Source organism: Pleurodeles waltl, chromosome 3_1 (genome assembly GCF_031143425.1).
Source record: "Pleurodeles waltl isolate 20211129_DDA chromosome 3_1, aPleWal1.hap1.20221129, whole genome shotgun sequence".
In the NCBI taxonomy this organism is placed as follows: domain Eukaryota; kingdom Metazoa; phylum Chordata; class Amphibia; order Caudata; family Salamandridae; genus Pleurodeles; species Pleurodeles waltl.
Window position 1 is genome coordinate 1,913,558,485 of NC_090440.1, and position 288,358 is coordinate 1,913,846,842.

Consider the following 288,358-nt stretch of genomic DNA (forward strand, 5'->3'; position numbering starts at 1 on the left):
GCGCGGGGGCGGCCGGGTGCAGTGTAGAAACAAGCGTCGGGTTTTCAATGTTAGTCTATGAGAGATCTCGGGATCTCTTCAGCGCTGCAGGCAGGCAAGGGGGGGGATTCCTCGGGGAAACCTCCACTTGGGCAAGGGAGAGGGACTCCTGGGGGTCACTTCTCCAGTGAAAGTCCGGTCCTTCAGGTCCTGGGGGCTGCGGGTGCAGGGTCTCTCCCAGGCGTCGGGACTTTAGGTTCAAAGAGTCGCGGTCAGGGGAAGCCTCGGGATTCCCTCTGCAGGCGGCGCTGTGGGGGCTCAGGGGGGACAGGTTTTGGTACTCACAGTATCAGAGTAGTCCTGGGGTCCCTCCTGAGGTGTTGGATCGCCACCAGCCGAGTCGGGGTCGCCGGGTGCAGTGTTGCAAGTCTCACGCTTCTTGCGGGGAGCTTGCAGGGTTCTTTAAAGCTGCTGGAAACAAAGTTGCAGCTTTTCTTGGAGCAGGTCCGCTGTCCTCGGGAGTTTCTTGTCTTTTCGAAGCAGGGGCAGTCCTCAGAGGATGTCGAGGTCGCTGGTCCCTTTGGAAGGCGTCGCTGGAGCAGGATCTTTGGAAGGCAGGAGACAGGCCGGTGAGTTTCTGGAGCCAAGGCAGTTGTCGTCTTCTGGTCTTCCGCTGCAGGGGTTTTCAGCTAGGCAGTCCTTCTTCTTGTAGTTGCAGGAATCTAATTTTCTAGGGTTCAGGGTAGCCCTTAAATACTAAATTTAAGGGCGTGTTTAGGTCTGGGGGGTTAGTAGCCAATGGCTACTAGCCCTGAGGGTGGGTACACCCTCTTTGTGCCTCCTCCCAAGGGGAGGGGGTCACAATCCTAACCCTATTGGGGGAATCCTCCATCTGCAAGATGGAGGATTTCTAAAAGTTAGAGTCACTTCAGCTCAGGACACCTTAGGGGCTGTCCTGACTGGCCAGTGACTCCTCCTTGTTGCTTTCTTTGTTCCCTCCAGCCTTGCCGCCAAAAGTGGGGGCCGTGGCCGGAGGGGGCGGGCAACTCCACTAAGCTGGAGTGCCCTGCTGGGCTGTGACAAAGGGGTGAGCCTTTGAGGCTCACCGCCAGGTGTTACAGCTCCTGCCTGGGGGAGGTGTTAGCATCTCCACCCAGTGCAGGCTTTGTTACTGGCCTCAGAGTGACAAAGGCACTCTCCCCATGGGGCCAGCAACATGTCTCTAGTGTGGCAGGCTGCTGGAACCAGTCAGCCTACACAGATAGTCGGATAGGTTTCAGGGGGCACCTCTAAGGTGCCCTCTGTGGTGTATTTTACAATAAAATGTACACTGGCATCAGTGTGCATTTATTGTGCTGAGAAGTTTGATACCAAACTTCCCAGTTTTCAGTGTAGCCATTATGGTGCTGTGGAGTTCGTGTTTGACAGACTCCCAGACCATATACTCTTATGGCTACCCTGCACTTACAATGTCTAAGGTTTTGTTTAGACACTGTAGGGGTACCATGCTCATGCACTGGTACCCTCACCTATGGTATAGTGCACCCTGCCTTAGGGCTGTAAGGCCTGCTAGAGGGGTGTCTTACCTATACTGCATAGGCAGTGAGAGGCTGGCATGGCACCCTGAGGGGAGTGCCATGTCGACTTACTCGTTTTGTTCTCACTAGCACACACAAGCTGGTAAGCAGTGTGTCTGTGCTGAGTGAGAGGTCTCCAGGGTGGCATAAGACATGCTGCAGCCCTTAGAGACCTTCCTTGGCATCAGGGCCCTTGGTACTAGAAGTACCAGTTACAAGGGACTTATCTGGATGCCAGGGTCTGCCAATTGTGGATACAAAAGTACAGGTTAGGGAAAGAACACTGGTGCTGGGGCCTGGTTAGCAGGCCTCAGCACACTTTCAATTGTAAACATAGCATCAGCAAAGGCAAAAAGTCAGGGGGCAACCATGCCAAGGAGGCATTTCCTTACAGGTATCAATAAAACCTTTGTATTTTCAAAATGGGCACAAGATAAGGTGATGAGAAGCAGTGTTTATTTGCACATCTCTGAATTCCGGGGTGCCCATACTACCATGTGAATTACAGGGCATTTCTCAAATAGACGTCTTTTTTACACACTGTCTTACGTTTGGAAGGAAAAAATGGAGAGAAAAACAAGGGGCAATAACACTTGTTTTGCTATTCTGTGTACCCCCAAGTCTCCCGATACAAATGGTACCTCACTTGCGTGGGTAGGCCTAACGCTCGTGACAAGAAACAAAACATGGACACATCACATTTTTACATTGAAATCTGACATGGTTTTTTTGCAAAGTGCCTAGCTGTAGATTTTGGCCTCTAGCTCAGCCGGCACCTAGGGAACCCTACCACACCTGTGCATTTTGGAAAACTAGATACCTAGAGGAACCCACAAAGGGGTGACTTGTGGGACTCTCACCAGGTTATGTTACCCAGAATCCTTTGCAAACCTCAAAATTTGTCCCCCCCCCAAAAAAAAAAAAACGTTTTCCCTCACATTTTGGTGACAAAGTTCTGGAATCTGAGAGGAGCCACAAATTTCCTTCCACCCAGCGTTCCCCCAAGTCTCCTGATAAAAATGGTACATCACGTGTGTGGGTAAGCCTAGTGCCTGCGAAAGCGAATGCCCCAAAACACTATGTGGACACATCAAAATTATCAAATACTAAACTACCTGTTTTTGCAAGGGGGGGCTGTGTTTTTGGTCCTGGGCTCAGCAGCCATATAGGGAAACCTACCAAACTCAAACATTTCTGAAAACTAGACACCCGAAGGAATCCAGAGAGATGTGACTTGCGTGGATCCCCAAATGTTTTCTTACCCAGAATCCTCAGCAAACCTCACATTTAGCTAACAAAAAAGAAATAAAAAAAAAAACCAGGACAAATTTCCTACCACCCCACGTTCCCCTCAGTCTCCTGGTAAAATTGATACCTCACTTGTGTAGGAGGGCCAAGTGCTTGTGACAGGGAAGAGCCAAAAACATGTTGAAATTGAGGGGAAACCAAAGCGGGTCCAAAAGGACATTTTGACAAAAATAAAAACATTTTTAAGTTGACAAGTGGGGTAACATTTTTATCGGTATAGATGGGACAATGCTGGGTGGTAGGAATTTTGTGGATTCCTGCAGATTTCGGAAGGTACCATCACAAAAATATGGAAAAAATGTGTGATTTCCAGCCAAGTTGGAGGTTTGCAGGGAATTGTGGGTAAGAAAAGGATGCAGGTGCATGTGAAGCGCACCAACCTGGACTCACCCAGATGTTTAGTTTTCAGATGTGTCTAGGTCTTGTGGATTTTTCTACATGGCAGCGTCCCAAAGTCCAAAAAGTGAGCCCTCGCCATTCCAAGTGGGACGATTTTGAGAGTTAGCCAAGCTCTCGTGGCCCAAATGTGAAACCGAAACCCAAAATAATAAAATGTCTTCTTATTTTTAATTTATTTTATTCCCTGGTATCTAGTAGACTTTCTGCACCCCCGGGGTGTGGATCGGGGGCAATTTCCCCCTCTGCCCACTGGTGGGCAGAAGAACTTTGGCCCCATTTATCTGGGGTGGGGGTATGGCCATACCCCCACCCTCTTTTTGAAGAAGAAAAAAATCTACCCTGGTGGGCTTTCTGCCCCATTGGGGGCAGACGGGCCTTCCAAAAATAGGCCGATGGCCAACAGTAATGTGCCCCCATGGGGAGCGACCTTTGCCCAAGGGGCTGCCCCCCCCAAACAAAACACACACATATACACACCTATCCCTGGTGGCTAAGTGGTTTCTGCCCCCGGGGGCAGATTGGCCTAATAGAAATAGGCCGATCTGCCTCCAAGAGGAGCAGAAATGGCCTAAAGTAAATTTGCCCCACCTCGGGGAGCGACCCTTGCCTAAAGGGTCACTCCCCTTGCGTGAAATCGGCACACAAAAAAATAAAAATCCCCGGTGCCTAGTGGTTTCTGCCCCCCTTGGGGAAAGATCAGCCTAATAAAAATAGGCTGATCTGCCCCCAAAGGGGGCAGAAATGGCCTCAAATAAATTTGTCCCTCAGGGGAATGACCCTTGCCTAAGGGGTCGCTCCCCTTGCGTGAAATTGATGCAAAAAATAAAATTCCCTGGTGTCTAGTGGTTTCTGCCCCTCTTGGGGCAGATTGGCCTAATAAAAATATGCCAATCTGCCACAAAGGGGGGCAGAAATGGCCTAGAGTTAATTTTGCCCCACAGGAGCAGCCCTTGCGTAAGGGGTCGCTCTCCACATATAAAAATAAAAAAAACAAAAAAATATCCCTGTTGTCTAAGGGTTTTTGCCCCCATGGGGGCAGATCGGCCTAATTATAATAGGCCAATAGGCCCCCAGAGGTGGCAGAAAAGGCCTAAAAATATTTTGCCTCCCCTTCCATCCCTGCTCAAGGGGGGGGGGGTGCTTGGCCATCAGGGGAGCATTAGTGCTCCCCCTTGAAGCCCATAGCTGGACGAGCTGGTCTCGTCCTCCGCACCGGGACACCGTTGCTGAGGGCAAGACCAGCTCGCCCTGGGCATCCAAGTTAAGGAAGAGCGGTTAGCAACAGTGTAAACATTGAATGAGCCAGGTGACCGCATCGAGGCAACTGGTCAATGGGGTTAAATCTTTGGGAAACGTGGATCAGCTTGTGAACTTGCTGAAGTAGTTGTTAAGCAGTTGAGATCTGAGGTCTCGTTTGAAGCTGGAAAAGGAGAGGTTACAGTATAGAACCTTAGGGAGTGAGTTCTAAATTCTAAGAGCGTTTCCTGAGAAACAGGGTGATATAAGCAGTTGTAAAGATTTATCTTCCTTCTATGGGAAGCCAATTGAGACTCTTGAGGGCTGGTGAGATGTGATGAAGTCATTTAATTCTTGTGAAGAGTCTAGCAGCTTCACATTGAGATGCTCTTAAGGGCGCAAGGTGGCTTTTATGAGCCCCCGTAAGAATGTCATTCCTGCTGTCAGTTTTACAGAGAACTAGTGATTGTACTAACTTCTTAAGATCGTCAGAGGGAATAAACGCCTTGATTTTCTTGAGTGTTTTAGTGTGTAGATCGCTCCTTTGGCTGAGTTGTTGATGTGTTCCTTCATTGACATGTTTTTATCCAGGGTGATTCCTAGGGACTTTACAGAGTTTGAAAGTGAAAGAGAACAGTTTAGTGTGTCCATGTTCTTGAGCCATTCATGAATTGGGAAAAGGTTTGTTTTCTGGGGAAAATTATTAGTTCAGTCTTGGTGGGGCTCAGCTTTTGGTGGGTGGTGTTTAACCAGGTTTGTGTCTTGTTTAGTGTGACATTCAGATGCCAGATGTTTCTGAGTGATGTTATTTTGTAGTAGAGTTGTCAGTTATCAGCAAATAGATTATATTTAACCTCCACTTGGTTTAGAATAAACCAATTGAGGTTCCATGAAGAGATTAAATACGGTTGAAGAGAGGACTGAGCCCTTAGGTACACTTTGTGAGATGGTGCAGGCTGAGAGAGACAACTGCTCATTTTTATTTGTGGACAACGATTTTGTAGCTAGGACGCAAACCTTCTCAAGACTGTACCGGTGCAATTTTTGAGGGTCTCAAGTAAAGCTGGATGATTTACTGTGTTGAATGCCGCTGATAAATCGAGTAGGATTAGGAAGGAGTCGCTGCATTCATCTAAGGTTCTTGAAATGTCATCTGATATATTGAGCATGGCACTTTCCTGAATCCTGACTGGAAGGTGTAATGGAGGTTGAATTTGTCTATGTGCTGGTTGAGTTGAAATAGGACGCATTTCCTGACCGCTTTAGCTAGGAAAGGAAGGTTGAGACAGGTCTTAAGATATTGATGTCATTAGGACCTGCCCGTTTTTTTTTTTTTTTTAGAATGGGTGTGTCTTGGACTAGTTGAAGGGATTCAGGTTTAGTGCCAGATGAGAAGCGTTGATTTTGGTCCAAAATAGACAGATGATGTGGTTGAGGTTCTGTACTAGGGTCGGGGATCTGTATTTTGAAATGTTGGTTTCAAGTTTGTGATAATCTCGAAGGCTTCCTCTGGCATAGGGTTGAAATCTGTCCACTTTGCATTGTTTTTCAGTTAGAGGAGATCATTGAGTTTTTTGTGGGCCACTCTGGACTGTAGTTGAATGGGTGGGGGGTGACGTGCGACACTGGAGCAGGAGGGCTAGGGCATCTTACTTGTGTCATGGATAAAAGATCATTCACTTTTTGCAACTTCCTCAGTGAAGAAGTTAACTGTTTCTTCACAACGTCCATTAGTGGCTATTCTTTCTTGGTGGGTGGTAAGGGTAGTTTGTTGTTTTATTATATTGAAGAGCTGCCTCGGTCTGTTCTTTGCATAGTCAAAATAAACTGTAAATGAAAGCAGCTTTTTCTCTAAGCCGTTCAGATCTGAGGGAGAGGTGTGCCGTGAGGGGATCTCCTTCAACAGCCTTTCTGTCAGCCTTAGTTGCCTCCTCTCTTTATTTAGATCAAAGGTGAACCAAGATCTAGATTGGGTTTTTCTAGACCTCTTGAGTCTGAGTGGGGCCACTAGTGCTCTTGTATGTCTCCTTGCTTTGTGTCATGCCAGGAAATCTTTGTATTGTTGGCTTGGTTGGAACATGCGTGCCTAGTAACTGAGATTAAAGTATAATGTAAACTCTTACACCATTCCGATCATTATTCCCAACTTTAAATTTTTGTACACAGCTACTTTGAGTCCATTTTTCTCTATCTTCTTCCCCTTCCCCCAAAAGCTTTCAATCTCAATGTATCCATCTATCCTTCATCTGGTATTCAAGCCGCATGATATGCTCATCCCACTCCCACTGGTTTGGTCCCTACTGTGTGTCCATTCTGCTGCCCCCAACTTCAACCTCCACTGTACCCATCCCCCCCCTCCCCTCCACCCTGCTGCCATATGCCTTCAGGGCTCCAATGTGTCCCACCCCATGTCCTATAGACTTTCAACCACATTATGTGGTGCTCCCTCATCCAAGGTCTTTGTCACCTTATCTCACTGTTCCCATCACCTATAATTCATCATACCACACTCTACACAACATCAGCCCCATTGATTCTGCCCCCACACATCATTCATAGGCGTTTGCTCCCCCTTTCCACAAAAATTATGGGGCTGAGAGAAGCAACATACTATATATTAATACTGTCTTTATTATTAACCCACAGAGTGACAGAAAGTAAAACATCTGGAGACATTTGAATCCATGTCACAAAATACATTTCCTAATAAATTCTTCAATTAATAAAAAAATAGATTTCAATCTCTGTTTAGATTATTAAAATAGAAGGTAGAGAAAAATGGCTCATTGACAATTTAGAATTGTGGCAGTGCAGTTAGTGAATACAGTCGGCGTTAAAGAGATTTAGGTGAAAGATAGTGGCAGTACTCAGAGCGGGTTTGAGAGAACTGAAGCAAAACCTCTGTCCCACAAAAGACCTTGAGTGTTACCCATCCCACAAGAATTCTGTAGGAAGAGACAGTATGGTGCTCGTCAGTTCAATCATATCAAGTGCTTAAGAGGAATCCCCTGTCTCCACGGTTCAGTACTGGTTGAAAACTTTACTCCTCCTGGACATTTCTCATAGGGGGAAAGAATCACAGGCTTGCTCCTCTCATACAAGGGAGCAGAAACATTCTTAAATATGCAATGCTGGCCGAGATCGTTTTATCATCCAGAGGAGAGGGGCAGATGGCAATGCTCCTGATATTAAGAGGAGACTTGTGATACTGGAAAAGTTCAAAACACTAGCGCATCCCCTCAAAAATAAAGCCTGTCAGAGGACATCCCTCTGCTAACATGTGGTGAGTCCCAGAGGACAAAGTCCACCTCTAGAGTAAAGCTTCTCCTACACAGCAATGGAGCCACATGACAGTGCTTCTCACACACAATCACTGAGTCACGAGTCAGTGCACACGCTTGTATGGTGAATGTTCCTAATCTAGTACCCTACATGCAAAGAGATGGGCCCAGCGGACAATACCCCTTGAACACTGATGGAAGGAAGTGCAGCTCTCCTACAGTGATTGTGAAAAATGAAAGAAACGTTCCTCCTGCGGGACAAAAGGCCGTCTTGTTCAAGGATAGTGCCACGGGACAATATTACTGCTGATCATATGTAGTGTTGTAAGAAAATGCAAACATCCTTCTAAAGTGCAAGCACTGTATGTGGAGGGTAACTTCCTACAAACGGGAGCCACACGAGCGGGGCACGAGCAACAAACAGAACCTGGGCCAAAGCGCCCTCTGCAATCGTAACGACCCCCAGGTAGAGGAAGACAGGCACACGGCTCGCAGGCAGGAGGGGTGGTTTCCTGCTCGGGCGCTCCCCCACAGTCGGTTCTTCCGGCTCATTCTTCTGGTCGGGCCTCTTCCTGGTTAGCCTGGTTGACTTCCTGTGCATCTATAAACTCCCAGACACCCGAAGCCGGCACGCTTGTGTCTTCTTTGCTGCTGCGCCGGTACCACTGTCCAAACCTGTCAAGAAAAAGCAAAAGCGATGTAAGCGTTCACAGCTACATATCTTGGATTTGCAAGAGACCACAGAATAGCCCTTTGGGTTACACAATCTTTACTATTACCTCCTAGAGAGAAGGGCTGTATTCTGCTAAATACAAAGCCTCCCGCAACGACTCTCCAGGTCATTGGGGCTATACAGTACCTACGAACGTGGAGGGAGTAAGTATGCAATCACAAGGTTGATGCATCACCTTCTGGAACCAGGATTGAGTTTTTAGCCGCCCGGTGCATCATTTCGATGCCTTTTGTTGTTACACCAATGATCGAGGAAGGCATTCAGGTCAAGCTTTAAACAAAATAGCATATAGTTGATTCACACGTTCCCTATTGTAATTTCAGCGAGGACAAAGATTTAGATTCAATTGCACTAAGTTTGGTTACCTTTGACCATTAACTTATTTTCTTCTCACAACAGCGAATGGCTCTGGGGTTCTAGAAAGACTCCATCATCCTTACCACCGACTCACCCCCTCTCTGTGGAGTGTGCTGTGGGAGATAAAGAAAACTAAAATCCACAATAGATATGGCAGCCCACTCAAGTCACTTGCAGAACACAGAGGTCGACTGGCACCCTGCACCATGCGCTTCTGCTCATCTGTGGATAGAGATCTCAGATATACTCTGGATGGTGTGGGGGAACTTCTGGGCCTATTGGTCATGCTTACACCTTCCTGGCCCACTGGCACAACTCTAATCCCGAGTGGAAATGGGGCGTTTAGACTGGCAGAGGGTGGTTCAAGAGCAGAGCAGGCCACTGACAGGCAGCCAGCCCCTGACAGCTCAATGACGTGCTGGAAGCACCAGCACAACACTCCTGGTATAATGAAGCCACACATATTAGAACCGCAGCATACATTTGACAACTTCCTGGTGGCAATTACGACCAGCATGGGTGACCAAGGAGATAAGATGGTTATAGACATGGGTATCCTCCAGGATACCTACTGCAGACTAAGACAAAGTGAAACAATTGAAATCCAACGAGGTAGCCCTGGGCAAGGCATGTCCTGCTACTGAGAAGCTACCGAAACAAGTGGAAGAACTGATTGAAAGGATGGCCTCCTCAAACACGGGGATGAAGATTTGGCGGGCCGAAGCAGGCAGCAGCCCTATCCATGCAATAGGACTGGTGAAGAGGAGTCAAAAGAACCAGTATGGTGTCTTACCTGGAGGGATATCAGTATACTGAGGTAGCCCCACAGGGCCTGTCCAAACTCTTTGCCCAGGGAAATACCTAGGGGTCCCAGCAAGGCACCCGCCACAAGGGGCACAGCTAAGACCTGAGATCGCCCACCTGCTTCACTACCAAAATAGGGACTGCAATGGGCCAGAGCAACTGGACAGCTCAAGAATGACAACTCTTTCAATATTTCCAGATCACAGTGCAGCAGTTAGACCTACGAAGCCCTAAGGCAGGTTGCAACATATTTTATGGACAGAACATGTATTTTACGTGTTTTTACAGTTTTTACTGTGACAAGACTTGGTTGCCGTACTAGCGAGTGCAGGCAGGTTTACACTATGACCCCCTCAGCTGTGCTAACACCTGAATGGCGCAACCAAAACTGTAACTCCTAGGTATAAAAAAAACTCATTCCATTAAGCCCAACTTGGTTCTCAAGTTGGAATTAATGTACACAATTACACTGTGCAACTTTTACAAAGTTGTCACTTTGCCGCCTTCATTCTCCTGTGCTCATTTGCGGCTGCACATCGAGCTTGAACCAGAGACCTCTTTCTGCCCTACTGAGGAGACGTGTTAACAACTCCTAGTAAAGCAGATAACAGGAGTATGCACTGGAGAGAGGTATAACCTCCTTCCTGCCGGAAGCCACACAGGTGTTGTCCCAAAAGGCGAGTTTCAAAGCTAAAGGTGCCTTTGAAGAGCAACTCGGGAAGGAACACATAGGAGCAGGGTAGTCCCATTGTTTAGGCAGACTATCTGGCATCCAGGATGAAGAGGGGAAACCTGTTTTCAAACCATTTTTTTCAGAGACATGAGGCCCCTTTGGTAGCCACACCTCTGCATTGGGCTAGGGAGCTTTGGATGAGGAGTGAGGGGTTCTGACATCTTGGGAGCGGGCAGAATGGTGCACCCTGGGATAGTTCAATAAGACATCTACAGAGCTCATCCAAAAGTCAATAGACTCTGTGGGTCAGTTAGCTGATCTTCTGATCACAGCACAAGGACACAACAGCTGAGAAGCCTGCTGCAGCAAATTGGTAGCCCAGACAGACGTCGACCCTGTGATCAGGAATGCCTCACCCCACCTTCTTGAAACGAGGACTAGCCACAGGAAGAGCCCCTCCAACCGCATCACATTTACAACATCCTTCAGCATCATTCATGCTTTGCATCAGGACCACTTTCATAGGAAGCAATTGCAAAGGGGATTAAGTGCCTGGAACTGCCTGAAGACTGCATCACCTGTAAAGTCAACTGAACCTGAGGACCTTGCTGGTCCCCCTGCCTGCTCACTAATGGAGTTGATCATCTAAAGTGACAGATTATGATCTTGGAGGATGGAATACGCCATCACAAACGTGCCGGATATTCTGCCTGCCATATTACGATCTTCATAGGATATTTAATATGGTGGATGGTTTATCCGTCATGTTTGTGACGAAATAACCCCATCCGTCAAGATCGTAATCAGGCCCTAAGTGACCACAGTACAACTAACCCAACGTTTTGGAGAAAACATTTCTAAGGGTCAGATTTGTTAAATTTGCCAATGTTTGTTCGGGGTTCAGTGAAATGCTTTTATTATACCCATGCCTCCAAAACCCTCTGGTGAATCTTTTTCATTGTGGCATCTAAAACTACAGTCTATTTTTATAAATGGTTGTCAGATTTCTTTAGTGTCTTGTCAGTGTCTTCATTTGCTTCAGTTGCTTTGGTGCTGTTTAAATGTTTGACACTTTTTCATTGAGTAAGCCTTGCTGCTCAGAGCCACTGCTCCCCAAGGCTGAGCTGAAGGTTTGACAAATGAAACACAAGGGTCTTAAAGGGGTTGGTAAGTGTATTACACGGTTATGATGCACAACCACATCATATAACACACCCCATGTCCTCTCAGAGGGCAAGCAATAAAATGTGATGCTAGAGTGTTGTGGAGTGGAAAGGTGAAGAGTGGAGTAGAGTGTTGTAGAGGGGATGAGCTGACAGTGTTGTGTACTGGAGTGGCATAGTGTGGAGTTGCATTGAATGGCACACACTGGAGTGATGTCGAGTGGACGGTGTAGAGTGCATTGGCACAGACAGTTGCAGAATACAGTGGCATAGAGTGCAGTGGCATTGAATTAAGCCGCATAACAGGCAGTGGTACAGTTTGGAGTGGTGCAGAGTAGAGCGGCAAAGATTAGAGCGGTGCAAAGTAGAGTGATACAGAGGACAGTGGCGCATAGTAAAGTCAAGTGGCATAGAGTGCAGAGTAGAGTCGAATGGCAGAGTGCAGTGGAGTAAGGTGGTGCAGACTAGAGTAGCATAGACTGGTGTAGAGTCGAGTATCAGAGGACAGAGTAGTCAAAAGGCAGAGTGCAGTGGCATAGAGTGGAACAGAGCAGAGTGGCAGAGTTCAATGGTTGAGAGTGCAGTGTTGCAGAACAGTGTCCGGGTGCAGTGGCGTACAGTACAGTAAAGCAGAATAGACTGCTGCGGCATAGCATACAGTGACACAGAATGCAGTTGTGCAGAGTGTATTGGTTAAGAGTAGAGTGGCGTAGCAATGGCATAAAGTGGAGCAGTTCAGAGTGCTGTAGAGTGCAGAGGGAGTATAGTAGGCATGCAAGAGCTCAAACAAACTGTAATAGTGATCACATAGTATACCTGATAGTCTGCCCATGCGGGTTGTGAATGAGGGCATGATGTCCAGAAACATCAAAATCAGAAAGCACAGGAGTACTAGCCAATGCAAAAGGTCATCCACATCTCTTACTGCCCATGTCTCAGTAAAACAAAAACAAACAAAAAAAAACACAAAAAAAAAAAAAAAAAACATTGAAACTTAAACTGGAAATTATTGAAAAAAATAACACCCCACAACCACCTCAAAAAAGAAAAAAAGACGGATCTATAAAATGCGAACCAACAGAGTGGTTCAATGATGATATCCCCTGCCACCAACTTAATTCCTGAAAAACCCTCCCAACTATTGAGAGCCGTTTGACAGGTGTCGGAAACCTGTAACTAAAACATGCCCCCCCCACCCTCCTACTTTGAGGCAGCCCAGACCACATCTGTGATGGGACATGGTACACAGATACAAGTATATAACTAGACACCTTTACACTCCAATCCACTCAGCCGTAGACAGATAAGTATATAACCCTATGGCCCTGTACATATTTAGGATATTTCATCATGCCCATGGCAAGTAATGCGAATGAACATATACGTGCCTTACTTCATCCATCTAGTGATACACCCTACACCTACAGATAACGTGTCTCTTATGCTTTACTCATGGTTTTGTTTTTACCGAGACAGCAACCTCCGGGCCTGGTGCTTTTATCTCCGTTATTCAGGGGATTATGGCCTCACATTAAAACCTGTCATTATGATCAAGGCGCCGCACCTGCTGTAATGCCATCATCAAACTGCCCACAGCGTAAGAGGAGCATCACATTGCGGTTTCTCCCTCAGTGCTAGTCATGTAATTGGACTACTAGTCCCATCTTTCCTTCTAACACGCTGAGCACATGCATGACGCACATCACTGCCTATCGGGTCAAGACTCAAACTCCTATTATCCGCCTATGACGACACACGCGGCCGATTGAGCACACGTGAATCCACAACTCACCTCCTCAATAAAAGCTCTCCCCGGCGGCTGCTTCCTCGTACAACAACCCGGCAAGTGCAGTACCAAGTAGCCATTTTGGGACCCTTGGAATCGCGAGTATGCCAACTCCGGTCCTGCCGATGACATGCTGCCACTCTGCAGCGTTCCTTTTCCCTGTACGCTGAGAACATATACCTGCTCAGCTGGGTCTTACCTATATTACAGATGGCTATTGGTTCCAGCTAGACCTTGGCTAACTGCAGCGCTCTTGACCTGCTGCACATAGCGGGCTCGCTAACTCTATATGTACCTTTTGTCTTTGTTTATTTTATGTATGACACGTTAAACGCTGTGGACCTTTTTGTCTGACTAGAGGGCCAAACCAGCATCCACATCCTGTGCGGCTTGAGTAACATGTACATTACTACCAGAGATATGTGCATGCCCATTTTGTTTTTATGATGTCATCCACTGTATCAAAACACACCGTTTTTTAAACTAATCCATGGTTTGCAGTGACCACTTATTTTACAGTATCACAATTACGTGTTTTCATTTTGATCTTTTGCTGGTCTCTCAGTGCACATAAGACCAGACTTTTGCCGTTAACTTTAAGCAGACCAGATGTGAACAGTATGTTGGAATTCCAGCATATAGCCTACTTTATATAGGTCTATCATGTTGTGACTACATAATAAGGTGCTTGTTTTGTTCACAGTTTGTTACTTTTGTATCAGGTCCTGGACAGGCAGGTAGCCTTCCCTTTCACATGCAATTATATGTGCATGCCATTTTTGTGTGTAATGAACCTTAGAATCTCACTGGGTTACGGACATTCATTTTGTCCTGAAAATGCCCGGGACCAATTGTGGCCTTTAGAATAGGGTAGAAACATGTTGGCAAGCTGAGGGTTATAGGAACATTGTACTCCTTTTTTGCCCCTCCCCATAATTATCATAAGTATAATTATTTTTATAGGGCCCTTCCGCCCTGTGATTAAAGGGATACCTGGGCATGGATGAGCCATCTCTAATAATAATATCAATCCCTGGTCACAAGAAAAGAATACAAACACCCCACCTGCCCCCCCCCCCCCTTCCCGGTTTCTTTGCAAGACCTTAGCTCAGCTCAACCCTAAGTAGTTGTGGCTTCGAGCTATAAGCCTCTGTCAAAGGAACAAGTGTAAAGCATTTAGAAGTACTAAAGCAGCTGAATAAGAAAGAAACATGACAAAGTAAATGCAACACAAATTTATTTCAATGGATTTTTAGACACCAAAACAAAAAAATCTACCAGAGGGTTCTGGGAATCTAAATTATTAAGCAAATTGTAAATCTCAGATTTTCACTCAAATTGCAAACAAGCATTGACAACTACTATGGTTAGCGGAAAAACGTTTGTAAAGTTGTGTGTTCTGTTACTCTGGCCTACTTTGGGGGGAGCCAACTCCAGCAGGGATCAAGTCACGGGCCAATAAGACGCGGCAGGACAGCTACCTTACAGTCAAAGCAGCTTCCAGTCTAGTTCCAGGCTCTATGCGCAAACTGCAGTAGACATCAATGAAGTGGCCCTGATGCAAAGGATACAAGGTGCTGAGGATGTCGGTTCAGTGATGGGGGAGGAGGGGTCGCTTGGGACCATCCCTCGGTCTACAAACATGGCTTGGCAACTATGGCCACAGAGGTTGATATGCCTCGAAGCTCGGTTGAATTCCAGCCAAAAACCAGTTGTCACTGGTCTCTAGTTACAGAGAAACCAGTGGTTCCTTTAAATGAGGCAAGAGCCAATTGTGGGCAACAAACTGCAACTCTCCAGAGTCCAGCAGATTTGGTTCCAACTTTTGAGTGTCAAGACTGTCTACCAGGCTGTGCTTTAGTGATCCGTGGCGATCAAGAGACTGCGACTACCAACTCACCAATGCAGGCTTCTTCAGCCTTTGTGGTTCTGGTGGTGTAACAGGAAATCAGTCAGCTCATTCTTCGAGTCACCTCTTCTGTCTGGAGCTCGGGCCCACTTTCTCCTATGCAGGGCACCACAGGTACCGCCATCTCGTTGCTAGCCCAAAGTGCAGTCCAGTCTTTGGTGAAACCTCTTTGCCAGGTCCACGAAACAGCAGAATAGCTCTTCTTCAGTCCTCTCTTCAGTGCAGACGTGATCGTAGGTCTGGGTGCCAGTGGTGCCACTTTTGTGCCCACAATTTGCCCTCAGGCGATGCGGTGACTACTAGCCAATGGGTTATTAAGTCTCCTCCCACCTGATGAGACTTGCAGCAAAATGTGGCATCAAGCGATCACAAAAAGCAATACTCTGCCAACTCTCAAGATGACAGAACCCTTCTTGTCTGTATGTGAAGCATGGTAGCTCACCCTGGAGATGTGGCGACTTATGGGCTACATAAACCTCAAGAAAAACGGTTTGGCAACTGTTTTTCCCTGTCTTTCTCAGATGCCAGCTTGTCTACCAGAACAAAAGAGCAGACCCTCTTCTGTGTGTGTCTACCATTTGCCCTTCAAATGTGGCTTTGCCCTTGAAGCTTGCTTTTTGGGCTCACACGCTGTTTGGCCTTCCTGCCAGGGAGAGGTAACACCTTTTTCAACAGCAGGTCCTTTGTGCTCCTTCCTGAGAGTTGTTCACCACCACCCCACCTTCCCCAAACCCCACATAGCTTGGGGAACAGAGTGGCCAGTTTCTAAGGATGCCATTTACTTAAAAGTTACATTAAATTTGACTTTTGATACATTGAAGTGTCAACTGTAGAAGTCTGATTCAGAAGTTAGGACAGCTGAGTTATCGGTTTGTAGCCTTGTACTCTCCAAAGGGGCTACCAGCCTTTTTCCTCAGCAGAAACAACACGTTTACTGTCCTACTTTTTATATACAGCACCATGCCGACTTTCTTCTCAGTATTAATGGCAAAGTCTAGTTAGCAGTTCAAACACTGCTCTGCCAGACAGCAATGGCAGCCTGGGAGTCTTGCTTTGCTCTGTCACATGTATGGTGGCACAATAAGTGCTATAGTCCAAGTGGGAAGCTGTAATCTACAGGCCCTGGGTATCCCTGGTACCACATACTAGGGACTTATAAGTAAGTTACCTTATGCCAATAGTGGGTGACATGTACCTTTTATGGGTGAGGGCAGTGGCACAAAGGTCTGGTTAACAGGCCTTTGTACACTCGGAGAGGCATTTCCTTACACTCACATTTAAATTCAATTTTAGGCAGTAACACAGGGACTGCCCCTCTTCTATATCACAGGTCTGATGTGTGATAATCCATTACTTATAAGCTGGCTTTTTGTCTCTGACCATGCTACATGGCGTAGTTTGTGATGACATTCCCTAAACTGTGGGTTGTGACCCACTGGTGGGTCATCAGTCGATTTCTGGTTGGCCATGAAAGAGCAATACATAAAGATGCCTTATGTATGTTATTTTTGGTAATTCATAACATTTTGAAAGCATGTCTACAATTACATTTAAAAGAATGGCCTTCACCTCTTGTTTGTTAAAGCTAGGTGGGTCGCAAAAGTTTGCTGTTCTAAAAACTGGGTAATGGTTCTAAAACGTTTGGGAAGCACTGCTCTAGTAACCTCTTAACTAGAATCCCCTCTCTGCCACTTTCACTACAGGGAATTCCACCCTGTCAGTACTAAGCTATGTGCTAAGTGCTGCGCGATACAATAATTCACTATAACAAATGCCTGGGCTCTGGGCCACTTAAGGAAAAGTGTGCAGAATTTTTCTAGCTATTTCGCAAGAACGTCCTTTTCAGTTCGCCTAACTGTAAGGTTTGTCAACTCTTTGCTGTTCTAACAGTTCTACTTAGTGGATATGCCTTGTGAACTGTTGATGTGGCACTGAGCATACTGTAAAAACAAGAAGCATTGGCAAGGCCAATAGGCCTCGCCAATGTGAGCTCTATTGGCTTCTTTTAAGCTTTTTAGCCATGTTGCACAGCAGCTGAGCAACACTGGGACGAGAGTAAACAAAATAAAAGTGCAATGATGCAGTCAATGCTGTCCATGTCAGCGCTTTTTCCTTTAGGTTCAGCCGTGTTGCACTAGAGGCCACACTGAAATACTAACAAAGCAAAATAACTCAATTTTTTGCTTTTTTTATGTGATTTGAGGGGCAAGCTATATAATCACTAAAGGTGTGGGGTAGTAGGGAACCGAAAGTAAGACTGGGTCAGTCTTAAATCGGTGTTGGTTAGGTGGCTTTGGATCCTAACGCGGGGGAATCATTGTTGGAGAATATCCAGACAGGGGGGGTGCTGTGTAGTCCCACAGGGGAAGGGGGAGTCTCCCTTACGGACTAGGTGGTCTCACACACATAATAGTGTCATGCTTCATCATATGACCACCTAGCCCCACCCAAGCAAGATGATACTGCTTGGGCGGACTCAACCTCTTGGTTAAAAGAACCGGAGGGAGTACTGAAATTAAACTTACTGGATAGTTACTTAGATCCAGCTGAGGTGAGTAATAAAATTACCAAGCATGTCACTGATAGTTGCTGCTAGTTTTAATATAGGTGCATGCTGGTAAGACTAAAAGCAAGAGGAAAAGGCTCGTTGGAGAGTAATGTCTCCTGGAGTCTAAAATAAAAAATGGATGACCAACATGTTTCTGCCCTCACTAGGTGCTGGTAGGTCAGGGGCATTCGTCAGGGTCGGAGCACACGCAATAAGTGGGGTGCTCAAAGTGGATAATGAATGGCCTACCTGAACGGGTAGTTCACGGTGGGGTAGGTCAAGGGGTAGGGGGCGGTTTGCCTCTGGTCTGGCTAATGCCGGGGAGGGGTTTTCCCTTTTAGTCACACTCACTCCAAAGGGTATACCATGGGGGGTACCTACATGCCGGAGCCAGGCCGCTCTGAGGGGCAAGCAACAACCCGGCAGGGCGTCATAACATTAGTAAAAAACAATTTGAAATCTAGTTATTACAAAAAAAAAAAACACAGCACTGTGACGTGGTCAAAGCTGATCGTGTCATAGGACTTTTTTTCTTACTTTATTTTAGTCCACCACAAGAAATAATGTTGCCATTCTTGTTTGATCCAGTAACGATTTTAGTAATTTAAACCCGAACTCAACCCCAAGTAGCTATAGCACAGAGCAAAAATGCTTAACTTAAGAAAATGTGTACAGCATTTAGGAGTACCAAACAGTTACAAATGCGAAAACACAAGAAGAATCCCATTTAAAGTTTTAAAATAAAATAGCTCCAAAAAAGCTCAAAGCACCTATTGTGGGCAACTGATCATGCTAGTCTGGGACAAGGGCCGACTGCGATGGAGTGTGGGACAGATGAGATTTGTCCTGGGTGAAAGTTACCTCCACACTTACAAAATGTTCAAGAAGGTAGAGTACTCAGCCGGACAAGGCTGGATGCTGGATCCAAAGACGTGCTTGATGACAGGTTGGCTTAGGATGAGGTCTTGAAGCTGAATACAAAAAGGTGGAAAAGCTCAGAGCGGGGGTAAAAAAAACAGAAGTAACGCACATGAAGTTGTCGACCAGCTGCTACTTAGCATCTGGCTCAGTGAAGGTTTCTACCTTCAGACAAACTCTTTTCTGGAAGTCGGATTTCCTCAGCAGGGCCAGGCAGCAGGCTCTAATAGAAAAGGGTTTGATGCTGTCTATGTTGGTTGCCATTGGGCCTGCTGAATCGGATTTACTGCTGTGGAGAGGAATGTAGCAGGAGCTGTTGCAAAGTGAGGTTCACAGGTGATGGACCCTTGGCTGATAAGCTGGCAGGTTGTTCCAGGTCCCACAACAGTTCTCCTGACAGAAATGTAGCAAAAAGTTTCTAGGGGCCCAGATTTTTAGGTTTATGTAGGAAGAGCCAAGGGTTCTGAGACCTCAGGAGTAATATTCGGGTTCAGACTCTCTCCACTAGAAACCACAAGCAGGTTCCAAGGCAGGTCCAGGTGAGCTGGGTTCTTCCAGGAAAGTGGGCTTCTTGCAGATTTTGTATCCCAGTAGCATAACAGGAGGTCAAGTCAGCGGACCCTTGGAGTGCACTTCTTAGACCTGCGTACAAGTGGGAGCATGTCCAGCCCTCCGGATTCTCCTCACAGGTCTCAACAACTGGTGCAGCTTTTCTGTTTTCCACAAGTCTAAGAGTTTTGAAGAGGGTGCCCTAGGGTGCCACATTTATGGCTGGCAGTGACCTGTGGGTGAGGGAGACTCCTAACCTCTCTCTACTCAATAGTGAAAATGTTCCCTGGAGTAACCTTACCCACCTTTGCAGCAATTCATGTGTGCCCTACTGGAGACAACCCCCTAGTGCCCCTTTCTAACTAAAATCAGCACTGCAGAACCTTTCTTTCCCTGTGCAGTGCTCCTATACCCAACCTAAAGGAGTGGCCAGGGTAATGAGCAACCCGTCCTCTGTGGTCACTCAAAACAGGTTCTGGAGGCAGCGCTCTTCCACTGGGATTAGTGGCTGGCTGCTAGAGGGACAAAGGAGAGGGCAGGCCCAGGTAGTAGCTACATCTGCCTGTGACAAGTTAGGCCTCTTTGAAGTTAATTCAGTTTCTGGGCACTGTCCAAATTTCATCCTTTAGTGGAACAGTACACCTCACCACACCCAAGGCCTGTGCCTCAGCTCTGGGAGTATGTTCACATCTCATCAAGGAGCTCCTGGGTGACAGTTTAAAAACATATGCAAATGGGTTTCAAGAGGTTTTAAGCATGCAAATGGCAACTTTTTAAAAGTGCCTTATGTGAAATATTTAGTACAAATTCGACTTTACCAATGATTTGGGCTTATAATAAATATTTTAAAAAGTCCCAGACTTTTGGCTAGTTCCTAGGTGGAGTTAACATTTAATTGTAATATTATTTCTCAATGCTTTCCTACAGTGAAAATAGCCTGTGGGGCCTGGTCTCCGTAAGGACATTTTAAATTAAACATATACATGTTCCACTTTTAAATAACATGCACCCCAGATTATTGGGCATTAAGGCCTACTTAGGGGTGACATTAATTCTTAAAAGGAGGGGTTAGGGTTGTCAAATAGGTTTTCTTTTTTTCTTCCAGGTCAAATGGCAGTTTTAAACCTGCACAGCAGCAAGCCAGCAGTCATGTTTGCACTGACACTCTAATGGTGGCACACCAGTGAAATTTAACCCTCAGTACACTTTGTACCATATACTAGTCATTTATAGGTAAACTGAATATGCCAAATAGGTGTATACCAATTTTGATATGTTTTTAGGGGTCAGAACACATACTGCCTTAGACAGTAGTTACCCAGTGTGCAGAGTCTAAATACAAGCAAAGTCTAGCAAACAGTGGGGGTGAGCATCCAAAATGGGCATATCCCTACAAACTCAAAATATGTAGCAGGCACTTAACATTTTAGCTTATGCTAAGGGACATGCCGGTCCAATGTTGTGTATTGAAGATATTAGCAAATCTATTATTTTTTTACCCCTCCCCTTTTAACTTTCACACCCAGATGAAGCTTGCGATTCCTGCTGTGGGAATAACTTGCCAATTGCCTGCCAGATTTCATGCATATTTTTAAACAGCCCAAAGCTATAAGCACATTCCTGCCCTTTTCACATTCTCATTGATTAATCTGCACAAAAATTGACGTATCGATCAAAGACTTATCGTGAAATAGTTGTCAAATTTCATGTGGCTTCTTCTAAGGGTGTTACAGTTAATGTCAAATGAAGACAATGTTTTGACCTCCCATATCCTTTTAACTGTGCCCACCCTTGACACATCGCACAAGCTGCAAAATACCAAGAATAAGTAAATGGTGCTAAGCGCATGACAAGTTCTGTGCAAGTTTGTTGAACCACAAGACTTGTCATGCCAAACCCAAATTGGACAAACTTTTTAAAAGTTTTGTGCAGATTTATCAAATGTCACCAAAGTATTTTAAGCAGAACAAAAAAAACTGCTTTTTAAAGGAATCTCTGACCTAACTAGACCTACAGAATCACTATTGCTATATATGGACTGCAGATGAATTACATTCCTCAGGATTCATGGGCTACACTATTTGCCCGAAAAGTGTAGTCCTATTTTATATATGAAGACCTGAATAGTGCATTTTCCCATTACAAAATCTTTACACTGTATAATAAAGAATTTTAGAAGCCCACCTAATGAAAGTTAAGTGTTGTTGGACATGAGTGGGTCGCAAATAGAGTTTGCAGTTAAGATGTGCTTCCAAACTGCAATTTTGTTTTTTTGTGCTGTTTTGCTAGAATGTTACGCAGTGCTGTGCTTTTTTGTCTTGTATGGTTGTTTGTTGTAGTGTCATTTGTCTGTTGTTGTACTGGTGTTGTGTTATTGAGTTGTATGTGTTCACTGTATGGTCATACAGTGGTACTGAGTTTATCTGGTGTTGTGTAGTGTTATATTGTTGACATTGATTTGTGCTGTTGTGAATTGTTGTAATATTCTGTAGTGTTGTGTTGATTTGTTTACCTGGTGTGTCTCTGTTAAGTTTAGTTTGTGTAATGTTATGCAATGTTGTTATTGTGTATTTTTGTTATGTTGCAATATTCTTGCTGTTTTAATGTTGTGTGATGTTGCACGTTTGTGCTGAACAAGTTACATACCTTTGGTGCACATAAAAAATGTGAGATAAGTACTCACTGTGGCATGATGAAGGGAGGAACAAAGGCCATTTAATAAAAACATTAAAAAAAAAAAATCGCAACTGGAGATTCAAACAATGAGAGCAGGTCTGACCACTGTAAAAGGGCCAAAATGTACCCTTTCACTGTGCCCAAAGCAAAGCCTTGCTGGGAAAGAGAACACAAACAATAGGACGTCAGATTACTTGGCCTGGAGGGGGTCAAATCTGGCATGTGCTGCACCAAATTACTAATTGGTCCCAAAGACAGGCGTATACAGTTTGTCAAGGAACGCCTGGCTGCCAAGATGACATCAACCATCTCTGGAGGAAGTTCAGAGGTGTTCAGCTTGCGTCGCTCAATCTCTATGCATAAAGATGGAGTCTGTGACGTTTCTGGAGCAGAACCCCACCCTGTTGCTGTGTCTGCAGGTCCTCCCGTAGGGCCATCTGATAAGAGATCAAATGCTCAAGCCCAGGAGTTCTGGATACAAAACACTCTTTGCCCAATCTGGTGGCACTAGAATGACTTGGGCCCAGTCAGTCCTGAACTTCTTTATGAGGTATTGGAACAAAGGCATCCAGAAGTCCCGAGGTCCATTCTAGGTAGATTGAGTCACCTAGCAAAAGACGCATTGGAACCCATATGCACTGAAGCACTGACATTGTGCGTTCTCAGCGGTGGCAAAAAGATCGAGCCTAGGTTCTCATAATTCAAGGAAGATATCTTTCTCACCTCACCTCTGAGTAGCAGTGCCACTCATTATCCGCTCCGTGTAGAAGGCTGAGTTTGTATGCCCAGGCATTCCAAGATCCTGCCAGATGGTTCACCACCAGTTAGATCCTGTGGTGGTCCAGCCATAGTCCAGAGGCTTGGGGCCTCCTGGCCCAGGACCCTGGACCCCACTACGTTCTGCTTGTTGAAATAACATGGCAGTGGTCTTGTTCGTATGCTCCACTACCAGCCTCCCTTTGATGAATGGAAAGAAGGCTTTTAATGTCAAGCGAATGGCCACAGCTCCAGGAGGCTGATACGGAGTCAGGCCAGAGATCAGAGGCCTTGATCTCCACCTCTACCAGATGGCCACCCTGACCCAGAAGAGATTCATCAGTCACCAGTGTCAACTCTGGGTAGGGAGAGAGGTCTGCTGCTGAGCCAGTTGTGGTTCAGTAACTACCACTGCCGATCTTTCACAGTCTCCTCCAACATCTGGACACGGTCATAGAGGTGCACCTTGATGTTGGCCACACTGCGATTTCAGATACCATTACAGAGCCTGCATAGGTCACCTGGCATTCTTGACCATGAGGATGCAGGAGGTCATCAGTCCCAATACTCTCAGAGTCAACCTCACTGAAATCCAGGACAGAGACTGAAAGATCGATATTACAGCTTGAATGTCCTGGGATCTTTGTTGGGACCCTGAGGAAACACTACACTGCACCACAGTACTCCCTGTACAGCTCCCTACATAAACACATACTATATGCACTGGGACCCTTGACACAGCCTACTGCCCCATACTTCCCAATGCTGTATGCACAACACCCAGGATACTGCCTTCAGCCCCCAGAAGGATGTGCCCCAGGAACCCCGAGGAACACTACAATACAGCGCATCACTCCCTCTGCTGCCTCCTACACACAACACATGCACGGATACCCTGGACACAGTTTACTACCTCCCCACTTGATGCTGCATGCACAGCACCCAGAATACGGTCTCCAGCCCTCTAGAAGACAAAACCAATTCATAACCCCACTATTTAATGCACAGTCCCTAGAATGCTTTCTACTAAAGAGGACCGCCCCCTACCTCTGGATAACAGTCTCTTAACTCTCAATACGACATGCACAACTCCCCAAGCTACAGCCTACAGCTGCACATAAAACCACACTCTGACACCCCCCTAGAATACAGTGCACTGTCCCCTAACCCAGTATGTCATGCAAAGCTCTAAGAGACTATTACCAGCACCCCTATACTGCATGCGTAGCCTCCAAGACCGAATACTGCTTCTGAAAGCCTACACAGCCATCTATCAACAGAACACTTCACACCATGGCACAGTGTACATTCTGTAATCATTCCATCCTCTGCCCCAAGGTGAAAGTACACTACATTTCCTAAGTAATATACATTGCCTTGACACTGACAAAGCCAATAGCTCTCGCACTGCCGAGACTGATTGGCTTTGCCAACCTCTTGTTTTTTTGAGGGGTGCCCTGGTGCTCATCTGGGACACCCACACCTTTTTATAATGTTGGGAGGCCACAAGGGGAGCACCAGGGCCCTCGTGGCCCCAGCTATCTCTAAGGCAGACGTGGGCCAGTTTTTAGTTTTTTTGGTGGGCACCCACAAACCAGCTATTGCAAGAGGGCTGCAACGGGACCCTCAGGACCATAATGGGTTCTGTCAATAGTCGGCTCACTAATTTTGCTCCAGCCCAGGTGGGAGCAGCTGTTTTCACTCCTCTTACTCAGACAGAACAAAGTTGTGTTTCTGCACGGGAGCGTGCCAGCAGGGTATGTCCGTACTCTTCCGGGCAGAAGTGTCCTGGGGGATGGAGTCCCCAGGACACAGCTTATATTTGGCCTTGGGGATGGGGTCCCCAAGGCGTCATAGAAGCTCAGTGAGGGGGAAGGGGGCAGCGAGCCCCCTGCAATCCCCCCCAAAACAAATTAATGCACCACACCCCTCAGGTCCTGGTCCCCCACTGGATTTTTTTCCCCCAAGCGTGCAACAACTACAAATTAGATGTAAAAATGTAAATAAAAATATTTGTAGCCCTTTGGCAACCCTCCACCAGATGTAGAGGGCAGGGTATCCCTAAGCTGACCCCTTATTTCTTTTTTTCCTGTTATTGTTAGAATAAGGAACTCAGTCCCAGAGTCCTAAAATGGTTGCCACCAAATCTTTGTTGGTGTGTTGGCAGAAAATAAGGCCTTATCTCAAGATCTGTTGGCTCTGCGGATCCTCCCTCCATATTATGAAATATCTATATTTCTGGCGCATTAATTTCTCAAAAACTACTGAATGGGGTGATCCATTAAGTGTGTGTAAGTGTGAGTGTGTGGTGCAAGGGAATGTGTGTGTGGTGTAAGGGAGTGTGTGTGTGTGTGCGTCTAGGAAAAAAAAAAAAAAAGACAGCTAAAAAAAAAAAAACCTGCTAAGCGGAGTTACAACAAATTTATCCAGAAACTAGAGCTTGGTCTGCAGACTGTGCGTTTTGTGATTTGGAGTAAATCCGTTCAGTAGTTTGAGAAATGAAGGGTCAAAAATAATTGTATTTTTGGACAGTTGGGCTTGCCAGAATCCTGTCAGCTTCCCTCAACAGTGCAAATTAAAAAACTGGAGGCCTGTGACGGGTCAAGAGGCCCTTTTTCCCCGTGAGCTTTCAAGCTCTCACCGGTGTGAGAGCCTCTTGCGGTTTTGCAAGAGTGAGCGCTCTGATTGGCTGGCCATTGGAATGCTAAACAATGAAATGGCAGCCATTACTGTGAAAAATTGAAGGTGTTGTGGAAGTAAAAAAGATATACGAGGGGGCAGCACAAAAGACATGCTGTCTACCTAGATATAGAGAGACAGTGTCTAAGGGATAAATATTGTGACAAAAATAAATGCACATTGTTTATATAGGATTTTGCAGGACTCTTGAGGGATCATAAATAGTAACAAGCATTTTCAATGCAACGGTTCTCACATTTGCTCGAGTTACAGCTATTAGCGTTGTACATTTTTAAAAAAACGCAGCGTGATTGTGCTGCATGGAAAATAAAACAGATAAAGTAGTCCGGACCCCAGGCTGAAAACATCGAGCCTCGTATGTTTTTAGTAGTTTAACAATGCTGTGTAGGTGGGCTAAACACTGGAAAAGGCATGACGTATGCATGCCTTTCACAAATGAAAGCAAGCGGCTTTTAAAAGCAAAGCCCACGAACCAATGTAAGTGACATGGGTGTGGTTTGAAGGCCAAAGTGAGATTACAGAATGGACAGAGCGCTTTGCGCTCGCCCATAAAAAGGGACAGATGAATTCTGAATGGACAAGTTACTTATCTTTGTTAGCATCTTATGTGGTAGAAACTATATCTAGCTACAGATTCCTTATCTTTGAATTCTCCCCAGGCGTCAGACTGGATCCAGAAGATTTTCATGAGCAGTACCTCTGCATGCCAGAAGGTGGCATCAATCGGCTTTGTGTCTGCTGTTATCCGCACGGAAATGACGTTACGGGTCCTATATAGGCACCATCCAGGCACGGCAACGTTTCTTTTCACAACTTTCCATAACACAAGCGCAAAGCCATGAAGAACACTTACTACTGGAGTGTCAAAACCAAGGTCCTGAAAGGAGTCCCTGCCCTTAGAAATCAGTTTGCAGAGTGGGGATGATAGGTGGGTTGGTAAAGAATCTGCAGCTAGATAGAGTGCCTACCAGATAAGGCATTACCGAAGGGAAGTAACTTGTCTATTTAATAGAGACTTCTAGCTACCGACTCCTTACCTTTGAATAGATACCCAAGCAATAAGGTCCCCAGAGGTTGGTCTGCGAACCAAGTTCAAACTAGAAAGTCCTGCAGGATAGAACTGGCAAAGTGCCTGTCCCTATGGACCCAACTGTCCAGGCAGTAGTACTTGGTAAACTTGTGCAGAGATGCCAATGTGGCTGCCTGGCAGATGTCCAAGACTGGAACTCTACATGCAAATACAGTGGTCGCAGCTTTAGCTCGGGTAGAATAAGCATACAAAATCTGAGGGGGTTGCTTTTTGGCCAGTGCGTAGCAGATCGTAATGCCGAACACAACCCATCTGGAGATGGTCCGCTTCTGTACTGCCAGACCTTTCTTCGCACCAAAATACCCAACAAAGAGTTAGTGATCCACTCTGAACTCTTTGGTACAATCAAGGTAGAACACCAATGTTCTTTTTGGGTTCAGGCGGTGGAGTCGCTCCTTTTCCTTAGATGGATGTGAGGGTATTTAAAAAGTAAGCAAGGTGATGGATTGGCCTACATGAAAGGGCATGACCACTTTTGGCAGAAAAAAGGCACTAGTATGAAGCACCACTTTGCCAGGATAGATGGAAAGGTAGGGTGGCTTAGATGAGGCCTGCGATCCCCTCACTGCGGCAGATGTCACTGCCACTATGAATGCTGTTTTCAATGTGGGAAGCCCGAGAGGACAATTGTGGAGGGGCTCGAACGGAGCACACATAAAAAAAAGTCAGAACTAAATTCAGATCCCACTGTGGCATAACGAATGGGGATGGATGAAAAAGATGTGCAAGACCTTTGAGGAACTTATGTACAATAGGAGGCTTGAGCAAGAAAGGTTGCCCAGGCAACCTCAAGAAAGCAGAAATAGCAGACAAATATCCCTTAAGAGTGCCCAGAGCAGAGCCCTGCTGGGTAAGAGAAAGGATGCACAACAGGACCTCAGAGAGAGGGGCAGAATGGGAGTCAAGAGACTTGTCTATACACCATGCCACAAATTTCTTGCTGCTGTTGCGACAGAAGATCCTCCCGAAGGGGCAGTCTAATCAGAGGATCGATGGCCATGCTGAGAAGCTCAGGATACCAGACCCTCTGTGCCCAGTCTGCAGTCACAAGGATGACTTAGGCCTGGTCATTCCTGATCGTCTTGAAAACTCTGGGCAAGAGTGGTATGAGCAGAAAGGCATGAATTCCACTCGAGACAAAAAGCATCCCCAAGCAATTGTCACCTTGGGAACTTCAACATGCAAAACTGCTGACATTGCGCGTTCTTGGCAGAGGCGAATAGATCCAAGGGTCTCCCCACTGCTGAAAGAGACCTTTCGCTGCCTCTGGAAGGAGATTCCATTTGTGATCCGCTAGACATTTTTCGGTGGAGTTTGTCCACTCTGGCGTTTAGAGAGCCTGCCAAATGTTGTACCACCAGGGATATGCCCTGTAGTTTCAGCCACATCCAGAGGTGTACAGCCTCCTGACAAATGACCCCACTCTGCTTGTTTCAGTGCCACATGGTGGTGGTGTTGTCAGTGAACACCTGAACTATCTTTCCGTCAACAGAGAGAAGAAAGGCTTTCAATGGCAGCCAGATTGCAAAAAGCTCCAACAAGTTTATGTGGAGTCCCGTTTCTGCCAAAGACCAGATGCCTCTGATCTTCACCTCTCCCTAGTTGGCCGCCTCATCCCAGGAGTGACAAATCTATCATTATTGTCAGATCTGGTTGGGGGAAGGGAGAGGGATCTGCCTCTGACCCAATAGCAGTTCGTTAACCACCACTGCAGATCTTTCGCCGGTCCCTCTGAGATCTGGACCCTGTCGGAAGGATTGCCCTGATGCTGCACCCACTGGAACTTCAGATCCCACTGCAGAGCCTGCATATGCCATCTGGCATGTATCATCAGCAGGATGCAGGAGGCCATGAGACTCAGCAGCCTCAGAGTCATTCTCACCAAAATCCAGGATAAAAGTTTAAATATCGATATCATAGCCTGAATATCCTGGACTTTGCCGCTCAGAAGGATAGGTCCAAAACTGCACTGTGTCCAGAAAAGTCAGGTGAAAGGGAGCATCTGAGGGGGAGTCAGGTCCGAATTCTGTCTGTTTATAGTGAACCTCTGCGAATGTAGGAGGTCTGCTGTAGTCTAGAGGTGGGAGACGACAGCCTGGAGCGAGCTCGCGTTCAACAGCCACTCATCGAGATAGGGGAAGAATGAAAGCCCTGATCTTCGCAGATGAGCTACAACTACAGCCATCACCTTGGTGAACACCTGAGGGGCGCTGGTAAGATCAAAGGGGAGCACAGTGAACTGAAAGTGCTCGTGGCCTACTGGGAACCACAAATAACATCTCTGGGCAGGCAGGAGGGGAATGTGAAAATAAGCATCTTGCAAGTCCAATACTACCATCCAGCAGCTGGGACTGGGTCCAAGGCAGACAAGACCTGAGCTAATGTGAGCATCTTGAACTTCTCCTTCTTGAGGAAGAGATTGAGGGATCGAAGGTCTAGGATAGGGCAAAGGCCCTTTCCCTTTCTGGGGACCAGAAAGTAGTGGGAATAGCACCCACAGCCTACTTCTTGCACTGGGATCTTCTCTGGGGCTTCCTTGGCCAAGAGAGCCGCCAACTTCCTTACAGTAAAGTGACGATTGATCCTCCGTCATCCTATCATATGATGGTGCATTGATGGAGGGGTAGTCTCGAAGGGGCGGGAGTAGCCCCTTCGGACTATCTGCAAAACCAACCTGTCTGAAGTGATGGATTGCCAGTGGGGCAGGTGATGGCGAATCCTGTGCTAACTGGTTCTTTGGGGGGAGGAAGTGGGTGGTGAGGGGGGGGGGGGGGGGGTGTGGTGGGGGGGAGAGGTTAGAAGGGTTTAGAGGCTCCTGGGGTTTGGGGGGGGTGCCATACTGATAAGATCTGACTGTCTGACTGACTGATTGATTGATTGATCCCAGGACCTGGGCCACGCAGAGGCTGGGCAGCATGTGCAGCACTGTGGCTGGCCAGGAATTGGCACTGTTGGCGATCCAGTCCGCAGCTCCGAAAAGGAGACTGAATGAGGGGCTGCCAAAAGGCCCAAGAACCAGGCTGTAGCCCGAGAATCCTTGAAGCGCTTGAGCGCAGAGTCCGCTTGGTCTCCCAAGAGATGAGTGCCATCAAAGAAGCCTGGACATCCCCTGAGAAGCCAGACTTCTTTAGAAAGGCGTGGTGCCTCTGGGCCATTGATATAGAAACCGCTCTACCTAGCGAACCGGTAGTTTCAAATCTGCAACAAACTGTGAACTTTGCCGCGTCTCTCCCTTCTGCAACAGCCTGAGAGAGTACAGCCTGAGACTCCTCCAGGAACTATGGCAGCACTTGAGCAACCACATCCTACAGTGTGGGAATAACGGCCCAAAAGGCATGCAGTGTTTACAGACCGCAATGCAAGGCTGGTGGAAGAAAACATCTTCTTCCCAAATTAATCCAACCTTTTGGATTCCCTTTCTGGAGATGCAGGAGGGAAAGCGCCTTGGGAGGTTGAGACTTCGACCACCAAGCTCTCAGGGGTGGGGTGTTGCATCAAGAAATGTGGGTCACCAGATGTGGAGCGATGGCGGCAGGCAGTCGTTCTGTTCACAGCAGCCACTACGCTGGGCTTGGACTAGGTATCCAGTTGGACGTCAGTGAGGGCATCACTGAATGGGAGAAGGGGTTCTGAGATAGAAGCTCCCAGTCTCAAACCCTCTGTCAAGAGATTAGTCTTAAAGGCCACAAGAGCAGGTGAAGGTCCAGGACCTCAGCTACCCTCCTCACCGCCATTGCATAGGAAACTCCCTCCTCCGTAGCACGCCAGTATCTGGAGAAATGTCTAGTCTGCTGGCCTCACCCAAGTCTTCACACCAGTCCATTTCTTCATATACCTGGTATTTTAAAGGGTCCAGCAACCCCTCCCATTCATCCCCCATAGCCTAGCCCATAGGAATAAGGCTCAGGATCCAAACGAGGAGGCAAGGCTTCTGCCGGCGCTGGAGTCTGCGCCGTATGACGCCCATCTGGCTCTATCAGAGTCAGGAATTACAATGGGGATGGCACCGCCTGTGGGCACGGATGGCGCAGGGAGAGTCAGTTTTGGTGGTACGATTGTCGCCAGTCCTGATCCAGGACTGGATCCCTGGGAGCCCCCTGACAAAAAGTAAAAATAGGTCAGTCAAAAATTGACTTGGGGTAGCTCTCTTTGGATCGGTGTTGGCTGGTGAAGAAAGAAAAGAACTAATATTGGCGCGCCTAAGTGGAGCCTGTATAGGACCTGCAACATAATTTACGGTGCAGAAAACGGACGCGGAGCCGATCAAACGCCACCTACTGTTGTGCAGGGGTACTGCTTACAAAAATCTTCAGGATCCAGTCTGACGCCTGGGAAGAATTTAAAGGCAGGGAATCTGCAGCTAGAAGCCTCGATCAGATAAACTCCATTAGTAGGAATGCATACTGTGGTCATTGTTTTTGACTTGTGCCCCAAGGTAACTAACTCACACCTCCACCATGTACAGTTTTCTCATCAATTATTTTATTGCAAATGATGTAGTGTTATTGTCAAAGATGTCAAGACTGATGTAATATGTGGGGTAATTATCAGTGAATTGGCAAGGTAGCGTGAGTTATAGTTACCTTAAAGCAAGAGTTATAGTTTCTTGAGATAAGTATAACTGTAACTGCTGAATTTCTATGGTTTTATGTGTGTAAAATCTGAACCTAATTATAATGTCCCTGTAATTTGTTTTTTTCAGTGAATTTCCAGGCTGTTTGCCACATAAAGTAATATTTAATTACCTTACGTTAATCCAATTGCTGCTGTTGGGTTGGCCGCAGGCCTGGCCTGCAACCAAACCCTGCAGCCAACCCCCTGCATGCAGCCAACCCCATGCTGTAGGTCCGAGAGTGGCTGTATGGATCTGTGACTGAGTGTGTGAGTGGCTGTGTGCATTTGTGACTGGGTGTGTGAGTGGTTTTGTGGGTCTGTAAGTAGGTGTGTGAGGGTCTATGGGTTTGTGAGTGGCTGTGTGAGTAGCTGCGTCAGTGAATGAGTAGGTGTGTGAGCAGGTGTGTAGATCTGACTGGGTGTGGCAGTGGTTTTATGGGTCTAAGTAGGTGTGTGAGTAGGTGTAAGAGCGGCTGTGTGGGTGTGAGTGCGTGTGTGAGTGTATGATTGGGTGTATTTTATTTACTGGGTTCTGGATCTGTTGCGGTTTCAGACGGCAGTGTAGCAGAGGATCAGAGGATCCTTGTGTGCCCCCAAAAAATTATTTTGGGGTATTTCTTGCCCATGAGGGGTCTCTCAGAGACCCCTCCATTAGTCCTATGGGGAAGGATACCTCTATCCTGGCCCTTTATATCCCATTTACAGTTTATTCCTTCCCCCAACCACCGTCCCCTCCCCGGTGAACAGTGTTCCGATTCACAAAATGGCAGCCACAGCTTTTCTTTCAGGTTGCAGCCAGATTGCTCTTGGCGCATGGATCTACAGGTCCACAGTGGTGGATCCGCATCTCTAGATATACATAAATCTTTTTTCTTTGATAACTCCAAAACTACTGAACAGATTTACACCAAATAACAAAAAGCACTCTTTCTGGATCAAGATCTAGCTCTCTGTTAAATTTGCTGTTTAGGCCAAATCAGCGATTTGGCCTGTACTTGCATCTAAAATCCCTAACGGAAACTGCACAGGGAAAACAGCTTTTGAGACCCCACCTTTTTTTCCTCAGCATCCGCTTGACGAATACCTTGAAAATTCGCAGACAGAAGCTGAAGTGAGTGGCAAACTAGTTTTTTAAAGGTTTTGTGAACATTCATCAAACAGCGCCAAAGTTATTAGCAAAACAAAAAACACTTCTTTCTTTTTTTTTTTTATTCGGTGTAAATCCGTTCAGTAGTTTGAGATATTAAAGGGAAAAGAAATGTGTATATCTAGGGCCACGGATCCAAGGAGATCTCCTGCCGAGACCTGATTGTCTACCAACACTTCAAACAAGAAGAAGATTGCCACCCACTTTGGAACTTGCCTCCCTGGGGGAAAAAAGAAAAAATGAATGGGGAGCCCATGGCCCCCTCTCACCGGCTCCGGGGAGTACCACCTTCCCAGGGCTACAATACTAAAATATGCGAGGGAGTTGACTGCTCCCCTCTCCCTCCAACCCCCTGCCCCGGGACCACCACCTCCAGGGGACCAAATGTAAACAAGCATTGGTAAATGCATTAGGTTTCACCCATGGGATTAATAATAAGGTGTGGGAGCAATGTCTGAGTGCAGGGAGAATGGTGTGAGCACGCTCTGTGCAGGGTGAGTGGTGCATGAATGAAGGCTGATAAGTGTCTGAGTGTAGGGTGAAAGTGCCTCAATGCATATTGATAGGGTGTTTAGTGCAGAATGAAAATTGCATGAGTGTACAGGATGAGAGATGTTACCTTGTACAAGGTAAAAGGTGTGAGAGTACAGGTTGAGCGGCATGTCAGTAGTATTTACAGAAAGTTATAAATGGAGAGTCTGAAAGGAGCTCTGTGCTTCTGAGGTCGAGCCGAGACTTCGGCCGAACACCGCTGCCGGGGTACCGCTCACCTCACCCAGCTCCAGGTGAGGCCCTCACTGATCCAAAAGCCTAGTAGTAGTAACCCTAACAGACACACAAAGCTAAATGTGCATAGAACTGCATACGTAGTCAAAAGAGGCAGGGGGGGGGGGGGGGAAAGGGTGTCGCTCCTGCCAGCATACTGGGTAGCACACAAAATAATAACGGTGTGACACAAACCGAGGGCACACTATCAAGAGTGCAGGAGATGTGTAACAGCTTTCCGGCTGGCGCCACAATACTCAGTGGTAATATTTCCTGTTGCAGTGCAGGCTGCAGACAAAAGGGCACACAGTAGCCACAGACCCCAGGGGTGATTGTGCAACCTCATGTTTCCTGTAGAGCTTTGTGATCGTGACCACAAAGACAGCTTTAAGGTTCAACAGACATAGTGGACAGCTCTGCATTGGCTCATTTGGGGTACACATTAGAAAAATGAGAACCAAATTCAGGTCCCATTGTGGTATCACAAATTGCTACAGTGGAATCGTGCTGTAAACCTTTACGAAATCTCGATTTGAAAAAACGAAGGTGGATTTTGCAACTTCAAAAAAGTTGATGTAGCAGACAAATAGCCCTTAACAGTGCCCAACACAAATCCTTACTGTGCCAACAACAAAATAAACACTTCAGGCAGCTTGCCTTGAAGTAGGGCAATCGGACGTATGCCATATCAAGCCACAAACATGTCCTGGGACCAGGCATACACAAACTTTGGTGATGGGTGAATTGGCTGCTAGAATCCCATCAACAACTTCAGGAGGAAGGAGAATAGCTGAGAATCTCAATCTCCACATATGCAGGTCCAGCACCCAACTGTGTTGCTGCGAAAGCAGATCCTCCCGAAGCGGCAGCTTGATCGGAGGACAAAAGTTCATACCCAAGAGTTTTGGATACTACACCCTCCTGGCTCAATCTGGAGTTACCAGGATGACTTGGGCCCGAACAGTCTTGATCTTCTTCAGAACTCAAGCCAAGACAATTAGAGGTGGAAAGGCTTTTAGGAGTCAAGAGAGATCAAGAGCTTCCATGGGAACTAGTGTGTCAAAAATGCCAGCATTGAACATTCTTGGCAGTGGCGAAAATACTGCACCAATTGCTGTAAAATGCCCTGCACCACCTCTGGGTATAACTATCATTGATCTGTTAGGTGCCAATGACTGGGTTTGTCCACCCTGGTGTTTAAAGATCCCATCAGGTGGTTCACTACCACAGAAATGGGCTTATGAGTCAGTCACTTCCTGAGGCACAAACCCTCCCGGCCAAGTAACAAGACCCGATTCTGCCCTGTTTGTTGCAGTAGCACATGGCTGTAGTAGTTCCGTGAGAACCTGTACTCGCCTCCCCTGGATGGATGTGGGAAGGCCTTTAATACAAAGCGGGTTACCCGCAGCTCCAGCAAATTTATGTGGAAGTGGTTTTCTGCCAGAGATAGAGTCCTCTGAACTCAACCTCTCCCAGATGTCATCCCTAGGCCAGTAACTATGCATCCGTGACCACCCTCTGGTCTAAGAGAGGAAAGGAGAGGGGTCTCACACTGGCCCGATCAGAGTATGGCAGCCACCACTGCAGATCATTTTCAGTCCCTGCTGACATCAGAATGTAATCTGACAGGTTCCCCTGGGACTTCAAATGCCACTGCAGAGCCTGCATGTACCACCTGGCATGTCCACCTAGCAGGATGCAGGAGGCTAAATCCCAAGCTGCCTCAACGCCATTCTCAGAGAGACCCAGGACAGAGGCTGAAACACTGAGAACATAGACCAAATGTCCTGGACTCCTTGGGCAATGGAGGCAGGGAAAACACTAAACTGCAGCTTATCCAGGATAGCTCTGATGAACGAGATCATCTGCTAAGGAGCCAGGTGTGACTGTGGCATGCTGACCGTGAACCACAAGGTAAGGAGGTTCACGGTCATCTGGGGTTAGTGTGGGACTACACAGGGCGACCCCATCTACAACAGGCAGTCGTTAAGGTGTGGAAAGACTGGTACACCTGACTTCCAAAGATGCACTGCGACCACGGCCACCACTTCCCAAAGGGCACTGTTAACACCACAAACTGGAAATGCTCCTGGCAGAATCACAGGTAATGCTTGTGGGTTTGCAGGACAGAGATAGGAAAATAAGCATCATGCTGGTCCATTCACTCTTTGGACGCTAGAGGAGACCAGACATGAGCCAGTATGAGCATCTTGATTTTTTCCTTCAGAGAAAGGGGTTGAGAGGGCAGAGATCCACAATAATTCAAAGCCCTCCATCCTTCAGCACAAGGAAGTAGCAGTAGTAACACCCAGTTCCTACTTCCAGCTGGAACCCTCTCTTTGGCTCCTTCAGCTAAAAGAACCTCCACTTCCTGCTCCAATACAGACATGTATTCCCCCATTAAGCCACTTTGATTGGGATGGCAAGTGTGGTGGAGTAGAAAGGAATGGGAGGACAGAGCTCCGCTTGACAAGTTGGAGGACCCATGCATCCAAAATGATGTCTTGCCACCCTTGGAGCAAGTGTCTGATCCTCCCTCCAACAGGGAGAGTTTATAAAAAAGGAAGGGTGAAGCAAGTTTTGCGATTGTGGTTGCTGGGGGACTGAGCTGCATGTTATCCCTGATGCCCTGGAGGTTATCTCTGGGTGTCATGGCCATATAATGGCTGAGCAGGCTGGTGTTGGTGGTACTGAAAATCCCTAGCATAAACATGACAGCCTGAGGGAAAGTGCTGTGACACAACTCACCTTAAAACTTTTCAGGGCAGAGTCCACTTTCTCATCACAAAAGAGATATCCATCAAATGGCGTGTCCATCAAAGATGCCTGGACATCCCCCAGAGAAGCCTGTAGACTACATTCAGCATCACACTTTTGTCAATTGCTTAACCCGAGCAATCAGGGTAGATCATATAACAAATGTTTCTGCATCCCAGTCGTCTTATGCAATTTGGTCTACAAATGCCCATAGGTCCTCTGGAACGGCTGGCAGGATTTGACCAGCTTCATCTCATAAAGCATGAATGTAATGACCTAGAAGGCAGCTGGCCTTGACTGAGTTCAAAGCAAGACTAGCAAATGAAAACATTGTCTTGTAAAATGTTTACATGTGGCTCAAACCTACAGTCAGGAGTTGTTGTGGCAAAGGCGTTAGGGTAGGCTCTTCTGGTGGACCACCAGGCTCCCAGGCGTGTGGTGTTGTGTCAAAAAGTCAGGATCACTTGGTGCTGATCTGTGGCAACGGACTACCATCTATTAGCAGGGGGGGGCCTACAACATAGTTTTGTCCATGTGAGTAAGAAGGCATCCATTAAGGCCTCACTGAATGCCAAAAGAGGTTGATTAGGTGTCTGGCCAGGCTGAAGAACCTCAGTCAAGATGTTAGTTTTGACCTCCCTTGTAGGGAGCGAAAGGTAAAGGTAAAGGACCTCTGCAATAGTCTTATGGCCATAGCAGAAGGGGCATTCTCCTCAGTGGCATGATCAGGGCAAGAGACAAGCCTAGTGTCTGGGGAAGTGTCCAGACCACTGGTATACTGTAGTTCAGCATGCCAATTGTCCTTATTGTATTGAGGGGCGAATCTGTCCCCTTCATCATAGTGGGTATTGTCGGAATCAGACCCAAAGAGCTGATGCACGTTATGAGCTCTGCCTCACAGTAAGGGGCAAGTATCGGAGTTTGAAGGACTGGTTATTGACTGGGTTCCATTGGTATTGGCCCGCTGCCTCTGCCAAGGTCGTCAAAGCAGACAGAGTCAGAGAACACTAGCAGTAACTGCTCCTCTTCTGACACTGTCTATGTGAAAATAACTGGTGCAGGGAGAGGCACAGAAACAAAAGTTGGCACCAAAGCCAGTGTGGAACCCAATGTAGCTACAACAAGCACATACAGCTCTGAGTGCAAACCCACTGGCGGGGTCCCAACTGGATGCCTCTGTAGACCCTTGTGGCTAGAAGCGTACCAAATATATACAACACGCCCTCCCCAAAGCCATCTATTTATTGTGATGTCGTAGACAGGTCCAGGAATTTGGGTTGCATCGGGACCAAACTCTGAATCAACTCCTCAGGAGTGAGACAGAAGGCAGATTGACATCCTCACGCTCTCTCTGGAGTTCAGGAACAGTGAGAAGTGGCTGCTTCCCGCTTCAACTTCCTGCACTTCTTTTCAGATTTACACAAAGACTTCGACCATGATAGGGCCTGCGGTGGGAATGAGACCTTCCAGCCTCAACCAGTCACAGACGGAGTCTTTTGATGGTGAGTGATGTTGAGTTTCGCCTTGCAGTCTTGTATCATCTTATGGTTCATTTGAGTAGAGTCATCTGGGGCTCCGACTCGAACCACCACATGCATACCTCATGGGGATCTGTCACAGATGTTTGATTGAGACAGTCCCTACAAGCTTTAAAACCTGTGGTTTTGCAGGGGACAGTCACTTGCACACTGAGAAGATTTTAGGAGGAACTTACTCAAAGACAAGAGGAGTAAATCTCCTGGTTCACATCTGAAGGCGCAGAAAGGACTGATGTCAGCGTGCCTCGGTGTACTTATATTTGGCCCTGCTAGTCATGAGGTGTGTAAAGCTGCATGATCCACCTACAGGCGACGTGAGTATGTCTTTTGAGTGTTTGGATCCAGTCTGACGCCTGGGGGAATATAGTCACAAGGTGAGGAATCTGCAGTTAGAAGTATCCATCAGAATATATATTTAATAGAAATCCAATTTAATGGTGACACTAGACTATTATTAGATATATAAGAATGCTAGTTTTTCAAACAGCTAATCCAAACAAACATCAATTGAACAGCCGGTGCTGGGCCTCATCCTTCTCTGCTTTTCCTCCCTCTTCACTTCCCCCTCCACAACAAACCCCACCGAAGTTGTTTGGGTATTGCCCAAGTTCTTTTGTCCTCCTTTTCTACATTTAGTTCCTCCCTCTTAGTTTTTACTTTTTCATGCTAGTTACAGGGAACCTCTGCACGTCAAGTGAGGTACCTCAACTTATATGACTGGAACATGAGCATCAACCCATAGGCACTAATATACAACACAGAGCAACATATGACAGAGAGACACTGCTCCCCATTTCTAAGATTGAGCCAGTACACCCCATCTTCACACTCTGTCCGCAGACATTTTAAACTAACGGGCCCTTATATTTTCCACATACACTTAACAGATAATGCTTCGGAATATCACATCACGAACTCTTGCATATCATGGATAACGCATCTGATGCATGTAATCTATTTCAATGTTTTTTCTGAGACACTCTCTGATGTTTATTCGAAATAACAAAGAGAAAATACAATAAAAACTGAAAATGAGAACACTAAATTTAATGTTACCTTTACCCAGTGTCAACCTTTACCCAGTCCCAAGCTGCTGGAGACTAATTTGCATTAACTTTACAGCCAGTGCCCAACCTGTACCTGGTCTGAATGAGGTGTGAAACAAGTGAGATGAGAGGCAAATTAGATATATAAATTTATCTTTGGCTAATCATCATAATCCAGCATCAGCAATGTAGAGAAGTCTACATCACAAAATTTACAGCAAGCAGAAAGAGTGGATGTTTTGTCCACTGGGCACAATCTAAACATTTATATTAACTTTATCCCCCCCATGTATAAAACGGTCTTAAGTGTTTAGGTCTATCTAATCATGAGCCATGAAACCATCTATCCACATTTCATTTCACGGTCACATCCCAAGAATTAACATCATTTGAATACTTACAGTCTCCAAATTTTAGACTCTGGAAGCCGAGAGTCAACACAATCCGATTCAGGTGTTTGTGGCCATGCACCATCTTCTTCTTCGCTGTGTAACAAAAACATAACAAGACTAGTAAAATACAAATATCCAATGAGGAGCTCAGAGAAACACCAATATTATTGTTTTGACCTCAGAGCAAGGAAACACCTCCCATCCTGAGCCTTGTAAACACCTACATTAATTTCAGGGGGGAGCTACCAAAAGAAGAGCCTGTCAAATGTGTATCGAGACAAGAAACCGGATCCCAGGTACTGTGAAACAACCCAATCTGAAGTTAATTTAAAAAATAATAATAAATCAACGCTCTATTCCATCAAAACAAAACATCACAAAGAGAGGTCAGAGACACAAGAGATTTAAAGAACAAGGCATTCTGTTCTCGCTCTGTTATGGTGTTCCTTTCATGTCCTCTCTGGATTGGGTAGCACACTGTACTGAACAAAACCCCTGTCATTCACATCCTAGGTAAAAAACAAAACGGACCCCAAAAACCACGTCTGGTGAGAGTTATGACAAAATGTCCCAAATGCAGATGTCATTGAGTCACTACTGAACTTCTATCCCACAAAACATTACACCCAACATCACAAGAACAGAGGTATCCATCTACCAATCCCATTCTACTCATCACAACTCCGATCTCACCACTGACACAGCCTTCAATGGCAATCCTTGCGCCGTCAGAGGGTCCCTGACTTGCACTGGCTGTAAGACACTGAGGGGGTTATTCTAACTTTGGAGGAGGTGTTAATCCGTCCCAAAAGTGACGGAAAAGTGACGGATTTACCACCAGCCGTATTACGAGTCCATTATATCCTATGGAACTCATAATACGGCTGGTGGTATATCCGTCACTTTACCGTCACTTTTGGGACGGATTAACACTCCTCCAAAGTTAGAATAACCCCCTGAGAGTTTACAGTCAGTTCACAGCCCAGTGCCAGAATACTCACTACCCTTCTCTGGTATACTAACCTGCTTTCAGAAGACTCTGTGATCCCCAGCATTTTAGCCTTGATTTTTTTTCGCTGCCTCTTAATGGCGGATTTCATGCCGTCCAGTAACAGTCCCGGGATTCTCTCATCGCTTAGCAGCTCCCTGGGAGAGACCAAGCACCAACGTTAACTTGGGTTATGTTTTATTACTTACTACGCAACATTAACTGTGTTAGAGTTACAATCCAACCTAAACATAAGCGGTACCAAGGGAAGGCTGTCTGCTATCTCAATTGCCTTATGTACAGGGGTGGCTCCTCACCACCCGGCTAAGAGCCAGCCGGAGAAAAATCAAACAATACTTCAATGTCATTTTATTTTTCTGCTGCTCGCTCAGCCAGCATGTGAAGGGAGGGGGGCGGGGGGAGGAATGGAATGCACTAAGTGTGTTTGGCTGGCCGTCTTAACTCACATGCACAATTAGGTTTCTCAAGCCTGGCTGTTTACACAGCCGGGCCGGAAAAACTTCACAGGCCCCAGGGTTGTGTCTGAGCGGCAGTTGGAGCCATTCAGACAAACCCAACACTGCTTTCATGCTAGGTTTAGCATGAAAGCAGCACCAGGACTGCTGGGATTGGTGTCCCAGTGAATGCTGGGACACGAGAACAGGAAAGGAGCGAAGAGCAAAGAAGCAGGAGAGGGTGGCGGTAGGAACGGTAAGTCTTTTAAAAATAATATATATATTATTTGTTCCCTTCCCCCTATATTCTCCCCTTGATATTTGTGGCAGCTGCTGCTTAGGTAAATCAGTAAGGTATGGGTGTGTTGTTAAAAGTTGTTATCCTACAGAATAAGTGGTAAGCAGGATCATCCACAATATAGAGGGGATCTGTAGATCCATCTCATCTCAGTTCCACAGTGGGAACTCACGTGGCCTCCTTCCCAGAACATCCCATCAGTACTGTCTTGCAAACACAGGATCTGCTGCTCAAAGATCACCCTGCAGCCCCGGCATCTATTAACTCTAACCTTCCTCCTCATGGTTCCCCATACCACGGCCAGCTTACACACTACTGGGTACCACAGCAGGGCCCTTGTGCATCGTGGGTATCTCAGCAAGGAGGGCCGGCATTATTTCCCTGCTCGTCAGCCGAGCACTGCAGAAGGGGAACCGTGCCTCCCCAGTCATTTCAAGCGAGACTTCCCAGCACCATCCTGAGCTACCTCAAATAGAACATACTGCACACCTGTGTTACTCTTCACGGGGTCACCCATTTCCCTCAACTTCCTCCGCAAGGCACATCAGGGGAGGGTGTTTCATACCGCTGGGTCACCTCACTAAGTCATTGTGAAGAAAGACCTTTTTGAGGGATCACTCCCACTTTTTGCTAGATGCAGTGCTGGTTTACTGACTGAACACTGAGGCTCCAACCTCCAGCGCCCAGTGTAGGTGTTTTGTCCCCTAAAGTATATGTGAAATAGGCTAATACCCGATTGGCATGTTTAACTTCCCTACAAGTCAATTGTATATGGAACTGTGTGTACCCAGGGCCGGTAAGTTAAATGTCAACAGTGGACTGCAGCACCGATTGTGCCACCACTACAGTGACAAAGCGAAAACATGACGCTAGGTCTGCCACTGTAAAACTGTCAATTCGACCTGGTAAAATACACCACTTTCAGGTCTAAACCTTCCTTTTTAATATTGGTAAGACACCCTTAGGGGAGGACAAGAGTGCCCCTAGGGTAGTGTACATGGTATTAAAAAAGTTGGAAATGTGTTCATGTCCTGGCAGTGAAAAATCTCCAACGCCCTTTTTCACTGTGGCAAGGCTGGCTCGCCTACAGAAAAGCACTGGGTTAGATTACAGTGCCTTATAATGTATAACTGTGGATTGTGAATAGCCAGAGGTTTGATAGGAATTTATAACCAAATCTGATGGTTAAGTCGGATTTTAAATTGCCATTCTGAAAATGCCACTTTTAGTAAGTTGGCATTTTCCTGCCTAAAGCCCCTAGTAGCCCTTTCTGAATAATCACCATCTGTCAGCTAGCAGCTTCCTCAGAGGTGTGAACTGCTCTCAGGAAAGGGAACAAAAGGGCTTTGGCTGGGAGGAGATAAGAAGGGGGGGGGGCAAGGGTGGATGATGGGGGTTTGGGGCTGACCAAGAACTAGTTTTACAGGGACAGTTACTCATTATACTGGACACACCTCTGATGCAGGGAAGGACATCTTGGATTCAGGCAGAAAGTTAAACTGCGGGATTGTTTAGTACCAAACCCCCAGGAAGTGATGCAAGAGTTAGTAGGGTTGCCAGTGAGAATTTTACTCCTATTGGTCAGCGAGCCTTTAACAATCACAAGCTAGTGCCAGCAATAAGAGTGTTAAGAGTCGCGCCCCTTACTTCCTTCTTCAGCACACTGCTGGGCCTGTGGAAAGCAGAAGGACCTCTCCTGCTGGACCCAATACAGAATAGTGACATTATTACTTGGTAGGATCTCATAACCACCCCAACTAATAATCCACTTATCCACATCACACAATGCATCCTTGACTATGCACTCAACAGGGTCACTGCTTTAGCTCTTCAGCAGGACCATTCTGCGCCACTGGATCAACCACCAAACAAACCCTGTACATGCCTAAACTCCTATGGATCTAAACAGTCGAATCATCATGAACATCCAAGTGCCGCTTTAAAACTGAATAAGACCAGCTCTTTTAATCATGTTATTCCAGAATGGTCTATGGGATATAAACAGCAAGATTCATTTTGCAAAAATGAACTTGGAGTCCAACAAACATGACACCTAGGTCTAGTAAGAAGTAGCCAACTGTGCACTCCGGGCTCAGAAGCCTGTTACTTTTATCCAGGAACAAGGACAGGATACTCCTCCAGGATTGTAGAAGCCCAAGAACATGTGAAAAGTTGTAGATTCTATCTGGCTTTTGCATTCCACTGTGGCCATGTCCATCATAAAATAAAACTTGAACCACTCAACCAGTACTTTGTTCATTAATTGTCTTTTGGACGTGGAAGTGGTCCGCATATCAGTTTAGGATTAGAGGAAACTTTCAACTTAGTGTGGAACCTCTGTACAGTTACCAATCTCTACACTCTCGGCCAGAATCTGGGAATCCTACTAAGTCACATTCTGCTCCGACATGCAGAAAGAAAGACAGTCTACCTGCCTGCCAAGAAGCTATGAAGGGACTAGCAGGAGATACCCTGATCCAATGGAGCTGCATCAGCCCCAGCTTTAGGATCACCAGTGATGGATGCAGCCAGCAGGTATTCTACAACTCCAAGGATATATTAGGAAACTGAGTCGGTTATCTGCTGGCAAGGTAGCAGAGGAAGAAATTATAAACATCATCCACTCCGGCTACCAAGGAAAGGGGGCTGATGCTCAATGATGCAAAGCACTGCAGAGAGGTGGTGACAAGCAGACGGTCTGCTATTGTCAGTGACATGGGAGGGTGAATTCAACTACAGAGATGGTTGCAATGTCTGAGCTGTACTGTGCCTGAACCCTAACTCACAGTCCTGGAGGATGCCATTAATGTCAACTCACTCACATAACTGAGAAATGGCTGCCTTCCCCATGAAAGGCATATGGCTAATCAGACTCTCGATGGCAAAAAAAATATATCAGTATTTGAGGTTGGGTTTCCTCAGTAGTTGAAGTTTGATATGTCCATTGATGAGGGTACTTGAAAGATACGTTGGGTAAGGGAGGCATTGGTGCTCGCAATGACATGAGGGTTATACTGTGGATCGATTTAACTATGGATAGGATGATGTTTTCTTCATATAAGGTTACATTAAGTTACTCGAGGTGTGCCGGGAAGCTGTCAATGATGAGGGTCTTGAGGACAGCCACTCTAATGCAATGTAAGGTGTTACTACGGAGTCTGAGTTATTATAAGCATAGTTTTCAATGTTTCACTACTCTCCTCGATGGAGAAGTGGATCATGCTGAAGCTTGTCCCTGGAGTTTATTACAGGGGTTCTTCTGTGGGCTGCTTGATTGTTTTGAAAAGAGCTCTACTTTAAATGGAGGCACCAGTGATGACAATGGTGTAATCATAAGCTGGTGACATCAGAAATTAATCGTTCAAGCGTGTAAAAAATATTTTCGGGATATAGTGGTCTTCATGGAGCTGCAATTTTTACCATGTCTTCTATCCTGAGACAAGAGTGTATTCCCAGCCACTGAACTCCTGCAAATAAGAAGGTGTTGAAGACTTGGATTTTGATTCAGAGCACACAGTGGAGTATGACTGTCTATTTCGGCTCACAGCGCAGGTTGATGGCATCAAGTATGGCATAGTCATTTTGGGAGAGATTTGATATGGCTCAAATAATGTTCAAGTGTTACAGATCAATGCTCTGGAGATGCCAGACAGTTCTCCATCCTAATGATCCTCCTTCTGATCACAGGGACATCACGTGGAGTGAGAAAGGAGGACATCTGGGAGCAGGGGGCAAGTGGGTTGAGAGAGGAATGACCATTTCAGATGAAGGTGGCAAAATGCCAGTCAGCCCGGGGTGTGGGGTGGCAGAAATATGAAAAAGTGGACATTTTATCATTTCCAGAATTGCTTGAGGAGTGGAGGAGAAATGTTAAGGTAACTCATTCCAGCCTGTGGAAGGGTAGGTGGAGAACACTGGATTTCAAGATCTTTCTTTGTTTGGCTTGTCGATCCCTAGTAATGGGTGTGAAAGCCTCATGAACTGCATATGTTGTCAACAAAGTAATTATTTTAGTGTGAGCTCTTACAAACCATGGAGTATCATCTGATGATAGAAGCAGTAGCAACTGCTTTAACAGTGGCTTTCCGGACACCACAATGCTAAATCATCCATGTATCCATGAGTAGAGTTCTGCCATCATCTAGAAGGATAAGAAAAGGTGCCTGGATGATGGAGTAGAGGTTGTGGGGCACCAGAAAGAGACTGGATATGAGTCACCACATTCCCTTTGAAGGGCAGGCTCGAGTGTAAGTGGACGTTAAGGGATTGTGAGACATGACTGCACTAAAAATAGCAAAAAGTTTTGTTAGGAAAATAGAGCCAACATGTGTTGCCCTTCGGAGAGGAAACATTGAGGTAACTATGATGCCATGGAGAATGTCAAATTTAACTGGGAATGGAGGTGATCTTAATAATTCCATTTAAACAAACTAATGCTGGTCTGAGAGAAAGAAGGTGAAGCAGGCTCCGGTGGCGATTCCCATGCAGGTGGCGAGAGTTGTAAGCAATACATGATGTCAAATGAGTAAAAGGCAGCTGTCAGACTTAAAAGCATTTAGAGACAGTGGGCTCCGTGGTCGTGAGCCCTTCAGACTCCTAACTATGTCAATAGTTGCTGTTTAATTATTGCAATAAGAGTAGGAGCCAGACTAAGGGCCAGATTTAGAGTTTGGCAGAGGGGATTACTCTGTCACAAACGTGACAGCTAACCCGTCGGCCGTACTCTGACATCATAATAGCTTATGGTGATCATAATACAGCAGACAGGATATCTGTCCCATTTGTGAGGGAGTAACCCATCTGCCAAACTCTAAATCAGGTTCCAAGTCTAAAGCAGCTTTATTTCCTGGATACCAGTAGCATTCAAAAGCAATTCCCTGGCTCAGAGAAGTCAGTGATTAGACAGCAATTGAAGAGTTCATAATGGTCAGGGTTCATGAGAAGGAGGATCTAGGTGTTCTTTAGTGAGACAGGAAAAGTGCCATTAGTTGAGTTAGAGGGTATGACCTTAGTGATACAGGTGATAACACTTGGCCACCTTCAAGAGTTTTTCTTTTAGTGGCGATCCCAAGTGCAGTTTCTAATAGAGATGTATGACGTTACAGGAGTTTGCAAATGTTACAAAATTCTGTAGACACGTTGCTCATTTCACAAAATAGTGAACTTCTTCTCCCAGAAAACAGCATTATCCATAAACCTTGGATTTCCACTGTTATTAACGTATACATAAGGTATTTTTGCCAACCTCCAAGTTCAGAGGATTACATACTTCACAAAAGAACAACAGTATTTATTTTCCTTAACAGCAACAGATTTACTGCTACAATAGGTCATTAATCTTTATTGCAAAACACTGACTGCAAAGTTTCATTATTGCAAATCTAATACCGTTTCTCTAGCATCTCAAATGGATGACAACGATGAGATCACTCTGCAGTTCAGTATACAGAGAAAAGTACTTCTTTGGTTGCCTGGCTGGCCATCGTTCAATAAGACGTCCTCATAAAAAGGAGGAACAGAAAGTTATTACATTATAATTCTAGGAAGATGGTAGAAGGTGAACTAGAATTTGAAATTAGTGGGTAATTTAACTGACTAAGATGGTGGTAGAAGGAAAAAATGTTCGCTGTTTGCTAAAGTGAAGAACAGTCAGGACATGGTTTGAGGGGGGAGGAAGTTAAAAAAAAATAAAAAAAAGTCCTTGTTAGGTATTTATAGGATCTTGCTTTGTGATGGCATGGTTGTAGAATTTGCGCTTCTCCGTTGGTGATCCAAGGTTGTCTGGCGTTTAACTTGTCTGCCCTGTTTTTCAAATTTGCAGATGCATCTTTTATTGCTGCGGGGAAAATAAGCTTAGTAGTCTGCTAACATTTATTTTTTTTTGGTCCGGGAGGAGCCTGTCCATCTCTTAGCAGCCAAGGTGCAGAATCAAGGTTTAGTGGAGGGGTGGTGGTTGAAGAGGGGGTGGGAGTGTTTTAATATCCGATGCTGTGCTGTTAGGAGGTAATATGTCAGAATAGCGTGGAAAGAAATATCATCAACATAAATATTATGGCCTAAATATAGTTTAAGAAAGTATTAAGCCATAAAGTGTATGTTTTCTATTATTAACTCCAAAGGGTGAGGTTTTTGTCAGGAAAATGTCACTTACCCTGTAAATATCTGTTTGTGGCATGTGGTACTGTAGATCCACATGCTGTGCATATTCCTACCATTTAGCGTAAGGCCTGGATGTGTGCAAATTGTTTTTCTTGAAAGAAGTCTTCCAAGTCACAAGGTATTGTGACTCCTCCTCTTGTTGGCAATGGGCATCAACTCCATTATTCCGTTGTTTTCCCACATGGCGGGTGAAAAGGAAGGTAGAGCGAAGCGATGTATAGAGAGGGATGTCCATGCCAGAGAAAGTGAGAGAAAGAATACTAGGAAAGAGTGTTAGCTACAGACATCTGGGGAGGAGGGTGGGCATGTGAATCTACAGCACTACACGCTACAAACAGATGCTTGCAGGGTAAGTAACATTCTCTGTTCGAGTCATGTGTGGCTGTAGATACATGATGTGCAAAGACTGTAAAGTAGGCATTCCAAAAAAGCTGTGGCTAGCCTGTGGTTGTTGCAGAGAATTGAAAACGTTTATGGAGTACTGCCTGACTAGCGTTGGCTTGTGGGCAGATGTCACCTATGGGAATGTCTGCCAGGACAACCATAGAGACCACCTTTTTCCCCCATATAGTGTGGACTCTCAGAGGAATACATAAAGCTCTTTTCGCTTTCATGTAGAAAGTCTGAATACATTTGACTATCCATCTGAATATACTAGATTTAGATAGAGCTCTTCCTTTATGGGGATAGGAAAAATGCAACAAAATGTTATTGAAATCTTTCTGATTGGTTTTGTCCTGTCTACGTAATACACGAGGGCTCACTTTATGTCTAAAGTATGGGCAGCTCTTCCGCAACAGAGTCAGGTTGTGGAAAGAAGGCAGGAAGTTCAATGGTATAATTCAGACTAAAACGCTTTGCGGGCAAATGCAGCTGAGACTAAGGTCCGAGTTTTGGCCGTCAACCAAAAAAACATCTGATAAAATGGAACCTCGGCCCGCTAAAGAAAGGAACGGCAACTAAATACAATTACCTTGGAGTTTGGATATCAGATACTGGCAAAACTTCACTTCAGGCAGCATCGCTGGTAGAGAATGTGGAGAGAATTACTTATGCCCTGTCCAAACTCCACCATAGGCTCAAATCACCCACTGCAGAGGCAATCAGGAGAGTTAATAAGGCCAAACTATTACCAACAACTACCTACGTCCATCTTGCAAACCCCAGCAGGCTTACCATGCTACTTGAGAATTGCCATCTAAAAGTCCATAAGAAAATATTTCAGATTGCAAGATCGACAAGGCAGAAAGTGAAAAGGATTAATCAAATTCCACTACCAACTTTCCAGGGCCAACACTGCTATTCTGCATGGGTCTCTGAAAGCAAATTTCCACAGACAATTCAAGCAAATGGGCCAGGCATTAAAGGAGTGCAGAGCAATCCTCTGATCTGGTTCCAACTTACGAGCAAGGTCCCCTCATAACGACAGCGCTGCTAAAGAACTTTCTAAAAGAGCATGGGGTGCGTGCCTCAAGGGAACGCAACACTGCTTGTATCTGGAATATCAGAGGCGCAGATGGTCTTGTGGAGTCACATGCAGACACCAGCTGCCAACCATATCTAAAGGCAGCATTGGGTGCCCGTGCGCTTCGAAGCATTTTGCAGATGTGCATCTTAACTCTTTCCATATGGGAGTATAGATTTTGCAACTATCACAGAATCAGTTACCCATCTAATATGCTGCTGTCTGGGACTTCCTTTACAGAGGCGCTCACTTGTAAAACTTTATTTCTGAAACACGGGTTAAGAACATGTAAAGAGGCCCTGAAGTACATGTTCACAGCGGTAGTCCCCATGGAACTTGCCTATTTTGGTGACTTTTTTTCCGAAACCGGCAGGGCTCACTGGGAGGCTCGGGAACAGTATGGGTCAGTGATTGGGGGTGCCATTGCTTGAAAGTAGAGTTTTAACAATTTAATGCCCAACACTCATACATTATTGACTCAGCTTAAAGCCTAAAATTACTCAGGACCTGAACATGGGCACTTTAGTCTCTCTGCTGCACCTTAAATTATCTAGTATATAGGTAATATACATGTGTGTTGTTCCTGCAGATGACTCCTAATGAATGTATAGATCTGGATTATGTGTTTTTGTCTTGCTCTTTTACTTAGTTTTAACATTTCTTGCTAGCATGCTGCAAGATGACAGCTCTCGATAGTAGTGTATTTTACCATTATTTTATACATTGCTAGGGGATGATTTGCAATGTTAGTATGCACTTTATCTTGTTTTACACATGGGTAGAAGATGATTTGTTATGATTGTATGCACTTTACGCGCACACACATGCACACTCCCTCTGGTTTTAATTTTTGTTTTATTCTTGTGTATGACATTTTTGCAATGATTTTAAGTAGATCACACAAAGTTATAACTGACTGACTGGTCTAGTTCAGGCGAAACAATGAGACCACATTTGCAAGGAATTTGGTGTTGGTGCTGAAGACAACCCTATCCCTGTGTACTTGAAAGAAAGTTCTTCTAGCGTTAATGCTTAGAGCTCACTAAGATGCCTGCATGAAGTAATCGCAGTGAGAAATGTCACCTTTCAAGAGAGAAACTGAAGGGACAGGAGAGGCGAGGCTCAGTTGGGGGCCCCATAAGTCTTGTGAGGACACAGTAAGATTTTGTGTAGAGGCTGGGGGGATCCAAGGCAGGGTAACCCTCCTGAGGCCTCTATGAAAGCCTTAATCACCGGTATTCTGAAGAGGGAAATGTGTTGTCCATTCTGAAGATATGCAGCCACTGCGTCCCAGTGAAGGCAGATGGAAGTGAAGGCTAGAATACAAGTCTGCAAGTGAAGTGGGAATGAGGCTAAATCCTGGACCCTGGGCGACAAAGGGTCAACTTTTTTGGAACTACAATATGGACAAAGTGTTTCTATTTGACAGTGTAGCAGCTGCCTGTGGTAGGCCAGAGTGCTTCTTTCAGGATACCTATGCATTAGGATGTTAGATTAAGGTGCTTGAATTCTAAGACCTCAGGAGCCAGATCGCAAGATTAAGCAATTTGGGTCTGGGTATCTGATTTCTCTATGGTTCTGCATGAGAAGGTCCAGCCTGTTTTCAAACCACCCAGAGTTCCAACAAAGTTGAGAACCCGGACTCCTGGGCCCAAGTGAGGGCCTCCAGGATGAGGGTAGGGGACGTCTGCTGAAGCCTTCGAACCACAAGCGGAAAGGTGAGAGGCAGAAAGGCGTAGACAAATATCCTCTACCAATTCACCCATGAACTGAGTGTGGGAACCTGGAGGCAAAGCTTGTGCATTTGGCATTTTCTGCGGTGACAAACAGGTCCTGCTGAGGAGGTCAGCAAAGTTGTTTTCCACTGCTAGAAAGTATTTCACCAGCAGGTGGATCTTGTGGAGAGACCACCACCAAATGCTCTGGGCGAGCCGAGTGTGCTGGGGAGATAGATTTCTGCCCTGTTTCTGAAGGCAGTAGATTGCAGTCATGTTGTCCAACAGGATGAGGGTGAGCTTGCCAGTCACTTGTGGAAGGAAGGCCTCAGTGGTAGGAGGACAGCTAACAGCTCCAAATAGTGGACGTAGAGACCCTGATGTCTGGATTCCCAGTGTCTTAAACAGTCAGGTGTTTTAGATGCACCCTCCGCCCTGCCCCCCATCCCAAGAAAGAGGTATCCGTTGTGATGGTCACCGGCAGAACTGGGTTGAAAAAAGGCCGCCCCTGCAACAGGTTGTTGGTGTTCCACCACTACAGAAAGTGATCGGTGCGGCGGGTGATCAACACTAGATCTTTCCAATGACACACTCCTTGAGACTTTTGATGCACTAAGCACTCCTGCAAATGGTGCATTTGTAATCTAGCATGGGGGACCATAGCAATACAGGAGGCCATCATGCCGAGGAAGCACATGACCATCCGGACTATGAGCTGATGACCAGGTTAGAAGAGGGGAAGCAGTGCCTGAAAGGATTGTATCCTGGCAGGGTTTGGGTAGGCTTGGATTTGGAAGAGTTGAAGGTGGGATTTGGCTGCATTGATGGTAAATCTTAGCTTGTGTAGAATGTTTGTGATTCGAGTGTGTTTGCAGCATTGGTATTGAGTGGTGCTTTTGATCAGCCACTCATCCAGGCAAGGAAAGACGTGTACGCCCTGTCGGTGCAGATAAGCAGCCATCTCTGCGAGGCACTTGGTGAACACTCATAGTGCAGTGGTAACCCGAAAAGGAAACACTTTGAATTAGTAATGTTTTCCCCTGAGCACAAACCTGAGATAGCATCTATGTGCCAGATGAATTGGTATGTGGAAATAGCCATCCTTCAGGTTGAGAAAGGCCACAAAGTCTCCTTGTTGGAGCAGCAGAATAACATCCCGAAGAGTGACTATGTGAAAGTGTTCTGACAGGATGTATTGGTTGAAAGACCTGAGGTCTAGAATAGCGTGGTGGAAGCCAGACTTCCATGCCCTGAAAATGATGTGGTATGGGCTGTATGGCCCCTTTGAAGAGGAGCGCTGAGACCTCTTTTTTGAGCAGACGTCAATGGTCTGAGGAGAATCTGTTTTTTAGTAAGCTCCAGAATAACTATGTTGGATAATATCTAGCACACACTGGTCAGAGGTGACTTTCCGCCACGTGGGGAAGAAGCTTTGCAGGTGCCCCTGACAGATGTGTGATTTGGAGGGAGAAGAGGCAACTCCGGGCTTGGTGGTGGTGGTGGTGGTGGTGGTTGCATCCTTAGTGGAGCCACCTTTGTCTCTACCCTTACAGTTCTTGCCCGGCTAGGACCTCCTAAAGTACGTTGTATAATACAACCATGCATGCCATAACAACGCAGTCGGATCCACGACTGCGTCTTTTCCACGCATGCCTCTACCATGCAATGAATTGTGTTTTAAAAGTATGCTTAATAAAGGAAAATGTGGAAACGGCATGCAAGGTTGTGTTATATAACCCCCCTCTTAAGTTACAAAAACTACCCAACCCCCCCCCACCCGCCCTGAGGCCCAAAAACCTCCCCCCAAAAAAACCCTGTCCCGTTTACATACAAAAAAAAGCTGACCCGCCACCTGCCCTGAGCCCTAAAACCTCCCCACCCTTAATCACTAAACTACCCCGACACTCCCCACCCGCCGAGCTATAAAACCTTCCCCCACCCCTAATAAGTAAACTACACCGACACCCACCACCCTGCCCCTAAAAAAATAAACTACCCCGACACCCCCCACCTGGAGCCTGAAACCTTCCCTCACCCGTAATAATTAAGCTACCTCAACCCCATCAGCCACCCTAAGGCCTAACAAATAAAATACCCCAACCCCACCCACCCTGAGGCCTAACAAACTACCCCAAGACCCCCACGCACCCTAAGTCCCTAAAAAATGAACTACCCGACCCCCTCAACCCTGGCCCATAAAAAAAAAAAACTACCCCAATATCCCCGCCCACTCTGAACCTTAAAACCTTCCCCAACTGCTAATAACTAAACTATTGCGCCCCTGCCCACCCTAGGCCCTAAAAACTACACTACCCGACCCCACCACCTCTGCCCATAAAAATAAACTACTCCCACCCACCCTAAGTCCACCCACAGCTAAAAACTACCCACAAACCCTGCCCCAGCCTCACCTACCTCACGTGTCCTCTCCCGATCCTTCCTCCTCTCCGCCCTTCTTTAAACCATCCCCACCTCTAAAAAATAAACTACCCCAACCCCCTGCCCCAAAAAAATGAACTACCACGCCCACCACCCACCCTAAGCCCCAACAAATAAACTACACCGACCCCTCCATCCACCCTAAGCCCTAAAAAATAAACTACCCGACCCCCCACCCTAAGCCCTAACAAACTACCCAAACCCCCACCCACACTAAGCCCTTAAAAGTAAACTACCCCAATCTCCTCACCCCTAAAGAATAAACTACCCGACCTCCCCCCAACTGCAGCCCTAAATTCACCCCCACCCCTAAATACTACCGCCCCCAACCCTTCCCCAGCCCCACTTACCTCATTGCATCCTCTCCTGATCATTCATGCTCTTATCTCTGCACCACTAGACCGCTCTCTGCCTTATCTCGGTTTTAACCACGCATGTACGTGGTTTAGGCACATGCTTGGTTAAGGCAGAAAAAAAAAATAGGAAGCTGTGGTTTAGGCAAGCCTTGTTCCACATACATGGTAAACGTCCGTGTGGCTTAGGCTGCATTGTTTAGGACGTTTCTCGTGTAAACCTGTTGGATTGTAACATCAGACACATAAAAAGTAAATGGCCTTTTCCTGTGCCCGAATAGCTCCACACAGCTACGAAGAACGTTTACTAAACGGTCCATCATATCTGATGGGCCTACACCAATGTGCAGTAGCAAGGCCAGTAATGGCCAACAGATACATGCAGTCCATGATAGGTAGATATTAAACTGGTTAAACACCCAAACAAAGACAAGAACATACTTTGTTAACAGTACGCATAAAGTGCAAATTGGATATTCCTTATTAAAGCCACTGTGGCATGCATACATACCGCTGGTAATAGGATAATTCCTCTTGTATAAGGAAGAGATTGGTCTTGAGTTCATTGCGTTCTTGAAGAATCTGCTGGACTTCCTTCTTGGTGAAACACGGCTGGCTGGAGTCATTCCTACCATCACGTGGTGAAGGCTCATTTTTGCTTTGTGCTGGTCCACTTGTCTTTTGCAAAAGAAACAAAATAATTGCCATCTACTGGATTCATGGTCCTTTCATTGCTTCAAGATCTGTGCTAAGTGCATTCGGAATAAACGTATGATCAGTAGGGTGCCTAGACAAAATGCACAGGACATGTACAAATGAGATATTCCTTTTGGGGCTGGAGCTTTGGGCTGAAGGGTGTATTCACTGCATATTGTATTTGGACTACATGGGAATTTTTCCTCATAGGCTATCACTGCAATCTTTTTCCGATATTTACTTTATCACCAACATGCTAATCTTTTGACATGCAGCCCATGGGCTGTAATATTCCTTGGGGAATATCCATTTCCACCTGCTTCCACTTTTTAACATCCTTCTAAAATCCTTGACGATCTTACTTTACACTCCTTGGCTACCAACATGCAGCTATATCTGCCGGTCAATGACGGACATGAAAGGTCTGCAGCAGAGCCAGATCAGATGGTCTCAGGTGGCTAATGGTGCTAAACTAATTAAAGAAAAGCAGCAGTCCTTACCCCATATCTAATGATAATAATAAAGTCTTTATTTTGTAAACTATTTCAAATTAAAGTAGTTGATGCCATATGAACAATCAAATAATAAATATTAAAACAGATTCCACAATACAATTAGTCAACAGATCATAAAAACCGTAATGTCCACTAAAGCCTCCCAAGAGGCAGCTGCCAATAGAACACGTCTCTCCTGTAGTGGTTTTCCAAACTTTGGCAGTTAAAAAAAAGTGCATCACCTCCTCCCGGCTTATCACAAAATTGCTGTAAAAGCACCCAAATGTTCAGCAGCTGTGTTCCAATGCTGGTACTAGAGCCTTTCCGGTTACTAAATTCAGCTGCTGCGAAAGGTTCAAAATGCTGTGACCGATGAAAAAAATAAATAAATAATAATAACGGATGCTTTTGCTCTCGGTTTAAAAAGCCTTCACCGACTCGGAGACAAGAACAGATTTTGTTTACCGGCACACATGATTTGGCACCAGAGGGGAAAAAACAACGTTGTGTACTAGGATGGGCCCTTTCAGTCAGCAGATCATTTCCTAATTAATAGACTTAAATCCAGACTAGCACGAGTGAGCAGACGCAAACACGCTTTGTCAGTGCCTATAAACCTGGGCATGCAGTCAGTGAATACTAGAATGATTCCGGCTCTACACCAGCTTAGAAAAGCTTCTAAAAACAGGACTGTTCATATAGGTTGTATCTTTATTCATGGATTTATTTGTCGTAGGACAAATCGAGGCAATGAGGATTACTTTTAGGCCTGCTTTTCTGAAGACTAATACAAACATATTTTTGTCAAGGTAATACATCTGCATCTATATAAGATACGCTTAGTACTTAGAGGGAGGCATGGTGAAAATAACAAGTTACTTACCTTTGTTAACACTTTCTGGTAAGATACTAATAGCAGATTCCTCGCTTTTGGAATCTTTCCCAGGCCCCAGACTGGATCCGAAAACTTTTTCAGCAGTACCATTGCAAGCTCATAGGGTTTGTCTTGTAGCTTCACAACGACACCTTCCGTATCTGAAAGGATGTGTAGAGCCTATATAGGTGCCACTCCCATGCACTGAAGTCAGTTGCTTTCAATGCGGTCTCCAGCCCTGAAGCGGAGCCGCAGCAGCAGACTGAGCCTGACCAGTGCAAACATTTGGGATCGTATTGATGGGTAGTGTCCCGTGCACAGAACAGGGAGGATGGGAAGGTTGGTGAGGAATCCACGGTTGGATAGTCTACACCAGAAAGAGTGTGACCGAAGGTAAGTTACTTGTTCTTCTGATAGAGACTTCTAACCACCGATCTAGCACCTTTGGAACAGATACCAAAGCAGTATCTATTTGAAAGTGGGTCTGTGAATGGACTCAAATTAAAAAATTCCTGTATGACCAGCGGGCAAAATGACAGATTATTACTATTAACCAATTCATGTCGGTTCTTGCTTTGCCATGTGGGGTTCCTCGGGGATCTTCCCCAAGCTTTATATTAGTCAATCTATATGTATCCTCACTAGCGAAACTGATCAGGACTTTTGGTCTACAGGCACTCATACGCTGATGATACTCAAATAATTGTCTTTATTACTAAAGACAATGAATACGTATCCGGTAACATTAACAATTGTATGAAGACGGTAATTAAGTGGATGACAGATAACTGTTTAAAATTAAACTGAGACAATACGGAGGTCTATTTTCAGCAATCACCCATCATCTGGAACTCCAACTGGTAGGCAAAGATGCTGGGATCACTGCCAGTCCCCACTGACTCTGCAAAAGTTCTAGGTGTGATCATGAGCACAAATTCAGCTTTTGAAAGACTGGTCAATCGCAGTTTCCACCTGCTTCAGCATTATTACGAACCTTTGTAAAATGTTTCCTTTCATCCCTAAATCTGCATGTAAACAAGTAGTATTGACTCGCGTATCATTAGGCTTGACTACAGTAATGTGCTATAACTTGGCACAATTAATCTGGCTTTAACTAAGCTGCAAACAGTAGAAAACGCTGCTGTTAAACTGACTCTTGACAGCTCCAAGTAAAAGTCAGTCTCAGCCGAATTAATCAAATTGCACTGCTTACCAGTAGAAAAATGCATTAAATTCAAAGCCTTGTACCTTGCTCACAAGGCACTATATAAATCAGGTCCAGGAGCAATGAGATCTATGTTCGGGTGGTATGTCCCCACCACACAACTTTGCGTACAGCTACCAAAGTTTGGTTTGCTGAACAAAGTGGGGAAGTGCAGCCTTCTCAGCTGCACAGCCAAACTATGGAATTCCCTTCCTCGTCAGGTCTCCACATAGAAGACCCATGTTTCCTTCAGGAAAGCACTGAAAACTTGGCATTTTACTTTGTAACTCTATAGATAGGAGCGTGAGAGTTTTCTCTAGTCCATTTCTCATAAATTACTACATCTTTAGCACCTTGACGCCTTAGGGTATTTGTGCGCTCTGATAAATCTAACCTCAATTTCAACTCCACAAGCCAACAAAGTAGTAGCAACTTTTGGCCCCAGTAGAGTGAGCTCGCAGTCCTTCCGGAGGCTGGTTTTCAGCCAACATGTAGCAAATCTTAATGCAGAGCACAATCCAGTGGGAGAGTTTTTTTTTACCCCCACATGGCCTTGCCTTTTTTCCACTCCAGTGAATTCCACATCCACCCAGTGTTCTCTGGTACGATAGATTTTAAATCTCAGTACCTTTTTGGGGTCCAAAGGATATTGACTGTCCTCCTCATACAAGCAAAGTGGGGGAAAGAACTCCTGCTAGGTGATATGTTGAACGACGTGGAACGGCATCACAACTTTCAACAAGAAGGATGCTCCCATCCTCAGAACAAGTTTCTCTAGGGAGAACAGGGCGCACGGCAAGTTGACACGGAGGCTGAAGCTCATGCACTCGCCGCACCAATGTTATGGTGATGAGGAAAATTGTCTTGAGGGTAAGAAGCTGCAAGGGACAGCTGTGCAGTGGCTCAAATGGAGTGCACACAAAATATGTGAGGACCAAGTTAAGGTCCCACTGTGGCAAGGCCTAAAGGAGAGGGAAGAACCAGATTTTGTAGCCCTTTCACAAACCCATCATCACAGGTAATTTAAATAATGAGGGCTGGTCCGACGACCGTAAAAGACGAAAGAGCTGAAAGGTACCCTTTAATGTGCCCTGAGCAAAGCTTTGCAGGGAGGGGGGGAAAAACAAACACAATATCAGATAACTTTGCCCGGAGGAAGGTCAGAGGAATCAGCAGTCGCCGCTCAATTTTCAAGCATAAAGGTGGAGATTGCAAAGGCTGAGTAGCTGCAGCAGCAGTTCCTTCCAGAGGGGCAGACTGATGGGTGGACAGATGCTCATACACAGGAGTTGTGGATATCATACTCTCCCTGCCCAGTCAGGAACCACTAGGATGATTTGGACCAAGTTGGTCTTTATCTTCTTCAGAACCCGGGACAGAACCGATATCTGTGTGAAAGTATACAGAAGTCCTACCCTGGGTGGAATGAGTCTCCTAGGGAAAGATTGCTTGGAAACTCCAACACACATAAGTGCTAACGTTGTGCTTTTTTTTGGCGGTAGCAAATAGATAAAGCCAAGGATCCTCCTAATTCACAGAAGTGACCTTGCACCATCTTCGAGTACAAATGACACGTGTAATCCAGTAAGTGCTGGTGACTGAGTTTGTCCTCCTGGCATTCAGAGATCCTGCCAGTTTGCCTCTGGAAATGGCAGAACCTGATGGAGAACTGAGTGCCTCCTGGCACAGGGCCAACAACCCCCCACCCTGCTTGTCGGAGTGCCACATGGCACTGGTTTTGTCCAAGAGCACCTGTACCAGTTTCCCTTTGATGGATGGAGGAAAGGCTTTCAATGACAATTCGATGGCCCTCAGCTCCAGAAGACTAATATGGAGCAGGCATTCTGCCAGAGACCAGAGGCCTCTGATCTCCAGCTCTTATAGGTGGCCGCCCTAATTCAGAAGTGATGCATCAGCCACCACTGTCCACCCTGGACGAGGTAAGACGAGAGGTCTGCCGCTGACCCAATCACAGTACTGCAACCACCACTGCAGATCTTTTTGCTGCCACTTCTGAAATCTGGACATAGTTGGAGAGGTCCCTTTAATGTTGTGCCCACTGAGACTTCAGAAACTACTGCAAAGCCTGCATATACCAACTGATGTGTTTGACCAGTAGAATGCAGGAGGCCATCAGTCTTAGCAGCCTCCGAGTGGCCCTCACTGAAATCCAGGACAGAGAGTGAAAGATCAGGATCATAGCCTAAATGTCCTGTAATCTCCTTTCCAGGGGAAAGGCATGAAACAGAGGGGTAAGGCATGAAACTGAGCAGGGTCCAGAACGACTCCAAAGAAGGTGAAAGTCTGAGAAAGACTCAGCTGTGACTTTGGCACATCGAACCCCAAAGATGACAGGAGGTTCACTGTAGTCTGGAGGTGGTTGACTATTGCCAAGGGAGAGCCCGCCTTCAGCAGTCAGTTGTCGACAAAGGGGAAGACTGGGACCCCTGACCTACAAAGGTGTGCTGCTACCCTACCACTGTGTGAACACAAGGAGCACTGGCACGGCCAAAGGAGAGCAGAATGAACTGAAACTGCTCCTGTCCCACCAAAAACCACAGGTAGCGGCGATCGCCCTGAAGAACAAATATATGATAACAGGCATCCTGCAGATCAAACTCCACCACTGAGTCTCAAGGGTCGAGGGCACACAAAACCTGGGCCAAAGTGAACACCCTAAATTTGTAATTTTGGAGGAAGGCGTTGAGAAAGCGCATGTTTAAAACAGGACAAAGATCTCCATCCTTCTTTCGCACCAGAAAGTAGCAGGAATAACAACCACGACCCATTTCTGCCGCAGGCACCTTCTTGATAGTCCCTTTTCCCAAAACACCTTGCACTTCCTGTCATATGACGAACACACGGTCCTCAGTCAGTCATCCTGGAGAGAGTGGAAGGTGCACAAAAGTGGTTATGAAGGGTAACCTTTCTGGACAATTTGCAGGACCCATCTGTTTGACGTTATGATGTACCAACCTGATAAGAATCATCGGATCCTGAATCCAATCACGTGATTGTGCTCCACTAAGGGCACACTGAAGGGGTTTGGCTTGTGGGGGCTGTGGGTGAGGGGGATTCGTAGACTGACTGTTGTGCTGTCCATGCCTAGCTGTGTGGATGGTGGTTGCCACTGCTGCAAAACTGCTGGGCATCTTACTAAGGTTGAAGTGGCTTTCAGTATGGGATACTTTTGCCAAAACTGTGAAAGGAACAGTGGGGCTGATGTGGCTAGCGGGGTGGGGCAGATAAGCCCATGGAGAGTGCTGTACCCATGCTCTCTTTAAAGTGCTCATAGCAGCGTAGGCCTTGTCCACAAAAAGATGGGGTGGATTATATGGTGTGGTTGTGCAACCTCACCTTATAATACACTTACCAACCCCTTTAGGACCCTTAGGGTCCACCTGTCAAACCTTCAGCTCGACCCTGGGCAGCTGTGGCACTGAGAAGCAAGGCTTACACAGAGACACAATTATGAAGCATTTAAACACCACTCAAGAAATCCAACACCAATTTATAAAAATAGACAGTATTTAGGTAAGAATTTAGACACTAGCACAAAAAAGATCCACTGGAGGGTTCTGGAAATATAGATTTTACAAGCAATAATAAATCAAAGCAATTTCACTCAATTGTGAACAAGCCTTGGCAAAGTCAATCAATCTGACACTCGGAAACGATCCCAAAGAAAACTTGGGCACATCTCAAAGCAGTCGGTTGGAAGTACTTGAGGCGACCAACTCCAGCAGCAATTTAGTCAGGGGAACCAGCAAGAGCCTCAAGAACAGTTACCATCAGAGAAGAAGCAGGCCGCCAACAGTTCGAGACACTTTTCTGCACTGCAATGGATTCCTATGGAGTAGTCTTGATGCAAGGGATGAAGGATGCAGAAGATGCTCTAAGGATGATGCGGATGCAACAAAGTTGACATGGGGTTGGGTGGGGGGGGGGGGTCTTCCTGCAGTGATTCCTAGGTCCTCAAAGATGGTGAGGGGGACCTGGTTGCATGGTCTATATTCCACAAGGTCCCATCCAGTTGGCCAAAGTCCAGTCACCACTGGACTACCAGTCAGTGTGTGTCGCAGTCACAAGCCAGTCCTTCCAGGGCCAATAACTCCTTCTGAGAATCCCTACAACTCCCCGACAACACTCCTGGGCTCAGCAAACTCAGGTGCAACTCTGTGCATCGGGTCTTGGTCCTTGGTGCTGCACAGTGGCAGTGGCTGTGGCAGTGGCTTGAAGACTTTGGGCTACCAATTTTGCCCCTGTACGCTTCTTCAGCTGTTGTGTCCATGTGCAGTGAACAGGAGGCCAGTCAGCTGTCCCTTGTTCTTAGCTTGACTAGACTCTGGAGACAGCATCTCCTTGAGCAGGACACAGCAGGGACAGTCCCTCCTTTTGCCACTAGGTGCAGTCTTCAACTGTGCAGCTTCTCTTTGCTGGTCACTTTGTGCAGCAGAATAGTCCTTTTTCGGAGCTTCTTCCAAGTTGGTTGATATCTGATGTCTGGGAGCCGCGGGCCCCCCCTTTTGCTGGAAAGTGCCCTCAGGGCCGGGTGAGATTGGTAGGCAATAGGCTACCTCGTTCCCTCCCACCTGGTGACCACTTTCCTGTGGAGTGTGGCATCTGGCTATATCAGGATGCCCCATTCTGCCTACTCAAAACATGGTGAGACCCCTCTCTGTGTTCAGATCTCACTCGCCCACTCCTGGGGTGTGGCTCCCTTAGGGCCACAGGCCCCTGGGGAAGATAGTTTGGCAACTGATTTCCCCTTTGTTCCCCGTGCCAGCCTGTCTCCCTAAACAATGGGGCAGACCTTCTATTGGCATTACACATCTGCCCTTCAATGGCGGTTTCTCATTTGAGTCCTGCCTTTTGAGGCCAAAACCCAGGTGGCTTCCTGCAGGAGGGAGGTGACACCTCCCTGCAATCCTTCACTGTAGTCCTTCCTGAGAGTTGTGACACGTCTCTCCAGGAGGACATAAAGTTGCCTCATAAAACAGGATGGATGTGCACCTGGGAAGGCACCAGAGTTTAAAGGCAACAATGTGGCAGCTTCGCCAAAGCTGCACACTGCAACAATTTACATTAATTTCGACTCGAGATACAAGCCAGGCTAAATGTAACAAGCTGTTTGATACCTTGGAATGCTCACTTTGCTCATAGAGTTCAAGAGTGAGCACTGCTGAGATGTCAGCGTGTAACGCTTTACTCACCAACTGGGCGACCAAGTCTTTCCACAATAAAAATGGTACATATAAAGTACATTTCCTGCCTGTGCCATATGTTGAGACATGCCTTTGGACTCAGCAAGGCCTGCCAGAAAATGACCTACACAGCTGTACAGGGGAAGCAGTGGCTTTTACCATTGCTTTCAATGGCAAAGTCGGGCTAGCAGTGCAGGGCTGTTCTACCAGTCTGCAGTGGCAGACTGGGGGAGTCGTCTTGCTTGAGGGGCCATCAGGGGGGGTTAGAACCAGTGCTGCAATCCCCATGGAACCCCTATAATTTGCATGCCCTGGGTACAAGGGTACTATACACCAGAGAACTGTAGGTAAGTTAGCCATTTTCAAATGGGTACAGCAAATTTGGTGTAAACCTTGGGGTCAGAGCACTGACACTGAAGCCTGGTTAACAGGCCTCACTAATTTATGAGTTGAAAAACCATCAGCAGTAAAAATACTTGGGTGTGATCACACAAAAAAAAAAAGGGGGGTGGGGGGGAACGTCCTAAACAACACGTCCTGAATGACGCAGACATTTTCAACGCAAGCGTAACCACGCTTGCCTGAACAACGCATGGCTTTTTCTGTACCTTAATCTTGCATGTGCTGCACTACGCATAAGCGTGGTTAAGGCAAAGAAAAAGCCATGCGGTGTTCGGGAAAGGACGTGGTTAGATAAGTGGGGCTTGGGCAGGAATTGGAGTGGGGGTTTGGGTATTTTTATTTTTAAGGGCTAAGGGTGGGGTAGTCAGTATTTATTTTAATTTTTTTAAGGGCGTTTTTTAAATTTTTTTTATTTTTTTTATTTAGGGCTTAGGGTGGGGTAGTTTGTTTTTAAAGGGGTGGGAGGTTTAAGGAAGGGCGGGAGTAGATAAGAGGAGCAAGGATCGGAAGAGGACACGGTGAGAAGTGGGGGGTTAAGGCAGGGTTGGTGGCTAGCTTTTAGCTGTGGGGGTGGATTTAGGGCTTAGGGTGAGTGGGGAGGATCGGGGTAATTTAGTTTTTGGGGCGGGGTTATGGGGAGTCTGGAGAGTTTTTTTTTTTTTTTTTCGGGCACAAGGTAGTTTACTTTTTAGGGGTGGGGTCGAGGCAGTTATGTTTTATGGGGTAGGGGTGGGGGTCAGGGTAGGTGTTTTTTTAGGGTTCAGGGCGGGTGAGGGAGTTGGTGTTCTTTAGTTTCTAAGGAAGAGGGTGGGGGTTAGGATAGCATTTTTATAGGGCTCAGGGCGGGGGGTCAGGATAGTTTTTATTAGGGGTCAGGGCAGGTTGGGGGAGTTTACTTTTGTGGGGCAGGAAGTTAAGGGTGGGGAGGGAATTTCCAGTATTTTTTTATTTTGGTTTAGGGCAGATGGAGGTTGAGGTACTTTAGTTTATAGGGGTGAGGGGGTTGGCATCGTTTTTTGTCTAGGGCTCAGGGCCGGTGGCGGGGGTTGGAGGGGTTGGGTTAGTTTAGGTATTGGGGTGAGGGTAGTTTTGGGCCTCAGGGCGGGTTGTATGATAGTAGAATCCTGCATGCCGTTTTGCATGCAGTTTCCACACATGCCTTTACTAGACAAGCTTTTACAACAAAAATTTGTTGTAAAGGCATGTGGGGAAACGACGTGGTTGTGGTATCCAGTTATAGCAAGCCGCAAATTTTGCAGTGTCACACCCATCATGAAAGGCGTGGGTGAGGTGGTGGCTAGTGGCTTCCAGTACACCTGGGAGAATCTGAGCAACAGAATCTCACAGCGTGGGAGTATAGGCCACACTGACAACTGGCATTAACAGACCAGATGGTCAAACATATTGAAGAAAATACTCTCCTAGAAAGTCTCTACTCTTTTGCGCTCCACATCCAATGGAGTAGTCAGAAAAGTGTTAGGATTTGTCTGGCTAGAAGAAGCTTGCACCACTAAACTTTCAGAACAAAGGTGCTGAGACAGAAATGCGGGATCACCTGGGTGATCCCAAATCTTGGCAAGGTACCAGGGCCCGGCCCAGGCCCTCAAGAGGGTCTTAGCTGATGCATCACTGAAAAGCAGCAGGGGCTCTGCACTGGTCTGTCCTGACTAAAGGACGTCCATCAGAATACTAGATCTGAACTCTATATTTGGAGCTGTACGTCAAGAACTTCAGCTGCCCTCCGTGTGACTATGGTGAAGGAAACACTTTCCTCAGTGGCATGGCCAAGAGGTGAGAGGAGGCCAGAGTCAGGAGAGGTTTCAAGGCCGTGTGCATCCTGAAGGTCATCATATCACCTCTTGGAGTTCACCTCATGGTTGGTTTGGCCAATTTCATTACCTGATTCACAGTCATCTGAATAGGTTCCGAATAGGGAATGCAGTTTGAGGGTCCCGTCCTGAGGAGGGAGGAGACTAAGCAGTTCCAAAGCAGGAGGCTGTGGTTCGTTAGAGTGCAGTCTTGGTCACAGCAGCGCCGACTCAAAAGTGAGAGTGCACACTAGGCATCCCTCCTTCTCCATCAATGAAGACTGCATCTGCATCGACGTTCTGGGACTCAACCGGATTCGGTACAGGCACCAGAATAGGCTTGGTGACTGGTTCAATGGGTCCAACTTTTACCAAGGACAAACCCACCACCAGTATCTAAAACAGAGGGCCTGGTGGCTCCTTGGGTCCTACAGGCATGCCAGAGGGAGTCAGAAGTGATCAAAAATGTCAGAGCATGGCCTTACAGAACTCTCCGGTCTTCCTCTGTGTCACAGATCGCTCAGGAAACTCTGGTTGTGCCAGGACAAGTTGTAAGATGGGCTCCGATGTCGGCCAACTTTGGGAGAGCGGGTGAGAGTGTATGTCAAGGCCCTTCATCTTCTCAGGGGAACAGGAGTGACCGGATGAGGCTGAGTCCCGTTTCCACATTTTATGTTTTTTCTTCGACTTACCCGAATATTTGGAGTGTCATAACAATCAACCTCTGGCTCAACTTTCGAGACTCCAAGATTGGGAACAGGACTAAGACCATCCCTTAGATGTGGAGCAGTTACAACAGTGAGTCTTGAGGTGCTTGGTGATGTAGAGTTTTGAGCTGGGGTCCTGTATGGTCTTTAGGTTCCTCAATGTGCAGTCATGACAGGCCTTAGAGTTGCGTCTCCACCCAGGCATACCTGATGGGGATACCTCACACTTATTTGTTTGCAACAATCCACATAGGGAGGTGACATTTCCCTTGCACACTGTAAAATTTGAGGTAAAGTCCCTTTCCCTCCTTCAGCACATACCATATAAATGTGTATGCTTTCCCCAAACTTACTATAGTTTAATTACTTTGTTATTTAGCCAAAAAGATGCTGCAACACTAAAAGTTTAAGTATTAACAAATATTAATATTGCAGGACATTTTTGACTAAATAGCATAGCACTCCGAGCTCATTCATCGGACTACCACCTAACAGCAATCGGGTTTCTGTACCCTACCAGGTGCATATTTGGCACTGAATAACTTGGGATCACAAGTGTTTGTTCTAGTTGTATTCAGGTTAACTAATGACTTGTGTATAACTTTCTTCTATGTGCAGGACAATTTAATGGTTCAGAACTCACTGAATCCGAAACCGAAGTCTCCAACATAGCCAAGCCTCTGGGCCTCCTGTCCTGCTGACCCTGTTGTGTTTGCAACAAGGTCTCGAGCTCCAGCTTCCGTTCAAGCGTGGATTTCAGTTGTGCCTGAACAACAGAAAGCTTCCGGCGCAGGTCTTCATTCATCCGCATGAACCTGTCCAATTGTTCCTGTAGCTGAGCAAAAAAAAAAAAAAAAGAGAGAAGAATTACTGTTGAGCAGAGGCAGGAAAAAAAATAGCATGGATGCAAACCATGGCGATGAACAGCATGAATGAGTCGCGCGTGCCTCTCTTTCTTGCGGTTCGCACATGAAGACAAGGTATTCCAGAAAGGGTAGCAAGAGGAAGGCAGTGAGAGAACTGGGTCAGTGAGTACTTCTTAGTAAGTACTGACAGATAAATATCAGAGATTGGCACTTGGTCTGATCATCAAAACACACACTTGATTTACACCAGTGACAAGCCTGGACACTGATCTGAGGACGTTTCAAACCAGTCTTAACTCATGTAACATTTCAATCATTTTAATAAGTAGATACCATAATTGTTTCTAGCTTAGAGACAGGAGCTAGAAACATTGACCTTCTGAAAACTGAGAGTACCTTAGTGGGCCTGGAGTAACTGCAGAATGGAAGAACTCTTCTAGCTATTGTTAAAAATTTAGAAGCAAAACCTTTTTACAAGCGCTGCTACGAACTAAAAAAGGTTCTTTCCTAAAATGACATGATAGTTCCCCAAAGTGGCTTCCTCAAATGCAGAATGGTCATGCAACAGAAAATGAGAGTTCACTGGGGTAATGCATTGACAGAGAAATTTTACCATGTTGGAGTGGAAGTTCACTGCAGTACCAAGAATGCTCTCCTCAGGGCTATTGGTCTTCATCACTGTATTATGAAGAGCAAGTCCTGCATTCCTTTTAACACTACTAAACGGAAGACAGTCTGTTACATTGTTCAGGGAAGAGTCAAGTGCAAGTCCAAACCACCTGGCCTGTTTCATTCAAGTATTAAAGTAAGCTAAACTCCCCCGTAGTCGGCCAGAGTAACTGCGATACTAACAGTGATTTCCCAAACCTTACACACTTTCCAGAACTCAGAGCATTTTCTGATAGGGAAATCCATAGAATCTTACCGCCTCAGTGTCACTGTTCTTTTGTTGAATCTCATGCGACTGGGCTCTTATCTCATCCCTCTGCCGGTCGACCACATCTTTCAACTTCAACATCAACTCATGCTCCTTTGCTGCACTGTCTACATTGTAAGGAAATAAGATGGTTATTCTTATATTTGTGCCCGTTCTCCGACATTATCTAGCCCCATATTTGTCCTGTTCTCCCAGTGCCAATCACCCATAATTCCTGTCTTAGCGTACACCAAGCCTAGCAGATAAACCCTTGTAAACCATCTCTGTGTTCTCACTTTGTTGCAACAATCCTTAGTGACAGAGTGTCTTCTTTAAATAATAGAGGTGCCTTACACCTCCAATGGTCCCAATAACTCACAATCCTCTTTTTAATGGCAGCTTGGTTCAGTGGTGGTCCCATTCTTAAATATTGCATTTCATACCAATGCAGGTCTCCTCGTTCAAACACATCATTCAAAGCCAAAGAGGGCAGAAAATTCACCTCCAACACAGCAAACACTTGACAAACAGGAAAATACTTTCACCAACTTAGGTTTTTTAAATTCTCCAAAAAGTCTTTAAAGTACTTAGAATTCTTCAGCATGATACTTATTTAATGGAGTCGCTAATATTATTGTCTTTAAGGTCTTAGATGACAAAATATTGAAGTTTCAACCGACAATCTAAGAATGCCTCACAAATGGTTTACTTAAATATTACACAATTCTTTATTATAAAGACAATAAAGGTCATTTAAAAATACACAGTTGCAAGCATTTAGAGAATGGAAATACCCACATTACAGAGACACACCCATGTACGGTAACTGATTACAAAATAACAACTGCAACCTTAACTCCGTCAAGTCATTCAATGTCACATGTTAACTCATTATAAAAGAGTGGAGACACTCAAATCTAAATTGCTGCTATGCTACTTTTTTTTTTAAATGCACATTGTAACAGTTTTACTCAATGAATTCAGTCAGAGGCTAGAAGAGGGAAAGATGTCAATGGTCCCCCCGTAAAAATAAGACACTTTTCTATTTTTCCTTGAGGAAGGACAAAAGGAGAAAATGCAATATGGTTTCCCAGCAACTCATGTTGTGTATTAAGACAAGCATAATACATGGGAGCTTGTCGCTTGCAATAACGAAACGCTAAAGCTGCTCAACTGTAATGACTTATTACAGTTGAGTTCTGATGTCACAATGCCTGCTGCCAACAGCCAAAATGAAAGGCAGATCATAGAACATAATTACAGGTGCAGTTTAAGCAGCGAAAACGAAACCTGGCTTTTCCTTCTCTTACTGTGTTTTTAAGGGAGATATTTATGGCAACATGTTTATTTTTTGCACTCTTTCAGCAATTAAGCAAAGATAAAATTTAAATCGGACTTCTATTAAACTGATGCAAATATATTTTTCAACAAAGTATCTAAGTACTTTTTGGTGTGTTTAATTTTGCACTAAAGATTCTACTTCTATTCTTTATGTCTGCAAACATACCATCTTTCTCATATGAGAGAGTAAAACACCAAAGATGTAAGCAGTTTGAGGGAAGGGTGAAAGCATGACTATGTAGTATAAGAATTAAAGTATCACCTGCCGTATGTTATAGGGCTATGGCAAGTCAGCTTGGAGTGACATGGTCTTATAAAAGAACTTGATCTTCGGACTCATTCTCTTATATGGGCCTCAAACTTTTAGTGACTTGCAATAACCTTATAATCTATGGCTTGGAGAACTTTATCTCAAATGAAGTCTGCTAGAAACAGCCTTCATATTATTGCCTAAATCTTTACCTCTCTAGTTCAGAGTACATAGAAGCATAGTCTATATTACTATATTATTTTGGGACATGTACTTTTCCTCACCTATCCACCCTACTACTATATGTATCATAACTCAATTTCTCTGCAATACTTAACAACTATACCCCTTTCCACCACAGCCAAGAAGCTTACATGTTTACACTTGCAAATTTCAAAGAAGGCCTTCTTAATTAAAGACCTCCACTCCTCGTGAATATCCAGAAAATCTACATGACCCATTTTAAAAGGCCATTTATGTATATTAGTATACGTTCAGAAGACGCATGCGATTACAAAGCGGCTCTAATATTGAACACTTCCTTTATGATTTTTGCAGTCGATTTAACCTAAATATTTGGTGATGAGCTCCAAGGCCCAATAGAGTAAAGCCATGATATGCACATAGCCTGATATTGACTTATTTACCCGAGTAATACTCACCAGTAGGGCTGCACATTTACTGAAAGCCCCTGTTCTTGCTTGGCCTACAAAGAAGCCCATATTGTAGATGAGCAACTATCTTTGTCCGATATGGTTATTTTAGGATCCAACCAGGAAGCCTTTAGGCCTTTGGTTACCATATGCAATGATTTAGAGCAGTGGTTCCCAACCTGGGGTCCACAAAGCCTCTTCAGGGGGTCAGAGACTGCTTAGAAAATTTAACGATTTTAACAAATTAGGTCCCCAGCTTTCAGTAATGATTCATTGGGGGTCCCCGGGTTCCAGTATTGATAAAGTGGGGGTCCACAGAAGTGAAAAGGTTGGGAACCACTGATTTAGAGGAGACATGAATAGGTTACTATGCGTGAATACTACACCGCGATACAAAGCTGCTGACAGTATTTCCCTTTGCTTGTCAAGTTTTGGATGGAGTGCTGCAAGATGTCTTCTCCATCTTCACTTATGTGTCGGTCTATACTCACACTACACTTGGAAACTGGGACAGTCATGCATGTATCGAAGCAAGGGATAACAGAGAAATTATTTGAAAAATGGTTTGCAGTTCCTAGTTGAGCAAAGTTGTGCTGCTGAATGTTTGTTGGACTTCAAACACATGTAAACAAATGTAAAGAGTCAAAGAAAGGCTAGTAAGAATTCTTTATACCACAATCAATTCATATTTTCTATTCTTTTCAAGTGTAAGTACAAATGTCATTTCTAGAAAAATCTTTTCCATGTCGTAAACAGTGAAAAATGTGAAACTGACATTTTATCATGTATCTATGTAGAGAGCACAGATTTCCATGGTTGTACAATTCCTTGTCCCGGTGCAGTATCAACAATCATGACTGTCACAGACTCCAGTGAGTCACTCCTGTATACTGCATGACTAGTGATCAAAAACGACATTGTTTTTTGGGGGGTGGGAGATGGGCACAATGCAACCTTTAAATGTGTTCACTGGCCCTCAATCCAGAATATCCACTCTCTCACTGGAATAACTGATCCCGATAATGCTCACTCGTACCACTTACTCTTAAACTAGAAATCCACTAGCCTAGACTAGAGATTGTGCTTGTGCAGTCGCTCACTTCATGCATGCCACTGGAGGGCAGCTCCTGTCTCACAGGTGTCACAGCTCCCAAGGGGTGTGTGTAATTCTGTTAATGGTAAAAGTAACCAGCCAGCCCCATGTTGTGCCTCCAGTTCTACAAGACCAGCTTACCATCCTGAGACTGGTTTTCTGCCAGTTGGACGAGCAATTTCTGGTTCTCCTCCTTGAGATGTGTCACCTCATTCTGAAGAAGATGTTCCTTTCGCTGGGCCTCGAAAAGTTTCTGCTCAAATTCCTGTGTAAACGAAACATAGGAATTAATCCTCTCATCCAAACCATCAGAAGAATATCTAGAATACATATTCAAATGTGAGCTAGTGTCGCATGTGGACACTCATTCTCGTCCAAATCACTTAGTCACCTATAAATTGAGCAAAGCCACAACAACTTAAAGAGAACTAAATCGGCCATGTACCAGGTTATCATCAACTGCTCTGCTCACTCCACACTAAATTTAATGACAATGCAAACTACACTCTTTTCAAATAATAGCCAAAGCATTGCAATACATGCTTCCTTAAAACCCTGAGCTGCACACCACAACCCACACTTTCTTCAATCCCTATGGGGCTACACAACTCATGATTTACTGAGCCCCACCTTAACGCAGATGGCTTCCTCAAACTTGGAGATTCAATAAAACACCCCATCAGTTCCTTAAACCCAGCCTATTAAATGAAGCCCATGCTCTACCTCAGCTATAAGTGAGTCAACAAATCCTAGACCATGTCAGTGCAGCCTGTCCTCCTCAAGAGCCTTTGCTGTGTCAGCGCAAACTTTGTTCTCCTGCACACCCAGCTCAACCACAGGTGACAGTGCACCTGGAACTGCATTTAAGGAACAAGCAAATAAAAGCAAAGGAGTTGCACACAAAGCAGTGAACATCCTGGTAATTTGCGGGGACCTAAGAGACAGTGGACATATGGCATTTTTGCAATTCACCTGGGCCCTTGAAGTATCACAGGTTAAACATCTCAAGATTGCAGACCTTAATCTGTAGTTGGACACTGTAGGTCACAAAAAGTCAGTGGATATTATGGGGAATAGCCCAGTTTTGCACACAAAGAGTGTAAGGAAATGCCTCCTTGGCATGGTTACCCCCTGACTTTTTGCCTTTGCTGATGCCAAGTTATGATTTGAAAGTGTGCCGAGGCCTGCTAACCAGGCCCCAGCACCAGTGTTCTTTCCCTAACCTGTACTTTTGTTTCCACAATTGGCACACCCTGGCATCCAGGTAAGTCCCTTGTAACTGGTACCTCTGGTACCAAGGGCCCTGATGCCAAGGAAGGTCTCTAAGGGCTGCAGCATGTCTTATGCCACCCTGGGGACCCCTCACTCAGCACAGACACACTGCTTGCCAGCTTGTGTGTGCTAGTGGGAATAAAATGACTAAGTCGACATGGCACTCCCCTCAGGGTGCCATGCCATCTTCGCACTGCCTATAGGTATAGATAAGTCACCCCTCTAGCAGGCCTTACAGCCCTAAGGCAGGGTGCACTATACCATAGGTGAGGGCATAAGTGCATGAGCACTATGCCCCTACAGTGTCTAAGCAAAACCTTAGACATTGTAAGTGCAGGGTAGCCATAAGAGTATATGGTCTGGGAGTCTGTCATGCACGAACTCCACAGCACCATAATGGCTACACTGAAAACTGTGAAGTTTGGTATCAAACTTCTCAGCACAATAAGTGCACACTGATGCCAGTGTACATTTTATTGTAACATACACTCCAGAGGGCACCTTAGAGGTGCCCCCTGAAACCTTAACCGACTACCCGTGTAGGCTGACTAGTTTTAGCAGCCTGCCACACACCAGACATGTTGCGGGCCACATGGGGAGAGTGCCTTTGTCGCTCTGTGGCTAGTAACAAAGCCTGTACTGGGTGGAGGTGCTTCACACCTCCCCCTGCAGGAACTGTAACACCTGGCGGTGAGCCTCAAAGGCTCACCCCCTTTGTTACAGCACCCCAGGGCACTCCAGCTAGTGGAGTTGCCCGCCCCCTCCGGCCACGGCCCCCCTTTTGGCGGCAAGGCTGGAGGAGATAATGAGAAAAACAAGGAGGAGTCACTGGCCACTTAGGACAGCCCCCAAGGTGTCCTGAGCTGAGGTGACTGACTTCTAGAAATCCTCCATCTTGCAGATGTAGGATTCCCCCAATAGAATTAGGGATGTGCCCCCCTCCCCTCAGGGAGGAGGCACAAAGAGGGTGTAGCCACCCTCAGGGCTAGTAGCCATTGGCTACTAACCCCCCAGACCTAAACACACCCCTAAATCGAGTATTTAGGGGCTCCCAGAACACAGCAAGATAGATTCCTGCAACCTAAGGAGAAGAAGGACTGCTGAGCTGAAACCCTGCAGAGAAGACGGAGACACCAACTGCTTTGGCCCCAGCTCTACCGGCCTGTCTCCCCACTTCTAAACACACTGCTCCAGCGACGCGTTCCACAGGATCCAGCAACCTCTGAAGCCTCAGAGGACTACCCTGCACCTAGAAGGACCAAGAACTCCTGAGGACAGCGGCTCTGTTCCACAAAGACTGCAACTTTGCAACAAAGAAGCAACTTTGAAACAACACACGTTTCCCGCCGGAAGCGTGAGACTTTGCACTCTGCACCCGACGCCCCGGCTCGACTTGTGGAGAACAAACACTACAGGGAGGACTCCCCGGCGACTGCGAGACCGTGAGTAGCCAGAGTTGACCCCCCCTGGGCCCCCACAGCAACGCCTGCAGAGGGAATCCCGAGGCTCCCCCTGACCGCGACTGCCTGCTTCAAAGACCCGATGCCTGGTAAAGACACTGCACCAGCAGCCCCCAGGACCTGAAGGATCCGAACTCCAGTGCAGGAGCGACCCCCAGGTGGCCCTCTCCCTTGCCCAGGTGGTGGCTACCCCGAGGAGCCCCCCCCTTGCCTGCATCGCTGAAGAGACCTCTTGGTCTCCCATTGAAACCTATTGCGAACCCGACGCCTGTTTGCACACTGCACCGGCCGCCCCGTGCCGCTGAGGGTGTACTTTTTGTGCTGACTTGTGTCCCCCCCGGTGCCCTACAAAACCCCCCCTGGTGTGCCCTCCGAAGACGCGGGTACTTACCTGCTGGCAGACTGGAACCGGGACACCCCCTTCTCCATTGAAGCCTATGTGTTTTGGGCACCACTTTGACCTCTGCACCTGACCGGCCCTGAGCTGCTGGTGTGGTAACTTTGGGGTTGCTCCGAACCCCCAACGGTGGGCTACCGTGGACCCAACTCTGAATCCCGTAGGTGGTTTACTTACCTGCAAAACTAACAAACACTTACCTCCCCCAGGAACTGTTAAAAATTGCACTGTGTCTAGTTTTAAAATAGCTATACGTCATTTGTGTGAAAACTGTATATGCTATTTTGCTAATTCAAAGTTCCTAAAGTTCCTAAGTGAAGTACCTTTCATTTAAAGTATTACTTGTAAATCTTGAACCTGTGGTTCTTAAAATAAACTAAGAAAATATATTTTTCTATACCAAAAACCTATTGGCCTGGAATTGTCTCCGAGTGTGTGTTCCTCATTTATTGCCTGTGTGTGTACAACAAATGCTTAACACTACCCTCTGATAAGCCTACTGCTCGACCACACTACCACAAAATAGAGCATTAGAATGATCTCTTTTTGCCACTATCTTACCTCTAAGGGGAACCCTTGGACTCTGTGCATACTATTCCTTACTTTGAAATAGTGCATACAGAGCCAACTTCCTACATTGGTGGATCAGCGGTGGGGTACAAGACTGTGCATTTGCTGGACTACTCAGCCAATACCTGATCACACGACTAAATTCCAAAAATTGTCATTAGAAACTGATTTTTGAAATTTGAGCTATTTTTCAAAATATTTAAAAGTCCTGCTAGGGCCTTGTGTTAGTCCCGGTTAGCATTTCTTTTAGAGTTTAAAAGTTTTGTAAAAGTTTGAATTAAGTTCTAGAGATAGTTATAGATTCTTAAAAAGTATTCCAACTTTTAGAAACATAATGTCTAATGCAGAAGAGAATGTGATGGAACTCGACGTCACCCCTTACCTGAATCTTAGGATGTCAGCGTTAAGGTCTCTCTGCAAAATAAAAAAGATTAAGACTGGTTCCAACCCTACCAAAATACTGCTCCAGGAGCTTTTGGCTGAGTTTGCCAAGAACAACCCCTCTGAGGATGACCTCCCAGAGGAGGAAGCCAGTGATGTGGAGGAAGTCCCACCTCCAGTCCTAGTTAGGGAGGCCAGGGTCCCTCAAACCCTGACTCCAAAGGTGATACTCAGAGATGCTGCTTCCCTCACAGGAGAGTCCAGCACCTCTGGAATCACTGAGGATAGCCACAGTGAAGATGACCCTCTGTTAGCCAGGATGGTCAAAAGATTGGCTTTAGAGAGACAGCTCCTAGCCATAGAAAGGGAAAGACAAGAGATAGGTTTTGGTCCCATCCATGGTGGCAGCAACATAAATAGGGTCAGAGATTCTCCTGACATGTTGAAAATCCCTAAAGGGATTGTAACTAAATATGAAGATGGTGATGACATCACCAAATGGTTCACAGATTTTGAGAGGGCTTGTGCAACCAGAAAAGTAAACAGATCTCAATGGGGTGCTCTCCTTTGGGAAATGTTCACTGGGAAGTGTAGGGATAGACTCCTCACACTCTCTGGAAAAGATGCAGAATCCTATGACCTCATGAAGGCTACCCTGATTGAGGGCTTTGGATTCTCCACTGAGGAGTATAGAATTAGGTTCAGGGGGGCTCAAAAACCCTCGAGCCAGACCTGGGTTGATTTTGTTGACTACTCAGTGAAAACACTGGATGGTTGGATTCAAGGCAGTGGTGTGAATGATTATGATGGGCTGTACTATTTATTTGTGAAAGAACACCTGTTAAGTAATTGTTTCAATGATAAACTGCATCAGCATCTGGTAGACCTAGGACCAATTTCTCCCCAAGAATTGGGAAAGAAGGCGGACCATTGGGTCAAGACTAGGGTGACCAAGACTTCCACAGGGGGTGACCAAAAGAAAGGGGTCACAATGACTCCCCAGGGGAAGAGTGTTGAGACATCCAAAGGGAAAAATAGTAAAGAATCTTCTATAGGGCCCCAAAAACCTGCTCAGGAGGGAGGGCCCAGAGCCTCTTCACAATCCAGTTTTGGGTAGAAGGGTAAAAACTTTGATCCCAAAAAGGCCTGGTGTCGTAGCTGTAATCAGCCAGGACACCAAACTGGAGACAAGGCCTGTCCCAAGAAAGGTTCCACTTCTAACTCTACTCCAGCTAACACTGGAATGGCCAGTCTCCAGGTGGGATCAACAGTGTGCCCAGAGCAAATCAGGGTTCACACTGAAGCTACATTAGTCTCGGAGGGTGGGGTGGATTTAGCCACACTGGCTGCCTGGCCCCCTAATCTGCAAAACTACAGGCAGCAGCTCTTAATTAATGGGACAAGTGTAGAAGGCCTGAGGGATACAGGTGCCAGTGTCACCATGGTGACAGAGAAACTGGTTTCCCCTGGTCAATACCTGGCTGGACAAACGTATCCAGTCACCAACGCTGACAATCAGACTAAAGTACATCCCATGGCTATGGTAACTTTAGAGTGGGGAGGGGTCAATGGCCTGAAACAGGTGGTGGTCTCCTTAAATATCCCTGTAGACTGTTTGCTTGGAAATGACCTCGAGTCCTCAGCATGGGCTGAGGTAGTACTAAAGACCCATGCAGCCATGCTGGGTATCCCTGAACTGGTGGGTGTCAAGACAAGGGCACAGTGCAAGGCTCAGGGTGAAAAAGTGGTGTTGGAGCCTGGAAAAAGGGCCCAACCCTCCAAGAGAAAAAGAAAGACGACTAGGGAACCAGCTTCAGCACAACAAGAGAAAGAGAACCTCTCTTCCCAGGAAGAAGTTCTGCCCTCTGAGAGAACTGAGCCCCTGGAGTTAGAACCTTATCAGGTTGAGCTCCTGGGCCCAGAGGGACCCTCAAGAGAACAGTTGTGTAAGGGGCAAGAAACCTGTCCCTCTCTTCAACGCCTTAGGCAGCAAGCTGCTGAAGAGTCCAATGGCAAAATAACAGGAACACAGAGTCTATTGGGAAGATGGACTCCTTTACACTGAGGCAAGAGATCCCAAACCTGGTGCCACTAGGAGAGTGGTAGTGCCTCAGGAGTTTAGGGAGTTCATTCTGACCTTAGCCCATGATATTCCTCTTGCTGGGCATTTGGGACAGACCAATACGTGGGAAAGACTAGTCAACCACTTCTATTGCCCCAACATGTCCCAGAAGGTCAAGGAGTTTTGTGTCTCCTGTGCCACCTGTCAAGCCAGTGGTAAGACAGGTGGACACCCAAAGGCCCCCCTCATTCCACTTCCAGTGGTGGGGGACCCCTTTGAAAGAGTGGGTGTGGACATAGTGGGTCCACTTGAACCTCCCACAGCCTCAGGGAACCAATACATACTAGTAGTAGTTGATCATGCTACTAGATACCCTGAAGCAATTCCCCTTAGGTCGACTACTGCCCCTGCAGTAGCCAAAGCACTCACTGGTATTTTTACCAGAGTGGGATTTCCTAAGGAGGTGGTGTCTGACAGAGGTACCAACTTTATGTCAGCATACCAGAAACATATGTGGAATGAGTGTGGGGTGACTTACAAATTCACCATACCATACCATCCACAAACCAATGGTCTTGTTGAAAGACTTAACAAGACATTGAAAGGCATGATCATGGGGCTCCCTGAAAAACTCAAAAGGAGATGGGATGTCCTCTTGCCATGTCTGCTTTTCGCCTACAGAGAGGTACCTCAGAAGGGAGTAGGGTTTTCCCCCTTTGAACTTCTGTTTGGCCATCCTGTAAGGGGACCACTAGCTCTTGTGAAAAAAGGCTGGGGGAGACCTCTTCATGAGCCTAAGCAAGATACAGTAGACTATGTATTAGGCCTACATTCAAGGATGGCAGAGTATACGGAAAAGGCAAGTAAAAACCTTGAGGCCAGCCAACAGCCTCCCGAAGTTTTGGTTATGACCAGAAGGCCGCTATGGTTGAATTTCAGCCAGGGCAGAAAGTCTCGGTTCTGGAGCCTGTGGCTCCCAGGGCACTTCAGGACAGATGGAGTGGCCCTTACCCAGTGCTAGAAAAGAAGAGTCAGGTCACCTACCTGGTAGACCTAGGCACTAGCAGGACCCTCAAGAGGGTGATCCATGTGAACCGCCTCAAACTCTTCCATGACAGGGCTGATGTGAATCTGTTGATGGTAACAGATAAGGACCAGGAAGCTGAGAGTGAACCTCTCCCTGATCTCCTCTCCACAGACCCTAAAGATGGTTCAGCAGATGGAGTGATCTATTCAGACACCCTCTATGGCCAACAGCAATCTGACTGTAGGAAGGTCCTGCAACAGTTGCTGAGCTCTTTTCCCTAACCCCTGGTTAGACACCTGTGTACCCATGATGTGGACACAGGAGACAGCATGCCTGTCAAAAACTAAATTTTCAGACAGTCTGACCAAGTTAAGGAAAGCATCAAGGTGGAAGTCCACAAGATGCTGGAATTAGGAGTCATTGAGCACTCTGACAGCCCATGGGCTAGCCCAGTGGTCTTAGTCCCCAAACCTCACACCAAAGATGGAAAGCGAGAGATGAGGTTTTGTGTGGACTACAGAGGACTTAATTCTGTCACCAAGACAGATGCCCATCCCATTCCAAGGGCAGATGAATTGATTCACAAACTAGGTGCTGCCAAATACTTAAGTACCTTTGACTTAACAGCAGGGTACTAGCAAATCAAAATGCCACCAGGAGCAAAAGAAAAGACAGCATTCTCCACACCTGATGGGCATTATCAGTTTACTGTTATGCCGTTTGGTTTAAAGAATGCCCCTGCCACCTTCCAAAGGTTGGTGAATCAAGTCCTTGCTGGCTTGGAGTCCTTTAGTGCAGCTTATCTTGACGATATTGCTGTCTTTAGCTCCAGCTGGCAGGATCACCTGGTCCACCTGAAGAAGGTTTTGAAGGCTCTTCAAACAGCAGGCCTCTCTATCAAGGCATCCAAATGCCAGAGAGGGCAGGGAACTGTGGTTTACTTGGGACACCTTGTAGGTGGAGGCCAAGTTCAGCCACTCCAGCCCAAGATCCAGACTATTCTGGACTGGGCAGCTCCAAAAACCTAGACTTAAGTCAGGGCATTCCTTGGATTGACTGGGTACTACAGGAGGGTTGTGAAGGGATATGGATCTATAGTGACAGCCCTCACAGAACTTACCTCTAAGAAAATGCCCAAGAAGGTAAACTGGACTGTAGAATGCCAACAGGCCTTTGACACCCTGAAACAAGCAATGTGCACAGCACCAGTTCTCAAAGCTCCAGATTACTCCAAGCAGTTCATTGTGCAAACTGATGCCTCTGAACATGGGATAGGGGCAGTTTTGTCCCAAACAAATGATGATGGCCTTGGCCAGCCTGTTGCTTTCATTAGCAGGAGGTTACTCCCCAGGGAGCAGCGTTGGAGTGCCATTGAGAGGGAGGCCTTTGCTGTTGTTTGGTCCCTGAAGAAGCTGAGACCATACCTCTTGGTACTCACTTTGTAATTCAGACTGACCACATAACTCTCAGATGGCTAATGCAAATGAAAGGTGAAAATCCAAAACTGTTGAGGTGGTCCATCTCCCTACAGGGAATGGACTTTATAGTGGAACACAGACCTGGGACTGCCCATGCCAATGCAGATGGCCTTTCCAGGTTCTTCCACTTAGAAAATGAAGACTCTCTTGGGAAAGGTTAGTCTCATCCTCTTTCGTTTGGGGGGGGGGGGGGGGGGGGGGGTGTTGTGTAAGGAAATGCCTCCTTGGCATGGTTACCCCCTGACTTTTTGCCTTTGCTGATGCCAAGTTATGATTTGAAAGTGTGCTGAGGCCTGCTAACCAGGCCCCAGCACCAGTGTTCTTTCCCTAACCTGTACTTTCGTTTCCACAATTGGCACACCCTGGCATCCAGGTAAGTCCCTTGTAACTGGTACCTCTGGTACCAAGGGCCCTGATGCCAGGGAAGGTCTCTAAGGGCTGCAGCATGTCTTATGCCACCCTGGGGACCCCTCACTCAGCACAGACACACTGCTTGCCAGCTTGTGTGTGCTAGTGGGGATAAAATGACTAAGTCGACATGGCACTCCCCTCAGGGTGCCATGCCAACCTCACATTGCCTATAGGTATAGATAAGTCACCCCTCTAGCAGGCCTTACAGCACTAAGGCAGGGTGCACTATACCATAGGTGAGGGCATAAGTGCATGAGCACTATGCCCCTACAGTGTCTAAGCAAAACCTTAGACATTGTAAGTGCAGGGTAGCCATAAGAGTATATGGTCTGGGAGTCTGTCATGCACGACCTCCACAGCACCATAAGGGCTACACTGAAAACTGTGAAGTTTGGTATCAAACTTCTCAGCACAATAAATGCACACTGATGCCAGTGTACATTTTATTGTAACATACACCCCAGAGGGCACCTTAGAGGTGGCCCCTGAAACCTTAACCGACTACCCGTGTAGGCTGACTAGTTTTAGCAGCCTGCCACACACCAGACATGTTGCTGGCCACATGGGGAGAGTGCCTTTGTCACTCTGTGGCTAGTAACAAAGCCTGTACTGGGTGGAGGTGCTTCTCACCTCCCCCTGCAGGAACTGTAACACCTGGCGGTGAGCCTCCAATGCTCACCCCCTTTGTTACAGCACCCCAGGGCACTCCAGCTAGTGGAGTTGCCCGCCCCCTCCGGCCACGGCCCCACTTTTGGCGGCAAGGCCGGAGGAGATAATGAGAAAAACAAGGAGTCACTGGCCAGTCAGGACAGCCCCTAAGGTGTCCTGAGCTGAGGTGACTGACTTCTAGAAATCATCCATCTTGCAGATGGAGGATTCCCCCAATAGGTTTAGGGATGTGCCCCCCTCCCCTCAGGGAGGAGGCACAAAGAGGGTGTAGCCACCCTCAAGGCTAGTAGCCATTGGCTACTAACCCCCCAGACCTAAACACACCCCTAAATCGAGTATTTAGGGGTTCCCAGAACACAGCAAGATAGATTCCTGCAACCTAAGAAGAAGAAGGACTGCTGAGCTGAAAACCTGCAGAGAAGACGGAGACACCAACTGCTTTGGCCCCAGCTCTACCAGCCGGTCTCCCCACTTCTAAAGACACCGCTCCAGCGACGCGTTCCACAGGGTCCAGCAACCTCTGAAGCCTCAGAGGACTACCCTGCATCTAGAAGGACCAAGAACTCCCGAAGACAGCGGCTCTGTTCCACAAAGACTGCAACTTTGCAACAAAGAAGCAACTTTGAAACAACACACGTTTCCCGCTGGAAGCGTGAGACTTTGCACTCTGCACCAGACTCGACATAGAGAACAAACACTACAGGGAGGACTCCCCGGCGACTGCGAGACCGTGAGTAGCCAGAGTTGACCCCCCTGAGCCCCCACAGCGACGCCTGCACAGGGAATCCCGAGGCTCCCCCTGACCGCAACTGCCTGCTTCAAAGACCCGACGCCTGGTAAAGACACTGCACCCGCAGCCCCCAGGACCTGATGGATCCGACCTCCAGTGCAGGAGCGACCCCCATGTGGCCCTCTCCCTTGCCCAGGTGGTGGCTACCCCGAGGAGCCCCCCCCCCCCCCGCATCGCTGACGAGACCCCTTGGTCTCCCATTGAAACCTATTGCGAACCCAACGCCTGTTTGCACACTGCACCCGGCCGCTCCTGTGTCACCGAGGGTGTACTTTTTGTGCTGACTTGTGTCCCCCCCGGTGCCCTACAAAACCCCCCCTGGTCTGCCCTCCAAAGACACAGGTACTTACCTGCGGGCACCCCCTTCTCCATTGAAGCCTATGCGTTTTGGGCACCACTTTGACCTCTGCACCTGACCGGCCCTGGTGTGGTAACTTTGGGGTTGCTCTGAACCCCCAACGGTGGGCTACCTTGGACCCAACTTTGAACCCCGTAGGTGGTTTCGTTACCTGCAAAACTAACAAACACTTACCTCCCCCAGGAACTGTTAAAAATTGCACTGTGTCTAGTTTTCAAATAGCTATATGTCATTTGTGTGAAAACTGTATATGCTATTTTGCTAATTCAAAGTTCCTTAAAGTTCCTAAGTGAAGTACCTTTCATTTAAAGTATTACTTGTAAATCTTGAACCTGTGGTTCTTAAAATAAACTAAGAAAATATATTTTTCTATACCAAAAACCTATTGGCCTGGAATTGTCTCAGAGTGTGTGTTCCTCATTTATTGCCTGTGTGTGTACAACAAATGCTTAACACTACCCTCTGATAAGCCTACTGCTTGACCACACTACCACAAAATAGAGCATTAGAATTATCTCTTTTTGCCACTATCTTACCTCTAAGGGGAACCCTTGGACTCTGCATACTATTCCTTACTTTGAAATAGTGCATACAGAGCCAACTTCCTACAAAGAGCAAGTTACTTACCTTCGGTAACGCTTTTTCTAGTGGATACACTAGCTACCTGTGCTTTCCTCACCTAATTAATTCTCCCCAATGCGCAGCATTCGACAGAAGCTTCTTTTCAGCTCTGCACGTCGGCGAGGACATCACAATTGCCCGACTCCACGCGGCTCCGTCTCAAGTCATCGTGGCAATAAGAGGTCATTGCTGGCGTGCTGACGTCAGTTCCCTTTTTTCCGTGCCTTCGATAACAGTTATTTCTCCAGCTCTTGTGTCGGTTGCTGTTGAAAGGGATATTTGTGTTTTTTCGGGATGTCTGCTCCGAAGAAGTCAGGGTTCAAGCCTTGCAGAGAATGCGGAGGTCGGATTTCAGTCACTGACCCGCAAAACCCGTAATACACAAGCGTGTTGAAGTTTCCTAAGTCTACATGTCAATGCAAAGGCTTAAGGCAAAGATTTAACGTTCAAGAAGAGAAATGATTGGTGTGAAGAATCTGGGCACTTCGACTTGATAAAAGCCAAACTTAACTGTACCAGCTATGTGGAATCACAACTCACGGCCACAGTGGATAAATGCCTCAGGGTTACACATCACAGACAGTACACTCCTCAAACCAAGATGACACTCCATGCGCTTAAAACTACGTGTACTGGAACTATGTAAACCTTAAAGCGGCACGCACGCCCATCAAACATTGTGCTAATACGACCTAACGACATGCTCTTTTCAGGGTACGCTACCAGGATCGCATAACAACAACAACAAAAACATCTGAGAGAAATAGTGTGTTCTAAATAAAACTTACAAAAATATCACCCCATTAGAGTTAATAGAAAATCTACACCCAACTGGACAATACTTCTGTAAACGTTACTTAGGACACAGTATTTCAGTCATGTGATATTTGTGCCATTTGTGCCCCCTATATTCTGACATACATCCCTCATCAGACAGAGAGGCCGGTAAATAACCTGTGCCCTCATTAAACTCGTGCAGAACAGGTTAACACTGCGTACAAACAAAACAATGCGTGCTATTTTCAAACTTTGTTTTCGAAGGCAGAACACATTGTACTGGGAGGGCACAGCCATCCCAACAACATCACTGTGAACTGCGTTCTCCAACTCTTCAAAATAACCCACAGCTATAGCTCAAAACAAATGTTAGACTACTGAAATGTGCTGCATTGCTCAACGCGCCTTACATTAATTCTGTACACTAAAAACAGGCGCAGTCCCTGCATTTGCTTATTGTCACCTGCTCTTTCATCTGCGCATGGGTACTCGCAAACATTTTCCCAGGGGCAAAAAGTTGGGTCTGTGGCGCGCCTGGGGGCCGTATTGATGCCAGGGCTGTGGCGGTCAAGTGGGGTGGCTGGGGGAATTGGGGGCAAGGTAGGTGTAGGAGAAGCAAATGATATACATCTAGTGGCTGAAATAAACAATGGAAAACCAGAAAACCAGGAATGAATTTCGGCTTACCCACTTTTCCAAACTGTGTGATCCTAGGCAATTGTTTAGTCTCACTTCACTCCTTTTTCTGCATTATCACATTTAAGATGACCTCGAAATACATGATTCATGGTGTGCACTGCACATAACCTGCTTCTATGTTTGATTTAATAAACTATAATGTTGTTAATGTATGATAGGAACACAGGCCACCCATAAAGTGCACATACCAAGTGACTGGCCTCTTCAATTTACTATTGGTTGTGTTCTCAGGATAAGGGAAATAATTAATGTTTACAAATTTATGTTTCCAAATGTATGTTTGAAAACTATCACTTTTAAAGGAATACATCTCAGTGCACTGATAAAATAAATTGTACTAAGGCAAGACTGTCTTAGTTTTACACTTGTGCTGCACGATGTCTTTTAAAATGAAGGCGTTTCTAAAGTTAAGTGCAGGAGTCCCTAGTTACTTCCTTTCTTTAACACCAACTAAGTTTGAAATAAATTATTGTGTGTGCATTTAATATTTCTGCAGAATCGTGCAAACAGCTGCCAGTGCTCCTGTTGCCCAAGGGGCCGCATGTAAAGGTCAGAGGGGCCGCATGAGGCCCGCGGGCCGTACTTTGAGTATCCATGATCTAGCGCAAATGTAAACTGAGATTCAAGCAGGTTTGGCCTTCTGTCTCAATCGGCATGTCAACAACCAGTGCTTGATTCGGAACCCACATGTTTCTAAAAAGTCCACCGGCGCCACGGCCAAACGTCGAAGCTGCAGAATCCCAAAACTGACTTCTGTTTATTTTACCTCGTCACCCATCCTTACACTTTACTTTTCTTGACTCTTTACCTCACTGTTGTAGGTCCCCTTTCATCCGTTCCGCTGTTGTCAGGTATTTCCCATTTATGCTGCTTTTAACTCTTGTTAACGAAGAAAGCCTGGTGCTTTTAAAAAAAAGGTTACCGCCCTAAAAAAAAAAAAAAGAAAAACATACACACACCTCTCTCTCTCTCTCTCTTTTTATGGAAGAAATACCCCGCAAACATATTTTTGCAAGAGAACTCCTTCTCTAAAACCGGGCCTTATGCTTGTGTGGCATAGGCAGTGACGGCGGAACAGAACTATTTTGTAAGTCCTGCTGTGCCCGAGAGTGAAAAATTCTGCTCCTGAAATCATTATAACATTGCATAACCCCTCATCCAGCCTGGCACCTGTTCAGATGAGTAATCTGTGCAAAACACTTCACTCGAAATAAATCTTTAAAGCGATTGCCTTTTTTCCCATCCTGAAAGAAATAATTAATGTTTGTGCATCAAGTAGGATAAATCTGTGGTGGGCCTTTGTACTCCGAGGATGCCATGGAGTTTTTTTTTTTTTTGTGATGGTGTCATGAAAAAATATGAAAAGGAGTGGGATCTGGTCCAAATAATAAACTGTTCCGTTTTGTTCTCCCACTTCAATTCTCATATATAGGATGAGGTGATTTTTATTTGATTCTTTGTAAACTGGTAGTGGCCAGAGTTGTACCATCTAATTAGATTCTCCGCATGGAAATCACCTTTCCCTTTTGTTCAGTGTCGAAATATATTGCGGGCGACCGATAGAGAAAGTTTTAATTTTTCGATGCAGGGTGTGTTTGTGTGGCGCTGAACAGGGCTACTGAACTTTTTTTTTTTTTTTTTTTTAATCAACAATACCCCTGCTTTGGAGGAAAAGTTCTCTTTCAAACATATATTTCTAAGCTAATTCTTCCATAAGCAAAGGTTTGTGAAGTTTACAAAACTGTGTAAACTTCGAAATGGAAACTTTTCAAATGAAATTTCAATTTCACCCACCAGTACTTCTAAATCATAAACTGAAGTCATTCTGGCAACTTTTTAATGCAAACGCAGCCGAACACGCTCCAGGCATAGAAGTGCCTTACATAATATGCTGACACACACCATGTATTGCTGATACAGCTCCCTCACGAAGAACCTTGTAGCAGTTAGATCCACATCACTCCACATCGATCTGCCCACAAGGTTTAACATCTCAGACTTCAAGACTTAAGGCAATACCTTTGGAGGTTTGGATTTACAACCTAACTCCTACCAAGCTGAATCTGGTCTGGTCTCACCGGCAACCTCAATGGAAGGTTAAGTACTAAGTCTGTCTGACCCAATACTGTGTTATGAAGATTAGGCCCGATGGGGCCAACTTTGTATGCAAAACACCAAAGTCCGAGTAAGAGCAAATGTGCAGAGCAAAGACCGAGGCACCAGGAAACTGCATGATGCAAACATGTCAGGACAATCATAAATGCAAGTGCTGGTAACACGACAGCAGGGAGGTAAGGTAAGCTTACTGGCATAACTCTTACATTTCTGCTGCTGGAGAGAATGCACCACTCTAGACAGTGTTCTAATAACCTCATCAACTGACGTCACTGCAAATATGTAACTGGTTACTTGGACAGCTTTAAAAAAAAAAAAAAAAACTACACGTCCTGTGCATATGCACCTCACTGCAGAGTGCTGACATTTACTAACCAAAAGTATATGAAAAGGGTGACATGTTGCTTCCGCTGTCCTGAAATGAGAAGCTTTGACTAGTAAGTCTTTTAGAAAGGCCTTCAGGATTAGGTGAATCCAAATGGTATGAGAGAAACTGGAAAGATGCTCAACTTAGTAGAACGTCACGTGTCACTTCCAGATAGGGATACAGATGCGAGTGTCTTGAAGGGCTGGATCAGGGGTCTCCAACCTTTTGTGTAATGAGCAATACTTATATTTAGTGAAAATCAATCCGAGCTTCCAATATTAGTGTTGTAATCGTGATCACATCAAACAACATTACATTATTACCCACCATAGGCAAGATTAGCAGCACTGGTCACCTTAGTGAATCATAGGTTACATATATCAGCCATAGCCTAGATGCCGCTGGTAATATGTTTCCCCAACACCACACAAATTATCACTCAAAATATCAGTTTCATATACTAGGAACTCAGTCATTTTCATTTTTCTCCAAACATCAGTTTATGAGGTCTGAAAATACACACATTCTCGCCAGTCATCACAATTTTTCAATTTATTATTTATCTATTAATTTGACAAAGCCAATGCTTCTAATCTAGTGGACTGGGCTGTATACAGGAAAGCTACCTACAAGTAGATTAGGAGCTTTCAGTAGCTCACAAGCTATTCGTTGGAGAATCCTGGCAAACCATCCAGTCTTCAATGCGGAAGGCTTGCAAGAATTAAAAGCCCTTACATCAATACAGACAATACAACACTATATGTGGAAGAGAAGGTAATTCCTTCTGCAGAACCAAGGCAAGTTAGACGACTTCTCAAACAAGGGAGTAAGTCAATTAAAAATTAATAATCTGGAGGCCCCATGGGCCAATGGTTAACTACTCCCATCGCTTCAGGAAATATTTCACTTTGCCCCTCCCCCATGGTCACAGCATAATAAGGAAAAAAATCCAAGTTAATTGAATGTCTGACCTGTGGTCACTGTTAGGAAGGACTCGCCTGCCAGTAGCTTGGCAAGTGCATTGAGACTACAAAAGTTGCAGCAGAAGCCACTGCTGCTGAACGTGGATCTTCTGAAACATGCAATTGTTCCAAAAAAGTGTTACTTTGTTTGAATTTTTCACATCATTCACCCGCTTTGTCCCTAAAAACATGCCCATCAAATGGCAAAGGAAACAGTTTAATTTGTATACGTGAATCCGACATGGACTAGTCAAGATTCACTTCTAAGCATAACCAGATTGGGACATGTGCCTGGAAGCCTCCTACGCAAAAAGTGATTGCTTGTACAAGAACCAGCCATGGCGGAACAGACATACGAGCATGCTTACAGCACTACACATGCACACAACATGAGACAGCCGCCATTTTGGTTATCTTTTTCCATTTACCTTTCGAAGATGGTGGATGCCAATCTAAGAGCTGTAATTAAGAATTAATTTAAATGTGCACAAAGGTGTATATTTAAAAAGGGGCTGCCTGGCACCAAATGGCAGCTGCCAGGCCTTCCAAAGACTTCAAAAAGAAAGTTGTTGTTTTTTGTTAAGAAGACTGACGGCGGGGAGGGCAACAAAAGAGTGTGAGTTTTAAGTGAGGTACCAAGAGGTTAAAAATAATTTTTAAAAAGGCCATGGAGGGATGCGGGAAGCAATTGGGGGGGGGGGGGTAGAGAAGGTTGGGGAGAGATTTTAGGGAGCAACATGGAGCGAATGGCAGGTTGGGTATCTGACAGGTAGCAGCAGACAGGCGGGAAAGGAAGAACACACATGCACTCCCATGAAGTACTGAAAGAAATAAACTAATCCCTGAATGAAGGAGTGGAAGGATACAAGCCATCCAATCAACAAGATGGTATTAATGATCCATGGAAGGGACAGGTATTTGAGGAGGGAGGAAATCCAAAGAACAAGTAGCAAGCAAATGAGATAGGACAAGAAAGCCAACCAATGGTACCCAATGGGATATCCAAAAAGCCTGTTACCTTTTGGTATTTTCCAGTTCTTAATCTGTAACAGAACGAGTGCGGGTGCCCAATGCTCTGCTCGGAAGCCTGCGGCTGACGCTATTAAGGTTGGTGCACTGAATACAAAGGCTGCATAGTTTGTAATCCACCCCAGGCCTCTTCAATCCACTGCTAGACACTTCGCACCCCTTTCACTCCTCTAGGTTCCTGCTTACTCCCTTCAGGACTGTTTTCCGTCTTTCTCTTCTTCCTTCTTACCCCTTTGTGTGTTTTTGCACCGCTCTTGCTTTCTAAAAATATCTGAAGAGGAAAAGTAAGTGGCGATCCCCAAAAATGAATGCTGGTGCCCCACCATTGGCTCACATTAAGCACTGGTATTGTTTACAATGGGTCTTTTGACCACAGACAGCTGAAAGCAAAACTGTAGGGGAGACCTTAAAATATCTGTTAAAATGAGATGCAGAAAAACCAGAAGGTGCTAGCAATTTCTTGGGCCGAAATGCAATCAAACATATTAATAGTTTTGATAGTTTAGGCTCGAAACTTTTAAATTATAGTGACACCTATAGCCACGTTTTTACTGAATCAGCAGTGTTGGGTGCTCTGTAATCTTCGGGACTCACCAGATTTATTTCAATTGTTGATCAAGTCTCAAGCAGGACAGTTGCCACACCAATCATTAAAATGTACTGCACGCTCACTATGATATGTTTGGGATTTCTTTGAAAGTTGTCTGGTTTCACACTAGGCCATGCGACTGCCTGAAGCACAGCTGTTGTGTGTACATTTCAATATTTTTTCAAATCCTTGCACCCAAAAACATTTAATCAACAAACGGTCTTATTCAAGCAAAGTTAATGATAGAATTCTAAGGTGCCACGATGTGTGTGTCCAGTTCAATAGTTAATAGGGATATAGTAACCGGTTCCTAGGCGGGGCATTCCCCAAATGATTTTAGAGACCAGCTGCAGACTAAATAGTCTTTGTTTCCAATGTGAGCAGTTTCTGTAGTGGGCAAGTACACGCTATGACCGTCTTCAAACCCATCATACTGTGGCGCATGTCTCAAAAATGGCTGGTGAAGTTCAAGATTTTTCGTTAGCATCCATGGTCCAGGAGAATCCATTTGACCGCTAGCCTTTATAAGGTTCAACTGGGCAATGACTTTAGGGTTGATGGCCAACCCTAAAATAGTGAGATCTCCAGAACCATAAGGCCCAGATAGATGCTTCTCAGGGTTTGAGTACACGAGAAAGGCTTAAAAGTTCAGAACTTTGAGCCTCTCTGCGACTGGAAATGTGCAACTTCCTACAGGTAAAGCGTGGGTCAGAGACGGTGCAGGCGCAACAGTGCTGATGTATGAAAGTATTGCTGCAGCCCCACAGACCAGGCGTTGCTCATTCATGGTCGGTTTTGTTTCTTGACTAGCTGGCCAGCAGCAATGTCGTGGGTTCATGGTGATCTTGGTTCCCTGAAGCACCCTCCACTCCGGCCATTTAACCCTCTGGCCTTGTGCCGATCTTACAGCAGCAGTCAGGGCAGTTCCTCTTCGGCAGAAGTTGGCTTTCATTGTTTTTTTGTGGCAAGGCTCTTCAAACAGGGTAGTGCTCTCCCTCAAAACCGCCAGCTGCACTCTACAATGTTACTTCCACATGTACCCTACAGAAACCAATACAGCCCCCTTCTCTTTCAAAGATGCGTAAGGTAATTAATGGTAATTTTGATGAAATACAGTAAACGTCCATGGAGGCTGCTTACTTAGAGTATGTCAAGACGCAAGTGATAATTTTTTAAACATAGATGCCTTCTGTTCAGGTTCTACAGTGAAACAACACATTTCCCAATACTAAGAAGAGCCAGGGCTTGAGGGCAGACATTGATAATTGTGACAACAAGTCCAAGTCCATTGGGTTCTCTGCAAAACAACCACAAATACCAGTAATTAAGAATCCGGATCCACCAGACCATAACCCATCTCTCCTCCGGGATAAGTCACCAGCTGTGAGAAGAGCATTCAACACCAATAAATACTGTAACTTCGTCCCCCTCTCTTGAAGTAAATAACCTGTGTAGATCGTGCAGTGATCACGTGCGGCAAGGTGCCTGGTATGAGAACAAATGATGCACTCCTACATTTTCAAGGGTGCACAGTAGGGTAAATTGGTGAGAAGTCTTCATTCTTAGACATGCAGGACAGCGTCAGGACTAGAGCAGCCAATTGAGGGCTGCTTCATACCAGCAAGATGGCAACAAGAGGGTATTTATCTCAAACGTCTTTTGGACAAGCCTCAAATACGTTAGCCAAAGTGACAAGGTGGAATCCCAGCATCCAGGGTCTGGGCACTGAAGAAAGCTTAGGGGAATACCCCGAAATCTTACCCTTTACTGTGAAGTGCACATCGATGCCACGGTACCCCAACTTCATTACCTAGCACGGTTGTCTGAAGACAGAAATAAAACGAATGGCGAAAGAATGGAAAATGGCAGCAAAGTACAGAAGGTCTTGTGCCTGATGGGAGCACCATGCATCTTGAATATGGGGGCGATTAAAGAGCACCAAAATCATAAACAGTGGAAAAACTTGCATTAGCCAGCTTAGCCAGAGGTTTAGTTAGAGGGGCAATGGGTTGGTACCCTCTTGGGTGAGTGAACTGTAAATTTGTAAATAAAGGGAGAAGATGCATCAACCAAAGGGCCTGAACACGGAGCGTAATGTAACTTGCAGCAGTCTTGAGAAAAGTTTGAGGAAATGATTGGAAGGGTTAAGGAGGCAACCTTTTGGGCTGGATGTACGGGTTCTAGGAAAGAGCACCGACATTTAAATGAAAAAAAACTACCCTTCTCACCAACTGATATTTATTTACAATATACCTAGAAGTGCAAGTCTCACAAAGACCCTTAATAGGTTTCGGTATTCTGGGCTCTCAAGGAAAAGTGATTTAAAAAAGAAAAAAAAAAAAGACAGTGCTTTAAGAACTCAAGAGTTGAATGAAAATTTTTCTAGCTGACGCGTTAAGAATTTTCAATTCTATTAAGGACACGGAGGCGAGGATTATGCTTTCTCTTTCTTTACTGATATTTCACAGCAGCCAATTAGAACACAGTAAACAAAAAAACATCATCTCCCAAGATGCTCTAGTGTATAAATCACATGCACCAATCACATACAGTGACCTTACTCCATAAAAGCCATAACCTCAAACGTCATATCCTCTTTCTTTGCTTCAACCAGAAACTGTAACTCCTCTCCCACGACCTCATAGTCTTAGACGATACGAACTCTCATCTTGGAAGGAAAACATCCAACGAAGAATAGACCAGACTGAACTTCAAGCCGGCTTTCTTGAAACGTAGACATCTGGATGGGAAGAACTTCAGGAATTCTTTTGATCCGTTCCTAGGAAAAATAATAAAATACCAGCCGGTAATATTTGCAAACTAGATGGTATAATAAACCACTTAAATTTTTTTTTCATTTCATGACCCAATATAACAACTGGGAGGGTACCAATGAATAAAGTTTCAAATACAGTAATATTATCATTATTCATGAAAGGGTGGGATAATCCTCGCCTCCGTGTCCTTAATAGAATTGAAAATTCTTAACGCGTCAGCTAGAAAAATTTTCATTCTATATTAGGACCGGAGGCTCGGATTATGCTAGTTCAAAGCGGACCCATAACAACAGAGGCCACATCTAAAACAGGTTTAAAGTAAAACTTACGAAAAGTACTTTCAGACGACCAGTCTGCAGATTTCATAATGTCCATTAAACTAGAACCTAAAGCAAATGACTTAGAAGCCATGGCTCCTCTTACTGAATGAGCTCCGAAATGACTAGTATCAATGCCTGCTTCAATCATAAGCCATTTTAGCCATCTCGCAAGAGAAGCAGAAGCAACCGGTTTAAAAGGTTTCTGAAGGGCAATCAATACTTGTCCATTCATGTCTTGTCTAAACTCTTCGGTAGTAACCTCATAACCTTTAAGACACTGTACCACACATAATTTTGAATTGTCTGGAAACGAAGGGTAAGTTACTGACCTGTAATTGTTCTTAGTTCTTCTGGAAATAGTAAAGGTTACACCCTCCGGAGAATAAAGCCTACCCGATAGATCCAGAGCTTTAACATCTGAGACTCTCTTGCATGAGACTAAGCATAGTAACAGTCAGTTTAGCTGAAAGTTGTTTTCGGGTCAAGTATTTATTACTGGGCCAAGAATCCAAGAATTTCAACACTATACTCACGTCCCAAAGTACAGAGTATTTAGGTTGAGGAGGGTTCGAAAATCTGATACCTCTTAACAGTTTACAAACTAACGGATGCTCACCTACCTGTTTGCCATTAATAGGTGTATGACCTGAAGAGATTGCCGATCTAAAATTATTAATTGTCCTATAGGCCAGGCCTGAAGAGGCTAACTCAGCCCAAAAATTAATAATCATATCAATACCTGACTCCAAGGGATTAAGACTTCTTCCATTGCACCAACTAACCCATCTACGCCATGCAGAAGCATATCTCTTGTGGGTACTATTTGCCCATGCTCGCTTGATAAAACCCTCAGCCTGTTGCGAAATTCCTGGGGCTTTCCATCTTGCCCTGAAACTCTCCAAGCCATCAGTGTTAGATTCCCCGATACAATCAAGGGATGTTGATGGCCCTCCGGACTGAGTAAGAGGTCCTGACGAGGAGGAATGAGCAATGGCTGTGCGCATGCTAATTGAAGAGCAATAGAGAACCACAGCGGAGACCTCCACAGCGGGGTCACAAGAATCAGCTCTGCCTTCTGTCTCCTCACTTGAGCCAGGACTCTGGGTATCAAGAGAAACGGAGGGAATGCATAACATCGGAACGAGTGCCAATTCTGTAGAAAGGCATCCGTCGCCAAGGCCTGAGGATCTGGCCTCCAACTGAAATTTTTTGGAATCTGGGTGTTGAGGAGAGATGCAAAAAGGTCTATCTCACAGCAACCCCATACTTGGACAATCAGTTGAAAAATCCGTGGATCCAGCTTCCAATCGCTGGGATCCGTCAGATATCTGGAGTTTCAGTCTGCTACTATGTTCTGCTCGCCCGGGAGATACTCTGCCATCACCACTATCCTGTGACTCAGACAATAATGCCAAAATTCCTTGGCTATCTCTGCCAAAATTCTGGATCGCGTTCCGCCCAGTTTGTTTACATAGCGTACTGCCGAGATGTTGTCCATTCTCAGAAGAATGCAACAGTCTGTCCTGCTCAGGGATAAACTCTTTATTGCAAATGACCTCGCCAAGAGCTCCAAGCAATTTATGTGTAAATCTTTTTCTGTTGAGGACCAACGACCCCCTGTCACCATCGAGCCGCAACGAGCCCCCCAGCCCCACTGGCTGGTGTCCGATTCTATGACAACTTCTGGGTGAGATCCAAATATGGCCCTGCCATTCCATGCTTCCATGTGGTGAAGCCACCACTGAATCACTTCTTTGACCTCTGAAGACAGAGGAACCTGGGCTGAGTAACTCAGACCCTGTCTCAAATATTGGATCTTCAATCTCTGGAGAGCACGGTAATGCAGGGGGGCAGGAAATATTGCTTGAATGGATGAGGCTAATAGTCCCACCAATCGAGCAATGTTCCTTAGAGAAATAGTCGGTCTGAGTAATGCCGCTCTCAACTCTCTCTTGATGTTGCGAATTTTTGAAGCTGGAAGTATCAATAGGGAGAGGATGGAATCTATCCTGAAACCTAAGAACTCTATCGTTTGGGAGGGTTTCAACAATGACTTCTGCGCATTGATAAGGAAACCTAATTCCTGTAACAGAGAGACTGTCCAATTCAGATGCGTCAGTAACGTCAATGAATCCTGCGCCATCAGTAAGATGTCGTCCAGATATATGATAAGACGAACACCCTTGGTTCTCAGCCATTCCACCACTGGTCTCAAGAGTTTTGTGAAACACCAAGAGGCCGAGGATAGGCCGAACGGGAGAGCCGTGAATTCCAGGTAATGACCCTTCCACTGGAATTGAAGAAACTTCCTGTGGGGGGCAAAAATCGGGATTGAGAGGTATGCGTCCTTTAGATTTAAGCGAACCATCCAATCCCCTTCTAAGAGGATGTCTCGCAACATGTGAATCCCTTCCATCTTGAAGTGTCTGTAAACAATCCAAGAGTTGAAATCTTTCAGATTCAATACTAACCGGTGACCACCTCCTTTTTTGTCTACCACAAAAATAGGATTGCAGAATCCGGTAGGGTGAGGGGTTGAATAAATTACAGCACCTTTGTCTAACAGCGCTTGTACCACTAGGTCTATAAAATTCTGACTTGATTGGGAAAAACACATGTTTACCGGAGGAGTATGCTGAAAGGGAGTGTTGAGGAACTCCAGGCGAAAGCCTTACACTGTCTGAATAACCCAAGGATCCCCTGAGATCTCTCTCCATTTGTGTACAAACAGTTTGACTCTTCCCCCGAGAATAACCTGTGAATGGAGAATAATTCTTACCGGTAAAGGAGGTGTCTTGGATAGCTCCTTGCTGACCTCTACGGTATCCCCTGCGGAACCTGGATCTTCCTCCTCGGGGCCGTGAAGGATAGAACGTGGAGTCTGCTTGATCTCCGGACCAGTTACCTCTGACCCTCGGGTAGTAATTTTGGGGACTGACAAAACCACCACGGCCGGGCATTCGTCCACCATAACGCCCAACCCTGATAAAAAGGCCCCTTCTAAAAACTTTTTAAAGGGACAGTTGCGCCTTATCCAATGTCGAAAAAGTAGAGCAAAATTTGGCCAGTTCTTTAATGAAGGATGCCCCAAAAAGGAGACCTTCAGCCGCCGGACCCGCTTCGGAAGAAGCTAAGTCTACAAGTTTAGGGTCCATCCGCATTAGTATGGATTTTCTGCGTTCAGTGGAAATAGCGCAGTTTGTGTTGCCTAAAAGACATACTGCCCTTTGGGCCCATCCCAAAAGAACGTCAGTGTTCACTGGTGTGCCCGATTCCTTGGAAGCAGTAGCCAAATCTAAGATTTTTGTCAAAGGCCCTGACATATCTAGCAGCTTGTCTTGACAGAGGCGCCATGATCTGTCTAGACCCTTTTTGGGGTCTTTCGCGTATTTCTTCAGGAAGGTAATGATTGTGGGGTCAATTTCGGGGGTTTCCACCACATTATTATCTAATTCTGGTCTGGGACATTCCGCCTTGAGTCTGGAACGTACCTCCTTATCGAAACTTTTCCTTAAGTTTGCGTGTACATATAGTGAGTGCTACCTCAGGTGCTGGCAGCCAACTCGAAGATCTAGGGTGTATGATCTCTGAGGGGTCAAAATCTAAAATTTGAGGTGTAGTGGGGGCATTTTTTGATTTTTTACTGAGGACTGGAGCGGTAATGTCGCCCGAATCTGGATCATCAGAATCTTCCGAGGAGGAGGAATTACGATGAGAGCTATAATTGTGCTCTGCGATTCTTTTCTTGCGCAACTTGTCAAACATGTCCGCATGTAATTCCCCAACAGGGGCCTCTTGCGAGACGTTCTTAGATTTAGACTTGGATTTTTTAGGTACTGGCGTATCAGTGTCTTCATGGATGGAGGGGGGTTCTCCAGTCATCCAACCCTGAGATTGGGCATATTCTAACACCTGCCCGGAAAAAGGACCAAGTGCTCTTGCAAGAGCGTCATTGACTGTTGCACCCTGGAGTCTAGTGCTTCGACCAAAGTCACCTCCAGTTGGTTGTCAGTATCATCAGGGTAGAACCCTGCATCCTGGTCGCTACATTGAGCCATTAGAATACTATATAGGACCAGTAGTCAGTAAATATAATAAAGGGGGAGTGAAAAAACCCCAGCAGGCGCTTTAGACAGTATAAAATAAATATATATATATATATATATATATATATATATATACACATAAATCCACAGGCAACATGTAAATATATATATATATATATATATATATATATATATATATATATATATATACATACATACACACACACCAATCAAATAATATATATATATATATATATATATATATATATATATATATATATATATATATATATATATATCTCTCTGAAGTGGAGGAAAAGCCTGTATCAAAAAAGGTTATTTCACTCTAGGCCAAGCCTAATTTTTTAATTTTACAACCCAGTAGGAGTTTATTTCTCATTGGGCGTCCGGGAGGAGGTGATTACTTGTCACGAGGCAAGCTCCGATGCCTCGCGCGCTGTCCAAATACGAGCCGATCTCCAGAAATGACAAAAGGAAATGAGATCGGCTCGTAAAGGGCACGCGCGCTTGGCAACACCGGTTGCCAGTGAAAACAGACTGCGCGCTGAGCGCGCAGTCCTCTCCCGCTTCTCCCCACCAGAAAATCAATAAAATCAATAGAAGTAATTAAATCGGCGAGAAGCCGAAACAAGTGAAATACGATCTGTAAGGCGCGCGGACTCGCGACGCCTGCCACAATTGAACAATTTAACTTCAATAATACCATAAAACAAATAGCATGTATAATGGAATAAAGTGAAAAGATACTTATCTGCTGCGAAGCAGCAAAGAAAGAGGATATGACGTTTGAGGTTATGGCTTTTATAGACTAAGGTCACTGTATGTGATTGGTGCATGTGACTTATACACTAGAGCATCTTGGGAGATGATTTTTTTTGTTTACTGTGTTCTAATTGGCTGCTGTGAAATATCAGTAAAGAAAGAGAAAGCATAATCCGAGCCTCCGGTCCTGATATAGAATTTTATGATATGGTAACTAATTTAGTGTTACTCAATGTCCCAGCTGCAACAATTAGTGCAAATGCTTACACTTCTGTTCACTTGAATTTATTTCACTTCATCACTGCACACAACTAAACGGGCTATAGCAAATTAATAACCTCTCCTGGAAGGACTGCAGTGTTCCAGATTCTCACGCACTAACTGGGCTATCAGAAGTGTACTGTTATGTCTTCGTGACTGTCTCCAGATATTTATAAAAAACATTGTTTAGTTGCCGGAAAGAAGACTGCATTTTCAAAGAAAAACTTAATAAAGCACTTTAGATGAGTTTTAAAGACTGGTCGATGCATTCAAAACCGCTGAATTCAGCTCGGAACATTAGCTTGGAATACCGGGATCAATCATCACTTGGCAGCACAATGAGACTACTCAGGCTCCATGAAAAGAGGGCGGGCAATTAGACAGTATCTACCAAACAACGCTTCGCAGCAACAAATCCAATCAAGCTCAAACAAACTCGTCAGCATCGTCGTATTATGACATTACAAAAGAGTATTTGTGCACCCACAGCTCATGAAAAAGATAACCTGCATTATGATGCACATCATAAAGACCAGCCTACTATAAAGCCAGCAGGACTCCCTACCCAGTCACTCACATTCTGTCAAGTGACTATCCACACACAGACTTTAGGAAACAAGACCTCCAATTCCTACAGGGGGCGCCTCATCACGATTCATGCAACAATTACAGAAATTTGCATTTTACCCTTCACTGCCAGATCCAGGGCACAGCCATGACCAACACATTATTTTTAGGCTTAGCCTACAGACAGCTTTAGCTATATATATATATATATTACATTACTCACTGACAGTCGTTGGTGATTCTCGTTGCGCACAAAAAGTTTCAGGGTGATCCGTCAAGCGGGGGCAGAGAAAAAGGGCAGGGTCAAAAAAGTAGCGTTTCCCATGTTCATTCCCATTGGACCTTTAGACGGGACTACAGCCTGAACCGCTAGACATAATGGCACGAAATTTGGCAGAAAGGTAGGTTTTGGTAGGCAGATTACACTTTTGCATATTTATTATAAATGCATTCAGTAGTTTATGAGAAATTAAAGAAAATCAAAAATTTTATATATCTGAGGTTGCAAATAATTTGTGAATATTCGTGAATTTCATGAATGTGTGTGCAAATAGTAGTGTTGTAATTGGCTGGCCACAACCTGAACAGAAAGTTGCATCTGCCATTTTAAGGTCCCCGGACACAGTATCTGGGGCTGAAGAAAAAAAATTAAAAGTAGCATAAGGAGTCAGGATGGAGGTACCCTGACCCCAAGAGTGTGATATAGGGGTGTTTGAGGGTCAAATTATAGATTTGAAATGATTTTTCTTCACCATGTGTGATATTCGCAAATAATCGAGATTAACAGCGAATAAGCAAAAAAATAATAATTCAGACTCATTCATACATGCACTCAGACTCATGCGTCCACACACAACCAGACACTCATGCACCCACACCCATTCAGACATTCCAGCATCCACTCGGACCCACTCAGGCCCTCATGCACCCACTCAGACATTGACACACCCAATCACAGACCCCCTTAGACCCTCGTGCACCCACTCAGACCCTCACACACCCACTCACAGACCCATTTAGACCCTCACACACCCACTCAGACCCTCATGCACCCACTCACAGACCCACTTAGACCCTCACGCACCCACTCACAGACTCATTCAGACCCTCACGCACCCACTCACAGACCCACTCAGCCCCTCATGCACCCGTTCACAGAACCATTCAGACCCTCACACACCCACTTTCACACCCAGACAGTAACACCTATTCTCACACAAAGAGAGACAAACTGTTCGGGTGTACATAGTGCAGGATTGGGTGGTTATGGGGGTTGGATACAGGGCCTAGTGCAGCACGGGTTTGGGTGGCTATCAGGGGTTAAGCGCAGGCCAGGCCCTGCGGCCAACCCCTACTGTGCAGTGCTAAAGTCTATGTGCTGCATGTGGTTAGGTGGTTATAGGGGTTGGCCTGCTTGGACCGGACCACAGGCCAGGCCCTGCGGGCAACTTCTTTTGCACACAGCTGAAGGCCGTACACAGAGTGGGGCTGGGTTCTTATAGGAGTTAGCCGCAAATCGAGGTTTGATTAACGTATAGTAATGACAATTTCTTTACATGTATAAAAAATAAAACACAACAAAAAAAAAAAAACACACAGTTACAGGGACGTTCTAGTTAGGCTTACATTTTATCTCAGGTAACTATAACCCGTCCCCTAAGGTAACTATAACTTGCACCCTTGCCATGCACTGCTAATTACACTACAAATTACGGCATTCATGAAGTCATTGATAACATCAATGTAGTATTTGCAGTAACATTTTTGATAAAACAAACTGTGCATAGCAGGGGCACGGGTTATAGTTACCTTAGGGCACGAGTTATAGTTACTTAAGATAACTAACTAAAACAGGTGAATTTCTATGGTTTTGCACATTTAACATGTGAGCCTAACTACAACGTCCCCGACACTGAAAAACCAAAGGTTAAAGGGACGTAATAGTTAGGTTCTGAATTTACTCATACAAAACCATAGAAATTCAGAAGTTCTTGTTAGAGTGCTCTCAAGTAACTATAACTCGCACCCTCGCCATGCAGTTTTATCAATAATTTTATTGCTAATATTGCAGTGATAAAATCAAAGATGCCACACCAGATCTAATCAATGATTTAATCTGTGGAATAATTACCCCAACAAAAACTCATGGCAGAGTTTCCCCAGTTACAGCATCCTACGGCGCACTTTCTTCTTTCTGGTGGTGCTGGTTACTCCACAGGGGTCGCTGAATTAATCTGAGCCAAACATTTTCCACTATTGATTTCTCCAGAGAAAATGTGAACTGCACTCCAAGGTCACTGCAATGGCATAATTTATTTCAGAATACTCATTCTATTCTAGCAGCTAACAAAGCTTTACACTGTTCGGTCTACCCGACTCGTGTTTTCTATGTATCTCTCCTTGTTATGCGATGTTTCTATTATTGAAATGATCCAATTTTTTCCAAAAACAAAAACCAAATTAAAAGTCAAAGTGACAGATTCTCACAATGTGAAGTCAAACAGTTGTTGCCCTTCACTCTTCCCACATTTGGTATCTACAAAGGCCCATAGCAATTCCAATTCTGCAACTCATTCTGCTCCGACTCCCTAGTAATTATACATGCACAATTAGCTCTTAATCAGAGTTCATTCCCAGGGCATAAGGGTCTGCATCTCTATTATATATCTTGACTCAATTTGTCACAGTCATTTCTCACGATCCGCACCCCATTCAATTTTTGGGATTTGATCAATTGCATAGTATTGCAATTGTTGCCAGTCACTTTGATTTTCAAGTTCCATATGTTTCGCTACTGCGTGGCTTCTATCCAGATTTACTGTTGCTCGTATGTATTTCAAGATCCCTTTCCTTGTTTCACAGACTGTGCTTCCCACATATTTCAGTCCACAGTGGCACTCAATAATGTATATAGTAAATCTACTTCTGCATGTTATAGGTTGTTTGATCCTTTTAGTACCAAAGTGGCTCCTCACCAGACGATCCTTTAGGCTTGGTGCTCTTCTGCAGGTTATCTGTGATGATCCCCTATCGAGTTTCCTATTACTGGATCTCTTTTTCAGAATCAACCATTGTTTATTGAGAACCCTCTGTACCTGTTTTGCCAACAATGAGTATGAGGTTATGAACCTTATCACTTCTTCCTTATTTGTTCTTTGAATTTTCATTGGATGTATGAGGGTTGGTCTCATAATTCCCTTTAGCCTTTCTTTTGATTTCTGAATGCATCTCTGAGGATATTTTTTGTCAGGAATCTACTGGATGAGGCTTCCAGGTGCTGTTCATATTCTTTCGGTTCTGAGAAAATTATTTTAATTCTTAGAAATTCTCCATAGGAAATACTCCACTTTGTGCTCAGTGGATGAAGTTGCTTTCTTTCTTTCTACTTTGAAGCCACCCAACATAACTTTCTGTCATAACATTCAAAATAAGATCAACTAAATTGGACATTCACTTTCTAAAGCAATGCTTTCTCATTCAAGATATTAGCATTTTTTTCAACATTCAAATAAGTAGCTGTTGTTTCTGTTTTAATCTGTTTATTGTTGTTTTCCGTAGAGTTATTACACATTACACCATTGTCGCTTGACTGAGCTTACAATGACAGTGTATGTGTGGCACATAATCTTCGCTTATCAGGAACTAGAACTAGTTTAGCATTAATTCCCAGTTGTGTGCTAACCATGGAAGGTGCCAACAATGTTTGCAGCGTTCCCATCGGCTCAATTACATTTGTCAGTCCATTGGACAGTGTAATAGGATGCAGATGTTAGCATCTTACTTTTCCAGCAAGCGGCATTGTAGCAGGAATGGGCATGTGGTTTCCTGCATCAGCAACAATACACAACACATTTGCATCTATTACCAGAACATTTCGAACAACCTATTCCAACTGTGAATAGATTAAGAGTAAAACAATGACAGACATGTCTACACATCTTTTTACATTACAGCTCCCTATTACATGTTATGGATGAATTTGTGCCATCTAAATCATGCATGTCAACAACACCCAGGGCAATGCCGGCATCGCTAGCACCTGTCAGTGAGCCTCTGGGTATATGTCTAAAGGTTTCTTTCCATGTTCCCTTCATTTCCTGTGTGGGCCAGAATCACCGCCAGCCATGTGTGGCTATGTGTCTGTGAATTAAGTATCTGCTTTATGGATAAAAACATACACTAACATTCTACATATTTAGGAATCTGCAAAACCGCCTTCTGTATGTACATTTACTAAGTGTCAACACATGATGTGAAAAAGAAAATCAGTATCTGTATAGAGATTACTTTGAATTTCACCCTTAAAATAGATAAATCAATAAAGAACTCAAAAAATAAATAGCATACGCAGTAGATACTGGCAGTCCTGTAAGCATAACATTTTGTGTCACTAAACAGGGTCCCAGTTACTGTTTGTGCAGTTCTATTCCTTACAAAAGCAATATGGCATTTATACAATGGTTACCATGGAACCAAGTCAACCGGGCACTAAAATGATCCCTCTATAGGGTTGCCTTAGAACAACAAATGAGTTATAATTTATTTGCATGTAAGCATCACCATGCATATGCACGCCTATGTAATGACACACGCAGTGTTTTATTTTTTTTCATAAATCTGTTTATTTGCATTTTATTTCTACATGACAAGCATGAATAATTGGCGCGCAAAGAGATAGTATTGTGTAGTTACAATGCCCTGAAATATCCATTCAGACTGAGACAAACAAGGAAAAAATTCAGGTGACTTGGCAAACTGCTGCCTGGTCTCTAGTCACTCCGTTGGTCCATGTAAGGACTGAGCTCCAACAGCATACTATTTTCGAAAGAGCCACACTGATACAGAAATAAATGCTTACTCTGATGGCCTCAAGTAATGGGCAGCATTGACGAAGTATTGAACAAAGGCAGTACATGACAAGACGATTCGCTATGCTAAGTTACCTCCTTTCGCACTGTAGCATGAATGTGGCTGGCTGGTAAGCTAATGCTATAAACAAGTTATAAACAAACGATTATAAACAATAACAATTGCTGGTTACTAAACATACATGCAAGGAACTGTCATGTGGGCACATCCTGACTAGACGGAGGGTCACTCTGCTTCAATCCGGCACACCGGCAAAGGGGGGGATGGTGAGAGGGGGGGGGGGGGGGGAGTAGAGCCCATCATCAACTCCAGTCAACAACACACTGCCGAACTCCTGCGCTACATCAGACCCCTCCAATGAGCACACACAACGTCCCATCCCAGCACACCACACACCTAGCGAACACTCGTCCATGCTAGACCAAGCTCTCCACTTCCGGAGTCCCGTTCATATTCCGTAGTAGCAACATCAGCTCCTCCCAACTAGCCGACAGTGGAAACTGATGCAGCCCCAACACCTCTACCCTCCTCAGCGCCGCACCCTCGGCCCCGGCCCACACCTCAAAAGAGCATTTCCAAGCCTGCAACGGCAGGGGGTCTGGCGACTTCCACCTGCGGGTCACCAGCCTCTTTGCCGTAATTAGTCCCAGATCCGTGAATAGCACCGCAGCTCTATGCCTCTTGTCTCTTGTCTCTGGGAAACAATCCCAGATTACACGCTTCCCAAGTAAATGGAACCCGCCGGGCTGTGCATTCTGACAGACAGGTGACCACTACTCTCCAGTAGGAGCGCAAAGAAGGGCAAGAACACAGCATGTGTAACAAACCCTGCGCCCACAGCACGACAACGGGGACAAACGGCATCCTGATGAGCAAAATATTTATTCACTCGAGCTGGGGTGAGATAAGCTCTGTGGACAATGTAGAACTGAATTAAGCGAAATCTGGAGTTACAGGTATGTTACGGTGGCCAGAAAGGGCCAACCTCCACTGCGCTTCCAAAATGTAACTGCCCGTATCATCCTCCCAAGCCATACGAAGCGCATCACTCTCCAGGACAGCATGTGCCCGCAGCGTGTCTGCAAACCAGCTAATCAAGCCCCGACCCATCACATGTACGTATTGAATCAGCAAATGAGTAGGGGGAGCCACCAACACATCTCCCCATTTGGATCTCAGGGCTCTTAGCAAGGAATTGTATAGCAGGAACTGCCCAGGCGGCAGCCCCAGCTCCTGAAGCCGAGTGAACGACAGCAGTTAGCCATCCTCATAGAGATCGCCCAATGTGCATAGCTCCACTTCATGCCACGCACGCAGCTCCAAGTCGGATGTGATCCTGGGACCTCGTGGCGTGCCCAGCAGCGCTAAGGCTGGTGCAAACGGGACCACCCACCCAGTGAGTCGAAGGGCTATATGAAAACATCTGTATGCCACCCTTAGGAACACCTGTCGCGGAGCTGGCGCACGCGTAAGCGGATGAAATAAATGCAGAATCTGCTGCGTTGACCAGGGGCCACGCTCAGATGCTGTTTCGGAGAGCTGGATGCCCGCCTGCCACCTAGATACCCACTGAAGCTGAGCGGCCAAGTAGTAGTGCTCTAGATTAGGAACAGCTAGCCTGCCCCTTTCAGACGGCAAATACAGTTTCTTCAGGGCAACCCTGCAGCGGCCTCCATTCCAGATAAAGTCCCGCAATTCTGACTCCAGAGTTCTAAAGAAGCCGGGAGGGACATAGGGACATATGTACGAAAGCTTTTTCCCATAGACACAGAATGGGTAAAATCCTTTGGTACATCTGGCCCATAGTGCGGTAAGTTTTAAAAACGGTACAATAAGCGCAGCAAGACCACCATCTTTAAAAATGCTATTCTACCAGCTACCGACAGCGGAAGCGTCTTCCAAAAGGTAAACACGGATACCCAGATATCGGATCATACATGGCTGCCACAGAACAGGGCTCCCAGCCAATATGAGTCCCGGATCCCGGAGCCCAGGATCAAAGGGGAAGAGACTCGATTTGGACCAACTGATTTTGAGACCGGATCTCATCGCAAAGTGCTGTAACAGCGCCCCCACCCTTGGGGGGGGAGGGGGGGGAATCAGTGTGATATCATGGAAGAACAGGAGGAGGTCATCGGCATACAACGATACTATGGGCGTACCGTCCCCCAGAGCGATGCCCCAGTCAGTCCCCTCTCCACACAGAGCTGCCGCCAAGGGCTCCATGGAGAGAGAAAACAGCAACGGTGAGAGGGCAGCCCTGTCTTGTGCCCCTGCCCACATTGATCGGCTCTGATATCACGCCCCGAGCTTCACCCGAACCTGCGGCCGAGTATATAACAGCTTAACCAGCCAGGCAAAGGAGGGTCCTACACCAACCGCCGCAACACTCTGAACAGGTAAGGCCACTCCAGAGAGTCGAAAGCCTTCTCCAAATCCAGGACGAGACAGCCCGCTCTCGGCCAGTCCCGCCTCGCATACTGCATGACGCGAAACAGCAGTCTAATATTATATGAGGTGTCTCTGGCCGGCACAAACCCGTTCTGGTCGGGGTGGACCAGGTCCGGCACCCTCGGGGCAAGACGCACCGCCAACACCTTAGCCAGAATTTTGTAGTCGGTGTTCAGCATCGCTAGGGGCCGGTACGATCCCAGTTCCGTTGGGTCCCTCCCAGGCTTAGGAAGAGACACCAGCAATGCCTCCCTCCGAGAAGCTGACAAGCAACCCCTCTGGATAGCCTCTTCATACATATGAAGCAACCGGGGTGCCAGTTGAGGTGCAAAGGCCTTGTAAAAGTCAACAGGCAAACCATCCGGACCCGGGGTTTTACCGGATGCAAGCTCACCAATACTGGACTTTATTTCCTCAAGATCAAGAGGCACCTCAAGCGCCTCCACTTGCTCCTCCTCCAAACATGGAAGCTCCACACTAGCGAGAAAGTCGTTACAGAGACCCTCCACGGGAGGCGTAGCCGAAGCATATAGCACCCCATAGTGCTTTGTGAAGTTGCCGTATATTTCTGGGGCGTATGCACCATCCCCCCCACATGTGATCGAATCTCCACAATCGGTCACCTGTCGCAGTCACGACGAATCAACCAAGCCAGCAGCTTGCCCACCTTATCGGCCGAGGCATGAGTTCTCGCGGAATGCGCTGCATAATTCAAACAGCGCAACCGCTCAAGTAACAACAGGTGCTCTGCGCGGGTCTCGGGTCTTCCGTCAAACCACCAGCCACCTCACCCTCCGGACGCAGCACAGTATGCTCCACTCGGATCAAGTCACGCTCAACGTAGTGGCGCAGACTACACTGGGTCCCCAGGCAGTGCCCGTGGATAAAGACTTTAAACGCATCCCATTCCAACAATCCCGACGAGGCTGTGCCTTCATTGTGCTCAAAGTACCCCGGAATCGCGAAGCTCAGCGATGTCCTAAAGGCAGCCTCTTCCAACAATTCCGGTCTCAACCGCCAGGTGGGAATGGCTGGAGGAGAAGAGTCCCAACTCAGACGCGCAAGCAGCAGATTGTGATCTGAATGCGTACACCCCCAAGTAATCTGTGTCTACAATCACTGGGGCCAGATTCTGAGTGCAAAACATCCTATCTAAATGCACATGCAGGGAGTGCAGAGCAGAGTAGAATGAGTAAACCCTGTCCCCGGCATGGCGCTGCCTTCAAATATCAACCAACTGCCAATGCTGAGCCCATGACACTAGGCCACGCGCGGCTGTCACAACCGGAGACATGGGTAACGGAGGGAAGGCGCGATCAAGGACACTATTGAAGTCCCCACCTAGCAACCATGGAAACTCACTCCAACCCCGCTAAGTGCTGGGATAATCCGCGCAGGAAAGAGGTCTGGTCTACATTTGGAGCATAGATGGAGCCCAGCACCACAGCATGACCTGCCAGCCTTCCTATGATCAGAACAAATCTGCCCTGTGGGTCTAGGATCCGTTCCTCTGCTGCAAAGGGAACTCCCGCTCTAATCCAGATCAGGTCACCCCTAGCGTACGCCGAGTGACCCGTCGCATAGAGCTGCCCTCTCAAACGTCGCTGCAGTCGGGGGATCTCCGAGCCCACCAAGTGCGTCTCCTGCAGAAACGCCAAATGGATTGAGGGCCTTCTAAGATAGAAGTAAATAGCATATCGGCGCTTAGGGGTGTGTATGCCCCTCACGTTCCAAGTGATCGCAGTGTATGAAGACTTGACAAATAGCCAACCACCTCATCCACAGACAACCCGCCCCATAGCGCCATACCCGCATTAACAGTGGCCCAACCTCCGACCGGGTGCTCTATGTATGTCTTCCAGCATAACCAAAACATAACCAATACCATCAGGGCAGTTAAACAGGTCACCGCCCAAACCCAGCAACAAGAACAGTAGCGTGCAACAACACAACCACTCATTGTGTATCTCCACTAGTAGGAGTATGAGGTAGGCCAATCCCACAGGCAGACAATCCCTACGTGAATCACGCTGCCCGGCTATGGCAGATAATAGTGAGGGGGACAAAAAGGGAAGATCGGGGGGGGGGGGGGGGGGGGCAAGAGACCACTCATCAGCTATAAGAATGAGCAGGAGACGAGGACAGGCTCATACTCCGCAACCACTCGCGCAGAGCCCCGAGGACAGGGGTCCATTTTCGACAATAAGATCCGCCATCTAATCACAACATCAAACACACTGACTGGACTCAAACACATACAACAGGCCAGGTGCGACTCAAGCCACTCCTACGCTGCCTCAGGCGTGGAAAAAAAGTGCGACTTGTTCTCAGCCACGATGCGCAGCTTGGCGGGAAATAACAAGGAGTAGTTTAGGCCGAGAGACCGAAGCCTGCGTTTCAAAGGCAGATAGGAGGCCCGATCCCTCTGCACCGCTAGAGTGTAGTCTGGGAACAGCAAAATCTGCGCATCATCTACCCGAGGGGGCGGTGAGGCTCGCACAGTACGAAGTATGACGTCTCTGTCCGCATAATGGAGGAGGCGGATGATGAACGGACGAGGACCACTCTCCGGCGGCCTGGGGATCCGGTGTGCTCGTTCCACAGAAAAGAAGGGGGTGAGCGTGCCCGCCGGCATCAGTTCCCGCAGCCAACTCTCCGAGTAGGCCACTGCGTCCTGGCCTTCAGTGCCCTCCGGTAGGCCAACCACCCGAATATTATTCCTCCTGGAGCGCCCCTCCGCATCCTCCACTCAGCGGTCCAATTCAGCTACACGGGCCAGCACATCCTCCATCTCCGACTTCGAACGAGAGGTTGTCGGCGTCAGATCGTCCACCCTTGCCTCAATTTCGCCAGTTCTGTCCACCAGCTTGCGGTGATCAGCATGCAGTAGTACAAGGTCGCTAGTCACCTTGTCTATTTTGGCTTCTAATGACGTGCGGGCCCGCTCCAGCGAGTCTCCAATGCGCTCCACCACAGCAAGAACTGCATCTAGCTTCTGGCTGTCCTGCACCGTCTTGTCCTGTGTCCTCCCAGCTTCGGTACCAGAATGCAAGCGTCCCATCCCTGCCATGTTCTAGACCTCAGGTAGGTTCCACCTGCTCTCAAGACGACACTCGCTGTCTCACCACCAGTTGCACCTGTAATGTTCCTTCAACTGACCTCTATTGGCACAGAGGGTCTAATGCAAGAATGCGCCACCAAGAGTGCAGCTGTCCGATGCCGAATGGTGCAGCCAATGTCCAACTCCAACACCACACATGCCCAGTGGCAACTGGGTCCGCAGCAGCAGGTACCAAGGGTGATCTTCCACACAGTACTTTCGTCGCCGTTAAATGGTAGCTTACCCCGCAGGGTATTATAGTGCCAGCAACAGGAATTACGGTTTCTGAAGAGGCCGCACTATATGTTAGTGACTAGACAGACTGAATAGTATGGAGAAAGGAAAGAGAAAATAAACTTACAAGAGTTTTGATAATGGTGACCACTTATATTATTTTAGTTATTCGTTTCGGACAAGCTTAACACAACAGTGGCTACTTTTATTATTTTATTGTGAACACTTATTTCTAGCCCTCTTTCTGTGATGATTGTAGGAATTCCAGAGTTGTGTTAGTCTTTTTACTATTTCATGTAGGAAATGCTATGACAGGGCGGAGTCAACAGTATGTATCACTCCCACTAACGAAGGATGGACGTAGATAAAACTTTTGTAAGTTTATTTTCTCTTCCCTTTCTCCGCACCATTCACAGTCTGTCTAGTCACTAACATATAGGGCGGCCTCTTCAGAAACCGTAATTCCTGTTGCTGGCACTATAATACCCCAGCACCGCACGGTCTAGATGCTGCCCATCAAACACTTTCGTTCAGCAATGCAGCAGCTGTTGATTGCTGAAATAGTGTTGTATATAATATTTCATGCATAGGTGCTCGTGTGAGCCACTGTAATGGTGGACGCAGCCACTACCCTCGTGAAGCCCTGGTGTGCACGTGCATGCAGTCAGCACAAACGCTCCAATGATCGCTGGTTCAATACGCCCATTCAGACAGCGCACGCTCATGTCACTTCAACAATCACCCAATTAAAGAACACAGTCACGTCACAAATTCAGGCCCTAACTCGCCTGGCTACTCCTTGCCGCTTCTGGTTTTCAAATACATGCTCCGTAACGATACATCCCGATTTTGATCCCTGGTCAGTTGTATCCTCTTCCCTGCCTGTCACAGGTGAATGCGACTATTATTCAACAGAGTAATATTACAGGGTTTGACTGATTGATGACTCTTTAAAATCCAGAACCCATTCTCGTCGCCAATTTTGAAAATTGACCACATGTCAGAGTTAGTTAAAATAGGTTTATTCTTCTTGTAGAGAGAAAGAGTACAATATCACATCCAACAACCCCTGGTAGATCAGCCAGTCTCATCAGTGTTCTGGAATCCCAGCCTTCCAAAACGCTTATTAAAACAGAAGCGTTCAGTCCCAGGATTAAAACACAATAACCATGGTTTGACAGTCACCTTGCTTCACACCCTGCTGTACTTCAAATGGTTTTGGCAAGCCAGCCTCTCCCTTTCTGCTTGGAAAACCGAGTGAAACAAGCATTGGCAATGCAATTTATAGGTCTGTTTTTACAGAAACACTGTATGGTAACGTGAAGCATTACCAGTAACTAGCATGGGAAAAGATGTGTGTTTGAGTGGGAGCAAAGAGCTGTAGAATGATACTGCAATAGGGTTAAACAAATCAGGTCAAGCCAGACTTACACATCCATGTAGGTTAACAACCACTTTCCTCCCATCTGTGCTGCAGTCAGAAGAAAACAACAAATGATCTAGTCTAAAATACTTAAATAGCATTCCTATGTCATGTATGTGCCCCTGGCAGCTGAATAAATAAAAACAGCAGTTTTTTGTAGAAGCAAAGAACGTCTGCCCAATCAGAACATGTAAACCTGGCTCCCAACATGTGGGGAGAGCTAAAGCCCCTCTCTAGTGATGCTCACAATTGTCTAATGTCAGCTGTGCTGTCAAGCCAGACCATAAAAAAGAAACAAGATTTAGGATACACTTCCTAGTGGTGGAGTTCCTCTTAATTTGAAAGAAGTTTCCAACTAGTCCTAGTGCAGAGTGAGTGAAACAAATACCAGCCCTATTATTCAAGGACTGCATTTTCTCCTGGACCTCCACAGGTCACTCTGCCTGCACCAGCACAGCAAGACTGCTTACCGGGGCCAGGGAGCTGCCGGCAGCTGGCCTCATAAGTGGTGGAATAAATGCCTAGCATGTTAAAACAAGCCCCGTCACTGTGACCAAGATGGAAGAAATAGAGCAGCACTGTCTAGTGTAGAGATGAGCAGACCCCTGACTAAGTGGAAGACGCGCACTAGACCCTGTAGGCAGTCTGTGAGGAGAGCTTTGTTGAGATCCCCTCCTCGTCCCTCCCCAAGACAGGGATCCTCAGGAAACCCACAAGGAAACTCTCAAATGGAAGAACAATGCAAAGGAAAGTGGCCTACCAGGCAGCGGTCAAAGAGAAATGATATGAGCAATCAAAAGCGCTGCATGAGAATGCCGTACTGACCTTACAGGCCATGAGGAAATGAATGGGATATGGTGTTCAAGCCTATGGAGAGATCCAAAATGATTGAAGTGGCTGTGCTTCTGATCACTTGTCCTTCAGAGCTCACTCCACAACAACCCATATAGATTCAGCCGGACTGGGCATGGCCCAGAGAGATGCAGCAACTAGTGAACTCAAAAGGGCTGGAGAACCTTCGAGGAGCTATGTTAATTTCCTGAAGGGCCTTAATGTTGTGCTGTTACTAATATGTCCATTGCATGCCGTGATCAGTTGGGACTTAAACTGCCCTTCAAAGTACGCTTTTCTTCATATAAACAGGTTAATACTTGCATGGTTTAATTTTTTATGGCAATTTAAATGTGCCGATGTGGGGTGGATGGGAGGAGTTTTGAGATGGAATGTATGCTTATTATCACTTCATTTTGCAAGTTTCCTCTGCTTAGTGTTCCACTGATGTATCACTTTCTTGAAACATGTTTCATGTAACTACTTCTTAAGTCTTGCTTGAGAAAGCACATGCGCTGTCACTTGTGAGACATTTTGTTTACGTACAGGTGGCGAAGAGCCCACTGCTTTGCATTCATTGGCTTCTCGGTCAGTCCAATTTGCTGGCTCCTGTTTAGTCAGTGAGTACAGGCTTCACTTTAGCTTCACTATGGCTTCACTTTTGGTTTGTGTGTTTTCCCCGCCATGGGAGCACAGATAAACTACTACTTCCTTTTCTTGGGAGTGTCCTTCTAATGCTTTTGCTTTTCGCTTTGTCTGAGCCTGTTTTTTTCTTCAACTTGCAGAGATCTGCGCTGTTGCTTTCATTTGTTATACTCTCCCGTTCTAGTCTTTGGTGCAGCATAACACAATCAGCAGCAAGCCACAGGTTTTAAGTGTCACTTTTAACAATGATTTCAAAATGTATTAATGGATTTATGCTTTTGCTATTAAGTAACAATTTTGTTTGTATCAAAGTGCTTTTTGGTATGTTTCATGATGTATATATAGGATGTATTGGATATGGTTAAGATGTTTTATGCAATAAGCAGGCTGTGTTTTAAGCTGGTTTACATTTGCACAGTTACGGTTGGATACAAAATTCTAGTGTGAAAATAACATTGTAAAGTGTTATTTTTGCTTGTTTAGCTCCTTCTGTTGTGCTTCCTTGTGTAGCTTAATGCATACACTGTAACAAACATTACCATACTATATAAATGGCAGGCCATACCATACTATACGGTGACAGGATATACCGTACCATACCATACCATGCTATACAATGACAAGCTATAACAAACCATAAAATAGGACAAGCCATCCCATACAACATGTTATACTTTACCACACCATACTATACAATGACATACCATAACATGCTAGGCAATGACAGGTCTTACCATACTATATAGTAACAGGTCATACCATGATATACAATGAAAGGCCATACCATACACAATGACAGGCCATACTATACACCATACCACGCTATACTGTGACAGACCATAACATAACATACCATAATATAAAATGACAGGACATGCCATACCCCACTATACTATACAATAGCAGGCGGAGCCCTATCATATCGTACCAGTACAGGCCATACCAAGTCATACTAGGCCATTCCGTACTAGGCATACAGGCCATTCCATAATCTACAATTACATGCCATACCATAGTAAACTATACTATACAATGACAGGCCATACCATACTTTATAATGATAGTTCAAAACATACAACCCTATACTATTCAATGACAAGCCAAAACGTACTATATAATCACAGGCCGTAACACACCATATCATACTATACAATGACAGGCCCATAGTAATACCACGCAACAGACTATACTATACTGAACAATGAAAAGCCATGCCATTCTATACAATAACAGACAGTACAATGTTAGGTCACACCCTACCATACAATACAATACAATGACGGAACATACAACGGGCCAAACCACACTATACAATGATAGATCATACCACACCATACTATAAAATGAAAGGTCATATCATAGCTACAATGACAGGCCATGCTACACCATATACAACGACAGGCCATACTAGACCATGACAGGCCATACCATAATAGACTATGACAGCCCAAACAAAACAATGATAGGGAAAGCCATACCATATCATAATATACAAAAAAAAAAGGGCCATACAATACAATAAAATGACAGGCCACACCATACTATAATATACAACGGGCTGTATGCTACCATACTATATAATGTTACGCCATGACACAATAAACCATTCAATGAAAGACCATACCATATCATACAATGACAGATCACACCATGCCATGCCATGCCATACAACAGGCCACATCAATATGCCATACAATGACAGGCCATTCCATACCATTTCATTCAATGACAGGCAATGCCATACTATACTATACAATGGCAGGCTATACAATACAATACTATACTATACTATACTATACTATATATTGTGCTCTACTATACAATGACAGGCCATACAGTACTATACTGGGAGACGCCATGCCACACATACCATACAATGAAAATCCAAACCATATCATACCATGCACTGCCAGGTCATATCATACAATGACAAGCCATACCATACCACACTATAGAATAACAGGCCACAACATACCATACTATGCAATGAAAGGCCATGCCACACCATAACAGGCTCTACAATTCCATATCGTGACAGGCCATACCATATTACAGGCCATACCATACTATCTAATGAATAGCTATGCTATACTATAAGACAGGCCATCCGATATCATTCCAGACGACAGACCATATCATACAAAAGTTATCACACAATCATATTATTTAATATGTACAAAAGTTGTACAATATGGCTAAAAGCATTGACAAAGACAATAGATCTCACATAGGCGAGAGCTATTGTCTTTGGCAAAGCTTGATCTTTTTTCTTTCACCATGGGACTGCAAGTGTTTTCATGCTCTCTCCCCGCTCAAGCTTCCACACACATCCCCTCGTCCCTCCCAAACAAATGGCCCCTTTTCTAATGACTGCCCGAAATCAATTCATAAGACAACAATGCAAATCACAAGTGGCGAAAGGTCAAACGGTTTTGCAAACTGTCTCAAAAGTAGCTTTGCTTGATATAATATTTACTAGATAGAAATAATTGTGAACATTTCATTTTGAGTTACGCTTAACATTTTTCTTATGCTGGTGTGACTGGACATTTTAGTTTCTAAATGCTTTGTCCCCGCAGCACTTTCTTTCCTCGGATAGTTCAAAACATCTTTCCAGACGAACTTCCTTGACGGACCAGTTGTCTGAGCTTGAAAATACAGGCGCTGCTCCTAAAAGCAAGGATTCTGCGAGCCATTGACTAATACTGAGCATCTATCACCACCCTGTCCAGCTCCCCTATATAATGCTCCCTCCCCAAGTGCAGACTAAAACCCATATTATTAGTACTTATTTTAAATGCTATTGGCACACAAGGGCAGCAGATTACACTGTGTAGGGGAAGTTTATAAGCTGTGCTTGGAAATTAAAAGTTTATGAAAAGAAGTCTCAGCAGGGACGTCCTTTAGATATGTATACACGTCCTGGACCTTTGACTGACCCCTCTCTGATTGAAAATGCCCTTATCTTTCTTTAACATGTGTTGTTCTTACTAGTGGCACTGCACTTAGTTACTATGAGACATAACCCTGATGGTTTACAACTCCCCCTCCCGCAGTGTATGAATAACTCACATTCTGCTGGAGGGAGTCCTTAAATTGATCCCAAATCCCTTCTTATCCAATGAGTTACAAAATTACCAACGGTAGAAGAGGTATGATAATCGCACCTTCTATCCCATAGGCAAGAAGTAGTAGTGGGCAATGTAGAATTCAGCAAGAAAAAAAAAACTGTCAGCATGGTGCGTATCAGTATCGAAGCCCTACTACCCAAGGCACATTCAATCCGTGGCACCAGTGGGATCCACCGGACCTATAAAACCAGAAATACCAAACACTCTGTGCACCCAGTTTCGAAATCCAAATAGTGAAGATGCCTAGACACCAGATAAAGTCCGAATCCTTTATTAGTATGTAGCGTAACACAAATCTTCCACAGCTGACGTGTATCATCACATCGGTGATTTTTTCAAGGCTGTGAAAGTATACAACAAAAAATCATGCACTGTAAACTCCAATGGATGCCAGAGACCAAACTTGATAATGTGCATGTGCATTACGAAAATATGGGGAGGAAAAAAAAAAAAAAAATCTATAAAAAGTCAAAATATCTTAAATCACACTGTGACAAGAATGGAGAGTAAAGCTCCAATACTCAGTTCTGAAATGGATGTTCACCTAACCGTGCCTACGAAATGTGAATACAAAACAAGTAGTGCCAAATATAAATCTGCTGAAACAACAATTTAGAAAGTGTTCGGTCCCATCTGAATTAGTGGAACCAGAGGAAAGAAAGTGAAGTATAATGTAAAAGAAAGGAGTGAGGCAGACGAACCTAGTCAAACATAAAAGATAATCCAGTCCTGAGAAATGCAGTGATCCAAGAAGGCCAATAATGTGAGCCTGAAACCATTCAATGTACAATGAGCATAGGGACTGCGTAAGAACCACAAGGCAAAGTACTGTTGTATAATATAGTAGGCCCTACCAAAAAGATTTTGAGCATGCTAGTTAGAAAGAATGCAAAGCTCCTTCAATGTCTCTCTCCAGTAAATCAAATCAGTGTTTAAATAGCAGTCTGCAATACACAATGTGAAAATATAGAAGGATGAAACCGGGTCACAAAACTGGTGAGAGACAAAAATAAGGGGTCTACTACAACGCAGTATAAAACAAACAAAGAGACATACCCTCATCTGGACCATGATAAGTCCCCCATCTAAAATCAAACATAAAAAGAAAAGAAACAGCGACTCAGCTCAAAGCGTGGCAGGAAACGATGTGAAACACCATAACATGTCCTTACTCAGTACACATCAGAGGCAATGCAAACGCTTTAAATAAACTAAAGCAGTCGCAAGTGACAGCCCTAACGTCGATTGGATGAAGCGTAGTGAAAATATTATCCGACCCGATTGTAAACGGTCAAAACTATCACCCCTCCGTGCTAAATAGTGTATATATTATAAAGGTACTGTACCAAGAACAGCAGTAGTAAACTTAAGTTTGCGGCTCTGCCCCCATGCTGTTGAGCACCAAAGCTTGATAGCTATCATATGGATTGAGATTGCGCTAAGAAACTAAAAGAACCAACTCGGAGGAAACCTCTATACAACGTCTTCAAGTCCACGCAACCAGATGTCCAGAGCAGAAATCGGTTAAAAGGAGCCTTCCTTGGAGAGGACAGCACTCTAGTGGTGCCAGGGGGATGGTAAGGAAGTATTACATCATAAATTGCCCCCTCTAAATACACTTGGATACTACTTTTATAGTAGTTGGGTCCCTTTCAAAATGTATTAGTTAGGGACTGGTACTGGCTGGTATTAAGCTTGACTGCCTATATAGGTGTGTTTTTGACACAGCACTTTGGTGAATAATCTCCTCACCTAGTCTTGGTCAAAGGATACACCTCATGGGAGCAACCTAGTTTAACACTGGTACATGTATTCAATACCCAGGGGCCTATCAGCATGGGCAGGCTGTGAGTGCAAGGGCGAGGGGAGCTACGAGTGCTTTCTTTGTCTGTCATTTATTGTCCTCTAAAGAGCCGTGCTCAAGTCAGTGCAGCTGTTTTGCATCTTTGTACCTCTTGTTGTGGTGGTCTTTGCTAGCTAACTGCACTGGTCTGGTCTTGTCTTAAAGAGCTTAAAAATGTGCAAGATGAGCCACTGTCTTTACTGATTTATGCCACTTATTGTGTTATTTATACAACTGTATTTAATATCATATTTTGACCCAATAGTTATGATCAACATGTTTAATTATCCTTAACTTTTTGGCAATTTCAACAGGGCCTGAGGACCTTTGCTTATTTAGTGTCACCAGAAGCCTGTACAAATGATAAGGGGGGTGGGGGGACAGTTACAATAATCATTCATGGTCCCACTAAAGGAGTTACTAGTGGGTTTGTTTTCATCTCAGTTTTGTCTCAGACATGAGGAGCAAACAAATATCAATGACTGATGGACTGCGGAACCAATCAAACATTCACACCTCAGTCACAGATCTGGGTTTAATCCATCAATTCTTTTGCTCACTATGGCACCCCAGTTTGGACCCAGCCATATGCAAATCAGTGTTGACCCTGTCCCCCATGGGAACAGTCCAGCCAGAACTGTTGGGCCAGGTCCTCCCTGGACCAAAAACAAGCCTCCTGCGACCGGTTTCAGGGTATCACCCTGCATCAGCCAAGCTAGCTTGAATCCAGTGGCATATGGCTGGAGGAAAGGGTCCATATGAACTACAGTGGTCCATCAGAAACCTGCAGACAAGAAGTCGCGTTTACATTATACATCGCATCACCCACAGCACTTAGTGATAACCTACTTGGAGATCAATTTTTCATACGTCATCGTTATTGCTTCAAGGTCCCCTGAGCAGGCAGGGGAGACCTTGAAAACAATATTAAACCAGAGAGGATAACACAAGCATGTAAAACAGCCTTGAACACTCCTTGAGCAGCATTAACACAGAAATCAGACAAAGAAAAACAGGACAGAATCACAGTGGTCATGACCTATGACCCCTTGTATAGGGAGATTAGCAATGTCATTAGAAAACACTGCAGCGTCCTAAACTGTAGGATTTAATAATGTATCACGACCTCGATTTGCGTTCAAATGGGTCCAAAATTTAAAAGACGGTTTTGTGAACACTAGCCCTAAAACGGTGACACAAACAACATGGACACATACCACAGTTGCAGACCATGTCCCTTGTAGCAGTTACAATGTATGCCATTTAACAAAAAGACAACTAAGTAAACGAAGTTGAAAGATGCCAGACTACATACACAGAAAACATTAACTAATTGCAGCACAGCCTTTGTCATTTACAGTTCTAAAAGCATTTACAATCTACATTACATTGTTCTCACCAGGGGTGGCGCCTCCATTAGGGCGGAGGAGTGTTCCACCCCCTCTACCACCAGCAGCGGCGGCGGCAGCAGCTGCAAAACCTTTAAAAAAAAACAATAATAAACTTTATTATCGTTTTCTTTTAAAGGGGCGGGGCCACAGGGGTGACAAGCAGTGAGGGGGAGTGCAAACACACATGCACAGTAGGCTCTCTCCAGCTCAGCAACACAGTTGCCGGGCTGGATAGAGCCTGCACAGGATCCCAGTCTGCCAGGGAGCGCCCTGGGTGGGCGTTCCCCGCTAATCCTAATGCTGCTCTGAGCAGCGTCACAATTGGCTGCAGGACAGGCTGGGCCTGCACAAGGAGACAGAGGAGTGGAGCGGCACGCGGCTTTGAGGTGTTCTTGTTTTAAATTATATTTTACTTTAATTCCCCCCCCCCGTGGTGCCCTGCCCCTTCTTGCCACGAGACGCTCCTGGTTCTCACAGCAAGAAAAATCAAAATCCATTTTCAAAAACATATCAGTACCATTAAGAGTGGTAAGCTGACAAGAAGACTAGTTTCACACGTTAAAGACAAGAATTACAAACTAAACTATTTTGAATGGATTATACTGGAACAAACCCCTATTCTTAATTTTTTTTTTTTTTTTTTTTAAACACAGACGATTCTCAGGCCTTGAAGGAACTGCCAAAAAGTCAGTGAAACATGTTTGCTAGTCATAACTTTTATTATGCAGCAGATCATTATATATAGTCGAATCAATGTATCAATTCATGCATAATTAGTCCCAATAGTTTACGTTTTGCCTATTTCATACCTTTAATGTTGCCATCTACTAAGTGAAGCCCGTACTTAAGGCTTGCTATTTCTCTGTGAGAGAACCAATTTCCCACGGACATCCAGCTCATTCAAATTTTCCTAAACCGCTTAATAGCACCCACTGTTTTTGCACAAAATACGTTCTACCCTATCCATCTTATTATACCACTGAGCAACTGTTGGTATGACCGCCGACTTCCAATTTGCTAGAATGAGAGATTTTGCCACTAGAGTAGCTACGAAGCAAAACTGGTTTTGCTCTGTGTAAAATCTTAATGCCCTGGAAGTAATACCAAAAAGAGCTCCTAATGGATCAAGAACCATTTCTTGCCCCACCCACTTCCCCAATTTCTCTATGAAAATTGATCCAGAATCCTCAAAAACTGGGACAAGTGAAAATCATAACACCAAATCCCCTACTTCTCTCCCACACCTGAGACATATAGCCTCTGCTCCACCATACATCAGTGTTAAATTAAAGCTTCATCTTGGTCTTTGCTGCTGCAAATGCAATGTCTTTGCAAGTTGGTGAATGGTCGGAAAAAGAATTTGCTAAAATAGTGGCATCTGCACAGGAGACAGTGTGCAAAATGTAAACAAAAACAAACAAACAAACAATCTATCGTGGGGCTGTACCCGTAACGTTTAGAGTAACACGTATATTGTTCGACCGCAGGATAATTAGCAGCCAGGGATCAATTAGGGCAAAGTCCTGAATTAAGGCTTGAATTGCACGGATGGATTTGGGTTTATTTTGCTTTTTGTTCACACGAGATGTATCGAGGACCATGTCTTGGATAAGATTAAGTTCGCCCCATAATATTAAATGCCCCAGCGCCTGTTGTAATAGGGAATAAAGATCCTGAAGGGCCGAGGGTACATCCTCGATAGGTCCATAATAACTCACAAAGTTATAAAATTCATTAGTTCAAGCTTGCAACCAAATTCCATCTGACCCCCGGTCGCATACTACTCCCAAAATTTTGAACTTAGCTATGTGTGTAAATAGAACTGCTACCCCGCGGGGTGAGGCCTGAGATGAGGCAAAATATGATTATTGAGTATAAGCCGGCAGACGAGGCTGGCGGTCTTTATCCTTCAAGTGTGTCTCCTGTAAAAATGTCACGCACGCATCTAGGGACATAAACCAAGATAAATACCCTGACACTTCAGCCTGTTATTCAAGCTATTCACATTAAAAAGATATGATTTTTAGTTTAGTTCTAGGCAACATTTCCGTAATAATCTATTCCAAGTTGCCTGCTGCCTTTTCTTTCTTTCCACACCCCGACGACCTACCCACCCCATCAGGTACTCCCTTACCCCCATCCCTGATATCCACACACTCAGCCTTACACCCGTGGCCCCTTCCCTCCGCCGCTCCTCCCCTGAGGCTGCCAACTCTTGAGTCCAACCCACCATAGACCCCATCGCTGGTGGAACCCTCTCCCATACCCTCCATCCCTTCCTATGTGCCTTCTTCCCACATCTCCCCTTACAAAACCTAATCCCCCTGCCCCTAGAGCAAAGCCTTGACATGCAATGATGAATCGCCCAAGGCAACCCAGGGTATATTTGTGCGCACCTGTATTCTAAGCTATGCATTGATCAAGCTATTAGAAGCTGTGGTTACCGTTTGCCCCGTTACTGTTAATCGGGGGGGGGGGGGGGTGACAGGAATTCTTCTTCCTGTCGCCCAACACCCTGAGACTACTGAATGGTATATAAAAAGTCTCTTGCTTGTTCAACATCTTGGAAAATATGCGACTGTTCCTTAAAAAGTACTTTTAGCCTTGACTGCTGCACAATACCGTTTGAGGTGCCAGTATTTTGCAAATCATTAATCAGTCCCCTGAATTCGAGCTCTCGTCCAGCTGACATAACAGACATATCCGAGAATATTTTGAAAGTGAAATGTCTCCTGGAATCTGGTAGTTTAGCTTGAATGGCATTGGAGAGAATATGATCCTTGACCAGATAGTCCCCAAAATTGACCAATATCACCCTTGTATAGCGCTTGATGACTGGTCTGTGTGGACTCAATGGGCCTGCGTGATGATAAGATCCAGTTTTTGAGCTGCTGGTTCGCGATACACATGTTTGTATATAAAATCTGTGATTAACTTGGCCATGGTCTGCCCAGTCTCACGACCCTCTAGAACGCCCATAAGTCATATATTTGAGAACCATGACCTGTTCTCTACATCATCGACTCTGATCTGCAGGTCGGCAAGTTCTGCTTGAAGCTTACCGGCTGAAGTATCCAGCTGGGTAGAAGGCTCCTGTTAATCTATGCACACTAGTTTGGGGCTGACCAGTACATTTATAGGCATGCAGAAAAAGATGGTAGCCACACTCATCATTGATGAGTAGCCGTACCCAGTTCCTTATTCAGACCCAACTGTTGCATTAGTTCTGCCTATATCCGGCACCCGTTGCTCCACCTGCAGACTGCTTAATCAATCTCCACCTGGACTCTCCTTAGTAGCAGCAGTTCTAAGGCATTCAAAGAAACAAACAGTCCGGTGGGATGGGGCGGGAGAGCAACCTGTAGCTGTCCTAGTCACTCTTTAATCTGGGCAGGCAGCGTCTCTCTTTTCCCCTAGGCATGCGCCTTCGGCAATACCCTCGGGACACAGTCAGCGATTCTAAACGTGGAGCATGAAGGGAGCTCCTTACGCAGTGTTGTGATCACCCGGAAAGTCAAATATTGAGTCTAAACTGAAATACTGTATTTAATAATGCACTAAGCGGCACAGATTAATAATGACATTTGCTTATTTTAGGCATATTTTAAGCTCTTAAAGACAACAAGACCAGTGTCTTTAGCTACAACAAGAGGAGCAATGGTACAAAACAGCTGAAATGACTGGGGCACCACCGTTTAGAGGACATTACAGACTACCCAGTAATAAAACTTTGTTCACACAAAAAGAAAACACTTGTACCTCCTCACACTTGCACTCAAGGTGCCCGCCTATGATGATAAGCCCTGGGTATTGATTATATGTTATCAGTGTTAACCTAGGTTGTTTCGTGAGGTGTTTCCTTTTACCAAGACTAGATGAGGAAATTATTCAAAGTACTCTGCCAGCACACACAATAGTTACAGTACTCAAGCTTAATACAAGCCAGTACCAGTCCCTAACTAATACATTTTAAAAGGTACAAAACTACTATGAAGTAACTATGGACCCAGGTGTATTTACACAGGGCAAAATATTATATTAATAACAGATGGAGGGTGTCCCTTCTTTTTCCTTTAGGCTTCCATATCTGATAAGTCTAGTTAAGAGTGCCTGAGGCCTAAGCACAATTACTGGGCTCACACTACTCCAGTAGCCACTGGCCTAGCTGTAGGAGTGTACTGGCTGGTCAGGGTGCCAGTACAGATACCCTCAAATGACCCAAAAAGGGGTGGAGGCCTTAACACAGTGCCCACTGGATGCTGTCTAGAGTTTTTAGTATCAAGGCACTCACGGGACGGTGCTGCTAACTACTAGTCCAGGATAAGTCAGGACAAAGTTGGAGACTATGCAAGTTCTGGGACAGGGACCACAAGTTCAAATGTGAAGTTCTTCGACAGGGAAATCTTCCCCACCAACAGATGGTAACTGAATTAGCCACAGGCTCCCTCAGCACAGGGGAAAAGCAGGGCAATGACAGTAGGTTTCCTTATGTTGAGTAGCTGCCTGGAGCCACCTTAGGCTCCAAAGCATGAACCACCTCTACAGTCCTCACAGATGGCTTGTTCTCCGCTGGGATACCATCTGAAGCTCTTCCCGCAGGACTGGTAAGGAAAATGTCACTTACCCAGTGTACATCTGTTCGTGGCATCAGTCGCAGTAGATTCGCATGTTCTGCAATAGCTCGCCATCTGGTGTTGGGCCGGAGTGTTACAAGTTGTTTTTCTTCGAAGAAGTCTTTCGAGTCACGGGACCGAGTGACTCCTCCTTTTGTCTCCATTGCGCATGGGCGTCGACTCCATCTTCGATTGTTTTTCCCCGCAGAGGGTGAGGTAGGAGTTGAATTGTAGTAATAGTGCCCATGCAATGGAGTGACTAAGTATGCACTTATTTAAGGTTGAGATGATACATATATAAATAATTGAAGGTAACTTCCAAACTGCTACAGGCTCCCGGGGAGGCGGGTGGGCACATGCGAATCTACTGCGACTGATGCCACGAACAGATGTACACTGGGTAAGTGACATTTTCAGTTCGATGGCATCTGTCGCTGTAGATACGCATGTTCTGCAATAGACTAGTAAGCAGTTATTTCCCCAAAAGCGGTGGATCAGCCTGTAGGAGTGGAAGTAGTCTGAAATAATGTCCTTAATACAGCTTGACCTACTGTGGCTTGTTGTGCGGATAACACGTCTACACAGTAGTGCTTGGTGAATGTGTGAGGCGTAGACCATGTGGCTGCCTTACATATTTCTTGCATTGGGATGTTTCCTAGAAAGGCCATGGTAGCACCTTTCTTTCTGGTTGAGTGTGCCTTTGGTGTAATGGGCAGCTGTCGTTTAGCTTTAAGGTAGCAGATTTGGATGCATTTAACTATCCATCTGGCTATACCTTGTTTTGAAATTGGGTTTCCTGCATGAGGTTTTTGAAATGCAATAAAGAGTTGTTTAGTCTTTCTGATGTTCTTTGTTCTGTCAATGTAATACATTAATGCTCTTTTGACATCTAATGTATGTAGTGCCCTTTCGGCTACGGTATCTGGCTGTGGAAAGAACACCGGAAGTTCCACTGTGTGATTTAGATGGAACGGTGAAATAACCTTTGGCAAAAATTTAGGATTGGTCCTTAGGACGACTTTATTTTTGTGTAGTTGTATAAAAGGTTCCTGTATAGTAAACGCCTGAATCTCGCTTACTCTTCTCAGGGAAGTAATGGCGATGAGAAATGCCACCTTCCAGGTTAGGAACTGTATGTCGCAGGAGTGCATGGGTTCAAATGGTGGACCCATAAGTCTAGTTAGGACAACATTTAGGTTCCATGAAGGAACAGGTAGTGTTCTTGGTGGTATAATTCTCCTAAGGCCCTCCATGAATGCTTTAATGACTGGTATTTTATATAGGGAAGTTGAATAGGTAGTCTGCAGGTATGCAGATATTGCTGCAAGGTGAATCTTAATGGAAGAGAAAGCTAGGTTAGATTTTTGTAAGTGAAGCAAGTAACCCACTACATGTTCTGGAGTTGTGTGTAATGGTTGTATTTGATTAATATGGCAGTAGCAAACAAACCTCTTCCATTTACTTGCATAGCAGTGCCTGGTGGATGGCCTTCTTGCTTGTTTTATGACTTCCATACATTCTTGGGTAAGTTGTAAGTGCCCGAATTCTAGGATTTCAGGAGCCAGATTGCTAGATTCAGCGATGCTGGATCTGGGTGTCTGATCTTTTGGTTGTGCTGTGTCAACAGATCTGGCCTGTTGGGCAATTTGATGCAGGGTACCACTGATAGGTCTAGCAGCGTTGTGTACCAGGGTTGCCTTGCCCAAGTTGGTGCTATCAATATGAGTTTGAGTTTGCTTTGACTGAGTTTGTTTACCAGGTAAGGAAGGAGAGGGAGAGGAGGAAAAGCGTAAGCAAATATCCCTGACCAGTTCATCCATAGGGCATTGCCTTGGGATTGTTTGTGTGGGTATCTGGATGCGAAGTTTTGGCATTTTGCGTTCTCCTTTGTCGCAAACAAGTCTATCTGAGGTGTTCCCCAGAGTTTGAAATAAGTGTTCAGTATTTGGGGGTGAATTTCCCATTCGTGGACCTGTTGGTGATCTCGAGAGAGATTGTCTGCGAGTTGATTTTGTATCCCTGGTATAAACTGTGCAATTAGGCGAATTTGGTTGTGAATTGCCCAATGCCAAATTTTTTGTGCTAACAGGCTTAACTGCGTGGAGTGCGTCCCTCCCTGCTTGTTTAGATAATACATTGTTGTCATGTTGTCTGTTTTGACGAGAATGTATTTGTGAACTATTATTGGTTGGAAAGCTTTTAGTGCTTGAAAAACTGCAAGAAGTTCTAGGTGATTGATATGCAGTTTTGTTTGATGTACGTTCCATTGTCCTTGTATGCTGTGTTGATCGAGGTGTGCTCCCCACCCTGTCATGGAAGCATCTGTTGTTATTACGTATTGTGGCACTGGGTCTTGGAAAGGCCGCCCCTTGTTTAAATTTATGTTGTTCCACCACAGAAGCGAGAGGTAAGTTTGGCGGTCTATTAACACCAGATCTAGAAGGTGACCCTGTGCTTGAGACCACTGTGATGCTAGGCATTGTTGTAAGGGCCTCATGTGCAGTCTTGCGTTTGGGACAATGGCTATGCATGATGACATCATGCCTAGGAGTTGTAATACCATCTTTGCTTGTATTTTTTGTGTTGGATACATGCGTTGTATGATGGTGTTGAAATTTTGAATTCTTTGTGGACTTGGAGTGGCTACTCCTTTTGATGTGTCTATTATGGCTCCCAGGTATTGTTGTACCTTGCGTGGCAGAATTTTTGATTTTGTGAAATTGACGGTGAACCCTAGTTTGAAGAGGGTTTGTATGATATGATTTGTGTGATTTGAGCACTCTATTAACGAATGGGCCTTGATTAGCCAGTCGTCTAGATATGGGAACACATGTATTTGCTGCCTTCTGATGTGTGCAGCGACTACCGCTAGACATTTGGTAAAGACTCTTGGTGCGGTTGTTAATCCGAAAGGCAGTACCTTGAATTGGTAATGTATTCCTTTGAATACAAACCTTAGGTATTTCCTGTGCGATGGGTGTATTGGTATATGGAAATAAGCATCCTTGAGGTCTAAAGTTGCCATGTAGTCGTGCAGCTTTAGCAATGGCAATACTTCTTGTAGTGTGACCATGTGGAAGTGGTCTGATTTGATGAAAGTGTTGACTACTCTGAGGTCTAGGATTGGTCTCAGTGTTTTGTCCTTCTTTGGTATCAGAAAGTACAGTGAGTAAACTCCTGTGTTTATTTGTGTGTTTGGCACTAATTCGATTGCATTCTTTTGCAATAGTGCCTGCACTTCTATCTCTAGGAGATTGGAATGGTGTGTTGTTAAATTTTGTGCTTTTGGTGGTATGTTTGGAGGGAACTGTAGAAATTCTATGCAGTAACCATGTTGGATAATTGCTAGAACCCAAGTGTCTGTAGTGATTTTTTCCCATGCTGTGTAATAATGACCTATTCGTCCCCCCACTGGTGTTGTGTGGAGGGGGTGAGTGACATGTGAGTCACTGTTTAGTAGTAGGGGTTTTGGGGCTTTGGAATCTTCCTCTATTTCTAGGGAATTGCCCTCCTCTATATTGTCCCCGAAAACCTCCTCTATACTGTCCTTGGTAACTGGACGGTGTGGCTTGTGAGGTGCTGGCTTGTGTGCTTTGACCCCGAAACCCCCCTCGAAAGGGCGTTTTACGGAATGAGCTGTAATTCCCTCTGCTCTGCGGGGAGTAGAGTGCGCCCATGGCTTTGGCAGTGTCCGTATCTTTTTTGAGTTTCTCAATCGCTGTGTCCACTTCTGGACCGAACAGTTCTTTTTCATTAAAAGGCATATTGAGAACTGCTTGTTGAATCTCTGGTTTAAATCCAGACGTTCGGAGCCATGCATGCCTTCTGATAGTTACAGATGTATTAATTGTCCGTGCAGCTGTATCTGCAGCGTCCATGGAGGAGCGGATCTGGTTGTTGGAGATGGCCTGTCCCTCCTCAACCACTTGTTTTGCCCTATTTTGGAAGTCTTTGGGCAGATGTTCAATGAGATGTTGCATCTCGTCCCAGTGGGCTCTGTCATAGCGCGCAAGTAGTGCCTGGGAGTTCGCGATGCGCCACTGGTTTGCAGCTTGTGCTGCGACTCGTTTACCAGCTGCATCAAACTTGCGGCTTTCTTTATCTGGGGGTGGTGCATCTCCAGATGTGTGAGAGTTGGCCCTTTTCCTAGCTGCTCCTACAACAACAGAGTCTGGTGGCAGCTGTGTTGTGATGAAAGCCGGGTCCGTAGGAGGCGGCTTATACTTTTTTTCCACCCTTGGTGTGATTGCCCTACTTTTGACCGGGTCCTTAAATATGTCTTTTGCGTGCCGGAGCATACCAGGGAGCATAGGCAGGCTTTGGTAGGAGCTGTGGGTGGAGGAGAGTGTGTTGAACAAGAAATCATCCTCGACCTGTTCTGAGTGGAGGCTTACGTTGTGAAATTGTGCTGCTCTAGCCACCACCTGAGAGTACGCGGTGCTGTCTTCTGGTGGAGATGGTTTTGTAGGGTATGCCTCTGGGCTGTTATCTGACACTGGGGCGTCGTATAGGTCCCATGCGTCCTGGTCTTGGTCACCCTGGCTCATGGTGGTGTGAGCTGGGGAGTGTGATGGCGTTTGTGCTGGTGAAACGTTAATCACGGGCGGAGGAGAGGGTGGTGGTGTAACTCTTTTCACCACTTTTGGTTGTGGTGCTTGTTCCGTCTGGAACTCCAACCTTCTCTTTCTCCTAATGGGGGGAAGGGTGCTTATTTTTCCTGTCCCCTGCTGAATGAAGATACGCTTTTGCGTATGGTCCGCATCAGTTGCTTGTAGCTCTTCCTCAAACCTATGCTTCTGCATTTGGGAGGTTAGCGAGTGCTCTTCTGTATAAGAGCCTGAAGCTGGGTCGCTTGCAGTTTGTTTCGGCGTGGAAACTTTGTCTGCGTGTTTTTTCGGCTCCGAGGTGACTTTTTTTCTTTTCGGGGCCGAAACCTCTCGGCGTCGATCTGTTTCGGTGCCGCTGTCTCGGCGTCGAGCCGTGTCCACACCGGCATCTCGGTGTCGAGGCTTGTCTCCAGCACTTTCTCGGTCCCGAGAAGGCTGCGTGCCGGTGTCTCGACCGGAGTCGGACGATCTCGGCACCGTTTGGGCCTTTTTCGGTGCCGACGGTCGGTCACCGATTTTATGGGTTGAGCCATGGCCTGGTGGCAGTGGCGTCCCCTGGGCCTTGTAAATGTTTCTTTGTGTGGTTTTCGACGTCTTACTCACGGTTTGTGTATCGTCGAATCCTTCGGAGTCTGAGTCTTGGATCGAGAAGGTACCTTCCTCTTCCTGTTCCTCGAACTCCCGTCGGGCTGTCGGTGCGGACGCCATTTGAAGTCTTCTGGCTCGACGGTCTCGGAGTGTTTTTCGGGACCGGAACGCACGACAGGCCTCGCAGGTGTCTTCGCTGTGCTCAGGTGACAGGCACAGGTTGCAGACCAAGTGTTGGTCTGTGTAGGGGTATTTATTGTGGCATTTGGGGCAGAAACGGAAAGGGGTCCGTTCCATCGGCGTTCCTCAGCACGCGGTCGGGCCGACCAGGCCCCGACGGAGGATCGAAAAACTACCCCGAAGGGCACCGGAGCTCTTCGATCTTCGATGCGGTGTTGAATGTAAGTACGCCGATCCCGAACGCAACAATACCGACGAAAATCTTCCGAAATTAACTATTTTTTCTGTTCCGAAACTCGGAGCGACAGGAACACGTCCGAACCCGATGGCGGAAAAAAAACAATCGAAGATGGAGTCGACGCCCATGCGCAATGGAGACAAAAGGAGGAGTCACTCGGTCCCGTGACTCGAAAGACTTCTTCGAAGAAAAACAACTTGTAACACTCCGGCCCAACACCAGATGGCGAGCTATTGCAGAACATGCGTATCTACAGCGACAGATGCCATCGAACATTCCTTTCCACTGGACATCCATACATGAGACACTTTTCAAGCCCAGACCCTGTTCCTGGGTCTGGCAAGGAAAGCTACAATCCCAGAGGTCCGAATCTTGGATCCCAGTGATCTCCAACTCTCCACTGTGAGACTGGTCAGAAAATGACAACCCGCTGCTTGATAAGGCCAGTCTTATCCTTCTCGAATGGAAGATTAATCCAATAAACAGGTCTGCGAGTTTTGAATCTTGGATGTCCCTCAAATCCTGGGGAATATTTCCTGCATGTTCAGTGCGTAATCAGTTAATGAAGACATCTTGCTGCTCTCCTTGCATGCTCCTTGGTACCTGTGTCCAGGCTATCTCCAGGGAGGAAATGTTAATTCAGGCCAGGAGGCCCGGACCATCGCCCAAAGTAATAACACAAATTGTTTCATTGTTAAAAAAATAAAAAAAAATAAAAAAAGTGTATTAATCAGTTAAAAACTTAGCTTCTATAAAGATTTTAAAAAAAAATTCTGAAAAAAACGTTATTGAAAACAGGAAACACAACAGGGATCCTTTCATGTAGTACATGTGATTCAAAGTGTATTAGTTACCAAACATTCTCCATAGGAAGTCATGAAGTGAATTATAGTGCACTGTGCTTTTAAAACACAACAACACAACAATAAAAGACACACAGAAAAATAAAGAGAGTTGTACAGTTTAATGGAATCTACTTATGCACTTTTTTAGTAGATTCAATCAGTACCGAAAACAGCATGTACGTTGTTCACGCCACATAGAGAATTTCCTCTAGAACGTATTCTCCCGGTTCATGGCTTTGTGTGTACTAATATTGTGCATGAAGGGTGTCCCAATTGATACCTTTTTGACCCAATTTTTGCAGTTGCTCACTCTCAGTGACACAGATAAAAAGGTCTGGTCACACTAGTAATCTCTTAAAAACAAAAACAAAAACAAAAAAAAAAAAACACACATTCTGCTGCCATCACCACTATACCCATTGTATTATACCCATGACAAGGATAATGAGGGAGCCTTTTGTGCTTCCCTCCAGGTCACAGGACAGGTCCACGACCTCACCTATTCTGGGGCAAGCCTAGGCATAACCCTCTCAAATTAGAACAACGCTAGGGCAAAAGTCAGGTTCTCAGATATACAGGCAGTTGGGCACAAGGACAAGGAAATTTCCACCCCATAACTGTATATGGACATTGAGGTTGTTGTGAATGCCTTTCTATGTCCCAGTTCCACATTATAGAAGCCCTCCTGAATGCTTTACTTCACTCATCTAGGTGAGTGAAGTAATCAGTGCTTAATTTGTGCTTGTGGTTTCCGGTGCTGAGAACCAGCACTTATTTCTGAGGGCCAGGGCTTAGTTTTCTGTCTCAAGCATTTACTCAGAGCAAAAGACATGTGGGAAAGACGGAGGAAGAGAAAAACAAAAAAAGCGTCAGAAAGGAGAAAAGCAGGAAGCTACAAGAGTGAGCTGAAGGGGTAAGGGGTGGCTAAAAATGGATTGAAGAGGCCTGAGGTGGCTTCAGGTTTACGCTGCCTCAGTATTATGTGCTCGCACTTTTAATTGCAAGAGCCCCTTGTTTAAGAGGGGAGCTTTGAGCACGGCACCTTTTTTATTTACAAATTAAGCACTGGAAGTAATCAAAGAGTAACTTTGTTACCGGGTTTAAATGCACCATTAGTGCTAGCCCTAGAACATCAGTGGTAAATGATAGACCCCTCTAAGGAAAATATGCGGTAGTCACAGATAGCCCACAATCCCAAAAACAGACCTCAGTCTCAATTTTACAAAAGTCAAGCAAAATCCTTCTCATCCCAGAAGATCTCAGCAGACGTCCTCAAATGTGTTTATCTTTTAAATGAACTAGCTTTACAGTGCCCAGATACATTTATGACATTTCATGCAGAATAAGCACAAGTAAAAAAGACACGTAATTTAGCCCTGGGTGAAATTTCAATTCGCTGCAATCCTACCCCAAGGGCACATTTAGAGAGCACCTACTCACCCTGGCTATTCACGTACTGTTCCACTTAGAGCTATTTCTTACAGCAAAATGAAACATTTAGTCCATTTTAGGTGTGAGGGGACATTTCTGTTCTAAGAAAATAGCGCTAAATGCAGAATTACTCTTGTGCATTCTACATAATGTCAGACATTTTGGGTAATTCTGTGTGATTATGAGTTACGGCCACTGCTAGTGTAAACTCAGTATCAAGATAGAATTGAATTACATTTCGTCCAACAAGTGGCCTAAATGTTTTGTTTCTCTCATGCCTGATGGAAAACCAACTATGAAACTTTTAATATGGATGCAGCCAATTTACAGCAGAAAATCACATCTGGTTTCTGCTAAATGGGAGACTCCAGAGAGGTATGTACTGTCAAAATGTGCTGGAATTGCATCACTTGTAATGCAAGAGAACTGAATGTCTTCTAACGTTTGTTTTTCTTGTGCAAGGAAAGGCACAACGATATAAATAAGTTTAAAGAGCAGATGAGTTCATGTGTGTTTTTTTTAATTATGTAATGTTTAGGTTTTGAACAACTTTTGGAATAAGTAATTATTAACAGATAATTAAATCCATTGTATTGGAAGCTGTTCCTCGTATTTTCTTTAAAAATGTCTGAGAGGGGGGGAAAGAGAGAGAGAGAGAGAGAGAGAGAGAGAGAGAGAGAGAGAGAGAGAGAGAGAGAGAGAGAGAGAGAGAGAGAGGGAAAGAGAGAGAGAGAGAGAGGGAAAGAGAGAGAGAGAGAGAGGGAGAGAAAGAGAGAGAGAGAGAGAGAGAGAGAGAGAGAGAGAGAGAGAGAGAGAGAGAGAGAGAGAGAGAGAGAGATTTAAAAAACCTTTTTATTTAAACAGCAAATGAAGTAGAGATGTTTTTTTTTTTAGTAGACTGGGCTTTTTTCAAAGCCTCAAATATTTGACTCCATCCCTATACCAGCACAGACGATTGCTAAATTATGTGTGCGCTTATTGAGCGCACAGACGCCCTAATACTGAGAAAACCACGGGCAATTATTAAAGAAGTAAGACAATCGGACAATCAGACTCACGGTGAAAGACAGGATCCCATCCTATAGTTTGAATTTATTTAATTGGGGAAACAATTTAATTTATTGCAGAAACACATTGTTTCAACATCTTCCTTAAAGAAAACTTGCAATAGATATTTCTCAATCTTAATGGGGTTGAGAGCCTCAAAGATACTTAGAGAGGATCTTTGATCTGTGGCGGACAACCCACCATGGGAGTTTCAATTGACTTGTCCTGAGCCAGAGGGAAAAAATCCCTTGTATGGGGTGCAGAAGGATAGAGGAATTTTGACCTGTTTGAAGCCCCTGGGAAGAGGAAGCCTAGACCTCATATCCAAGTCAACAGAAAAGATGGTGCAACCCCTCATGGAACAAGAGCACACGCTTTTATGGACATCCACCTCCATACAAGGGCACCCTTGAACACAAGGCAGAGACATAACATTATACTGCTGGTAGGCTTTTTGAAAGACTTTCATAATCTGACCACCAACTAGGAGCAGCAGAATATAACAACCAAGATCTTCTGTGGCCAGGATAATTGCACTTTCCGGCTCTTGTCCCTATTTTTCTGAGCTGTGCTATATGTTTTTTTCTGCCAGTGGACAAGATAATCAAGGCTGGGCTTCAAAATGCTGATACTTTTATTAACAGCTGTAGGAAAGTACACTTTTTGGCATGATTAGCCCCCTCCCCCCCCCCCCCAACTTTTGCCTGGTACCGGAGGTAATTTTGACTGTTAGTGCACTGGGTCCCTGCTAACCAGGTCCCCAGTGCTAGAGCTCTTTCCAAAGACAGCATAGTTGCTTTGCACAATTGGCACACTTCCTTAGCACCCACTGTAAGTCCCTAATAAATGGAACCCCTGGTGCCTAGGACCTGGGGTACTAAGAAGGCCCCCCGAGGGCTGCAGGACTAGTTGTGCCACCCCCAGGACTCCCTCACAAAACCCACACAGAGCTGCCATTGCAGACTGCGTGTGGTGGTGCAGGTAAAATTGACAACAGGACCTGTCACACACCCCTGTGTGTCAGGTACCCTATGACTGCATGTGCTTGGTTTAAGTCATCCCTAAGGCAGTGTGGATTGGGACACATGTGAGGGCATACATGCATGAGCAAATATGCTCCTGCTATTTCTCTCTTGATTCTTAGACACAGTAAGTAAACAGGGAAGCCATTTTAAGTACATGTGCTGGACACAGGTCTCTACGAGTTTACTAGCTACATGATAGCTTCTTTGAACCCAGGGATGTTTGGTATCAAACATCTCAGATTAATAAATCCTCACTGATTACAGTGAGGAATTTATTATTAACTGCACCGAGATGTCATCTTAGAGGTGCCCCCTGAAAACCTAACAGTGTGTTCACTGACTGGTCCTGACAGTTTAGCCACCTTAGACACATTTCTCGCCCTCCAAGGTGAGGGCCAGAGACAAAAACCTACACTGGGTAGGGGTGTTAGCACCTCACCCAGGCAGGATGGACATTCCAGGGCAGGAAGCTTCAAAAGCCTGACTGCCTTTGAAATGCAACCCAGGATTCCCCAAATGGCAGAGTTAACCAACCCCCCCCTGTCCTGACCACACGTTTGGTGGCAGAACAGGTGGGAAAATTAGGCAGATCAGGAGGTGTGCCCACTTCATGCCAGACCCACCCTAAAGGTGGACAAGCTGAAGTGGACACCACTTTTTAAATTCCTCCATCTTTGTTTGGAAGGAAATAGACCACTAGGGTTAGGGTTACGCCAACTAACCAGTGGAAGTGGTCATAGAAAGGGTGTAGTCACCCTAATGGTGATCAGCCCGTTGGCTACCACACGGCACTCCTTGCAACACCCCTAAAGTAAGCATCTAGGTCGCATCCTTTAAATCAGAGCTCAGATCCTGACGATTTTAAGGAGAAAAAGACAAAGGAGTCGCACCTGCAGAAGAGGAAGAGAAGAAGCAGCTGACCTGGTACCAACCCCACCGGCCTGCCTGCTGACCTCGACGGACTCTTGCCAAAGGAAACAACTCGTCCTGCAGCTGAGCCTCCAGAAAACCAGGAGGACTGCCTGCCTTCCAGAAAAACTCAAGACTCTCATGAGCAGCAGATCTGCTCTGCAATAATGTCTCAAGAAAGGACTCTGCATCCTCAGGAACAGCAAAGACCCCACACCCGAAGTGACCACTGCACACAACATCCACAACCCAAGGTGAAGCCAACCAATGGAGCCAGCAAGGTTTCCCTGCTGTCCAGAGTCGAGTGCATCAATGTCTCACCCATCTTGGACTCCAAGACACCTGCAGCCTCTGCACGCAGGCCCCCTCTCCCACAGCCTTGTGGTGAGTGAAAACCAGGCACCTCCAGCAAACCACTGCACCCGTAGCCCCTGACCCAATCTGAGGTGGGTCACCGGGCCCAACAATGCCCCCAAACTCCCCTGAGCTCGAGTTCACCCTGGTTTCACCCCTGCTGCACTCCCCAATGAAAAAGGACCAAAGGTGCACCTATGTGCCCGAGCACTCTAGGTTTGTAACCTACCTGCTTGTTATCCCCGACTGTCCCCCTAGCCACAGCCTGTTTTTATGAGGACAGTTTCCCAGTGGGCACCCAATGTTTTACGGCACCTTGCACCCGGCCACCGCAGTGCTGCCCACAGTGAACTGCTGGTGTGGTTCTGATCAGTGCCCAGTACTTACCATAACTCTCTGAGATTGGCCCCGTAAGTCGTTAGCTATGTGTTTGCTGAACATTGTTTTCCTCCATAGGTTAACACTGAGGAACTCCGAAACAGCACTGTGTTGATTTTTGAAACTAAAAAGTATTTATGCTGGACTTATTTTAGGACGCAGTTCTTGGGTCTAAAGTATATTTAAACTAAATAATTATTTTTCTAAATTGGTCTCGGATTTATTCTTTGAGTGTGTGTCTCATTTATTGCCGCTGTGAAAACAAATGCTTAGCACTACCCTGTGAGAAGCCTAACTGCTCGCCCACAGTACCACAAAACAGAGCATTAGTCCTATCTACTTTTGCCTCTGCAAACCAATTGGGGATCCACTGGACTCTCTGCATGGTGAACTTCTACATTGTGCACCATATAGTGAGCCAGCTTCCTATAGAACCCTATGTACAGCTATATCAGCATTTACATCCAAATTATTTTAATTTTACTGAAGTGTTTTCTTAAGGGCCATATAAACCCAAATGCCCTCTACAGTAAAATAAAATACAACAAACTGAAACAAAAAGAAATCTTGACAAAAGATACAGTTTATATATAGAAAATAATACACAATACAGATTAAAATGTCATATAGCAGGCAAATTCCACAGTTTTAAAAAAGTGAACTGAGGTACTCCCAAAATAAGCATTGTATCAGTTTTATTAAAATGTATCAAAACAGCCTCAATTTTCAACAAAGCTTTCAAAGAATTACACATAATCGTTGCTATGCTGATATACAACTTCATGGTTTTAGACAATTTTAAAAACTTGTGATATTCATTTTTGAAATTCAACACCTCTCATTCTCCAACTTTTTCATGAAATTTAAGGCTTTTCTGTTACAAATGGGGGTGTTCCAAGACAAACCACTTTATGGGACAGGTGGCTATCTTAATGTTCAGGCAATACAGGTTTTTAAGTAAGAGGACAAATTAGATTAAACACACCAGCGTGGCTATTAACATGGTTGTGGTGTGAAGCACTGCCATGAGTTAAGTTAGAGGTACTGGGCACCTCATAACTAAACCAGTTTCCTGATGTGAAATAGTACTTGCATCTGAAAGTTTAGCTCCCAGAATCATGAAGATTGCCTGGGTCCCGACTGAAACTGGACCTCACACTAGATCCTCCCTTAATTTTTAAAATAGGACCTTTGGGATGGGAATGTTTCCTGCATGGTGTACAGTTTGGACCCCTGCCTTGTGTGCCCAACAGTAATTATATAGTATCACAGTTTTCAGATTTGTGGCTCCAGTCTCATCCTAATCTAGCGTGTGTACTACATCCTAGGCCTGCCCTTGACTTATGAATGGGGCTGGGCCTAGAGGGATGTACTAAGCAGACCTTCTGTGTGACAAGGTGTCTACCGTCGTTACTGGTTCACACGTGTAGCCCAGTGGTGGCAGCATACCCTGCTTTTACACATGAAAAGGGAAATGGCCCAAACTGGTTCTGGATAGGCAGACAGAACCTACATCCCCCTGTCTGCTAACTCTCTATAAACGTGACAGCTGCTTACTGGAGCTGGAAAAATAAGTGAGTATCTCTCTGACCACATATGGTGTCCTTCACAGAGTATCCAGATGATTCCTGCACAACCAAGGCAGGCATCTGCCCGATATCCACCTTCCCCAGTCGTGAAGGACTTGATGTGCTGTCTGGTCCCAGGAACCCAAAGATTCCTGCCTAACTGGAGAAGGATGAGGAGAAAGCCCACTCTGCAGAAGCAGAGGGCCGTTGGAAGAGGACTAGAAGTAGTTGATTCTGGCACACGGGTGCATCCCTAGAGACTCACCGACTCTGCAACTGGCATGATAAATGTTCAGAAACATGCCTGAGTGACCATTATGTCATCCTAGTTATGCTTTCATGGCTGCTTGGCACCTGAGGAAGTGTGCCTGATCGGCTGACTCAACTGAAGCCAGAATCAACATTTGTTCAATGCTCTCCTCCTCTGTGTGCTTGGAGTCCCAGACGGAAATAACCCCCAAAGGATGCCAGGTCTAGGCTATTCTGGAGATTGAGGCCACTGCTATAAGGCACCCCATGCCAAACTAGCATCTGTCAATCGATGCACTCAAGACCCTAGTGGCAGATCGTACTGCTGTCAACATGCTCCCACCAGCACCAAGACATATCCAGTCACTGTCTGAGCCAGGGCCTGGAGAATAGGACTGCCAAACCATCTCTACGCAGGAGGCCCCCAGCATGACTAACAATGCACTCACTGGGGAATTCAGGCACTGCTGTGCATTGAGAGGCTGCCAGAGCCTAGAAATGGACAGATCAATCAATCAATCACAGTATTTGTAGAGCGCACTACGTACCCGTTAGGGGTTCAAGGCGCTGAGGGAGGGGGGCTGCTACTGGTCGAAGAGCCAGGTCTTAAGTAGTCTCCTGAAGGCTAGTAGGTCCTGGGTCTGTCGCAGGGCGGTCGGGAGGGAGTTCCAAGTTTTGGCGGCGAGGTAGGATAAGGATCTGCGGAGGTCTTGCGCTGAATGCGGGGAACGATGGCGAGGGCGAGGTTGGTAGAGCGGAGTTGGCGGGTGGGGGCGTAGAAGTTGAGTCTGTTGTTCTGGTAGGCTGGTCCAGCTTGTGGAGTGCCTTGTGAGCGTGGGTGAGGAGCTTGAAGGTGATCCTCTTGTCCAAGGGGAGCCAGTGGAGGTCTCTCAGGTGGTGGGAGATGTGGCAGTGGCGGGGTACATCGAGGACCAGCCGGGCAGAGGCGTTTTGGATGCGTTGGAGGCGTTGTATGTCTTTTGCTGGGATGCCTGTGTAGAGTACGTTGCCGTAGTCTAGCCTGCTGCTGACCAGGGCCTGGGTCACCGTTCTTCTGGTTTCCGTCGGGATTCATTCGTAGATTCTACGGAGCATGCGGAGGGTGTTGTAGCAGGAGGAGGAAACTGCGTTGACCTGTTTGGACATGGAGAGGGAGGAGTCGAGGATGAAGCCCAGGTTGCTTGCGTGGTTGGCAGGTGTAGGCGGGGCTCCAAGCGAGGTGGGCCACCAGGAGTCGTCCCAGGCGGAGGGGGTGCGTCCGAGGATGAGGACCTCCGTCTTGTCAGAGTTCAACTTCAGGCGGCTGTTTCTCATCCACTCGGCAATGGACTTCATTCACTCGTGGAGGTTGGCTTTGGCGGTGCGTGGGTCTTTGGTGAGGGAGAGGATGAGCTGGGTGTCGTCGGCGTAAGAGAGAATGTTGAGGTTGTGCTGACTGGCCAGAAACCTCTGCTATCCAAAGACTCACTGTGTGGCCTACAAACCCCCAACCTGTGAAGTACTGACAAAATCCATATGATTGGGTGTGCCTGCACCACCAAGAGAAAGAAACGGGTAACACACTATATGAGCTATTTAGCCCTCCCAGAAGTGACTGTGTTTTAAGATAGAGCAGGGAGTGCTGCACCTGAGCTAGAGACCAAACCATCATATCCCTAAGCCATAGAGAAAAACTGTGAGCCTAGCTGAGAACCACTTTGAAATACATGGGACTCCCACCCGAGTATCAGCTATTTAGAGCAACACTGTAAAGTGTAGTATTGTGCATTTTTTCACTGAAGAAGCACTGAACTCTTACTCAGCTGCTGGGAATGACATTAAGTGCTGAGCCTATGTCTCCCTGCCTATGTATCAATGTTGCCCTGCACGAACCTACCTGAGAAGCCTGCGACTGCTTGCCATCGCTACCACTGTGACAAGTGCTGAAATAGCTGTACATGGCTTAGTTTGCAAAGCCATAGTAGGACGGACCGTGTGACAAGAGAGGTAAATAACACCACACACACAGCTTTGAACCAGTACCACCCTCTGTCTCCCTATGGTGCCACAAAAAGGGTCTGACAGAGACCATGTAGACCAGTATTTCTAACTTGCCCTGTAGGCCTCTTAGACAGAGGAAAGCCTGATGTGTTCTGCCCAGGGTCCTATTGTTTTCACTGTGTGGACTGGGCTGCATAAAGACCTCATAAAGCAACAGGAGATCTACCTGCAGAAACGTGAAGATCCCTGCACATTCCCAAAGACCTCTTTCAGCCCATCACCTTCTTGCTCTGACTAGGCATGTTGTTCAGCAGGAGATGCAGCACATTTCCCGGACATGGCGATGGATGAGTGTCCCAAGACCTACTAGGTGGAGGAGAGAATGTGAGGGCTTCTTAGCTCGTTAGGAGATCGTGTTAGCTGTGCAGGATTCCACCAACCGCCCTATACTTGAAGCCTGGATTTTGTGCTTCTGAACAGGACCCAATCATCCATTTCGAGCTTTCTGGGCCAGGATCACAAATCTTTGTTTAAGAAGTTGAGGATCTCCTCTAACACCCTCAACCAGCAGATTGGAATATCCAGACAACCAGGAACATTTGGACCTGTGAGGCTAATGCCTATTCCTCAGATTCTACAATGACCCAAATGTTTAGAGATCAGCTGATGGACAGCCTGGCTTTCCAAGAGAACTGGAAAAATCTGAATACAACCAGAAACGCTCAGAGTATAGCTTCTGGGCTGGCAGAATGTGTTTTGACAGATAGACACTGTATCCTGTCGCAAATCCACAGGTCCCATGTTAAATTAATAATGCACTCTAAAAAATATTCAGAGCTATCACAAGTGCTGAAGTCTCATAATGATCTAATACTGGCCCATTAGATTCTGTGAGATACGTCTAGGCTAAACAACGAGAGAAAACCACGGCACAGGATTTTAAACAGCAAGTTATTTTCCACAATATAAGTTTGGTCTTGAGAACTAAGGGTTTATTCTTACCCCTTTCTACTGTAATAAAAAGTCTAAGGATTTTGCTGAAGTATTACTTTCGTTTAAATTAAAAACCGGATAGGATTACTTGTAATATATAATTAATTACCACTATCATTATCAAAACATGTTGGCATTTAGTAAAATGAAATATCAATTGTGCTAAAACACCCATAAAATTGAAGGAGCAAAATAATATATAATAAGCTAATATCCCTAACATCAAAATAGTCAGCCTACATAATGAATGCTACTGGTTAGCCTAACTGTTTATTGTTTTCATGAATCCAGGCCATTTTCATTTACGTGAAGCAGTTGAAGTAAGGGTTGCCATCTTTCCCCAAGAAAAATACCAGCTAGTTTCTGCAAAGCCAGGCGAGGATTCTCAAGCAGAACTTTATGCGAACTCATTTCATTGTTAACATGGCATTTCTGTTTTCGCTGTTTATTATCAGTCACGGCTCATTAGGGTACCTGTAGAACACATTTTAAAGTATTTTCTTCTAACATTTACTGTTTAAAGTACGCACTTGTAACAGGAAATAAATCCAGACTGTAGGCGATTTTGCCAATCTTTGTACCCATCAGAACATTAAAATACTGCTCAAGCCAGTATAAAAATCATCTAGGGGGGCAGCACTAGTTGAAGTGCATAAGAAGTGTGGCAACTCTGACCCTCAGCCCTGTGACGGCAGGGGTCAATGACAGGACAAAAAAAAAATATATATATATATATATATATTAGAAGTATTTTATTGTTTTTTCACCTTCACAACAACTCCCTGTACAAACCTTAGATTGAAAATAAATGCAAGTAACTGGTTAATGTGACCACTTCAGCTGTCTGTATGAGAGACCAGAGTCTCACAAATAAACCATGCTTGGTGCAATGCATAATATTGACGTGTATTTTTAGGGATCCGAGGTCCTAGAATGTTACAGAAAGCACTTTGAATATATGTCATTACTTTAAAATTGTATTACACAAAGTTGAAGGTAGGCTGCCCATAATGATTTGATGTATATAATAAAGCGGGTGCTTCCAATACATATAAGTAATAATAGCTAATCAGACTGTACCTAGTGCAGACATTTTTATGAGTCTGTTAAAAGGATACTTTCTGAAACCCTCAGCATCCTTACATTACCTCTCAAAAATAATACATCTTTGTCATCTGGATGTTTCATAAATTAAGGCACTTTAGCCTTCTCTCTCCCCCACCCCAATCCCCACACAGAGGTAGCTCCTTTCCCAGTTAACACTTCAGGAATGGTTATTTTTACCAAAACGTATGGGACCTGGTATTGTAAAATTAAAAACACATCACCTCCTTGGTCCCCGTAAAGTTGGCCAGCTTTGACCTTTGTTTATATGCCAATGTCCTCTCAGGTGAGTAGAGGCGGTGGCAGCGAGGGCGCCAAAAGGGTCATATTCAGAGCCCCGATCATCTAGAACCCAAGGGCCGCTGAGTAATGGCCTAGGAGAACGCTGAAACCCATAGATAGCTTCAACAAGATGGCTCAGACAAAAGGAGGGGAGGGTGGGGGCGATTTGATGTCTAACTTTTAGGTTTAAAAAGGAACTCCGACACCTTCCGTTCTTCTTCAGAGAGATGAGCTGGCGGTGGTGTGGGGAGATGTAGGCTTTTTTAAAATTTTATTTTTTAAGGGCAATCATTGCCATTAGTGCACAGGTGAATTGGCACTAGGGCAACGGAGTTGGGGGCCACTGTATCCCAATCATGGATAGGTTACTAGCAAAAAGGGGAGTCGGGAGCCATTTTCCTTGCTAGCATTGGTGTCAAAGTCCCCCCAGATGTTGAGCTTTTTTCTGTTTTTTTGACACAAAGGGGCAGGCAGCCCGCTTTGGGCCTCAGGCCTACGAGTGATGGCCCAGTGCAGTGGGCAGAGAAGCAGGTATCATTTGTGCTGCAGGGGTAGTGGCAGTGGGGCCAAGGGATGCGAGGGCCCAACTATACCCCTATTATGACTGCTTTACTATTTTTACTTGCTTGTATTAGGGCTCAGTATACCCTTGATATGCCAGTATTGCTTTGCGCATCAAACCAATGGCCCAAGAGATGAGGAAATTGAGGTAGTATAGACACCTTATCTTGGGCCTCAGTTAGACGGCAGAAAGGAGCATGGGAGCCAGAAAGACTGTTTACAAGGGGCAGCGAAGACTGCCTGCTTGGCAAGGCTTTCATTCTTATTAGCAAGGCAGGTGCCGTCGCACAGGAGTCCAAAGGACTCAATGCATCACAATTATGCCTGTCTTACTTTACAATAGAGGCATGGTGGATAGCATTTGAGCTTAGGGCACCCTTAATGCAAAGTGGTGGGCAACATGTGGGAACTCCTTTTTTCTGAAAGGGACGACCAAGAGTCTGGTTCAAGAGTGGAATTACGGGCAGGATTGGTGAGGGAGAGGAAGAAGAGGCAGATGGGATATTATATTCTGTCTATTCCAGGTCATGCGCTCTCATTTCCAGGTCTCACATTTATTGTGAATTACGAGATACTGAAAAAGTACTGCTGAAATTATTTCATACTCCGGTCACCGGCGCTCAATCCTGCCCCGCCCACACTTCTAATTCTTTCAATTTAGTTTTTGAAGATGGACAACTTCCAAATATTTTGGAAAGGGGGCTCAGAGCAAAAATGTTTAATAGACCTCTGCCCAAAGCTATAAAGCTTCCATAATTGTGAATAGATCCATCGATTCGTAATTATTAACAGGTTGCTTAATTCCAGAAAGTTCTATGTTTGCAGAAGTAATTCAAAAGTTTCCCTGAGGCATTTTATAACTATGTCGCATATTCTATTACTTTGACTCCGAAGGTCTAGCTGAAATGTATCAAAGTGCGAGTTCACAGTCTTTTTCTTAATTAAGAGCAAAAATTATTTTCTCTAAGCCTTTCAGCCAGGACATAGGGTGATGATATTTGAAAGACACTCGTATTAATCTTTATAGGTGCCATTTTGAATCCAAGACACTTTCATTTGCCTTGTATGTTCAAGGCCGGTGGGCTGAAATGCATAGCAGGGGTTCGGGCACTCAATTAAATTTTGAATTTCCCATTCCGAATTTGTGTGACTCTTGTTTATAGATGTAGCAAACTGGACTTCCTTGCAGATGATTCCCCTCAGGTCTGACCTCCTGCTGGTGGTAATAGCACCTTGGCAGGTTGTAAGACAAGGGGCCTGAGTGGGAAGGAGGTCACACTTCCTCCCTCCCAGCTGGCTGGTGAGAAAAGCATCAGGGTGGTGTGCCTAAAAGGCTTTACCCGCCTTTGATGTGCAAGTAGTTGTCCCGTCTTTGGAGGACAAAGCCTTAGCTATGCAAGAGGTGTGCATCTCCCACAAACTAGCCACACCTCTGAGGGTGGGATAGGAGATCTGCATGGCCAAGGAAGGATTCTGCCATATTGGCAGACACCAAGAGTAGTCAGTTCTGGCTAGAGAGTGATGTAATTCCCACAGAAGTTGTCACTGCAAGGACGACTAGCCGCAGGGACAGTAGCCCATTGGCCACTGTCCCCCACACCCTTAAACATCCCCTAAACGAGGATTTAAGGGACTCCCCTGGCACCAGAACTTAGATCTTACCTGGACAAGAAGAAAGAAGCACGGAAAGATGAGTGCACCAGCAACAGGATCTGGACTCTAGCCCCCATGTGAGGAAGAGGAGGAGGAGGAGGAGAACAAAGAGTAACCTGTGGAGACCCACACTGGAACTATGTACCCAGCGTGTGCTAGTGGTGAAAAGTCATTGGACCCAACCAGAGGGATCAACATGGACACCAAAACCCCATGGAAGACTCCAACTAGTGGCACCAGTCCCCTGAAAATTGCAGGAGTAAAGAAGTGCTGAGGATGAAGATCTGCGACCCATGGGCTGAGCCCACAGAAACTCTGTGCCCAGTATCCAAGGAATAGAAGTCAGGCCCATGCCCAGGTTCAAGACTTTACTCCCCTCCAAATGACCTCCAGCCACCAGAAAGCTTGTGGACCACCTTTGCAAGTGCCAGGGCTTGTCAGTTGCCTGCACATAAACCAACGGCCACAAGTTCACCAACTCCAGACCACCCCACCCCAGCATAAGGACAGAAACTGCCAATTATTCCCCCCAACCCTTATGGTTTTGCAGCCTGAAGGAAGTTACTTTGACTGGAGCAGCAAAGCAGCTTTGGCACGACCTGCCAGTGACCGACAGCTAGGAGCTACCTCTGCACCCAGAGCCACTGGACAAGGTGGAGAAGATCCAAGCATTGATTCCTGGTCCTGCCCCCCCAAAAAGACCTCTACATCCAAGGGGTAGAGTGTGAGTCCACCCCAAAGTCCAGATTTGCAATGGAGTGCAAAACGCACCACGCACTGCGGACCCGTTCAGCACCAAGGACAGCCAAATCACCTCTGCAACCGGACTCCCTGAGCAAGGTAACAAAAATCTGTCTTTTGACGCATGGTCTAGGCTCCTGCAGTACCTTAAGTTCCTGTGGGTTCAACGAAATGCCCAAATGCAGACTGCTATTTCCTCCATTGACTTCAATGGGCGACATTGAAATCTGCAAAGTACTGTATTTTCCAAAGACTTAACAATTCATAACTCTGGTTGTACAAAAGCTAAAAAGTTTGTTTTGGTGTCTAAATTAAGAGTAAAATTGAATCTATTTTTATAAATTGGTTTTGTATTTCTGTTGAGTTGTGTCATTTACTTATCATCCACGTTGGTAATGTGAAATGCTTTACACAAGTTCCTCTAAGTAGCCTGACTGCTCTTTGCCACACTACAAGGACTGAGCTAGGGTTTACCAAGAGTGAATCAGAGGTCCACTTCTGGGTATTGTGTTGGTATTCCATGGTAAGACAACCTAGTCATACCATTTAATACCTTAACCTTGCTACAGTTGAGATCATACATTACTTGATTTGAGGTTTTAGGCAAGACATCAGGCAGAGCGGAGGGGTGATGGCAGAATAGTAATACACCATTGTTACCCAGATTTTCAATTAAAAATGTCTGTACATATATCTTCTGAAACACTACGATTGTACAATAACTTTTAGGCAAGTACCTTGAAGGCTACTTTGGGAGTACACCAGATTAATCAAAGCTTCTAATATTCTGTAGTGAGTGAACCAACCCTCACATCAATTTCCCCATAACTGTTGGGTAATTCTTTCCAAACCTTCGCAAATCAGTGAGAAAGATTTTTACTTGAATCTCTGTGAATCGAACCAGAATACAAAACTGAAGCCAGATCGACCACTTTAGCTGTTGTAGGCTCACCCGATCTCCGGCTGTTCTCCTAAAGAAAAAGTTTCTCAGTAGATTAATTCATATTCATGTCATTCATTTACACAAGCATCGCTAAATACTGGTGGACAGTATAGCATAGATGACAATATTAAAAAAAAGATATATATATAGTAAAACTGAGCCCACTCCATGAAGTATTTTTATCTACAATATTGCAAGGTGGTTAAATGTATAACACTCAAATACTTGTAGTGATGTACCAGTTCAAGTCTAAACTCCTGAACGTACCACGTGCTTGTTTCTAAATCCAAATATCTGTTTTTGATAAATCCACTTCCAATTTGTTGATGTACTTTGAGGACAAAACTGTGCAGATACTGGAGACCAACCAGTCGCTCAACCAGCAAATATATAATTTGCAAATGGTAAAAATCAAAACCACAGTGCCCCAAGTTTAAGAGGAAGAGACTTTGTGAAGTAAGTATGATGGGGAGAAGGTGTGCCAGAGAGCTGTGCAGCAAGATGACCATCTTTTGAGGCATCTCTACTGGACAAGTGATTAATCCACCTACATTCTGCCATCTTGGGAACTGTGACCCCCACCCCAACGTCTGCCTACACTAAACAGCACTCTACCCGTTGAGCCTGCTATCTTCCCTCAGGAGTCCCCAAGGATGGAGGGCGGAGTGTGGCCTGCTTGCGGAGCCAGGGTATCTCTATGTTTGCAGGGAACTCTGCTGCTCCACATTGGCTCAGGAGGGAGGCAGCCAGTGGGGGATCCACAGGAAGCTGCAGTGATGGTGCTGCGGGCCCATCGAAATCAGATCCAGTAGGTGCTGATGTGGCTGGTGCCACAGACTGCATTGCTGGCACGCTCCCCGGGAGAGGGGCGGTAGCGGTCAGGCGGCCATGGTGATCTTGTCACACTCATCGTGAGTGAGTGGGCCCCTTCTGCTTATTCAACTGCAATGGCCACCGCCAATGAACAGGACATAGGAGAGCAACCGCCATGCCCGATCAAGACTGTCACCTCTGCAGTGGCTGGCCCTGCGGAAACTGCGTCTGCTTGCCCCTCCCTTGTTCCACTGGGGTGAGGCGGCACCCATTTGGCATTACATCCTCTGATTCCATTTTTGGCCCCTGCTGGTACTGACACGTTGTCCATCCCAGATGGCCGAACACGACTCCAGGCAGCCCAATCTCACCTTCTCAGCTAAGTGATGTGCAGGGGCTTCGGAGTCATCCTTGGAGGCCTCGCAACAGGGGAATACTGAAGGGGGGGGGAGGGGTCAATTCTACCCTGGATCAGGCATCAAAAGCAGGTTCACTTACCTTAAGCAGAGCCAAAACGTTATTGGCGCGAAAACGGACACCATTACCACCACGTTAGACCACATGATGGAGAGACTGGACAAACAAGGCGTGCACCATGACCAGCTACTGATCCGAGTACCAGAGGTGGAGGATGTTCACACTGCCATTAATTTGCATCTTCTGCGGATGGAAAAAGTCCTCGAGCCAATTAAAATAAAAACGAATACCTGGAAGTCAGATCTCAGCGGAATAATATCTGTAGACCAGGACTCCCTAAAACTACTGCAATAGACAAAATGGACATCTATGTGGAAACTATACTCCGTTTCCTGTTCAGTGATAACTTATCCTCATTGGTGGTTGAGCTGCGCATCACTTGCTGGCCCCCAGTGCAGCTAATAATGGCCCCCATTCTCAACTGTAAAGACAGAAACAAGATTCTGCAACTGGCCTGGAAGTGCCAGGGGGTGTAGTATCAGGGAAATTCCGCTCTCTAGCTATACAGATTTTACCCAAACTGTGCCGATGCATGCCGAGAGTTTCTGCCAACTAAGCGCCTTCTGCAAAAGGCTGAGAATTCATACTCCTTAATTGACTCTGCCAAACTACGTGTTCCTCTACATGGTAAACTTCATCTTTTCACAGATACTAAGGCTGCTTTGAAATTCTCCTGCAGGCTTCCTGCCCCCTATATATGTGTTTGACCGTTCCAGGGATAGCTCCAGATGGTGAATTGGATGGCGTTGAATAACTGTACTTCTTCGCTGCTTTGCAGACAGCGGTGGCACATATGGCCGGTGCTTCTGTGTAGGTGAATTGGTCAAGGTATGCAGCTATGGCGACATCCGTATCTTAATGTACCTATCCGTGAGTAGGGGGCATGAGCCCATTGGTCGGCCTAGACATCCAGTATTAGTCAATTTGGGATTGCACCAACCTGAAACGCCACAATCTTCCAACTCGGCTACTCACCCTGCCACCTACTGATGCCAGACGGATGTATTTCCCAGATACCCAAATTTGGATCGATGTTGCGGGGAGGAGGAATAAGGGTTGAAGTTTGTTAACTTTTCTCTTGTCATGTTCCTGCAGAGTGCTTTTCCTAACCCGCTTATCAGCGACTATCTGATTTCCCTCTGCACCCAATAACCCCCTGCCACATACTACTGGTGATTCACACAATACAATCCCCCCGTGATGAACATTCTTAGATGTCTTACTTGTAATATCCAGGGGTTAAATGAGCAGCGTATGGCCCGCCTGGTCTTGGCTTACCACAGCAGGCACCACATTGACATCTGTTATCTTCAAGAACTCCATCTATCCAGTGCCGCCCATTCTTGATTACATGCCGGCTGGCCAGCAGAAACATATGCAGCTGTATTCTCTAACTATGCACAATAGGTGGTGATATTCGTCAGCAAGGGGCTACCTTCAACCCCCAGGGCAGGTATATCGATCATTGCACATTACAGCCCTTCATTTGGGTGTTCTTATATGGACCAAACACCAATTGCCCTGATCTCTTTGCAGAATTATAGAACCAGATACAACCAGGTGGGTCCTGCCACAGTGCTGTGGGGTCGCAAATTTAATGTACCCCTAATTCACCCCTGGATCAGTAAAGCGACCTAAGATGCCTGGACCCTAGAGCTGCTGATCGACTCGATTAACTTATTACAGACTATGAGCTGCAGGATGTTTGGTGGCTCAAACACTTCCTAGCACGAGGGTACATGTATTGGCACTTCTCACAATATTTGGTCCAAAATCGACTACTGGCTGGTCACAAAGTATGCACACTCACAGAACTCTCAAGGACCATGCACCGGTTCTCTTGGAGATTACTCCAGCACATGGCTCCTCCCGGGAGAAGATCTGATCTACTATTATAGAATACTTCTCGCACAATGCCCAATCAGAGCCTTTGCCTCCACTATAAGGGAGGCATTCAAGGCGGTAGTACAAGGTGCATGCATTGCTAAGCAGGCGGGAATACTGCGCTCAATTCGTACATAGCTTGCCAAACTTGAAGCAGAGGTCCATTCGCTTTAATTGACGTTTTATGCATCTGCGACTCCTTATACTTACCAACTCAGTGAGCTATTGGACTCCAGTCAGCTCCTTTGGCTTGAGAACTCCCATAGGCAGTTTCTCTATGATCCAATCTCCATTGAGAATGTTGTGCAGGTGATAGAGTATACCTGGGGACAAGGTTCCAGGGTTGGATGGCCTCACTACATCCTTTTACAAAGAATATGTGCAGTCCCCTCCCCTCCCCCCTTCCCCCACCCATTTACTGGCAATCTATGAGAAGCCTAAGCAGAGAGGGACCATGCCCCCCACACTTTGTGAGGCAGTGATCATGACTATTCTAACGCCTGGGAAACTGCGACTTATATCAGGAATATGATAAACGTGGATAATAAAATCCTTGCCAAACTGCTAGCGAAAAGGCTACTCCCATAACTGCCAGATATTGTTCAGCCCGATCAGTTTGGATTTAGTTCCCAGGCATAGCGCTTCCCATAACCTTCGCACAAAGTTTACACTCAAACCTTCCATCAACTTTCAGTTGAGAGCGGCAACAGTCCTTTTCGACTCCACCAAAGCGTTCAGCTCCTTGAAGTGGTCCTATCTGCTGCAACTGTTTCAGCTCCCTGGGCTTAGCCCCCTCTTCATCAGCTGAGTCAAAATATTATATATGTCAAAGCCTTCTAGACTGCATAAATGGCGACACCACAATCCCATTCCCTGTGACCAGAGGAATCCAGCAGTGCTGCCCCTTATTGCCTATATCATTTGCAATAGCAATGGAGCCATTGGTAACCCGCTTGCATCAGCACCACTCGCACAGAAGTCTTGCCTTCAATGGCACGAGCATTCTGGTCTCTATGAACATAGACAATGTACCCTTGTATTTTTGTGACCCCCATATCAATTTATATCCTGTAATCTGTGAGGTTATCAGATTCGACGGGCACTCCAGCATTCATGTTAATTGGTCCAGGTCTGTACTCGTTCCACTTACTTTGGCAACAGACCACTTCACTACTGAATATCCCATACAGTGGGCTGAGGGACAGACTCGGATCTGGACCTCTGGGTCAGCGCGGACATGAATGATAACTGGGAGGGTCAACTATGGTGCACTGATAACTTGGCTTGAACAGCAGCTGCCCATTTGGACCCGGCTACCCCTTTCTATGGCTAGTAGAATAGCAATTGTGAAAATGACTGTACTCTCTAAATTTCCCTACCAGTTCATCAATGTCCCGATAACTCTTCCGAGAAACGTCTTAAACCACCTCTCGCAGCTCATGGCACTGGCCTGGGCGTGTAGGCAACCTTGGGTTAACTGGTATAGGCTGACCCTCCCCTTGAAGCATAGTGGTGCATGCCCCAGAAATGGAATATTATTATTCCACGCAAGCACAGGTTGCACACTACTGGATCTACCCCACTCTCTTCCGGGCACATTGTGCTACTGAAGCAGCTCGCATTCTGCCCTGCCCTTTTAACATTGCGATTTACTTGCCTGTATGCCAGCCATGGGAGGAAACTGACACAGTGGCCTGTACAACCTGGGTGTAGGACCGACTGCGACATTGCACCCGTGCCCCTTGCCTTTATTCTCACAAAATGCCCCTAAAGGCACCTTCTGCTTTCAGCAGCTGTCCACAGCAGGGCGAGTCATCAGCTCACGCAACTACACCTTCTTAATATAAACGACTTTTACCCCAGTGAGAAATTCATATCAGTACAACACGTGCTCTTACTTCCCCAATACACCCCACTTAACGTTTTCACATATTACAGATTCGGAGAAACATTCAGAACCATTACCAACACGTTCCCCCAGGCCCTGCCACCTTACATGCACTTGACATTTTGACTACTTCTTCCCATCTGAAACCGATCACAAGCCTCTATAATGCCAGGGATGGGGAAAGCATATCGTCTGACGTCTAAACCATGTTGATTTTTACGATGGGCAAGAAGATTTAATGTCTATTTTGTCCGACACAGAAGTAGACATTAAGTCCCTCATTACGGCTTCGGCAGTCTTTTCAACAGGCCGCCCAAGTCGCGGGTGCCAGAAGACCGCCAGCGGTCCGAAGATCGTCATATTACAACTTAATTCGAATTTCCACCTGTTTACGGGCGGAAATCTAACACCGTTGGCCTGGCAGATGGCACAAAAGAGGCATTTTCCACCGCCAGCACCATTACACCAAGAGGACTCCGCCCGCCTCATTGCGATACGCAATACAGCGCAGCGATCTCCTGGACGGCGGTGGGGTGCTGGCGGTGGAAAACGCTGAGACCCATCCCCTCCCGGAAGACCACCTCGCCGAGACAGGTAGGTGGACCCTCCGAAAGGCGGGTGGGGGAGATCAGTCTGTGTGTGTTTGTATGCAGAGGGGTGGAGGTATCTGTATGAGTGCATGTTTGTGAGCGAATGGCGGTGTCTGGATGTATGCATGCGGTTGGGGGGGTGTCTGCAAGTGTGTGGACGTGTTGGGGAGGGGTGTCTCCAAGTGTGTGGACGGGTGAGGAGTGTGTGGACTTGGTATTCCTGTTGCTGAGTGCGTTATCACCAGGGTTTTCATGACAAGGTGACCGCCGCGGAAAGCCTGTCGGTTTGACGAGTCGTAATACTGCTGCTGGCCTTACGGCTGCCGCCAGGCCGGAGGTACTCATGGCGGCATTGTTGTGGTTTGGCGTCAGCTAAACCGCCAGACTCGTAATGCAGCGGTCTTTACTGCCGGGTCTGAGACAGTAAGACCGCCACACTCGTAATGAAGGCCTAAATCAGTAAGTAATATGGAAGCTGTGGGCACTCAGGCTTTCTATCAGTATAAAACCTTTGTAGGCCTCTGATCTGCCTGCGAGCACTGAATTCCGCTCCCCTCCACCGCAATGCGATCATATTACCACTCCAGGCAGAGGAACACTTTGTGGCCCTGCCCCCTCCAAACACTGGGTGAAGTGCTGTCAGTCTCCTCACATGGAAACTGTGGTGGGTAAACCCTTGCCTTTCACTGCGTCCCCCACCCACCCACCATGCCAGAGGAATGGAGAAAGTGACTGCCACGTCAGAGCGCCACCAATGCACCTGCAGAGACTGATGTAGGAAGTATGTGGGACAAGTGGATTTTTCAGGACATGTAGCTCTTATTAGCATTTGGTCCTTTGGCAAAGTAGATTATTTTTAAAATTCCACAACTCTGTAATACTGTGGAAACCAACGCACTTGTATGTGCCCCTAGGGCATGTTGTATCATTTGCCTGGTGCCCCCGGCATGCGGGTAGGCAGCGCCACTTGTGAGTTTAAAGAGGAGACCGCAGCGCTCAATAAAGACTCTGAACACGTAGTTACTAGTTCTGACCTGCTGGAAGAAGTCACCCGGGTATATTTATTACAATTGCCCATGTGACTGTCAAAACCATAATGGTAATGTGCAGACGGGTCTGCTATGAATGCCCCCTCTCTGTCAGATAATGTGGGCTACCCCATCCCACAACATAATAAGGCCTATCTTGGCTGGGCAGTGGAACTCAAATCAGTTGCATTATTGCTGTACAAAAGCTCTTTCGCCCAATTATAGACTGCACTTACTGCATCTCTGCTATTCCCACGGGATGTACTGCACTGCTGCAAAGGCCTCTCAGAGGATGCAAAATGCTGCAGATGTGGGGCAAACAACACTTCTCTTCCTTCATCTAGCATAGGAGTGTTCCGTGGTCGCTCAGTTCTAGACTGCAGTGTAAGATACCATTAAGGACTATTGGCCTGACAGAACTTCCCTGGTACCTGCACGGCTATGTAAGAAACATTCCCTGTAGGGTCAGGCTTCTAGCGACAATGCTGTTGCTTCTAGCAAAGAGCAGCGTTGCAATCCATTGAGGCAACACCCCCTCTCCCCACAGTTTGAAGCTTAGATGATCAATCACGAACCAATCATGTCATGATACCATCATGAACAACTTTCCCAACGTGGGGAGTAAATGCCGCTGTGATTTCACGCAGCAGACATTTGGTCCCCCTTTTTCCACCTATCTCTCATTGCTATCAGACCTTGTTTCCATTACATATCATATGTTTTAGAATATTGAAATAATATCACACATCTATCCAGAAATTGTATTGATTTCTCAAAAAATCCTAACATATCAATGTTATGTCCCCCAAAGGCAATAGTGTGAATACCTGGAGGAGATAAATGGGACAAACCCTATTTTTATTCATACAGTGTATCAGTGAAAATGGTAATAGGTGACCTAAAGTCGACCTGGACCTTCAATTTAATCTTTCTAATAAGTGAATCACAGATAGGGTCACCCGTCCTATTGTGGTCCTGATTTGCCTCCAGCGTATTAATGGATAAAACTACTCTCCTGTCAAAGTCATTAACAAACTCAACAGTGTTAACAGTATTTTCTGTATTATCTTCTTTGACAAGTCCCTGTTTTTGTAAATTTCTGCAAACTTTCGCAAAGTGCCCCATTTCCAAACACTTAAGGCACGACTTATTAATAGCTGGACAACTCTTTGTATTGGCCATATGATTGTACAATGTGCATCTAAAACAAACATTAGGACCTGTTGTTTTCCTACCTTTCCTATGATCTTTATCAAGTACAATGGGCGAGTTCACGTTAGAAATTATTGCATTGACCTGTTCTGTAGTTATTTGATCCTTTTCTTTGTTCAGTTCCTCGAAGGCTCTTTCAACACCTCTGGCTATCCCCAAGGTTTCTTTAAGATTAGGATCACAACAGCATAGTAACTTTTCTTGGATTTGCTTGTCAAAACAATTCACCACAATTTGATCTCTAAAATAGTTGCCAAAATTACTATCAAATCCACAAGTAGCTGCTAGCACCCTATTTCAGCCAAAAATGTGTCAATAAACTAATGCTGTAACTGTTTACTGGTGAAGAATCTGAGTCTTTCAACAATAATACTAGTATCAACCTTAAGTTGGTTTCTTGATTCTAGTGAGTGCTTCAATATAGATATCCTATTCTGAATCGGGAGGGTGTGGAGCAGTGGATAAATGATCAAATGTGTTGACCTTCAGCACCCAAGCAGTTATAAAGAAGAGCTTATTTTCTTTTTGAATTGAATTTGTCGCCATCAATAGCAACTAGATAACTATCAAAGTTTTTAGGCCACCGATTCCACTTATACTTTCTAACTCCTGCTTCAGCTAAAAATGGCGGGGGAAATTAATATTTTGCATTTTACAATAGGTATAATATGAAATCCATAAACTGAAAGGCAGGAATTTGTCACCAATGTAGCCTCATATATAAATACTAAGGCAGCTAAATAGTTTTTGACAGAATTGATGGGAATTGCAGGAGGCTTGTCTGTCACTGAAGACAGGCTATGATATTGAAAGAAGTGTGCCATTCACTAGAAATGAAGGTTCATCATAGATTGTTTTTTTAAGGAAAATGCACCTGTCGCTAAAAACAGGAAAGACATTTTGAAAATAAGCATGCTTGTTGCTGAACTTAAAGATACATTAAATGTTTCTTCGACATGGGATGCCTATCGTCGTTTGGCAAGCAAAAATGCAGAACTTAAATAAACATCAAATGTGCTCGAAACTGTGTGCCTATCGCCGTTTGATAGGAAAGGAATGCAACTTTACCCAAAAGATGGCTGCCACAACGTCAATAACATGTGCTTTACAGGAAATTGGGCTTGCTATAACGACGTGAACGAACATCTTTGTAATAACGCCATGAAATGTAATGCCGCACGCATAGCTCAATTAAGGAGCATGTGGGGAGGTGCGCATGTGGGAATAGAAAGGCTCACGAAGCAGCGCATGAGGCCAACACGAGCTAACTTGATGATGTGAAATAATAAGTTATTATGGCCAAGGTCTCTTTAAATTAGGGTTGTTTAGGGTAGATTGTAACATCCATCTACCCGTCGTGTTGAAGGTCGCGTCACTTAGGGCCATATGTACAAACACATTTTCCCATAGACACAGAATGGGTAAAACCCTTTGCTACATCTGGCCCTTAGTGGCCTAACAATGAATTCAGGCAATCTTTATATACGTGTTCAGGGCCGTACAGGTGCTGTCAGTGGCGCTCAGGGAGCAAGCCCATCATCGCCAAAACATGTTGTAACGACACGAACACTAGTGGCATAATTTAAAATCTTGTCATTATTTCCGGACAGCACACGACCTCTCCACCAGCATATCCAGAGTCAGAAATAACAGGATTCGAAAACAGAATATAACACATTGTTTCGCACGTCCTTCAATTGGCACAGATCAACACTAATCACTGGCCCCTACAGCCTTCAACGACAGTCCAAGCACACACTAACAAAAACAGTCCCTTTGCTCCTTTATTGTTCACTCTTTTGCCTTCTTTTAGGCAGTAGAGAACAATTACTGCTAATTAAAGTAAAAGTGAATAAAGCCAGCCTATGCAACCCCTGTATGAGAAAGTCCAAGTCTTCAAGAGCTTGGCAACTACCCCCTTAAGGCAGGGGTCTTCAAACTGGGGTGGGTCCCACTGGTGGGTACCTCAAGTGATCCTGAGGGGCGGTGGGCATGCTCTGGCAAAAAACAGCATTATGCTGCTAACAGGGCTTTGTTTTCAACTGAAAAAAATGAGCAGCAGTAAACCGCTCTGTAATGGGCCATCACTAACATATTTTGTCATTTATATTGAAGCTGGGAAGAGAAGGGACTCCAATTACTCTTCTAATAATCTCACTGTGAATAGGTTTACATGATAATAAGGCCTGCCTGACCCGAATAGTATGTTTGGCATCATGTATTCTATTGCATTTTTAAAACAGTAACATAACTGCAAAGTTTAAATATGTCTACAAATATTTAAAACACTACCAATTTAATAGAATAATTGTGAAAAATGTATAAGGGGGCAGCAATATTTTTTCTTTCTCGCTAAGGGGGTTGGAGGGGGGGACCTATGGCATTAAAAGGTTTTAACACCACTGCCTTACGCCGTATTGCAGAAGTCTAGAGCTGTGGATGTACTCATACCGACATGTCTGCATTAAAACAAATTGGCTGGGGCAATCCTCACTCAGGAGTGTTCATGCATCCATCAAGCAAACTGCCCTACAAAAACTGTATACTAATTTAAAAAGTAAGCAGGGTTCATAGAACTCTTTCTGTGCATCATCACAGCACTAGAACAGTTTGCTTTTCATCCACCAGAAGAGGTATGGTGCAGGATATGGAAATTAAAAGTCTGACACTGCATGTGTTCGCCATGGAAGAAAACGGATGAATTCCTTTTTACACTCAACCATTGTAGTATGTCCTGCTTCTAAAACACTGCAGTTTCTGTGGACAGGGGAACTTGGCTCAGTAGAGTGAGGCGGTACCAAACACCTTCAATGACAGGATGGAAAGAAGATTTCAAAAAACTAGGTTGCTTGGTTGGAGTTTTGAGTGGCTAGTTCATTTCTTTCAAATCCCATCCCCTGAGGATATAAACTGGTCCTGTGAGCCAGGGATAGGGGTGCACCTTTATTCCCACAAGAAACTCTTTGTCAAGCCAAAATAGGATTGCACTATGGAAAAAAGGCTACCCTCCACTCACAAGCTGGGACCAGCCATTAAAGACTGGTGAGAAGTATGCATGGTTAGTGACTGTAGGAAGAAAAGGCAATACAAGTCCCTATGTGCCAACGGCGTGCCTTACCAGCCCTAAGAAACAAGGCACAACTGCTGTCCTAACGATCACTGACTGAAGTTTGGAGAGATACCAAGACCAAAGACCGCGCTGCTATCAAGCCTGACCCAACACTACTGTCGGAGAACAGATACTCTTCTTTACTTCTGACATCATGAAATCATAAATGAGAGTATGTCTGACAACATCTGCAGAACAGCTTGCTTAAAGCGTTCTTTCTTCGCAATTGGCATGTTGTTTGTGTGATGACCAGCAACAGAGACAGTCGCTACAACCCCAGCATGATGCCTTCAAAACCCCTTGCCAATCATGAAGTTCATGCCACATCCAAAAGGCCTACAAAAGCATGCAAGTTTGCCATAAGTTGAGTAGAATTGAACTGTAGCATGGTTAACTTTGGAGAATCATGGTTGAGGCTGTGCAAGGCCAGATTAGGCAACATCCCAGTAAGACAGACAATGCACACTACTACATAAAGTATCCAGACCAGGCATGCAACCTTCCTGGAAAACACTGACCATGTGCATCAGAAATGCACGTGACCAATGTCAGATATCACCAAAAGAACAGGAAATTGTGCGCCTTCTGACATCACAGAACTCTCTGAATTTGTCCTGCAAGTAGACACTATGGGCTTCACTACGACTTTGGCTGCATAGACAATTATTTATTATATCCTATTCAAGTATTATCTGTAGCAGAGCACTCCACAACAAACATATCTCCCGGGTGAGCTTTGACTGATCACCATCATCCCATGAAAGTCATTTTACCAGGCATTTCTGTCTTGGTTTACTTTCTATCAGGCAGGTAACTTTAAGGCAGCTCTAGAACATCTTTTGAAAAGGTGGCAGTGAAATGCAGCAGTGAAATGCGCGATGGGGCTGTGCCTGGTGGCCCCTGCACTGCCCATGCCAAGTACATGGGCAGTGAAGGGGCCCCCAGGGGCACCCGGAGTCCCCCCTTACCGCCAGCCTTATGGACAGGCTGGCGGTCGGGGACTCATAATCCCCAGGGCAGCGGTGCTTAGACCGCTGCCCTGGGGATTATGACCGCCTGGCGGTAGCCTGGTGGTCAGTTGGAGTGGCCGGCGGTATGGCCGTGGCTAATGCGCCATGGTCATAATTCACTGCCAGTACACCGCCAGCCTGTTGGCGGTGTTACAGCCAGTGTACCGCCGGCTGCCAGGGCCGTAATGAGGCCCTATATCTGTGAGACACCACTAATGTGCCTTAGGTGTACATCAATTGTTTAAATAAGCATGTGAACAATCACACTTTTTATAAACTAATATGGCTGCATAGACAATTATTTATTATATTATATTCAAGTATTATCTGTAGCAGAGTACTCCACAACAAACACATCTCTGGGGTAAGCTTTGATTGATCACCATCATCCCAAGAAAGTCATTTTACCAGGCATTTGTCTTGGTTTACTTTTTATCAGGCAGGTAACTTTAAGGCAGCTCCAGAACATCTTTTGAAGTGCTTCCCCCATATGTTTACTACTTAAAGTATTCAGTGATTAGGGGGAAAAAATACCGGCTTTAGGTGATGTTACCATTTTTTTTATACCAGCTAAGACATAAAATACCTGTCTTGCTTGTAGAAAAAGCAGCCAGGTGGCAGCCTTATCTGCACAGTGCAATGGTCACATACTTGCCAACTTTATTTGTGGGAAAGTACGAGGTGTGCAGATGTAGGATTTCAGAGAGAGAGAGAAAAGGGGTATAAGTCATCAACAAAGGGTCTATATAAAAAGGTCAATAAACGGGAGCGTCTGTGACACTCTTAAAGACCAGACTTGAAGTTTCCCGAACTGAAACATTTTCAATTCCGTTAATTTACAACAAAGCTGACAGCACTGGCAAAGGCACTTGACCGTACTTGTTTAGGCATATGCGTAATATGGTTGGGTGCAGCAATAATAAAATTAAAATAAAACTCCGAGAGGCGCCCAAGTACTGGTCAGAAGGCACACTGTACAGACTACGCCTCTTGGAAATGTTTGCTAGCACGCTTCCTTGGTCACGTCCTTCTCAGAGATGCTCCCCCACCTTCTCCACCCCAATTAAATATCTGAATCTGGCCATTTGGCGGCTAAAAATGAAACTCGGATCTGCAGAATGACGCTCACCCGAGACCTTTTAGGATTCGTGTGCAAACATAACACCTTTGAGCATAAACTCTACCTTCCGACACCTGCGTGGCGTTGGAATTGGGACACCAACCTGTAATCCGCCACTGAGTAAACTCCCCGGTAGCTCTCCCTCCCCCTCACCTCGGCCCGCTCCTCTCCGGCCCGCAGCGTTCGCAGGGCTCGCAGCGCTTCCCGGCCCCGGCAGTGCTCCTCCCCGCGCTCGGCGAAGGCCTCGAGCAACTCCAGGACCCGCACTACTTGTGGCACCAGCGCAGCCACCGAGTCCGGCCCGTGGGCCTCATGCAGAGCCCGCAGCGAGGCGCCCAGAAGTCCGGCCATGCATAGTACGTCCGGGCGGGAGAGGAGTCTGGGAGGCCGCGTCCAGAGCCCCGGGTCCACCTGGGCTCCCGGCTCCAGACCCTGGGGCTCCATGCGTAAATGTCACTCTGAAGATCACTACCGAAAACTCTCACTGACATAGCCACGTCCCCGCCCACTTCCGGATGTTAAGAGTGGGCGTTCCGTGGCCAATGACACCACTACAGCGACATGCTGTCACTTACGCTAGCGGCTAGAAGCAGCCAAACACCCGGTGTGTGAGCCCGGGTCCGAGCAGGCAACTTTCGTCCGCGTTGAAAGGTGATGAACGCAACTACTGTGCCGAATGTTCTACTTCTAATTTTATGATTCGACAAATAATTTGTATTCAGCATTCTACACTAAATTTAGTGCACCGTGGTTTGAATGTCATAACAAAGTGATGCTCCATGGGACGCCATTCTAGAAGAAACGAGCTGAGAATGTAACGCTTTCTAGCTATAGACAAGGAAAGTTTCAAATCTGTTAAGGACTTGGAGGCAAAAACACATGTTGCTGCACAGTGGAAAGCCCTTTGCAAAGCTGGACTGGTCATCTTTCTGTTGCTCATTGCTATATTTGAATGTTAAACCAGTACTAACCAGTTAAAACCAATGCCCAGAGGGTGTTACTAATTTAAAAATGATGAAGTAATATTACAAAATGAGACATTTGCCTGTTCTTGCGGCATCATTTACTCAACTGTGCTGCATAATTTGGCTCTTCCCTGCCACGTAATTTCTGTGGCCCTGTGTGTGATCAGTATGATGCCTCTCATTCCGAGAACCTCCACCACTGGTCATAATAGTTTGATAAAAACACTACAGGGCTGAGAATAAGCCAAATGGGAGTTGTAGGGAGTTGGAGATCTGGTCCCTCCAGGAGAACTGGAGGAATCTCCTGTGGGGGGCATAAATAGGGATGGTTGGGTAGGTCCAACCCTACCATCCAGTCTCCGACCAAGAGGACGTCTCTTGAGAGGTGAGTCCCCTCCACTTGGAAATGGCAACATACTAGACACTCATAGAATTCTTTTTTTTTTTTTTTAATAAGTTCTGTTTATAAGTTTTTCTGAACAAAACAACACAGAAAAGCTAAAAAGAGCATCTCACACACTGCAATACAAAGATCGGAATAAGTGAAGACAAAGATCCTTCATTCCACAATCTCTTAAACATCTCTCGTCTCATCATTCCCGCCCATCCATTACTTCCCAATAAGGCAGAATGGTCCCCTGACATTAGATCAAGGCCAGTCTTAGTCATGACAGTACAAAGGTTTCCTCTATATTCATTCCAGTTCCCCCTCACATCTTTCCACTTGTGAGGACACCCCGTCCCTAAGTATACCACCTTTTCAGCCAACATGCACCAGTCCATATCAGTTTTCCAGTCTCTAAGTTGTGGCGGTGACTCCGCCCCCCCAAAGTCCTGCAATGTTGCACTTTTCCACCATCAGTCCCAGGGTGGCTCAAATGCGGTTCAAATCAGATAAGTCCCAAGTATTAAGGAGGCACCATTTGGGTTTGGGTTCCATATTCTGTCCACAAACAGCATTGATACAATTAATCACAGCATTCCAATATTGTTGCAGCACGGTGCAGCTCCATAAAATATGACAGAAGGTCCATATCTGACCACAGCATCTACAACATTTATCATCGACTGCCCTGCCTATTTTTACCAACATAGTGGTCAAAAATATGCCCTATGTAGGATTTTAAGCTTCACCAAACAAAACCTGGACCATATGTCTACTTCTCTAGGGGACACCTGTGCTTCCTGCCATTCATCATCTTCGAGACTTATCATGCCTCTCTCCCTTTGTACTCTCAAGTGGAATATGGTTTTAGGGGTATTGTTAAGTATTTTTTGGTGAGTGAAATTGTGTTGTGGGGCAAATGCATGTCAAGGAGTCTATCCTCCAGCAGGGAAGCCTCTGGGAGTACCTCGCCTTTTGGGAGTGCCATAAGCAGTGCATGTCGTATTAGCAGACAACAGTAGACTTCAGTTGGTGCTAACTGACATTCATTTTGTAGATTTTGGAAAGGGACACCCGAGCCCCTCCCCCCCAACCCTGGACAGAAAGGTCTTCCATTCTTGACAGGCCAATGAGATCCCAATAAGCAAAAACTAGATGTGTAGCAAGAGTACGCAAACTGGCAGTGTCCCAGAGAGGGGTAGCCTGAGTAATCTTACCAGCCCATCCCAGTGCCTTGAGAGACATGAGTAGTGTTACTGCAGTGGGGCCAACAAAGGTTGTGGTGCAAATTCCCCTGTACATAACGGGGCATAACCCCCTGGTGAATGACCAGTTGTTGAAAATGGCCCTTTTTGCAGGGTTATCCCCAAACTTTTTACCTTCTTCCTCCTATTTGTTCAGGTCTGTTTTTGCTGGTTTATTGTCTCTGCGCACTTTACCACTGCTAATCAGTGCTAAAGTGCAAGTGCTCCCTAGGTAAATTGTATTGGTGATTGGTTTATCCATGATTTGCATATTTGATTTACTGATAAGTCTCTAGTACAGTGCACTAGAAGTGCCCAGGGCCTGTAAATCAAATGCTACTAGTGGGCCAGCAGCACTGGTTGTTCCACCCACATTAGTATCCCTGTACACATGACTCAGACCTGCCCCTGCAGTGTCTGCAGTTTTAAACTGCCAATTCAAATTGGCAAGTGTACCCACTTGCCATGCATAAAAATTCCGCTTTAAATATATATAAGGCACCCCTAAGGTAGGCCCTAGGTAGCCCCATGGGCAGGGTGCAGTGTATTTAAAAGGTAGGATACGTACTGGTGTGTTTTACGTGATTTACCAGTGAAATACTGCCTAATTCGGGTTTCACTGTTGCAAGGCCTATCTCTCTCATATGTTAACATGGGGGCTGCCTTTAAATAACTTTAAAGCGTAGATTCCCTTTGAGAGCAGATAGAAATATGGAGTTTAGGGTCTCTGAACTCACAATTTTTAAATATATCTTTTAGTGAAGTTGTTTTTTGGATTATTAGTTTGAAAATGCCACTTTTAGAAAGTAGGCATTTTCTTGCTTAAACTATTCTGTGACTCTGCCTGTTTGTGGATTCCCTGTCTGGGTCAGTTTGACAGTTGGGCTGTTTAAACTTCTCCTCTAGACAGTGACACAAAGGGAGCTGGGGTGTAGCCTGCATATCCTGATGAGCCATCTGAGCTAGATTGGAGGGAGGAGTGATCGCTTATGCCTGAAAGGACTGTGCCTGCCCTCACACAATGCAGTCTCCAACCCCCTGTTGTGTGTCTGGGGCCTGGCCTGGACAAGGAAGGATCTTGCAAACACTTGAGACTTTGCTTTGAAGTTTGCCAACTTCAAAGGCAGAAAGGGGTATAAGAAGAGGACCCAAAACCCCAGACTTTTAAAATCTTTCTGAAATCAAGAGGAACCTCTGCCAAGGAGAAGAGCTGAAGAGCTGGAGGAGTACTGTCCCTTTGCTGTGTTGCTTTGGTGGACTGGCCTGCAGTTGCTGCTTCTGCCTGAAAAGAGTGCAAAGGGTGAATTTTGCTGTGTGTCCTGTTTGAGAAAGTTCTCCAAAGGCTTGGTGTAGAGTTTGCCTCCTGCTGGAAGTCTCAGGGACACCAAAGACTTCAGTTTACTCGACTTGCAGCACTGGGAACGGTGTGTTTTGTGCTGTACAAGAGAAGAAACCACTGCGCTGCTGCCAATGAAGCCACTGGCCTGCATCGTGACCCGTCGACGCCGCACGGAGTCACACTGCCTGGCTTCTCAACGCGACCCTGGTCTCACTGATGCCGTCATCGGACGACTTCACCGAGCTGCTGCTCGCACCGCAACCTGGGGGCCCCGCACTCCGGCATCGCCTGCTCACACCGCAGCCTCTAATAGATATGGCCATTCAGCTGTGTTGAAGGCCATCCTTCCCTCTAGAGAGAGCACCAGGGCATCTTCTTGCAAGGATATAGCCTGTCCCAGGCCCCCATGGAGGCGTCGTAGTTTGCAAGCAGTATTTCTTCCTGGCATAAAGAAGGACTTGTCAGGGTGGAGGAGGGTTGCAATTGCCTGCAACAAGCAAGTGGCCAATATTTTGATTTCAGTGTTTAATAACAAGATAGGCCTATACGAGTCAGAATCATCGGGTGGTTTAGTCTCCTTATGTATGACCACTATATTGGCCAGTTGATGATCTTTGGGAAAAGATCCTGAGTCTCGACTTTCCCTAAACATTTTGAGCAGATATGTGGTGATTTTGACTGCTGTAAGCTTGTAGAGTTCAATAGGGATCCCGTTTATTGCCCTAACTATTGCCCTAACTATTTTCTCCTCTGTGAGGTCTTCCTTGAGCTATGCTCTTTAGTCGCTTGACAGTCTCGGGTGCCGTATATCAGCCAGCTGTAGCAGTGGCGATCAGCAAATATAGCCAAGCATAATAATTGGAAAAGGCTTTCACAACCTCCTGTTTCCCCGTACCCGCTCTGCAGTATCTGTCTGCACCTCCAAAACACAGCGGTTTGCTCTTTCGCTCTTTTCAAGCCAGGCTAAAAGCTTCTTAGCTCTATCACTTACTTCATAAAGGCGGTGTTGTGTTGCACGGTGACTAGTCCTGGCTGCATTTAAATCTTTGTCTCTATATTCTCTTTGCTTAAGGCTTAACTAAGGCTTAACACATGCTGAATGTCACTGACTGGTTGGCTGGAAGGCTTGGCCTCTAGATCTTCTATTTCACACTCCAACATCTCTTGTTGTACCCTCGTCTTTTATGTGGCTTGTGATCAACTAAGACCCTGTCTCTTCATTACTGTTTTGTATGCTTCCCACAATATATGTGCAGAGTAGAGTGATCCCTCATTTTCCTTGAAGTAGTGCTGGTCTCACAGATACACTCTTTTATTCTGAGTATCTTGAAATACCAAGGAATGAGTGTTATATCATGTCTAGGCAGCCGACCTGGAAACCTATACACTGCCCACAATGGAGAGTGATCTGAAGTTCTACTAGCTAAGTGGCAGTCCTCCCTGAAGTGGGAGGTAAAGTGTGCGAGTGTAAGAACATAGTCAATACGGGAAAGCTTCTCATGTGCCTCAGAGTGACATGTATATTGTTGTGTCATCGGGCTATGAAAGTGATATACATCTACAAGCCCAAGAGCTGACAGAAAATCCGCTAAGGGGCAGCGGGGGATCCCTGCCAATCTCCGGGTGGGCTATCGATCCCATCATCAAGTACTATGTTAAAGTCACCCTCCCCCCCATTAACAATATGCCTTCTGGAAGGTGGAGAAGTAGTGCACTCAACTCTGGGAGTAGCATCATGGAGCCATGGAGGTATGTATATTGACATTATTTTAACCGGACTGTCATCCCACATTCCAGCTATCGCCACATATCGGCCTTGGGTGTCTGACCAGGTGTGTTGGACAGTAAATGGTAATGTTTGGCATATTAAGATGCCAACCCCTCTTGAACCAGTGGTGTATCCTGCATGGCAGTCATTTTGTATCGCCAGCTATTCAAGGACTGATATGAAATCCCTTTGAGGTGGGTCTCCTGAAGTAGGACTAAGCCTAGGGCTGGTTTCTTAATATAGTGTAAAATCATTCTGCATTTGTATTGATCTCCTAGTCCATTTACATTCCAAGAAAGCATTTTAACAGATGTTTCAATCATCAGCTTAGCCCTGGGTGCACCTGGGTGTGAGGCAGTATGTCTAAATGACCGCTTATGGACGGACTGTGGTCTATGGGGAGGAGTCGGTGGAACATACTTCTTTTGCAGTGTGACATAAAAAAGTGCATAGATTGCAGTGGCATAGAGTGCAGTGATGTAGAGTGTATTGGCGTAGAATGCAGTAATACAGAGTGAGTAGTGAAGAGTACAGTGGTGGAGAGTGCAATGTTGCAGAGTGGAGCGTCAGTGCAAAGGTGTGGAGGAGAGTGGCATAGAGAGCATTGGCATAGATTACAGTAGTGCAGAGAGGAGTGCAGTGGCATAGAGTACAGTTGTTTAGAGTGCATTGGCGTAGATTGCAGTGGTTTAGAGTGCAGTGGCATAGAGTGGCATGGGGCAGAGTAGAGTGGCATAGAGTGCAGTGGAATAGAGTGGCGTACAATAGAGTGGCAGACAGTGCAGTTGTGCAGTGGCATAGAGTGCAGAGTCAATTCGAGTGGCATAGAGCGCAGTGGTGTGGCGTGGTTCACAGTGGAGTAGTGAAGAGTGGTGCAGTGCAGAGTAGAGTATAGTGCTGTAAAGTGCAGTGAAGTAGAGTGGAGTTAGGCAGAGTAGAGTGGTATAGTGTGCAGTGGCATAGAGTGTATTGGTGCAGAATGCAGTGCACAGAGTACAGTAGTGTAGAGTATAGTGGCGGTGAGTGTAGTGTTGCAGAGTAGAGTGTCATAGAGAGCAGTGGTGTATAGTGGATTAGAGTGGCATAGAGTACAGTGGTGCAAAGTAGAGTGCAGTGACTTATAGTGCAGTTGTTTAGAGTGCATTGAAGTAGAGTGCAGTAGTTTAGAGTACAGTGGGGCAGAGTGGCGTAGTGTACAGTGGAACAGAGTGCAGTGGCATAGAGTAGATTGTTTCAGAGTAGAGTGCAGTGGCTTAGAGTGGAGAGGTGCAAAATAGAGTGCAGTTGCAAAGAATGCAGTGGTGCAGAGTGCAGAGGTGTAAAGTAGATTGTTTCACAGTAGAGTGAAGTGGTGTAGAGTGGAGAGGTGCAGGGTAGAGTAGAGTTGTGTAGATTAGCATACAGCGTGATTCATAGAGTTAAGTGGTGTAGAGTGCCGTGGCCCAGAGTGCAGTGATGCAGAGTAAATGAGAGTGACGTTCAATATATTGATGTACAGTACAGGGCATAGAGTTGAGTGTTAGAGTAAAGTGCACTAACATAGAGTGTATTGGCATAGAGTGCAGTGTTGCAGAGTGGAGTTGTGTCAAGTAGACTGGTGTTGCCTAGGCTGGTATAGCGTGCAGAGTGGTGTAGAGAGGCGTGACGTGCCTTGGCATAGAGTAGAGTGGTACAGAGTAGAGTAGAGAGGTGTAGTGTGAAGTAGCATAGAGTGGAGTGGTTCAGAGTGTAGAAGAGTGCAGTGTCCCACAGTGCAGTGGCATGGAGTGGTGTAAAGTGGAGTGGTGCAGAGTAGGGTGCAGTGGTGCAGCATAGAGTAGAGTGGAGTATGCATGGTGTGGTAACAACACGTTTTTGTTTCAAATGACCATTACATTTGTACAGACATACAGTTTTTCAAATAAAACTATACAGTGCACAGACGATGATGTGTGGAAATTGCATCACCTAATGTAATGATTTGTTTTAATCATATAAAGGTATTTGTTTCCTGCACAGTTCAGAATTAGCAAAAATGTGCTTCATTTGAACTCCTAATTTTGATATATTCTGAAATCCTCTCACAGTTTATTTAAATGTTGTCATGTGATAGAAAAAAACTCTTTCCTACCCCCAGTATCCAGCAAGATTGTTGCATAAATCCTCTCACTTTGAAGTCAGAGAAAGAAAAGTAAACACCAAGTTCCCACCGAAGACAGAGACTGATATTTGACCTTGTTCTTTGAATGCACAGCAAATGTGATGAGGTAAGAACAAGATTTACAGGCCTGTTTACAGAAAGGGAGCACTCGGAAAGATACTGTAAATAAGGTTTCAGCAAGGGAGGGGCTGAACTCAAGCTGGATAGCCTAAAACAAATAAAGCCAGCAAACTGAAAGCAACTAAATGTGACTTACAAACCACAAAGCCAATTGCAAGGAACGGACGGAATGCATTCCCAAGAAAGCTCCATGAATATACTTAAAATTGACAGCCGTGGGATACTTTGTGTGGAAAGTCTAGTACATTAGTCCAGTCCGTACCTTCAGAAGTTTGGGCACATCAATCATAAAGGTAGTATGACGAGAAGACGTAGAGTGGTCTCCATGTTGCAGGAAAGGTCTGCACACCCACCTTATCAGTTTGCCGCCAGTCCCTATGGTGTAGAGCTTCTGGCACACCTCATGTAGGGTTAGTGCTAGGTGGCAGAAATGAAATAGGACACTTAGGTGGTCATTCCAACCTCGGCGGTAAAAGGCGCTTACTGCCGTTCAGAAGACCGCCATAACACCGCCGCGGCCGCGGTAAACCGCCACGGTCATTCTGACCCACAACAGGCAAACTGCCAAAATACAGACATCCACAAAAGTCCACCACACCAAAGGGCAGCGAGAAACTGACGATGACCAAACCTCCACCGTCACGCCAACAGAAATACGCCCACACTATCACGACACACGAATCCACGTGGCGGTCTTTCAACCGCAGTATTCCATTGGCGGTACACACCGCCGCGCTCAAAATACACACACTTGTACAAAACACTACCACATTGGACAATTCAAAATACACACACCTGATACACACACCACTCCCACACACCCATTACAATATAAAATACACACCCACATCACCCACAAACCTCCACTCCTAGAGATTCGTGAACACGCACCGAGAAAAGACATCCGAGCACCCAGACGGCCAATTCACTGTCACCCAGCAATATTTGCACGCACTTCACACAACACAATACACATCACCACACTTAGCACCACACAATCCACCCTACACATCACCCACACCCCCCCATGGCACCGCAAAGACACCCCAGGTTCTCTGATGATGAACTCAGGGTCATGGTGGAGGAAATTGTACGAGTAGAGCCACAGCTGTTCGGGGCACAGGTGCAGCACACCACCATTGCCAGGAAGATGGAGCTATGGAGCAGAATAGTGGACAGGGTCAACGCTGTGGGACAGCACCCAAGAAATCGGGACGACATCAGGAAGAGGTGGAACGACCTACGGGGGAAGGTGCGTTCCATGGTATCCAGGCACAACATCGCGGTGCAGCGGACTGGCGGCGGACCCCCACCTCCCCCAGAATTTACAACATGGGAGGAGCAGGTCTTGAACATCCTGCATCCTGATGGCCTCGCAGGAGTAGGCGGAGGAATGGACTCTGGTAAGTCTCATCTTCACTACTTCACCCCCCCACCCCACCTGCATGCCAACACATACCCCCACCCCCATCACACCTACTCCTTGCAAATGTGTCACCATCACAACCCACCCATCCCAACACCTAGCCCTGCATGCGTCCACAAAGCATGAACACCCATCACCAAAGCATGCCCACTACACATACACATACAACCCCCCCCCCCAAACCACCGTCACAACAGCCCCCACAAAGGAATGCCAGCACTGGGGTACACGGGCACCCACCCATTGCACGCTATGGCACACACAGAAGCAATAACCATACTTTTATACCCCTGCAGGACCCGAACGCCAGGTCACCGCGCAGGAGGGTCCACAAATGTCCACTCCACCCCCAGAAGAGGCCCACATTGAGGACAGCAGCTCTGTCTCCCTGTATCTAGATGACCAGCCCGGTCCATCGGGGACCTCTGGACAGTCGGTCCCCCTCACACAGCCACAGGCCACAGCAGACCTTCCCCCCTCTGGAAACACCAGCACAGCACCCAATGCATTGAAAGGTTTGTATGAGTGTTGAAGCAAGGCATAGGTATGTGTGACGCAGTAGAAATTAAGCCATGTGGGCCCTTGAAATGGCGGCTGCCTGACCTGTGAAGTGCGACAGTGGGATGTAAGGTCAATGCGCTGGCGTGGCACACCGTGGCGGTAGGCGGTCGAAGACCGCGGCGCAAAGCCGCATTGGTTAACATTGAACCCTATGGGTTTCAGGAGCCAATGACGATGTGCGCCGGCGGTCGCGGTACGCACCGCCGCGGTACGCACCGCCGCGGGCGTGACCGCCATTTTCTATCTGCTTAATCACTCGATACCTGATCTTCCACAGGAGAGGACCTACACTGCAAGTGCTGCTGTGACCTCGGTCTGGAAGAGACAATGGCTCATGCAACTGGGGAAAGGGCACCTGCCTTCACTGCGGAGGAGTTGGAGAAACTTGTGGATGGGGTCCTCCCCCAGTATGCGCTACTCTATGGTCCTCCAGACCAACAGGTAAGTACACAGGGACCATGCTTAGTGGGCAATGCCTGGGTTGAGTGGGGTGGATGAAAGATGGTGGGGAGGGGAGCGATTGAGGCATGCATCAAACGACAGATGAGAGCATGTGCCACATGGCAAGGGTGGGGATGGGGGGCCACTCACATCGAGCATGCAGAAGGTGATGACAATTTTTCTCTCCCTGTACATGTCACATAGGTCAGCGCCCACCAGAAAGTCGCAATTTGGCGTGCCATCGCCAAGGACGTACGGACCCTGGGGGTCCACAACAGATGGGGCACCCACTGCCGGAAGAGGTGGGAGGACATCCGACGCTGCAGCAGGAAGACGGCGGAGGCTCAGCTGGGGATGGCCTCCCAATGTAGGAGGGGTGCCAGTCGTACTTTGACCCCCCCTGATGTCCCGGATCCTGGCGGTGGCCTACCCCGATTTGGATGGGCGCGTGAGGACATCACAGCAGACACAAGGGGGTGAGTACAAATACATTCTGCTGACTTTGCGCGCAGTGGAGGTGTCTGGGTGGGGGAGGAGGGCTGTGGCTATCCCTAGGCCAGGGCGATTTCTGTAGGCTAGGCCCCTCCGTAAGGCATGGCCCTGTGCCCCCGCCCCCCACCTCTGTAGGGTGCCAAGTACAGGTATCCATGGCCCTGTGTCATCTATGTGTGCAGTTGTCGTCCATAGGCTTGTAGGCCATGTCCCACGGATTGCGTAGTGGACCCCAAGTGCGCGGCGTAGTGCAGGGGGCTTCTGTGTCTGTCCTCTCCGCCAACGGTTTCGCCAATGCATGCACTCAACATGTCTTTATTTCTCCCCCCCCCTTTTTTGTGGTCTTCCTGTTCATGTGTGCATTAGCATCATCAGGCGGAGGAGAAGTGGCATCGGAGCACGAGGGAGCTGCATCCCACATGGCCCTGGAGGGCCATGCAACGGAGTCCGAATACACCAGTGGGACGGAGGGCGAGGGGAGCTCCACAGCGGGGACTTGTGCTGATGTCAGTGACAGCGACTCGTCCTCTGAAGGGAGCTCCCTTGTGGTGGCGGCAACATCCGTGCCCCCTGCAACAACAGGTACAGCCGCCACCCAGCGCACCAGCACTGCCCTCCCAGCAGCCCCTCAGCCTTTGCCCCGTGCCCGCTCACCCAGGAAGGTGGGCATCTCCTTCGCCCCAGGCACCTCAGGCCCTGCCCCTGTCACCCCTGCTGCCCTCAGTGAGGAGGTCATTGACCTCCTGAGGACCATCATTGTTGGGCAGTCTACCCTTTTGAATGCCATCCAGGGTGTAGAAAGGGAGGTGCACCAGAGTAATGCATACCTGGAGGGCATTCATTCTGGTCAGGCTGCCCATCAGCGATCGTTCAACGCTCTGGCCTCAGCACTGACGGCAGCCATTGTCCCTGTCTCTAGCCTCCCCCCTCCAACTTCCTCCACCCAGACCCAATCCCCTGTACCTCTGCCTATCCCAAACACACCATAAGACCAGCCTGCACACACCTCAACACCCAAGGGAAGCTCAGACAGACATAAGCACCACACATCACACAAGCATTCACACAAGCAACATCCACATGCCGACATACCAACACCCACTGCCTCCACTGTGTCCCCCTCCTCCTCGTCTCCCTCCTCCCTCCCTGTGACATCTCCACTCACACTTGCATGCACAACATCTTCAGCCACTACGTCCATCACCAGCACACCCACCAGAACACTCCGCACACGTGCAGTCACCACCCCCACTACCATTTACACGTCCCCTGTGTCCTCTCCCAGTGTGTCTGTCACCCCCTCTTCCAAACTACACAAACGCAGGCAGCCACCCACCCAACAGCCATCCACCTCACGACAGCCTCCAGCCCAAGCACCTGCACCCCAAGACACCAGACTTCACACTCCTACAACCACATCCTCTTCCTCCACTCCCATACCCACTACACCTACCCGTCCCTCTCTTGCCAAATTGCTTTTCTTTTCCAAACTTGACCTCTTTCCAACAACTCCCCCATCCCGTCCATCTCATAAGACTCCAATCAGCACCTCAGCCACCACAAAACCGGGACCTGTAAAGACTGTTAGCCATGGACTGTGGAGTCCCCCACCCTCAAGGGCAGCCAGTTCAGCTAGGAGCCAAGGCACGGCCAGCCCACCCCCGGAAAAGCATCCGAAGATTGCCAGTGCCCGGCGCGAAAGGCCAAAGACACCAGGGACCAAAATCCCTACATTGGCTCCGGCAGGAAGTCGGGTGCCACCTGGCACACTGCCAAAGGTGGGAAAGGGCCACAGGCGAACAGGGAAGGGTGGGAAGGGCAGCACGCCCGACAAGTCCGGCAGCAGGCCAGCTGGCCAGGAGGGCCCCACCAGCCCCATCCCAGGTGTGCAGGAGGACACCCACAGGCCCGGTACTGTAGCCCAGGAGGGCCCCGCAAGCCACATCCCAGGTGGGCAGAAGGACACCCACAGGCCCGGTACTGCAGCCCAGGAGGGCCCAGCAAACAACCAGACAGATGGGCAGGAAGGCCCCGCCAGCCACATGTCAGGTGGCGAGTGACATCCATGCCATGGCCGGATCCGCTGACCTGGACACTCATCTCAAGCACCGCTCCGCTGGGCACCGCCGTCTCAAGAACCGCTGCGCTGGGCCCTTCATCTCAAGCACCGCTCCGCTGGGCACTGCCGTCTCAAGCACCGCTGAACAGGGCCCTTCATCTCAAGCACCGCTGAACAGGGCCCTTCATCTCAAGCACCGCTGAACTGGGCCCTTCATCTCAGGCACCGCTGCGCTGGGCCCTTCATCTCAAGCACCGCTCCGCTGGGCACCGCCGTCTCAAGAACCGCTGCGCTGGGCCCTTCATCTCAAGCACCGCTCCGCTGGGTACTGCCGTCTCAAGCACCGCTGAACAGGGCCCTTCATCTCAAGCACCGCTCCGCTGGGCACCGCCGTCTCAAGCACCGCTGAACAGGGCCCTTCATCTCAAGCACCGCTCCGCTGGGCACCGCCGTCTCAAGCACCGCTGAACAGGGCCCTTCATCTCAAGCACCGCTGAACTGGGCCCTTCATCTCAGGCACCGCTGCGCTGGGCCCTTCATCTCAAGCACCGCTGGCCCATTGGCGGAAGGGGCAGGGCTGCATCTGTGTCGGGCAGGGCTGCACGAAGCACTCTGGGCACTAGTCCCCCTCCAGTACCAGTGGAGACTGTCATCCACTTGAGAGACTGTGGCTTTGCACTCCCCAGGATGGCACAGTGGGCAAGCCACCCACTGTAGAGACTTGAGAGACTGTGGCTTTGCACTCCCCAGGATGGCACAGTGGGCAAGCCACCCACTGTAGACACTTGAGAGACTGTGGCTTTGCACTCCCCAGGATGGCACAGTGGGCAACCCACCCACTGTAGTGACTTGAGAGACTGTGGCTTTGCACTCCCCAGGATGGCACAGTGGCCATGGAGGCCCCTCGTGGATCTGGCGTCGTGGACTCATCTGGCTGAGGTGCCCCCCCTTCCCTTCCCCCTGAGGTGCCTGTAGTTTTCCTATCTGATGCCCCTGCAGTGTTCTCTCCGTTGGAGGCAGGTATCCTGTGTGGGCTTTGCCCATGTGTTTTGGCCCAGTGGCCCACGAACAATGGCTGATACACATATCGGACTGGACAATTTATGTATATAAAGTTATAGATGTGTGATAGATTTTATACTCAGTCTTACAATATAATTCTAAATTTATAATCATTTCCTTTTGTCTTTGCATTCTTCTGGGGCGTTTGGGGGGGTAACTGTGATGTGTTGCTATGCATTGATGTGTGTGTTGTAGTGGGTGAGGGTGAGGGTGGGTGTGTCGCATATGTGTGTCCCCGTAATTATTTGCCTCCCCTGTGTCGTAGGTGCAGTACTCACCGTTGTCTTCTGCGCTGGCGTTCGTGCTCCTGGTAGAGGAGCAGGAAGACAATGGCTGGGAGGATGTGGAGTTCGGGTTCCATGCTGTCCAGATTCCTCGTGGGGTGTATGGAGGTGAGCGTTTTCCGTTTGAAATGGCTGTTTCCACTGTGTTTTTATCGGCGGGGCTACCGCCCCGGAAAAGGTGGCGGATTGGTGGGTTGTGATAGGGTGGGCGGAACATTGTCTCCCGCCTGTCTGTTGGCGGTGACCGCCGCACTATTTGTTTGTCCCGCCGTGGCGGGCGGTGTGTTAAAGTGGCGGTCTCTGTTGGCGGTTCCCCCAGGGTCGGAATTGCATTTTTTTTACCGCCAGCCTGTTGGCGGTTTTGCCGCCGCTTAAACACCGACCGCCAGGATTGGAATGACCCCCTTAATGATTGTTTAAGGTGGTTGTAAGTGAGGAGTTGACCGGGGTGAAGATGGTAGTCTGCCACAAGGGTTTGGAAATTTAGTAGCTCGCGGTCCAGAAACAAATCCCCCAATTTTAAGACAGCTGCAGCATGCCATTGACAGAGTTGTTTGAGTGGGAAGGCCTAGAAAAGGTAGTGCAAGAGCACAGGGTTTCTTTGTGTCAGTGAGTTTAAAGGTTCTAGCAAGGCAAGAGAAAGCTGTGCATGATAACCCCAGATGGTGTTCCTTAGAATGGTCAGTAGGAAAAACAATGAGCAGTGCAGGAAGCCCTCCTTAAAAGTCTTTACAGATTAACCCCATCTCAAGCAGGGGGGTGGGCAGATAGCCAGCGAGACAACTATTAGACCTGTGCAGCTAAGTAATAGCATTCTACATCCAGAAGACAAAATCCACCCTCAGTCATGGGTAGTTTTAGAGTGGAAAGAGCTACCCGGTGGCACCACAGTGACCAAAACAGATGTGTGGCATGTCTGAAGAAGGAATGAAGGACGAGCAGGGCAAGGTTTGCAAAATAATACTATCATCGGGGTAGAGCACCATTTTCACTAGTGCCACGTCGCCCACTACAGAAAGCAGTTCCTAAAACCAAAAAGCAAACTGGGCTCGGAGGAACCACGGTGCTCTGCTGAGATTTCCATCCTGCAAATCAGTGGGGAAATGGTAAATATTAATCACTAGGTATCGAACGGTAACTGGTTTCCAGTTCAATCTGAGGTCCAATTGTATATAAAGGGGAAAACAGTACCATATGTTAAAGAAACACCAATTACATTTGAAAATCTTTCTCATGTTCTTAAATTTTGTTTGTGCAATTTACATCCCAGATATTTTGAGGATTATATGTGTACTTGGCACTTAGGGATAACCCATATCACTGGTTTGGCTTTTGCTCAATTGCAAAACCATTTTAAGACATGGACAGAGTGGGCAATTGCCTTGCACAACCTTGCAAAGGGTCTGGTCCCTGCTCACCCTTCACCCTGTGGACCCTGCGGACCATTGCACCAGAAGAGTTTGCCAGGGTGGGTTGGTGCTGCTTGTTCAACTACTTGACAGTGCCTCCTCTGTGTCTCTCCTGTCTGCGGAGACAACTGTCCAGGTACACAATACCTTCTGATAGTCTTGTTGAACCCATCTTTTCTGATTTTAGGAATTGTCCTACCTTCTTCTTCTCTTCCTTATTTATCCAGTTCTTAGCAACAACCCTTTGAATCAGTTGCCGGGAATCTCCTGTTCGATCTCAATTTCATCCTCCTCTTTTATTATCTTTCATTGGTAGTCCGAGCTCCCAGTTCTGAGCCGGACGTACACTCTAATGCTGTGAGACTACAGACAAGTTGTGGATACCTCACATCCTGACATTAGGTGTGAGACTTTCGCCCACACCATCATATCTGTCTTATTAAATTTTTGTTTAGGTTGAAAGTCTATTGGAGGTTGAGGTAAGCCAGATGTTTTTGTTCAACCTATTTAAACTAGCATAAGGTTACTTACCTTAATGTTTCCCAAACTGTTCCCATGGGTTTTGAACTGTTTAGAAACATAATCAAAAATTTGCTGTTGCTTTCTCTCCAAGAAAGATTGGGTAGATTTGGGTAAGGGTGATGGCCTTGATGCCGTGCTAAAGGGCATTAATTTACTACTGAACAAGGACGTAATGTGACACCTGAATGTAGCATACCAGGAGGCAATCACAAAAAGACCACAGTGAATAAAAAGTGCTATGTTAAAAAAGAGTAAATAAATGCTCTGATAATGGGGTATGGCCTCTTTTGGTTGTGTCTGTAAAACTGACGTTTGTTCTTGATTTTTTGTCCTGAATTTTGACCCTTGGTCCTGAATTTTTTACAGTCCCGTCCAGAGTTTGCCTCATGTCAGGTGGTCACCCTAGCTCCCAGTCGGCCTGGGAGTGTCCTGGATGGACCTCTAGCCACTTCTAACGCTGCTCTGAGCAGTGCCAGGATTGGCCGCAGGGAAAGGCTAGGTGCCTGTTCCTGCAGTGAGGAGGGAAAAAGGTGCGGCGGCAGAACGGGTACATTTTATGTTTTATTTTTTTAAATTTATTAAATGTTTTTGTTACCCCCCTCACCCGCTCCGCACGCCGCGCCACCCGCCCCTTTAGAGCGCAGCGATCCACGACTGCTCACTAGGAAAGTTACAGTGATTGGGTGCAGGTGCTTCTTTATTCGCTATGAAAAGCATAGCATACGTGGAATTGCTACATGGAGATTAGAGCACTGCATGAAAAAGGCTATAGAGTTCTTTCAGTGAATCGGTGCGCAGAGCGCACTTGCACCGTGTCAGACCTCGGCGTACTTCACATTCGTGCACGCCACCCCCAGCCAGCACAGACAGAATAGGAAATAGGTCCTGTGTAGTGCGGGTGGCAGTCGGAAGTCAGGCCAAATGAAAACACTACAAAGGTGATCTCAAATATGATCCAGGAAATAAGACACATTAAAGTAAAGAAATTGCCCAGAATCACGCGATTTGGTTAAATGGGGCGGCTACAATTGATCCCAGGTTTCCTGGTTTGATTGTTAAATTAAGCCAAGGTGTGGCTATTTGCCAATGGCATAGCGTACATGCCATGCACAGGTTTAGGGACTGTGGGTTTGTGGAGGATTTATCTCCTCCCCACCCCCACGGGTTTTGAAGGGAGGATGCAGGGGGACAAAAAAAGTATCTGATGTCTCTGCAAATCCGAGAAAAGACGGCACTCAAAAAACAGACCTGCCCCCAACAAATACTTGACACAGCAGGCATCATTTAACACGGCAAGGGAGTAGCCCGAAAATGTAAACACCCCCCACTTTGATCCTTATCTCGAATGCCATCCGGTAAGAGAAAAAAGTAAGCCCTACCCAGCATAGATGAGTTCTCTTCATCACACATTATGTGAATCAATCTCTCCATTCTTTTTAAGGCTTTCATTCTTCCATCCATCCACCTTTTCATGCTTCCATCCATCCATCCTTTCACAATTCGGTCTATCCTTCATTTGTCATTCTGTTTGTCCACCCTTTCATCATTACAGTCTTCCATCAATCGTTCTATCCTTCCACTTACACTTCCAGTCATCCATCCTTCTTCCAGCCATACATCCATTCTTTTCCATGCGTCCATTATTTCACTCTCCTGTTATCAATTCATACATCCAGGCTTCCGTTCATCCATCCACTCATTGATCCAGCCTTTCATTATTCCAGCCAATTGTTCTTTCACCCACCTAGGCAAATATTGCTTTACACTTCCATCCGTCAGTCCTTCTACGCTTGCATGCATCTTTTCATGGGAATTGGCCTTCATTCTTGTCAGTCTCATGGCCTAATTAGGAGTTGAGCAGTTGAACCGTCACAACTCCAATACGGCAGTGGTGAGGCATATTATGAATGTTTCCGCCGTTCAGCTCGGTCTGGCGGCATTGGCCTCTGCTTCCTTAGGGATCCGAGGACAATACTGTTGCACACAGCAACCTCAGAATGCACACTGTCTGCTATTGCATTCTGAGGGTGCTGGCGGGAGGTGGGGCAGTGCAGGAGCCCCACTGTGGCCCCCAGCACTGCCTTTCTGCCAGCTTTTTCATGGCAGGGACGAGCCATGAAAAGGCTGGTGGAAAGGGAAGTTGTGATAAGCACGGCAGTGCCGACCTCTTTAGCGCTGTAGCTGACCAGGACTTCGACCTCCGACAATCCATCTGGATCCCTGATCCCAGCTGAGGCAGCGGTCTCCTGGTGGTCCAACCGTCAGGATCATAATCTGGCTGTTGGAGCACCAGGAGTGCAGTGGTCCGACTGCCATTGCAAGTTTGGTTCTCAAGACCACCAAACTCGTAATGAGGCCCTCAGTAACGTACAGAGTGTATTGCGGGCCTTAGTGCAAAGAAAAAGATATGGGGCCCCAGCTGCTATTTAAATGATAGAATATAGCAAAAATCGGAGTTCAGTGAGCCCCTTAGCTCTCTGGGCCTTGGTGCCACTACACCTGCTCACCTATCGGAGCTACACTCTTTTCCTCTCTTTCCCTCATCATTGGCATTTTTTGTGTAAGACTGGCTTTGCATCATTCCCGACACCTGTTTTAACTTACTTTTTTTAAAAGCTTCTGGCTGCCGGGCTGTGGACAGAACAAGCTTGTAAATAATTACCCTTCAACGCCATTGCTGTTTAAGCTGTGAAAGTGGGGTGTTCACAGTATTTCACAGTCAAAGCTTTTCAATTTGCAGGGTACAATAAGCATTGGCAAAGCCAGTAGGTCTCGCCTTTTGGCTTTGCCCATGCAGCCCTATTGGCTTTGCAAATGCTTTTAGCTATCAGGTAATGCTGTTCTGTGTCAGGAAAAAGAAACAAGGCAGATAGTAATTTACAGCTATATAAGTTAAAGTGATTGTTGTTTTAAAGTAACTAAGGCCAAAATGCGACTTCACAAACAAAATAAAAATGTAATACAGTGTAATACCGCAGACACTTTCAAATTAAAACAATATAGAGTGGTGGGAATCACTGGAGAATGTGTATGGTAGGCCATAAGCACAAACAGCAGAAATGAGAAATAGTAAGCTGGTATAAAAAATATGTGCTTTCAACGTTCAAGCTAACCTTTGAAAGTAATACATGGGCATCCGTTGATTTGGGATGTAAACAGTCATGTACATAAAACAGGAGCATGTAATAGCTCGCAATGCAGTGAGTTAGAAGCGCACATCCACAAACATTTCAGGTGTTAACAGAGGCACCTGGCAATCTCCACGTTCCCCCATGAAAAATACACGAAATACACTAATTTAGTATACTTTTGAAGAAGGAAGCAATTGTTTTCAAAGCAACCGAGATTTGGGGAGAGGAAGGGGCGTAAAACACAGCACAGGCAGTGTGGGTGATAGAAAATGAAGGAAGGAAGAGCAGGGAGTTGTGGGAGGAGGACATAAAAGCTGCAGGAGTTTGAGAGCAAATGTGGGAGGGCATGAAAGGGTAGGGAGCTGTGGGGTGCTGCAATGAACTAGGAACCACTCAAAGTATTTACTAAAAAAATGGAAACTTTTACAAATAGTTTAAGAAATTATAAATCCACACCAGTTCACTTAAAATAGTTTCATACCTATAGTTGAACTAGCTCATAAAAAGTCAGGGTGTTTGTGTTTTTCGTGAGGAAGAAAGCAATAATAAAACAAGCAATGACTGTGTGGGAAGGAGGGATGGACGCGTTGGGGGGAGGATAGAGATGAAAACAGCAACGGGAAAGCAGGCGGGTGGATTCGAGGGAAAGCAAAACAGGTTGGAGAGGGCACTGCAATGGAATGCTATGACTACAACTGAACATAAAAAACAAATGTCGGAAGTGACATTTGAGCTGGTCTAAAAAAAATAAAATAATAATACCTAAATCGCATCTGGAGCAGCGGACGGGCACTGATTTAATTGAATCAATCTGTGCTTGGTACCTGCTCCAAAATAAGCAGCAGAAGTAACGTTTCAACTGCACTGACAAATTAAAACAGCTGCAGAGAAGAGTGACACAGAAACAGACAAATGGTAAGCATGGGCGGGCTCCAAGCCCTTTACTGTATACAACAGTGTCTCGCAAGCGAGACACATGCACTAACACATGCTCTCGCAGGCTCGACCCTAAAAATGAAGCACTCAGTACCCAAAGCATTACAGTTCTATGGCACAGGCCATTCACACAATTTCAGGCAGAAGTTGTTCAATTAACATGTAACAGAGCACCCAAACATTATTTTATCCAAGACATAAGGAACAACCCAGAACAAGCAAATGGGAAGAGTTGAAGAGAGAGAGAGAGAGAGAGACAGAGAAAGCGAGAGAGTGAAACTGCAAGATAAAGCTAGGAACTGTGCCAGAGAAAGACACAGAAATGGGGAGAGAGTGAGGCAGTAAATGTTGTGCCGCGTGCTGCCGCGGGCCGGGCAGAGGAACCTTTTCGGGCAGCGGTTGGAGCCACGGTCCGTTTTCGCAGCCGCGTATCATCCGAGGCCCAGAATTGGGCATAGGGCCTCGCCATGTTCGGGGGACGGGCCGGCACGGCACATCCTCGACATTAGGTGCGTGCGCTCCATCCCTCACGTACCTGGTGTCCTGCCTTTTTTGGGCTTCTTTCTTCTTCTTTTTTCTTTTTCTTTTCTCTAAGTTGGGCCATATTCTCTTTCTCCCAGCATGCCTTTCTTCTTGTCTTCTTCCTTGCATGCATCTGGTTCCCTTTCTAATATGGTGTCCTCATCTATCTCATTCTGTAGTCTTTTCTCAATCCAACATGGCGTTCTTGATTTTTCCTGTATGTCACTTCCTGTTCAGGGGTATTTAAGGAGTTGGATTCTTGTTCTCCATGCGCTGCAACACTTCCTTTGGTGGTGATCATGCTCCGGTTACTTTCTTTCGATTCCAGCCTTTATTCCTGTTTGTTCCAGCTTTCTTCCAGTTATTGTTTCTTGACTTGGAAGTCTGATATTTTTTGTACGTGTTTTTTCTTTTGTTCCAGGAAGTTCCTGTCATAGAGGTTTGTTCCCTTAGGGGTTTTTCCTCTGGGACTCCTGCTGGAAGGCACGGACTGCCTTTGACGTACCATGGTCAGCTGCACTGTGGCTACCAGAAAGGGCCGCCTTACCTTGGCCAGAGCAGGACCTGCAAGAATCGAGGTCGTCCTTCTGTTCTAGCTGACAAAGGCTGTAAGCGAAGACCGTGGCAGTAAAAGGCACATAGAGTGGCTGGAGAGCGAGGTGTGTAAAAGAGATGTGGAATGAAAGGGAGGCAGGGAAAGACACACTAACTATGGTTGTCTATTCCAATTGAATAAGGGGTTAGAAGGGCTCACATTTCTTGCTTCCATTAAGTACATCCTCGCTGCTCCACTGTGAGAAAGCAGTAGCTTAGCCATCTTTGGTCTAGTGGCACTGATTCCTGTGGTCGGAGGGGCTGCATTGCACCTCATTCATGGCTGTCCTTTCTAACAAGGGGGTAGAAGGGCTCATATACCCTTCTTACATCAACGCCTCATCATTGGTAGAAAGTGCTATTTTAATGCACTTTCAGCACACTATATTAAGGCACATTACATCTTTACTATGACACTGAGAGATAGAGAGATACGAGGTGAGGGAAACAAAAAAGAGGTGAGATAAGGTAGGTAAAAGGAAGGGAAAAGAGGACATTAGCATCGTAGGAAGAAAAGGACTAGAGAGTCCAGTTGAAGTCTAAGGTTCTCATTATGAATGGCCCAGTAAACTGCTATGTCCAGTCTTTCTGGATGCATTCACATACTCTATTGTGGCATCAGATATGTATTACACAAACAATGCCCCAGGAGTTACTAAAATGCGGTCCATTTTTGTCTGGATGCTGTTGGATACTTGTAGGAAGTTGGCTCTGTACATACTATTTCAAAGTAAGAAATAGTGTGAACAGAGTCCAAGGGTTCCCCTTAGAGGTAAGATAGTGGCAAAAGTAGATAATTCTAATGCTCTATTTTGTGGTAGCGTGGTCGAGCAGTAGGCTTATCAGAGGGTAGTGTTAAGCATTTGTTGTACACACACAGGCAATAAATGAGGAACACACACTCAAAGACTTACTCCAGGCCAATAGGTTTTTATATTGAAAAATATATTTTCTTAGTTTATTTTAAGAACCACAGGCTCAAGATTTACAGTTAATACTTTAAATGTAAGGTACTTCACTTAGATACTTCAGGAACTTTGAATAAAAGCAATATCACATACAGTCTTTGTAAAAATGGCAATAAGCTATTTTCAAAGTGGACACTGCAAAAATCAACAGTTCCTGGGGTAGGTAAGTAAAGGTTAGTTTTGAAGGCAAGTAGAACACTTACAAGACTTAAGTGCGGGGCATAGGCAGCCCACTGTTGGGGGTTCAAGGCAGCCCCAAAGTTACCACACCAGCAGCTCAGGGCCAGTCAGGTGCAGAGGTCAAAGAGGTGCCCTAAACACATAGGCGTCTATGGGGAACAGGGGTGCTCCGGTTCCAGTCTGCCACCAGGTAAGTACTTGCGTCCTCGGGGGAAAGACCAGGTGGGTTTTGTAGAGCACTATGGGGGACACAAGAAGTCACAGAGAGTACACCCTCAGCGGCACAGGGTCGGCCGGGTGCAGTGTGCAAACAGGCGTTGGGTTTTAGATTGAAAACAATGGAGGGAACCGAGGGTCACTTCAACGATGCAGGCAGGTACAGGGGGGGCTCCCCGGGGTAGCCACCACCTGGGCTAGGCAGAGGGTTGCCTGGGGATCGCTCCTGCACTGGTGTTCGGTTCCTTCAGGTCCTGGGGGCTGCGGGTGCAGTGTTGGTTCCAGGCGTCGGGTCCCTTGTTACAGGCAGTCGCGGTCAGGCGGAGCCTCTGGATTCCCTCTGCAGGCATCGCTGTGGGGGGGCAGGGGGTTAGTCTCTGGTTACTCACAGGCTCACAGTCGCCGGGGAGTCCTCCCTGAGGTATTTGTTTTCTGCAGGTCGAGCCGGGGGCGTCGGGTGCAGAGTGGGAAGTCTCACGCTTCCAGTGGGAAACATGAAGTCTTTAAAGTTGCTTCTTTGTCGCAAAGAAGTTGCAGGTTTTTGAACAGGGCCGCTGTTCACAGGAGTTTCTTGGTCCTGTAGTCCAGGGCAGCCCTCTGAGGCTTCAGAGGTTGCTGGTCCCTGTCGGATGCGTCGCTGGAGCAGGTTTTCGAAGTTGGAGACAGGCCGGTAGGACTGGGGCCAAATCAGTTGTCGGCTTCCTCATTCTCTGCAGGCTTGTAGGTCAGCAGTCCTTCTTCTTTCTTCAGGTTGCAGGAATCTGATTTCCTGGGATCTGGGGAGCCCCTAAATACTGAATTTAGTGGTGTGTTTAGGTCTGGGAGGGCAGTAGCCAATGGCTACTGTCCTTGAGGGTGGCTACACCCTCTTTGTGCCTCCTCCCTTAGGGGATGGGGGCACATCCTTATTCCTATTGGGGGAATCCTCCAAAACCAAGATGGAGGATTTCTAAAGGCAGGGGTCACCTTGAGCCTTTGAGGCTCACTGCTAGGTGTTACAGTTCCTGCAGGGGGGAGGTGTTAAGCATCAGTGCAGGCTTTTGTTCCTGGCCTCAGAGAGCACAAAGGCTCTCACCCCAGGGGGTCAGAAACTCGTCTCTCAGCAGCAGGCTGGCACAGACCAGTCAGTCCTGCACTGAAGGATTGGGTAAAATACAGGGGGCATCTTAGAGATGCCCTCTGTGTGCAGTTTTTAATAAATCCAACCCTGGCATCAGTGTGGGTTTATTATTCTGAGAAGTTTGATACCAAACTTCCCATTATTCAGTGTAGCCATTATGTAGCTGTGGAGTTCGTTTTTGACAAACTCCCAGACCATATACTTAATATGGCCACACAGTATTTACAATGTCTAAGAATAGACTTAGACACTGTAGGGGCATGCAGGTATGCCCTCACCTGTGGTATAGTGCACCCGGCCTTATGGCTGTAAGGCCTGCTAGAGGGGTGACTTACCTATGCCACAGGCAGTATTTTGTGTGCATGGCACCCTGAGGGGAACGCCATGGCGACTTTGTTTTTTTCTCCCCACCAACACACAATCTGCAATGGCAGTGTGCATGTGTTAGGTGAGGGGTCCTTAAGGGTGGCACAACACATGCTGCAGCCCTTAGAGACCTCCCCTGGTCACAGAGCCCTTGGTACCACTGGTACCTTTTACAAGGGACTTATCTGTGTGCCAGGGGTGTGCCAATTGTGGAAACAATGGTACATTTTAGGTAAAAGAACACTGGTGCTGGGGCCTGGTTAGCAGGGTACCAGCACACTTCTCAGTCAAGTCAGTATCAGGCAAAAAGTGGGGGGTAACTGCAACAGGGAGCCATTTCCTTACAATACTCAAACATGATAATATTGTGTCCATACTTAGTCAGATGTATCTATATTGAGGGGGTTTGGCACGGTGGTGCAATCCAGTGGACAACACCCATCTGTTAAAAATGTGGTTGGTGATTTGGCTGAGGACATAGCATGATCCCAACTGTCATGCAGTCCTGCATTTCTAGTAGCCTCACATTACCCCAGTATATTGTATCCCATTGCATCGCTCTCTGCCACAATACCACCATTTTTCTAGACCAACAATTAAAGCCTCCCCTCCGTGACAGGCTGTCCGCTCGCCCCCGCTCTTGTAGATGAAACAGGACGCTTGTTGATTCACGAGGGCATCAGTTATTGCTTGCTCCTAATCTACCAAGCTGTATCTTCAAGATTTAAATCAGCACAACATTAGGAGATCCTTCTTAAAAATGCCTGAGCTTGCAATCATGGCAGTACACAACAAAGTACCAAGATATGTGATGAGAAGCAATGGTTCAGTTTCTGCTTCGAGAGATCCTATGAGGTGCCAGAGGGCCAAGGAAAGCATAAACCCCAACAAGGCAAAATAACACAATTTTCTAGAGGACACCACAAACTAGGGCACTAGGGAAGGGCTGAGTAATGACGGTGACAGAATGACAAAGAAGGGGCTACATTTCGATTCATCCAGACCTAGATCATCCATCACCAATCATGTTAAAAAATAAATTGTTTCCATCCAAAGGGGTGAAAGACAACCAAAACAGGAGACAAAGCTGATCCTAGTGGAAGCTGTGGTACATAAATCTGCAAAGTCTCCCAATCTTATTGGAGACAGAAGAAATGATTAGCTGAGCTGGCTTGGGGGGAAAAACCATATGTACACATATGCAGAATCTACAATCCAGTTCCGCAGTCAGCATGAAAAGATCCTCACCAAGTGAGACCTTAAAGGAATGTGCCCCATTGTAAAAAAATAAATAGAGTGTCTAAAAAGAACTTCATTGATAAAGTTCAGCTTTAGAAATTATGATCAGGGCAGAGGCTTACAAACAGAATGAACAAAGACTACAATGAAATTGGACTTTATTGAACTGGACATAGAAACAGATTGTTTCCAGGGGTTACCCTTTTCTTCACCAACATCTCCATATTATCATATGTGAGAAGCAACTGAGCAACCATCAATCCCAAGCATTAATGGTATGAAACAATCCACCCCTGTCTAAGCAGATGCTGGGCTGAGACTTCATTCTAAAAACTGTGCCTTAAGAAGGTTAATGGCAGTAAGTGTGGGGAGAAAATAAAGGCTGAGCTCATCAAAGCCCCCCTTTAGTCACAACTCACCAACAGTAAAGAAACTAGAAATAAGGATGAACAGCAGTAGAAATAAACCCCCCAGCAATACACCACTATTAATAAAAAAACACAACAAAGACCAAACACAAAACAAGATGATAATTGAAACAAGCGTCCAAATGAAGCAAATACTCAACCTAAGGTAAGTGAGCAAACCTACAGGAAAACTATTAGGCTCCACTAATACATAAACTGGCAGAGATAGGCCGTAAAGGCCAACAACAGCAGACCCATGATAGAAACCTCCATGGGCATCCCAAGTTAGTAGCAAAAGAAGATAAAAGTACAGACTTTTCAGAAAAGCAAACTGCAACATAGACTAAACATGAATCCAGAAATCTAATTAATACGGAAATAAACCAGCAGTATCCAAAAAAAGAAGAAACGCCGGACATATGCTCAAAACTAATTCCAATGATGCTGAAACTAAGCCAAGATATGAAGCAATTACACCATAACACAGCAAAGTTCAAGCCAAGAGATACAACTGATAAAGGCCAAGCCTCCGTCAATGCAAGTCTTTAAACAAAATTGAAACTGAAAAATAACAATGCGACTGAAGCATCTAACTTATGAATTTAAATATGGCTATGCCACCAAAATCCACTTAGAAGATGCACCCTATTTTCCTCAAACCCTGCCTCATAGTGAGTTTCCGAGTAAAAGACACTTCTCCAAGAGACCCCAGATCATCAGGTCCAAGTCCAGAAAAGGTCCACTCAGATAGTGCACTAGAAGAGGATTTAACATACACGTAGCCAACTGTTACATGAGTGACTCGGTTAGTTCCACCCAATAGCGAGAAAATGGGAAAGCACAAGTAACAGAAAACCTGAGTCTAATAATACACACCTATAATTGCTTACCAGAGGGCCAAACAGTTACAAGCATTAACAAAGCGATAGGTCTCATCCATACAAGAGCTATTGGATTTGGCAATGTGTTTTGCCATGTTGTACACCAGTGTGGCTGTGGCATGGCTAAAAAGTTAGTGGTATGGAGTGTCAGAAGGGAGTGGGGAGTAAAGTGTTGTAGAGTGCATTTGTTGGAGTGTCGTAGAATGGAGAAGGGGGAGTAAAGAGTTGTAAAGTTGAGTAGAGAGGAGCAGAGTTCAGTGGTTCAGTGGCAGAGAGTGTCGTAGAGTGGGGTGGAATAGGGTGGAGTGGGTTGAGTTGATTGAGGTAGGGGGTGGATTGGATTGGAGTAGAGTGGGGTTTGAGTGGAGCAGGGTGGATCAGAGGGGGTGGATTGGATTGGGGTGGGTTGACTCAAATCAGGTGAGGTGGATTGAATTGGGGTGGATTTGAGTGCGGTGGTTATATTGGATTGAGGTGGGTGGTCTGGAATGGAGTGATAGGGTGAGGGAGCGGACCGGGGTGGGGTGCATTGGATTGGAGTGGGGTGGGGTGGATTAGATTGGACTGAAGTGGGGTGGATTGGATTTGAGTTGAGTGGCTAGGATTGGATTCACTGGATTGGATTTGAGTGGGTTGGATTGGAGTGGGGGGGCTGGATGGATTGTATTGGGGTGGACAAAACTGGGATGGAGTGAGGTGGACTGGATTAAAAAGTGTGGCAGATTGGAGTGAGTGGGTGGATTAGGGTGGGGTGGGGTGGAGTGGGGCGGATTGGAGAGGGATGGATTGAAATGGGGTGGGAGGATTGGATTAGGGTGTGGTGGGCTGCAGTGGTATGGATAGGATTGCAGTGGGTGTGTTGGATTGGATTGGAGTGGGGTGTGTTGGATTGGAGTGGATTGGATTGGGGTGGATTGGAGTAGGGTGAATTGGAGTGGGGTGAATTGCATTGAGGAAGTGTAGATTGAAATGGGGTGGGTGAGTGGATTGGATTGGAGTGGGTTGGGGTGAACGGGTGTCAATTGGATTGAGGTGGGGTGGGGGTTGTAGTGAATTGGGCTTGATTGGCGTAGAGTGGATTGGATTAGGGTGATTGGAGTGATTAGATTGGAGTGGGGTGGGCTGAACTGGGATGGAGTGGATTGGGTAGAGTGGGGTGGGTTGGAGTGGGTTGGGTTGGAGTGGATTGAAATGGGGTTGTGTGGATAGGGGTTGAGTGGACTAGAGGGAGTGGAGTGTATTGTTGTGGGTGGATTGGAGTAGAGTGGGGTGGGTGGGAGTGGGTTGGGTTGGAGTAGAGTGGGGTGGATTGGATTGGGGTGGTGTAGGAATCTGCCCTGGTGTGTGGTGGGTACCTGAGGTACTTACACCTTATACCAGGTCCAGGTATCCCCTATTAGTGTAGTGTTGGCAGGGTCTAGAAGCCAGACTCTCTAGACGTAGCTGTGGATGAGCAGCCAAGGCTATCTAGGAGACATGCAAAACTCATGCAATACCACTGTAGTTACACAGCACTTACACACATGAAAGAAAACACTCACTGTTACAAAAATAAACGTACTTTAATTTAATGACACAATTACCAACAAGTACTAGAGAGGCAACCTTCCAATAGGAGGTAAGTAACACATTAGATATGTGCACTAGTAATCAGTAATAGGCATAGAAAGCGATGGAAAATGCAAATAGACAAAAGTGACCCTAGGGGAGCCCAAACCATGTACTAAAAAAATGGAATGCGAATACAGGACCCCCACCTAGGTAAGTGGAATGTGTAGAGGGGTGCTAGGGGAACTAGGAAACCCCAAAAGTAAGTACCACAGTGTCCCCCAGTGACCAGGAAGAAAGGAGTAAGTTACATTCTCCCTCCCGCGCCGCTGTTGCCCCTGCCCCCTCCCTGCGAAGCGCTTTTCCTGCCAGCTGACTGTACCCTCTGCCTCCCTCCCCTTCTTAATGGCAGCCGCAGTTCTCCTCCTGGTCCGCATCTGTTGCCCTCCCCAGCTCCTCCTGATGCTGCTGCTGCCTCTGCTTTGGGTACAAACTAAGAGCCTGCCTGACTCAGTTTGAGGCCCCCCTCCATGCTCAGGCTCCTTCCTGCGCCTCATCCCTGATGTCTATAAACAAATACGGGGACTAGGAGATTTTTCTGGTCCAGTGCACAATCTCCCAAAATGAACCTGTAATATCAATATAAGTGCACTGTTCCACTAGGAAGAGAGAGATAAGCCAACCAATCGAGTTTGGAAGTGGCGACTAAGTACTGAGTAAATTTAGGAGAGCCCTCAAGCACCCACTTGGGTGACAGGTATCATCATCGGGCTTGCTTCTCGCCAGACTGGTGCTGCAATGCCTGGCGGGCTACCCAGCATTCTGGGTGGCACTCAACCATTGTAAAATTGCTAACAACAAGGGTCTGGGAAAGAAACTGAATAAGATGCGGAGAGTGTAGAAAAAGAGACGAAACTAGTAAAATTAGCTCTGAACCTGAGCCATTATTTTAATATGATAGGGATTGGGTTCAGGCCAAGATTAAAAACAAAAATATAAGAGTGTTATTGGAAATAATGTGCCATTACACTCTATAATTAGGGAAGGTAGTTTACCTAATCCTACATGGTCAACATGTTTCGCGTCTATGGTTGGTCACAAAGTGATCCTGTGACGCTTCTTCAGGACCCACGAAAAAAAGCCTTTGATTATTAAACTACTTCTCCTATGTGTCAGACATTAACCAAGTACACATCTAGTCACTTACAGAGTAGAAGACAGAATATGTCTAAGTCAGTTGGTCAATACAGTTGCCCTGCATATAATCAAAGAGACACAAAACAGTTAGTGCCGGTGGACAACGCAGAAAAAACACACAATTTCAAACAATGATAGTGACAACCACCCTTAATCAGTGAGTAATAAATAGTTATATAAAAAGTTTTACAAGAAAGATAGATTTTTGCGATGCTTACCATCCCATATTAGAGATTGGGCTCCCTAGGTCTGCGCTAGCATCAACCAAGGAGAATGAACTAGATAAAGATAATAATGATATGTGGTAATTTAGCACCGCATAGTAGTACATGGGAACATGGTGTTGAACAAGTCTGCATATTGCTAACAGGAATAGGTCACTGATTTCAATATTGAATGCGTTTGTGCACAGACATATATAGATACACCCATTTATGGTGTTTGGTAAAAAGCACTCATATAGAAAAAGGAGTTTTCTTAAATATATTGTACTAACTGGCAATGTCTCAGACCTCAAAAAGTGTTGCTGTCATTTAGCTGCGCAATCTTGTCAGAATTGAATTGTCTTGTAAGTGTTTATGTTGCCACAGAAAACACAGACAAGGAGAGTACACACCTATTTTGTAGTTATCAAGGTAGTGTATAGCTGAAATACCCAAAGAGGGACTTATGTCTATTGTCACACATCTGTTGTTATTACTAACCGGGAACCAAGTATACGCCAAAATGTGTATCGATCAACATCGGTTATGGCGGTTGCTCTGAGAGTAAAAGAGCCATGTAAGGAATCGGCCAGATGACGCAAAAGTAAAATCATCTTGGTACACCAAAATACCCCCGGTGGTCCCGCACTTACTTCATGTAATCCTCGGTTCATCCAGGAACCTGCCCCCTGCCGCGCGCCTGTAGACGGCGTGTAGTTGCGGTACAGGGTTATTTAAGCTGGCGCTAAGTAGCGCGACCAACCCGGAACCAACCAGCTGGTTGTTCCGGGTAATAAAAATAGTCGAAGGACTAACATTACGGCGGCCATCTTAAGGAGTCCGTGAAAGACGGGTGATTGTTACAGTGACTTGTCCAAGCCCCATTAGGAAAGGGGAGTTAGCTATGGGGGCCATATTATACTGTCCAAACAATAATGAGTAGATATGATGATCTTATGAAGATACGGTGAAAATACCCAAAGTAGCCCTTTCTTTGTTTTGAGAGAACAGTTCTACAATTCAGAGACAATATAAAAAAATTGCCAGATCTGTTGGAATCTCTAAGCTAGATGTTTTAAAGATGCATTTCATTTGAGTATGAAGAAAAAAGAGGCAAATAACAGGTAAATGTCGGTCTATCAAAGTAGTACATAGTGTGGCTGGAATATAATAACCCTTATGCTTTCTAAAATTAAGGTGTTAATAAATTCCAGGGTATGTCATCATTCAGTCCTTCTTTATGGGTTCTCAGTCGAAAAACCCATCTCTGTTCGATCTTAAATAACAAGTTTGGGTTGTTGCTGTCATATCTTGGTACTTGTAGCACTATCCACCACATATCATCAGGACTGTGTTTTGCATCCAAAAAATGTGCACTGAGCTTTGTGGTGATGCGGGAGCATCTGATATTGCTCCGATGTTCATTGATACGTAATTTGACAGGGCGAGTAGTCATTCCAATGTATTTTAAATTGCAAGGACAGGAAATTAGGTAGATACACTGTCGTGTATTACAGTTTGTGTGTTTCTTCAGATGCCAAGTCCCGAAATGGTTAAGGTCAATGCTGTCTAAACGTTTAGTGAGGGGACATACATTACAAGAGCCACATGGATGGTGACCCATCACTGGGGGTAAATTCCACAGTGTAGTTTGTTTTTGTGTCTCATTGGACATTCGGGGCCGAGTGTGGACAAGTAGATCTCGTATATTGGTTGACCTTTTAAAGGCAAAAAGAGGTTTAGGGATTGCTGTTCCACCACTCTGTAGTATGTTCCACCTTTTATTGATCAACCTTTTAATGGTATTAGACAGTGGAGTGAAGGTAGAGACACACGTCAAACGTGTTTCCGGATCTTTAGGTGTTGAAATTAACAGAGCTTCCCTATGATTGTTACGTGCTCTTTTGTAAGCAGAGTTGATGATCTTATTCGGATAGTGTCGGTCCTGTAATTTATGTTTCAAATCTCGGGACTGGATATCAAAGGTTTGAGTAGTGCTACAATTACGTCGTAACCTCAAAAATTGCCCAAATGGAAGATTATCCCGCAATGCTTTTGGGTGGTGACTATCGTACACAAGTAAACTGTTGCGATCAGTACTTTTATGGAAGGTAGTGGTGGTAAGTGTGCCATTATCAATTTTGATCACCAAATCCAGGAATGATATTTGTGTGAGGGATGAGTGGGCAGTGAATCTCAGGAATGGGTCCAGAGAATTGATCCAAGTAGTGAATTCGTCAATTTCATCATAAGGGCCACTCCAGATAATGAGGATGTCATCAATGTACCTTTTCCATAAAGAGATCTTATTGTAAAATGGGTTGGCAGTTTGTAGTATAAAGAGTTTCTCAAAGTTATACGTATACAAACATGCCAGACTAGGGGCAAAAGTACTTCCCATTGAGGTCCCTTGGATTTGATGAAAAAGGGAATCTTCAAATTGGAAGAAATTGTTTTTCATTGCTAGAGTAGCACACTGCATAATAAAGTGGACTGGGGTAGAAGATGTCCATGTACTAGCAAGTAGGGCGGTTTCCACTACTTGTAAGGTCAAGTCCTGTGGGATGTTTGTGTATAGGGCTTCCACGTCAAGTGTAATGAGGGCTTTTGCTTCATTAGATAAATTGATGTGCTCAATCAGGTTAAGAACATGAGTCGTATCCTTCAAAAAAGGTGCTGGATTCTTGTACCAGTGGTTGAAGGAAAAAGTCACAAAATACAGAAAGGGGTTCTAGTACAGACCCAATGCCTGATACAATGGGTCGTCCAGGAGGTGGAAAAGTTCCTTTGTGTATTTTCGGAAGACAGTAGAAGTATGGAGTCCTAGGGTGTGTAGTATCTAGGAACTCAGCTTCCTTAGGGGAGATCCATGTATTGTTCTTAGCCTGTTCTATCATACTTCTGATTGTTTTCTGTAGATCTATAGTAGGATCATGGATCAAATGGGCATAGTGAATTCTGTCGCTTAAAAGACGTAGACACTCCTGTCTATACTCATCAGTGTTCATAATCACTATCGCACCCCCCTTGTGAGCGGGTTTTATAGTGATAGACTGATCAGAGGCTAGATCTTTCAAAGCTTTCTTCTCAATGGCAGGTAAGTTCATAAATGGTCTACTAGGACAAATAGTGTCTAGATCTGCCATGACAGCTTTTTCGAAAGTTAACACCTCGACAGGGAGTGAATGTGTGAGGGGAATGAAAGTAGAAGGTTTTCTAAGGCCTGTATCATTGTTCCCAGACAAAACCGGCCTATCTAAGAAGAAAAAATGAAGGCGTATTTTCCTGAAAAATTGCACAAGTTCACAATTGAGGCGGAAAGGGTCTTCAGATGGAGTAGGAACGAAGCCCAACCCTTTGTTCAGGGCTGAAAATTCATCAATAGAGAGATTTCTATTGGAAAGATTAACCACTAGGCTCTCGGTGGAGGAGGAGTTTTGCCCTGACTTCGGGTAACCATTTGAGGTTCTTCTCTGTTCCAATGGACCCGTCTGCCTCTGCCTCTCCTTCTTCCTCTTCCTCTGCTCTGGCCGCGGCCTAAAAAAGGTACATAGGGTGGCATAGGGCGAGGTTGGAAGAAAGGGTAAGGAGGTTGCCAGAAAAGAGGTTGGTTGGGAGGATATGGTGATTGATTATACATGGGTGGGTGGTTATATATGGGTGGTTGCATCCCGTCATCAGTGTTCCATCCATCGGATGAGGAACTGGTGCTGAAATTGCGAGTTTTTTTGTAAGAAGTTGTCGAATCATCAGATGAGCGAGACTGAGTATCTGTATCGTAGTCCTCCTTAATATAAGGGTAGACTTTCTCGCGATCGAATCTCCTGATGTCTTTCTGTAATTTTGTTATTTTTTGCTGAGTTAGGAACTCCCTCGTCTCATTCAGTTCTGTGTTAATCTCAAGAAGACAGCTTTTGAAAGAAGACAGAGTTATAGTTGTTTTTATGGTGTTTTCAATGCAGGTGATCTGAATCATAATTGATTCAGCCAGCCGTTTTGAAGCATTGATGATTAATACTAGCCAATCTCTGGTGCATTTCCACGCGATCTGTGCCCAGTCTTTTCTGAATGCCAGATCGTGTAGAAAGATCCTGGGTATGTTAGCGACCAAGAGACCACTCGGAGCAATATTTGCTCTCAAATATTCTGTCATTATCGTGCCGTGCATGACTGTTTTTATTAAGTCACGCTTGAGAGAGGAGAGTTTATCCCAGTCTTCTTTTAGACTACCTGTAGGATTGGCCCCATCATTATCAAGTATTGATGGAGCCTGTAGGATCGCAGATACCGCCTCGTCATCAAAACTCAGGCCTTGGAAATTATCCATGGTCGATAGTATAGGAAACAGAAAATGAAAAAAGGGGGTCTACTAATTAAGTCCCGTATATAAGTCCCACAGCGAAACTGCTGTGCTAAACTCTATAAACAAATATGGGGACTAGGAGATTTTTCTGGTCCAGTGCACAATCTCCCAAAATGAACCTGTAATATCAATATAAGTGCACTGTTCCACTAGGAAGAGAGAGATAAGCCAACCAATCGAGTTTGGAAGTGGCGACTAAGTACTGAGTAAATTTAGGAGAGCCCTCAAGCACCCACTTGGGTGACAGGTATCATCATCGGGCTTGCTCCTCGCCAGACTGGTGCTGCAATGCCTGGCGGGCTACCCAGCATTCTGGGTGGCACTCAACCATTGTAAAATTGCTAACAACAAGGGTCTGGGAAAGAAACTGAATAAGAAGCGGAGAGTGTAGAAAAAGAGACAAAACTAGTAAAATTAGCTCTGAACCTGAGCCATTATTTTAATATGATAGGGATTGGGTTCAGGCCAAGATTAAAAACAAAAATATAAGAGTGTTATTGGAAATAATGTGCCATTACACTCTATAATTAGGGAAGGTAGTTTACCTAATCCTACATGGTCAACATGTTTCGCGTCTATGGTTGGTCACAAAGTGATCCTGTGACGCTTCTTCAGGACCCACGAAAAAAAGCCTTTGATTATTAAACTACTTCTCCTATGTGTCAGACATTAACCAAGTACACATCTAGTCACTTACAGAGTAGAAGACAGAATATGTCTAAGTCAGTTGGTCAATACAGTCGCCCTGCATATAATCAAAGAGACACAAAACAGTTAGTGCCGGTGGACAACGCAGAAAACACACACAATTTCAAACAATGATAGTGACAACCACCCTTAATCAGTGAGTAATAAATAGTTATATAAAAAGTTTTACAAGAAAGATAGATTTTTGCGATGCTTACCATCCCATATTAGAGATTGGGCTCCCTAGGTCTGCGCTAGCATCAACCAAGGAGAATGAACTAGATAAAGATAATAATGATATGTGGTAATTTAGCACCGCATAGTAGTACATGGGAACATGGTGTTGAACAAGTCTGCATATTGCTAACAGGAATAGGTCACTGATTTCAATATTGAATGCGTTTGTGCACAGACATATATAGATACACCCATTTATGGTGTTTGGTAAAAAGCACTCATATAGAAAAAGGGGTTTTCTTAAATATATTGTACTGACTGGCAATGTCTCAGACCTCAAAAAGTGTTGCTGTCATTTAGCTGCGCAATCTTGTCAGAATTGAATTGTCCTGTAAGTGTTTATGTTGCCACAGAAAACACAGACAAGGAGAGTACACACCTATTTTGTAGTTATCAAGGTAGTGTATAGCTGAAATACCCAAAGAGGGACTTATGTCTATTGTCACACATCTGTTGTTATTACTAACCGGGAACCAAGTATACGCCAAAATGTGTATCGATCAACATCAGTTATGGCGGTTGCTCTGAGAGTAAAAGAACCATGTAAGGAATCGGCCAGATGACGCAAAAGTAAAATCATCTTGGTACACCAAAATACCCCCGGTGGTCCCGCACTTACTTCATGTAATCCTCGGTTCATCCAGGAACCTGCCCCCTGCCGCGCGCCTGTAGACGGCGTGTAGTTGCGGTACGGGGTTATTTAAGCTGGCGCTAAGTAGCGCGACCAACCCGGAACCAACCAGCTGGTTGTTCCGGGTAATAAAAATAGTTGAAGGACTAACATTACAGCGGCCATCTTAAGGAGTCCGTGAAAGACGGGCGATTGTTACAGTGACTTGTCCAAGCCCCATTAGGAAAGGGGAGTTAGCTATGGGGGCCATATTTTATTGTCCAAACAATAATGAGTAGATATGAGGATCTTATGAAAATACGGTGAAAATACCCAAAGTAGCCCTTTCTTTGTTTTGAGAGAACAGTTCTACAATTCAGAGACGATATAAAAAATTTGCCAGATCTGTTGGAATCTCTAAGCTAGATGTTTTAAAGATGCATTTCATTTGAGTATGAAGAAAAAAGAGGCAAATAACAGGTAAATGTCGGTCTATCAAAGTAGTACATAGTGTGGCTGGAATACTGTATAATAACCCTTATGCTTTCTAAAATTAAGGTGTTAATAAATTCCAGGGTATGTCATCATTCAGTCCTTCTTTATGGGTTCTCAGTCGAAAAACCCATCTCTGTTCGATCTTAAATAACAAGTTTGGGTTGTTGCTGTCATATCTTGGTACTTGTAGCACTATCCACCACATATCATCAGGACTGTGTTTTGCATCCAAAAAATGTGCACTGAGCTTTGTGGTGATGCAGGTGCATCTGATATTGCTCCGATATTCATTGATACGTAATTTGACAGGGCGAGTAGTCATTCCAATGTATTTTAAATTGCAAGGACAGGAAATTAGGTAGATACACTGTCGTGTATTACAGTTTGTGTGTTTCTTCAGATGCCAAGTCCCGAAATGGTTAAGGTCAATGCTGTCTAAACGTTTAGTGAGGGGACAGACATTACAAGAGCCACATGGATGGTGACCCATCACTGGGGTTAAATTCCACAGTGTAGTTTGTTTTTGTGTCTCATTGGACATTCGGGGCCGAGTGTGGACAAGTAGATCTCGTATATTGGTTGACCTTTTAAAGGCAAAAAGAGGTTTAGGGATTGCTGTTCCACCACTCTGTAGTATGTTCCACCGTTTATTGATCAACTTTTTAATGGTATTACACAGTGGAGTGAAGGTAGAGACACACGTCAAACGTGTTTCCGGATCTTTAGGTGTTGAAATTAACAGAGCTTCCCTATGATTGTTACGTGCTCTTTTGTAAGCAGAGTTGATGATCTTATTCGGATAGTGTCGGTCCTGTAATTTATGTTTCAAATCTCAGGATTGGATATCAAAGGTTTGAGTAGTGCTACAATTACGTCGTAACCTCAAAAATTGCCCAAATGGAAGATTATCCCGCAATGCTTTTGGGTGGTGACTATCGTACACAAGTAAACTGTTGCGATCAGTACTTTTATGGAAGGTAGTGGTGGTAAGTGTGCCATTATCAATTTTGATCACCAAATCCAGGAATTATATTTGTGTGAGGGATGAGTGGGCAGTGAATCTCAGGAATGGGTCCAGAGAATTGATCCAAGTAGTGACCCATTCCTGAGATTCACTGCCCACTCATCCCTCACACAAATATTATTCCTGGATTTGGTGATCAAAATTGATAATGGCACACTTACCACCACTACCTTCCATAAAAGTACTGATCGCAACAGTTTACTTGTGTACGATAGTCACCACCCAAAAGCATTGCGGGATAATCTTCCATTTGGGCAATTTTTGAGGTTACGACGTAATTGTAGCACTACTCAAACCTTTGATATCCAATCCCGAGATTTGAAACATAAATTACAGGACCGACACTATCCGAATAAGATCATCAACTCTGCTTACAAAAGAGCACGTAACAATCATAGGGAAGCTCTGTTAATTTCAACACCTAAAGATCCGGAAACACGTTTGACGTGTGTCTCTACCTTCACTCCACTGTCTAATACCATTAAAAAGTTGATCAATAAACGGTGGAACATACTACAGAGTGGTGGAACAGCAATCCCTAAACCTCTTTTTGCCTTTAAAAGGTCAACCAATATACGAGATCTACTTGTCCACACTCGGCCCCGAATGTCTAATGAGACACAAAAACAAACTGCACTGTGGAATTTACCCCCAGTGATGGGTCACCATCCATGTGGCTCTTGTAATGTCTGTCCCCTCACTAAACGTTTAGACAGCATTGACCTTAACCATTTCGGGACTTGGCATCTGAAGAAACACACAAACTGTAATACACGACAGTGTATCTACCTAATTTCCTGTCCTTGCAATTTAAAATACATTGGAATGACTACTCGCCCTGTCAAATTACGTATCAATGAACATCGGAGCAATATCAGATGCTCCCGCATCACCACAAAGCTCAGTGCACATTTTTTGGATGCAAAACACAGTCCTGATGATATGTGGTGGATAGTGCTACAAGTACCAAGATATGACAGCAACAACCCAAACTTGTTATTTAAGATCGAACAGAGATGGGTTTTTCGACTGAGAACCAATAAAGAAGGACTGAATGATGACATACCCTGGAATTTATTAACACCTTAATTTTAGAAAGCATAAGGGTTATTATATTCCAGCCACACTATGTACTACTTTGATAGACCGACATTTACCTGTTATTTGCCTCTTTTTTTCTTCATACTCAAATGAAATGCATCTTTAAAACATCTAACTTAGAGATTCCAACAGATCTGACAAATTTTTTATATCGTCTCTGAATTGTAGAACTGTTCTCTCAAAACAAAGAAAGGGCTACTTTGGGTATTTTCACCGTATCTTCATAAGATCCTCATATCTACTCATTATTGTTTGGACAATATAATATGGCCCCCATAGCTAACTCCCCTTTCCTAATGGGGCTTGGACAAGTCACTGTAACAATCACCCGTCTTTCACGGACTCCTTAAGATGGCCGCCGTAATGTTAGTCCTTCGACTATTTTTATTACCCGGAACAACCAGCTGGTTGGTTCCGGGTTGGTCGCGCTACTTAGCGCCAGTTTAAATAACCCCGTACCGCAACTACACGCCGTCTACAGGCGCGCGGCAGGGGGCAGGTTCCTGGATGAACCGAGGATTACATGAAGTAAGTGCGGGACCACCGGGGGTATTTTGGTGTACCAAGATGATTTTACTTTTGCGTCATCTGGCCGATTCCTTACATGGCTCTTTTACTCTCAGAGCAACCGCCATAACCGATGTTGATCGATACACATTTTGGCGTATACTTGGTTCCCGGTTAGTAATAACAACAGATGTGTGACAATAGACATAAGTCCCTCTTTGGGTATTTCAGCTATACACTACCTTGATAACTACAAAATAGGTGTGTACTCTCCTTGTCTGTGTTTTCTGTGGCAACATAAACACTTACAGGACAATTCAATTCTGACAAGATTGCGCAGCTAAATGACAGCAACACTTTTTGAGGTCTGAGACATTGCCAGTTAGTACAATATATTTAAGAAAACCCCTTTTTCTATATGAGTGCTTTTTACCAAACACCATAAATGGGTGTATCTATATATGTCTGTGCACAAACGCATTCAATATTGAAATCAGTGACCTATTCCTGTTAGCAATATGCAGACTTGTTTAACACCATGTTCCAATGTACTACTATGCGGTGCTAAATTACCACATATCATTATTATCTTTATCTAGTTCATTCTCCTTGGTTGATGCTAGCGCAGACCTAGGGAGCCCAATCTCTAATATGGGATGGTAAGCATCGCAAAAATCTATCTTTCTTGTAAAACTTTTTATATAACTATTTATTACTCACTGATTAAGGGTGGTTGTCACTATCATTGTTTGAAATTGTGTGTTTTTTCTGCATTGTCCACCGGCACTAACTGTTTGTGTCTCTTTGATTATATGCAGGGCGACTGTATTGACCAACTGACTTAGACATATTCTGTCTTCTACTCTGTAAGTGACTAGATGTGTACTTGGTTAATGTCTGACACATAGGAGAAGTAGTTTAATAATCAAAGGCTTTTTTTCGTGGGTCCTGAAGAAGCGTCACAGGATCACTTTGTGACCAACCACAGACGCGAAACATGTTGACCATGTAGGATTAGGTAAACTACCTTCCCTAATTATAGAGTGTAATGGCACATTATTTCCAATAACACTCTTATATTTTTGTTTTTAATCTTGGCCTGAACCCAATCCCTATCATATTAAAATAATGGCTCAGGTTCAGAGCTAATTTTACTAGTTTTGTCTCTTTTTCTACACTCTCCGCTTCTTATTCAGTTTCTTTCCCAGACCCTTGTTGTTAGCAATTTTACAATGGTTGAGTGCCACCCAGAATGCTGGGTAGCCCGCCAGGCATTGCAGCACCAGTCTGGCGAGGAGCAAGCCCGATGATGATACCTGTCACCCAAGTGGGTGCTTGAGGGCTCTCCTAAATTTATTCAGTACTTAGTCGCCACTTCCAAACTCGATTGGTTGGCTTATCTCCCTCATCCCTGATGGCCTAGTTGCCATTTGCAAGCAAGTATCTTATGTCTCTCTGTGTCTCTCCTTAGTCCTACTTTTTTTACTTCTGCCTCTTACCTCTGTTTTTACATTGTTTTTCTTTTTCTGCCTATTCTCTTATTTTTCTGTCTCTTCTGTTACCCTCTCCCCCTGAGCCGCCCAACCCCCCTACCCTCAACAAAGCACATTTCCCGTACTCCCGACTCCCAGCTGATCTCCCCCCCGCCTCCCTCCCTTTCTTAATGGCGGCCATGCACAGTGGGCGTGCCACTTGGACCCCAAAGGCAAGCCCATTTGCGCTCGTTCGTGCTTGGACCACGCCCAGTGCTCCGAATCCACCGAAGTCCGCACAACCTACAAAATAGCAGTCACATTCACCACCAGAACATCAAAACTGCCAAAAAAGCCGCCTTTTAAGTACGCCTTAACACAAGCACTCACAACAGCAAAGAGCTCTTCGCCATCGTCAAAGCGTTCATGAACCCTGGGGCAGACACCTCATCCATCCCTCCTAATACCTCTGCAACAACCTCGCCACCTTCTTTCACTGTAAGATCCGGTGATCTGGGGCATCTACGAAGGCTTCAGGAACCAAAGCCCGCCAGCACCGCTCACCACCATGGACCTTGCACCCCACCAGATACTGAACTCCAGGACAGGCATCACCATAGAGGACACCCAAAGACTGATGAACTCCATCCACTCAGGAGCATCCTAGGATCCATACCCTCATCACATCCTCAACCTGGTCAGTGCCTCTATAGCACTGGAGCTCTGCCGAACCATTAACCTATCCTTCAAGACCACAACATTCCCCTCAGACTGGAAACACAGCAAAATCAGCCTGCTACTCAAGAAACCCACCGCCGACCCTAGGGAGCTGAAGAACTACATCTCTTGGCTCCCTTTCCCTGTCAAGGTAACGGAGAAGGCTGTCAACCAGCAGCTCATTGAGTTCCCCGAGACACACCATATCCTTGACCCTTCCTAGTCCAGTTTCAGAAGCAACCACATCACCGAAACGGCACTCTTTTTTTATTTTTTTATCTCTTTATTATTATTGATTACACAACATCATATACAATTGAGCATAGTGACGCTACCTTATTCATTTTGCAACATATAATTCGAGAATGTAGAGAGAAATTAAAAGAAAATAGAAGAGGAAAAGATAGAAAAATAAACAGTATAGGAATGTTTGGAAGATGTATGAGAGTAAGATGTGGACAACTGAACGGTGGTGGTTTTTACAGCCTGTGGGGTGATCTTTGCATGGGGGGAGGGGAGCTGGGCCAAGCGGGAAGGAGGAATGGAAAAAGGTGGATATGGAGATCCTTACTTTGATGTTGAGCTGAAAATAGCTCTAAGGCAGGCACTCAAGGACTGCCGGTCATTATGAGATCTACCTGTACTTTTTCTCACTGTGTCGCTTTATGATTGAAATTGGTCCAGGTCAGAACCGCTGTGGCCATTTTGTAGTGTCTGCTGTTCGTCTATGTATACTGTATGTGCCGTGTGATATGTTTACTAGTGACGTTTGAGTTGGGATCAGGGTGTATGTCTCATGACTCTTCGCTCAGCTGACTGCCGTTACAATGCTTGGGGCATGAGGTGATGTGTCGAGTCATCTTCCTGTATATTTTAGGAAAGGTGTGTGTGGATTGGCACTGCCTTCGGATTTGTGGCGGGCGAGTGTCATCTTTAGTTTCAAGTGAAGTAACTAGGGTGTCCCAAGTGTCCAGCTCTTTCATTTGCATCCCTCTATCCCGACGTGAGTGTAATACTTGTGCCTCCACTCTAGCCCATTTTAGCATGTCTCTCATCCAATGGCGTGTATCTGGCACGTTTGGTGCTTTCCATTGCATCAATTCGGCGCTTGAACAATATAAATGCCAACTCAATGCACCTTTGTACTTGTTTCTTCCCTTCTGGCTTTGGGCAGATACCCAGTAAACAGGATGCAGGCGTGTGGGAGAGCGGAAGCCCAAGTAGCTCAGCAGTCAGCGCAGTTATGTCATGCCAGGCCCGAAATACCGGCGGGCATTCCCACGTCATATGATAGAATGTGGCATCTGAGTCACCACATCTTGGGCACTCCTGACTGGACTGAGGGTACATGCGTTGTAGCCTGTGTGGGGACAGGTAGGTTTGATGTAGGTAATTGAATTGTGTAAAGCGGAATCTGGGATTACAGGATACTTCTCATGTCAAACTAAGTGCAGTGCTCCATGCTTGTTGTGTCAATAGAACAGGTAGGACCCCATCCCACCTGGCCTTCGCTTTTGGTTGGGCTACGTCAGGACTGCTGAGTAAGGCTTTTTATATCTGGGATATGCTCCAATAGCATCCTGGGCCGGATAATAATTCATGTAGGAGAGGAGAAGTCGGAGTTTCCTTGTCCCCGCATCGCCATGTACGGCGTGTGAGTTGTTGTAGTGCACAATATGTCAGGAACCATCCTCGTTCCACTTCATATGCTGACGTGAGTTCAGCATAAGTCATAATGCGGCCTTCTGTGAATATGTCCCTGATTGTCTGTATGCCTCTAGTGGGCCATAAGTCCAGCTTATATTGTCTGGTCAGTTTCAAAATCCTTGGAATGGATAGCAGAGCGATCTGAGGTGAATATGGCGGGGTCTGGAGTCCGCAAAGTGTATACTGACGCCAGCACTAACGAGCTACTTTCATCAGGATATTATGCTGACATGTTGGACTATTGCGATCAATCAGCCATTGCAACACATCTGTGTGTCCTAGGTTGGCATGTACCAACTTTGCCTCTGAGTTGTATCTGCACAGCTGCATAATAGAGTTCATAGTGCGGGGTGCCTAGGCCGCCTTGTTCGAGCGGTAAATGCGCAGCTGCCAATGTCACATGCCGCCAGCCACCACCCCATATTAAGTCAGTCGCGAGGCTGTTCAGAGATGTAAAACAATCACGGGGGATTAATAGCGGTAGTGAAGAGAAGTGGTATAACAGTTGCGGAAGTATAATCATCCTAGCGATCGCCACCCTTCCCATGAGCGACAGCGGGAGTGATCGCCAGAAAGGCAAAGATCCTCTAATTGATCTAATTGTGCTTCCTAAGCTGCCCTCCCTCAGGTCGGCAGTATTATGGTATTTTTGTATTCCTAGGTATTTAAAGGCAGTATACGACCACCAGGCCCAGTAACTGCAGCAAGCCCAGAAGTGCAGCTGTGCAATCGCCAAATATATCAGCGTATCATCCGCATATAGGGAGAAAATCTGATGATTATCCCCATCCAGTATACCCCATTCTTGGGCTCTCCCTCGGAGCTGCGCCGCTAATGGTTCAATCGCCAGGGCAAAGAAAAGCGGCGACAGTGGGCATCCCTGTCTCATGCCCCTTCCAACAGGAAACCCGTCTGATATTATCCCGCCCGTTTTAACCTGGGCGATAGAGTCAGTGTACAAGATGTTAATCCATCTTGTGAATATTTCCCTAAACCCCGTTTGGTTCAACGTCGCCATCAAGAAGGGCCAGCCCAAAGTGTCAAACACTTTCTCTATGTCTAGAGACACCGCTACTCGTTCATATTCTAGCTCTGGGGCGTCCGTGGCCAGCTTGGAATTCAGTGGGCTCGTACCACTGTGAACGTGGGTGATGCATTGTTTGACAATATCTTGTCCCGAAGCCATTGCTCTAGGAATGTTTTGGCGTTTGGTATCTCCACTTGCTCCAGAAACCCCACAAACCTGACATTGTTCCTCCACGAGCGTCCTTCTGCATCTTCCGCTCTTCGCTGCAAGTAGTTGACCTCTGTTTCCATACGCTGTAGCTGATCTCGCAGTTCTTTAATTTCCGATTGAGCTACGTTAAGCGCCAATTCATTGTCAATGACTCTGTCCTCTAATTTGCGATGGTCCGCTCTGAGTAGGTTCACCTCCACTGCCACCGAGTCTATTGTCCCTTCCAAGGTAGTTTTTGTATCCAGCACTGCTTGTAGGAGCCTGCCGAATTGCGCTGAGTGCGTTTGTAGAGTCTGATTCATCTGTTGTATTGCAGCTGCTTGATTTTCTGCCACCCCTGCGGTGAACCTCCACCGTTGACTGCGGTCTGGGCAGTTTTGGCTTGACCATGGTTGTGTGTGTTCCTGTACTGCAGCAGGCAGTAGAGACTAGCAATTGAGTGCTAGGATGTCCTTTGAGCCCCCGTGATGATATTATAATTGGGGTTACGTTGGCTGATCACCGGTTCTCTCGCCAGCTATGATAAATGTAGCCAGCTCGGCACCCAATCTCAGCCCCCGTTCGGCCCACACACCATCAAGTGTACCTCATCCAGCGCTGCTGGTGAGCGTCTGAACTTACAACTGGGCTGTGTCACGGTGCACTTGTCCTCATCAATGTGCGTTGTATCAGGATTAGCTGGTCTTATGGTTGGGCGGCCATTTACACCCCTTGTGGTCCTAGGTGCGTAGAACTGTCCTGTGTTCATTTTCAAGCACCCAGGTGTTGATTCTGAGCCTTGCGGGATAATCTAGGCCATGTGTGGTGAGCTCTCGGATGTCAGATTGCATTGCGCAGCGGTGCAGGGCTTCTTCCATACGTCTTGGGGCACCGTGACCAGGCCCACAGGCCGGGACTGCGTATTTTATAATGGATCCTTGTAAGGAAATGCCTCCTTGGCATGGTTGCCCCCTGACTTTTTGCCTTTGCTGATGCTATGTTTACAATTGAAAGTGTGCTGAGGCCTGCTAACCAGGCCCCAGCACCAGTGTTCTTTCCCTAACCTGTACTTTTGTATCCACAATTGGCAGACCCTGGCATCCAGATAAGTCCCTTGTAACTGGTACTTCTAGTACCAAGGGCCCTGATGCCAAGGAAGGTCTCTAAGGGCTGCAGCATGTCTTATGCCACCCTGGAGACCTCTCACTCAGCACAGACACACTGCTTGCCAGCTTGTGTGTGCTAGTGAGGACAAAACGAGTAAGTCGACATGGCACTCCCCTCAGGGTGCCATGCCAGCCTCTCACTGCCTATGCAGTATAGGTAAGACACCCCTCTAGCAGGCCTTACAGCCCTAAGGCAGGGTGCACTATACCATAGGTGAGGGTAGCAGTGCATGAGCACTGTACCCCTACAGTGTCTAAGCAAAACCTTAGACATTGTAAGTGCAGGGTAGCCATAAGAGTATATGGTCTGGGAGTCTGTTTTACACGAACTCCACAGCACCATAATGGCTACACTGAAAACTGGGAAGTTTGGTATCAAACTTCTCAGCACAATAAATGCACACTGATGCCAGTGTACATTTTATTGCAAAATACACCCCAGAGGGCACCTTAGAGGTGCCCCCTGAAACTTAACCGACTATCTGTGTAGGCTGACTAGTTCCAGCAGCCTGCCACACTAGAGACATGTTGCTGGCCCCATGGGGAGAGTGCCTTTGTCACTCTGAGGCCAGTAACAAAGCCTGCACTGGGTGGAGATGCTAACACCTCCCCCAGGCAGGAGCTGTAACACCTGGCGGTGAGCCTCAAAGGCTCACCCCTTTGTCACAGCACCGCAGGACACTCCAGCTAGTGGAGTTGCCCGCCTCCTCCGGCCCCGGCCCCCACTTTTGGCGGCAAGGCCGGAGAAAATAATGAGAATAACAAGGAGGAGTCACTGGCCAGTCAGGACAGCCCCTAAGGTGTCCTGAGCTGAGGTGACTCTAACTTTTAGAAATCCTCCATCTTGCAGATGGAGGATTCCCCCAATAGGGTTAGGATTGTGACCCCCTCCCCTTGGGAGGAGGCACAAAGAGGGTGTACCCACCCTCAGGGCTAGTAGCCATTGGCTACTAACCCCCCAGACCTAAACACGCCCTTAAATTTAGTATTTAAGGGCTACCCTGAACCCTAGAAAATTAGATTCCTGCAACAACAAGAAGAAGGACTGCCTAGCTGAAAACCCCTGCAGAGGAAGACCAGAAGACAACAACTGCCTTGGCTCCAGAAACTCACCGGCCTGTCTCCTGCCTTCCAAAGAACTCTGCTCCAGCGACGCCTTCCAAAGGGACCAGCGACCTCTGAATCCTCTGAGGACTGCCCTGCTTCGACGACGACAAGAAACTCCCGAGGACAGCGGACCTGCTCCAAAAAGACTGCAACTTTATCCAAAGGAGCAGCTTTAAAGAACCCTGCAATCTCCCCGCAAGAAGCGTGAGACTTGCAACACTGCACCCGGCGACCCCGACTCGGCTGGTGGAGAACCAACACCTCAGGGAGGACCCCCGGACTACTCTACGACTGTGAGTACCAAAACCTGTCCCCCCTGACCCCCCACAGCGCCACCTGCAGAGGGAATCCCGAGGCTTCCCCTGACCGCGACTCTCTGAAACCTAAGTCCCGACGCCTGGAAAAGACCCTGCACCCGCAGCCCCCAGGACCTGAAGGACCGGACTTTCACTGCAGACGTGACCCCCAGGAGTCCCTCTCCCTTGCCCAAGTGGAGGTTTCCCCGAGGAAGCCCCCCCTTGCCTGCCTGCAGCGCTGAAGAGATCCCTTGATCTCTCATTGACTTCCATTGCGAACCCGACGCTTGTTCTAACACTGCACCCGGCCGCCCCTGCGCCGCTGAGGGTGAAATTTCTGTGTGGGCTTGTGTCCCCCCCGGTGCCCTACAAAACCCCCCTGGTCTGCCCTCCGAAGACGCGGGTACTTACCTGCTGGCAGACTGGAACCGGGGCACCCCCTTCTCTCCATTGAAGCCTATGCGGTTTGGGCACCACTTTGAACTCTGCACCTGACCGGCCCTGAGCTGCTGGTGTGGTAACTTTGGGGTTGCTCTGAACCCCCAACGGTGGGCTACCTTGGACCAAGAACTGAACCCTGTAAGTGTCTTACTTACCTGGTAAAACTAACAAAAACTTACCTCCCCCAGGAACTGTGAAAATTGCACTGTGTCCACTTTTAAAATAGCTATTTGTGAATAACTTGAAAAGTATACATGCAATTGAAATGATTCAAAGTCCCTAATGTACTTACCTGCAATACCTTTCAAACAAGATATTACATGTTAAATTTGAACCTGTGGTTCTTAAAATAAACTAAGAAAAGATATTTTTCTATACAAAACCTATTGGCTGGATTTGTCTCTGAGTGTGTGTACCTCACTTATTGTCTATGTGTACGTACAACAAATGCTTAACACTACTCCTTGGATAAGCCTACTGCTCGACCACACTACCACAAAATAGAGCATTAGTATTATCACTTTTTACCACTATTTTACCTCTAAGGGGAACCCTTGGACTCTGTGCATGCTATTCCTTACTTTGAAATAGCACATACAGAGCCAACTTCCTACATTGGTGGCAGCGGTGGGATACAAGACTTTGCATTTGCTGGACTACTCAGCCAATACCTGATCACACGACAAATTCCAAAATTGTCATTAGAAATTGATTTTTGCAATTTGAAAAGTTTTCTAAATTCTTAAAAGACCTGCTAGGGCCTTGTGTTAGATCCTGTTTAGCATTTCTTTTAGAGTTTAAAAGTTTGTAAAAGTTTGAATTAGATTCTAGAACCAGTTTTAGATTCTTAAAAAGTATTCAAACTTTTAGAAGCAAAATGTCTAGCACAGATGTGACTGTGGTGGAACTCAACACCACACCTTACCTCCATCTACAGATGAGAGAGCTAAGGTCACTCTGTAAACTAAAGAAAATAGCAATGGGCCCCAAACCTACCAAAGTACAGCTCCAGGAGCTTTTGGCAGAGTTTGAAAAGGCCAACCCCTCTGAGGATGGCAACTCAGAGGATGAAGATAGTGACTTGGAGGGAAATTCCCCCCCTCCAGTCCTACTTAGGAAGAGCAGGGCTTCTCAAGCCCTGACTCCACAAATAATAGTCAGAGATGCTGGTTCCCTCACAGGAGGGACCAACAACTCTGAAATCACTGAGGATAACTCCAGTGAAGAGGACATCCAGTTAGCCAGGATGGCCAAAAGATTGGCTTTGGAAAGACAGATCCTAGCCATAGAGAGGGAAAGACAAGAGATGGGCCTAGGACCCATCAATGGTGGCAGCAACATAAATAGGGTCAGAGATTCTCCTGACATGTTGAAAATCCCTAAAGGGATTGTAACTAAATATGAAGATGGTGATGACATCACCAAATGGTTCACAGCTTTTGAGAGGGCTTGTGTAACCAGAAAAGTGAACAAATCTCACTGGGGTGCTCTCCTTTGGGAAATGTTCACAGGAAAGTGTAGGGATAGACTCCTCACACTCTCTGGAAAAGATGCAGAATCTTATGACCTCATGAAGGGTACCCTGATTGAGGGCTTTGGATTCTCCACTGAGGAGTATAGGATTAGATTCAGGGGGGCTCAAAAATCCTCGAGCCAGACCTGGGTTGACTTTGTAGACTACTCAGTCAAAACACTAGATGGTTGAATTCAAGGCAGTGGTGTAAGTAATTATGATGGGCTGTACAATTTATTTGTGAAAGAACACCTGTTAAGTAATTGTTTCAATGATAAACTGCATCAGCATCTGGTAGACCTAGGACCAATTTCTCCCCAAGAATTGGGAAAGAAGGCGGACCATTGGGTCAAGACAAGGGTGTCCAAAACTTCCACAGGGGGTGACCAAAAGAAAGGGGTCACAAAACCTCCCCAGGGGAAGGGTGGTGAGATAGCCAAAAATAAAAATAGTCAAGAGTCTTCTACAGGCCCCCAAAAACCTGCACAGGAGGGTGGGCCCAGAGCCTCTTCACAAAACAATCCTGGGTACAAGGGTAAAAACTTTGATCCCAAAAAGGCCTGGTGTCGAAACTGTAGTCAGTCTGGACACCAAACTGGAGACAAGGCCTGTCCCAAGAAAAGTTCCACTCCAAACTCCAATCCAGGTAACACTGGAATGGCTAGTCTCCAAGTGGGATCAACAGTGTGCCCAGAGCAAATCAAGGTCCACACTGAAGCTACTCTAGTCTCTGAGGGTGGGGTGGATTTAGCCACACTAGCTGACTGGCCCCCTAACATGCAAAAATACAGGCAGCAGCTCTTTATTAATGGGACAAGTGTAGCGGGCCTGAGGGATACAGGTGCCAGTGTCACCATGGTGACAGAGAAACTGGTTTCCCCTGGCCAATACCTGACTGGAAAAACTTATACAGTCACCAACGCTGACAATCAGACTAAAGCACATCCCATGGCAATGGTAACTTTAGAATGGGGAGGGGTCAATGGCCTGAAACAGGTGGTGGTCTCCTCAAACATCCCAGTGGACTGTCTGCTTGGAAATGACCTGGAGTCCTCAGCATGGGCTGAGGTAGAACTAAAAACCCATGCAGCCATGCTGGGTATCCCTGAACTGGTGTGTGTAAAAACAAGAGCACAATGCAAGGCACAGGGTGAAAAAGTAGAGCTGGAGTCTGGAAAAATGGCCCAGCCTACCAAGAGAAAAGGAAAGTCAGTTGGGAAACCAACTGCAACACAGTCAGAAAAAGAGAACCTCTCTTCTCAGGAAGAAGTTCTGCCCTCTGAGGGAACTGAGCCTATGGAGTTAGAAACTTATCAGGTTGAGCTCTTAGGCCCAGGGGGACCCTCAAGGGAAGAGCTGTGTAAGGGACAAGAAACCTGTCCCTCTCTTGAAGGCCTTAGGCAGGAAGCTGCTGAAGAGTCCAAGGGCAAGAAAAATGGAACACATAGGGTCTGTTGGGAAGATGGACTCCTGTACACTGAGGCCAGAGACCCCAAACCTGGTGCCACTAGGAGAGTGGTAGTGCCTCAGTCGTTCAGAGAGTTTATTCTGACCTTAGCCCATGATATTCCTCTTGCTGGGCATTTGGGACAAACCAAGGCGTGGGTGAGACTAGTCAACCACTTCTATTGGCCCAACATGTCCCAGAAGGTCAAGGAGTTTTGTGTCTCCTGTACCACCTGTCAAGCCAGTGGTAAGACAGGTGGACACTCAAAGGCCCCCCTCATTCCACTTCCAGTGGTGGGGGTCCCCTTTGAAAGAGTGGGTGTGGACATAGTGGGTCCACTTGAACCTCCCACAGCCTTAGGGAACATGTACATACTAGTAGTAGTGGATCATGCTACTAGATACCCTGAAGCCATTCCCCTTAGGTCGACTACTGCCCCTGCAGTAGCCGAGGCCCTCATTGGTATTTTTACCAGAGTGGGTTTCCCTAAGGAGGTGGTGTCTGACAGAGGTACCAACTTCATGTCAGCATACCTGAAACACATGTGGAATGAGTGTGGAGTGACTTACAAATTCACTACACCCTACCATCCACAAACTAATGGCCTTGTTGAGAGATTCAACAAGACATTAAAAGGCATGATCATGGGGCTCCCTGAAAAACTCAAAAGGAGATGGGATGTCCTCTTGCCATGTCTGCTTTTCGCTTACAGAGAGGTGCCTCAGAAGGGAATAGGGTTCTCACCCTTTGAACTTCTGTTTGGCCACCCTGTAAGGGGACCACTAGCTCTTGTGAAAGAAGGCTGGGAAAGACCTCTTCATGAGCCTAAACAAGACATAGTGGACTATGTACTTGGCCTACGTTCAAGGATGGCAGAGTACATGGAAAAGGCAAATAAAAACCTTGAGACCAGCCAACAGCTCCAGAAGTTTTGGTATGACCAAAAGGCTGCAATGGTTGAATTTCAACCAGGGCAGAAAGTCTGGGTTCTGGAGCCTGTGGCCAGGGCACTTCAGGACAAATGGAGTGGCCCTTACCCAGTGCTAGACAAGAAGAGTCAGGTCACCTACCTGATGGACCTAGGTACTAGCAGGAGCCCCAAGAGGGTGATCCATGTGAACCGCCTTAAGCTCTTCCATGACAGGGCTGATGTGAATCTGTTGATGGTAACAGATGAGGACCAGGAAGCTGAGAGTGAACCTCTCCCTGATCTCCTCTCCACAAACCCTAAAGATGGCTCAGTTGATGGTGTGATCTACTCAGACACCCTCTCTAGCCAACAGCAGTCTGACTGTAGGAAGGTCCTGCAACAGTTTGCTGAGCTCTTTTCCCTAACCCCTGGTCAGACACACCTGTGTACCCATGATGTGGACACAGGAGACAGCATGCCTGTCAAAAACAAAATATTCAGACAGTCTGACCAAGTTAAAGAAAGCATCAAGGTGGAAGTCCACAAGATGCTGGAATTGGGAGTCATTGAGCACTCTGACAGCCCCTGGGCTAGCCCAGTGGTCTTATTCCCCAAACCTCACACCAAGGATGGTAAGAGAGAGATGAGGTTTTGTGTGGACTACAGAGGACTCAATTCTGACACCAAGACAGATGCCCATCCCATTCCAAGGGCTGATGAACTGATTGATAAATTAGGTGCTGCCAAATTCTTAAGTACCTTTGACTTAACAGCAGGGTACTGGCAAATCAAAATGGCACCAGGAGCAAAAGAAAAGACTGCATTCTCCACACCTGATGGGCATTATCAGTTTACTGTTATGCCCTTTGGTTTAAAGAATGCCCCTGCCACCTTCCAAAGGTTGGTGAATCAAGTCCTTGCTGGTTTGGAGTCCTTTAGTGCAGCTTATCTTGACGATATTGCTGTCTTTAGCTCCAGCTGGCAGGATCACCTGGTCCACCTGAAGAAGGTTTTGAAGGCTCTGCAATCAGCAGACCTCTCTATCAAGGCATCCAAATGCCAGATAGGGCAGGGAACTGTGGTTTACTTGGGACACCTTGTAGGTGGAGGCCAAGTTCAGCCACTCCAGCCTAAGATCCAGACTATTCTGGACTGGGCAGCTCCAAAAACCCAGACTCAAGTCAGGGCATTCCTTGGCTTGACTGGGTACTACAGGAGGTTTGTGAAGGGATATGGATCCATAGTGACAGCCCTCACAGGACTTACCTCCAAGAAAATGCCCAAGAAGTTAAACTGGACTGTAGAATGCCAACAGGCCTTTGATACCCTGAAACAAGCAATGTGCACAGCACCAGTTCTAAAAGCTCCAGATTACTCCAAGCAGTTCATTGTGCAGACAGATGCCTCAGAACATGGGATAGGGGCAGTTTTGTCCCAAACAAATGATGATGGCCTTGACCAGCCTGTTGCTTTCATTAGCAGGAGGTTACTCCCCAGGGAGCAGCATTGGAGTGCCATTGAGAGGGAGGCCTTTGCTGTGGTTTGGTCCCTGAAGAAGCTTGTAGTTCAAACTGACCACAGACCTCTCAGATGGCTGATGCAAATGAAAGGTGAAAATCCAAAACTGTTGAGGTGGTCCATCTCCCTGCAGGGAATGGACTTTATAGTGGAACACAGACCTGGGACTGCCCATGCCAATGCAGATGGCCTTTCCAGGTTCTTCCACTTAGAAAATGAAGACTCTCTTGGGAAAGGTTAGTCTCATCCTCTTTCGTTTGGAGGGGGGGTTGTGTAAGGAAATGCCTCCTTGGCATGGTTACCCCCTGACTTTTTGCCTTTGCTGATGCAAAGTTTTGATTTGAAAGTGTGCTGAGGCCTGCTAACCAGGCCCCAGCACCAGTGTTCTTTCCCTAACCTGTACTTCTGTTTCCACAATTGGCACACCCTGGCATCCAGGTAAGTCCCTTGTAACTGGTACCCCTGGTACCAAGGGCCCTGATGCCAGGGAAGGTCTCTAAGGGATGCAGCATGTCTTATGCCACCCTGGGGACCCCTCACTCAGCACAGACACACTGCTTGCCAGCTTGTGTGTGCTGGTGAGGACAAAACGAGTAAGTCGACATGGCACTCCCCTCAGGGTGCCATGCCAACCTCACACTGCCTATGCAGTATAGATAAGTCACCCCTCTAGCAGGCCTTACAGCCCTCAGGCAGGGTGCACTATACCATAGGTGAAGGCACCAGTGCATGAGCACTGTGCCCCTACAGTGTCTAAGCAAAACCTTAGACATTGTAAGTGCAGGGTAGCCATAAGAGTATATGGTCTGGGAGTCTGTCATGCACGAACTCCACAGCACCATAATGGCTACACTGAAAACTGTGAAGTTTGGTATCAAACTTCTCAGCACAATAAATGCACACTGATGCCAGTGTACATTTTATTGTAAAATACACCCCAGAGGGCACCTTAGAGGTGCCCCCTGAAACCTTAACCAACTACCCGTGTAGGCTGACTGGTTTTAGCAGCCTGCCACACTAGAGACATGTTGCTGGCCACATGGGGAGAGTGCCTTTGTCACTCTGTGGTTAGTAACAAAGCCTGCACTGGGTGGAGGTGCTTCACACCTCCCCCTGCAGGAACTGTAACACCTGGCGGTGAGCCTCAAAGGCTCATCCCCTTTGTTACAGCACCACAGGGCACTCCAGCTAGTGGAGTTGCCCGCCCCCTCCGGCCACGGCCCCACTTTTGGCGGCAAGGCCGGAGGAGATAATGAGAAAAACAAGGAGGAGTCACTGGCCAGTCAGGACAGCCCCTAAGGTGTCCTGAGCTGAGGGGACTCTGACTTTTAGAAATCCTACATCTTGCAGATGGAGGATTCCCCCAATAGGGATAGGAATGTGACCCCCTCCCCTTGGGAGGAGGCACAAAGAGGGTGTACCCACCCTCAGGGCTAGTAGCCATTGGCTACTAACCCCCCAGACCTAAACACGCCCTTAAATTTAGTATTTAAGGGCTCCCCAGAACCTAGGAACTCAGATTCCTGCAACCTAAGAAGAAGAGGACTGCTAAGCTGAAAAACCCTGCAGAGAAGACGGAGACACCAACTGCTTTGGCCCCAGCTCTACCGGCCTGTCTCCCCACTTCTAAAGACACTGCTCCAGCGACGCTTTCCCCAGGGACCAGCGACCTCTGAATCCTCAGAGGACTGCCCTGCTCTAGAAGGACCAAGAAACTCCCGAGGACAGCGGCTCTGTTCACCCAAGACTGCAACTTTGTTACAAAGGAGCAACTTTAAAACAACTTGCGTTTCCCGCCGGAAGCGTGAGACTTGCTACTCTGCACCCGACGCCCCTGGCTCGACTTGTGGAGAACAAACACTTCAGGGAGGACTCCCCGGCGACTGCGAGACCGTGAGTAGCCAGAGTTGCCCCACCTGAGCCCCCACAGTGAAGCCTGCAGAGGGAATCCCGAGGCTCCCCCTAACCGCGACTGCCTGCTCCTCAGATCCCGATGCCTGGTAAAGACTCTGCACCCGCAGTCCCCAGGACCTGAAGAATCCGAACTCCAGTGCAGGAGTGACCCCCAGGAGGCCCTCTCCCTTGCCCTGGTGGTGGCTACCCCGAGGAGCCCCCCTTGCCTGCCTGCACCGCTGAAGAGACCCCTTGGTCTCCCATTGATTTCAATTACAAACCTGACACGTGTTTGCACACTGCACCCGGCCGCCCCCGTGCTGCTGAGGGTGTACTTTCTGTGCTGACTTGTGTCCCCTCCGGTGCCCTACAAAACCCCCCTGGTCTGCCCTCCGAAGACGCGGGTACTTACCTGCTGGCAGACTGGAACCGGGGCACCCCCTTCTCCATTGAAGCCTATGCGTTTTGGGCACCTCTTTGACCTCTGCACCTGACCGGCCCTGAGCTGCTGGTGTGGTAACTTTGGGGTTGCTCTGAACCCCCAACGGTGGGCTACCTTGGACCCAAACTTGAACCCCGTAGGTGGTTTACTTACCTGCAAAAACTAACAAACTCTTACTCCCACTAGGAACTGTTGAAAATTGCACAGTGTCTAGTTTTAAAATAGCTATATGTGATTTATGTGAAAACTGTATATGCTATTTTGCTAATTCAAAGTTCCTAACGTACCTACCTGCAATACCTTTCATTTGAAGTATTACATGTAAATCTTGAACCTGTGGTTCTTAAAATAAACTAAGAAAATATATTTTTCTATACAAAAACCTATTGGCCTGGAATTGTCTTTGAGTGTGTGTTCCTCATTTATTGCCTGTGTGTGTACAACAAATGCTTAACACTACTCTTTTGATAAGCCTACTGCTCGATCGCTCTACCACAAAATAGAGCATTAGAATTATCTCTTTTTGCCACTATCTTACCTCTAAGGGGAACCCTTGGACTCTGTGCATACTATTCCTTACTTTGAAATAGTGCATACAGAGCCAACTTCCTACATTGGTGGATCAGCGGTGGGGTATAAGACTTTGCATTTGCTGGACTACTCAGCCAATACCTGATCACACGACTAAATTCCAAAAATTGTCATTAGAAACTGATTTTTGAAATTTGAGCTATTTTTCTAAATTTTTAAAAGTCCTGCTAGGGCCTTGTGTTAGTCCCTGTTAGCATTTCTTTTAGAGTTTAAAAGTTTTTGTAAAAGTTTGAATTAAGCTCTAGAGATAGTTTTAGATTCTTAAAAAGCATTCCAACTTTTAGAAACATAGGGGGTCATTGTGACCCCGGCGGGCGGCGGGAGCCGCCCGCCTGGAGGGAACCGCCAGAAGACCGTACCGCGGTCAAAAGACCGCGGCGGTCATTCTGGGTTTCCCACTGGGCTGGTGGGCGGCCGCCAAAAGGCCGCCCGCCAGCCCAGCGGGAAACAGCCCTCCATGAGGATGCCGGCTCCGAATGGAGCCGGCGGAGTGGAGGATGTGCGACGGGTGCAGTGGCACCCGTCGCGTATTTCAGTGTTTGCAATGCAGACACTGAAATACAAAGTGGGGCCCTCTTACGGGGGCCCCTGCAGTGCCCATGCCATTGGCATGGGCACTGTAGGGGCCCCCAGGGGCCCCCCGACACCCCTCACCGCCATCCTGTTCCTGGCGGGCGGAACCGTCAGGAACAGGATGGCGGTGAGGGGGTCGGAATCCCCCATGGCGGTGCAGCAAGCTGCGCCGCCATGGGGGATTCCCAGGGCAGAGGAAAACCGGCGGGAGACCGCCGGTTTTCCTGTTCTGACCGCGGCCGAACCGCCGCGGTCAGAATGCCCAAGGGAGCACCGCCAGCCTGTTGGCGGTGCTCCCGCGGTCCCCGGCCCTGGCGGTATTTACCGCCAGGGTCGGAATGACCCCCATAATGTCTACTGCAGAAGAGACAGTGGTGGAGCTCAACCTCACACGTTACCTGCGTCTTAGGATGTCAGAGTTAAGGACTCTCTGCAGAATCAAAAAAATAAAAACTGGATCAAACCGTACCAAAGAACAGCTCCAGGAGCTCTTGCAGAGTTTGCTAAAAATAACCCCTCTGATGATGCCCTCCCAGAGGGGGAAGCTAGTGTGGTGGAGGAGAATTTCCCCCCTCATGTCCTAGTTATGGAGAACAGGGTCCCTCAAACCCTGACTCTAAATGTGATAGTCAGAGATGCTGCTTCTCTCACAGGAGGGTCCAGCACCTCTGGAATCCCTGAGGATAGCCTCAGTGAAGATGACCTCCTGTTAGCCAGGATGGCCAAAAGATTGGCTTTGGAGAGACAGCTCCTAGCCATAGAAAGGGAAAGACAAGAGATGGGTTTTGGTCCCATCCATGGTGGCAGCAACATAAATAGGGTCAGAGATTCTCCTGACATGTTGAAAATCCCTAAAGGGATTGTAACTAAATATGAAGATGGTGATGACATCACCAAATGGTTCACAGCTTTTGAGAGGGCTTGTGCAACCAGAAAAGTAAGCAGATCTCACTGGGGTGCTCTCCTTTGGGAAATGTTCACTGGAAAGTGTAGGAATAGACTCCTCACACTCTTTGGAAAAGATGCAGAATCTTATGACCTCATGAAGGGTACCCTGATTGAGGGCTTTGGATTCTCCACTGAGGAGTACAGGATTAGGTTCAGGGGGGCTCAAAAATCCTCGAGCCAGACCTGGGTTGATTTTGTTGACTACTCAGTGAAAACACTGGATGGTTGGATTCAAGGCAGTGGTGTTAATGATTATGATGGGCTGTACAATTTATTTGTGAAAGAACACCTATTGAGTAATTGTTCAAATGATAAACTGCATCAGCATCTGGTAGACCTAGGACCAATTTCTCCCCAAGAATTGGGAAAGAAGGCGGACCATTGGGTCAAGACTAGGGGGACCAACACTTCCACAGGGGGTGACCAAAAGAAACGGGTCACAAAGCCTCCCCAGGGGAAGAGTGTTGAGACATCCAAAAACAAAAATAGTAAAGAGTCTTCCACAGGCCCCCAAAAACCTGCACAGGAGAGTGGGCCCAGAGCCTCTTCACAAACCAATTTGGGGTACAAGGCTAAAAACGTTGATCCCAAAAAGGCCTGGTGTCGTAGCTGTAATCAGCCTGGACACCAAACTGGAGACAAGGCCTGTCCCAAGAAAAGTACCACCTCTAACTCCACTCCAGCTAACACTGGAATGGCTAGTCTCCAAGTGGGATCAACAGTGTGCCCAGAACAAATCAGGTGTCACACTGAAGCTACATTCGTCTCTGAGAGTGGGGTGGATTTAGCCACACTGGCTGCCTGGCCTCCTAACATGCAAAAATACAGGCAGCAACTCTTAATTAATGGGACAAGTGTAGAAGGCCTGAGGGATACAGGTGCCAGTGTCACCATGGTGACAGAGAAACTGTTTTCCCCTGGTCAATACCTGGCTGGACAAACTTATCCAGTCACCAACGCTGACAATCAGACTAAAGTACATCCCATGGCTATGGTAACTTTAGAGTGGGGTGGGGTCAATGGCCTGAAACAGGTGGTGGTCCCCTCAAATATCCCAGTAGACTGTTTGCTTGGAAATGACCTGGAGTCCTCAGCATGGGCTGAGGTAGAATTGAAAGCCCATGCAGCCATGCTGGGTATCCCTGAACTGGTGTGTTTCAAGACAAGGGCACAGTGCAAGGCTCAGGGTGAAAAAGTAGAGTTGGAGCCTGGAAAAAGGGCCCAGCCTACCAAGAGAAAAGGAAAGACAACTGGGAAACCAGCTGCAACACAACAACAAAAAGAGAACCTCTCTTCTCAGGAAGAAGTTCTGTCCTCTGAGGGAAGTGAGCCTATGGAGTTAGAACCTTATCAGGTTGAGCTCTTAGGCCCAGGGGGACCCTCAAGGGAGCAGTTGTGTAAGGGGCAAGAAACCTGTCCCTCTCTTGAAGGCTTTAGGCAGGAAGCTGCTGAAGAGTCCAATGACATGAAAACTGGAACACATAGGGTCTATTGGGAAGATGGACTCCTTTACACTGAGGTAAGAGATCCCAAGTCTGGTGCCACTAGGAGAGTGGTAGTGCCTCAGGGGTTTAGGGAGTTCATACTCACCTTAGCCCATGATATTCCTCCTGCTGGGCATTTAGGACAAACCAAGACGTGGGAGAGGCTAGTCAACCACTTCTACTGGCCCAACATGTCCCAGAACGTTAAGGAGTTTTGTGTCTCCTGCACCACCTGTCAAGCCATTGGTAAGACAGGTGGACATCCAAAGGCCCCCCTCATTCCACTTCCAGTGGTGGGGGTCCCCTTTGAAAGAGTGGGTGTGGACATAGTGGGTCCACTTGAACCTCCCACAGCCTCAGGGAATATGTACATCCTAGTAGTAGTGGATCATGCTACTAGGTACCCTGAAGCTATTCCCCTTAGGTCGACTACTGCCCCTGCAGTAGCCAAGGCCCTCATTGGTATATTTACCAGAGTGGGTTTCCCTAAGGAGGTGGTGTATGACAGAGGTACCAACTTCATGTCAGCATACCTGAAACACATGTGGAATGAGTGTGGAGTGACTTATAAATTCACTACACCCTATCATCCACAAACTAATGGCCTTGTTGAGAGATTCAACAAGACATTAAAAGGCATGATCATGGGGCTCCCTGAAAAACTCAAAAGGAGATGGGATATCCTCTTGCCATGTCTGCTTTTCGCTTACAGAGAGGTGCCTCAGAAGGGAACCCTTTGAACTTCTGTTTGGCCACCCTGTAAGGGGACCACTAGCTCTTGTGAAAGAAGGCTGGGAGAGACCTCTTGATGAGCCTAAACAAGACATAGTGGACTATGTACTTGGCCTTCGTTCAAGGATGGCAGAGTACATGGAAAAGGCAGGTAAAAACCTTGAGGCCAGCCAACAGCTCCAGAAGTTTTGGTATGACCAAAAGGCTGCAATGGTTGAATTTCAACCAGGGCAGAAAGTCTGGGTTTTGGAGCCTGTGGCTCCCAGGGCACTTCAGGACAAATGGAGTGGCCCTTACCCAGTGCTAGAAAAGAAGAGGCAGGTCACCTACCTGGTGGACCTAGGCACTAGCAGGAGCCCCAAGAGGGTGATCCATGTGAACCGCCTTAAGCTCTTCCATGATAGGGCTGATGTGAATCTGTTGATGGTAACAGATGAGGACCAGGAAGCTGAGAGTGAGCCTCTCCCTGATCTCCTCTCATCAAACCCTAAGGATGGCTCAGTTGATGGAGTGATCTATTCAGACACCCTCTCTGGCCAACAGCAATCTGACTTTAGGAAGGTCCTGCAACAGTTTGCTGAGCTCTTTTCCCTAACCTCAGGTCAGACACACCTGTGTACCCATGATGTGGACACAGGAGACAGCATGCCTGTCAAAAACAAAATATTCAGACAGTCTGACCAAGTTAAGGAAAGCATCAAGGTGGAAGTCCACAAGATGCTGGAATTGGGAGTAATTGAGCACTCTGACAGACCCTGGGCTAGCCCAGTGGTCTTAGTCCCCAAACCTCACACCAAAGATGGAAAGAGAGAGATGAGGTTTTGTGTGGACTACAGAGGACTTAATTCTGTCACCAAGACAGATGCACATCCCATTACTAGAGCTGATGAACTGATCGACAAATTAGGTGCTGCCAAATTCTTAAGTACCTTTGACTTACCAGCAGGGTACTGGCAAATCAAAATGGCACCTGGAGCAAAAGAAAAGACAGCATTCTCCACACCTGATGGGCATTATCAGTTCACTGTTATGCCCTTTGGTTTAAAGAATGCCCCTGCCACCTTCCAAAGGTTGGTGAATCAAGTCCTTGCTGGTTTGGAGTCCTTTAGTGCAGCTTATCTGGATGATATTGCTGTCTTTAGCTCCAGCTGGCAGGATCACCTGGTCCACCTGAAGAAGGTTTTGAAGGCTCTGCAATCAGCAGGCCTCTCTATCAAGGCATCCAAATGCCAGATAGGGCAGGGAACTGTGGTTTACTTGGGACACATTGTAGGTGGAGGCCAAGTTCAGCCACTCCAGCCTAAGATCCAGACTATTCTGGACTGGCCAGCTCCAAAAACCCAACTCAAGTCAGGGCATTCCTTGGCTTGACTGGGTACTACAGGAGGTTTGTGAAGGGATATGGATCCATAGTGACAGCCCTCACAGAACTTACCTCCAAGAAAATGCCCAAGAAGGTAAACTGGACTGTAGAATGCCAACAGGCCTTTGACACCCTGAAACAAGCAATGTGCACAGCACCAGTTCTAAAATCTCCAGATTACTCCAAGCAGTTCATTGTGCAGACAGATGCCTCTGAACATGGGATAGGGGCAGTTTTGTCCCAAACAAATGATGATGGCCTTGACCAGCCTGTTGCTTTCATTAGCAGGAGGTTACTCCCCAGGGAGCAGCGTTGGAGTGCCATTGAGAGGGAGGCCTTTGCTGTGGTTTGGTCCCTGAAGAAGCTGAGACCATACCTCTTTGGTACTCACTTTGTAGTTCAAACTGACCACAGACCTCTCAGATGGCTGATGCACATGAAAGGTGAAAATCCAAAACTGTTGAGGTGGTCCATCTCCCTACAGGGAATGGACTTTATAGTGGAACACAGACCTGGGACTGCCCATGCCAGTGCAGATGGCCTTTCCAGGTTCTTCCACTTAGAAAATGAAGACTCTCTTGGGAAAGGTTAGTCTCATCCTCTTTTGTTTGGGGGGGGGGGGTTGTGTAAGGAAATGCCTCCTTGGCATGGTTACCCCCTGACTTTTTGCCTTTGCTGATGCTATGTTTTGATTTGAAAGTGTGCTGAGGCCTGCTAACCAGGCCCCAGCACCAGTGTTCTTTCCCTAACCTGTACTTTTGTTTACACAATTGGCACACCCTGGCATCCAGGTAAGTCCCTTGTAACTGGTACCCCTGATACCAAGGGCCCTGATGCCATGGAAGGTCTCTAAGGGCTGCAGCATATCTTATGCCACCCTGGGGACCCCTCACTCAGCACAGACACACTGCTTGCCAGCTTGTGTGTGCTGGTGAGGACAAAACGAGTAAGTCGACATGGCACTCCCCTCAGGGTGCCATGCCAACCTCACACTGCCTATGCAGTATAGATAAGTCACCCCTCTAGCAGGCCTTACAGCCCTAAGGCAGGGTGCACTATACCATAGGTGAGGGCACCAGTGCATGAGCACTGTTCCCCTACAGTGTCTAAGCCAAACCTTAGACATTGTAAGTGCAGGGTAGCCATAAGAGTATATGGTCTGGGAGTCTGTCAAACACGAACTCCACAGCACCATAATTGCTACACTGGAAACTGGGAAGTTTGGTATCAAACTTCTCAGCACAATAAATGCACACTGATGCCAGTGTACATTTTATTGTAAAATACACCCCAGAGGGCACCTTAGAGGTCCCCCCTGAAACCTTAACCAACTACCCGTGTAGGCTGACTGGTTTTAGCAGCCTGCCACACTCGAGACATGTTGCTGGCCACATGGGGAGAGTGCCTTTGTCACTCTGTGGCTAGTAACAAAGCCTGCACTTGGTGGAGATGCTTATCACCTCTCCCTTGCAGGAGCTGTAACACCTGGCAGTGAGCCTCAAAGGCTCATCCCCTTTGTTACAGCACCACAGGGCACTCCAGCTAGTGGAGTTGCCCACCCCTTCCGGCCACGGCCCCACTTTTGGCGGCAAGACTGGAGGAGATAATGAGAAAAACGAGGAGGAGTCACTGGCCAGTCAGGACAGCCCCTAAGGTGTCCTGAGCTGAGGTGACTCTGACTTTTAGAAATCCTCCATCTTGCAGATGGAGGATTCCCCCAATAGGGATAGGAATGTGACCCCCTCCCCTTGGGAGAAGGCACAAAGAAGGTGTACCCACCCTCAGGGCTAGTAGCCATTGGCTACTAACCCCCCAGACCTAAACACGCCCTTAAATTTAGTATTTAAGGGCTCCCCAGAACCTAGGAACTCATATTCCTGCAACCTAAGAAGAAGAGGACTGCTAAGCTGAAAAACCCTGCAGAGAAGACGGAGACACCAACTGCTTTGGCCCCAGCTCTACCGGCCTGTCTCCCCACTTCTAAAGACACTGCTCCAGCGACGCTTTCCCCAGGGACCAGCGACCTCTGAATCCTCAGAGGACTACCCTGCTCTAGAAGGACCAAGAAACTCCCGAGGACAGCGGCTCTGTTCACCCAAGACTGCAACTTTGTTACAAAGGAGCAACTTTATAACAACTTGCGTTTCCTGCCGGAAGCGTGAGACTTGCTACTCTGCACCCGACGCCCCCGGCTCGACTTGTGGAGAACAAACACTTCAGGGAGGACTCCCCGGCAACTGCGAGACCGTGAGTAGCCAGAGTTGCCCCCCTGAACCCCCACAGCGACGCCTGCAGAGTGAATCCCGATGCTCCCCTTAATCGCAACTGCCTGCTCCTCAGATCCCGACGCCTGGTAAAGACTCTGCACCCGCAGCTCCCAGGACCTGAAGGATCCGAACTCCAGTGCAGGAGTGACCCCCAGGAGGCCCTCTCCCTTGCCCAGGTGGTGGCTACCCCGAGGAGCCCCCCCTTGCCTGCCTGTACCGCTGAAGAGACCCCATGGTCTCCCATTGATTTCAATTACAAACCCGACGCGTGTTTGCACACTGCACCCGGCCGCCCCCATGCTGCTGAGGGTATACTTTCTGTGCTGACTTATGTCCCCCCCGGTGCCCTACAGAACTCCCCTGGTCTGCCCTCCGAAGACGCGGGTACTTACCTGCTGGCAGACTGGAACCGGGGCACCCCCTTCTCCATTGAAGCCTATGCGTTTTGGGCACCACTTTGACCTCTGCACCTGACCGGCCCTGAGCTGCTGGTGTGGTAACTTTGGGGTTGCTCTGAACCCCCAACGGTGGGCTACCTTGGACCCAAACTTGAACCCCGTAGGTGGTTTACTTACCTGCAAAAACTAACAAACTCTTACTCCTCCTAGGAACTGTTGAAAATTGCACAGTGTCTAGTTTTAAAATAGCTATATGTGATTTATGTGAAAACTGTATATGCTATTTTGCTAATTCAAAGTTCCTAACGTACCTACCTGCAATACCTTTCATTTGAAGTATTACATGTAAATCTTGAACCTGTGGTTCTTAAAATAAACTAAGAAAATATATTTTTCTATAGAAAAACCTATTGGCCTGGAATTGTCTTTGAGTGTGTGTTCCTCATTTATTGCCTGTGTGTGTACAACAAATGCTTAACACTACTCCTTTGATAAGCCTACTGCTCGACCACAAAATATAGCATTAGAATTATCTCTTTTTGCCACTATCTTACCTCTAAGGGGAACCCTTGGACTCTGTGCATACTATTCCTTACTTTGAGATAGTGCATACAGAGCCAACTTCCTACACAGAGTCTTCGTTGTGGATGCAGATTGTTGGTTCCCGGAGGGTCCAGTCGCAGTTCCAGTGGCTAGAAGTCAAAGCAGAGGTTGCAGAGGAGTCCTGCTGGAATCTTGCAAGCCAAATCTGAGGTCCTACCCAAGAGAGAGACTCTACATAGGCCTGAAAGGGGGATTGGTCACCTAGCCGGATGACCACCTATCAGGTGGGAGCTTTGACATCACCTGCCTGACCTGGCCACTCAGATGCTGTGAGAGGTCCCTACAAACCTTTGATTCAGGATGACAGAACCCAGGGACCCTCTGGAGGAGCTCTGGGCACCACCCCTGGGGTGGTGATGGACCGGGGTGTGGGAACTCCCCTTTCCATTGTCCAGTTTCACGCCATAGCAGGGACTGGGGGTTCTTGAAACGGTGTAGACTGGTGTATGCACAGAGGGCACCAAAGGTGACCTCCAAAGCATACCAGGGGCTTGGGGAGGCTACCCCTCCCAAGCCATGTAACACCTATTTCCAAATGGAGAGGGTGTTACCCCCTTCTCCCAAAGGAAATTCCATGTTCTGCCTTCCCGGGCTTAAGCTGTTCAAGCAGCAGGAGGGCAGAAACCTGTCTGAGGGGTGGCAACAGCTTGGGCTTCCCAGAAAACCCCAGAAGGCTGTTAGGGGCAATGCTGGAGGTCCTCTAAGGAGCCCCCAGAGTGCATGGAATCATACTTCCAATACTGGCAACAGTATTGGGGTATGATTCTGACATGTATGATACCAAACATGCCAAGTTTCGGAGTTACCATTATGTAGCCGGACAAAAGTGGTGACCTATGTCCAGTACACTCATAAAATGGCGTCCCCACACTCACGAAGTCCAGGAAAATGCATAATAACTGGCTGGCTGGAGTGAGGTGGATATGATTGAGTGGGGAGGATTGGATTGAGTGGGATGGATTAGGATGGGGCGGGGTGGATTTGATTGATTGTGGTGGATTGGATTGAGTACGGTGGATTGGAGTGGTTTGGATTGGATAGGGATGGTTGGATTGCGGTGGGGTGGATTGGATTGGGGTAGGGTGGATAGGAGTAGGTCGGGGTGGATTAGAGTGGGGTGGATTGTGGTGGATTGGACTGGAGTGGGGTTGATTGGCTTGCAGTGGGTTTGATTGGATTGATGTGGGTGGATTGGACTGGTATGAGATTTATTAATAGAGGGGTGGACTGGATTGGAGTGGGGTAGATTAAGGTGGTTTGGAGTGGGGTGGATTTGACTAGAGTAGGGTGGATTAATGTGAACTGGATTGGACTGGAGTGGGGTGGATTAAAGTTGATTGTATTGGAGTGGGATGGATTTAGGTCGTGTGGGTGGCTTGGATTGGAGTGAGGTGGACTGCGCAGCAGTGGACTTGATCGGGGGAGTGGATTGGAGTAGGTGGGTTTGGACTGGAGGGGGGTGGTTTTGACTAGAATGGAGTGGGGTGGGGTGGATTGAGTTGAGGTGAGGTCTATTGGATTGGAGTGGGGTAGATTGGCCTGGTCTGGATGGGGTGGATTGTGTGAGGTGGACTAGATTGTGGTGGATTGGAGTTGGTGAATAGGGATGGAGTGGGGTGGATTGGATTGGACTGGGGTGAATTGGAGTAGGGCAGATAGTTTTGGATTGGAGTGGGATCAGTGGCAGCCGGCAGCTTTAGAAGGGAGGGGGCGAGCGGGAAGCACACACACACACACACACACACACACACACTCTCATTCTTTCACACACAGACATGCACGCACACACGCACACATCCATTAACAACACTCATAACATTCAAACTTGCCCGATGGCACCAAACATTCATTTTAAAACTTCACACACACTCATTCTTTCAGATACACACGCACGCACATCCATTAACACTCATACCATTCAAACATGCACGCATGCACCAAACATTCATTTTAAAACCTCACACACTCATTCTTTCACACATGCATGCACGCACATCCATTAACACTTATAACATTGAAACATGCACGCACAAACCAAACATTCATTTTAAAAGATTACACACACTCATTATTTCACACACACACGCACGCGCATCCATTAACAACACTCATAACATTCAAACATGCACGCACGCACCAAACATTCATTTTAAAACATCACACACACACACTTACCTTCAGCCTCGAGGCCCCAGGAGGGTTGGGACTGCTGCCTTCCCTCATTGGCTGACCTTAGGTCAGCCAATGAGGGAAGGCAGCAGTCCCAGCCTCGTCACAGAGTGGGATGGGGTCAGTGAGACTGCTGACCCCACCCCACTCTGTGACGAAGTGTCACTGATTGATTATCGCCCTGGGCGCTTCAGGGCTTAAACCTGAAGCGCCCAGGTCGAAGTCAATGGGTGACACTTTCCTCGTCACCCAGGGGAGGGCCTCAAGGCACCTTTGCTGATCCGAGGAAGTCACGCCCATAGGAGCTGTGACCTCCTCAGCCCAGCAAAGTATAGCTCAGGCAGCCAGGAGTCTGCCCAAATCGCGCATGCTTCACTCCTGGCTGTCTGAACTGAAAATGAAGAGTGTCTGTCAGGCTGAACTTTGTTCAGCCTGACAGACACTCTTCATGACGGGCAAAAGGTGGGGGTGTGTGGCCCCTCCGCCCTAAAGGACAGGCCACGCCTGAGTGGGTTGTTGGGGACTGGAGTGGGACAGGGTATAGTGAGGCAGGTTGGAGTGGGGCATATTGTTTAGGATTAAAGTGGGGGGGATTGGAGTGAGGCATATTGAAATGAATTGGAGTGGGGCAGTTTGGAGTAGGACAGATTGTTTTGGATTGGAGTGGGGCAGACTAGGGTGGGGCAGATTGTATTAGGATGGATTGGAGTAGGGTGGATTGGATTGCAGTGGGGTATGTTGGATTAAATTGGAGTGGGGTGGATTGGGTTGGTGTGAAATGGATGGGATAGGAGTGGGATTGGATTTGGATGGGAGTGGGGTGGATTGGAGTGGCATGAATTGGGATAAATCGGGTGGATTGGATTGGGGTGAGGTGAGGTGGATTGAATTGGAGTGGGGCATATTGTTTTGGACTGGAGTGGGGCAGGTTGGATTGGGGCATTTTGGAGTGGGACAGATTGTTTTGGATCAGAGTGGGAAAGATTGCTTTGGATTGGAGTGAAGCAGATTGGAGTAGGGCGGATGAGAGTGGGGCAGACTGGTTTGGATTAAAGTGGAACAGATTGGAGTGAGGCGGATTGGAGTGGGGCAGATTGCTTTAAATTGGAGTGGGGACGATTTTTTTGGATTGCAGTGGGGCAGATTGTTGGGATTGTAGTGCAACAGATTGTAGTCAACCAGATTGTTTTGGATCAGGCAGATTGGAGTGGCACAGATTGTTTTGGATTGGAATGGGGAAGATTGTTTTGGACTGGAGTGGGGCAGATTAGAGTGGGGTAGATGGGAGTGGGGCATATTGTTTTGGATTGGAGTAGGGCATATTGTTTTGGATTGGAGTGGGGCAGATTGGAGTAGGGCGGATTGTTCTGGAGTGGTGTAGACTGTTTTGGATTTGAGTGGGGCAAACTAGAGTGGGGCAGATTAGATTGGGTGGATTGGAGTGGGGTGGGTTGGAGTGGATTGGATTCGGATGGGGTGGATTGGTGTGGGGTGAGGTGGGGTGGATTGGGATGAATTGTAGTGGGGAGGATTGGAGTGGCGTGTATTGGGGTGTACTGCATGGTTGAAGCATCATTTCAGAAGTTACACATAATAAAGAAACAACGTCACTCTGCTATATTTAGAACAAGATATTTGCCATCTTTTGAGAACAGCGCCCACAAGCAAAAACCAAAGGAAAACTTGAGTGCAAAGTGAGACAGACGAATTGGCAAAATAAAACAAAGCTAGCTATAAAAAAAACTGCAATTTTGTTTGTCCTGCTGGCCATGTTTTTTGACCGTCTCCAGCCTTCTGTTTGCAGGGCACTAGAAGTTTAAAAGAACAAAATAGTACCTCAATCAGGTCAGGAGCAGCAGACGGGCATTGTTTAAGATGAATCAGTCAGTGCTTGGTCCCTGCTCTACACAGAGGAACAGAAATTATGCCAGGCCTGCAATGACAAATTACTAGGATGTAAATGAGAGTGCCATGCAGCCCAACAAATGGTAAATGACAGGTGGCCTCCAAGCACTTTACTGTACACAACAGGATCGCAAGCGAGACGCATGCGCTAACGCCAATGCACTTGCAGGCTTGACCCTAAAAAATAAAAACAAAGGCAGACTCTTCACCCAGACTCTCACGCAAAAACAAAACCTACAAATCATTAATAGACAAACTGGGGGATGGCACTGTTAAAATTAGTGACCTTCAAATGGTCAAAAGTCACAACATAGGCTTAAGGCCAAGAGATGACTATGTCCTAGTGGGCACTGGAAACTCAAATCTGATCGAATACATGCAGATTTTTTTCCCACATATCAACCCATTTTCCGAAGCTAGAATAACAAGTGCAAGGAACACAGTGGCAGCTCGTTCTTATGGACGTCCGTTGGGGCTCCACTCTTTTTGTTTTCTGTCAATTTTTTTTATTACAATGATACTGAAAAATAAAATATTATTCACTATCAGTGTAATAAAAATGTAAATATGCCCTTCCCTAGCAGCTGAGGTAAGTAAAAATGCTTTTAATTGTATGTTGTGTGCGCGCTTGCGGGTGAGAGTGTGTTTATGTGAGAGAGTGTGTGTGTGTGTGTAAGTGTGAATTTGTGTGTTTGTGTAAGTATGTGTCTGTGAACAAAGTGGAGGTCAAAGGACGAGTGATGTAACTTCTGCTACCCCAGGCATTTTGGTGAATTGACGCCCATGGTGGACAGCATCACAAAAATACTAGGGGACACAGACTTAATGAACTTTCTGACAAAGCATGCAATTCTAGTTCTGCAAAAAAACCAAGAGCATAGGAAACTCCAGATTACATCAACTACCAGCCGCATGAAACTGCTCAGGGGTAGAGATAGTTTGCGGAACTGAACACTTTCATAATCAGAGCACTGGATAATAAACAGCAGTGTGAGTGTTTGAAAACCGTGTAGCGGGGCCCAAATGTCTTTAGGCCGATGCACAGGAGGCAACGTTCTGTAGTAAGAGCCCAACTTTTCATTACAATATATCATGTCCAATAACCAAGTATTAACTGCAAGAGAGCGTCTCCTGCCCCGCACACGTTACCAGCAGGAGCACGACTGGTAGTCGCCAGGGATTAGGACGAGTAGATGTACAACGCATCAGTGCCATTACGTGATGATCACACAGGGGCATTAAAATGGTTGGTTAAATATTTGAACGTAATGTCATTGCACTAAAGGACAGAACCAAGCAAGGTATATAAAGTTTGTGTTGGTGGCATGGCGGCGCTAGCAAACAGCATCATCCACCGAACCCCCTATCAGTGGTTAGCTGTAAAATATGTATACATTTTAGATGACTCAACCTCAATCTTTTGCTAGGAAGATGCCCCCCGTTTGGCCACAGCAGTTTAGCCAAACATTCTCTGAAAAACTTTTTTCTTTGAAGATTTAGGGTCAGATGTAGCAAAGGTTTTTCCCCATTCTGTGTCTATGGGAAAAAGTGTTCGTACATATGGCCCTTAATTCCCATTTCCCTGTGACCTGTGGAAATATGGTGGTAGTTCCGCCTGTGTTGATTTATACAGTTTATAATGATGTGCTTATTGATAGATAGGATGAGAAGGAGGGGTTGTGCCTCGCCAGCTTTTCCTTCTCTGTGAAAAGAGAAGTTCGCCCTACATACGCCTACAATCTGTTATAAAGTCACAGATGCAAGACCGTGCAGTCACGCCTATATTCAATGTGAGTTTAGTCAATAAAGTTGCCTACAGGGAGTGAGTCGCCAGATCTCTTCAATTTTTCGTGGGTTGTCAGTTCCATGGTAATTTGGTAAAGTGAGTGGCATATCATGGATTGTTCCAGGCCATATAGAACGCGACCTGCAGCTCTCCCATGGTGTTCTCTGCAAGCTATATCTCATGCAGGTGATTGAATGTATTTCCTTATGATTACTGGAAGGACACTGGCTCAGAGTGGCCAGCAGAGGTGTAGGAGCCACCGCGCCCCCCTCTGTTGCAATGCATGGCATAAAAAGTGGAGGACGTAGCCAGTAAAACACAAATTGGGCCTAGGCACAAATATAATAGAATTCCAGATCTGGTGTTGCAAGGCCACCCTGTTTGTAGGGTATCATTAATACTTCCCAATTAGACCTGGGGGTTTGCCCATCATGCCACCTTCTTCATGCTGGAGTGCAGTTGTTTAAAGAACTGCTGGTTCAACGGGATAGGGATATTTAAAAATAAATAAAGTAGCTGGGGCAAGATGACCATTTTCATAAGAGCTATTCAGCCTAATAAAGACAGCGGCAGGAACCACCATCTTTTCATTTTATCATTGATTCTTGATAGCACAGCACCACAGTTCTCAGATAGAACAGTATTCCTATCGTGCCTTACCCAAATACCCAAGTATTTTGATGACGATGTGCTTGTTTGTGGCAACAGTAACTGCAAAGTGGGGGAATGGTGAAGCTTTTCAGAAGAATGGAACTGAAATCAGCAATTGATATTCCATGAATCCACCAGCAATATCCCCTCAAAAAAAGCGAGAGGCAAATAACAGTTCTATAACAGTGAAAGCACGATCTCAGTCCTTCACTCCTATGAAAACAAGGAAACTCAGATTCCAATCCAGATGTGGAGCACAGACAGGCATTGGTTATATTCTCATATACGAGGACTGGTCTAGATTCGAAAATCCTATGTTCTGATGGAATGTTGAACGATCATAACGCCCTATCCTTAGATGTCAAGGGAAACAAATTACAGAAACCCAAGGAAAATACAAGACCGGAGCAGCACCTTAGAAATGGATGGTCAGATAAGGGTAAGATGGAACCCAAAACCAAGGAATCAAATGGAACAGACCCCCAGAAACACGTTTCCTGTCTAGGGCTCGAAATAACGACACAAGGAAACAGCCATTAGGTGCTAAAGAATTCCCCACAAACAGAAGAACACACAGAAACATCACAAATACAGGATAGTCTGATGAGGAATTTAAATGGTGAAAGAAGATCTGAAAGCGTTAGGGTGTAGAGAAGGAGCACCAGATGAAATCAAGGAAGCAAGAAGGTCCTACAAACTACTAAATAAACATAATAAATAAGACATCCTCCTTTTGGCAGAAATTGAAGAATGCAAATGGACATAACAGACCTTTACAATCTACCTGGGCGAACTATTAAAAAACTGAAACAGAAACGTATGCGAGAAACACACACAAATTTCTATGTAAAAAAGTACAATTTGATATTAGCCGTAATGAGCCTAGCAAAGGGAAAAGCCAGGGGCCTAACGTTATACCATAATTTTGAAGCAAAACGCAGGGTAGTGGCAAGTATTCTAACAGCAGACTCTGTTTTGATTGCCTTGACAAACACATGCCCTGATCTTGGTGGAACGGCATAATCGTGCCTTTGTACAAGAAGGCCCCCAAACAACCCTAAATCTTATAGACTAATCAGCCTTGCAGACATTGATTGTAAAGTATTTCCCAAACTGCTACTCAGGGCAGTGGAAGACTGACTTCTAAAGGGAAAAAACTAAGTTCATTTGAAATAGGATATAGGGAAGGTGTGTCCACCATCGACCAAATATTTACCTTCCTCCTACCTACCTACCTACCTACCTCTGCATGACCTCTGCATGACACATGAATACATGACAAAAAAGTGCAGCCGTATATAGAACTTTACAGCCCCCTGTGGCCTTATACCAAAGTGTAGGTTATTGAGAAAAGTAAGTGAGACGGGCTTAGACCCTCCCTTACTGTCCCTGATAAAAATGCTGAATTCCGATACAGTATCATAGGTCGGATAAACCAAATGTCTTCAAACTTTTTTAGCTCTGATCCCTCCTAAACAAAATGTTTTGAAGTTGTGCCCTCCTCCAAACTTGTGTGACAAAACTCGAGGGAATGACACGGGCAGGGCTGCTTGCAGGGGACGGGGCTTAAGTGATAATTGCAGAGGCACCTTTTCTGTAGCTCTTAATCCATACTTAATGTGAGACTTATGAAAGAGCACATACATCAAACAAAAACAGAAATTGATTTAAAAAAAAAACTTCCTCCTATAATTGGGATGTTGCAAGCCCCTCACAATCCTGCTGCAATAATGATAGCGGCGGTCCTGAATAGCAGGCTGCCTCCTCTGCCTCTCACTTCTTGCACACGAGGCCTGGACATAACTCTAAACTTGAAACATACTCTCTCTATCTTTCAGAAAAAAATGAGTTCCCATGTGTTGCGAACCTCTTTTCAGCAGGGGTACCCTCAGCCCAATGCTAGCAAGGAAAATGAGCCTCCGCTTCTCTTTGTGATGCAGTGGGCCCCTCACACTCCTGGGCACCAGTTCCACTGCACCTACTTCACTGAGAGCTACTTCCTTGGGAAGCAGGCAGTCTCCTCTTCCCCTAGTTGAAACATGGGCCTCCATCTTTTCCCACCTCCCACTCTGCCATCTCTCAGGCCTAAGCTAAGTTGTCTCCTCTCCTTCAATTTTTAAATTTGCACTTAGAGCCCAGTACTCCCTTGCTGTGCCAGTGCTGTTGTGGGCCATAGGTCAGTGGCTCAGAATAACATTGGCACAGCAAGGGTGTACTGGGCCCTATTGCAAGGAAGAATAGTAAAATAGCCCTAATTAGATTTTAGTTGGCCCCTAACACCTCTGGGCCCCGGTGCCACTGCACCTGTAGCACCAGTGATACCTACTCCCCTACCCACACCACTGGGCCATCACTCCTAGGCCTGAGGCCATAAGAAGTCTATCTGCTTTGTTGTTTGAAAAGAAAAAGGGGAACAAGCACCACATTTTGCCCGCATGTTGCTGGGGACCTGCTCCCTGTGCAGCAAATGTGACTTGGGCCCTGATGCTGGCAGGGAAAGTGGCTACCTACCACTCTTTTTGCTAGTAACACAGCCATAATTGGTGTGGAGTGGCCCCTCAATCCATTGACCAGTGCCACTTCACCTGTTGCATTAATGGTAGTGATGGCTATTTAAAAAAACAAGTACTGGCAAATCCAATAGGTCTTGCCAGTCGGAGAGCTATTAGCTTTGTCTGTTTCTTTTAGCATTGATGTACTGCAGCGTCGTTGTTGAGCAGCATGGCAGAAAGTTTTTTTAAAAGGTGCTAGGAAGTGGCCAGTGCTGAAATTGAGGGGCAGTGATCCATTTTATTAGTATGGGATTATTCTCTGCTTTAACAAAACAAAAATGTAATTATCTTATGTCAGACCTGAAGTTCGTTATGTTGGCCCTGCATCAAGACAGCACCAAAAGACCATGCAGATCAGCGAGTGCAGCACCGCCTGCATTTTTGAGGCACCTTGATACCCATTAGTGCAACTTTTGGGTGTTTTTTTTCTGGAGGGACTGAAGGGGTAAAGCAACAAAGTTGGAGGGGTTACGGAGTGGATGGGGCAAGAAAGAAAAGAGCAGTGGTGGAAGCAGAAGGGACAAGCATTAACACAGTTTCAGGGAAAGCTACAGTACAGGAGAGGAGAGAGAGAAAGGAGGTGCAAGTGAAAAGAAAAACAAATAGTACCTCTAAAAGCAACTAATAGTGGGAGGACACTTGGCACGGGAAGTAGTATTTGGGCCATGCTCCAGGGTAGGGGCAAACACACGAAGAGGAATTGAAGCCTGCACTTGCTGACAAAAGAGAAACAAGAGAATGAGAGTGATGATGAAGCCAATCACTGGTAAGCAATGGGCAGGCTCTAAGCCCTCTGTACATAAACAAAATGTTTCACAAGCGACAGTGCATGCACTGCTTCAGGCGAGACCTAAAACATATGGTGTGTGAGGGGAGTCTGGGGGGTAGGAAGAGGCAAACTGTCAAAGAGGGAAAGGTTCCCTCCAAACATACTGAAGGGCATAAAACAACAGACTTTGCCCCCAAAACATTTAGGAGAGCTAAGATGAAGCCTGGAGGGTGTTTAAGGAAGGGGCGGTATGTGTCCTGCCTCAGGAGAAACAGTCTTTACCATGCAGAACCTTTACCACTCAGTCTTTACTATGCAAATCAGTATTTCTACCTTTACCATGCAGGTATTTTGTTTACAACAACCACTGTTTATGTTATTAAAAAAGTGATTTTAGGGTTTACAAATGGGTAGGGGTAAAAAGAGGTAAGGGTGACTTTAGGGTTCAAGAGTGTGTAGGGGTAAAGGGAGGTGAGGTTGACTTGAGGGTTCAGGGGTGGGGAGAGGCAAAGAGAGGTGAAGGTGGCCTGAGAGTGCAGGGCTCGGTACAAGTAAAGCGAGGTGAGGGTGACTAGAGGGTGCAGGGGTGGGTAGAGGCAAATGGAGGTGAGGGTGACTTCAGGGTTCCAGGGCGGGTAGAGGTAACGGGAGGTGAGGGTGTAGGAGCTGGTAGAGATAGAGGGAGGTGAGGGTGACTTTAGGGTTCAGGTGTGAATAGGGGTAAAGAGAGGTGAGGGTAATGGGGTCATTTGGTGTAAAAGGAAATGAGGTTGACATGTGGGCTCAGGGGTGGGTAGAGGTAAAGGGAAGTTAGAGATCTGGAGTTTGTAGAGATAAACAGAGGTGGGATGACTTGAGGGCTTAGGGGTGGATAGAGGTAAATGGAGGCGAGGGTGATGTGAGGGTTCAGGGATTGTTAGAGGTAAATGGGGGTGAGGGTGACTTGAAGGCTCAGGAATGGGTATGGGTAAAGGGAGGTGAGGGTGACTTGAGGGGTCATGAAAGGGTAGTGGTAAAGGGAGGTGATGGTGACTTAAAGGCTCAGGGGTGGGTAGAAGTAAAGACAGGTGAGGGTGACTTCAGTGTTTGGAGGTGGGTAGAGATAAAGTGAGGTAAAGGTGTTTTTAGGGTTCAGGAATAGCTAGAGGTAAAGTGAAGGTACTGGTCAATTTAGCGTTCTGGGGTGGGTAGAGGTAAATGGAGATAAGGGTGTTTTTAGGATTTAGGGGTGGATAGGCTGAAGGGATACAAGGGTAACTTTAGGGTTTAAGGGTGGGTAGAGGCAAAGGAAAGTGAGGATGATTTAAGGGTTCAAGGCTGAGTAGAGATAAAAGTAGGTGCTAATGACTTAGGGGTTCAGGCTTGGATGAAGACAAAAGTAGGTGAGGATGACTTGAGGTTTCAGAGATGGGTGGAAGTAAAGGGAGGTCAGGGGGGTTTTAGGGTTCAGGGGTGGGTAGTGGGTAAAGGGAGGTCAGGGTGATTTTAGGGTTGTGAGGTGGGTAGAGGTAAGAGAGGTAAAACTGTATTTAGGTTTTAATGTGGATTTGGGTAAAGGGTGATTTTAGAGTTAGGGGTTGGTAGTGTTAAAGGGAGATAAGTGTGTTTTAGTGGTGGTAAGAGGTAAAGGAGGTAAGGATGATTTGAGGGGGTTAGAGGTGGGGAGAGGTAAAGGGGTAAAGATAAACCTTTTGAAAACACCTCATGTTTGATGATGAACAAACCATCCTTTAAGGGGTAACCAACAAATAAGTAAATGTGACACAGAAGCATTCATTAGTGCAGTTATTGGGTGGGTAGAGGTAAAGGGAAGTGAGGGTGACTAATAAGTTATCGGTTGGGTAGAGGTGAAGGGACATGAGGTTCATTTGAGGGTTCAGGTGTGGGTAGAGGTGAAGGGAGGTGGGGGTGATTTTAGGGTTCATGAGTGGTTAGAGGTAAAGGGAGGTGAGGGTGACTTGAGGGCTTATGGGTGTATAGTTATAAAGAGAAGAAGGATGACTTTAGGGTTTAGGGGTGGATCGGGTTAAGGCAGTTGGGAGAAGTATAAAGGAATGTGAGGGTGACTTGAGAGCTCAGGGTAGGCTAGAGGTAAAAGGAGGTGAAGGTGATTTGAGGATTGATGGTTTGATAGCGGTAAAGGGAGGTGAGGGTGACTATTAGATTGTTGGCTGGGTAAAGGGTCACTTGAGGGTTCCGGGTTGAGTAGAGGCAAGGGAGATGGGGTGATGTGATGGCCAAGGAGTGGTTAGAGATAAAGGGAGGTGAGGTTGACTTGAAGGCTGTGGGATGGGTAGGAGTAAAGGAAGGTGAGGATGACTTGACGGCTCACGGTTGGGTAGTGGTCAAGGGATATAAGGATGATTTAGGGGTTTAAGGGTGGATAGGGGTAATGGATTTAAGGGGGACTTTAGGGGTAGGTAGAGGTAAAGGGAAGTAAAGGTGACTTGAGGTTTCAAAGCTGTGTAGAGGTAAAAAGAGATGAGGGTGATGCAGTTCTTAATTTGAGCCGATGGTTTCCGGTGCTCAGCACCAGTACTTAATTGTCAGCTCTGGCACTAGTGACAGTCCTTTCACTGGTGCTGGAGGATCCACCTGCCCAGCCACTTGACGCAACTTGCTTGGATCAATAAGATCTCCACTGTGTTTCATACACTTAAATAAAGTTTCCATCCAACCTCTGTGATTCATTAATCTGTTTTAATCATTTCATGAAGTTTTACCATATAGTTGAACATTTTCTTGTGACATTCCAAAGCATAAATCAAAATAATTCCACTTGAATTGTGGACTTTACTCCGTTAGCACAAACTAAAAAACCCAATGCATTTCGGGTCATTGACACTTCTTTAGGGGTATCTACGAATGAAAATAATTTACAATGATGTCCAATGCCAGTAATCGGAATATAGGGGGTCATTATGAACACGGCGGACCACACCGCCGTATTCATGCTGTCGGTCTTTCCATAGACTGCCAGCCCCCCTGAGGCCCCACCAGCCGCATAAAGAACATTCTGCTGGGCTGGCGGGCGCAAACATTGTTTCTGCCCGCCGGCCCACCAGAATGCAAGGCCGGTACATTGCCGACGGCTCCACATGGAGCCGCCGTCAATGCCCCTGTGCGGCAGGTGCAGCATCACCCGTCATGCAGATCACTGCCCGTAAATCGGGCAGTGACCTGCGTGACGGGGCACTGCACGGGGGCCCCTGAGCACCCCTTCCCCCAGCCTTTTGCTGCCGAGGGAACCCGCCGGGGAAAGGCTGGGGGAAACAGGGTACATTATCCGGAGGGCAGCACTGCTTGCAGCGCTGCCCTGTCGGATAATGTAATCCGCCATTGTCAGGCTGCCTGGTGGCGGTGTGTTAATAATATGGCAGTTCAGACGTGCCGGTGGTGGTCTTTTCCACCGCCGCCGGCATGGCGGTCTGAACCGCCATGTTCATAATGAGCCCCACATGGTGGTGCAGTCTGTCACATTTTGAGCTAAGACCAACAACAGTGTTTAATAAGTCAATATAAATTAGCAATGACTAACACATGCCACTTACACCATTACTATAGCTTTGGGTGGCTTGGAATCAACTGAATTGTCACACTTGTAGGAGTGTGATGGTTAGTAGTGAGAGGGAAAACCAAATGAAATATCAAAATCCGGTGTAATGAACTGTTGGACCCTGTTACAGTGAAACTGTTGAACTCTTGACTGAACTTTTGGTACTGTGACCTATTGAACCAGTGACCTTGAAGGGCAGGAAACTAGTGCTGCTTGTGATTATCTATGTGAGTGCTTTTTCCTCTTCTGAGTGTATGTGGTGTGTGACTCTTTGTGTGCATATGTTCCTTCCTGGATGCATGATCTCTTGACTTTAGGTACATGGTTGAGAGCAGCAGCAATTGCCGTATCAAGGTGCTGTAGTTGAAAGCAAGAGTCTCCATGTGTCTGACTTTATTTACATGCAAACACCTTACCTTCTCTCTGCTCTGTAACACCGTCTCTCTGCTCATGTTTTGTCCTTCACCCTTTTTGGCGGCAAGGATGGCGATCCCCTTTGTGATTTGACACCTATAGCGCCTACTATCTGTGTGACTGCCCGCTGTGCCCTGGAGAGGTAAGAGTGGGTGTTGTAAAAGAGGGGCAGAACAGAGGATGAAATAAGGGGGGGGAAGTTTTCTTGTCCCACTGGCAAAACAGCTGTGGCATACATGTGTAAGAATCTTTCTGAGTTTTTGGGGATAGAGGGATTGTCACAGAAAAAGCTGGTATCATGGTGTCAGGTTTGGAATGGTTGTACGGTCGATAAGCCTAGGTTACAATTTCCTGAGGAGGGAACTTTTGACCTAGATAGGTTGAGGTATCTGCATGGCTTCATAGAAGTGCCCCATCCTGAGTAAATTGACTATTTCTATTTGTGGTAAAATAAGGCTTCATGCAGACAAAAAGCTTGAAACAAAATTTCAGGAATTCAAACAAGAGACTAAAGGGGTGAAGGTGGGGAATGTCAGCTCACCTTCACGAGTTGTCCTGCAGGCCCATGTTAAAGAGAGGGAAACAAGACAACCCCCATACCATGAGGACATACTGGACTCCTATACCTGAATTCGTCCTCATCCTCCCAAATTCCGGCACAGACGATAGGGGCCAACTAAATGCTCTACCAGCAACCAAGGGGGGCGTCGGAGGAAGATGAGGTACATTATGAGAGAAGGGAGGAAATGGAAGGTGAAGGTACCCTGGATACCAGAGATGAGGGAATGACTTTGAGGAATAGGACAGTGCCAGTAAAAGGGAAAGGATCATTGGAAAGTGGGGTCAAACCAGTAAAACTAGCACCCTTTAGGGCATATCCACCGGTAGAAGGTGGGGGTGCGCACCACGCTAGTTCACTATCCATGGACCACTTCTCACCTCATCCACTGGCAGCAGACTTTCCCCAAGTTTCGGGAGGACTCCAGTGATTTTATCAGGTGAGTTCAGACAATTTGCAGGACATACAACCCAAATTGGGCAGATGTTAAAATGATGTTAGGCGCTTTTTGTACTCCAGCTGAGAAGCGAACAGTGGTTGCCCAAACAGTTAAGGCTCACAACACTGATAATATGGCACAGGTGTAGCCCGCACAGGACCCCCTATGGGACGTACAATCAACAGACAGTGCCAAGTTAGGCACCTTAAGCAATGTCCGGAGGCCCTCATATCGGCAATGGAAGAGGTGGGAAAGATACAAGTAAACTGGACTAGAGTTGAATCATACATACAGGGGGTAAATGAACACTCCGCGGATTTTGCCTCTAGAGTACTGGATACCCTTAGAGCACATGGGGGAGTAAATCCAGACTCTGTGGACTCTGCTCTCTTAGTGGTCAGAGTCTATATCAGAAATTCACGTCCCTACAGTAGAGGGTATATTGAGGAGCATAGCATGGGGGGGGCAGGGTATGGGGCTTCCGCAGCTCACTGCCATAGCAGCTCATCTGTGGCAGAGAAAGCAGAGAGATAAGTTGAAGGAAGAGGATAAGAAGGGTAAGGTCCGAAGATGGCGCCGTAGTCAGATGCGTCTTGCGGAGCTCCGAGATGGCCTCCAGGAAAAGAGATCCTACATGCTGTAATCGCCCCTCAGGGACTGCCCGCTGAGAAAAGAAGAGTCCCTGTACTCCCCAGTCCCCACAGATCCTGAGAGAACTGCCACGAAACGGAAAACGGCCCTCGGAAGGGAACGAGAGAGAGACAGACGGGGCCTGACAGGGCCTGAATAAAAGCGGCCCGTAGAGGGAAGAAATAACGGAACGGAGAAAGCAGAGAGAAGGGGTATTGAGGGTCCTGATGTCAGGATCCCGAGGACACCCGCCGAGACGCCATCACCCAGAAAGGGATTAGAAAGCGGCATGTAGACCACTGAATGATCGGAGGCGACCTGAAGGGGAGACACGAAAGCAGCGCTGAGCGGGGCGCGGACACCGGCACAGGCGGTGGGGAGGAAGAGAAGCAAAACCGACGTGAGATCCAAGCCCCCGAGCCTGAAATTCCCCCTGAGACGCCCCCATTGGGAGAGGGTCTGGGAAGGGGCTCGAAGGCCCTTGAGTGCTCCGCAGCGGCCTAAAAGTGAGTTCACCAAGGCAGGCCTGGGCAAGACGCAGATATCGGCATCGGTATTAGGGAGGAGCCCTAGAATCGAAGACGACCCCGGGAAGAGGTAATAAATGAGAAGCCCCTGGGGCGGTGAAGGACCCCCCCCCTCTCCAATGCCTGGGTCGACGATTAGCTGACACGGGGACAGGGCCCCGGTGATCGACTGGGGTGGAAGATCCCCAGACAGCGGACCGGATCCTGCGGCGCCCTGGATCGCTGGTGAAAATTCGAACAGGGGATTTTGGAGGGGGGAAAGACCAGGAAAACATATGATATGAGCCAAGGCGCCCCAGAAAAGAAGTAAGAAGCAAAGATCGGAACGGGGAAGTGGCTAGTTGGGGATGAATGAAGATTGCCCCCCCAAGGGAATACACCATCGACTGATGTGGGATCGGTAGAGGACTCCCTCCCCCCTCAGATTCGGCCTGAAGTGACCAAGGGAGCTGATTATAACGAAATAGAGAGATAGAGAAAGGAGGACTGGAGAGACGCAACATCGGGGGAGGTCCTCTCTTCATGGCGAAGTGAGATCTGAACAAACCCACAGGAATAGAAGGGAGGAATGTGACCCGGGTTCTGCCAACGTTCTAGAGGCCTGGCACCCTCAACCGAGAAAGGCCCGCTATTGCCATAGATAGACAGTGCCTTAGGTAAGGGATAGTACAGGACTTGGAGCCCGCGGCCCAGAACTTCTTGGCAAGGCGGTGGCGGACACTGGATGGCATGAGACAAAAACTCCAAAACTCCCCGCCAGGGCAAAATAGACAGATACACAAAAGTGGTAACCCCGCCGGTCTCGGTCGCTGATGCAGCACCTGCACCAGACAACAACGTGCCTTTGCTGGCAATACAGGCCTCTAGGGGTGCCCTTGAGGAACGGATGGGTGAGGTGCACTCGGAGGTAACACTGCTCAGGCAGGACTTGCGGAAAGTAGCTGAGAGGGTCACAACAGCAGAGGCGCGCATATCAGAAGTAGAAGATACTATAAGGAGTCTAAGGAGGGAAGTATCGGAGCTCAAAGTAATTAACAAGGATGTAGTGTGGCGCCTCGAAGACTCGGAAAATAGAGCATGCCGTAATAACCTCCGTTTTGTGGGTTTTGCTGAAGGGATGGACGGTTTCCTTGTGAAATGGCTGAAGGAAATCCTGCCACCGGACAAGTTGTCAACATGTTTCATAATAGAGAGAGCCCACCGGGCACTGGGTGGTTCCCCCCCCCCTGGGTGCCCCCCTAGACCAGTGATAGCCCGTTTTCTCAATTACCAGGACAGAGACACAATCTTAACGGAGGCCAGAAAGCTGGGAGAAATAAGGCACGAAAACTCGAAGATACTAGTTTTCCCGGACTATACTAGAGAAGTACAAAGACAAAGGCATGCCTTTGACGCGGTCAAGGCCAGGCTATGTGGCCTCCAGCTCAGATATATGTTCCTCTTCCCAGCGAAACTAAAGGTCATGTTCCAAGGGAAAACCTTATTTTTTCAGTCCCCGGAAGATGCCTGGGACTGGATTGAGGAACGACCCAGGCTTAGGAAAGATGAGACTGCCGGATCTAACAGGAAACCTAAAGGAACGGAGGGAGCCAGACCAAAAGAATGGTCCCTCCTGGTGCGCAAAGGCAGAAGAAGACAGAGGACAGGTAGAAACACGCCCTGGAGAAATCCTAGAAGAGCTGAGGGAAGAGCAGACACTACTGACTCGGAGGGAAATTATGAAAAGAGGAACTGGTCACAAAACAAGCAGCATGATGACGATCAGCAAACCCCAAACGAAGGATCCGGACAGAGAGAGAGCTCCCCGCACCCATTACTAGCGGCCATAGACAGGATGGAGGTGGAAAAAGACTCACGGACACTTAGAGATTTGGAGGGGCACCTGCAAGATCCAAGAAGTTAAAGAATGGAGCATCCATCTCTGCCCTCCTCCGAGCTCACCAAAACACACGCCCGTAAACAGGGGTGTTTCTAAAAAATTTCTTAGTCATACATAGTAAGGGGTGGAAGGGAGGGTCACAGACCTCTGGACTCTAGTGGGATTGGGACATGGGAAAACAAGCTCACAGGGACCTATGGGAGGTAGGGTGGGGGGAGGGACGGGTTTCTAGTTCTCAATGGTTGTTTAATATACGGTTTATGTTAAGTTTTCTAATTAGCTCAAACCCGCAGGCAGTGATAGCACCATTTCAAAACAAAAGAGGAAATCCCTATAGAACACAGAATAGGGACACCGGGGATCTTACTGGGTTAAACACCCCAAATGGGAAAAACCATAACGCAAGATGACCCCAAGACATAAAAATAGATTGTCACTCCCAGAGAGGGAAGGAGGATTTACTGTCCTCATTTGGAACGCTAATGGGCTAGGGGATAAAGTCAAAAGAGGTTTGGTCTCCCAATATATCAAGCGACAAAAGCCAGACATAGTACTCCTACAAGAAACTCACCTGAAAGGTACAAGGTGTGGTTTTCTGGCAAGAGGCCCCTATGTAGTACTTGCGCATGCAGGGTACACATCCGGTTCTAGGGGGGGTGGCAACACTGATCCGCAGGACCCCACTAGTAAATGGGAGGATGCAGATGGACGCTTTGTAGGAGTTGAGGGGGTATGGGGACGACGTGAAATTATGCTCATGAGTGCATATGCCCCGCCGAGACTGCAAGCCCCTCTCCTGGAAAAGATAGCAAAGATACTACTGCAGTCCTCCGCTACCCTGCATATCCTAAGAGGGGACTTCAATGATGTAATGGACCCAACATTAGACAGATCAGGGGGAAAACAGACAGTAGGTCGGGGCACCCCATTACATGATTTTACAGCCGCCCTGGGACTAACAGATATATGGAGATGGAGACACCCGAGGGAGAGGAAATACTCATATTTCTCGGGAGCCCATAGGGTATTCTCTCGCCTGGACTATATCTTTGCGCCAGCAGGGGAAATAGGCAAGATACAAGGAGAGGAGTACCTCGCTAGAAGATTGTCAGATCACTCCCCCCTGTTGGTCACTGTAAGAGGGAAATCGGAGAAAGGAAGGAGTTGGAGACTGAATCCATGGGACATGCGGGATGGGGAAGTGGCAAGAGGTATAAGACTAGACACTGACCTCTACTTTAAAGAAAATGAAGGGTTGGTGAAATCAGCAGTGATTTTGTGGGAGGCTTATAAGACAGTGCTTAGAGATAGTGCGCAAAACCTGGTTAGTCAAAAGAAACGGAGAGATAATAAACAAATAGGTGAATTAGAGGCCAAACTTCTAGAGACTGAAAAGAAGGCGATGCATATGCCCACAAGCTCATTGCTGAGACAACTAGAACTAACAACATTTGAATATAGGGAACTAGCCGAAAAAGAGGCAAATGCCCACTTGAGAGCAACGCAATGTAGACTGTATGAAACAGGGGACAAAGCGATGGGTCCAAGAAATAGAGATACAAAATGGAACCAAGGCTACTGATGATAACGACATAGCGGAAGCATTCGCAGGCTACTATAAAGAATTTTATAAAGCTAGACCACTGGCAGGAATGGACTCCATTACTACATACTTAAATGAGATAGACCTGCCAAGACTAGACTTGATAGACGGAGAGGAGCTAGAGGAGGACATCACAGTAGAGGAGATTTCTGCTGCGCTGGTGAAACTAAGACCGGGTAAGGCACCGGGTCCGAATGGATTCCCAGCCAAAATCTTTAAAAGTTTCAGGGAAATACTGGCTCCACACCTGTTAAATATGTTCATAGAGGCCCGAGAACAAGGGGTGCTCCCCCCAGACCTACGAAGGACTGAAATAGCAGTAATACATTAGGAAGGAAGACCTAAAGATAAATGTTCCTCCTATAGACCGAAATCCCTGCTAAATGTGGAAGTAAAGGCCCTAGCGAGGGTGCTGGCAGCCAGGATCATCAAAAGCATTCCTTCACTAATACACATGGACCAGACCGGTTTTATACCGGGAAGGTCCACAAGACATAATTTAAGAAGGGCACACATGTGGCTTGCCACGGTACTAAACCGCCCAGAGCCCCACCTGTTCCTGGCATTAGATGCGGTAAAGGCCTTCAATGCAGTACACTGGCCATTCCTGATGGAGACCCTGAGAAGACTCGGCTTCGGCCCAAAATATATTAAATGGGTAAAGTTGCTATACACAGGACCTATAGCGGTGGTTAGGGTAAATGGAGTTGTCTCCTCACAATTCCCTATTGAAAGAGGAACGAGACAGGGATGCCCTCTTTCCCCCCTACTATTTGCCCTCACACTGGAATCTCTAGCGTGCAAGATTAGACAATCTGATGACATAACGGGTTTTAGACTAAGACCCAAAAGGGAAGAGGAGGAAAGCATTTTGCTATATGCAGATGACGTTCTCCTCTATATCACGCGCCCAGAGGTAACAATCCCGAGGTTTATAGGAATACGGTAGGCATTCAGGATATTGTATCAATTGGCACAAATCAGTATTAGACATACCACAGCAGGAGACATCCCTCCCACCTCTGCCGATGCAACTACAAAAAATGAAGGAAGGATTCAAATATCTAGGGATATATATAACCCATGAAGCTAATAGAGGCCTCGAACGTAACATAGAGAGGGTAGCGAGAGAATGCAGTAACGATTTTAACAGATGGAAAACGCTCCCCCTGACGATAATGGGCCGAGTAGCAATGATAAAAATGATCGTACTACCAAAGTTTCTGTACATGTTGCAAAACACATACTACCAAATCCCTAACTGCCAATTCAAGAACATAGACAGGGATATTAGACTCTTCTTATGGGAGGGGAAACACCCGAGAGTTGCCTTAAATACGCTACAACGTAACCAATACACGGGTGGTTTGTCACTGCCGGACATTGAGGCCTACTACTGGGCGACTCACCTAGCCAATGTCAACGACTGGATTTTCGCTGCAGATGAACATCCCACCTTTCGATTGGAGAGGCTGCAATGGGAAGGTAGATCTTGTAAGCAATTCTTATATGAGGGAACTGGAACTAGTCAACTAGCTCCGGCCACGGAGGTGACCCTGCTAGCATGGAAAAGGGCTAATAAAAAGATAGGATGGTATAGACGCCCTACCATGGAGACCCCGTTATGGGAGGGAAACTGGCTAAAGGAAATCAAGAAGCTTAGGGGCTTCAGGGGCTGGGACATGATTGGGATTTCCAAGATTGGAGACCTGATGTTAAACGGTGGACTCAAGCCCTTTGAGTCACTACAACAAGAATATGCATTAAACAAGACACAATATTTCCAATACATAAGACTCAAGCATGCATGGGGGAAGGAGGGGCTAACAGGACAAGAAATTATGGAATACTCCCCCCTAGAGATCCGCCTGTTAATAAGTGAATTAATGGAGAAATCAGTGTCTCTGATATATAAAACCATTAACAACAACATGCCAAACACACTAATAAACCTCCGAAGCAAATGGGAGAAAGATATAGGGCAATTGGAAGAAATAGACTGGGAGGCTGCATTGATGTTTCCAAGAGAGGTGGCAATAAGGGCAAGACTTCGTTTGATCCAATTCAAAATACTGCACAGAGTGTATTATGACCCAAACAGATTATACAAAATGGGGAAGAGCAGACACCCAAAGTGTGTTAGATGCCGAGTTGAAACTGGTACCTTTATGCACGTCATATGGGAATGTCCGGTGATAAGAGAGTTCTGGGAGGGGGTACTGGGAGAACTCTCAGGGTGTTGTGTGAGACGATCCCCCCAGATCCCAAATATATACTCTTGGGCATCCCCAACGACATAGATCTACCCAGGAGGAAACTTATGCTGTGCGGACTTGGACTGATGGTCGCGAAAAGAGACATAGCTAGACAGTGGGGATCCCAATCCCGGTCAAACCTGAATACTTGGAGAAGAGGGATGGATGGATTTATGATGGGAGAAAAAACTACATACATAAACAAGAGATGCCCGCAGAAATTTCAAATGATATGGGGAGACTGGATAACATACTACTCTATGGAAGTATAGTCAGAAAATTCCAGAATTCAGAGCTCTTGTGGGTTGGTCCGAGATACCCCAGGCGCACCTACACCGAAACAGACTAGGGAGACATGGGAAAGCACTACAAGAAGGGGTACTTTTGGAAGGAATGTGTTTTGAAAATGTTGGGAGGAGGTGGGATTTGGGGAAGATTCTTACTGTGTTTCTAACAAATATGTTAATCATGTATCTGATTGCTAGGAACTGCCTGAGTTACATTACTTCGCTGGACTTGTTGTGTCCGGGTTTAAAAGCAAATAAAACAATTTATAAAAAATAAAAAAAAGAAGGGTAAGGCCCTTGCACTTCAGCTTAAAAATCTGCAAGCCACAGTTCAGGCGCCAGGGATGGAACGCAGACAGTGGGGACCAGCGGGTAGAGGAAGACTGAGTTGTACAGGACAGTGGAGACCCCACCCAGGCGATGAGTGTAGGTATTCTCATAGGAAGGGACACTGGATGCTGTCCTGCCCCAAGAAAAGAAATAGGGACAATAGATCGGATGCACCCCAGCGCGACCAACCCCAGAGGGACCACTCCGGAAATTCCAATGCCATGTACCCCCTTAGCTCCTGATGGTCTTCCCTGTACCCTCAAGTACCCAGCACCATGATTCCCTCTTATGTGTTAGAACCTAAGGACCCTCACGCCACTGTCACTATTGATGGATGTCCCTATGAAATGCTGGTCGACACTGGGGCATCACTGAGCTTTTTGGGGGATGGGCAACTACCACCTTCAGATGTTAACAACATTGTTCAAGCTTTGCTGGTGCCCCCACAAGTCTCTGACTATCTGAACCTCTTTCTGTTTTCTTTGGCCCCATCAAAGATACACACGTTTCTAATCAGCCCGCAAAGTGCGGTAACCTGTTGGGACGTGATCTCCTCTGTGAAATGAGAGCCACAATGTATTGTGACCCTAAAGGAACATACCTTTCTCTCCCAAGTGATAAGGCGCACAGCCTTTATTCCATACTGACTGCCAACTCATTTGAAGATGATGGACTTAGCATACCTTCCTATTTGGAGAGTGTACCTGTTTATTTATGGTCACCCATCCAACTGAAGTAGTATTACTGAAACCTGCCCGTCCAGATTACCTACCGTATCGATCACCCATTCTCTTGCAAACCACAATACCTCCCCCCGTGGAAGCCATTAAGGGCATACGCCCTATCGTTGGGTCTCTCCTGCAACAGGGCATTTTGGCTCCTTGTACTTCACTATGAAACACCACTTTACTTCCCGTAGGGAAGCCAAAACCCTTACCAGACGGTACCCCTCAGTACCGTTTTGCCCAAGGCCTCAGGGCAGTGAACAAATTTGTCATCTCCCGTACTCCGGTGGTTCCCAATCCAGCTATTATTCTTACCACTATTCCAGCAAGTGCTACTCACATTCCTGTGGTAGACCTTTGCTGTGCTTTCTTGTAGGAAAGTTCCCTCTATCTTGGGATGGTTACCCACATTTTCTACCTGATTGTCAGTGTGTTTGACTGTGTTCACTGAGATCCTGCTAAACAGGACCCCAGTGACTATGCTCTCTCCTTTATAAATTGGTAACTGTACCTTTTCTTCCCACAATTGCATACTGGTACTCCCATGTATGTCCCTAGTATATGGTACTTAGGTACCCAGGGCATTGGGGTACCTGGGGATCCCTATGGGCTGCAGCAGTTAGTCTGCCACCTATAGGAAGCCCATGCAAAGAGTTCTGCAGGCCTGCCATTACAGCCTATGTGAAGCAGGTGCATGCACCCGTTTTTACTACAGGTCACTGCACCCGGTCACTGTAAGTCACCCCTATGGTCAGCCCTCTCAGCCCAGAGGGCAGGGTGCAGGTACCTGTGTGTGAGGGCACCCCTGCACTAGCAGAGGTGCCCCCACAAATTCCAGATCAATTTTCCTGGACTTTGTGAGTGCTGGGACGTCATTTTACATGTGTACTTGACATAGGTCACTACCTATGTCTAGCTATATTATGGTAACTCCAAACCTGGGCATGTTTGGTATCAAACATGTCGGAATCATACCCCAATACTGTTGCAAGAATTGGAAGTATGATTCCATGCACTATGGGGGTTCCTTAGAGGAACCCCAGCATTGCTACCACCAGTCTTACAGGGTTTTCTGGGCAGCCCAAGCTGCTGCGACCCCTCAGACAGACCCGCTTGATCTGATCATACCCAGGAAGTTAGAACAAAGGATTTCCTTTGGGAGAGGGAGGTAACACCCTCTACCTTTGGAAACAGGTGTGGCCGGCTTGGGAGGGGTAGCCTCCCCAAGCCACTGGTATGCTTTGAAGGGCACATTTGGTGCCCTCTGTGCATAAACCAGTCCACACCAGTTCAGGGACCACCAGTCCCTCCTCTGGTGTGAAACTGGACAATGGAAAGGGGAATGACCACTCCCCTGTCCATCACCACCCCAGGGGTGGTGCTCCGAGCTCCTCCAGAGGGTCCCTGGGTTCTGCCATCTTGTTTCCAAGGTTGGTAGGGAACTCTGGGAGCATCTGAGTGGCCAGTCCAGGCAAGTGACGTCACAGCCCCCTCCTGATAGGTGCTTACCTGGCTAGGTGACCAATCCCCCTATCAGGGCTATTTAGGGTCTATCTCTTGGGTGGGTCCTCAGATTCAGCTTGCAAGACTCCAGCAGGATTCACCAGGAACCTCCACTTTGACTTCTGGCCACTGGAACTGCGACTGGACCCTCCAGGAACAGACAACACTGCAATCAACGAAGAAGACTCTTCTGCAACTTTGTTTCCACAGCTCCTGCCAGCTTTGCAGCCTTTCCCCAGACGTGCACCCTCAGAAGACAGCAACTCTTAACCCAGCACCAGAAGAAGAAGGAATCTCCCTTGGAGTGAAGGAGTCACTCCCCTGCAACCGCAGGTACCTACAGCAAATGATGACCAGCTGTGTGTACCTCCCCTCATCTTGAGCTGCTTGGATCCTGCATCACACGAAGTCCTCTTGGTCCTCTCTGTCAGCTGTCTAATTTTGGTGGAGATAAGCCTTTGCCTTCCCATGCAGGACAGTACCCCCATGCACCGCGTCTTTTGCAGCTGCCAAGGCTTGTTGGTATATCCTCCAAGGTATCTTCAGGCTACATGCAGCACCAGCCCCCAGCACTCATTCCTGCAAAGCACAGCCTTCTGCATGGTTCTCCAGTAGTGTGGGATCCTCTTTTGTAGTGTTGCATGAGCTCCTTTTGCAAATCCTGTGTCCCCGTCCTGTGAGACTCCTGTGGGTGCTGCCTCTGCTCCCGTAGACTCTCTGCAACGCTGAGGGTCCCCTGTGACTTCCCCTCCTGGGTTGAGCCCATTCTCCTGGGCAGAATGGCCAATGCAGCATCTTCAGATTGTCTTTATGGACCTACCACCCTCAAAAGGCTACAAACATGTGCTGGTAATAGAAAAAATGTCAGCCTACCACCCTCACAAGGCCACAAACATGTGTTAATAATGGTGGATAAAATGCCGGAGGCAGGACAGCAGATGCAATAACCACAGCAAAACAGCTCCTGTTTGATGTCATCCCCTGTTTTGTGGTACCAGAATTTATAGACTCAGATACCAACCCCCATTTTGTAGCTCAAGTGTTTATATACATTCTTAAGTGTCTAGGGATTTTTCAGAGTCTGCACACTCCTTTTCACCCCCACTCCTCGGGGGCGGTTGAGAAGATGAATGGGCAAATCAAGAATAAACAGACCAAAATGTATCAAGAGACAGGACTCAAATGGCCAGAAGCTTGTCCTGTGGTCCTTAGGAACATTAGACCCAGCCTCGATAAGAAACATGGGTTAACTCCTTACGAGATCGTTTCGGAAGCCCATTACCACACCCGAAGCATTTTAGACTTCCATATGTTTCTCTCATGGGTGCTGAGGATGACCTGGTGCAGTATTGCAGAAGGATGCTGTATTGAATTGATTATTGACTATCAATAATCAATGATGGGGGAATCAATGACAAATCAATAAAGGCCCTCAGTAAGGAGCAACGCATACCCTTGTAGCCAAAAGAATGTGCCTTTAATAGGATAATGGTATAAGTGTGAATAATCAAGTAGCACAGATCATTTATAATAAAGATCAATCATAATGCATGAATTGAAGAAGTTGCATTCAGGTCCTGCAACCCTCCTCGAGACTTAACTTTCTGAACGTTGGGAAGCCCGATCAGTCTCTCTCTCTCTTTCTCTCTGACTGCGAATCTGTTCTTCTTCAGCTGCTGGTAAGTGTGGTGTAGCTGAAGGGTGATGGCTTGCAGGCCTCCGGCAGTTCTGGATGACCCCAGTCTGTGAGCTCGGCCGAAATGCGAACCCCTGCGTCTTTTATACACTAAAAGCTGACTTACGCAATGTTCTACAACTTTCCATTTGCTTCTCGGAGGTGGTGGTGTTACCGTCAATATTTACAATTTTTGTTCTTTCTGTTAACTTTATCAGTCACGTTCCCATGTACCCTCGAGGTCAACTCAGCATTGTAAGTAAGAAAACAGCAACAACCACTATACAATTTAGTATAAGCTCATAGGTAGATTGCTATGTAGTCCAATGAGCAATGCATTGACGGTTTGCATTTTAGCATACAGTTGCTTAGTGCATACATACAATATACACATTAGATAAGTTGCTGAATATGTGAAGCTACATGCATTAGTTGTTTAGCATCAATAGTCATGCATATTGCTGCGCCTTTAGTATATTGTGCAGCTATATCAAATTTATCAAAACAAGATTTAATGCTTGCACTTTTGCAGGTGTTCCTTGTAGCTCATTCAGTCCATTAGCATGTCTGATTCGTTGTCCTGTTACTTTCCATGATGTTACTTTGGCTGCCATCTTTGTGCCTACAGGCACGGTCACATTACAAGGAGAGGCCTTCCCAGCATCATAGTGATATTGGTTGAATGTCATGCGCAAATGATTTGGAGATTATAGGTGACATTTTCATGTACGTCCAGTTGAACCCATATTGTCCCTACAGTTGTGACAATCAGAGTGAACAGGACCCACTTCTTTGGCATCATGTTCATCATTCACAACCGCAGAGTAAGTCTCACTGCAGGTATGAATACAGGCACATTACAATTTCTCAAGAGTACTACATATGTACTTCCTACTTCCTGACTCAGTATTTCTTCTGCTTCTGGTTTTCTACCTATATGGTTTACCCAAACCTTTCTTCCAGTGCTCCAAATTCTCCCTCCCCTCTTTGGGTAGGGTCTGGGGTCCAGTTCTCTCTTCTACATGTGAGATTTGTGCCTTTTTACAGATCAACTGCAATTCTGTCCTGTGTTTGATATGATACAGTGGCATCCCCTTGATTATGCAACATCACTTTTATTTCTCCCCAGTAGTCTGACATACCCTTAATGACTAGACTGGATCATGGGGAAATCCTACTATATGTTCCCGCTGGCATCTTCACTCCCATCCCCAAAGCTATAACTGCAGTCTGACCGATTTGAATTTCTCCTCCCTCTAGCGCGAATAAATCTAGTCCAATGCTGCCAGGAGTAGTCTGCAAATGAAGTCTGGCTCAGGGGTCTGTCTTCCAAACAATTATAGTGGGTTTGATTCAGGGTCCTGTCCTGTCATTCTGATAAAGGGATTCTGCTGTCCTACTGGCCTATTGTGTAGTTCAAACAGTGCTCCATTCAGATTGCTACTCCAACCTTTCAAACTCTGGTGTGCTGACAACTTGTTCAACTGTCCTTTTAGCAATCCATTGTACCTCTCAATCATTCCTGCTGCTTGTGGTTAGTGACTAAAATGTAGTATCCACCTAATCCCCTGTTCCTGAGCCCAATCTTGTACAGTTTATTCCTGAAAAATGGGTGCCTCTATCAGTTTGTATTTCTTTTGGCACTCCATAATGTCTAATCAGATAATCTAACCCTCACAAAGTGGATTATTGATCTGCAGACTTACAAGGCATGCCCAGCATGAGACCGAAATATGTATCCACCATTGTTAGCACGCAGTTCTTGCCTCCTTTCTTTGGTAATGGTCCAATGTAGTCCATCTGCCACACTGTGGTGGCAGCGGTTCCTCTTTTGATGTGTCAACTCAGTCTCTTGAGCAGGGGCATCTGTCTATCTGGTTAAATGTGGGGCACTCTTTCACTGCTTGTTGCATTTGCTCTTTGGTGACTGGAATTTGTTGTAGTGCCCACACATATGTGCCATTCTCTCCCAAATGCCCTGAGGTTGCATGAGCCCAATTTGCAAAGGCCACTTCAGCATCATTGTTAATGACTACTGATCGTGTTTTTGGTCATTTGATCTACCTCGTTATTGAACAGAGATGCAAGGGAAGTGTCTGAGGGACAGTGAGCATCTATGTGACCCACGTAGATCTGACACTCTTGCCATTTCTTCTATATCCCTTCCCACAACTGTTCACCTCCCTAGATAGGGGTGCCTTTGATTCGCCAACCGTCTTTGCGCCAGGTCGGCGCCCAGCTTACCAGTCTTTGATAAGTATCTTAACTGTCAGTATATACAAAGGTTCTTCCTCTGGCAGGGGCTTGTTTCATCACTGCAGCCACCTCTTGCAGTTCAGCAAACATGCTTGAACCACCATCTCCTCCTCTCAGCAGCAGTGTTTCTGTGGCAGGTTGGAATGCAACTGCCTGTCATTGCCTTCTGCCCTGCTGGTATTGAACTGTCCCATCGGTAAACCACGCATTTGCCACTCCTCCTCACTGAGCTGCTCAGAAGGTGGGGCATTCCTGAAGGGAGAGGACTCTGTCTCACCTGTTTCCTGAGCATGGGCTATTGTTTGCAAGACCACTGCCCCCAATATATCTTCCTGTAGTTTGGAGACCCCTGTGGGACCGGGCTTTGCTCTCTGCTGCATATATAATTTCCACTTTACAATGGTAGATTCCTGAGCCCTACCTACTCTAGCACCTGCCCCTCCTTTCCTCACCCAGCCCAACAGAGGGACTGGTGTTCTTAATGTATCTAGTCGGTCTCCAGTGATTTGTTCTGTTTCCACTAATACCAAATAGGCTCCTGCTAACTCTTTCTCTAGGGGGTGTACTTGCTCATTGATGGTGTCAGTCTTCTTGACCAGAATCCCTGTGAAACCTTCCTCTTCCCGTGCTTCTGCCACAAACTCCACACTGCCACATCTTCCTGTACTGTCACTTCTAACTCAAATGGATCTCCTACTGTGACCGGGCTAGGGCAAAGTAATCCTGTAATGCATCTTTTTCTCTTTCAAAGGCGTCTTGCTGTTCAGTTCCCCCCTGAAAGGTGTGCTTTTTCCTACTTACTTGGTGCAACGGTCTCAGTATCAGCCCGAAGTGTAGAATGTGTTGTCCCCAGAAACCCATCCACCCGATGAACAGTTGTGTTTCAGTCTTGGTTGTGGGGACCTTTAACGTGTATGCTAGGTCTATCACTTCATGCCACTGTCCCACCTCTGTGCTCAAATTCCAAACCAGGGTAATAAAGTCAGGCACCGCTGGGGCTACCTTGTTCAGTTGTTGGTAATCAACGGTCATTCTGTATGTACCATCCGGTTTCTTTAGAGGCCATATAGAGTAATTAAAAGGACTCACAGCTGGCCTGAGGACACCCACTTCTAACAACCCCTGAATAGTCTCTGAAATCTCTTTATGTCCTCCGAGTATATGATACTGTTTGATACACACTGGTTCAGTGGAAGGGGGCACATGCAATTGAGCATACCCAACCAGGATCTTTTCATGTTTCTGTATATAGATGTTCCTCACACCAAAGGTGAACTTTCCCCAGTCTGTTTCAATAGTCTTGCCCAATAACAAGTCCATATCAATGATTTATTCTGGTACCTCAGCCACCAGTACCTGAGCTGTGAATGGTGGTCCCCTACTGACTGATCCTAGAGGGCTTTGCCTCTGTCTCAGCACCCACGTAACCATTAGCAATCACACTTCTCCCAGGGGTTTCCATTTATTAGGGTAACTTCTGCACCAGTAGCGGGATATGGCCCCCTCCCCTCAGGGAGGAGGCACAAAGAGGGTGTAGCCACCCTCCAGGGCAGTAGCCATTGGCTAATGCCTTCCCAGACCTAAACACACCCCTAAATCTAGTATTTAGGGGCACCCCAGAACCCAGGAAATCAGATTCCCCCAACCGGAACTAAGAAGAAGGACTGCTGACCTACAAGCTTGCAGAGACTATAACAAAAAAAAGGATGAACGGAGCACTCTTTAAATAATTAGTTTAAGATCCTAACTGTACACATGGAATCAAACATAATATCATGAATTATAATAAATGCTTATACAGTGATAGATAAAGATAACATAAGTATGTGATGGTTCTAAAAATAGACTGTTTCAGTTATCAATTTTAATACAAACGTTACCAATAAATATGAAGCAATAATTATAAAACAAACAAAAAAAGATACATAGATATCACAAAAATATCACAAACACCTTAGGTAACAACATATACATGCCACACATTTAACATAAACAATCTGATCCAATTAGAGACAGAAGTTCTTCCAAAGAAAAACGCTTAAAGTCCGAACGCCAAACAATCCCAATCAGTTCATGGGAAGTGATATACAATGTCCAATCAATTAGCTTTGGGCAGTAAGAGTTCTTGTCCTCCAATATAAGCAGATTGGTTTGTAAAATTCCTGATCACATTCAGCCGACACGTGTTTCGTCCCGTAAAGGACTTTATCAAGGCTTATCTTCCTGTACTCAATGTGAACTATTAAAGTAATAGTTAACCAATGGAATGCCAAAAAACTGTGCACCTGTGTTCAATAGTCTCTAGTCCAAAAGTACCCAGTTGAATATGTTCAATTGTGATAATTTGGCCATAGTATGGCTTCCATATCTAATTCGAAAATCCAAGCATTCTTTTTATCCTGTTTATGCCGAATTCGAACCGCAATTACGTGCCCTTCCGCATCGCTGTCGAAAAAAGCTTGCAGAGACGACAGAAGACAATAACTGCTTTGGCCCCAGCCCTACCGGCCTGTCTCCTGACTCGAAAAACTGCAACCAGCGATGCATCCAACAGGGACCAGCGACCTCTGAAGCCTCAGAGGACTGCCCTGCACCTAAGGACCAAGAAACTCCTGTTAGCAGCAGCTCTGCTCAACAACCAACAACATTATTGCAACTTTTCTGCAACTTTAAAGACTTCACTCTTCCCGCTGGAAGCGTGAGACTTCACCCTCCAGCTCGAGATCCAGAGAACCAACACCTCAGGGAGGACTCCCTGGCGACTGCGACCCCGTGAATAGCCCGAGACGACCTCCCTGGACCCCCACAGCAAAACCAATACAAAATCCGACGCCTGCTTTGGACACTGCACCCGGCCACCCCTGTGCCGCTGAGGGTGTGTTTTGTGTGCCTCCTTGTGTCCCCCGCAGTGCTCTACGAAACCCCCATGGTCTGCCCTCCGAGGACACAGGTACTTACTGCTGGCAGACTAGAACCGGAGCACCCCTGTTTTCCATAGGCGCCTATGTGTTTTGTGCACCTCTTTGACCTCTGCACCTGACAGGCCCTGAGCTGCTGGTGTGGTAACTTTGGGGTTGCCTTGAACCCCCAACAGTTGGCTGCCTATGCCCAGGAACTGAGAGTTGTAAGTGTCTTACTTACCTCACAATCTAACCAATACTTACCTCCCCCAGGAAATGTTGATTTTTGCACTGTCTACGTTAAACTAGCTTATTGCCATTTTAACAAAAACTGTATAAGTTATTGCTCTAATTCAAAGTTCCTAACTTACCTGTGTGGAGTACCTTGCATTTTATGTATTTACTTCAAATCTTGAACTTGTGGTTCTCAAAATAAATTCAGAAAATATATTTTTCTCTATAAAAACTATTGGCCTGGATTTAAGTCTTTGAGTGTGTGTTCCTCATTTATTGCCTGTGTGTGTACAACAAATGCTTAACACTACCCTCTGATAAGCCTACTGCTCAACCACACTACCACAAAATAGAGCATTAGAATTATCAAATTTTGCCACTATCTTACCTCTAAGGGAAACCCTTGGACTCTGTGCACACTATCTCTTACTTTGAGATAGTATATACAGAGCCAACTTCCTACTTTGGTGGATCAGCGGTGGGGTGTATGACTTTGCATTTGCTAGACTTCTCAGCCAATACCTGATCACATGACTAAATTCCCAAAATTGTCATTAGAAACTGATTTTTGAAATTTGAGCTATTTTTCTAAATTTTTAAAAGTCTTGCTAGGGCCTTGCGTAAATCCCTGTTAGCATTTCTTTTAGAGTTTAAAAGTTTGGATTTAAGTTCTAGAAGAAGTTTTTAGATTCTTAAAAAGTAATCCCAACTTTTAGAGAAATAGGGGTCATTACAACATTGGCCGTATAAGGCGCTTACCGCCGTGCAGAAGACCGCCAATACACCGCCGTAGGTAGACCGCCACAGCTATTATGACACACATCACGGAATCCGCCGAAATTCAGACACCCACACAATACCGCCACACCAAAGGTCAGCGAGAAACTGGCGGAAACACATCCTCCACCTCCACGCCAACAGAAACACGCCCATGCCATTACGACCCACGAATCCACGCGGCGGTCTTTCAACCGCGGTATTCCATTGGCGGTACACACCGCTGCGCTCAAAATACACCTACATTTCCAAAACACCGCCACATTGGACAATTTGAAATACACACACCTGACACACATACACACACCACTCCCACACACCCAATACTATATAAAACACACACCCACATCACCCACAAACCCCTACTACCACAAATTCAGAGAGAAGGCCAGAGAGACAGCACAGAACAGACAACCCCATCACACAGAGGCACACAACACCATCATCCACGCAATATCCGTGCACAAAACACCACATACCACTACACCCACCACACTCATCAACACATACACCATCCCACACATCACCTACACCACCCCATGTCACGCCAAAGACACCCCCGCTTCTCCGAGGAGGAGCTCAGGGTCATGGTGGAGGAAATCATCTGGGTAGATCTATGGCAAAGAATAGTGGACAGGGTCAACGCTGTGGGACAGCACCCAAGAAATAGGGAGCACTTCAGGAAGAGGTGGAACGATCTACGGGGGAAGGTGCGTTCCACGGTATCCAGGCACCACATTGCGGTACAGCGGACTGGCGGCGGACCCCCACCTCCTCCCCTACAACTAGCAAAATGGTCTTGTCCATCTTGCATCCTGAGGGCCTCGGAGGAGTCGTTGGAGGAACGGACACTGGTAAGTCTAATCTTAACCATCATACCCCCACCCTACCTGCATGATATCACACCCCCCCCACCATCACACCCTCCCCTATCACCCCAAATCCTCACCTATCTACCCATGACACCAACCACCCATCCCAACCCCAAGACCTGCATGACATAACTAAGCATGGACACCCATCACCAAAGCATGCCCACTGCACAGACCCACAACACCCCCCAACCATCAGCACACAAGCCCCCACACAGGAATGCCTGCTCTGGGGTTCACGAACACCCAACCATTGCACTCCATGAAACACACACATGCAATAATCATGTACTTATGCCCCTGCAGGAACCCGAAGGAACGTCACCACACCCGCCTCCGCCGGCGCTAGTGGACAGGACGCCCCGCCACAGGACCAACACACCAGCACCCCATCCCCTGCAGACGGACAACCACCACGCAAGCGGGCCCTGAGATCCAGGAACAGGACAGAGCAAGATGGCAAGACCCCCGCCAGGAAATAAGACCACCCTGATTGTCCCCCCACTGTCCCACTTTGTTACCCTGTCCAAATCGGAACTGACCTAGCTCCACTTCCAATGCCCAGATGTGCAATGTACCTGTGAGACTAATAGACTGGACTCTGCCATGGACATTCCTCCACCATCACCCATCACCAGTTTACAACCCCCCATCATTTTTTGAGCACTTAAATAAACACCCTTGAAACACTAAAAACAAATGGAGTCAGTCTATGATTTGTAAATCTGTATTATCAATTACAGTTTCATAATGGGTTACCCATTGGAAGGCTAACATACCTATGTCACACATCACAAGCCCTTCAAGGATGCAAACAGTTGACACGTAGGTTACCACATTTGTGAAACTGAAATGGAAGGGGACAACTCAGTTAACAAATAATGAGTGAAATGTCGGTACAGGATAGAGGTAGATGTGTGAAAGTTAATGTAGTGGTAAAAATGAAAATGTTCTCACCTGTGTCTCACTGGAAATATTGCTGTATGACTGACTCCCTGTTGTCGTTTTCGTCTTCCTCAGCTTCATCCTCATCACTGTCCACAGACTCCACAGCTGCCACAACACCGTCATCTGGATCATCCTCCTGCAGAAAAGGCACCTGGCGTCGCAATGCCCAGTTATGGAGCATGGAGCAGGCGATGATGATGTTGCACACCTTCTTCGGTGAGTAGAATAGGGACCCACCTGTCATATGGAGGCACCGGAACCTGGCCTTAAGGAGGCCGAAGGTGCATTCGATAACCCTCCTAGTCCGCCCATGGGCCTCATTGTAGCGTTCCTCTGCCCTGGTCCTGGGATTCCTCACTGGGGTCAATAGCCAGGAAAGGTTGTGGTAACCAGAGTCCCCCAATAGCCATACACAGTGCCTCTGGAGTTCACCCATCATATCAGGGATGCTGCTATTCCGCAGGATGTAGGCGTCATGCACTGAGCCAGGGAACATAGCATTTACCTGCGAGATGTACTGGTCTGCCGAACAGACCATCTGTACATTCATGGAATGATAACTCTTCCTGTTCCTGTACACCTGTTCAGTCCTGCGGGGGGGACCAGAGCTACTTGGGTCCCATCAATGGCACCTATGATGTTGGGGATATGTCCAAGGGCATAGAAGTCACCTTTCACTGTAGGCAAATCCTCCACCTGAGGGAATATGATGTATCTCCTTACGTGTTTCAGCAGGGCAGACAACACTCTGGACAACTCGTTGGAAAACATAGGCTGGGACATCCCTGATGCCATGGCCACTGTTGTTTGAAATGACCCACTTGCAAGGAAATGGAGCACTGACAGCACCTGCACGTCAGGGGGGATTCCAGTCGGATGGCGGATTGGTGACATCAGGTCTGGCTCCAACTAGGTACATAGTTCCTGGATTGTAGCACGGTCAAACCGGTAGGTCACGATTAAATGTCTCTCTTCCATTGTCAACAGGTCCACCAGCGGTCGGTACACAGGAGGATTCCGCCATCTTCTCATATGTCCCAGCTGACGGTGCCTAAGAAGGACAACAGCGAAGAACCAGTCACTATTCCTCCAGGTATGTACCCACAGTTACACACAAGACTACAGCAGACACAAAACCCTTCCTGTATGTGTGTTGAGTGTAGACCTCAGTATGTGCGACGCAGTTGAAAATGAATCCATGTGGGCCCCTGAAATGGCGGCTGCCTGACCTCTAAACTGGGACAATGGGATTGTGGGGTAACAGCGCTGGCGTTGTACACCGTCGCGGTAGGCGGTCGTAGACCGCAGCGCAATGCTGCATTGGTTAACATTGGACACTATGGGTCCCAGGAGCCAATGAACAGGTGCGCCGGCGATGATGATGATGCGCCCTACTGCGGACATCACCGCCGCGGACGTCACCACCATTTTCTATCTGTTCAATCACTAGATACCTGACCTTCGACAGGAGAGGACCTACACTGCTAGTGCTGCTGTGACCTCGGTCTGGAAACGACGATGGCTGCTGCGTCTGGGGAAAGGGCCCCTGCCTTCACTGCACAAGAGTTGGAGAAACTTGTGGATGGGGTTCTCCCCCAGTACATGCTACTCTACGGTCCTCCAGACCAACAGGTTAGTACACAGGGAGCACGTTGTAGGGGTAGGCCTGGGTGGACAGGGCTGGGTGGAAGAGGGAAGGGGGCAGAAGTCATACTACAGTAAAGCATGGGAATAAATGGGCCACATGGTCAGAGTAGGGAGGGGGCCACTCACATTGATGGTGCAGTTGGTAATGACTGTTCCTCTTTCCTTGTGCATGTAATGTAGGTCAGCGCCCACCAGAAGAGGGACATTTGGCGTGCCATCGCCAAGGAGCTCCGGACCCTGGGGGCCCACCAGAGACGGGGCACCCACTGCCGTAAGAGATGGGAGGACATTCGCCGCTGCAGCAAGAAGACGGCGGAGGCTCAGCTGGGGATGGCCTCCCAACGTGGGAGGGGTGCCCATCGTACCATGAACCCCCTGATGTTCCGGATCCTGGCGGTGGCCTACCCGGAGTTGGATGGGCGCTTAAGGACATCACAGAAGACACAAGGGGGTGAGTACACTCTCATTCTGCGGACTTTGCGTGCAGTGGAGGTGTCTGGGTGGGGGAGGTGGGCTCTGGGTGTCCCTAGGCCAGGGCAAGTTAGGTAGGCAAGGCCCCTCCGTAATGTAGGCCATGTGGCACTCTACCCCACCTCAGTAAATTATCAAGTTGAGGTATAGTTGCCCCTGTGGCATCCATGTGCGCAGATTTCCACCAATGCCATGTAGGCCATATCCTAGAAATTGCATGTGCAGAGGGCAGGAGCGCGGTGTTGTGCATGGGGCTGCTGCGTCTGTCTTGTCCGCCAACGGTAGCGGTATGCCATGCACTAAAGCTCTCTTTGTTCTGTCTCCCCCCCTTTTCCTGCTCTCCCTGTCCTTTTGTACATCAGCATCAACAGGCGGAGGTACAGTGGCACCGGAGCACAAGGGAGCTGCATCCCACATGGCCATGGAGGGCCACACCACAGACTCTGAATACACCAGTGGGATGGAGGGCGAGGGGAGCTTTACGTCGGCCACCGGATCACCAACCAGCGACACAGACTCGTCCGCCGATGTGAGCACCCCTGAGGTGGCGGCACCATCTGTGCGCCCCACTTCTACAGGTACAGCTGCCACCACCCCTACCAGCACCGCCCTCCCAGCAGCCCAGCAGCCCCTCAGCGTTCGCCCCGTGCCCGCTCACCCAGGAGGGTGGGCATCACCTTCGCCCCAGGCACCTCAGGCCCTGCCCCAGTCACCCCTGCTGCCCTCAGTGAGGAGGCCATTGACCTCCTCAGGTCACTCACTGTTGGGCAGTCTACCATTGTGAATGCCATCCAGGGTGTAGAAAGGGCGTTGCAACACGGTAATGCATTCCTGGAGGGCATTCATTCTGGTCAGGCTGTCCTTCAGCGAACCCTGCAATCTCTGGCCTCAGCACTGATGGCAGCAATTGTCCCTGTGTCCAGCCTCCCCCCTCCAACTTCCTCCACCCAGACCCAATCCCCTGTACCCCAGCCCATCCCAAGCACACCTACAGACCACCATGCACACAAGTCAACACACAAAAGTAGCTCAGGCAAACATAGGCACCACACATCCCACAGGCACCACACATCCCACAGGCACTCACACAAGCATCACACCCATACAGACACAGCAACATCCACTGTCTCCACTGTGTCCCCCTCCTCCTCTTCTCCCTCCCAGTCTCGTCTACACACACACCTGCATACACCACATCTACAGGCACTAGGACTCGCACCAGGACACACAGCACCACATGCCGCTCACCTGCACTCACCACCTCCACTGCCATTTACACGTCCCCTGTGTCCTCTCCCAGTGTGTCCGTGACGCCCCCTCCCAAAGTACCCAAACGCCGGCAATCACTCACCCAACATCCATCCACCTCACGACAGCCTCCAGTACCTGCACCTGCACCCAAAACAGCTAAAGTGACACCTCCTACAACCACCTCCTCTTCCTCCACTCCCAGACCCCCTCCAGCTACCCATCCCAGTGTTCGTCAGAAACTGTCCCTCTGTCAAATTGACCTTTTTGTTCCCCCCCCATTCATCAGTCCCGTCGTAGCGCCTCAGCCAAAAAGCCACCAGTACCAGTGGTGCGTGTTCCAGGTTTTAGGAGTGCACCGTCCACCAGGGCAGGCAGTAGGACCCGGAGCCAAGGCACTGGCAGCCTACCCCCTGTAAAGGCTCCGAAATTGGAGAGTGGACGACGGGACCGTGTCAAGACTCCTGGTGGGACAACAAGTGAAATGGGATTGAAGGCGATTGGTGAGTCAGCTGTAACTCCAAAAAAGGTGGGGAAGGTCCAGAGGAAGTCTGCCCAGCCTGTTGTGAGTGTCACAGCGGAGAAGTGCGCCATCATTTCCGGCGGTCCAGACACAACCGCCAGCACCGTCGTCACTGGTCCAGAGCCCACTGCAAGAGTCAGTGCCCAGGAGGGCCCAAGTATCGTAACGGGTCCAGAGCCCACCGCCAGAGTCAGTGCCCCGGAGGGCCCAAGTATCATCACTGGTCCAGAGACCACCGCACAAGACACAGCCCAGGAGGGCCTAAGTATCGTCACAGGTCCAGAGACCACCGCACCAGACACAGCCCAGGAGGGCCCAAGTATCGTCACAGGTCCTGAGACCACCGCACAAGACAGCCCAGGAGGGCCCAAGTATCGTCACAGGTCCAGAGACCACCACACAAGACACAGCCCAGGAGGGCCCAAGTATCGTCACAGGTCCAGAGACCACCGCACAAGACACAGCCCAGGAGGGCCCAAGTATCGTCACTGGTCCTGAGACCACCCACAAGACACAGCCCAGGCGGGGCCAGGATGCCACAGCCCCGCTGGGCAATGATGGAACGTCATGCCACACACCAATGTCCAGTATGGAGATCGTCATGCCACACACCAATGTCCAGTATGGAGATCGTCATGCAACACACCAATGTCCAGTATGGAGATCTTCATGCCACACACCAATGTCCAGTGTGGAAATCGTCATGCCACACACCAATGTCCAGTGTGGAGATCGTCATGCCACACACCAATGTCCAGTGTGGAGTTCGTCATGCCACACACCAATGTCCAGTATGGAGATCGTCATGCCACACACCAATGTCCAGTGTGGAGATCGTCATGCCACACACCAATGTCCGTATCAGAACCGCCATGTCAAAGCACCGCTGAACAGTCCAGAGACCGCCACGGCAAAGCACCGCTTAACAGGGCAAAGACCGCCATGGCAAAGCACCGCTGAACAGTCCAGAACCGCCATGGCAAAGCACTGCTGAACAGTCCAGAGACCGCCATGTCAAAGCACCGCTGAACAGTCCAGAGACCGCCATGGCAAAGCACCGCTGAACAGTCCAGAGACCGCCATGTCAAAGCACAGCTGAACAGTCCAGAGACCGCCATGTCAAAGCACCGCTGAACAGGGCAAAGACCGCCATGGCAGAGCACCGCTGAACAGTCCAGAGACCGCCATGTCAAAGCACCGCTGAACAGGGCAAAGAACGCCATGGCAAAGCACCGCTGAACAGTCCAGAACCGCCATGGCAAAGCACCGCTGAACAGTCCAGAGACCGCCATGGCAAAGCACCGCTGAACAGGGCAATGCACCGGGTAGGAATGAATGGCCCACCACATCAGGCATCCTTATCCCATGTGCAGCTGGGACAGTGACAGGACACTACCTTTCACGGGGAGACTCATCCAGTCTGGGCACCAGTCACCCCCCAGTACCAGTATGGACCTGCATCGACTTGAGAGACTGTGGCTTTGCACTCCCCAGGATGTAACAGTGGGCAACCCACCCACTGTAGAGACTTGAGAGACTGTGGCTTTGCACTCCCCAGGATGGCACAGTGGGCAACCCACCCACTGTAGATACTTAAGAGACTGTGGCTTTGCACTCCCCAGGATTGAACAGTGGGCAAGCCACCCACTGTAGAGACTTGAGAGACTGTGGCTTTGCACTCCCCAGGATACATCAATGGGCATGGAGCCCCGTCGTGGATCTGGCTTTGCATTCATCTGGCTGAGGTGCCCTCCCCTTCCCTTCCCCCTGAGGTGCCTGTAGTGTTTCTATCTGATGCCCCGGCAGTGTTCTCTCGGGTTTTGGTCAGGTATCTATTGTGGGCCTCGCCCATGCATTTTTGGACTGTTTGTGCACGTACATTGTTGTGTACATATCTGCAATACTTATTGGATTATTTATGTAAATATGAGTGATTTTGGAATACATATATTTGTATATTTTTGTATGACATGTATATTGGCACATTATAATGTTTGCCCGAAATTCGCATTGTCTTTGCATTCTTCCGGGGGGATTGTAGGTTGTTACTGTTCTTTTTGTGACTGCATTGGTGTGTATGTTGTACTATGCGAGGGTGGGGGTGGGGGTGTTTGGTGGGTGACCCCCTAACTTTTGCCTCCCACGTGTCGTAGGTGCAGTAGTCACCGGTATCTTCTGCGCCTACGTCGCTGTTGGTCGTGAAGGAGCAGAAAGACAAGGGCAGGTAGTATTTGGAGTTCCGGCTCCATGGAGTCGTCGTTCCTCGTGGGATGTGTAGAAGGTGAGTGTTTTCCCATAGCAAAAGCTGTTTCCGCCGTGTTTTTATCCACGGTGAATCCGCCCCGGAAAAGGTGGCGGATTGGCCTGTTGTGATACTGTGGGCGGTACATTGTCTCCCGTCTGTCTGTTGGCGGTGACCCCCGCGCTGCTTGTCTGTACTGCCGTGGCGGGCGGTGTGTTAAAGTGGCTGTCTTTGTTGGCGGTTTCCACCAGGGTCATAATTCCCTTTTTTTGTCCGTCTGACTGTTTGCGGTATTACCGCATCTTTAACACCGTCCGCCAGGGTTGTAATGACCACCATGATGTCTAGCACAGATGAGATGGTGGTGGAACCCTACCAAAGTAAGGCTCCAGGAGCTTTTGGCAGAGTTTGCAAAGGACCACCCCTCTGAGGATAATCCTACACATGGGGAAGTTAGTGACCAGGAGGATGATTTCCCTCCTCCTGTCCGAACTAAGGAGAACAGGGTCTCTCAAATCCTGACTCCACAAATAATAGTCCGAGAACCTGGTTCTTCAATGAAGATGACCTCCTGTTAGCCAGGATGGCCAAAAGATTGGCTTTGGAGAGACAGCTCCTAGCCATAGAAAGGGAAAGAAAAGGGATGTGTTTTGCTCCCATCAATGGTGGCAGCAACATAACTAGGGTCAGAGAAGATATTGACATCCTAAAAATCCCCAAAGGGATTGTAACAAAATATGAAGATGGTAATAACATCAGCAAATGGTTCACAGCTTTTGAGAGGGCTTGTGCAACCAGAAAAGTAAACAGATCTCACTGGGGTGCGCTCCTTTGGGAAATGTTCACTGGAAAGTGTAGGGATAGACTCCTCACACTCTCTGATAAAGATGCAGAATCCTATGACCTCATGAAGGCTACCCTGATGGAGGGCTTTGGATTCTCAACTGAGGAGTACATGATTAGGTTCAGGGGGGCTCACAAATCATCGAGCCAGACCTGGGTTGATGTTGTTGACTTCTCAGTCAAAACACTAGATGGTTGAATAAATGGCAGTGGTGTAAATGATTCTGATGGGCTGTATAACTTGTTTATGAAAGAACATCTGTTAAGTAATTGTTTCAATGACAAACTGCATCAGCATCTGGTAGACCTAGGTCCAATTTCTCCCCAAGAATTGAGAAAGAAGGCAGACCATTGGGTCAAGACTAGGGTGACCAAGACTTCCACAGGGGGGTGTCCAAAAGAAAGGGGTCACAAAGCCTCCCCAGGGGAAGAGTGTTGAGACATCCAAGGGAAAAGGTAAAGAGTCTTCTACAGGGCCCCAAAAACCTGCTCATGAGGGTGGGCCCAGAGCCTCTTCATAATCCTCAAATGGGTATAAGGGTAAAAAGGCCTGGTGTCGCATCTGTACTCAGCATGGACACCAAACTGGAGACAAGGCCTGTCCCAAGAAAAGTCCCACAACAAGTACTACTCCAGTTAGCACTGGAATAGCCAGTCTCCAGGTGAGATCAACAGTGTGCCCAGAGCAAATCAGGATTCACACTGAAGCTACATTAGTCTCTGAGGGTGGAGTGAATTTAGCCACACTTGCTGCCTGGCCGTCTAACATGTAAAAATACAGGCAGCAGCTCTTAATCAATGGGACTAGGGTAGAAGCCCTGAGGGATACAGGTGCCAATGTCACCATGGTGACAGACAAACTGGTTTCCCCAGGACAGTACCTGGCTGGACAGACATCCCGTCACAAATGCTGACAATCAGTCTAAAGTTCATCCCATGGCAATGGTAACTTTAGAATGGGGATGGGTCACTGGTCTCAAACAGATGGTAGTCTCTTCTGCAATCCCAGTAGACTGTCTGCTAGGAAATGATCTGGAGTCCCCAGCATGGGCTGAGGTAGAGCTCAAAACCCATGCAGCCATGCTGGGTATCCCTGAACTGGTGTGTGTCAAGACAAGGGCACAGTGCAAGGCTCAGGGTGAAAAAGAAGTGTTGGAGTCTGGAATAATGGCCCAACCTTCCAAGAGAAAAGGAAAGAAGACTGGGAAACCAGCTTCAACACAGCAAAAGAAGCAGAACCTCTTTTCCCAGGAAGAAGTTCTATCCCCTGAGGGAACTGAGTCAATGGAGCTGGGACCTTAGCAGGTTGAGCTCTTAGGCCCAGGGGGACCCACAAGGGAACAGCTGTGTAAGAGGCAAGAAACTTGTCCCTCTCTTGAAGGCCTAAGGCAGCAAGCTGCTGAACAAGCAAACGGAAATGTCAGTGGAACTCACAGGGTCTATTGGTTGGGAAGATGGACTCCTTTACACTGAGGCAAGAGATCCAAAACCTGGTGCTACTAGGAGAGTGGTAGTGTCTCAGGAGTTTAGGGAGTTCATTCTGACCTTGGCCCATGACATTCCCCTTGCTGAGCATTTGGGACAAATCAAGACATGGGAGAGATTAGTCAACCATTTCTGTTGGCCCAATATGTCCCAGAAGGTACAGGAGTTGTTCACCTCCTGTGTCACCTGTCAAGCCAGTGGTAAGACAGGTGGCCATCCAAAGGCCCCCCTTATTCCACTTCCAGTGGTGGGGGTCACCTTTTAGAGAGTGGGAGTGGACATAGGGGGTCCACTGGAACCTCCCACAACATCAGGGAATCAGTATATCCTAGTAGTAGTGGATCATGCTACTAGGCACCCTGAAGCAATTCCCCTTTTGTCCACTACTGCCCCTGCAGTAGCCAAAGCACTCATTGGTATCTTTACCAGAGTGGGATTTCCTAAGGAGGTGGTTTCTGACAGAGGAACCAACATCATGTCAGCTTACCTAAAACACATGTGGAATGGTGTGGGGTGATTTACAAATTCACCACACCATACCATCCACAAACCAATGGTCTTGTGGAGAGATTTAACAAGACATTGAAGGGCATGATCATGGGGCTCCCCGAAAAACTCAAAAGGAGATGGGATGTCCTCTTGCCATGCCTGCTTTTCACCTACAGAGAGGTGCCACAGAAGGGAGTAGGGTTTTCCTCCTTTGAGCTTCTGTTTGGCCATCCTGTTAGGGGACCACTAGCATTTGGAAATGAAGGCTGGGAAAGACCTCTCAATGAGCCTAAACAAGATGTAGTAGACTATGTACTAGGCCTGCGTCCAAGGATGGCAGAATACATGGAAAAGGCAAGCAAAAACCTTGAGGCCAGCCAACAGCTCCAGAAGATGTGGTCTGACCAAAAGACTGCTATGGTTGAGTTTCAGCCAGGGCAGAAAGTCTGGGTTCTGGAGCCTGTGGCTCCCAGGGCACTTCAGGACAGATGGAGTGGCCCTTACCCAGTACATGAGTGGAAGAGTCAGGTCACCTACCTGGTGGACCTAGGCACTAGCAGGACACCCAAAAGGGTGATCCATGTGAACCGCCTCAAACTCTTTCATGATAGGGCAGATGTAAACATGTTAATGGTTACAGATGAGGACCAGGAAGTGAGTGAACCTCTCCCTGATCTCCTCTCCACTGACCCTAAAGATGGCTCAGTAGATGGAGTGATCGATTCAGACACCCTCTCTGGCCAACTGCAGGCTGACTGCAGGCAAGTCCTCCAGCAGTTTGCTGAGCTATTTTCTTTAACCCCTGGTCAGCCATACCTGTGTACCCATGATGTGGACACAGGAGACAGTATGCCTGTCAAAAACAAAATATTTAGACAGTCTGACCAAGTTAAAGAAAGTATCAAAGTGGAAGTCCACAAGATGCTGGAATTGGGAGTGATTGAGCACTCTGACAGTCCCTGGGCTAGCCCAGTGGTCTTGGTTCCCAAACCTCACACCAAAGATGGCAAGAGAGAGATGAGGTTTTGCATGGACTACAGAGGGCTTAACTCTGTCACCAAGACAGAGGCTCACCCCATCCCAAGGGCAGATGAACTAATAGACAAATTAGGTGCTGCCAAATACTTAAGTACCTTTGACTTGACAGCAGGGTACTGGCAAATAAAAATGGCACCTGGAGCAAAAGAGAAAACAGTATCCTCTACACCTGATGGGCACTACCAGTTTACTGTGATGCCCTTTGCCTTAAAGAATGCCCCTGCCACCTTCCAAAGGTTGGTGAATCAAGTCCTTGCTGGCTTGGAGTCCTTTAGTGCAGCTTATCCTGATGATATTGCTGACTTTAGCTCCAACTGTCAGGATCACCTGGTCCACCTGAAGAAGGTTTTGCAAGCCCTGCAAGCAGCAGGCCTCCCTATCAAGCCATCTAAATGTCAGATAGGGAAGGGTACTGTGGTTTACTTGGGCCACCTTGTTGGTGGAGGCCAAGTTCAGCCACTCCAACCCAAGATCCAGACTATTCTGGACTGGGTAGCTGTAAAAACCCAGACTCAAGTCAGGGCATTCCTTAGCTTGATTGGGTACTACAGGAGGTTTGTGAAGGGATATAGATCAATAGTGACACCCCTCACAGAACTTACCTCCAGGAAAGTGAACTGGACCGCGGACTGTCAAAAGGCCTTTGACACCCTGAAGCAAGCTATGTGTACAGCAACAGTTTTGAAAGCTCCAGATTACTCCAAGCAGTTCATTGTGCAGACAGATGCCTCTGAGCATGGAATAGGAGCAGTCCTGTCCCAAACAAATGATGTTGGCCTTGACCAGCCTGTTGCTTTTATTAGCAGGAGGTTACTCTCGAGGGAGCAGCGTTGGAGTGCCATTGAGAGGGAGGCCTTTGCTGTGGTCTGGTCCCTGAAGAAGTTGAGACCATACCTTTTTGGTACTCATTTCATAGTTCAAACTGACCACAGCCCTCTCAAATGGCTAATGCAAATGAAAGGAGAAAACCCTAAACTGTTGAGGTGGTCCATATCCCTACAGGGAATGGACTTTGTAGTGAAACACAGACCTGGGACTGCCCATGCCAATGCTGATGGCTTTTCCAGGTTCTTCTACTTAGACAATGAAGACTTTCTTGGGAAAGGTTAATCTCATCCTCTTTCGTTTGGTGGGGGGGGTTGTGTAAGGAAATGCCTCTTTGGCATGGTTACCCCCTGACTTTTTGCCTTTTCCTGATGCCAAGTTATGATTGAAAGTGTGCTGGAACCCTGCTAACCAGGCCCCAGCACCAGTGTTCTTTCCCTAAACTGTACCTTTGCATCCACAATTGGCACAGACCTGGCACTCAGATAAGTCCCTTGTAAATGGTACCCCTGGTACCAAGGGCCCTGATGCCAGGGAAGGTCTCTAAGGGCTGCAGCATGTCTTATGCCACCCTGGGGACCCCTCACTCAGCACATACACACTGCCTCACAGCTTGTGTGTGCTGGTGGGGAGAAAATGACTAAGTCGACATGGCACTCCCCTCAGAGTGCCATGCCAACCTCACACTGCCTGTGGCATAGGTAAGTCACCCCTCTAGCAGGCCTCACAGCCCTAAGGTAGGGTGCCCTTTACCACAGGTGAGGGCATATATGCATGAGCACTATGCCCCTACAGTGTCTAAGCAAAACCTTAGACATTGTAAGTGCAGGGTAGCCATAAGAGTATATGGTCGGGGAGTTTGTCAAACACGAACTCCACAGTTCCATAATGGCTACACTGAAATCTGGGAAGTTTGATATCAAACTTCTCAGCACAATAAATGCACACTGATGCCAGTGTGGAATGTATTGTAAAATGCACCCAGAGGACATCTTAGAGATGCCTCCTGAATACTAACCCGACTTCTAGTGTGGGACTGACCAGTTTCTGCCAGTCTGCCACAACCAGACAAGTTGCTGGCCACATGGGGAGAGTGCCTTTGTCACTCTGTGGCAAGGAACAAAGCCTGTACTGGGTGCTTCTCACCTCCCCATGCAGGAACTGTAACACCTGGCGGTGAGCCTCAAAGGCTCACTCCTTTTGTTACAGCGCCACAGGGCATCCCAGCTAGTGGAGATGCCCGCCCCTCAGGCCACTGCCCCCACTTTTGGCGGCACTCTGGAGGAGATAATTAGAAAAACAAGGAGGAGTCACCCACCAGTCAGGACAGCCCCTTAGGTGCCCTGAGCTGAGGTGACCCCTGCCTTTAGAAATCCTCCATCTTAGGTTTGGAGAATTCCCCCATTAGGATTAGGGATGTGCCCCCCTCCCCTCAGTGAGGAGGCACAAAGAGTGTGTGGCCACCCTCCAGGACAGTAGCCATTGGCTACTGCCCTCCCAGACCTAAACACCCTCCTAAATCTAGTATTTAGGGGCACCCCAGAACCCAGGAAATCAGATTCCTGCAACCTGAACTAAGAAGAAGGACTGCTGACCTACAAGCTTGCAGAGACGATGGAAGACGATTACTGCTTTGACCCCAGACTTACCGGCCTGTCTCCTGAAAAACTGCAACCAGCGACGCATCCAACATGGACCAGGGACCTCTGAAGCCTCAGAGGACCGCCCTGCACCTAAGGACCAAGAAACTCCAGTGAGCAGCAGCTCTGCTCAACAACCAGCAACATTATTGCAACTTTAAAGACTTCACTCTTCCCGCCGGTAGCATGAGACTTCACCCTCTGCACCCGACGCCCACGGCTCAAGGTCCAGAGAACCAACACCACAGGGAGGATTCCCCAGTGACTGCGAGCCCATGAGTAGCCCGAGACGACCCCCCTGGGCCCCCACAGCGACGCATGCAGGGAGAATCCAGAGGCTACCCCTGACCGCGACTGCCTGTAACAAGGGACCCGACGCCTCGACCAAGAACTGCACCCGCAGCTTCCAGGACCAGAAGGAACCGAACTTCAGTGCAGGAGTGACCATCAGGCGACCCTCTGCCTAGCCCAGGCGATGGCTGACCCGAGTAGCCCCCGTGCCCTGCCTGCACCGCTAGAGTGACCCCTGGGTCCCTCCATTAAAACCAATACAAAACCCGACGCCTGCTTTGCACACTGCACCCAGCCGCGGGGTGTGTATTGTGTGCCTACTTGTGTCCCCTACAGTGCTCTACAAAGCCCCCCTGGTCTGCCCTACAAGGCCCTGCTGGCAGACTGGAGCCAGAGCACCCCTGTTCTCCATAGGTACCTATGTGTTTTGGGCACCTCTTTGACCTCTGCACCTGACCGGCCCTGAGCTGCTGGTGTGATAACTTTGGGGTTGCCTTGAACCCCCAACAGTGGGCTGCCTATGCCCAGGAACTTAGACTTGTAAGTGTCTTACTTACCTCACAATCTAACCAATACTTACCTCCCCCAGGAACTGCTGATTTTTGCACTGTCTACTTTTAAAATAGCTTATTGCCATTTTAACAAAAACTGTATATGTTATTGCTCTAATTCAAAGTTCCTAACTTACCTGTGTGGAGTACCTTGCATTTTATGTATTTACTTCAAATCTTGAACTTGTGGTTCTAAAAATAAATTAAGAAAATACATTTTTCTATACAAAAACTATTGGCCTGGAGTTAAGTCTTTGAGTTTGTGTTCCTCATTTATTGCCTGTGTGTCAACAACAAATGCTTAACACCACACTCTGGTGAGCATACTGCTCGACCACACTAGCATAAAATAGAGCATTAGAATTATCTAATTTTGCCACTATCTTACCTCTAAAGGGGAACCCTTGGACTCTGTGCACACTATCTCTTACTTTGAGATAGGATCTACAGAGCCAACTTCCTACAATGTAATTTTGCCTTCTTTCTCTGATCTTGTTCTGAAGACGGTAAAAGAAGCCTAAGCTGTTAATTGGGCTTTAGCGCAGGCACCTACATTGTACCGCAATCATGTAGGTTGGGACAAGGACTCTCCTTGCCATGTAATACCTATCAGGTCTACACCCCAACCTCAGCCACAATATCCTGTTAAACACAAAGCAAAAGCTCCAGTGAGTGAGATCCTCACTCAGCTCGAGTACCAGGGAGTAACTGAGCCCTGTGTCTCTGCAATGAATAACCTGTTATCTTGTCCACAGTAACACTCTTACAGAAAGGCTTCTGGTGGCCAGGTCTATATAAACAGACAAAACAATATGTCCTTTGTTGTGACATTTGCCAGCAAATAAAGGGCTCTAATATCAAACGCCCACCGCAGACATCCGACTTAGTGTCCAGCAGGCCGCTTCAATGTGTGTACCTGGACCACTGAGGTCCACTTCAACCTGATGGTGCATACAAATACATCTTAGTCGCTGTAGATTCTTGTTCTAGATTCCTGTGGGTATGGCCTCAGCGGTCGGCTGACGCTTGAACTGTCATAAAAGACTTGCTGACCTTCATCAGTACATATGCGGTTGCAGAATTCCATTCGGACCAGGGCCCTGCATTTGCCTCTAAGGCATTCAGGGACACCATGGGTACAATGGGTGTTGAACTCCATTACTCCTCACCATACCATCCCGAGGGAAATTCAGTTGTGGAGAGGCGGAACCGTGAGCTAAAGCAGTCCCTAACAGCTAGAGTATTAGTTTCTGGCCGCAGTTGGCTTCATCACCTATATGGGGTCCAGAGAGCACTGAACAATCTGCCAAGACAGTCCTTGGGGGGACGCACTCCTTATGAGGTTCTCTTTGGTATACCTATGTATGTCCCAGATCTTGATGGCCCTGGTTTGGTGGCAGCAGACACACCTATGGACATAAATGAACATCTCACTGTTTTACAGGAGCTTCAGCAACTTCGTGATGATAAATCATCCGCCAGTGCTGCCACTTTAGGAATAAGGGATTTACCAACAACTTCCACTGGCTTGATTCCTAAAGTCAGGGATCTGGTTTGTGAGAAGATTGCTGTGAAAATGGAATTCGGTCCATCCTACAGAGCACCAGTCCCAGTCCTGGGAGTACAAGGTACCAGAACTGTCATCCTACCACCACTGCCTGGTTCCATAGCAAACAGATTCATTTCCATTGATGACGTCAAAGTTCACAGTAGACCCAGAGGTCCCTTGGGTAGTTCCCGATCCCTTCTCACTACCCAACTGTTCTGCTTTCCTTCTCTTATCTTATGACCGAGCTTACAAAACCTCTCTGGAATGCACTTCTTAGTTTAAAGAAGACATTTATTGTTATTATTACTTCACCACGAAGTTCCTGATAGACGAAATTAGTAGATTGGAAGCACACGTTCAAAAGTAGTCGCAGCAATTAAAGCAAAATATATCAAAGTACTTCTCAGTTGCAATGTACACAGCAAATACATGTGATTATATTATAGCATAACTTCAAAGCAAAGCATGAAAGTCAAAATTGCATCACCGTAGGGCAGGGCTCTAGGGCCTGTAACTCAGCTTCATCTTTCTGGGGCTTCAAGTTGATGACTCCGGTTCAACTGCGAGAAAGACATTTTCTACCCAAATGGGGACAGGCAACTGACGTTCGTTCCTGTCTGAAGTCAAGAAGAATATATCTAACTCTGTTGTCCAGAGCCACCCCTTTAAAGCAAACTCAGTGTGAGAAATGAAGAAACCTGGAGAGTGGCCAATTCTCCAAGCCTCACTCGTTCTCAGACTGGATTGAGAGGTAAACACAAAATCTATGCATTCTTATCAGCTAGGGTCTGGTGTGAAAAACACAGCTTGGAAAAACACAGCTCATCTGCAGTGTCTTAACTGCAATGTCTAACTCCACGTTAAAGCCAATAGGCAGCTAACCTAAATACCAAATGTAATGTCTAATGCCATGTCAAAGCCAATAGGCAGCTAAACTGAACACAACATGTAATGTGCTACTGGTGAACATTGAGCAACTAATATGCGCAGTGGTGAAACACAAAGTCATTGGTCAAACACAATTAATAGCATCACACTCCATCCTATGACCAATGAATTTTTGTTTACATACCTCTTATTTCAAACAAAAACAAAAAACAAAAACATCAACAAAAAAAACATTATTAGAAAATCGGATTTGAATGATAAAAGCAATCACTGTAAAGCAATAGAAGTGGATTAACATATTGATCTCATACCCTTTCACATCAGATACATCTACAATGAAAAGACTTAAGAACAGTGTCTCTAAAACAGCGAGTGGATGTAGCATGACTTCTACGTATGTAAAGGTGCACGGTCCACTGGAAAGGTTTGCTGGAATGTAAGCGAAAGTCAGAGTTCCACACGGAAAAACACAGACAGTTAACTGATAAGGTTGCTTAGTTCCAGTGGAAGAATGTAATCAAACAAGTTGAACTTGATATTGATCCCAGGTCGAACTTGAACTGAAGGCGCCAGTTGCGCAAAATTGATACATGGGGTTTGTACTTTAATTAATCAGGTTCAGGTTGGGGGTTAGGTCCCTCCCCCGACACCACACGCACACACCCGAAGGGAGACCACACAGCACACTCATGGTCAGCGGCGAGACGTGGTAGGATCTGCAAAAGAAAAAAGTATTACTTTTCTTGCAAATAACATTTGTCATCTGAAAAGTGCCCTTCCTCTTCCTATCCTTGTTTTATAATCTTGGGGCCCTTTGTTATAATTTCTGCAGGTTCTGGAGGGTCATTTGGGGATTCAACCCACACCTTAGCACTGAGGTTTTTACCTACTGCACCACAGCTTCCCTTTCCTTGCACTGTCAGAAGGGCTGGGGCAGACTCCTTCATTACCAAACCTCCATTCACTGCACTTTTGACAAGTTGGGCAATTCTGTCTCCAATCTGTATGAATGAATCAGATTCTCTTCTAGTTATCAGCATAATTTTGATTTCTCCTTGGTAATCTGCAGCAATCACTCCCCCTAAAACCTGATCAATTTGCCATATCTGTCCTGGTTACTTTCCTCTCCCCAAATGATCTTTGACTCTTTGTGGGACAGATCTCTGTTGTGCGTGCTGACAAATAGGACATTGCAAAATCACAGTTTTTATCAAATCTAGGCGAATGTGCATCTCTCTAATCTCTGCCCACCTGTAAGTGGCTTTTTCTCCCAGATGTCCACATTTCTGGTGCACCCACTTAGCCTTCCCTACTAAGTCAGAATTCTGGGTGGACACTCTCTCTCTGAATTTTGCTCTTTAACATCTGCAAGGGAATTGAACCAGTTAGGTACAAGCCATGTGAAAAACCAAACAGCTAAACCATTGGCAGTGAACCAAGAATCAGTGTAAAAATGACACATCTCAAGCAGCTCTTGCTTTAAAGTCTGACACACATTGTACAAATCTGAATCGAAAGTCAAACAAGCATGCTTTTTATCCTCAGGGGACACAAATTCAAATGGTGCACTCAATTTCATTGGTGACTCTTTTACCTGTGGTACTCCCTGCACCCTCTCCTCATCCTGAAAAGGGGCTTGTGACACCTGTTCATGTAGGGCTGCAGTGACTCTAGCCCTGTCTTGCATGTACCAGATCCAGTGTATGATACTAGCCTCCTGTGCCTGTCCTAAACTGTGAGAATTAGGTGAACTCATCACCCACTGCATGCTTGATATTTCAGGTTTCAGAATTACATTATCATTTAATGTCCAAAGTTACAGGGGCACTCTTGTCTTCCCCTGCTCCTGATTTACATGTAAATCAGTGTTTCCCTCTTGCACTGCGCAGAAACCTAAAGTCTGAATTATTTCATTTGCCAAATCAAAAGCACGCAGCTGCTCATGTTTTTTCCTAGTTACTTTGTACCAAAGTGTTAAGATTTCACTCAGATGAGGGCTATACTGTTTCCAAAAATCAAACAAGCTCATGAAACTTGGTGTCTCTTGCTTAGTGCAAATAGTAAGAAACTCTAAAATCTTTTGTTTTACTTGTGACAACATCTGTCTATTTTCTGGGTTCCGCTGAATTCTCAGAAACTGCACATTTTGTGACAGTACTTCTGCCTTATCTGAATTAATTTTACTTTGCAAAAGCGGTCTGTAAATCACATTCCGAGCTCTGTTCTCAGTGTTATCTGTTAAGGAATGCACTTCAACTGCCAAAAACTGTCGGGTGTTCTGCAGATCTGCGCTCTGCTCACACTGGGGCTCATTTTTTTTTAACCTTCTCATTACTGGAATGGGAAAAGCCAGATTCTTCTAAAACAGCAGTTTCATAGATTTCATAATTATCTTGCATTAATGTGTTCTGGCTAATTTGCTCACGTAAATTCTTATTTTCATGTTCTAACTGCCTACATCTTGTCTGCATTTTTCTGTAAGCAGACAAAAGTATCCAAACCCTTCTGTCAAGAACAAAAGGAACATTATTTCTTTCAAAAGGCACATTTTCTAAATATGCTTTATCACAGCATTCATCCCAAGACTCACACAGTCCTGATAAACAAGAAAACATGTTTCTCACAGCACCATAAGGCAGTTTAACTTCACATGCATTTTCAAACATGGTCTGCCGTGCTTCTTTAATTCTCTAAACAACAAAAAACAATTACACTTTTAAATAGTGCACTTTCACTCTCCAACTCCGACTCTCAAGACTGACGACAAACGCCAAATTGTTCTGCTTTCCTTCTCTTATCTTATGACCGAGCTTACAAAACCTCTCTGGAATGTACTTCTTAGTTTAAAGAAGACATTTATTGTTATTATTACTTCACCACGAGGTTACTGAAAGACGAAATTAGTAGATTGGAAGCACGCGTTCAAAAGTAGTTGCAGCAATGAAAGCAAAATATATCAAAGTACTTCTCAGTTGCAGTGTACACAGCAAATATTGATTATATTATATATATATTATATTATAGCAGAACTTCAAAGCAAAGCATAAAAGTCAAAATTGCATCACCGTAGGGCAGGGCTGTAGGGCCTATAACTCAGCTTCATCTTTCTGGGGCTTCAAGTTGATGACTCTGGTTCAACTGCAAGAAAGACATTTTCTACCCAAATGGGGACAGGCAACTGATGTCCGTTCCTGTCTGAAGTCAAGAAGAATATATCTAACTCTGTTGTCCAGAGCCACCCCTTAAAAGCAAACTCAGTGTGAGAACCGAAGAAACCTGGAGAGTGGCCAATTCCCCAAGCCTCACTCGTTCTCAGACTGGATTGAGAGGTAAACACAAAATCTACGCGCTCTTATCAGCTAGGGTCTGGTGTGAAAAACACAGCTTGATCTATCATGTGGAAAAACACAGCTTGGAAAAACACAGCTCATCTGTAATGTCTTAACTGCAATGTCTAACTCCATGTTAAAGCCAATAGGCAGCTAACCTAAATACCAAATGTAATGTCTAATGCCATGTCAAAGCTAATAGGCAGCTAAATGAGCAACTAATATGTGCAGTGGTGAAACACAAAGTCATTGGTCAAATACAATTAATAGCATCACACCAACAGGACATACCTGTTCAAAGTAGAATTAGCAACACTACTTCGGATTACATAACAATGTACAATGATGCTACAGATACCTTCTCGACTGTGAGGAGGGCAGAAAAGGAGCTCTTGTTGATTCCAGTTACCACTCCAACGACAGCACTTGTCCAAGATTTGGCTGTTTTTTACACCAACACTACACAGACTGATGACATTGCCTACTATGAGCCTACACGTGAAGTGGATCCATCCACCAGTAATGCTCCTGCTCCAGCGTTTGCAGAGACTGCCTCTGGTTATTTCATCAACATGGATGACTTTTCTTCAGACTCATCCACTCCAGTGATTGAAAATGTTTCAAAGACACATAAGCTGTATCTATGGCTTAAAAATAACTCTTTAATACACCCATGGAACTATTTATGGTTCTGCTTGACATTTTTTGCATTGTTTCTATGGATTGGTTTTGTGACTGTTTAATTTTTGCTTATAAATGGCCATTACCTTCCTGAACGCTCCTCAGTTGAGCTTGTGGATGAAGTCTTAACTCCATATCATTCCTCACATAAGATCTGAAGAGACTTGTCCCTTGTGAACATTTTAGCTGTGCCAATACCTAATGGGATTGTGTGGGACAACGTTCCATTTGATATATACGGGCCTACTGAGGTTATTCAAGTTCCATATGTATTTAAAATTTCTATGACAGATGTAATTACACCTGGTGTTGTATCTGATGATTGGGATGTCCAGACAGTTGATTCCATGTTAACTGAAATGAAGAACTATTCAGTGTTTGAAAGTGATGATGTATATAGACATACAATGAATTATGGGGAAATGTAGTTATAATAACTGGGGACATTACTACCTGCGCCGTGCCCCTAGACACAGACCAGTACTTAATTACACACAGTGGGAACACTGTTCGACACCACCTGTGGGGAGCCCAAAACATTATTCAGATAGGTTTACTTATTTTCTGGGCATGACACAAAAACTCCTGAGTCATATTATTTCAAATTACTTCCTTCCAAAATTAGGAAAATTTTGCTAACCGATACAAAACTGATTTATTCAGATTCCTTTGTTTCCTGTCTTGCAGTTGAAGGTTATGAATACTGGAAGAACACTGTTGATTTAAAGAGTATATAAGGAACACAAGATTGGCAAATACAGGGTAGGGAAGTTTTATTTAGAGCATGCCTGATTCCTGTGCAAAGGATCTTTTGAAATTACACCATTCAACAGACATCCTGTCTGGGGTTAGCAAAAATGAAAGAAATGAACATGCCCAGTATCCCCACACTGGCGAAGTTTAATGATTGGCAATTCTTCCTGAATGTCACAAAGGAAGAGCTAGATGTAAAGGTTCAGGCTGGTACCTATAATTCTTCACTTTCGAGTCACGGCGAGTGGTTGATTTGGCCAGTAGACACCAATGGATGTCAGGCACGCTTTTTGATTTCCTTATGGGGTTTCAAGATTAGCCGGCCAGACCCTCGCTTCGTCTCGGGTCAACACACGGGTATAGTTACAACATAAAGTGTGGGTAAACTGTGCCAACAATGGGTATAGTCTAACATGTTAGCCGCAGTTAAAGAACATCTTAACACTCTTTCTGAGGGTGTACACTTGCAGGACTTTTTGCTAGATACTAGAAAGCCTCGCTCCAAAAGATTCATATATGCTCTGTATAACGAGATCTGGAAGCTTTCTCAGATAGAAGCTGCTGCGCATTTAAGGCAAATAGATAAGGAAAACTTAGAAAAGGCTTTAGCTGTTGTCGATAACGGCATGAACACTCTGTCCAACAGAATTTATTCACTAACAAACATAGGGGGTCATTCTGACCCTGGCGGTAATTACCGCCATGGCGGAGGTTGGCGGTAGCACCGCCAACAGGCTGGCGGTGCTCCGCCGGGCATTCTGACCGCGGCGGTACAGCCGCGGCCAGAAGCGGAAAGCCGGCGGTGTACCGCCGACTTTCCGCTGCCCATGGGAATCCGCCATGGCGGCGCAGCTTGCTGCGCCGCCATGGGGATTCTGACAGCCCATACCGCCATCCTGTTCCTGGCGGTTCGCCCGCCGTGAACAGGATGGCAGTATGGGGTGTCGTGGGGCCCCTGGGGGCCCCTGCAGTGCCCATGCCAGTGGCATGGGCACTGCAGGGGCCCCCGTAAGAGGGCCCCACAAAGAATTTCAGTGTCTGCTTTGCAGACACTGAAATTCGCGACGGGTGCAACTGCACCCGTCGCACCTTCCCACTCCGCCGGCTCCATTCTGAGCCGGCTTCCTCGTGGGAAGGGTGTTTCCCGCTGGGCTGGCGGGCGGACTTTCGGCGGTCGCCCGCCAGCCCAGTGGGAAATCCAGAATGACCGCCGCGGTATTTTGACCGCGGAGCGGTGTTTCGGCGGGAACCGCTTGGCGGGCGGCGTCCGCCGTCCGCCGCGGTCAGAATCACCCCCATAGTGTTGTCTGCGATAGATATCATTCAGACAGACATGTCCCTTTTATATCATGGGCAAAGTCAGCTGCGTTCCATCATGCAGCTAGGTTGGACGTTACAAACATTGAAAAATGTCCGAATTCCATGGAAATTCATTAACGTTAGTGAATTGTTCATTGCTTTTAATTTATCCAGGGAACAGCAGACAATGGCTAAAAGGTAAGCAAGTTTCACCATGCTTCATATAGAGAAGTTAGAAAAGTTGCCTTTTACAGTTGCAGAGAGTCCTCCAACAGTATGGCTCCTACATGGCATTATTAATCTGCACATTTCCACTTTTCGTTTTTTGAAATGCCTGAAACATCATGCCATAGGCAGGTACGAGCAACTAGGCAATAGCCATATTAAAGAAGAGTGGGAGTTGCCCTTTGATTATAAATGTCTGAACGGCGAAACAGAGGTCTTTCTTAGCGGAAGCAAAGGTGAGACTACTGTTAGTCATTCAATGATCTGCAAGCAGGTGTCCCTTCACGGTCTTTGCAATGCGGGGTTGACGAACTTGCCCTGTTTTCTGAAGGGAACTCCCGTCACTTTAATTCGACCAGCATTTCAGGTACTTTCAAATGGAAGTTATGTGGTCCTGAGCGACCAAAGATGTTGCAGTATGCAACCAGGAATTACCTACGCAATTTCAGTCTCTGAGGTCGTTACGTGTTGTGGACAAGTTTTATTCCCCCCCACACTGGAGATAAAAGTATCAGAAATGTGGCCTCACATTGATACTGTTAATGTAAATTATGACAAGCTGAGTGGACAAAAGGCGCTACTGTTTCAAAAACAAGTTGCGTTGAAATCAGCTAGAGAGACGTACGCTCTTCAGATAGAGAGATTATCAGCCGAGATACAATTCCTATTAAATACCAACTTCCCCAAGCCCTTTGGAGAACTGGTATCCAGAATATTCAATGCCTCGAGCACTACTGGGATTGTTCATTTCTTTAAGGCTATCGGGTCTGGATTCGTGTCCATTTTCCAGACTGTCTTCGGAGTCATCCCATCGGCCATCCATTCACTCTTTTCAAGTGTGTTTGGCGCCTTTCCTATAATTTTGGCATTAATTGGTGGAGTACTACTGCTATTTCTTCTGATTCGCAGAGGTTGTGTCTTTCCTGCTACGCAAAGCAATGGAGCCGCTGCCACCAGCTCAACTGTGCCGTGAACGCATGGTTCAGATCTTCAATGCTTCCTTGCTGGAGGAATTGGAGCTTGATTGGTCATTGTCATTCCAACCACTCCTATAGTGCTTACAACCAGTCTTACGCTGTGTATGGTGCCTCTTTGAACACTTGCCTACAGTGTATCTTGCTGTTAGGCCAGTGCCCCCTGGGGACCAAGAACTGCTGATGTCCCCGATGAGGGTTCATTCACGGTCGTGCCCCTTGAGACTAAGGCTGATTTGCGAGGCCACTTATGAGCCTTCCTTGCTGACCGAGTTGGCTCTTTGTACTGTGGAGGATGGCACTACTGCAGGTGGACCTGCACAAGAGACTACTACGCACTACTGCTCCGTGGATCCGTCTGCCCATCCTGTAATCGATCTAACATCTGACGATGGCTTCGAAAATGCTCTTCAAGATCATGACTATTGTTAAACAATTTGACGATTGGTTTATTACACCTAATCCAAAGTATACATTTATTGCCCTTACTTTGGCCTGATGTGCTTGTCATGGTCGACATTAGATCTTTATGTTTGTTTTTTGGGTATTGATTTTAACACGATTTTAACTGTGATTTTTATCTCATTTTTATGCTTTTCGCTATCAGTTCAGAGAATTTTTTAGCATTTGGATTCATTCACCTTCAGTGGTGTCAAGTTATGGTGTCATTCTTGTTACGGCAATGGCAAGGGTGTAGTGAATCCTAGTTTGTTTTAATGGGATACAGGAGTTAGCTTAGCCTTTGGCTTGCAGGCTCGTGCCCCCGTCACCTAGTGACTTTTACTCTACTTGGCTTGCTCTGTTTTAGCACATTTATTTAATTAAATCTTTTAAGATGGCTTCCTTGTTTTTAGACAGGCCCATGTTTTTGTTTGCGTTATTAGTGCCACCGTGCTAAGGCGTCAATATCAAGCGACAAAGATAAACAAACTCAAGGTGTTCACTTGAGGTACTTTCCCTCTTCACGCTTTCGAGGGAATTGTTTATCTAAATTACCGTCCCAAGCATGCCTTGTTATCTATTGTTTGGGAACAGAACTACATCAGGGGTCCAAGCAGATCTGTATAAATACTCCTCACTTAAACAGATAGTCAGAGGGATTCCGACCAAATGCCATAACTGCTATCAATGCTGCACGTCCTCTTGACGCTGACCCAGTCTTCGTGTCCTTACGGAGTCAGAGCTAGAGACCTCATTCCAAGGTAACGAGGGTTGGGGGCTCTTCTCATGGACATGGCATCGGCAGATTAGGTCTAACATACCTAGCTCTCTTTTAGGTTAGAGGTTAGGCCTATCATGCTAGAATATTAGGACATATTTCATATTTCATGTCTTCTCAGGTTATTGCAAGATGGTGCGGTCTTTGCATTAAAGACTTTTGTCTTTACCATTCTGTTTCTTGCACTGTTCATTATCCTAATTATTGCAGCCCATGCAACTTATCGCAGAATGCAGTTTTGCTAAATAAAACCTATTGAAACTTTACTGCATCTTCTTTGTTGCCTGTGTTTGATTGAGACATGTTGTTTATGTGAGAAAGAGGTAATCTCTGTTTAACCATGACACTCCCTGAGATGTCACACTTTTGAGTCCATGCGTAAAGGCTGCCACAAATCACCTTTTACTGTTTGAGTTTCTGGTGAGGTGCTGCTTGTGAGCCGGGAGGGTTGGGACTACAGTTGCAACTTGTTGTAGGACTGGCTTAGTCGCCTACAGACATAAGTACTGTCATCCTTAAACCAGTAGTCTTGCCTAGAGCAGGAGTCCAACTACGACACATCCCAACAGAGGCATTATTGATTTATCATCCTACTTCTGACACCAAGTGTGTTAAATTGATTACTGATTATCAAAAATCAATAATGCGGGAATCAATGAAGGCACTGAGTAAGGAGCAACACATACACTTGTGGCCAATACAATGTGCCTTTAATAGAATAATGATATAATCATGAATAAGCAAGTAGCAAAGAGCATTTATAATAAAGATCAATCGGAATGCATGAATTGAAGAAGTGGCAAAGCCAGGCCCTGCAACGCCCCCCTTGAGACTTAACTTTCTGTAATGCCTGGAAGCCCAATCAGTCTCTCTCTCTCCCTCTCTCTCTCTCTTTCTCTTTCTCTGCGATTCGGTTCTTCTTCAGCTGCTGATAAGTGCGGTATAGCTGGGGGGTAATGGCTTGTAGGCTGGCGGCAGTTCTTGATGATACCGTCTGTGAGCCTCACCCAGATTCGCACCCCAGTGTTTTTTTATACACTAAAAGCTGACTTGCACAATGTTCTACAATTTTCCAATTGCTTCTCGCAGGTGGTGGTGTTAGCGTCAATATTTACCATTTTTGTTCTTTCTGTTAACTTTATCAGTCATGTTCCCGTGTTCCCCCGAGGTGAACTCAGCACCGTTATAAAGATAACAGCAACAACCACCACACATTTCTTGTGACCTAATATGATAAGCCGACCATCTTGCATATCTGCGGAACATCATATTTTAGAGATATTAAAAAACTTGAAAACAACCAGTGTCATGTGCGTGATGTAGCTTGGTACTGTAAGCAAAATATGTCAAACTATAATGACTCAGAAATAAGGAATGCTGCAGGCATGTTCTGTCGACATAGTGCACAGTTATTTTTTCTGCACCCATTCCCACTCATTAACACTGTCTAGGCTAAATTAACCCTTCCGCATTACAGTGTCTTCTGCATGCTAGGCCTATACTGCACGACCAAATATCATGTTCTTGCTGAAAGTGCTCAACCTCTCCCTCTTGCAGTCCCTGCCCACGATCCACAGCCTGGGGACTTGGTGTGCATGAGGAAGATCAGATGAAAATACTGCCTCAAGCCAAGGTGGAGTGCACCCTGCCAGGTACTACTAACCTCCCGCACTGTGGTTAAAGTGGATTCACGTCCAACCTGTACTCATCTAATGCATGTTAGAGGAGCCAGCGCCACCAGATGCTGTTGAGTGGAATATGGACAATGAAATCTTGAAGAGGGGTGTTGGTCTGCTCCTGATGAAAACTAGACTGAAGGGGACACCACACGGGAGATAAAAGTATCAGAAATGTGGGAAGCTGCCCCAGAAACAGACGACTACGGAGCAGGATGAGAAGTAGATGACAGCGAATTAAATGCAAATATGCTCCACCAGTACCTGGAGAAGTAAAGACTGAACATTCAATAGAACTTACTATACCAGGACCTAGAAAAATGTAATTTTTGAGTATTCATATTTACTGAGATAACAAAGTATAATAAAAAATGAGGTGGCAGGAATGTGTTGCTCTGTTGGTTACCTGTGTTAACCCCCGTTGTAGCAGAAGCCAGTATTACTCCCCTTGATAAAGGTTCTTGAGCAGCTTGCCAAAATTCTGAGTCTTAAGAACTGTTGGATCTGTTGGCAACTGTCCAGGAATCAAGGGGGCCCTATAGGGCTATATGCCACACCCGTGGGGATGGGAGAATATCAAGAAGGAGATGTGCGCCACATCCCAGATGTCACCTGGATGTGTGCTGCAGGGTTAAATGGGAAGCAGTCCCATTGCGCCTTGAAATTTACTGTCCAGGCCCAGTATGTGTTGTCCCCCTCTCCTGGGGAAAACTCTGCTGGACAAGTTCCCTTTGTGCTCACGACATCAGTCACTGGGATGCAACCCAGAACCCCAGGATCTGGGAAACTTAAAGGAGGATGAGTGTCTTAACCTTCTGGAGTTTGGGGCCCATATATGATTCCTTGATTGAGGCTCCAAGTTCAAGCACTACCCTTCCACAAATAGTCTCCAAATTCCTGGAGTTCCTGCTCTGGACAGCCTGATGCTTTAATGCTTCCCCTTGGATGAATGTCACTGCCTTGAAAATAACCTGGAGAGACTACAGGTGGTGTAGCAGCTTCCGTCATGATGTGCTAGAAGGGGAAGGCCTTCCTGCTAGAGAATATTATGAGGTGGATACCCAAGTGCAAGGAGGCATGTTTTTTTATATGTGGTAATAGGGCCTATAAGGTGATCCCCAAGGACTGGGAAGGAACGTGGTCTCTAGGTTACCTTATACCCAATAGCACAGTAGCGCCATGTGTAGTAGCTCCTGAACCTCTGAATTTGGGAAGTTTTACACACCGCTACAAAAGAGGTACTCCTATACTGGAGACAAGACAGAATGTGTTCTATAATATCCTCCATGTCGATGTCCCTGGATTTAGGATATATGACCTAGAACAAGCTGTTGTTAACATTTCTGCAGAATTAGCCATTGCCTTCAGTGCCACCAGGGATGCTATTCAAGAACTGCAGGTGGAAGTTAGCACTGAAGCCGCCATGACGTTGCAGAACAGATTGGCACTTGATTTATTAACATCACAGCGGGGGTCTGCGGACTCATCAATGAAAGTTGTTGTTACTGAATCAACAGATCTGGAAACATGGAGACTGACATCACTAGAATGAAGGGAGCTGTGAAAGTATTCACAAAAGGGCCTAGATTTTTTATGGTTGTGTCCCGGCTGCCCACAGGGGTGATAAAAAAGATGGTGATAGCAATTATAGGCATCGTCATAGCTCCTGGGATTGTGCCTATTGCAATGTTGTTACTTTTTGATACAGCAGCTCTGCTGACAAGGTCTATCCACTCCATCATCAGCCATGGTATTGCCACCAACAGAGCATGAGATGGCTTGGATCTATCAGAGGTTGCAGGCGGACAAAGTTCATGAAAGGCAGGAAATAATGGACTGATGTCAATAAACATGTAGGTGTAAGCCATCTGGAGCATAGGCGTCTTTGGCTCAATGGGGAGAATTGAGAGGAAAAATCAAATGAAATATCGAAATCCTGTGTAATGAACTGTTGGACCCTGCTGTTACAGTGCAACTGTTTAACTCTTGACTGAACTTTTGGTACTGCGACCTATTGAACCTTTGACTGGGGGATATGTGCACCCACCTGCTCCTCTCTGTCTTCCTCGGACCCTGAGAGACCAAAGGGTTCAGCAGATGTAGGGCTGCTTGGAATGTGATTTGAGTCAGATAAGATGAATAGCAGGCTCTGGGGTCTCTTAAGGGCCATGGGAAAATGCCAGAGCCCATCTCTCTGTTACTCTCGTTTCGAAGATCGTTTGATTTAAGATCTGAACTGTCCACCATATGTAGCTTGTAAAAAGTGTATAAATACATGCTTGACAAAGCACTCTGTGTGATACGCTCTCAAACCTCTGCTGAGTGCGTTACACTGCATTATACCATGCAATAAACTTATGACACTTTTTAACAAACACCTTACCTGTGGTTGATTGGCTAGCGCCCAGGTTGAACTGGCGACACTCTGATTACACTCAGGATCAGTTCTGCAACAGTAGTTGTGTTGGTTCTGTCAGGGGCAGTGCGGGCGGGGGCAACGGGTGGTGTAGGCTGCAGTAGCTTCCCAAGACGGGCCCTTGTACTTACATTTTTGCAGATTAATCATTGGGGTGACTTGAGGGTTCAGAGGTGGGTAGTAGTAAATGGAGGTAGGGTGATTGTAGGGCTCTGGGGTTGGTTGGTAAGAGAGGTAAGGCTGAATTTAGGTTTCAAGGGTGGGATGAGGCAAAGGTAGATGAGGGTGACCCAAGGGTACAGCGGTGAGTACAAGTAAAGGGAGGTTAGGGTGACTTCAGGGCTCCTAGGTGGCTAGGAGTAAAGGGAGGTGAGGGCAACTTGAGGGGGCAGGAGTGGGCAGGGATAAAGGGAGGTGAGGGTGACTTTAGGGTTAAGGGGGGTAGAGGTGAATGGAGGTGGGGTGACTTGAGGGCTCAGGAGTGGGTAGAGGCAAAGGGAAGTGAGGTTGACTTGAGGGCTTGGGTGGGTAGAGTTAAAGGGGTATGCAAGGGTTCAGGGGTTTGGTAAAGATAAAGAGAGAGGAGGGTGACGAGCGCTCAGGGGGTGGGTAGTGGTAAAAGGAGGTGAGTGTGACTTGAGGGCTCAGGGGTGGGTAGAGGTAAAGAGATGTGAGGGTGACAGGGGTTCAGGGGTGGGTAGAAGTAAAAGGAGGCGAGGGTAATTATAGGGTTCTTGAGTAGGTAGAGATAAAATGAGGTAAAGGTGATTTTAGACCTATTGGCTTTGCCAGTCCTCGTTTAACATGGGGATTGGTGTTTACAAACTCTTGTCAGTTTGCAGTCAGAGAAAGATAAGTAACGTGAATTATGAGACAATCTTGTTGGGATACATTGAGTGTGAAGGGAAAGGCAGTAGGATGTCATTTTTGGTCACACACAACTAAGTGTAAATACCTGCAAATGACCTGTATACATTCAGCAATTAGGAAAGCACAAACAAAGCACATTTTTTGTAATTCTAAAGTGTGGTGGAAACAAAGATTTTAATTGGATCAAAACAAATCAAGATGCTTTATTTGGTGATGTGCAAATGATAACTATTCACTAAAACCCAATTTCCACACATATCATTTGTGTGCAATATATTTTTGGCAGTAAACTGTAGGTCTGCACAAGTTTAGTGGCCTTGTAAATGGAAAATGTGCTGTGTGTAAATGATCGCAACTTACCACACCATGCCTTAGTCAGGTTAAAAAAACTCCCACCTATTGTTCATTAAAGCTAGGGTTTTGCGAAGGTTTGTCGCTTTAAAAACTCGGTTGTGGCTCTAAAAAGTCTTGGAAGTACTGCATTAACTTAAACAGAAAGGAACGCATTACTCCAGCCATAAAAGCTCTTCATGGATTACTGATAGAAAGAGGAACATCTTTTGCACTGGGTATTGTATGGGGGCAGGACCAACCTTAATACAATCCAAACTGAGGTCATTCAACCAAACAACAAAACCTTACATCAAGTAGGGTCGCGAGGAGGCTGAGGGTCCTTGCAGCTGCAGATCCATTACTGGGTGCGCCTGGGTTGGCCACGGAGGCTGCATCACCCTCTACCTTTCACTGGTTCAGAGCACTCACAGTGTAGAGTATGGATTTGCGCCTCATCACTGTCAGCGTTCACCAGCTGCCACTGAAGCTAACGTGATTGCAAAGCACACATTGCCAGCGTAGTGTGCACCTCGATGGAGCTTATAGATCGTATGGATACACTCTCAAGGGTGTACCCCGTAGATTCGCATGGATTGGCTTTCTGATCCCCTGTCACCAAGGACTTCTTCAATGTGCCAACCTGAATCAGAAGTCCAGTTTGACTGCAACCCATACACAGATCACTGAGCAATGTTGAGCCAGAAACATTACTGGTAACAGTCTCATAAAATAAATTCAGGGATAACTATGGAACTCCAAACCCTCTTTCATAAACACACTCAAAACAGCACTAAGAAGCAGGACATGTATTTTAAAATGTTAATGAGAATAATAGAAATAATTGTAACACGTTGAAATCTATAGTCCGAACATCCTCATATCTCTATTTCTAGGCACTATGCTAGCTTTAACTGAATCACTTAATAATAATCCTAATTCTGTGTTTCAGAAACGATGCACACGTAATACTTTTTCTCAAACAGCAGAGAGCTGTTTTTCTGAAATAGCTAAGTGGATAGTGCCCATCACTCTCATGCAGCTCTGGAACACATTCAGCGACCTGTGAAGGCGACTCTGCTCGTTGTCTGCTAAAATGGGTGCTGCAAACTGGCGTAACCTTGTCTGCCATATCCCTTGCAAAGCTCCTCTCGAATCTATATTCTGACACCTAGGTTCTTATAGGATCTGATCAAAGAGAGTGTTGAACAAAACCTTATCTGTGTTATATATATTAATTTGTCATAATGAAAATAATGATTCAGCTTTCAGACATCTATGTTCACATTAACCTATCAAGAAGACAAACAATAATGGAGGTATCACCTTTATCAGATAGGCTTGTTACAGCAAACAATTTTGGAGAGCACATGCACTTTATGTAAGCATTGCTACACATCTAAAACTTCGCACTGTCTATGAAATAAACGGAAGAGTTTAAACAATAGAAATAGAAGAGTTTAAATGCACATTATCATAATATGAAGGAAAAAGAAGAGGCTGAACTCATAGGGGGTCATTCCTACCCTGGCGGTCCGAGACCGCCAGGGTAGGGGACGGAGGAAGCACCGGCAACAGGCTGGCGGTGCTTCTGGGGCTATTACCGCCGCGGTCAGAAAAGGGAAGCCGGCGGTTTCCCGCCGGCTTCCCGCTGCCCCTGTGAATCCTCCACGGCGGTGCTGCAAGCAGCGCCGCCATGGGGATTCCGACCCCCTTCCCGCCAGCCTGGTTCTGGCGGTTTTCACCGCCAGAACCTGGCTGGCGGGAACGGGTGTCGTGGGGCCCCTGGGGGCCCCTGCAGTGCCCATGCCACTGGCATGGGCACTGCAGGGGCCCCCTAACAGGGCCCCACATTGATTTTCAGTGTCTGCTTAGCAGACACTGAAAATCGCGACGGGTGCAACTGCACCCGTCGCACACCAGCAACTCCGCCAGCTCCATTCGGAGCCGGCTTCCTCGTTGCTGGTGCTTTCCCGCTGGGCGGGCGGGCGGCCTTTTGGCGGTCGCCTGCCAGCCCAGCGGGAAAGACAGAATGACCGCCGCGGTCTTTTGACCGCGGTACGGTCTTCTGGCGGTTCCCGCCAGGCGGGCGGCGACTGCCGCCCGCCAAGGTAGGAATGACCACCATAGTGTTTACAACAGAACATGACTTACAGGCAAGTCCACAGGTGAAGCTGCCCGCATTGTCAAATATTAATAAGGACATTTTGCAAAGACTTTCCACTGGTGACATCCTCCAGCTGCTGTGCCAGCAAAATGAGGTAGGACCTTGTTGGTGCCTGGAAGGGGTTGAGCATTCTAATGCATCTGTTATTCCGGGAAGTAATACCAACCGGCTAATACTGATGCTGCTGGATTTACTAGGTGCAGTATTGCCCTCCAAATTGTAAGTTACGTACTACAGAATGCAGTGGATGTGGTAATTGAAGAAATGGAGCGCTCACACAGAAAATAAGAAAAGTTGAGTTTATTCATGTAGCTCCAATCTCAACAGTAGGATCTCACAGTGTGATCCTCCAACTGACTATCTGTTAAGATTCCACATTCCACATAGAATCTTCTAACATTCCATATGTGACATGTCTTTAAAAGAAACATGTAAATACGACACATCTCCCCTCCAATAAACATTTAAATAGTTTTTTTTTACATTTCATTAAATATGTGATATTAAAATTTATTATTATTATTATTATTATTAATAATATTATATTCTCTCTTTAAAATTTTCCCCAGAAAACAACATATAGAAATTATTTACTGCACATAGGCCCTCATTACAACCCTGGCGGTCGGTGTTAAAGCGGCGGTAATACCGCAAACAGGCTGGCGGAAAAAAAAAATGGGATTACGACTGTGGCGGAAACCGCCAACATAGACAGCCACTTTAACACTCCGACCGCCACGGTGGTATAAACAAACAGCGCGGCGGTCACCGCCAACAGATAGGCGGGAGACAAAGTACCGCCCACCCTATTACAAGAGGCCTATCTGCCACCTTTTCCGTGGCAAAACCAACGCTATCAAAAGCACGGCGGAAACAGTACACAAAAGGGAAACCACTCACCTCTCGACACCCAACGAGGAACCAGGACGCCATGGAGCACGAACTACACGTACTGCCCATGTTGGTTTACCTCCTCTTCTACCGGGAGTACGAACGGCGGCGGTGACCACGGTGAGTACTGCACCTACAACACAGGGGAGGGGGGGAGGGAACAGAGTGACACACACACGCAACATGCAACACCCCCACCCTCACCCTCACCCTCACACACCACAACATACACACAAATACATGCAGCAACATTACATATACACCCCTCCCCCCCCAACCCCTGGAAGAACGCACGGACAAAAGGAAATGATTGTAACCATTGTAATCAAGAAAAATCTATTATTCAAAAGTCAAAATTCAGTATATACAAATATGTACACCAACTACACAAGTCTGGATAGTGTACTAATCATTGTCCGTGGACCACTGGGCCCAAAATGTATGGGCGAGGCCCACATATGATACCTGACTCGAAACGGAGAGAACACTGCTGGGGCATCAGATCGAAAATATACAGGCACCTCAGGGGGAGGGGGGGCACCTCAGCCTGATAAACGCACGATGCCACTGCTGCATGAGGGGGCTCCATGCCCATTGATGTATCCTGGGGAGTGCAAACCCACAGTCTCTCAAGTCTCTCCAGTGGGTGGGTTGCCCACTGCTTTAGCAACAGTCTCTCAAGTCTCTCCAGTGGGTGGGTTGCCCACTTCTTTATCCTGGGGAGTGCAAAGCCACAGTCTCTCAAGTCTCTCCAGTGGGTGGTTTGCCCATCAAATCTCTCCAGTGTGTGGTTTGCCCACTGCTTTATCCTGGGGTGTACAAAGCCACAGTCTCTCAAGTGGATAACAGTCTCCACTGGTTCTGGAGGGGGCCTGGTGCCCAGAGTGCTTCATCCTGCCAAGGACTGAGGTAGTGGATGTCATTCTCCACTGGTTCTGGAGGGGGCCTGGTGCCCAGAGTGCTTCATCCTGCCAAGGACTGAGGTAGTGGATGTCATTCTCCACTGGTTCTGGAGGGGGCCTGGTGCCCAAAGTGCTTCATGCTGCCAAGGACTGAGGTAGTTGATGTAACTATCCACTGGCTCTGGAGGGGGCCTGGTGCCCAGAGTGCTTCATCCTGCCAAGGACTGAGGTAGTGGATGTAATTATCCACTGGTTCTGGAGGGGGCATGGTGCCTAGAGTGCTCCCCGTGCAGTGTGGCCGGTACCATTCCCTCACCTGGGCGTGTGTGCCACAAGATTTGTGAGGTTCAGGTGGCATGATACGCCATGGAGGCAGCGACATACCCCACACTGCTGAGGCTGCGCCTTCCACCTGCAGGTGTAAACAGTGATGGAAGAAATGCCTCATGGAAGCTGCCCAGGGTCCAGGAACTCTCCTCCAGCCTCAGACGACTGACCACTGGGGATGGTAGCCATGTCAGCGGTGGTGCCTGTGACCGAGGATGCCGATGTGCCGGTGGCGGTGCTGGTGGCGGTGTCTGTCGCGGTGGTGCTTGCGGCGCTGTCTGTTGCGGCGGTGCTTGCGGCGCACCTGCAGAGGGAGACAGCAGGATGTTTCCTGCAGCCTCGGACAGTTGCCCACTGGGGAAGAGGCTGGGGACTGTCGCTGAGGCTGTAGACGTGCCGGGGGTGGTGCAGGTGGCGGTGCAGGTGGCGGTGCTTGCGGCGGTGTCTGTCGCGGCGGTGCTTGTGGCGGTGACTGTTGTGGCGGTGCTTGCGGCAGTGCTGGCGGCGGTGCATGGGTCAGCACCTGCAGAGGGACACAGCAGGACGTTTCCTGCAGCCTTGAACGGCTGCTCACTGGGGAAGAGGCTGGGGACTGTCGCTGAGACTGTGGACGTGCCGGTGGCGGTGCAGGTGGCGGTTGTGGTGGTGGTGGTGGTTGTGGTGGCGGGGCAGGTAGCAGTGTTCGCCGCCGTACAGGTTGGCGTGGTCGTGGACAGAAAGTGTGACACTGGTCCCTCAGTCGGTGCCACTATGCCCTCTCCTGACCTGCTCTTCAGCTTTTGGCCCTTCCCCAGCTTTGATGGTGCCGCAGTTGTCTTGCCACTATCCCCTTTGGTTTTTGCTGAGCCCTTGGTGGCTGGTACTTTCGGCTTCTCCCTCCGGGATGTGGGCACCTTTTTCACCTTGGCAGGTGGCGGAATGTCCTTGCCCTCACTACGTGGCACATTGGCAGCCCTGATGGGTGGCGCACTCCATGACCCCGCAGTTGCTGGCACCACTGTGCCTGGGGATTTGGTGGCTGAGGTGCTGGGCTGGGACCTGGAAAGCCTGGTCCTAGGGGAAGGATGGGGGAGGGGGAGTTGTAGGGAAGAGGTCAATGTTATCCTGGAAGAGTTTCTTAGACACAATGGGACGGGAAGATGGAGGGGGTTTGGGAGTGGAGGTAGAGGTAGTGGTTGTAGGAGGTGTACGTCTGCTGAATTTGGGTGAAGGTGCATGGGCCGGAGGCTGTTGTGAGGTGGATGGCTGTTGGGTGGGTGTGTGCCTGCGTTTATGTACTTTAGGAGGAGGGCTCACAGACACACTGGGAGAGGACACTGGGGATGTGTGCATGGTAGTGGGAGTGGGGAGTGCACGTGAGCGGTGTGTGGTGATGGGTGTGCTGGTGATGGAGGCAGTGGCTGAGGATGTAGTGCATGCAGGTGTGAGTGGAAACGAGACAGGGAGGGAGGAGGAAGACGTGGAGGAGGGGGACACAGCGGAGGCAGTGGATGTTGCTGTGTCTGCATGGGATGGTGCTTGTGTGAGTGCCTGTGGGTTGTATGGTGCTTATGTTTGCCTGAGCCACTCTTGTGTGTTGATGAGTATGCATGCTGGTCTGATGGTGTG

General features: G+C 46.6%; 1 protein-coding gene across 1 annotated transcript; it reads right to left on the minus strand.

Moving 5' to 3' along the window:
- Positions 1 to 7,107: 7,107 nt before the first annotated feature.
- On the minus strand, positions 7,108 to 155,706 carry RILP (Rab interacting lysosomal protein). The gene is made up of 8 exons (XM_069226116.1): positions 155,361 to 155,706; positions 69,223 to 69,346; positions 65,754 to 65,872; positions 64,606 to 64,797; positions 53,085 to 53,251; positions 39,725 to 39,847; positions 38,711 to 38,794; positions 7,108 to 8,455 (listed from the first exon to the last, which is right to left on the minus strand). Exons 1-8 carry the CDS (start codon positions 155,649 to 155,651, stop codon positions 8,329 to 8,331), a joined length of 1,227 nt encoding a protein of 408 aa, XP_069082217.1. The 5' UTR covers positions 155,652 to 155,706; the 3' UTR covers positions 7,108 to 8,328.
- Between the last annotated feature and the right edge of the window lie 132,652 nt (positions 155,707 to 288,358).

What these genes read in the sequence shown, in the direction of transcription:
- RILP (XM_069226116.1), bottom strand. Translation starts at nt 155,651, where the DNA reads ATGGAGCCCCAGGGTCTGGAGCCGGGAGCCCAGGTGGACCCGGGGCTC. An exon ending in CCGGAGAGGAGCGGGCCGAG is followed by an intron (nt 69,347 to 155,360) that starts GTGAGGGGGAGG and finishes TCGTTTACACAG; the next exon opens with GAATTTGAGCAGAAACTTTT. An exon ending in ACAGAGTCTTCTGAAAGCAG is followed by an intron (nt 38,795 to 39,724) that starts GTTAGTATACCA and finishes TTTGTTACACAG; the next exon opens with CGAAGAAGAAGATGGTGCAT.